Genomic DNA, 288,358 nt, shown 5'->3' with positions numbered 1-288,358 from the left:
ACTCAATAAATATTTGTTGTAAGGATAGATGGATGGATTGAACTATGAATGGAAAACCCAGCTCAAGTGTGGGTAGGAACATTCTCAGCTAAAAGAAAAGAGAAAGAATAAGGTAAATTACATAGATGTATATTTTTATTACTGTTTGAAGAGTGGGATTGAATTAGGATTAATAAATCTTCTAGATAATTTTACCTCTTTCAATGACCAGGCCACTTATTTCTATCACTTGGAAACCCAAAAGTAAATACTTGCCCTACGTTTGCTGTACTGGTAAGGAAATGCTTTAATAAAAATGTAGCCTTTAAGTTGCCATGGCATCATCAGGAGAAAGGATGTCGCTCCCAGATCCAGAAGAACTAGAAGGTGGCCTTGCTCCAAACGGGCCAGGCTTTTAGCTCCTCTCTCCATCACTGCTCCCTTCTTCCAGCTTGAAAGTGGAGGACATATTAATGTACTTGGTGGTAGATGGAAGGACCTCTGATAAATAAGAAGCTTACATTGGACAATGTGAGGCAATAGTATTTTACTGGCCACAGTGTGACTGGAATTCACTCTCTGTTCTGGCATTAGGATGAACTTTCTGCCTAGAAAAAGTCAGAAAATGTTACTTTTGTCACATTGCTTAAAGATTAAGCTGGCTATAACCAAACAGCTCTAGTTCCTGCTCCAGAACTCACAGTTTATGACCATTCTCAGGCAAACATTTGCCCATGTGGTTTGTCCTTCCATCCAATGTACTCTTTGGGATCTAGGACCATGATCAGTCTCATACCCAATACTATTTGCCTTGTTACCCAGCTTCAGGAAGCAAATAGGATCACACTGGTGCAGTAAGACATCTGCCTGGCCAAGATATCAAGGGTGGGGCCAGGTTCAGTTGACCCAAGCATGCCCATTCAACATGTTCAAATGTCCCCATCTCACCCCACCCACACAAGATGGCTCCTGTGCCCTGTGGTCTGTGTCCCAAGGACCTCCATTGAGAAATCTCTACGGGAGCTTCACTGTTGTTCAAGATCCTGGGTATTGTAGCAGCCTGGGGGTAAGTTATCCCTAATGTTCTCCAGGTTCTTCACATCAGCCAGAATCCCATCTATGCTTGTCTCCAGGAAACGCAGTTGGCCCCTCTGTCGACGTGCCCTCTCTTCCAGCTCTGACATCAAAGGTCGCAGCTGGCTGTTGATCTGGCTCTTGGCTCTGAAGAGCTTCTGCTCCAATAAGATGAGCCTCTCTTCATCCACACCAGCAGGCTGATCTGTTTTAGGGAGTAGGAAAGGAGTTAACATAGAAAACCTGTGGTCAGAGTTCTTTGAACACATGTGGGCTCTTTCCTATCCTTAACTAATTCCTGTTTTCACCTGCCCAGAGAAAATGGCATGCCATGCATTTAAAAGGATTCTTTTAAATTAAAAAAATAATCTGGAAAAATTCTGAGAATACTAACTGATTTACTGAGCTGTAAACAGCCCAGTTCAAATGTTGAGCTCTATAGTTCAGCAATATGAAGCTTGAGTTTCTCATTTCCAATTAGGGTCAACAGTTCATGCTCTGAAAAGATGAAGGTGAAAGGCCATAGAGGACTGAGCACTGTCCAAGGTGTCTGCCTAGCTTAGCGCACCCCTAGGATCAGAGACCCCTCCAAATTATATTTTATGATCCACCCAAAGGAAATATTTCACTTCTATTAGAAGACCTTTAGAAACTGGCTGGGCTTCAGGGTTTCTAGAGGCCAAGGTATGCTTTACTATTTAGGGGATGGATTCCAGCTGTTAGGAAATGATGTAAGACTAAATTCTGGCCTGAAACAGTGGGAATCTGGCTAGATAATAGTTTATTTCCAATATGAAATAAAGCCACATTATTTGTTCAAGTATGACTTACTCATTAACTATCTAAAACTGTCAGCATGAAGGGTAACTGGCTAGACCCATTTGGTTCAAATAGGCACGAGCGGCCCTCAATCAATTCAAATCCAAGGTCAGCCTGCTTCATATATCTGAGCTACAGTGGTGGTATTTGATCAGATGAGTTTTTTTGTTTTAAATTATACTTAGAGCAATTAATATTTAACAGTTCATGGACTGAAGGACACTAGTAGAATAGAAACAACACTATAATAAGAATGTTTATACAATGGAGCTGTTCTTCACCTGGGGGCAGGGGAAAATTCAAGAATTTAGAGTTCTGTGACATGCTGAGAAAGTTAAATAAACTTGGGGACAAACAGCCACGTCCATCTGGAGGCAGCATGAGCTTCTAGAAAAAAAGCATGAGCATTTGAGACAAAGAGAACATGGTCGGGCTTGAATTCTGCCTACACAGGTTGCCATGTGATCTTAGAATCTTTATTAACCTCTCTGAGCCTCAATTTACTCCTCTATAAGATAAAACAATAAAACCCACTCATAAAACTTTTACAAGATTTAAATAAAATCACACCATGAAAACACCTGACATAGTACGTAGCAAATGTTCAACAGTTCCCACCTACCCTTCTCTCCCCATTCTCTTGTTTTCTGTTTAAAGGCCCCATTTGTTTCATTATCTTTTTCAGAGTACTACACAATGCTGCTAAAATCTCAGCTGGGGTGTTGTTTGTGCATTTAGAAGGTATTTTACTCTTTTGGATTGCAAGTGACCCATGAGTAAAACACCACTGACAATACTGATCTCTTACGGTGATGACAGCACTCTGCAGAAAAATCAGGTTTTTCAGTCATTCTACTGAACTGGAAAATAGAGCCAGGCCTTTTTCTGACATTGTTATATCTATGACCTAATCCCTAGTTCCAAACCTGCACTAGTCCAAGCTTGATAAAAAAGGCCAATCAATTCCACCTAAACTCAGAATTTAAGTTGAAATCAATTTTCTCTGGGGAATGACTGTGGGAAAACCTGATTCCCTGGCACACTGTGCCCTCAAACCCCTTTTACCCTAAGATTTTGCACCATCTCGTGGACAATGTTCTGTGTTATCTTCTCAGACAGTTCAAGTTTTCTCAACTACTTACATACGGTTGTAGCTGTAGTTTGGGAGAGAAACAGGCAACAGAATCAGCAAAAGATTCTTTCTTGTCTTCACAGACTAGAGAATCTTCTTTTTCATCTTTTCACTCATCACTTCTAGTGGCTTAGACCAGGCTCCCATCATCTGTCTCCTCTATTATTTAAAAAATCTACATGGGCGTACGCTGCCTTCTGCCTAACTCCCCTTCAAGCTCTCTCCCTCTCAGCTGTCCTAGTGTTCTTTCTGAAATATGCAGTGATGATGTTACCCTTCACTTAGAACCACCCATTGTCTTCTCAGAATTGTTGGGGATTGAATCATGTACCCCACAAAAGACACATTTAAATCTTAATCTATGTTCCTATGGGTGTGAACCCATTTGTAAATAGGACCTTTGAAGATATTATTTAAGGGAAGGACTCATTTGTGATAGGATCCCCAAGTATTTTATTTAGATGAGACCAAATTGAATCAGGGTGGGCCTTAATTTATATGACTGGAGGCCTTCTAAGGCAGAGGCAATTTGGACAGAGTCAATATAATTCTGAAGTCAGAAGAAGCCAGAGAATGAAGCCGACTGCCATGTGACGGAAGCAGAGTTGTAATCAAGGAACTCCAAAGATTGCACCAAGCCGACACCAGAACACTATAGACTCCCGGAGAAGATATGGCCTGTCAAGAACTTGATTTTGGACTTCTAGCCTCCAAAACCACGAGGCAATAACTTCCTGTCACTTAAGCCAACCAGTGTGTGGTATCTGTCCTGTGGCCCTGGCACACTAAGACAAGGATCAAGTCCAGATTGCTTAGCAGGATCCTCAAGCTGCCCGTCTCCTCTTTAGCTATGCAGTTCCTTGAATGCACCTAGTTCTTTGACCCAAAAACCACTACCATCAAGGATAATACGTGCTTAGTGACCTATCTTAGAGATGGTAAAACAGAGTCCAGACAATGTAAAGTGACCTGCCCAAAGGATCTGGGGCTGGAGACAAATAAAACTTCCTTTAAAAAGTTAACACCCCCATACACCATAGTCAGATTATAGTGAAACTCTGAGGGAAAGACCTGGGGCAGGCAGTGGGAGGAGGCTGGATACGCCACATACCTATCAGGTGTAGGATGCCATCCAAGGTATTAAGTGTGTCTTGGATTGTAATTCCAGCATTCTTGGCTCTGGTGTCAACTCTTTCAGCTTCTGTAATCACCTGAGGAAAAATAAATTCAAGCCAATCTTGCAAGGGTGTTTACCATTTTGGCAAGATGAAGGGACCTGCCGTGGAAAGCAACAAGAACTCACCATCTGCACAGCATCCATATCCATATCAAACTCCAGCTCCTTCCTTGCTAACACTCCTTCCACTTCCCTCATTTCACTCTTCAGAGTGGCCAGTCCCTTCTCTACAGCCAAGGCTCCATCTGCTGTCACGTTGGCTTCCAAGTTCAGACTCCCTATCTCCTGGGAGAAGAAAAGGAGCCAAGAACGGAAGGAGAGTTAGGGGTAAGGCACAAAAACATCCCAGAGACAACTGGAGAAAAAATACAGCTGCATCCAGGCCGTGATGGAGTAAGTTAGATGAACAATGAGAAAGTCAGACTTGGGAACACACCCTTTCCCAAGTTCTTTATCAGACAAGTTAATGGGGGTCTGTCTCTTGGGAGTAGTAGGGTCAGCAGTGAGACACTGCTTCTGTCTCAGTTCAACGCCCACCAAATGATGAACACAATTGGAAACATTTGGGAAAACCCAGAGGATGAGAAACTCACACAGTTTTCTGTCATATTTCTTTGCTGCCACAGAGTTTCGAATTACTTTTCTAGGATCCCTGAGAGAGTTGAGTTTGGGGTGCAGAGAATGAATGGGGTACAGCTTCGGGTTTTTGTTTTTTTATTGGACAGGGCTCATCAATATCTTTATCTATAAGCCATTAGGAGTACCAAATTGCAGGTGTCTTTATGCTAGAAGCTGTACAAAGGGGAGGCACATCAAATACTACCATCAAAGGACTGAAAATTAGACATTGTTTTTGCAAGTTACCAAGTGGTCCAGGAGTCAGACCAAGCAGTCGAGATATAAAGAGTTCCCTCTGGGCTTTCTGTTTGGAATTGCATAAGCTTTCTAGAATTCATGATTAAGTAACAGCTGAGAAGCACTCCTTCTACTGTGGTGTTTACCACATATGTTGTAAGGGTGACTTGTCTGTCTCCCTGCACTACACTGAATGCTCCCTGAAGGGAGGAACGAGGTCTGTGGCATTTCTGCATCCCCAGTACCAAGCAAAGTGCTGTGTAGAGTAGAAGAAAAGAGAAAAATGAATAAGTAGGTGGAGCTTGGACACAGGACTTAGCAACATGGAATCTAAAACTCTAGAATTTCAAACCCTGAAATCAAGTCATTGATGATAGCCATTACAGGTCAAATTGCCTCTCCCCAAAAGGTATACTGAAGCCCCAAACTTCAGTCCTTCAGTATGTGACCTTATTTACTAATAGGGTTGTTGCAGATGTAATTAGTTAAGATGAGGTCATTCCAGAGCCAGGTGGCCCCTTAATCCAATCTGACTGGTGTCTTTATATAAAGAAGAGAAGAGACACTGAGACAGAAAACCAGAGAGCAGAAGACCATGTGAAGACCAAGACAGAGACTAGAGTGATGCAGCTGCTCTTGTAGAAGACAAGGATGGCCAAGGATTGCCAGCTACCACCAAGAGCTAAAAGAGGCAAGGAAGGGTTCCCACCCTCACCCTCACCCCCAACAAGTTTCAGAGGAAGCATGGTCCTGTGACACTTTGATTTTGGCCTTCTAGCTTCCAGAACTGTGAGACAAATTTCCATTGGGTAGTTTGTAACAGCCGCCTAGGAAATTAATATAATAGCCTATATAACAAACAACCTTGTGTGGTTCATCTCTTGGTGTTGTCAAAAAGGGGAGCTGAAAAATGGGTGGCTGTAGGGCTCAGGTGAGACAACCTGTGACTTAATACAACACAAGTCCAGCCACATGGATCTGGAGCCGCTTTGGACCACAGCAGGACTCTGAGCCAGATGGGCCACCAAGAGCCCAGTGGTCTCTTTTCATCACACTACTCGTGCAAGATGCATCCAGCCACATCTCGACTTCTCTTTACCTGTTCTATCTCGCCAGAGATCTTCAGGGCCTCGCTGGCTGCGTTCTTTGCCTGCTGGGCATCCGCAGCAGCACTACCGAGGGCTGCCTCTGCCTGCTCGGTCTTGTCACTGGCATCTGCAACCTTCTGGCTGATGTAGGAGAGTTTCTTCATGGCTTCTTCAGCTTCAGCTTTTCTGTCTTCAACCTGTAGATCAAATTCTGAAATGCAGCAAAGGAAAACACTGCTATGAAGATGAAAAATAACTTTCAAATGAGTGAAAGGGGCTGAAGTTTTGAGGAAAAATTGCTGAGAGCATTATTACTACCCCGAGGTGAGGGTGGGGAAGTTGTGGAAGTTTTTAAAGAAGGCATTGAAAGAGCCATATGTAGTCCTTTGCTTAGAATCTTGCCCTGGGTGTCTCCATCACCACAAGAGTATTAAGATCCCAAAACAGATCAGTAGCAGGTGGAATCTTTGAAGCCCCAAATTTCAATTCATAGCCTTAAGCTCTAAGCTATCAAAGACAGAAGGCAGGGCTTAGGTACGATGTTCAGAGAAGTAATTTCTGTGAAAAAAAAATCCCACGAGTTTAAGAATCCTTCTGTTTCATTCTTTAGTGAAGAAGCAAAAGGCTTTAACCAAAACCTCTGTAAGGCCCAAACCCAAGTCTCCTGGGACCCAGATGCTATGACAAAGCTCACTGTGTCATTACTGCACAGCAACCATATTGGTTCCATATTGGAACCAATGCAGCTACAAAAGAAAAGAGAAAATATCTGTATAGTTATGGGATGTTGAATCTGTGAGGGACCTGAGTTATCACCTAGTTCAACCTTTTCCCTTTTAAAAAAGCTACTATCGGGCCACGGTGGCTCAGCAGGTAAGAGTGCTTGCCTGCCATGCCCAAGGACCTGGATTCGATTCCCGGTGCCTGCCCGTGTAAAAAAATAAATAAATAAATAAAAAATAAAAATAAAAATAAAAAAGCTACTATCGGGTGCATGGGTGGGTCAGTGGCAGAATGCTGGCTTTCCACGTGGGAGACCTGGGTTCAATTCCCAGACCATGTGTCAAAAAAAAAAAATGGCTACTGTGACTTGCCTATGGTCACACTGCTAAGTCAATTGGGTCATGTGGCCTAGAAGAAATCAGAACCCAAACCTTCTGATGTATAGTTTTATTCTCTTTCCACTATCAGGTATTAACAAACATTTTTTCTATAGGAAGATATTTATTAAGCATCTCTTAGTACTTCAATGTACCTATACTTAGAGAGATATATGATGATTCACAATAAATTATGACTGTACCTTTAAAATATTGAGTCACTCAACATTAAGCTACTCACCCCTGAGGTTCTTTAAGATGTGTTCAACTTCATAAAAAGTGGCATTGCCCATCCTTAGTGCTTCTTGAGCTCTGCTTTTAGCAAGGTTGGCACGGGAGAGCAGCTGATCCGATTTCTGTAAATAGGCAGGCAGAACAAGATTAGAGTAAATGTAACATACACCCAGGAAATGCATTCCTTCTAACAAAATCAGCCCTACCCATTTCTCTTCCAGAAGACAGAGTTCCGTGATTCACTTCAGAATCTAGGGGCACTACAGCAAATCCCTCTACAATCTGGGACAGAGCAAACTTTATAATCCAAAGATACACCCCACACAGAGAAGAGCCTCAAGCTCTAGTTCACTGTCAGGGACGTGAAAAGTTTTGCAAAACATACTTGTAAGCTCTAGGTACTTCCTGGAACAGAGCTAGGAGACAGACCTCTGCCCAAAATAGCTCCTAGGAGACCTGGGTCCTATTTCTATGGCTGACTCATTGGGCAGAGCTAAGCTAATTACATCAAGGTCTCTGAGTCTCATTTTCTGCCTCTGTAAGGAGTGGCACATGATCTTCAGAGAACTTTTGATGGTTCCTCTTCTGATATTTATTCACATGGTAGGCATTGAATGCATGTTTGTTGAGTGAAGGAATTGTCAAAAGGATACCTGTCTTCCATCCTTTCCATTCTGTAAGAGCTGCTGGATTTCTTCTTCCCAGTTTCCCAGATTGCTTTGCACACGCTTGAACTCATTCATGTGCCTTGTCACCAGGCTTGTGAGAGAATCAGCTTTTTGTTTGATCCTCTTTGCTTCTCCCTGAGAGCCCAAAGAAATGAATGAGTCCAACTTTCCATTCACCATCTTGTTACCATACCAGCCTTCTTAGGGCATAGCATCATTGTCTGAAAACAGCAACAACCTTAAGAAGCCAAGAAAATAATAACTAGTCATCCAGGCCCAAAGCCCAACTGAAATGAGGTAATGAGCCCAAAGAAAGTCAGGCAGTGGGTCCTCCAAGAGTCAAAAGGACTATGTCTCTGTCTTATTGTGTTCAGAGAAATGGTAACATTTTATGTGTTAGTTTACATATTTATGGAACCTTTGTGGGAATCCTTGTGAGTGCTTTTTATTGTAGGTAGAAAACTGAATCTTCTTAATTCAAGTTTGGAATAGTTAATGAAACTGATGGGTAGAAACAATGCAAAACATTTAACAAGAACAAGTCTTCTAAATGGAATGGTTTTTGAAATGTATCATTTAGGCAGGCTGTACATCAAAAGATATGCTATAGGTTGGACCCAAGTTTAAACATCAAGCTTTATATTTTCCTATCAGTTTCACCAGCCTCTAGAACTAGGGAAGAGACATAAAAATATTACCCACCAGTAGGCTCAGAATGTCAAATCTTTTTAAGTTCTTTTCAGAGGACAGGACAAGGGTTTAAGAACAAGGTAATGGATAATGAGAAGAATAAAGGTTCTTTCTAATCTAAAGCAAGAAAATTCAACATGGAAAAAAAGCCAAATGGTTGAATGGTATCATGGAACCTCCAGAGAAGAAAGCATTTGTGATCCTTCTTCTGTACATCAAAACATAGGTCAGATGCCCTCACCTGAAACGACTGTTCATTGACTCCCTGAAGCTGAGACACTGAATTGAGGAGGCGGAGACTTTGCTGATAAGACCTATCTGCTTCACTGTCAGTTTGAGTTGCCTCCCTGGACAACTGCTGGGCCAGGGCCTTAGTTTTTTCCAATCTGTAGCAGGAAATAAAAAAGACCTTGAGAATTCACCCCTTATAGAAAAGCAAAAAATCTTTTATGTTGTTTAAAGATAAAAATAAAATAAAGATAAAAAATAAAAATAAAAATAAAAAAATTCTTCTGTGTATGAATTACACAGAAGAATCAAACAAGGTTATGTGTAAGATATGTATCTCTTTACAACCCAAGCATAAATCCAGTGGTTTATACAGGTAGGGTCAAAAGGTTTCAACCTGAGTATCCCCAGTGTATGTAAAAATAATACAGTATTTTTATCTCCCCCATACCATTAGATATGTTTACCCAAATCGTTCAAACACCACAAAGGGTGACCATGTCTCCAAGCATTGCAATCTCTCAGTCAAAGCACAAACTTTACTTAAATTAATCTACCTTTGTTTCTTTCAGCTTTAAAGTCAGCTGCTTTCCCCCAAAGTTAACGCGCTCATTATCTTGCCTATTCATTACTATTACTTCTAATGTTATTAAAGAAATATGGTGCCCCTTAAGTGTGGTTTGCGTTCTATCCTGGAAGGATCCAGGTTTTATTTGTCCATTCGAGGACCCGTAGAAACATACTTTCCAACAAGCCCTTGCACCACAGAGCCAGGCAGGTTGCCGCTTCCGCCTCCTTCACTCAGAGCCTTGCGCACCAGTGCGAGCGCTTGTTTGGAATAATCCTCGGTTTCCTTTGCCAGTTGTTCCATATTACTGGCTGACTCAACGTGGCTGAAAAGATTAAAAACAAAGAAGTGGAGTTTTAATAGCAAAGGGCTTCCTTTAGATCTTTCATTGAAATGGAGAGGAATATAGAACTGGATTGGCTAAAAAAGTCAGACAGAAATCGGCCCAGGTAGATGGCATTAGAACTATCAAGAAACTCTTTTTCTGCAGGAGGAAAACGCCTAAATCTTATTCCATCCAGGATCCAACAGATTGCTGACTTTTACTGCCAGTCTAAATTGGGCCACCACTAGGGGTCAAAGCCTGTCAATAAAAGTCCCCCGGATGCTTTTGTGCGCTGGGTTCTGGAACGCTATGAAAGCAAGCTCAGGAGACAGCTCATACTGCAAAAATACAAGCCAGCCCCCTTTTGCTAACTGAATTCTATTTGGGATTAACAGAGCATACCATCCGGCTGAGCACTCTGCTAAGAGCAAACCTCTTAAACACGGCAGGATTTATATTCAGAGGTAAGAGTGAATGCTTGGAGCTGCCTGTGTTCCTGGATTATCAGTGCGGCCTCGCAGTGCTGGGTTTCAGGAGGAAGCCCCCGCCCCCCCACCACCCCCACAGACTGTCCCCAACAAGCTAATTAACTACTTGTTGCTACTTGTTCCCAGGCTTGGTGTGGGAGCTGCGAGTCCTTGAAAGCTGCAGAGCTGTTCTTTTCCAAGGGCTGATTCATCTCACATAGCCTGAGGAATCACATCTGACATATACCAAAGCCATACTGTGAGTCAGAGAGAAATCTGGGAGAGAGACAGTCTTCACCTCCAGTTCCTGCCCAAAGCCCCTGCCCAGTGGCTACCTATATCCACTAAAAGTCAAGTGGCTAAAAAATTGCCTCAAGACAGAGGGATGGCTACAAAGGAGCCCGGAAAGAGTAAACGTGGTGCTTGGCCTTAAATACCCTACAGTCTTGTTCAAGTTCGGCTTTGCAGAAACATCCTGAAGCCCTCCAGAGCTGCTTACCTGTCTGCCAATTTCCTGGCCTCCAGAGCCAGACTTTTAAAGCTGTTTGGCCCCATGTAGCGCTCCAAGGGAGGAATGTTCTATAGAAAAAAAGGAGAATTGGTCAAGGCCGCACACCAAATGGGCTCAGCCTCTGTCCTGTCAGAAGGGCCCATTTCTTGTCATGCAGGATGACACTTCCATCGAGAGACTCTATTCATCATGATCATTCGTTTCATGTTTCTCATTTTTTTAAAAAAGGGTATATAGACAAGAATAACCAAGTTCAAAAACAGTCTGTGGGGCAGGCCACGGTGGCTCAGCAGGCAGAGTTCTCACCTGCCATGCCAGAGACCCGGGTTCGATTCCCGATGCCTGCCCATGCAAAAAAATAAACACAAAAAACAGTCTGTGTATAGGTGCATTTATATTTATGTACATATATACATGTGTATAAAAATATATATACACATGTACATATTTTTATATATATTTAAAGTCCAGTAGATTATATACCAAGTTTTAACAATGGTTATTTATTCATAATGGGATTGTAGGGGAATTTTATTTATTTCCTAAATTTCCTACAACAAACATATAATGTTTGTAATAGAGAAAAAAATCAAAACATGTTATCTTTAAATACTTCATTTCCTCAGCATGGTATCATATTATCTTCCAATTTCCTTTATCCGTTGCTTTCTTTATTCAGAAATAAAAGGGTACTCTAACAAATTTCTTCCTCCTGCCGTATTACCAAACTACATCATGAAGAAAATCATGCTGGCAACAGTTTATTTTTCCATTTTGAGAACTATCTCTTCATTGGGCTCACTCTTTCTTTCGCCCTCCCTTCCTTCTTTCCCCTTTTTTCCTTACTTCCCTCCCTCTCTCCCTCCCTCCTTTCCTTCCTTCTTTTTGCTTTCATTCATTCATGCAGCAAACATTAAGTTGAGATGCAAAGATGAACAGAACTAAAGCCTACCTTCTGAGGGCTATCAATGCACAGAGAAGGAAGGAAAGCAAGGCAAGATGAGGATATGGTTAGAAATAAATGAAGTAGGGAGAGGCACATAATGCAAAGAAAGAGGAGATTGCAGGACACCAAAGAACATAAGGAATGTGGCTCTTTCATGGAAGAGAAGACCAACTATCTGCCAGTTACACCAGAAAACCTGACAGACAAAAAGTAGGCCAGTGAGATCTACAGGTCTCCTAATGCAGCAGTGATGTAGAACCTACGGTGTTCCGCAGAGAAGCTTCGCTTTCCTCCAGGCTCAGGCGTAACTGTGTGATGAGCCTGCGTGTGTCCTGAACTCGGTTCTGATGCTGACTGCCCAGGGCCCGAAATCTTTCCACAACCATCTTGAGGTCATTCAGGCGATTCCGGTAGCTGTTCTCTTGGCTCCTTGCCTTGGTTACCTGGAGGTTAAGGGCTGTAATAGCACCTGAACACAAAGAAGGTAAGGGAGAATGAGCACTTTATATGTCAGCACAGAGATATCAAACATAAGAGAGTGCTGAAAAATGTGACTTTGCTTGACTTATGGCAAAATGGTAAAAATCGAAGGTACGAATGCATGCAACTGCTTTTTTATCTCCATCGTTCAGGTCACAGGAGACTGTCAGAGGTGGTCCTTCCTCCTCTGCAGGGGCTGTCCGGAGACACCTGCTGAACTTATACCCACAGAAGATTCTATAACCTAGCATGGCAGTTCTTTCTAGGACCCTGAATCCTCCTGTCAGAAGGGAAGCAGGCTTTCCTCACCTTCTGAAATCTGGGCTTCCCTCAGAATGTCCCGGAGAGCCTGCTCCATCTGCTGCATCAGACCTTCCAGCTCTGCGTTGGGTACTCCTCCACCACCCTGAGCCATTAAAATCAGAGCCTCCAGACTCTGAAGTTGCTGCATAAACTGATCCATCTGAAACCAGGCAGGAAAGATGATCAGAATAGAAGACAGAGATCACAACCCAGTACGGGTAGCCGGGGACTAAGAGCTGAAGTTCAGAAATGCTTGCCCTGCCATAATAGTTAAGAATTTAGACTCTGGAGCCTGGACTCTCTGAGTTTGAATCCTGGCTCCATTATTCACCAGCTGTGTGGCCTTGGGCAGTCACTTTCTCCATCCATACAATGGAGATAGTGATACTACTACCTCAGAGAGTTATGACATGAACTAAATTAATGTCTGTAAAGTTCTTAGAACAGTGCCTGGCAAGAAAGAATTCATATGAAGTTTGTGCCAGTTTGAAATGATGTATGTACCCTAGAAAAGCTATGTTTTAAATCTAATCCCATTTTGTAAAGGCAGCTGTTTCTTCTAATCCCTATTCAATACTGTATGTTTGAAACTTTAATTAGATTATCTCCCTGGAGATTTAATTCAGTCAAGAGTGGTTGTTAAACAGAATTAGGTGGAGATGTGTCCCCACCTATTCCAGGTGGGTCATGATAACTTTACTGGAATTCTATAAAAGAGGAAATTTTGGAGAAAGTAAGAGATTCTGAGAGAGCAGAGAATGACATAGCCACGAGAAGCAGAGAGTCCACCAGCCAGTGACCTTTGGAGAAGAAGAAAGAAAATGTCTCTGGGGAGCTTCATGAAACAGGAAGCCAGGAGAGAAAGCCAGCAGATGATGCTGTGCTCACTATGTGCCTTTTCAGGTGAGAGAGAAACTCTGACTGTGTTTGGCATGTGCCCTTCCACTTGAGAGAGAGACCCTGAACTTTATCGACCTTTTTGAATCAAGGTATCTTTCCCTGGATGCCTTAGATTGAACATTTCTATAGACTTATTTTAATTAGAACATTTTATCAACTTTAGAACTGTAAACTAGCAATTTATTAAATTCCCCATTTTAAAAGCCATTTTGCTTCTGGTATATTGCATTTCGGCAGCTAGCGAACTAGAGCAAGTTTTGTTAAATAGACAAATTTAAAACAGGTTGTGTTTGTTCTACATTTGGAATTTTCTTTGGACCTTGTTCTAGTTTGTTGCCTGCTGAAATGCAATATACCAGAAATGGAATGGCTTTCAAAAGGGGGAATTTAATAAGTTGCTAGTTTACAGTTCTAAGGCCGAGAAAATGTCCCAATTAAAACAAGTCTATAGAAATGTCCAATCAATAGCATCCAGGGAAAGATACCTGCGTTCAAGAAGGCCGATGAAGTTCAGGGTTTCTCTCTCAAGTGAGAAGGGCACATGGTGAACATGGTCAGGGCTTCTCTCTCATCTGGAAGGGCACTTGGTGAACATGGAGTCATCTGCTAGCTTCTTCTCCTGGCTTCCTGTTTCATGAAGCTCCCCAGGAGGCATTTTCCTTCTTCATCTCCAAAGGTTGCTGGCTGGTGAACTCTGCTTCTTGTGGCTGTGTCATTCTGCTCTCTCAGAATCTTCCTCATTCTCCAAAATGTTTCCTCTTTTATAGGATTCCAGTAAACTAATCAAGACCCACCCAAATAGGTGGAGACATGCCTCCACCTAATCCAGCCTAACAACCACTCATGATAAATATATCCTTTCAAACCAGCACAGACCTCTTCCTCCCCCACTCCCCACCCCAGCAAAATAATAAGAAGAAGAAATTCATTTTTCTCTGGAATTTGGAATGAGGAATTTGGGGAGGCCATTGTTGTCTGAACGGCCTTGACACCTTCTGAATTCCTCTTATCTTTTACATTTTCATGGTTTTTGTTTGTTTGTTTGTTTTTTGAGGACATCTCTTGTAAAAATTCCAGCTGCAAAGTGACATATAATAGTAGAACAATCCCTGAACTCAGAGCTAGGGAAATGTTGGTGGGATTCCCAATTCCACCCGACCATGTGACTGAAAAATTACAAATTTTCCGAGGCTTTATTTGATCATCTAACGCTAAGGTGAGAATGCCTTTTCTCCCAACTTGACTATGTTAACATCAGCACCAAATGAGACTACATCTGCAAAAGGAGTTTTGAAAGTGGTGTACATGAACACATGTACATGAAGTATTATTACTATTATGTAGCAATTGTTTTTAATACAGTGATGTTTAAAGGTGGAAAAATTCACCACCACCACAGCCTCGCCCCCAAGAGAGAAGCATAGCCCTAGACCTATGAATTACCTAGAAGACACTTAAAGATTTAAAAGTTCTGCGAGGAGGTGGGTCGGGAATGATGTGTGGGGGCAGTGATGGGGGAGGAGGCTCCTCCAGGCGTGCACACCTGAATCTTCACTTGATTATAACAAGCTGGACAGCTGGTCAATGCTGCATGCTCACAACCGAAGCCTCCAAATCCTGGCTTACAGACACAGCTCCCATCTCTTCTACATTCCACAGGCTCTGAGCCCACCGGGTTGCAGTTGCAAGCTAGAGATAAGAGACAGGGAGTATTCACACTCAGCTAACTCCAGAATCTGGAGGTCTGACAAAGGAAAAACCTTGATGGGCAGGCCACCAATGGAAAATAATCCTTTGCCCTTGTTGATTTGTCTTAACGTGGTTTTCATCTCTTGCTTTATCTCCAAACACATTCCTAATACAGATAAGTCTTAGGAGTCACCTGGCAAGTTAGTTCATGGGTATGGAGAAAGGACAGCAGCCCCTCCTTTCTGACACTCATTTTCTTCCTTGCATTAGTTGTAAGCCTGTTAGAAATTTCACAGACACACTGACTTTGCTCACAAGAGAAATAACATTTACTCTGGGTTTATTATGTGCCAGACATTTTAAATGTAGACATCTTCTCCTATTCTAAAAATGAAGAATGTGGGCTCACAGAGGTTGATTAAATTGCCCAAGATCAAACAGCATGTAAATGGCAAGCTGGAATATGAACTTGGATGTGTTGACCTTCAATGTCAACACTCTTTTCATTCTTCTAGGCTCTCTTCTGATGTTGAAAATGCAGAAATCTGACTGAGCATCTACTTTGTGCCAGGTACTGAAGATAAAACAGTGGGTGAGAGGAGTTATGAGTCCCGATGTTGCTCTACCTTCAATGCTTACAAAATATTCTATCCATAATATTATCACATCTAACTGTACTGCAGTTATTTGCATACATATTTGTGTGTCTTTCCTTATTAGAATGTCTTAGTTATCATCATAACCTCAGAGTCTAATTCCACATTGGTACATAGTGGGTACGTGATAAAAGATAGGCGAGTGAAGAAATGTATGGTCTAAAGCCAGTGGAGTCCTTTTGAATAGCACCTTATGGCTAGAATCATACAGTAAATTTAAAACATGCTTTCTCATATGCAACCACTTTGAGTTAAATAGGACTTGTGCATATGAGGAAAGTGAGGCTCAGGGGGATTAATTGGCATTTTCAAAGTAATGCAATAGGTATGTTTCCAAAACTTGAACTCAATACTGCTGATGTCAAGTGTAGGCTCTTCCTATTATGGGGTGCTTTCCAACACATCACAGCTGATAGTTGGTTGAGATCAGGGTTGGGCTGGCCCAGGAATTCCCAAGGGATTCCTGCTCCCATGTAGAAGCCCCAGGCTGTTTAGAGGTCCTCAGCCGTTCCAAGGGGGTGGAGACTCTGTTGTGACTGGGAGCTTGGGGCTCCCTGCTGACCTCTGGGACTCCTGGGGAAGCAGAACCCTTCCAAGCTGGGTTCCTGGAGCCACTCTGGACTTCATACCAAAGCGCCCCAGATTCTAGGCGCCAGGGCCAGTATGAGGCCTCTGTGACTAAGGGGTGAGTCTCCTCTGCACTGAACTTTCCTCTAGATCATAACAAGTGAAAAGATTTGAAAGGAGGGCTGAGCGAGAGGACTGAGTGAGGAGCCCGTCCACACTTTGATCTGAAGCAGCACTCAGGAATGCTTCATGATAGCTACTTCTTTGAAGTCAAGCCTCCTTAGGATAACATTTGACTATTACCTTTTTATGCATCAATTACACGGACTTCCTGAGAGGGTCTCTTTAATAACTTTATAGCCCATTCCCCGCCCTGCTTCAGTTTGTTCAGGCATATGTGCCAGTCATTTATTACACTCCCACAACAGGTTTGACAGCCACTTCCTTGCCTGTCAGCCTCAGGACTGGGCATGGGATTCTGGCCCCCTTCTATCTCCTCTTCCACTTAGGAATGTAAACTTGACCTTTTTCACTTCCACCCAGCTTTAACCCGTTCAAGATCCTTTGGCCCTGCTGTAGCTAAGGTGATCTTGAAGCCTAGACAGGCAAAAGGTTCAGGTTCTTCGCAGGTCAGTTTGGTCAGAGAAAACAAAGATCAAGATAGTAACTCTTGCTCATTAGTAAGCTGACATGTACACACACACACACTCACATACACAACTTACACACAGCCTGTCTGGGGCACTGTCCTACCTCGGCACTTGTCCACTGGGTTAGGAGCCAAGGGATCCCCAAAGTAGCCTGCTTTGCACTGGTCGCAGTGGAAACCTGCTGTGTTATGGGTGCACCTCAAACACTGGCCTGTCAGCCGGTCACAGTTCCCCAAGGCACTGGGGTCCACGTTGTTGTTGCACTGACAGGGCTGGCAGGACCTCACTGGGCCATGTTCCCCGAAGGGGTCCCCAAAGTAGCCTTCAGCACAGAGCTCACAGCGGGCACCTGGGAAGGAACAAATGGCCAAGTCCGAGTTAGCACCCACCGGCAGCAAGACCAGACCCAGTGGCTGAAAGTAGCAAGTCACCCTCTAGTGGAGCCAGGGAAACACATTCCCACCGCCTACCCCTTCCAGACCCGAGAACAACACTCTTAGGATCAGGCACACATGGCAGGGGCTGGCTCTCTCAGTCCACAGTGGGGCACAGATCTCAGACCCAGCAGCACTCCTAGGAGGCTTCCTGCCAGTTAACCAGCCGCTCCATGCAAGTGGTAAGATCAAGTGCGCTACCTCCAAGAATGCAGTTGAAGAATGAATTCTTCTTTCCCCTGCCTGGCAGGTGGAGGCTGAAATGTACACGGTCACTAGGTTTGCCTTCTTCACCATGGTTTCTTTACAGAAACTAAGTTAAGCCATGCATTTGGTCTCAAAGCTTGTCTTCATATGGTAATTAGAAACCCCCCTGAAACAACTTTTTATGTTTCCTCTTATAACTATACACTCTGCCTTTTGCTTAAGTCACTTTACCTCTTGGACACCGCATATTCTTATCTTTATAATAAGGACATTTAGACTAACCCTAAGTAACTTCCTTGGAGGAGGAGCTATCTGCCCAAATTCTTGGCCTGGGGACAGGAAGAAGCGGCTGCAGAGCAGGTGCCCGGCCTCACCCGTGACTCCTGGGGGGCAGTTGTTGCACACCACCTCCTCTGTCTCGGGCATCACTGAGCAGCTGAACCCATTGTGACAAGGGCATGGCTTGCAGCTGCGGGGGTCCTGCGGATCATTGTAGAAACCAATGGGGCAGTCAGCACACTGGACGTCAGGATTTTCATCTCCTGAATAACAATCTCCTAGGGAGGCCGGGGAAGAATGGAGGGGCAGAGAAGTAAGCAGGGTAAAACAATACATTTCCTTTCCTTTGGCTGATACCTGGGGGTTGGAGCTTGTAATTCTGAGCCTGCCTACCTGAAGCCTTCCCCAAAGCATCTGTACACTGGCATTCGCCTTGCCCTAGTGCCAACACTAAACACAATCCACAACACTGAATCCCACCCTCACACTCCCATACTACGTGTGCAGACCCTTCCTTTACTAACCATAGCCTAACTCTGGACCCCCTGCCCTCCACACCTGACACCACCTGTCCGCATATTCATTCAGGCCCTGACACTGCCTTTGATCTCCCCCATACAATCCTTGCAACCCAACACCAACTCCCCCACCCAGCACTGAGTCCTGACAGCCTTTTCCTGTAACCCAGCACCTTTCTCACAACCTTGTGGCATTTCTACAATGAGAAAGGATCGAGTGTAATAAAGCACCTTGTCGTCTTCCCTGACTCCTGCCCTACTTTCCTTAATTCTCTCTCATCTCCAAAATGAGTTAGGCAGAGTCTCCCTTGCTCAGCTCTCCTCTTCCATGGAAGACCCCAGTCCCCTGGCTGCACCCCAGCCAGCTGGCCCAGGTATCATTTCACTCACCTGTGTCTGGATCGCAGGCCCCTCCCCCTTGGCAGTTGCATGGAATACAGGTGCCAAAAGGCCCCAGCTTGGCTGAATCTCTTTTGTATCCAGAAGCACATTCTTGGCAGAACTGCCCCTTGTACCCAATAGGACAGACACATTGTTCAACCCACGGTGCTGGGGCTCCAGAGACAGGGCGGGCTGATATCAGGGTCACGTTGTCAATGAATCCAGTACCTGCGTTAGAGAGGACAGGTTGGAAGTGGCAATGGTAAATTGGGGTTTAAACTTTGGCTCCAATCTCCTAGCAGTAGGAATTGGGAAAGTCACACTACTTTCCATGTCTCATTTCCTCCACTGTAGAAAATAGATAACAGTAGTATTTACTTTCTATGTTTGTTATGAAAATTAAGTAAGGTAATGCATTTATCACAACATCCCTGGTACACAATAAAGGTTCAATAAACAGTAAACACATTTTCTTCTTCCTGATCTAGTCTCTCCATCAGGACATGGAAATAATGTATCCAGCAACACTTCCTTTTCACATGAATGCTGAAAATCTTACAGAACTCTGTAAGGGATTCTTCTGGCTGGGATTAAGAGATCCCAATATAACACTTTAAAAAAAGAAGAAATTAACAGAATATTCAATGATATCTGAACATGGAAGCACCATGCATTATCCCCAAAAGAAAAATTACTGAAGGAATAAATAAAGGCTGTGTTGTAAATGCCATTTCCTAACTAAAGAATCCTGCCCATTGTTGTAGATTGTCTTCTTCAAATAGTCAGCTTTAATCTTTTAAACTCAGAGAATCTTCTAGCAGGTAGCATCACACATTCTTCATTGGTACTGACCTCTTTTTAGAGAAATATTTCTTTTTAACTTCTTCTAGAATGTTAAAATTTAGATTACGCAAAAGACTCTAAATCAAACCAGGCAGTGGTTCATCTCCTTGTTTGGAGGCTGTCACCCCCTTAAAAGGGAGCCGAAACGAATTAAACTAAATCTCAGAAGAGAGAAGTGAACTTTTCTCAGTCACTTACTGTATTCTCCGTATGTAGCTCGGATGCGCAGGGCTGTGAGGTTCCGTAGTAACCTGCGATACTCAAAATAACTCAGCTGCGGGCTCCAGTTACTGCTCGGATGTTCATTTAATCTACAAAACCAAAAGCTTTAAAAATCCAACTCTCACCACATCCCTACATGGTGACAAATTATTCCTGAGGAGCTGGCAACAGCTAAGTCCTTCACAGTCCTGTCTAGAAGATGTGGTAGGACCGGCAGCCCCCTCCTCATAGGCATGAACTTGGAGATTGTTAACTCCGTCTGGAGGGCAAACCACAGCATGGGATGGGGGAGGGCACCCCAAGGGGCGAGGCAGCTGCAGGGCTGGTCCTAAGCATCTTCTATTCTTGGCCATACAAAGCCTCATATTAGCAACATCTCTGGAGTTTAAGAGGCTCTGGTCCTTAAGAGCTATGATTCATTTGCTTGTTTTTGGGGTCAGGGGGTGGAGCACAAGGGATGGGGAATCGAACCCGGGTGTCCACCTGAGAATTCCACTACATTTTCTCTTTAGGTCTTGATGTTTAAATGAATTGTTTGTTATGGTGGCACATTTCACAAACTCTTCCCAAAAGTCAGGTTCTACTTTCTTTGTTATCTATATCTGATACTTGCTTATTTGGTATCCTAGTGCCTCACTCTATTATATTATCAGCGTTCTCCTCCATTTTTTTAAAATTCTATTTTGCTTTTTACTGAACTATGTCTTCCAGGAACAACCCTACCGCTTGCATTTCATTTACTGATTCATAAAACAAAAGTTTGTACCAAAAAAACTGCATTAGGCAGGAGGATACTGAGCCAGACAGGGTGAGGGGATCAGAGTCCAGCAGGGGAGGCAGGTGGGAAAACAAGTAATTATAGCACACTGCAGGGAGTGCTATAACACGTGTGTGGAGAGGATGCCAGGGAAATAAATGCACCAGAGGTGTCTGCAACTTGACCTGAACTTCTGAGGAGGCTAAGACAAAGGGGGAATGGGCTAACTGAATACCAAAGAATAAGTTCACCAAACCAAGAGGGTGAGAGTGGATATTCCAAGTAGGAGTGCAGCGAGAGTGTATCATCACGGTAAGTAGCACTCAGTTATTTAAGAACACACCTTATATGTGTTCTTCTGTCCATTCCCACCACCCCTGCCCTGGGGTCAGCTCTTAACAACCCCGACTTGAACCACTGTGAATATATTGTGATGGTCCTGTTAAAGACCCTTCCTAAAACATCCTTGGCACATTGTTTGCGCCTGGCAGTCACACCTGATCTCGTCATTTCTGTACTTACAGCGTCTCAATGGCGTCCCATCATCTTGCAGGCATAGAAAAGATCTACACACCTTGACAAGGCCCTCTATAATATGCTCCTTTCCAGCCCTTTTCTACCTCACCTGTCTATTCCTTTTATACATGCTGTGTTCCAGCCACAAGAATTGCTCGTCTGTTCCTTTCCCTTCTGCCTTAGGCTTTTCTACCTCCTCACACAACTTCATAGACTGTTTCCCACGTGTAGATTGTCCTCTGGCTTTTCTCCCTAGGAAAGCCCTGAACATCTTTCCATTCTCAGCCTACATGCTGCCTCCTCTGTGAAGCTTGCTCTGCTCTTCCAGTCAGAGTTTAGCACACTTTTTTCTCTTTCCAAAACTCCATGAACAAGCATCATCACTGAATTATTTATTATACCATATTATGCTTGCTTTTTGACATGTTATAATGTCTATTAGACCATGGGCTCTTGGAGGACAAAGACCATGTCTCTTCCTCTTGCTATCTCAGCCTCTAATGCCACACTAAGTACATAGTAGGAACTGCTCCCTTCCCTGACAGCTCTGAACTCAGCAATAAAAATCCCCATTCTACAAGATAATACGCAGTCTTCTCAGGCACACACAGGCCTTCCACAGCCTCACCTGCCGATCTCTCTGACATCATCTTTCACTTGATTCCTCTCCTCCACTCCATGCTCCACTCATGCTCAACTATTTAGAAATTCCTAAGTGCATGAAACTCCTTCAAGCATAATATTCCTCTGCCTTGTTAAACTTTCTCCCCTTTTCTTTCCTTAGAGAGAGGACCTCTTCACATTTGTCATATCTTCCGGGAAGTTTTCTCTGACTACCCCATTCAGTTGGCCTTCCTATGTGTGTTCAAAGCAGCTGTGGCTACCTTGCCTCCCTCTGCCACTAGACATGCTGCAGTACAACTAACTACCTGTTTCTCCTTCTCTCCCATTAGCCCGTCAGCTGCTTGAAGGCAGGAATGTTCTAACCAGTATGTGGCACCAGGACCAGCATTTAGAAAGCACTCAAAAAATGCTCGTTGAATGAATGAATGCTGACTGAATGAATGCACTGAGAACTGGACCTCATCACAGTTTGCTCTATTGGCCCACTTGTGTTCTCTCTTTTTACCTGAATGTGTACGTCTTGGTGATCCCACAAGGCAGTGTCTTGCCAAGGGGCAGCAAGGAAGCTGTGATCTGTAGACCAGCACCTTCCAGGATCACGTCACGGGCAGATGGGTGCCGGCCTCCCCTGTCCACACGGTAGTCAAAAGACAGACTTTGACCGTAGCTAACCTGCTGATTCCCAAGAAATTTGGCTGTGAAATAGAATTTTAAAAGATTGAGATCAGTTGTGAAACTAGAGAAACAATGAATAAGTAACTTTGCACTAATGTTGGCAACTTCCTTTGGGGTTCTATGAGACCCACCCACCACCCTGCCCTGAACCCCTAGCCAGAAGAGTCAGTATATGACACTGGACAGGGTTATACAACTATTGACTACTAAGGAGGGTTACTGATATGTTAAAAGGAACTCATTATAAGATAATTCCATCTATTAGATGATTCACAACATAGCTGTTATGACAGAGCGATATGAGATGATCCCAGGTATACCAGCAATGGTGCCCTTTGTTGTGTAGTCCTTTACCATTTACAAAGTACTTTCACAAACATCACATCTGATGGCAATAATTCTTGGAGGTAGACCTTATTATCCCCATTTTATAGTGAGGAGAACTGAAGTTGAGATAGGTTAAGAGAACAACTTGGCCAGGAGTCACATTTAGTTAAGGATATGAACCAGGATTAGAATTCTAACGAAAGCATTTCCTGGTACATACTACTAACATATGTATCTTACAAGTGTTAAAAGTTTTAAGAAATGCTTTGTTTTCACTTTTCCCTCCATTTCCCAATATATCCACAGATTTGACCGAAGCCTTTAATTTCTACTGAAATTGGTGGGCATTCTAGTAGAAACTTCCCATTTGTTTACAGTAGGAGCCTAGGCCACAGTCTGACCCAAGGACATCCGCTCTGCTCTGTTGTGCCATGTCTTGGTGACTTTATCAAACAGGCTTTAAGCCTCAAGTCTCTTCAGGAGATAATGTTGCCCTGCATATTAAGTGGTATGGTTTTTACATTTTCTAATCCCATTTTCTATCCTTATTTCCTAGTCTTATAAGTTGGCTTCCCCAGGAAAAAGTTATCTCTAACACACCAGGAGCCACAAAATAGACAGGGTCCGATCGTCGTGCTGAGCTAAACACATCCTGGTGGCGCTGGGACCACTGGAGCTTTGCAGGAGAGCCATTTCTTTGGACAGCCTTCCAGCCATCAACATCTGGAACACAAATAAAACCACTGCATTCAGGACAAACCCACATCATCTATTGAGTTAAATAAGGCAAGACTTGCTTACCCAAAAGTCTAGTGGTGTGTAGTAAGTGAGGTTATATTTCCACATTCAAGTACAGTCCTCAAAACTCCCCATGTACCTCTTTACTTGGTCTCAACTTCACCCAATCCCTCTCCCAGCTGCCCTGTATATCTCATCTTTAAATCTGACTTTCCTATGTTAAGGGAGCACCTTCACATTTGCCTGTAATTTGTATTTTTGTTGTAGTTACATAAAACAGGGTTTGGCCTTAGTGAGATGAGAGGATCTAGTATGGTCATAAAGAAACCCAGAGGTACAGGTGAAATAATATAAATTCCAAATATTTTTATAGTGTTTTGTTGCTTGCTAACTAATTTCATATAAGTCAACTCCCTTGATGTATGCGGAAAGTATTATTATTAATGAATATGAACTCCAGGAAGAGTGCTGTAAACTTCCTAATCCAAGCGAATAATTCTTTTGTGGTTTTGAAATACATACGTATGGGAAATGAGGGGAGATAAAAATCTGGTATCATTTCAGTTATTCTTTTAAGTCATTCATACTCTGGTATGAGTAAATTGTTTAGCTATAATTTTTTTCAAGGCAGTAGGGTATGACTTACTGCCCTGACAATATAATGTGCATTTTGAGGGTTGATAAAGATGATTAGAGAAACCTATCCTATGAGTAGGAGTGGGGGGAGGGGCGGGGGGGACGGGGGGGTGTTGATAAGCACAAAGCTCTTTGAGAAAGTTAGAAAGCAAAAACCTGAAAAACTGAACCATTTACCTTGATGGAAGGTAGAGCTGATCACGTGCACGCTGTAATCTGCAGAGCGGTGGCAGCTGGCTGAGTGCCCATAGCAAAAACACTGGGTACAGCCCTCAGGGTTTCCCCCATCCAAGTGATAGTAACCTGGTCGACACCTGTAGCGGCATTTTAGAAATCACAATTACTTCTTATTCCATATAAAGAGCATGCTGAATGAGTCAGCCTCTTTTCTACTAATTCTCCCACCATGCTCTGCCTACCCCCAGAGGAAGGAAATACCAACTTTTGCAGACCAGCCCAACTCACAGACCACCTGATGGACAACTCCAGCTCAACCCCCCCCCAAACAAGAGCACATGAGAACCTTTGCATTTGTCCTAGTGGTCTAGAAACCAAGTGACCCATCCTTGGACTGGGAACTGGTGAGGAATTGAGGGGAGGTCAGATGGCCATGACAGAGGTGGGGCAGGGATCTGCAGAGTTAGAAGGTGTTTCAGGAGAGAGATGGAAGGGGGCCAAGGAGGGACCAGCCTCAGGGCCCCCTAAGCTGTCCTGATCCCATAAGATCTCCTGGTCTTGATAACTATCCTGGTCTATCCCTGCTGCCTGGGCCTGGGCTCTGACCCACAGGAAGAAGGGCAGGTGAGAACATGACAGAGAAGGATGCCTAGAGGCTTCCTACAAAAGAAAATGGTAGGCGGTGCAAGGGTAGTTCAATGGCAGAGTTCTCGCCTGCCATGCAGGAGACCCGGGTTCAATTCCTGGTCCATGCACTTCCCAAACAGCAAACGAACAAACAAACAAATTCAACAAATGATGCCGTGATAATGGGACACTCACGTGGAAGAATAATGAAATGTGGTGACACCGCCGTACAGCATATAAACAAACAAACAAAAGAAAATGGTAGACTGCTATTCTGTCTCTGCTTCAGCTCAAGCCTTTTAGGGCTTCTCTGATGCCCACAGCTGCCAGACAACTTCTAGTTGTCAGGGCCACAGAGAAGAGAGCAGGGAAGCTGCTGAGAACTCGTTTCTTCCTGTCCCACCCCAATCCCAGCAGATCTTCCCATAGATGAAATAAGGACAGTTTCAGTGTTCATTCATTCAGACACCTTACAAATACTCCCTCATTTACTTCTCACCACAACCCTGTGAGATAAGGGATTTTATTTCCAATTTCCCTGCGTGAGGAGATGGAGGTCAGTAGGGTCAAGAAATTTTCTTAAGGTCTTATTGCTGGTGAGTGGATGAGGCTAGATTCAAACTCAGGCACATCCTCTCCAAACAACGTGGAATTAACAACCAGGCCGTATGTCGAGGGTACGTTTGTACAAAAGCACAGAAAAGCAGGAATGCTGTGAACAGTAGATGAGAACAGTTCTAAATAAACAGCACTGTTTTTTTTCTCTACCAAGAGAGGGTTAAAAAATCACCATGGTTTCAATGAGAAAGGGGGGAGGTGGGGAAAACAAGGGCAGGGAAGGGAAAGCAAGGGAAGGGAAATCAGGCAAAACTACGTGTTAACATTCAGGGATACACTCAGGTAAAAGTTATAAAGAAAAGTAAAGAAGTGATTCATAAAAGTCAGAACAGTGGTTACTTCTAGGGAGGAGAGAGGGGACTATAACTGGGATAGAGCATTTTTATCAGAGTTCTACTTCTTAAATTAACATATCTTTTATATGGTTTTCTGAGTTACAGTTTGAAATTGAAAAAGGTTTTTTAAGTGGCTCCTCTTTCAACAGTTAAAATAATAAGTTATTTTCCCCCCTACTTTCACCTCAGCAGCAAAGAACCCCCTGAAAGCACAAGCTAGGAATGTCTCTGGTATTTCCTTTGCCCGGGTATAAGTGACTGGCAAGGTGCCAATGAACTACTTTCTTACTTTTAAGGAAGTAAGGAGGAAGCCATTAGCTCTAGAGGCAAACGTCATACTCCTCATCTCTCAACAATGTCAGGGGAGGGAAAGTTTTAAGTCAGAGCACCGGCTGCTCTTAAGAAAAGCCCTGAAAGGCAACTGAGGGTGACACTCTCCTCACCACCCCACCTGCCCCAAACACGCACTGAGGCCCGTTTAGCTCTGCCCTCGCCCCCAGGTGTGCGTGGAAGCGCCATCCCACCCGAGGCGGCTCCTTTTCTGTGCGTGGAGTTATATATGGCCATACGCCGTGCTAGTCCTTCTGACAAGGATTTTCCCAACAGGTTCAATTAGGCCCTTCCTTTCTGGGCCCGTCTCGGCCACGTGATCTCATTACTGCATGCCACCGTGCATCCAAGCACTTGGGATTCGGGACCAGCTGGCGAAGGGATCGCTGGGTCCCTGGACCTCTGCCACAGTGAAAACAGAGAAAAGGGGCCCAGAGCAGAATTCCAGAATCCAATGAGATTTGAGAGCTCAGTTGTATTGACTGACTGATTGATTGATTGATTGATTTAGCCACGGGCAGGCTCCAGGAATCCAATGCAGGTATCTGGCATGGCAGGCGAAAATTCTGCCACTGAGTCGCCGTTGCACTGCCCAGCTCAGTTGTATTTTAAAAAGTATGTATATATAGAGAGCCTAGTTATTGAGGACAGAGGGCAGGAAGTAGGTCTTCAACATTTATTAGCTATCCCTTCTCTCTAATTCTACCCAGAGGATTCATTCTATTGCTAATCGCCAAGGGTCTATCACTGCTAGGCCTCCAGGGCCAAGTGTCACACAGACCTGTCACAGCGTTCTCCGGTGACAGCAGGCTTGCAGACACAACGACCATTGTTACAGGGCCCTGAGACGCCCGCTGGGTCACAGTCACACCTGGGGTCTCTGGGAAAGAAGAAGAAAAAATTAGGGATGTGTTTCCAAATGCTTTGCAACCAAACACATAAGGATCATTTGCTCACCAGCAAATGTCACCAAGCTGAGGAAATGGTTCACCATTCATCGTTCATCAGGGAGGCCTCCCTAGCTATCTCTGTCCATCCTGACCGTTCACAAACTGTCAATACCAATGCTACTCAAAGTGTGGCCTGTGGCTCAGCTGGTCCAGGAGCTGAAGAAGTGGAGTTGGCACCAGGATGTTAACGAAACTCATCACTAAACTTTTTAGATCGGTATGGCTGACCATTTGGTTCAGTTGACATTAATAAAAAAAACTACCATTGGTTTCTCAGTTGTTTAATTTAGTGATATCTGCTTTCATCATGACTGATTCTATCTACCGGCTATTTTCATTTGTTTAGTTCTTTTTTCGGGAGTGCCTTTCTTGAGATACAATTCACCCACCATGCAATTCATTCATTTAAAGTATACTATTCAATGCTTTTTAGTATATTCACAGAGTTGTGCAACCATCACCACAATCAAATGTAGAACATTTTCATCACCTCCGAAAGAAACTTTGGACTCTTTAGCAGTCACTCCCCACTTTCTGCAAACCCCTACCCCAAATCTGGGCACCCACTAATCTACTTTCTGTCTCTGTAGATTTGCCTACTCTGGACATTTCAGATAAATGGGATCATGTAATTTCTGAGATTGGCTTTTTTCACTTTAGCATAATGTTTTCAAGGTTCATCCAATGAACTACGTTCCTTTTACCACCGAATAATATTTCACCGGATGGATATTCCATATTATTTTTATCCATTTATCAGTTGATGGGTGTTCATATTGTTTCCACTTTTTGGTTGCTGCTAATAATGCTGCTGTGAACATCTGCCATTTCCATTTCTCTTGGCTACATGCCTAGGAGTGGAATTGCTGGGTTAGGTTGCCTTTTTTGTGTATTTTTTTTTTTTTACAGGTAGCAAGACTTTCTCAATGAAGGAATGAGTACTTTCATTTAATACTGATTCATTTCCCTTTCCTACAACACTGGTCTCTGTCACTTTTTTTTTAAATAGCAAAATTCAACGCATTTATAAAAGGAGAAACAGGAACCATGGTGAGAAAACTTTTCTAGCATTCCCATCCAGTGGTCGCGATTTTTGAAAATTTTAAAGAACTGTATATTTTTAAAGCTTCAGTCTGTCACTTGTTGTGGCACATGATCATACATTTCTATATCGTGTGCCCAAGCTTGTTGTCTTTTCTGTACTGACCTGCTTCTCCATTGACTGTTCTATGGCGCTACCCAAATCCTGCCCAGCCACAGGCACCCTTTTCTCTTCCTTCCCTCTCACTTTCTTCATCCAATCGGGTATCAAGTCCTGTTAATTATGGCCAGGACTCCTTTCCCGAGCCTTACCTTTCACCTCCCACGGCCTCCTCATTGTCTTCACCCCTCTGCACTACTCATATGGACTATTAGCAAACATGCATCAGCATCCACTGGGACCTAAGCACTAGGGATACTTAGAGAAACAGTAAAGAGCTCTTGTTTTCTAAGGGAGTCTAGAGGCAGGGGCAGGTGTGTGAACAAACAGTGGCAATAAAGCATAGGACCAGCTGTGGGGGAGCTGGTATAGCATCAGTGTGCCTTATGCCACTCGAGACACTGGGAGTGCATCATGCTAAGACAACTTTCAAGCTTTCATTTATCCTCTCATTCAACTCTCATCCTCCATTCAGCAACATTTGCCGGGTGCCTGCTTTGTGATCAGCACCGTAACCATGGCTTTCCTTGGTGAAAAGCTATGACCATTACTTACTTCACAGCCTCAGCTCTCCAATCTACATTTTTAGCCTTATCTTGCTTTCTTCCCCTTTAAACAAACCAGACAACTGTCAACTTGTCCTAGACTTTGACTCAAGCCACTATCACAGCCAAGCCAGCTCTGCAACTCAGTGGGCTGGTTAAGTAATTTGTAATGTATACTCCATCTTCTTACAAAAAGAAACATGAAGAGGAAGAGCAGATGCTCCAAACTAAAGGGAACCAAGATTATGCAGAAAAGTTCTTTCACCTCCAAATTTATTTGGGTCAAAACAGGTTTCAAATTAGACTTTGAAGGATTCTTTACTTCCATCCTAATTCATGGAAAAGGAGGCAAGTATCGGTCAGGGTGAAGGGCATGGGTTCTACAGCCAAAACTCTGGGCTTGAATATTAGGTCCACACTCATTAGTGACATTAGGCAAATTCCTTAACATCTCCTGGCTTAAGTTTTCTACCTTTAAAATGAGTATATTAGTAATCCCAACTAATTAGGGCTATTGTGAGGATTAAACTAGATAATCCATACAAAGTACTTAAAAGAGTATTTGGCACACAGCAAATGCTCAGTAAAGGTAAGTCGTGGCTAATGTTCATCTAATTAGCGTTATTAGCATTATTTCAGCAGTAGATATGTGCAGATGCTTACACTCGTCTCTGGTCTTGGGTGCACCCAGCATCAGTGAGCGTGTGGAATCCTGGCAGACAGCGGTCACATCTGTCTCCTGTCACACCCGGCTTACAGCTGCACCGTCCAGAGTTGTCACATCGGGCACTAAGAGAACCTGGAAACCAACAAAGAGAAAAAGAAGAAAGGAAATATTTAATTGATACAGCATTAGGAAGCAACTGCCACTCTATGGAAGTTTAATAAAGACTAAGTAATGACCGTTACTCGCTTCCTTAAGTTATCATTTCACATTATCTGAGTATTCATCCTTCTACTAGGAAAGAAAAGAAATGAAATTGACTCATAAAAGTATTTTTATTTATATATCTCCTCTGATTTGACATTAAGTGGGGGTGGAGTGGGGAAGATCACTGCTTTTTAAAAGAAGTCTTTCAAATCTTGTAGATCTCAAGATGGAAAATTTGAGAATAAGCCCACTGGCCTCCTAAAGGAGAGTTTGTATCTGAAAATAAGCAACATTCTCTTTTTTCTCTGGCAGGCAAAAGCCATCTTTTAAGGTTCAATGCTTGTATGATGTGACTGTTTTTTAACAGATGAATTTCATTGCATCTTCAAAATCACAGCTAAGTCTGGCATCTTGTTTCCATTGCTGCAGAACGCTTAGGTCTCACTCATCAGCCTGCCGAACTGTTCCTTTTTCAGAGGCATAGACACCATCCCCGAATCTTCTTATATCACTGTTTTTAACTATTGTAGCTTGCTGAATCAAAGTGGCTGGATTTGATACAAATTCAACGTCATTTCCTTCAAGAATTAACTCAATGTTTTGGTCTTCAGAGTCTAACCATCCACACCTGGCCTCATCTGAACCCTGAGGCTGTATTTTTCACCCCAGAAATTTCAGATTGCAACCAGAAACCCATTCTTTCAAATAACATTGAGAAGTAGGTGAGCACACACAGTTGTCATCTTGTAATGGAAGCCAACTGTCACATTCTCAATCACGTTATGTACATGACTGAAGATAGCGCAAACTGCTGCCAGCTCCTCTTTATTTCCCCACCATTTGTCAACCCAAAGCCTCTTCTTTTCCTTCATAAGAAGACTGAGTTCTACGCTGATGTGATTGAAGTTCTTTCACAGGGTCCTCTGTGCATCCCTTCAGTGTGATGTCGACATTTTCTGGAATGTTGAGTCTGTTTGCTGAGAATGGTCTTCATTCTTGCAGTAGATGCAGCAAAGAGCTGGTGGTGACTTTTAAGAGCACCAAAAGGCCTCTTAATCAAAATTACCTCTACTGCCTAGGGTGCTAGAAAGTCTCATCCTTGTCCAGAAGGGCATGTACATTTGACCTGGTTTCACGTGCTGGAGTACTTGTCCTGTGATTAATTCCTTCACAGCCATGCTCTCAGCTGTGAATGGGTCCTCTCAGACTGTGTTGATGAAAGACATGAGGTGCTCAGGAGGATCCCATCCAGCCACCTCTCACCACCTCCACTTCTACCACCCCAGTGCAAGGCTCTCACTTTTCTCACCAAGACCCTACCTCTCGCTCTCCACCCTGCCTCCATCCCCACCTCTCTATGTAGAAGTCAGAGTGCTCCTTTTAAAATGTAACTCAAATCATATTACTCATCTGTTTAAGTCCTCTGGGGGTTCCCCACTGTAAGCAGAATAAAATCCAAACTCCCTATGTGGCCTGCAAGTCTTTTACTTCTCTTACTTCACCTCCTATTCCTCATTCACCAAGCCCCAGATATGTGGATCTCCTTCCAGTGCCCTGAATGGGCTCTACTGCTTCCCTCCTCAGGGCATCACCTTGCTGCTTCCTCAGCCTATAATGCTCTTCCTCCTGGTTGGCTTATCCTTGGCCCTTAGGCCCTCCTTAAATTTTACTTTCTGGAGAAATCTTTTTTGGCTCCTAAATCTAAATTGTCTGCCCCTCCCTTACCCCAGTACTTAGCCCTGCTTTACTTACGACTGTCTTAGCTAATGTTTGCTGTTGTACCCCAGTGACCAGGACAGAGAGGATGCCTAGAAATCTCTGTTGCATGAATGTCTGAAGGCCAAGGAAGAGAAAGGGGCAACTGTGGAAGGTGCTAGGAAGGAGCCAAAGATGAGGGAGACGGTGATCAGAAGTTCACTTCACCTCTTTGAGAATTAGAAAATAACCCAAATATTTCAAAGTTTGTGATAATTAAACTATCCATAATTTAGGATGCCAACAAAACACTAGCCAATTGCTCTATGTTGTTTTTAAAATCCATTATCCTACTAGGAACTTTTAATTCACTAGTAGATACAATTCACATCAATGAATGTATTGGTTTTGTGCATATAAAAGTCTTGTATGCCATGTGCTATGGAGACTGAACTATATCTTGTGGACAGTGGGGTGCTATCTGCTGGTCTAGGCAGGTGGTGACAAGTCAGACCTGCAGTTTAGAAAGACAGCTGTAATGCAAGGAGGCTCTCGTATCTCCCATGATATGAAGGCCTCTATCAGAGAAGTCTCCTTAAGAAGAGGAGGGAACTGCTGTGAGAGAGACATTGTGAGTGTGGGATTAACAGACTTCGGGATACGGATGATGAGGGATGGAGGTACTTGGATGATGCCCTGGTGCCATAGTGTGCAGCCAGATGGACTGGGCTGCTATTTACCAAAGCAGGGAAGACAAAAGGTGGAGCAGGATCTGAGGTCGAATCATCAGAGAAGAGAGTGAATTTAATTTCTAGCAAAGTGAATTCAAGTTTCTTTTGGCATACCAAGGTGGAAATACGCATCTGGGGATCAAGAAGGAGGTTGGGAGTGAAGCTCTAAGAGCCCTCAGCGCAGAGGCTAACTAGGAAAGGAAAGCAAGAGTGAGTTCACTGTGGAAGCAGACAGAGGGAGCTGGGAAAAGCGCTGCAGAGTGGAATGGAATTTCACTGATCGAAGAAAAGGGTGATTAGAAAGGAAAGAAATCTCAGGAAAGGGTCAAGCCAGTGAAGTCAAAGGATGAAAGTTCTGAGTAGGGTTTGGGGAGAAGGAGGGTGGGATAGTTTTCAGGGTGTAAGGCGACAGAGTATTTAAACAAGATAAGAATGAAGAGGAGCGATTGTGTTTGACGGTTAGAGGCTGCCATGATCTATGGAGTCACAGCACCCAGCAATGGGAAGGGAAAGTCCCCATTGAATTAGCTAATGATAACTAACATTAACCACAGGTGCAGTCTCACCTTAGTAAAATTTGATTGTTTTAACATAAATGCATACTGACTCAAGGACTCAAAATATTTTTTTATTCTATGTAATGGTAATTGTTTTCCACTTAAGAAAACTCTCCCTTCAGTAGTTTTTCAGAAATGAATCATTATTGTAAGATGGAGAAGACTGTACTTTGCTTTGGACCCAAATGGCCCCAAATGGTATTCTCTGGAACACTTCTGAGAGGTGATGACACTCATCCCGTGAAAATAAATATTCTATGTTCAAAAGAACTTGAGAAATAGTACACATTATATCTTTCAGAGATTTATAACACAAGAGTGCATTAATAGACATGCAGCTTCTTCAGCATTTTCAATTTTTTTATCAGTGTTTAACATTTTAATGCCAGTGTTTCTAAATATTACTTGACATAAGACACAATTTAGAAAGCATTGCTCTAGAAGAAGCTGGGGGACATGAAAAGAACCCGGGCTTTGAAGCGGAACAGAGCTCAATCCAAACACCAGCACGCTCACTTATTGGCTATGGGCCCTTGGTGTAAATCTTCCTCTTTATTTAAAAAAAAAAATGAGAATAACAACATATGCCTTGAAGAGCTGTTGTAAGACTTTGAGCTAAGATGTATAAAGTGCCTAAACCAGTGTCTCACACAGTAGGTGCTCAAAAAATGTAACTGCAGTACCAAGAGCCCATTCAGGTCTTGCAAAGTTGACGTGGAAAGATTTACAGACTCTGACTGTGAAGGTGACTAATTTATTTCATGTTCCAAAGGCACCAAAATATTTACAGCACTAGGTTTTCAGTGTCTCGCTAGAATAAAACGCACCCATCCTTATTCCTCCACTATGAGCAACTTTTAAGGGATTGTGAGATTGAAGAAGAGCTTCCCATTTCAAGTTATGTCCCAGTAAGCACTTTCAGTGCTTATATAGATAGATTCTACAGGCACCTGAGGACTCAGGAAGGTATTCTAAAAGGATTAATATTTAAAATTTAAACCAAGAGAGTTTACTTTCTTTTGAGATTCCTTTTAATACACACACATGCACACACTCACATTTATAGACCTGTTTTCAGTAATAACTCAAATAATCTGCAATCAGGGTTGTAGATATGAAAAATGAAATGAAGAGAATAAGTCCAATTATCACTATATCCTCTCAGATGTCAAAGACTTAGATGTTTGTGTGAGGAAAAACTGCACACATACACACTAACCTTCAAATCACAAATGGCCATAGGAATTTAAATAGGTGACCATGCGAGTTGAAGGTATAACTCGGTCCTCTTTCTGAGCCCACAAAGTCATTACCCAACAATAAGCCTCGTTGCAATAGTTATGAGAAACTGACATGGATTTTAATATCCGTGACCACGTTGGGGCTTGTCAGGGCTGCTGGTTTCATCTCCACCCGTGGAGAGAGAGCATTTTTGTAAGACACCGTCTTTTGCATTTGAAAGGAAATATACAACAAAGTTCTTGCTCAAGTTATTATTTTAAAATGAAAAATATCTCCCAGGTATACAAGGAGATTGAGAAATCATAGAAGGAATTTAATTTACGGCACTGGTTTAGTGATTTGTGCAGCTAATTTGTAGTCAGAGACAGCATGATACAGTGGAAATAATCTCTGCCACTAAATTGGCTTGGCCTGGGCAGGTCAAATCCTCAAGCTTCAATTTCTTCATCTCTGCAATGTGGCGGGGATGTTAGTGCATACAGGTTGTTATGAGAATTGAAAAAATACATAATATATGTCTATACTTTCCCAGAATGACATATATAGCATTATCCAGAAAAGTACTTGGTATTATCCAGATCTTAAGATATAATAGCCCCAGAGTTTTTCCTGGACACCTAACTATCTGCCTTTGGGGACAAAAGGACACTGTTTTGATTTATTATTATTTTTTTATTTCTTATTGAAGGAACTGTTCTCTGTTAGAAGAACTATATAACAAGCTATCTCTGACAACCACTGGCTTCATGACATTGGCCATTCATTAACTTTTCTAGACCTCAGTTTCCCAACAGCTAAAAAAATAACCACTGCCAACTTGAAGATGTCATGGGATAACATATTAAACTAGTAAAGATGCTTAAACTCTTTGCTGGGGTTGTCAAATATTTTTAGTTTTAGACCAAATATATGGCCTCTACAAGGCTTCTTTCTAAGCTGACATGTAATTTAAAAAGACCAGTGTTGCCGAAGTTTGGGACCCTGACCTCTACCCTGATAAGAAAAATAGGGTTTTCCTTATTAGGACAGAGTTGTCCGTCACATGCTTACCGCACGTCCTTTCATCCTCACAATGATCCTGGGGCATAAATAGAACGAACCCCCTTTCACAGGTGAGGAAACTGCAGCAGCAAGCTGTTAAGGAGCATGGCAGAGTGACCCAGCATTACTGGTAGTGCCAAGATCTGAACCTAGACCGTCTGGGTCCAAAACCCACACTTTCTGCCAATATACTCTGCATCTTTGATGTCAGCAAACCTGGTCTTGAACCCCTGCTCTGTCGCTTAGCACTGCAGTCTTGTCTGGGCTAAGCCTCTGATACCTCATTTGTAAAATGGAAATATTACTAGCGCCCTCCTCTTAAGGTTGTTTGTGAAGATTAAATTAATCGCTGGGTGAAATGCAGCTACAAAAGTGCCTGGCACAAGGCAAACATGTAATGCATGTTAACTATTATACAAAATACAAATTATTGGGCTACACAGCTTCCTACTGGGCTGTACAAGCTTGATCTGGGATAGCCATCCCTATATAAAAAGAGAGCCAGGCTCATTGTTGCTGGGTGAGCAATGGACTACACAGTGAAAAAGAAGAGACGGGATGGTAAATCCTTTAGTACCGTCTCTCTTTGTTAGGCAGCTGGTTCTTTGTCTACTCTGAGACCAATAACCTTGTCTTCAGGCCAGGCTTCCCCACTGAGCCAATTAGATTTCTAATTACATTCTCCCTAGTCATTTGGCTTAGATGACACGACTCCAGTGACTCACAGCAAAGCCTTATAACCTAAGGTGATAAAAGCTCTTTGGAGAGGTTAAATGCCCATTAAAGTGGAATAACTTTTCTTTTAATTCTTCTTTGTGAATTTCTTTGATTCATAGGTAAACCCAAAAGAGCCTGTATGCTGACTCTATGACACAAAGACAAACAAATTTGAGTCAAGCCATAAAGCAACAGCAAACTAAGTGAATCTGGGAGAGACTGCTGGCATATGGGTCTATATCACCCCAATTATCTATAGGGTTCCCCAGCATATTCAACAAGCAATTCATGGCTGGACAAAAATGTTTCTATTTTTAGATTCTTCGGCAGCCACTATAAATTGAGTCTACAGAACTACATGAGTCATTGCCAGGCAATAAGTCTATATACTCGTTAGGTGGGTTCGTTTTTGTTTTTTTTTTTTTTATCATATTTTACTATCAAGCACTTTCTAGCAAAGAGGAGAAACAAATAATGTCAAGTAAGATAGTAGATAAGGTAGCTTTAAAAAACCTTGACTTATTTACAGTACTACCTTACTCTTCTTATATTTACTAGCATCCTAACTACTCTCCATGAGGAATACAGAAGTATGTGTGCATCTGTGTGTACTTCCTATCATTCTATGAATTTAGCACTGGGCAGGATACTTTTACAAAAACAAATACAAAACAAACCAAAAAAACCCACCTCTTCCTTCTATGAACCAGGCACTCTGCTAGGTGCTTTCTATTTATTTTACTTTAATTTTATTTTGTCTTGTTAACAACCCCATAAAAGACTCTAATCTGCAAATTGTACTTTTTTCTCTTCTACCAGTACTACTCTATATCACTAACACCTTGCATAACATCAGAAGCAGATCCTTCTAATTCTTTATTTTTCAAGGGTTGGTCAAAGGCATTGTTATGGATACAAAGAATTCTCACTGGAAGAGTGCAAGTTTCCTTTGTCGGTCAAAGACTGTCAACTGTCCACAAAAGTAATGATCTGGCTCTTAATAATAGAATTCAAGCCAGTGTGCCCCAAAGACACCAGCCGGTTCCACCAACCCACATGAGAAATGACCACCAGAAACAAAAAAAAAACGTTTCCTTTCAGACTGGAATTGTGAAAAAAAAAAAAAAAAGGCCAGCGTTTAGGAGATTCCCAATTGTTCCAGACATTTCCCTCTTGGTTGGCTTGCATGGGTATCCCTCCCTCCCTCTCCCTCTCTCTTCCCCATCCGTGATTCACACACGCCCCTTTCTTTCCCCTTTCCCCCACTTACCTCTGGAGTTACAGTTGCAGGGCAAACAGCGGTCTCGTTCTCGCTGCCGGTAAAACCCTTCTTTGCACCTCTCGCAGTGAGTGCCGTCAGTGTTGTCACTGCAGTTGAGGCAGCGGAATCCATTTCCTGTCTGTCTGTGAAGTTCGTGTTCAAAGATGCACTGCCTGGACTTCCCACTGCAATCACAGACTGAGGAAGAGGGAAAAAGGACATCATCAGTGCTATGGGCTGAACTGTGTTCCCAAAAATTATGTTCAAATCCCAAACCCCAGTCTCGTGAATGTGATCCTATTTGGAAATAGGATCTTTACGGATGCTATTACTCAGCATGAGGCCAAACTGGATTAAGGTGGGCCCTTAACCCAAGTTGACTGGGATTCTTATAAGCAGAGGAAACGTGGACACAGTCAATAAGAGAGAGAGAGAGACGGCCATGTGACAGAGGCAGAGATGCAGTGATGCCGCCCCAAGCCAAGGCACGCATAGACTGTCAGGTGCCTTCCAGAAGCTGGGGAGAGGCAGTGAATGGATTCTCCCCTTTAAGAGGAAGTATGGCCCGCCGACACTTTGATTTTGGACATCTAGCCTCAGAACTGTGAGACAATACATTTTTGTTGTCTGAGCCAAGTAGTCTGCAATGCTTTGTTACAGTAGCCCTGCAACAGAGAAAGCCACAGATTACAAGCAAACCACCAGAAACTAAAGAGGCATGGACCAGATTCTTCCCTATGGACTTCTGAAGCATGACCCTGATGACACCTTGATTTTGGACTTTTGGTCCCCACAGACATAAGCTGGTAAATTTCTGTTGTTTTTAAGCCATCCAGTTTGTAGCACTTTGTTGTGGCAGCCCTACTAAATTAAGACAATCAGGAAGAAGCAACTCAGGAACTCTCTCAGGTGTTTTATTATTAATATAAACTAAGCATGGAGTGTTACACGTGAATTTAAATTACTCTATGGAGTAGGTAAGGGAATGAAGTGGGCCTCCTGGGGACTGTGATGGACAGGAGAGCCCTGGCTCTGCCTAAGGGAAGCAGCCATTACACAGTGCTGATGTGGTGTTGCCTAGGAGAACATGAGTCCAGGGTTGCCAGATTATCCAGCTCCTCAAGAGAAACCAAAAATCATAAATTACATATTTTTATGTGAAAGTCCCTGATTTAACTATTGGCAAGGAATTTATTTTGAAGACACGTGTGATCCAATAGAACAAGCGTGTGGTTTGGGGAAGGCCTGAGGGCCACGAGCTTTTGGATGCTGGCAGCAAAGTCTAACAGCTGATAGTGTCTTCTGACCAAGATACACAGCACCCACTCCTTGGTCGTGATCAAGGCTGAGGAGAGGACATGTCTATCTGGATGGGTATCTCCTCCTCCCCTCACTGCACCTTGGGTGTCCTGTCCGAAACCATCTTTGGTGAGCCATCTTCCCACATGAAGAATGAACTTTCTCAAGTGTTGGGGGAAGTTCACCCTGCAGATTCCATTGACTTGTGAACTTACTAACATCCCCAGGTGGGAACTAAACATTCAATGAGGTAAAGCAGAAATACTGAGCATAGTAGCTGGTACATGGTAGTCAGTCAAGAAATGTTTCACTCAGGAATTAGAAGGGAGAGATGATGGCTTTGAGGTTGCAGGAATTGGCTTGAACCCCAGCTCTGCTATTTCCTTGGGTAAACAATTCACTTCAACTCTCTATACCTTTTTCTTCTTCTATAAATGTAGATGGCAATACCCACCTCCCAGGCTTGTTGAGGGGAATCCACTGAGAAGAGAATATCAAGTGCCTTTGCATATGCTATTTCATCCGTCACTCACCTGAGTATTGCTTTAGATTAGAAAATTGCAGCTCAGAAACTTGACCCATGGGAGAATTGAGATTTGAACAACTGTGTGTCTGATTCCAAAGCCCTCTCTCTTCCCACTATGCACTCCATTTCCACCGGCCATGCAGCCTCAATGAGAGCCTGTGCCTGGAAGTGCCCAGGACCATGACTTATGCAGATCCCTGACAACAAAGCAAACAAATGTGCCAACATGTGCAGAGGCTGCTCTGAGTCAGACCATGTGTCAGGCTCCGAAGACACAAAGGTGTCTAAGAAAATCTGATGAGCTTCCTAAATGACTTCCTTACAATAGCTCCTAAAACCTATGCTCCTGCTACTTTAGATGCCACCTAATCGAGGGAGAGCCAGCTAGCATTTATTTGAAACCTACTGTTTCTAGTACTTCAAATTCATCAGCTCAGTTAATTCTCAGAAACAATCCTTTAATGTAGGTTTTATTACTGCTATTTAACAGAGGAACAAACTAATGCTTAGTGAGGGTATATGCCTAAAGTCACACAGCTAAAACAGCAAAGATTGAATTTGCTCCCAGGGATACATGACTCCAAAGGTTCTCAAGAATCTGCCTTACCACTCCACTGCATGCAGGAGTGCTTCCTATAAATTCCTAATAGAGGGCCATCCACCCTCTTGTTGAATCCTTTCCTATCTAATAAGATGCTCGTCCTTCCTTTGCATTGATTGTTACAAATTATATTTATGGAGCTTTAAATCTGCCTCCTGCCCTGTATTTTTCACCACATATTACTGCTCTTGCCTGGAAAACAACACACACACACACACACACACACACACACACACAGAACCTACACTGTTCTTCATTCATGTGTTTTCATATCAGACACTTACTTCAGACATTGTTTTATAAGAGACTATGTTAGTCCACTCTTTGAATATTTGAAAATAGCTACAGCATCTCTCCCCTAAATATTTTCTCTTGATTAAACTGAATTCCCTCAACTTTCAATTCTTTCAGCGATTACCCATGACATGATTTCTAGATTCCTCTTGAATATTCTACTGGGAACAAACTCTAACTTCCAAGATCCCTCTGGAACCGACCAGAGTTCATTACAACACTTCATGAATGGTTTGAACAACTCTGCTTACAATAGGACTAGATATTAAAATTCCACGGAGGTAGCCGAATTTTTCACTAAACTTCAGCATATTTAGTTTGTAGTCAATTCAAACTCCCAGGGCTTTTGCACAGAACTCGTAACCAAGTAAATCTTTCCCAGTAAATACTTGCGTAATTGATTTTTTGGATCTTGAATAGATGCGTCACACAGCTATCATGTGCCATGAAATTTCTACAGAGTGCAGCATTACACACGTCTGAGAGCTAAATTCACCAGCTGGCAATCCTTGTGAGGTTAATCAGCTGGATCACACAATGAGCCAATGCCCTCTCTGTCCTCGGTGTCTTTTGGGAGCAATCTCAAAATAAATTGCAAACCTCTTATTAAGTCTTTCTTACTCAGAACATACTTTTGCTGGTAATCAATTCCATACGGACAGCTTGTCAAAATATACTTATTTTGAGCAATATTTTCAAAGTAGATTTATCATCTTTCTATACTACCCCTCCCCTTACGTCTTTTCTCCTCTACACTTCTCTGAAAGAACTGGAGTTCTTCCTGTTATCCACAGCGCTCAGCGGCATGCATGACAGTTCCAGAAAGGGCGTCCCAAGCCAGCATCTCTTCTCCAGAACTGCACAACAGGTGGAAAGTCTATTGCCAAAGCATCCTCCTTGCTCTCAAATGAAGCTTCCTTAAAGGGCACAGGCTACGCTGGCCAGAGTGAGGAGATAGAGATGGGCTTCTTGTTCGGAGAGTGTATTGGCATCCTGTCCATGTGCAGTGAGAACTCCACAAACACACCCTCCCCAGCCATGCCGGCGGGACTCTTGACGTTACCAAGCTGTGCTTAGCTCAAACACCTCGCTGTACTGTACACAGCTAAGTACTGAGTCTTCCACACATTTGCACACGGAGAATGAGGGGAGTGAGTTTGCTCCTTTTCTATGGAGTGGTTCTTCTCTTTACTGATGTACTTGAAGCATGGAGTCTCTCAAACCATCTTCCAAATAGAGTAATGCCTCTAAAAGCAATAATGATTCTCACTTTGGGGGGAGGGGGGAATTTGTACTTCCAAACATAAAGTCATATAGGAATGGTGCCTACCCTTTTTTTTGCATGGGCAGGTACCAGGAAATGAACCTGTGTCTCCTGCATGGCAGGAGAACTCTGCCCACTCAGCCACTGTGGCCGGCCCTAATGCCTACTTTTTGTTTTTTAAAGAAGACAGAAATATGGCTTTGTGGATGAAATCTACTGATTTTACATGCTAGCAAACAATTAAAAATTACCTATTATACAAATCTCTATGCAAAGGCAGATGTCTGTACTTGACCCTGTACTTCTTTTTTTTTTTTTCTTCAGTTTTTTTTATTTTTCCGCATGGGCAGGCACTGGGAATCGAACTTGGGTCTCCGGCATGGCAGGCGAGAACTCTGTCTGCTGAGCCACTGTGGCCCACCTGACCTTGCACTTCTAATAGGCAGAAATCATATTTTACGCTGTAGAAAAAGGAAAGATGAAGCCCTAGTATGTCACACAATGCTTGGTCCACAGTAGGTAGTCAATGATTTCCATGTGAATAAATGAATGAATATTCTCTTGAACTTCAGGAAACTCCTAGGTGTGTCTCTACCACTGAAAGCATTTCAAATTTTCCCGCATATCTGGACATGCCCTAAAAATAAAAACACACATTTCTACCTGTCACTCTTCTCCATTTATCGAAAGAACGCCATTCTCCACAGGATCCCAGTCCAGAAAGCACCTTTTCTTAGTAATTTATAATACAATGATTCATTTAAGTTAATAGACCCATAATACATTTTAAAATAAGAGGGAATTCTTAATTTTTTTTCACTATAGTTCCCCTCCTTTATGTTTATCCTTATTCAATTTTATGTCGATGATTTTCATTTTTATTTTGTAATCTCTTTGCTATTCTTCCAAATTTTGGGCCACCCACAGACTTCATAAATATGCTGTTTGCCTCAGTGGCATTGGCTCAGGTGTAAATGATAGAAATGAGAAGTTGAGGGTCTTTGAAACTCCACTGACATTACCTGGGTCAACCGTGGACCATTTATTTATTTATTTATTTATTTATTTATTATTTTGTTGTTGTTGTTGTTACATACTTCATAACTTTATTCTGTCTTACAGCTGCATAATATTCCATCTTATGTAAATGTCACAGTTTGTTTAGTCAACTGTCTGTTGATGGACATTTTGGCTGTTTCCATCTCTCGGTAATTGTTAATAATGCTGCTATAAACATTGGTGCGTGGACCATTTATTAACAGTCCTTTCATTCATCCATTCATCCAACAAATATATATTGAGCACCTAATGTGTGCCAGGCTCTGTTCTAGGCACTGGGGATACAGCAGTGGACAAAACTGGTAAAAGCCCCAGTCTTCATGGAGTTTACATGTAAGTGAGGGGATAATCAACAAGACAAATAGATAATATATAAAGAATATTAGGAGAGTGAAATTAGGCTACGGAAAAATAAGTAAAGCCATGAAAGGAAAGAGGAAGTGGGTGGGGGTTGAAAGGGAGGGCTAAAGAGTGCCATATGCTGGTTTGCCATTTTATTCTGTTTTGAGACTTGTGTGTTCCTGATCTTTATCTATTTAACTACTGGTTACGATGTTTTTCTTATACATTATCATGAAATATTTACATAACAAATATATCAAACTACTTGCCTATCATTTTGTCACAGATTTTCTCCTACCCATTCTCTACAGATTCCCTCACTGAGGCATTAAGTTTTACTTATTCTTACTTTTTTCCCCCTTCCTTTTCCTATCCTTATTAACGAGATGTACATTTATTTCATTTGTTTAATAAATATGAACCTAACACCTGATTGGATAGGTGGGCTATGCTGGGGGTTTTGAAAAGAAGGCTTTTAAGACATTGGAATTTCATGACCCAGCGAGGTTTCATAAAGGGGATTACCAATGTCATACTATGACAAATAAGTATATTAAATATATATATTCTTTCGTGAGAAAGAAATTTCCCTAAGAAAGAAAGGATATAATCAGAAAATATTTTTCTCTAAGTCACATAAATTTGGCTTTGCCAAACACTTAATGCATTACCAGCAGTTTCCTCATTTCACCGTGAGTAGGTGGGGGCGGGAGCTGGCATTAAGACATCATCGCATCAGAAAACAGAAACTTATCAAAGTTGTGCCATAAAGGCACCTGAAGCTTTTATACGATCTAGAAGGCCAGGCAGACAGGTGTTTTTCTCCCTGTTTCACTGAACTCTGTATCATAGATCTAGATCCCATCCACTGTTCCTATTTGACCATTCACTTGGACCTGACTCTTTCCAAACCACAGACATCTCTTCAAGGTTTCCTCTCCTCCTCTTTGTCCCCTTGCTCCTATTCCCAGAAATCCTTAGCACTGTCAGGAAGGTTCTCTCCACAGCGAAAGGAAGGCGATCCATCGAATTCACCTACGTATTTCATAAACACATCTGAAATCTATTCATTTTACTCAGATTGTCACGTATTTCATTGAGTGCAGTGTGGCATGGATGATCATTTTTTCTGACTATGCTGTATGCTGCTTTTTTTGTTTTGGCACTTAAGTAGTTATTGCAATAACTATACTAGTACCCAGTTGCTGACCCTCAAGGAAAGACTGCAGGAGCCAGGCTGGCCCGCCCACTCCTACCCACGCTCACGCCTCAGAGTCACAGATCAAAGGAGCTGGAAATCCTCTTTTAACAATGGAGAAAGGTGTGCAGAATCCCTCAGGGCCCACTTTCCAACACTCCCACTCCTCACTAACACGCAATTCCAACAGGTTAGGACAGGAAGCCGAGGGGGAAAGGCTGTTCCCAAGCTGTATCCTTAGGTGAATGAAAGGAAACTGAAAATATTTCCTAGAGTTACGCTTGGGGCAAGGCCTGGGACTTACCGCCCTCTCTTACTGCGGGTCATCAACATCTCATTCCAAATTTCCCGTAGGAAAGATCACCCTTTCCAGGCAAGCAATTTCTTGAAATTTTATCGATTTGACATTAATATAATCCATTTTATATCATAAGATCTTCTTTTTGTTTTAAATTTAAAGACATTCTCTATTTTTTTACCACAGTGCTCTAATTTCCATCTCCATGCAAATTATGAAGCCATCGTGCTTTTTAGTGCTTTCACAATAATAAAAAAACAGCAAAATAAATCATCCAAAACCCTGCAGATTTGACACCCTCCTCCCCCATACCTGTCCCCCACTTCCCCAAATTTATCTCATTCTCTTTCTCTCTTCCTAGCCCAGATTCTAGGCTGTACCCAGCTTCCCCTACCTGGCCTTTAGGCTGCTTATTTCCATTGCCCGGGGCACTCCTGCTCCACCCTCCCTGTGGTGCATTCCTAACAGAACAGCCAGAGCAAGCTTTTTGAAGAGCACAAATGAGTTCCTGCACTTCCCCCGCTGAGAGCCCTCCATCAGCTTCTCCTTCCTCTGAAGGCCCACGGGGTTTATCAGCCTCTCTGTCAGGGCATTTACCACTTCCTATCCCGTGTCATCATCATTTGGGTACAAGACCTATTTCTTCCTTAGCATGCCTCACTTTTGCACCTTCGCAGTCCCTAATACCACTCTTGGTAATGTGATGGAAGGAAGGAAGGGAGGAGGAGGTTAGGGAGGGAGGGAGGGGGAAGGGAGTGAAGGAGGGAAGGGGGAAGGAGGGAGGGAGGAAAGGAGGGAGGGAGGAGGCAGGTTGGAGACCATGAAATCAGTTTGCAGTGATCAGAAGGGGAGGAAGGGAGGGTGACTCTAAGAAAAGCTACAAGAATCCAAGTGTATAGAAATGGCTCAGCCGTCCAGTAGTCCACTCGGATACATTTTGTATCCACAGTACCCAAAGTTGTCATTGCCACATTTAGGGCATTCAGTGTAAAGAAGCTGATGTTTCAATAAAAAAGAAAAGAAAAATTCATGGGAAGATGGGAACAGGAAGAATTGGGTAGAGGACTGTAACGTTTACAATTAGAGGAGTATCTGGGCCTTTTTCTCATGTAGCTGCCCACACCAGGTGAACTATTTCTGCCTCAGGACCGCCCACCGATCTGCGGTCTGTGTGCCCGGGAGCTGCGAGGCTCTGCCTGCCATCTCGCAGGGCAGCAAGCCCAGGGCTGCCCTGGGAGGAGCGGCAAGGGGAGAAGGCAGGCTGGAGACCGTGAGTTTGCAGTGATCAGGCAGCCTTGATGTGTAGTTTGCTTGGCTGGTGTGTGGGAATACCTCAGGAGCTAGGAATTTGAGCGTCATGTTTGAACCTGACAGGGTGTGCTGGCTACTGGTTCGTAGAGCTCTCCTGCTCTGGCTACCCTTTCAGCTGCTTAGTGTACTAATACTGATTCGGTCAAATAGCAGCGAGTATGCATAATAAGTAACCTGTAATCTCCCTGGATGGGTCCAAGAATGAGCCACTTAGAAATGACACTCAATTCTCTACCTTATTTAGAGGAAAGGTGTGTGCCCTGTGCTTCTTTTCCCACATTTCATGCCTTCGTTCCCTCACTGAGACACTGAATCTGTCTTCCTTTTTTGGAACTCTCTTCCCTTGGGATACTAAACTGCCATCCTATCATGTTTCCTCCTGCTGTCTGACATTCCCTGCCCTCCTCTAAATCTTTGCTGGCTTCTCTACCTATCCAAACTCTAAATGCTGGTGTTCCCCAAGGCTCTGTCCTCAGTCTCCAGGGCTCCTCACTCTAAAACCCTCTCCTTGGGTGATCTCAGCCAAGCTTCAGTGACCAACGATAATGTGTTGTTGACATCCCAAGATACTTCCCTGGCCCAGACTCCATTCTCAACACCAGACCCTCACCGTCAGATATCTACTTTACATCTCCAGTTGGATGTCTCAAACGCACACCGCACAAAAGATGTTTAAAGTCAAAATGACAATTATCATCCTTTCAAGTCAGAAACCTGGAAGCTATCCTTACAGTGTTCCCTCCTTCTCACCTTCTCATATCCAACTTACTACCAAATTCCATTCATGTAACACACTGAATATCTCGAGTCCATCCAATTTTATCTACTATGGCCACTCTAGACCCCAACCATCTCTTGCCTATATCCTAACTGGTTTTCCTGCCACTTCTCTTGTCTTTCTCTGCTCAGCAGTCAGGAAATCTTCTGAAAAAAACAAATTTCATTAATACCTCTCTGCTTAAAACTCTCTGATGTCTTTCCTTTACTTTAGGTTAAAGACCAAAATTCCTCAACATAGCCAACAAAGACTTCCGTGGTCTTATCCCAGCTACTTTTCCAACTGAATTTCATATAGCAGTCTCCCACCCGGACATCTTCATCTCTCTCCCATTCATCTTACTCATAGTTTATTTTATGTCTTCCCTTTCTCTGCTTCTTACAATTCTTGCTTTGTAAAGGAAAAGAATCTTGGTGGGGAGAGGTGAGTTGAGATGAATCATTCCAACTCCATCTCCTGCCTTTTTTTTTTTTTTCTAGAGACCTTACATGAAAAATTAAATCTTGATTTACCTTCTTGAATACCATTCTCTTCCTGTGAGTCAAAGCACTGGTCTCAGGTAAACTGACAGCCCTTATATGGTCAAAGATAGCAACTGTCACCTCCAAGAAGCCAGTTAAAATGAAGACCGACATAGGAAGCCCAAATGTAAGTAGCTGGACTCTGAAGTGGTGAACAAAATGAAACTGAGAAGAGTATACTCAGTTATAAAAAATAATAATAATAAATAACTGGTAAATGCTTCTTTGTAGCACAAAAGCTATTGCTGCAAGTATCCTTTAAATAGCAGTCTAGCCTAAGGTTTTCTGTTTTTTCTTTGTTTTGTTTTTTTTTTTTGCATGGGCGGGCACTGGGAAGTGAACCCGGGTCTTCAGCATGGCAGGTGAGAACTTTGCCTTCTGAGCCACCGTGGCCCGCCCTAGCCTAACGTATTTTTAATTATTTTTACAAGACTCAAATTGTACATTACTTATAAAGTCTAAAGCAAGTCATATTTGTCATCTTTAATTTGGTACCAAAAGCACTGGAAGCTATCATTCTATTTGTAGAAATCAAAGCCTCCAAATCTGAGATTCTCTAGAGGGATACTTTTGATATATTATACTTACAGACAATCATGAAAATGCTTACAAGTATTCTCTAGTTTTAAAACCCTCCTATGTGGGGATTTTCTTTTCAAGGTTTAGTATGTTTCTCAGCTTGGGTGAATATTTTAAAACAAAAATCTAAACGTTTCATCATTATATTGGTCTTGAATCTTATAGATGAACTTCTGCTTCCAGTTTTATTTTTTTTAAGGTATGTCACAATATGTTTTCTAATTAGAAAAAGAAACCTGAAATGACACCGCCCTCACTAAGAGTCTTTGAATTGAATCCAGTCGTTTCTCTCACATCTCCCACTGTCGCATTTTAGGCCAAAGCAGACTGAATCGCTGGTGCCATATCCTGCCTGATGTATTTGCTCCCCAACCTGTAAATGCCTGAGCAGTGGCTGGAGCGGGAGGGGCTATGAGGAGAGAGGAACAAGATGATGAAATATGGACAAATCTTTTCAACTCCAAATAGTCTAAGGCCATCAAGATTGAATGAAACATCTCACTACATTCCCTCTTGAATGGTTATGGTTTAAAAGGAGACACCTGTTATCACGAAATGGTCACAGTACATTTCATTACAGTCTAGGCTGGGACATGGTGCCCATGGCCTGTGGAGGACCACACCAGGACAGCACGAGTGCAGACGTTCTCCCCTCACACCCGCGGCACACCGGGGCCCAGGAAGACTGGGGAGGAAAAGAAAGTCCCAACGAACAGGAAGGTTGGGGACGCCAGTCTTTGACTAGTAAAGGATCCAAGGATAAAGGAGGAAGCTGAGGGCTCAATCTGAGTGGGTTCAAAGGTGAAAGGAAAGAGGAGGTTGGGGTACCAGAGATAGAGAAGAGCTTTCCCTCCCCTACACTTGGCACCCTTGAGAGGCTCCATCACGAGACAGTCGTTGCCTCTCCAGTACAATGACTCAGTGAATGTCTGTAGGGAAGATTCTGTAGGAAAGTACTCATCCACCCACATGTCCCCCAAAGCTTTCTGATTCCACAAACACGTCTTTCTGTATTTCTAAGACATCATCTATTAAGAAAAGTATAACTATGTAGAATGGAAGTTTGTTGGTTATTCAAAAAACACAGTGTCTTTTAAGCATTTCCTGTATGACCTAGAAAAGGCGGTCGTATGCCTCTTTAAGAGGAATAGAGAAAGCTGGAATAAAGAAAATTAGAAACCCTGGGACAGCTAGAGGTGACACCTGAAACAAAAAAAAACAAAAGGAAAGAAATCCTGTGTAGAAGGTATGAATAAAGAAAAGCGAAAAAGGAAATTCTGATTTGAACTGAAATGCTCTTTGGAGAGAGTTGGAATGTAAATGAAATGTGATTTTTCTATTGCTCAAATTTGTGTTTTTTTGTTCTTCAAAAAAATATTATCCAATAAATAAACTTTTCTCTTTAACCCTTTCATTGCTCTTATGGATTTTTATGTTTTTATACAAGGAGATTACCCATGGATGATTATCACAACGTCCCTTAAACATTTACAAGCATTTAGGAGCATGTGAATGCTCAGGGGTCATACTAAACACCACTAATTTTCAGCTTTGATTAAAAAAAAATGGCAATTCATATACATTCACAGTGTTAGAAAAATATGTATGGAGTATGCTTATAGCATCTTCCTTAAAGATTTTTTTCTAATCAAAAATATGCATTTGAAAAGGATCAATTAAAAGTATATTCTGCTTACCATAATGTGATTGACTTACTAGCTTTGCATTTAAAGAAAAAAAAAAAAAGTATATTGCTGGGGGTGGAGCGATGGTGGCTCAGTGGCTGAATTCTCGCCTGCCATGCCGGAGACCCAGGTTCGATTCCCGGTGCCTGCCCATGCAAAAAAAAAAGCCATAAAACCGTATTGCTATAGAATATTTGCCTTCCATGCAAGAGACCTGGGTTTGATTCCCAGACCATGCAGCTCTCAAAAACCAAAAAACAAAACTGCATTGCTTGATGTCAGAAAGAAGAAATTAATGAGCAACAATTTTCATGCATACATAAAGAGAAGTTACAAATGTTCCAAGAAGAGGATAGGACTGGGAACAATATTTCCTGCATCTCAGTTAGACAAATGTGCTGCTCCTCCACTGTCACTTCCCACGCCAGGCCAGCTGCGACCACACGCCTGTCTTAGCAGATCTCAGCCTGCGAGGACTCCCTCCTACCCCCTGACCGAGGCGGGAGTGCCAACTTCAGGTTAGCACGGGACCTGCTGCAATCACCAGTCTATCTGAGATAAGAAATTACTTAAATGTTGGTCATTTGTTTTAAAGCAAGGGCGAAATTGGTCGTGACTTGAAATAGAAGGATGTGTAAAGCCTAAGTGGTCAGTGTGCTGACGATGAAACTGACCTGCTCCTAAAGAGAATCCCAAATCTATACCAATAGTCTCTAGCACGGAAAGGAAAAAATAACCTTTGGACACAAGTATGCACACACAGACTCAAAATACCAACAACCACTAAAGAAGAATTACTGGGAAAACAGCAAGTTTTTTTTCCGTCCCTCAACTGTTTTATTTATTTATTTATTTTTACTGAGTCATTTGGTCAATTCCAAGCTGCATAATAATCATTCTGCTATAAAGTACTATGACCGGGCAATTATGTTACCTCCCTGGGTGTCGTTTTCCTCATATGGAAAATGAGAGGCTCTACACAAGGAACCCCTAAAGTCCATTTTCATTTTTTAGTTCTATGATTGTCTAATCGGAGGGAAAAAAATGCCATGAAACGTGTAAAGCTTTTTGTGAGAAACACCAGCTGAAGATATGGATCATCTTATAATGTTTAAGCTAGTTGTGGGTAATGCTTTGGCTGCAATATGATTTTTTTAAGAATGTGGAGATCCATATTCCCACAATAAATAAAAATAAAATCTGGAAACAGAAACAGTTAGGATTCCTTAAATGATCTGCAAGCCCCGAAGGAGTTCAGGGTACACACAGCTTTAACCAACTGCTCTCCACCTCTCCTCTGACTTAGCAGAAGAGAAAGATGGAGTCCTAACACTGATCAGGGTTGAAGGAAGAACATTCTTTTCTGCTTCCATAACTGCGATATCAGCACATGCTTGATGGGGAGGTACATATGCAGACATACAGTCACCCACAGAAACAAAAACTTAGCTTTTAGTTTTGGATATGATTAAAAAATTATGTCATCTACCTGGGGTTACATTAGAACAAAGCCCAGTGATGACTCACTACCTACTAGGTCTAATTTGTGACTAAATTAAAGTATTACAGAATCTGGGGCGCTCCTATTTCTACTTGGTCTATAATAGAAGATTCAAGTCTTTTCCTTCAAAATTTCTCTAGGAAAAGAAAAGTCATACGGTTGAGCCACAAAGAACTTAAATGGAAAAACTGTTTCCAGGACTGCTTCAGTGCCTTAATTTCATGACCACAATTTTCCCATAAATATTGACCACAAATCAGCTTTTCCTCAGTTTTTGAACCAGCAGAGTTAAACCAGTGGCTGCCCCCAGTTTAGGACATTCAGAATTTAATCCTACATAGGCATTTCCAGCTCACATTCTAAAACCATCCTATATTCCTGTCTGCTATATGTACTTGAACATAAGGTTAAAGGTTTCTATTTTTTCCAAAATTATTCCTTGGAGGAGGGAAGGGAAGTCACATTGAAGTCCTTCTAAAATCTCTCATATTTTAGGGCACTTTCTCCATTACTTATTTAAAAAATGAAGTTTTGAATGGGGAAGACATATTAATCTGCAATGAACTCAATCAATGCAATTTTGGATACTTACAGTAAGGAAGAATACAAAGTTGTGTAACACAACTCACATAACTGCATAACCTCATTGCTCGTGTGCTGGAAATTGTCATAAACACAACTTTTCAAGATGATTATACTGTAAGAACACCACATGCAGTTAAGGATAATTTTTAAAACCATTGTAATGTAATGAAATTGGTGTACTTTCCAGAGACAGCATCAAAAACAGACTCAAATAGGACCATATCATCTCAAGCCACCTAGACCGAAGTAAAGAGGAACTGCTAACGTAGTGTTAGGAGTGATAAACACATGAATGCCAAAGATGAATGGAAAGAGTTTAAATATAATTACTTTATGAAATGTGAATGAACAAATACTTCTTAGAATACTGTTTATAAATTATGTGACTTTATATCTGTGTAACTAATTTACCAAATCAAATATAAAGGGCCATTTGACTACTGCATCTATATCACCAAATATTTTCACAGTCAAGTTGGCCAAAAATCTTTTTATTTTTAATCTTCTGTTTGGGAAATTGGAGACCATCTTATTTGGGGTTATCTTTAATTGGGGCATATTCTAGAGAGGAACATATTCTCCAAATCTGTATCTGAATCTGTCTTGGAAGAAGTCTGGTGGATGAGAAGAGACAATGAGAAGGGATTTATTAAATCCAATCAAGAAACTCCCACCTGCTTTGGGTTCATTGTCAGAAATTGCATTTGTTTCAGTGGGTAAAATCTGGAGCACATCTTGGCCTGGGGAGAAGAACTCCTTATTACCTTTCTTGGACTAATGAAAGGAGAGTGAAGAGAAACCCCTTCAAAAATATCACCACTGAAAACTCCAAAGGCAATATACCAACATTCAATATGGGCAGGATAGTTAGTTGTAGCAATGATAACAATATTGACTATGTGTTGTGTTAACTTGGCACTGTGCCAAGTGCTGTATATGCAGTCATCACAACAATTATTATTCTCATTGTAGAGATGAGAAAACAAAGTAGGAAGGGAAGCAGCTTGTCCAGGTCTCAAACTGGTAAATGATGGAGGTAGGATTGGATCCAAGCAGTCTCAGTCCAGTGCTATATTACATCCACAACTTAAATGACAAAATTTATGAAAGACAGTAAACATTCCAGGGAACCTTTCCACTATCCATATCACCTCTTTTCCAGTATTGGGTTTTTGAGAACCCAAATTAATAATCTATAATCTCAGATTCTGAGCTCACCATTCTGTAAGAACAGTTGTTTCAAAACCCACTCAAGGCTGAATGAACAGAGTCACGTTAGTCCCCATTCTTCATGTATGTGCGATTGCATAGCTGAACATCAGCTATTATGCCTATGTTGTTGGAACTCGTTATTTAGCTAACAAAACTCTCCTCTTCCTTGGCTCTCCTTTATCCTCAAGCTCACTCTTCCTTAGTCTCTTCTTCATTGTTTCCCCCACCTCCTTTTTAAGTGTTGAGGTTTCTTTTACCTCTACCTCCCAGGCAATCTCATCCATTGTCAAGGTTTTCGCCTATGGGCTCCCAAAGTTATATTTCAAACTTTTCCTCTAATCTTCAAAATCACAGCATCAGCAGTTCACTGGGGCTGTTGCGTAGCTTCACTGGCACCTGAAATTCAACAGGCACCCACAGGGACTCATTCCCTTCTCTCCGCCCCTCTGTCCTTGCTCCCAAATGCCATTGCTCTTTTACAACCCTCATTTCCTGTAATGGTATCACAGTCCAAACAATCACCCAAACCTGAATGAACTTGGACCCATCTTAAACTCTTCCTTTTTTTCCACACTTCTCTCTTACCCACGTCCTTTACACACACACTGGATCACCAAATTCTTTTGATTTTACTTTCTGGATGTCTCTGTAATCTGTTTCCTTTTTGCTGTTTCCACTGCCATGAGGAAAGGCTGGGTCGTCTCTCGTTTGGATTACTGCAATGATAACTGCACGGTCTGCACGAAAGGCCCTTTACAAACAGATTCTTGCCTACTTTTCTAGTCTTACCCTTATCTCCTCCTCACTCCTTCTCCAGTCATACCTCCCCACCCAAACTAGGGTCCAGACCCTTGGGGCTCCATGCCACGTGTTTTCACACAGCTGTGAGCTCTTGAAGGGGAATCTTGTCTTTCTCACTTATCTCTGGGCATGGAGTTCTCTATCCCTATGATTTTTGGTTCAGGCCCTTTTAAAGAAATGTGCATTCAGGCATTTTTAGGCACTTAACAATTATCTCTCATCCTTTCAACAACTCTATAAAGTTGCGCCATACTACTGCCTTCATGTAAACAGGCAAGGAAACAAACTTCAAGTGGTCAAAGAGCTTGAAAGTTTACTAGTAAGGAAATGGTAAGTGAATGAGCCAAGATTTGAATGCAGTTCAGCCTGACTCTAAAGTTTGTGCTACTTTCACCAAACTCTTTCAAATTGGGAAATATTCCCAATTTCATCTAAGACCATAGTTTCCCTTGCAAGGGAAAACCCGTGAAGCAACGTCATTGTTTTAGGCTCTCATACATGCAGCTTATGGGACCTTTGGGTCCGGGTCACTTTGGGAGGTGGCAAGTACCACACTTTCAGTCTAACTTCCGCCACATCCCAGCATCCTATGAATGGAAAAGTATGTGTTCTCTACCCTAACACCAAAGTTTTCCTATTCTCATTGAACCCCAAAACACAGTCCTTTGAGGAGAGAACTTAATATCTTAAGCAGCCCATCTCCAAGAAAGAAGTGTGAAAACGAACCTCAACTCACTCCTTCTGACTTAATGACCTAGATGGAATAGTTAGAAGCTGATCCATCTTGAGAAGTGAGAGTTTCAGCTGTTCTCTTAAGACTGGTTTTATTAAACAATTGATAGTATCTGAAAATATTTATTTTTGTTATCTAATGCTAACATGCACACACACACACTGAATGATAGCTGAGGGGGAAATTGCCTCAGTAACTACATATCATGTAAAAAATATGCCTCTCTTTCCCTTCTCACTTTCATAATGCGGGAAAAAATATTTCAGCTTAAGAACTCCTAGATGAGTGATAGTTCCATCTCTATTAATAATTGCTTGTTTTCTCCTTTTTTTAAAGTCAGGGTTATCCAGTAGTCGATCAGTAAGCAGTCCTTTTGAATTCTAGTATGCTTAGACTATCCTTACTTTTAGGATGTTTCCACTAGGTAAAGCTATTTATCCTAAACCCAAAGGAACCTACCCTCCACGACCATTTTCATACTTGGTATTTTAAATGGTAGTCAAGGGTGATAGGTTGGAAGGTAATTCCAAGTCTGTCGAATCAATGTGTTAACATGAAATTATGCTCAAATATTATTCTTACAAGATTCAAAAGCAATTCATGCCAGCATCACCCAGCCTGCACAGCAATAAATGGAATGTCTAATACAATTTCATTCGCACATGGACATTCTCTCATGTTCACATGTGCACAAATGTGAAAATGACTCTTCACCTTGGACCTACTTTGAAAGGACTACTGAAATGCTATCAGTTATGGGAAATAATACAAACATGAAAATTCAGAGTAATTATACAGAAAAATATCATCAGTAAAACTAAGTGATAAGGAAAACACCTATTACATGTTGTCATAGCTGACACATGCATACAGTAAATAGTTGCTAGGTTCTCAGAAACTTGTTTACATGACTTCAACTGCTCATGACACACGAGCCATTGGGTGTCCTGGATAAGATAAAATGAGATTTGATGGGCACTCAACAAATGCCTGTCGAATGGCTATCACATGAAAGTACTTGAAAAGTAACATCATGCACAGGTAAATCACTACTAATGTTCCAAGGCTCATTTTCTATCCTAAATATGAAAAGTGAATTCCAGAAGGATTATTGAAGAGGTTCTTTTCCAATCTTCGTGACGTTCGCAGTCAAAGAAAACATTCCTACCAAAATCCCACTAATAAAAACACACATTGGGAAAAGAATTTATATACAACACATGGCTGATTCGACAGGGGCCCCTCGGTCAAAACAAAATGAAAAAGGTATATGTGTAAACTAAGGAAAATCCGGACTGGGCACAATCTCAGTTTCACATTTTTCAAAATTCAGACAGCTTAGTCTATTTCTACTCATTTTAAACCGATTTCAGGAGAAACCTCTACTGCGGGGAGAAGGAGCAAGCTCAAAAAGGTTCTCGACCAGGTAGAAATCCTGGGAGGTGCGTTCAGCCCTCCCTGTCTGCAGAGCGAGGCAGGATCACAGACCGGGGCCGAGACGCTTTCCCGAGGCGCACTCACCTTCCCTCCGGGAGGTGGCCCGGGCCGTGGGCAGGAGGAGCGCGAAGCAGAGGCAGCGGCTCAGCCAGAGCGCAGGCATGGCCCAGGCCGCGCCGTCTGCCGCCGCGGGGACCCGCTGCCCGGCGCCTCGACGCTGGCAGGTTTCGCTCTGCGCTCCGCTGTGCCTTCCTTTTCCTCGATCAAGCGGTTTTATCGACTCCTCTACCTGACTCAGTCCTGACAGGAAGAGAGCTTGTGTTTCAGGGTGTGACTCACCTGTGAATAAGGAGGACCCAGCCCTCAGGAGGCAGACGAACGCACAGCACACACGAGCCGTGCAAAGCGCTCACCCAGCCGTGGGGCGCCCCCCTCGCGGGCACGCACACCGGGCTCAGGCCAAGGGTGCGGTGCGGAGGCTGCGGCCCAGGGAGCCTCCCGGAGAAACGTGCTAGATCCGCTGAGCCCCCCTGCCCGCCCAGAGTGGACCGGGTCAGAATTCACAGAGGCAGAGGTAGAGAGCCTGCCCCTTTCTCAAACTGGCAGGCCCAGACTCAAAGCAAACTCAGAAATATCAGCAGCCCTGGTCAGCTCTGGTCCGAAGGTCTCAAGGAAGGCAAATTAGTCCCAGAGTCCCAGCAAGGGCCTCTCCACTCCCTGGCCTAGGACACTGTGTCTGAAGTGCAGGAGCCCTACCCCAGCCCACCCCCTCTGCTAACATCTCATTCTCTCTCACCATCCCCAGGCCGGACCAATCAGCCTCTCTCTGGGGTCCCATAACTTCCGGACCACCTGAGCATGCATCTCATTAAGTCACCTGGTGACACATCAGCCTCTCTGCGAAGACTGGGTCTCCCTAGGCATCTGGCTGACAGTGGGTACTCAATAAATGCTCTGTTGAATTGACTAAGAAAGAGGATTCCCTTTCAGTACTCCTTTTATATCATGCAGTGTAATTTCAGCCCATTCTCTGTGGGCCCATTAGAAAATGTTTGTTGAGACCAACTTGTGGTTGTTGTCCAAGTCCACTGTATTAGGTGAAGGGAGTAATATTGATAAAACTGCAACTCTTGGTATATCCTAAATTATCCCTTCCCTTAAGGAGGCTGGTGGCAATAACTCAGAAGGGAGGGTGTAAAGGAAAAGGCTTTGGTTCCTACTAGAGATTTAAAAAGTACCAGACGTTTATGCATATGTATATACATACGATCTGTCCAAAACAACCACTCGTATTTCTCATTATCAAGGTCTGCAAAGGCCCTCAATAAACACCCGTTGACTGACTAAATGATTGGATGTTTTTTAGATTGGTCTATGGATGATAATAATATAAGACAACGAAAAACATCATAATACAGTACATAATTACCTAAGGGGGTAGGAATTTCAGTGTATGCACTCAATCCAGACTAGTGTAGATGGACTGGGGTAGCCAGGGATGGCTCTGTACAGAAAATGGAGCTTGAGTGGTGTGTTCAGAAGTTACTGGGCTCTGACTGCAGCACGGGAAAACAACAGGAGAAAGGCAAGTTATTGTGCGCTGGCCGGCATGTACTCTCAATCTCCAACAACAAAAAATGAGGAATCAAAAGGAAACGCCAATATTCTCAACTCAAGCTTGATTCTCTTCTATTCTACCAGGGAGTCAAAGAAATAAAATAAAGATTCTTCTCTCTCAAAACTCACAGTGTCCAATTACTGCTAAAGTTTCAGTGCACAGAGATCAGTTAGGATTTTCCCTTCCAGCAGCTGGTGCAAGGTGGAGGCTGAAACCACGTCTCTGAGTCCCTTGTTTTCCTTGCATACCCATCCATCAGTGTTGTGCAGTGTTCAGCAGTCCCGCAGAAACAAGGCACCCCTGCAAAATAAAGTCTTAAAGATAAATTTCATTTTAGTACCGATCACTCTATTTATAACTCAAAAGTTGGAAACAGATATTTTCATCTCCCATCATTTTTGGACAGTGATAATAATAATAATAACTTAACACATATACATTGTACCTACCATTTGGTGTCACTGTTGTAAGTTCTTTATATATAATAAGCCATTACTCTTCAAAACAATCCTTTTGAGTTAGGTGTATTATTATTTTTTTTTCTTTTTTTTTTTACATGGGCAGGCACCGGGAATCGAACCCGGGTCCTCTGGCATGGCAGGCAAGCATTCTTGCCTGCTGAGCCACTGTGGCCTGCCCTAGGTGTATTATTAAGGCCCCCATTTCACAGATGAGCCATTAGAGGCTTGGAAAAGTCAAGTAACATGCTCAAAGTCTCACAGCTAATAAATGGAAAGCCAGGATTCAGACACCAAGCACTCTAGCTGAAGAGCCCATGCCCTTAACTGCTACATTGTTAATAAACTCTTTGATAAGGCAGGGAAAAAAGACCATAAAAAGACAAATTCACAAAACTGAATGAATTCAACATCCTGTCACTGCTCATTTATCAATAGCCATTATGACTTCCTAAGATTGTGAACCGTTGGCAGACATCATTAAAGTCAAGTCATGACGTATTCTAACAAATATTTCTGGTTTTCCTAAGATGTTAGCTCTGAAAGCTGTCCCAGAGGGCACATGGACCAGGTTAGAAAATGGGCAGCAGGCTCCAGGGCACCAGGTCAACAAGCAGCCTCTTTCCTGTGAACAGTAGAGTATTTTAAACTGTTTTTTAAACAATTAAATGCCCTTAGGCACATAGGCCTGCTCTAGTTTTTCTCAATTCGTACCAATTTTTATTGTCTTATCCTGGGCCTCTTCAAATATTTATACAAGCTGCACAGCTCAGGCTTGAGACCCCTGCTTTGGGTAAATTTCTAGCTTGCTCAGGTACAATGTCAACCTCCTTAACCAATCTAAGAATTCTCTAATGCTGTGCTGGAGTTGAGTGCTCCAATGGTCAAAAGCTAAGACTCCGGAGCAGATTCCCAGGGTCAAACTCTGGCGTCACTGCTCATTGGTGACAGATTATTTAGTTTTCTCTGGGCCTCAGATTGTTCATCTGTATAATGGGGACAATAATAAAACACTTAGCTGATAGGGTTGTGGGAAAATTAAATGAGTTAGTCTAGAAAGTGCTTAAAACAGCTCCAGACACAGCACCTGTGTATAATATGCCCTCTACAAATGTAGCAATTTTAATACTACTACTAATTATTATTATTGTTACTGACTCAGCACCAGTTTTTCCTTGTTATAAGTACTGACAACTGCCACAGGAAAAAGATGGGATTTTTCACCTCAACCCTTCTACTAATTGATTATCTAATCATAATTTTAAACTTCCATGGAACTCTTGGATTAATCCAGGTTCATCTCCAAATTATCATAGAGTTACTTGGAAGTTACTAGTTAATTTGTATTTTTGCTGCATATCTGGAAATTTATTTCCCATTAGATTTGCCTGCTTAATATTTCAGAATGTTTGCATTTGGAACTTCACGTTAAATAAGGAAAGATGGGATCTTATATATGAGGAAAAATGTAACAGGAAAATGGATTTGAATATATTCTTATTGATTATCTTTAATTAACAGGTGCTTTTCAAAGAGGCAACATAACCGGCTTGCTTTTCTGTATGACTCAAATAAATGTTTTTTTTTCCAAATCCTGACAAAAATCAATTGATACTACTAAGCAATAAAAAGGAATGAACAACTGATACATACACATCATGCATGAATCTGGGACACTGTGCTAAGGAAAGAAGCCAGGCACAAAAGACCATATTCTATATCATTCCATCTATGTGGCATTATAGAAACGGCAAAACTACGGTGAAAACAAACCAACCTGCTGGTTGCCCAGGGGAAGGAATCGACTGCCATGGGGAGGATATTTTTGGAGATGAGGGAAATATCCTGAAATATCATGACTGTGGTCAAAACTCATCAAATCGTTCGCTTAAAGTAAGTAAATTGATTGTATATAAATTACAGCTCAATAAAACGCATACAAAAATAAGAGAAAATCTAAAAAAAGCTATTTGAAAATTAAAACGATGCTTCAATTCAAATGTGCAAACTCAAGTTCAACCCTGGAAACACACCAAATATCTGCAGAAGTTGTGACAAGCCAGGGCACCAGGTCCAGCTCTGTCATTGCTGCTGGTTCTAGTAAGCTCTGAATTGCCACCCAAGAATCGCAAGGCAATCCCTTCTGTGGAAACTGCCTCTTTGGGCATTTTTAAAAGAGTTGCCTTTCTGAAATGTTCGCTTAGGGGCACGAATTTCAAACCTCTCTCTGACATTTGTTCTAGGAAGTCAGCATTTCCTAGATGATTAGAAAAATTAGAAGATTTTTCATCTAATCTTCTCCAAAGTTAGCACATTCACCCAGAGTTTAATCCCTGGTTCTCTGTAGAGATTTTCTAATCATAGAGCCTGAAAGGGACTGGAGCATTCCCACAGGGTGTGGCAGCAAAGGCTGAGGCCCTGGAAATTCCCTTTGTCCACTGTTTGATTTGCTGATCAGTCATCATCCAGGTGATTTTTCTTTTTATAATGCTGTGTAAATCATTGCGCAGTATTGTCATCTCTCTCACCCCAAGCCCATAAAGGTGATTACAAGTGACATGTCAATTTTTGCCTTGAGTTCCGTCATTACCTTAGTTAACTTTCAGAAGGAATGTCTGGCATGTCACTCACTTTCAAACTCACTTATGATAAAACTAAAGCATTGGCTGTTAACATGCCAGCAATAGACATTACGTCAGCATTTGCATAAACATTTTAAATATAAACTGTTAACATACAGAAGAGGAAAAAAAAAACCAAATACTCCCCACCCCCACCCCTTTGTTCTTAATTGGTAAAGGAAAACATCCATAAATGGAAATGGTTCAGTGTTTCCTGGATGGCCTGGGTAGAGTCTCTCAAGTTGGCAGGACTCCAGAAAACAATGCTCTCTGAAGCAAGACCGTAGGCCCCAAAGTGGCAAGGTTCCATTTCATGCAGAAATGTATATGGTTTGCCCACAGGGAAGGAGAGAAGCCAGACCAGACTCAAATAATGACTTTTATTTTTACCTTTTCTGTGGCTGGCTGGTGACAACTTCATTTGCATTTCTTTGGTGTAGCTATTACAGAAAGAAATATTAAAATCAACTAAGTATTTAACAGCACCCAAACAGGAAGGGACAGGGAGAAGAAGGATGCATGCTCACAAAAAGACAAACTAGACAGACATAGTGGGAAATAAAACACAGGTTGAAATATTCAGAGGGAGGTTTAGTGGATTTCAAGGCAGCACCGGCTGTTGTGTTCCCTTCAATGGACAAGGGGTCACCCGCTAGTCTGTGAACCGTTGCTTGGTGGATTAAACATGGTTTCTCAACCTCTCTACTATGAGGACTATAGATATTCTGATTTGAATAGAGAGACAAAAGATTCCCAGTGAAAATTCTTCTGCAGACGGCAGTGGTGGAGACAGAGCTACGTCACCTGCAGGCCTGATGGGATTAAAATGGAAGTGAGAAGGTGGCCACCCTTAATTAGAGATTCCCCCTGCCTTTCCTAATGAAGAAATGAATCCAGGAAACAATGCATCTCAATGAAAAAATACATTGCAAATGCAAACTAAGAAGCAATGTATCCCTTTAAATCCTGAAACTTTTTTCTGCCTTTGTCTGAAAAACTCTAGAGCATTTAGAGTCTAATCATCTGCCTTTAGGAAAGGAATGTTAGATGCACGTTAAACATCTAATAACATTCGTGACCATTACAGTAAGGACAGGTAACTCTGCATGTGGTCAGCTCAGAGCTGGCAGCCTCTTTACATGGTTATGGAGTTCACTCCTTGTCACCATATATGAGGCAGATGTTACGTCATTCCCATTTTTAGTTTACTCAGGTGCCCTCACAAATCCATGTTGACACCTCTCTCTCCAGAGTTATTGTTCAACTGTAATATTTAAAATAAGCAAATTAAGCCCCTCCTTGGATAGACACACCTTTTCTTCATTTAAAACAAATGATGTTGACAAATGCACAGCTATATGATGATACTGTGAACCACTGCTTGTACAATTTGGATGATTATATGGTATGTGAATATATAATATATCTTAATAAAATTGCAGTAGAAAACAACAGCAACAATAAACAAATGACAAGCTGGATTTTCAAATAAAATATGAAATGCCTAATACTTACAACTTATATTTTACAGCTGCTCCTCTCCTGCAAATCAGCAATAAAACTCGTATCTTAGAGGTACATTTTCCTTTCCTTGTTATCTTTTATAATTCTTCATTTTACGACATCAGATTCTTAGACAATCTCCTTTTACATCATCCAGTCATGTCTTGCATGGTTTTCTCTTCATCTGATACCATAATCCTGGTATAAGAACACTGTATTAAGTATCTAGATTCTTAAACTCCTTAAAATTATTGGAAACTATTTCTACAGTGGAAAAAGTCTGAGCAGTCTGAAAGAGCTCAAGAATTTAGTAGTTATATCCCTGGGTTCAGCTTTTCTAGGTCTTGATTACACAGAAATCCCCAAATATTCCTAGGTGGTTTTTTTTCAGAAATCCAGCAGATTAGATTAAGCTTTCCTGAAAGGTGAAACTATTAGACTGTGTGGCAATTACGGAGAGAGCTCCATATAATTACAGAAAACTCTAGAGACACTCCTTACAACTTAAAAAATTCTCACAACCTCAATGATGTAGTCAATTAAGGCAGTGATTCAATTTAAACCAAAATGATGCATTTGCCTCAGTTATCTGGCTATTTTAGGTGAATAGATTTCAGGCCTGAACTATATGGAAAATTGTTCAATTCTCTGCTTCATATTTATGGATACCCAGCAAAAGAAGATGTAATTGTTGTTGCTCTAACAAAGGCACCACTACCTTTGCTGTCTCATGGTGTTCTCTTAGTACAACTTTGGAAGTAACTTTGAAAATCTCAGCTAAAGCAAAGTACGGCTACTTGGTTTTGCAACTGAATCGGTTATATGGAATTGAATACATTTTATGTATCTCAGGTAAACTTAAGACAAATTACACCTATACTAAAAAATTATGCACACAAAGATACACGTAATTTGAGCTCTAGGTAGAAAATCTCCTTTTGAGTAAAGTTTTTAGGGTTTTGTTTGGTTGGTTTACGGTTTTAGGTTTTAGTTGTGCATTCAATACTTTCTGAAGAAATTGCAATCTCTTGAAGGGTCCTCTGAGCTGATGCAAAAACCCCTCTTAGAAGTTGCTGTCCCAATATCTGCATTCTAATCTTTCCTGTTGGAATTTTCTGAAAATTTCTTATTAACTTTATAAATTAACTTATATTAATACAAATGAATTTAATGAGCTTCCTTTCAGAACAGACCTTGTCTAAACCAGTCAACCACAATGTTGATTTTTCTTCTGAAACAGATTGAGCCAAAAAAGGGATAACAAACAAAATGCTGTGCTGATTCAGATCAACTGACAGGAGCACCGCAGATGGTCTAGGGGCGACTTGCCTTCATGACATTAACCTTGAACGTTTAAGAATATAGTACAAAACATCCTGAAATGTCCTTATTAACATACTATGGCACTAATTTCCAAAAATTTAACCAATTCACCCTTTAAAATAAATTTTCTCGAAGTTTCTGATCTGCTATATAAAATCTACTTTCTTTTATTTTATTAAAAGGAACCTCTTTTTTTAAGTGATCCCCTGGTTCCAGCACTTTAGGACTTGCTCAACATGAGGCTATTTCACCATTTCCAAGTCCCTTATGACTTTATAAACTTTATATGTATGTGCCTTTGTCTTTCTGACTGAGAAATCCCAAATTTGTTAGTCTGTTCTAATAGCCTGTCCTGGTGATGACTTAGGTTCCTTGTCTTAAGATGTTTCCAAGTTTTACTTTGTATGTCTTGATGTTTTCTGATGGAGAGCTCCGTGCATGCATCTGGCAGAGGAAGCAGGAGGGGTGGGGGTGGCAGAGAGCTATAACCCAGCTTAGAGCTTCTCCTGCAAACCTTGCACTCTGGCACAGGGCTGCCTGCATCAAGAGGAAGGGCAGGGCAGGCCACAGTGGCCTGGAGACCTGGGTTAGATCCCTGGTGCCTGCCCATGAAAAAAAAAAAAAGAAGAAGAAGGACAATTCTTACCTAAGTAGTCTTCCTGGGGCAGGGTGCTAATTTTTGCAATCCTTCCACCTGGAGGAGGCACTTTTTCCTAATTTACACAAGAGTGCCCACTAACTGGCCTTGCCTATGGCCATTGTCCTAGTTTGCCAGGACTGCTGTTGTAAATATCACACTGGTTTGGCTTAAATAACAGGGATTCATTGCTTCACAGTTCTGGAGGCTAGAAGTCCAAAGTCAAGGTGTCACCAGGCCATGCTTTCTCCTGGAGCCTGCAGCCCTCTGGCACTGGCTTGCTGAAATCCTTGGGTTACTTCTCTGCTCCTGTAACGTAGTTTTCTCTCTCTTTCTCTGCTTCCTCTTCCATGTCTCATTTCCTTTGCTTATGAGGACCTCAGCCATATTGAGCTGAGTCCCACTCAACTGAATTTAGCCTTATCACCTTGGGTGATCCCCCAGTTTATGGATGAGCTCACACCCACAGCACCTGGGTTAGGTACTTGAACATGTTTGGTGAGGAATGATTCCATCCACCACAGCCATTAACAGGAAAGGGAGACCAAGGGATCAGTCAGCATGACTTCTTGATTTCAACCTTGAAATGGGGAGTCAGTTTACATCATTTAGTAATGCTAATTTGTTTTTCTCCCTTAAATATAATATTAACATCAGTTTACACTGAACTTCACCTTTTACCTTTCCACATACTCTAGTTCTCGTGAGGTTTTTCAAAAAAGTTCTTTTTTCCCCATTGATTTGATATTCAGCACCAACTTCAGCAAAATACCGTCTGGGACATCAAACCATTCATTACTTCTTCCAGTTAACTTATAAGTGTATTAGAGAACATGCCAGTCTTTGGGGGATATCTCTTTTAGCACATTTTTTTCCATACAAAAACAAAAAACAAAAAAACCCTGCCCATTCTTCTCCCTAAAATCTGCATAACAAAATATAGCCTTTGGCTCTAGGGTAACCAACATTTAAAAGTAATTTCTGGTGTGGAAGTTTAGTAATTTTATTGAATGTCCAAAATACTCTACTATGGCTTTGAGCTTGTCTTTAAGTTTATTTACTCTCCCAAAAAGCCCTTAGGAGAGGTTTTTTTTACCAGAAACTATACTTCCTTTTTCCAGATTAAGTTGCTTGCCTAACGTTTATTAGAGAGTCTATCAGCCTGGCTCCCCAGGCTGGGCAATTAAAATTTCTGCAGTGATGGAAATGTTCTATCTGTGTGTTGCTTAACAGAGTAGCCATCAGTTACATGTGTCCATCGAGCATTTAAAATGTGGCTAGTGAGACTGAGCCACAGGTGGCTGGTAGCTACCGTATTGGACAGAGTAGTTCTAAGACCTTCTCTGAAACCCTTTTAGTGTATGGATGTCACACTAACCACCTCCCTTACAATGGTCACTTGTAATAAAGTGTTGTCAGCATTCCCATAATTTTACCTTTGAGCTCTTCCAAAATTGGTGAGCAGATAGAATCAGTTTTGATAGGGAAGGAATCATTTTTTGAAAGTAAAGATGTAACAAATTATTGTTTACTATTGCCATTTTACCTAGAAGAAAGTTTATTTTATGTTTCATCTATATTCTTTTGACCCTGCATTTCTATTAGCAAATATCACTTTTATATTGACAGAATTCTGTGAACTGGATGCTTGGAACTGGAGTTTAAGTTCTTTGCTCTGATTTTTATTTTCTCCTTCCTGTCTAGCTTTGGTAAGTTACACATATTTTAGTTTCTTCAATTGTTCAGATGCTCATATTACTATAGTTGAAGGTTATTCCATGAGATATGAAATAACTTTTATAAAACATCAGAAAAAGATTCTTTAAATTGCTTTCCAGAACACTCTTGAAAACTAAAGCATTGTAATCACCTACAAATAGAATCTTCCTGCAAAAACAGTCTTCACAATTGCAGGTTTGGATGATATGATTTTATCTTTATAAAGAAGAAAACAATATGATGCAAGAAAGAGGAAAGAAGTACTTATAATCTTATTCAGTGACCCTAGGATAAATTCTTTATATTAAAGTCTGTGAATTTATTTATTGAGATAATTTTATAGAGAATCCTTTATCTCGCTGAAATATTTTGCTGTGCTTATTCCTTCATTGACTTGTTTAATGGATATTTTTTGAGCATCTACTGCAAGTCAGGCATTGTGGCAGATGCTTAAAAAGTAATTCAGCTCCACTCTACAAAATCTATGGAAAAAATGATAAGAGAAATGCCATAAAAACACACTTTCATACCAAAAAGGGAAAGAAAGAAAAAAAATATCATGAGATACGGTTTCAAAGGCTTGTCCTGGTAAAAAAGTTGCATTGAAAGAGAACAATGAACTAATTATAATCACGTCAACATATCTTATAAATGGCTACTCAACTGCTTGTTATGACGTAAATTAGCTGGATGAACAGTATGAAGCTGTGGATTTTACTGTCTTTGGTATTGTTGAGGAAAACGGGCTTGCCAGAGACTCTGTCGGCTAGCGGCCCCTCCAATGCCCCGTATTTCTCAGAATAAATCCAAAAGTCGTTAAGCTTCCTATAAGGTTGTACATGGTCTGCCCCACCCCACATCGCTGACCTCTGCATTTCTCACTTTCATTCATTCTGCTCCAGCCATGCTGGCGTCTTTGCTGTTTCTCAAACAAAGGAGGCAAGCTCTGCCTCCAGGTTCCTCTCCTTTTTTAAGATGAATATACTCAAAGACCACAGCTCACCCCTGCCCAAGCATTCTCTATTCCTTTACTTTGCTTCATGTTTCTTCTTACCACAACCCCACGTAAAAATATGTTTTATTATCTGTCGGTCTAGAATATAAACTCCATGATGGCATGGACTTTATATTGTTACAAGGCCTAGCACAGTGCCTGTTTCTTAGGAGGTCCTTGATAGTATCTTTTCGAATGAATGAATGACACACATTTACTATTTATTATACAAAGCTGCACTCACTTTTCTACGTCTCAGTTTAAATACTAATATGACAAAGGAAACTGTAGCTTATCTAAATCACCTCTTAGAAATGTTGAGAAGGATTAAGTTAACACTCCACAGATTTGATCTTCTTGGGAGAAAAACAATTCTAAAACCCAAACTCTCTTATTTTATTAAAGTAATTGCATAGATTGTCAAAATTATAACCTCACACAGCTGAGAGAGACTAAAACGAATATAGAAGAATAGCAAGTAAGTATAATAGGAATGGTGTGAGAAGCATTAAAACTCAAAAGGAGATGAGTCTTATGAAAAGTACTTTCTCATGCTCCAAGTTTGATTATTAAGATATAACCAGACCCTTAAGTCTAAGGGTGTTGCTGGAAGACCTCAACACCTCTTTTTCATTCATCTCCTTCATCATTACAGAGAAAGTCTTCTCCAACCCAGATATTCCACAGTTGCATACATTAAAGATATTTAATCAAAACTCCCCTGCCCCCTCGAAGGCCCATACCCACTAGGCAATTGAAAAGTGCCATAATAGTTTTTATTCCCTATTTTTCCCATTTATTTTTTTTTTTTTTTTTTTTTTTTTTTTTTTTTTTTTTTTAAAAGAGAGAGGGAGGAAGGGAAGGAAAGAAAGACAGAGAAGGAAGGAAGGATGGAAGGGAGGAAGAAAGGGAAACATCTTTTAAACATTTTCTTATTTTATTATATTTTGTTTGTTTGTTTGTTTTTTACATGGGCTGGGGCCGGGAATCGAACCGGGGTCCTCCGGCATAGCAGGCAAGCACTCTTGCCCGCTGAGCCACCGCGGCCCGCCCCCATTTATTCTTAATGATGGAAAGGAAATTTTACAGACACAGGGGCAAAGTGTTCACAAGCTTCAAGAACCATAAAATTATTTAAAAATTTTCCATCAGCTAGGATGCATTTAGCTGCATGTAACAGAATCCCAACTCGAAGCAGTTTATACAATAAGTAAATGTATAGGTTCACAACACTGAAAATTTAATGGCTGGATATCCCATGATCCAACAGTATCATTAGTAATCTGAGTTCTGTCTTCAGCCACCCAGATGGTTTTATCTTCAGGCCAGTTCCCTTCAAATTTATCAATCAGGATTATATGTTCCCTGTTCATGTAGAATGGGAGAGATCCAATTGCTCTCCCCAAAACTTCAAATAAAAATCTTTTCTCTCTCTGATTGGGCCAGTTTAGGCCACAGGCCTATTCTGTGAACTAGTGACTATCACCAAGGCAGTGGGATAAAGATGATGGGCAGAGGTCTGGGGTTAGCAAAAAATGGCTGCTGGCCAGATCCTGCCTGCCACTCAGTTATGAACTTTTATTGGAACACATTCTGTTACCATATATACAAATCTAACATTTCCCCCTTTAATCATATTCAGATATACATTTCAGTGCCATTAATTGTGTTCACATGCCTTTAGTTTTGAAGCCTATTGACTCATCCTTATTCTTCTTTTCTATACTAATTGGGATCAGTTCCTTTCACTGATCTGTGTCCAACCCTAGCTGTATGGTTTTCTGCTGAACTGTCTCCAAGTTGCTTGTTAGTTTCATGGAACCAGACTGGCTAAACAGTCTGCCAGATCTTCAGTCCACCAACAATGTTTGACAGAATTCCCAGGGTCCTGCTGCAATCAGAGTAAATCTTCCCCAAACCAGTGTACTGCTTTACAAAGCCTGGTCAGTCACAGGGAGAACCACTCCCAAGCACATCCACATCAAGATTTTCCAGGTAAGCCATTTCCTGCCCAAATGCCAATCAGATCTTTAATTTTTTAGAGCTTTACTTATTTACTTTCACATGACAAAAGCAATACGAGTCCATTGTAGACACATTCAAAAACACAGATAAGCAAAGGAAAAAAGAAAAGCTTGCCACCACCCCACACCCTCCCAGGGAGCTCTGAAAACAAACAGTGTGTTCCGGAGGTGCAGTCTTCCCTGCAAGTGGTCTGAACTAGCTTTGACTTTTCCAGCAGGAAGTCATGATGGAATATATATATATTTTTTAGCTCTCTGTATTTATAAAATGACTGAATAGATCCATTCTTTGTCTAGCCTTTCTAAGGGTCTTTGTTTAATTGCGAACTTGCTGAACATCTAGAGAAATTTATGCGAAAGGTCAGAATTTGAGAAGTTGCTGTTTCAAATAACTTTCTCAAAGTCTTATATGTATTTTGCAAACATGAAAGTAAACCATCTCCATTTGGGCTGGCATAGACAATTCATCTTATTTTGTAAATAAAAGAGAGCCAATCTTTCTGAAATATAGGGTTGGGCAAAATATGCTTAGCTTTGCAAATCTTCATCTCGGCACACCCATGGGTTTACTAATGCTCATTATGGAAACCACTTGAAAATGCCCCAAGGTTGGATTGTTTCTAAGACACAAGATGAGTACAATGTTGGATTTAGAGCTAGGATAGACTTCTGGAGGGAATTCGGTATCACTCCAAGTTCCTGCAGGTGATTCGCATGTAGAATTGGGGCCAACCTTATAATTAGAAACCAGGCATTACTTCAGAGATCGGTTGCAGTCAACCTCCTCCTCCCACCTCCTACCCCCCACACTATTTCTTTATAGAGTCTATACAGTATGTTTGACTGCATGGGTCATGGCAAATTTAGCCATCCATATCCTGTTGAAGACAGTCTGATCCCTGGGATGCCTGGGAGAGATGGAGTGAATGGGGGAGGGATGTATGGAAATCAAAGGTTAAGAGCACTGGCTCTGGGGACCAGACTGAATTTGGAACCCAGCTCCACCATTACTAGGAGGATGATCTTGGACAAGATCTCATTTTCTTCATGGATCTAATAATGATAATACTCACCTACTTCATGGCACTTGCTGCTGTTGAGGTGAAAAGTAGTAAGTGGGCTAACTAAATAAGTGTTAGCTTTTATCTTCATGAGGGTAAAGGGGTGCAGAATGGGGAGGCTGGAAGCCTCAAACATACTTCTCTCCACAGCATGGCTTGCCTGGATAGTCAAAGTTTACAGGGTTCTGAAAGAACAGGGTTCATGATTTGACTTTCTGGTTGCATCAGACTGACTCTGTGAGATCTTTCAGTCAAGCAATTTTTTTTAATTAGACTTTATTTTTTAGAGCATTTTTAGCTTTACAGAAAAATTGAGAGGACAATACAGAGAAGTCCCATATACACCAAATCCAATTTTCCTATTAATATCTTACATTAAGATGGTAAATTTTATAAATAATGAACCAATATTGATGCATTATTATTATTAGTGACTAAAATCTGTACTCTATTCAGATTTCCTTCATTTACACCTAATGTCCTTTCTCTTTTCCAGGATCCCATCCAGTGTACCGCATGACATGTAGTTGTCATGTCTCCTTTAGGCGTGGCTTCTCTTGCCTGTGACAGTTCATCACACTTCCTATGTTTTGATGATTTTGCCAGTGTTGAGGAGTTCTGGCTAGGCGTTTTGTAGAATGTCCCTCAACTGGGATTTGTCTGACATTTTTCTCATGATTCAACTAAGGTTGTGGCTTTTGGGAGGAAGGCCACAAAGATAAAGTGCCATTCTTATCACATCATGTCAACATGACTCATGGCAGTTGGTGTTGACCTTGATCACTTGGCTGAGGTGATGTTCGTCAGGTTTCTCCAGTGAAAAGTTACTCTTTTTTTTCTCCCTTTCCATACTGTGCTCTTTGGAGGAATGCCATTATGTTAGCCCATCCTGTAGGACCAGGGAACTATGTTCACTCTTCTTGAGGGCAAAGTATCTATATAAATTTTTTGGAATTTTTTTTATGTCCGGGATATCTGTCTCTTCTCAAGTACTTTTTAGCCTAGTCTTCTCTTGAATGAATTATACTTTCACCAAACACCACCGAAAAATAGTCAAGCCAACTCTCCCCCACAAATGGATGTCCTTAAAACTCATCGCATCCTATAATTAATTATTGAATTTGGGGATCCATAAATTGAGCATCAGGGAACCACAGTGAAAACAAGGTTTCTAAAACCTGACATAGTCTTTTAACTGAGTGCCACAGATAGCAGCTCTGGAATCAGCGAGTCCTTGCTAACTCTACACGGAAAGGCCGGAAAATGAATAACGAATTTTTTTTAAAAAGAGAGAGAGAGGGATGGTCAAAACCAATATGAATGAATAGCTGTGAGCCAAATGGAAAAATATCCTCTGGCAAGTTTAAACTAGCTACTTTCGGCATGTCCTGAAAATGTGTTTTTCAGCATTCTAGATCATTATGCTCCTGTTGGACGCATAAAGCCGGCCCCTCCTCACGCAGTCGCCAGAGAGAGGCTGTCTCTATGCCTCTCCTCAAACACGCATCCTTTAGACTGAAGTGCCAGTAACATGCTCTTTTAAATGACACACACACACACACACACACACACACACACAAAACTGACCAGTCTGAGAATAAATTACAAGGCTTAAAATTAGAATAATTAGAATCGTTTGCTGCGTAGCTGAATATCCATTTGAGTTTTCCTTAGAGAGTCTCCTTATAAGACTGAGAAATTTGGTGATGCTCATTTTCGAGGAGATGGTAGGGAAGGGAACTGTCGCCCTATAAGGGTCCTCCATCTCTGTGATCAGATCGCTGTTCATTTTTGTGTATTTTTCCGAAGTGAACATCAGGACAGAAAGCCCTCTAGTTGACCCGGATGCTTCCTTCCATTCCCTTCCGGGTCAGGCGCAGCCTCAGTCGGAGCCTTCCGGGCTGTGACGCGTCTCTATGGAAACCCACCCATTGCACTGTATGTGACTACGCGTGTTCCGGCACCGAAGCCTCCCGTCCTATCTTAACCTGTTCCATTGTCCTTTCCCAGGTTCCTGAGGACAGGCCTGCGTTTTGATCTATTATTTCAGGCTATTAAAATGAGCAGAAGGAGGGGAAGAAGTACTTGAGCAACTCCATGCAAATGTGGTGAAGATCTCTTTTTTTTTTTAGACCAGTCGTAGGTGTACAGAAAAATTATGCAGAAAGTATAGAGTTCTCATACAAACACACACTCCACTGCCACCACATACACATACAGTTTTCCCTGATATTAACAATTTGCATTAGTGTGGTTGTGCTGAAGATTTTTAAAAAGAGAATTCTCATGCTGGTTCAGAGCCTCCTCAATTTTTCTCTTACTATAAATGTAGCCAATGGAGAACTGCCTTGATTAAACAGAAAGTTTAGGCAACAGGATGTTGAGATTGAATACGGTTTTTGGCTAATTAAACCCTTGCTGGCATTTTTTTCTGCAGTGTGGCAGGCAGTTCACTTTCTGGACTAGGATATTTATGTCTTCATTTATCAAATTAGGTGCCATCTGTTTGCCCCCACAGTGTCTAAAGCATAATCATTGTAATGTGTCTGGAAGATTCTGGATCTTATTGTTTCTGAACCATTACTTTTTATTGATCAGCGCTATAGTTAATATAGTGTAGGCACGTTTTTGCTTGCCATTTAACCTCACTTGGAAATTTTGCATAGCTCTTTGTCTTTTGTTTTGAGATGAGATTATTTATATGAGCTCATTTTCTTGAGATACTTTCCGTTTTCAATTAATACAATTGTTGAAAAAAGAAACAGTCAAATTAATGGTTCTGATTAGAGTCTCCAAATTCTTTTTCTGGAGAGGTATGCTCAAAAGATGGCCAATTTGCAAAATGTACATGGCGACCACAAAAGAAAATACAGTAATCTAATATTTGGTTAGAGTAAATCAAATAGCCCTACTTAAACCACTGGATTTACACAAATTGATCAAGAATACTTCATCATCAACCCCACCTATGTATTCTAATGTTCACTTGGGACTCAAACCTGTCCTTTTCTATCAAGTACACCAGTCATGTGTCCATGTACAGGATGCAGAGAGCTGGGGCATCTATGAATCACCATGAGTCATTTATAACATAGGGGCTACCAGTGAACAAAGATTTCATTTGGCTTCACTTGAGAAATACACTTTCTGGATTATTTAATGAGGTGGCTTCAACTGGGGCAGAATAGAAAGAGAGAGATAAGTATAACTGCCTGACCAAATAAATTTCATAGTAAAACACAACCTGCTTCAGCCACTCATTTCCATGATCATGTCTAGACCTTGCTATTACACGTAACTCTACTGCTTTCAAAACCTCAGATGCAAGCACCCAATCTCTAATCACTACCTCTGATTTTTGAAGCTCACTGTCTGTAGTGCCCAGACTTTAATAATACCTTAACCTCACTGGACTTACACCCCATTGAACTTATCACATTTGCACTTCTCCCTCTCCTCGCATTCCCCCTTACTATCACAGCCCTCCCCTCCTTGCCCTTTTTAAATTCTGTGGTCAATCATTAGAATCCCTCTCCCTTGCACACATCCATAACTTACTGTCCAACTTTGAATACAGGCTCATCAACCTCGAGGAGGTTCTTAATGTCCCTGGTAATCAGATTCCATTTTCTTAATACGTAACCTCTCCTCTTCTCCTGAAAGTCAATTTCACACTTTCTTTTTTTCCTCAAATCTCCCACATTGCCCCTCTCACCTGTCACTCTCTGCTGATGACCTTATTTCCTGAGACTCTGAGAAAATAGAAGCACTCAGAAGAGAACCTGCATCACACACTTCTACCCCGGCAAGATGCTTTAAGCCAAGCGTCTTTTTTTAATTTTCATTTTTTAAAAATATCTGTATTGACATACCCTCATGTACCATACAGTCCATCTAAAGTATAAAATCACTGGCTCACAATATCATCATATAGTAGTATATTCATCACCATGATCATTTTTAGAATACTTGCATTACTCCAGATAAAAAGATAAAAAGGAAACAACTCATAATCCTATACCCCTTACCCCTCCCTCTCATTGACCACTAATATTGCAATCTACCCAATTTTCCCCTCTTACCCCACCATTATTTATTTATTTTTTATCCTTATTTTTTCACTCATCTGACCATAGCCTGGGTAAAAAAGGAGCATCAGACACAAGGTTTTCACAATCACACAGTTACATTGCAAAAGCTATATCATTATACCGTCATCTTCAAGAATCAAGACTACTGGAATACAATTCAACAATTTCAGGTACTTCCCTCTAGCCACTCTAATACACTATAAACTAAAAAGGGACATCTATACAATGCATGTGAATAACCTCCAAGATGACATCTCGAATCTGTTTGAGATCTCTCAGCCACTGAGATTTTATTTTGTCTCATTTCTCTCTTACCCCTTTTGGTCAAGAAGGTTTTCTCAATCCCATGATGCTGGGACTTAAGTCATCCCTGGGAGTCCTGGCCCGAGTTGCCAGGGGGATTTACACACCTGGGAGTCATGTCCTATCTGAGGGCAGTGAGTTCATCTGCCGAGTTGGCTTAGAAAGAGAGGTAGCATCTGAGCAACAAAAGAGGTTCTCTGGGGGTGACTCTTAGGCATAATTATAAGTAAACTTAGCTTCTCCTTTGTAGGAATAAGTTTCATAAGGGATGAGCCCCAAGATTGAGGGCTCAGTGTACTAAATTGTTTGTCCCCACTGCCAAGCATGTTAAAGTCATTCTTGACTCTTCTTTCTCTTGCAATCCTGCTGCCTCACTTTACCTTCAGATCATAATCATCAATTATCACCATCTCTGCTGCAATCATCCTGATTCCATTGTAACTGAGGAATAGGATTTAATGAATAATTGTGACTCTATAAATATTCTTTTTTTCTTTCTGGCATATTAGGGCAAATCTCTGAACTGAAATCCAGCTGCCCTGATCACTAAGAATGATTGTAAAAGGCTTTATCTTGTGCTTTTGTACATTTTCTTACTTCAGCTATTTGTAAGGGCTAATGCCCTAATACTAATCAAGGAACTTGAGTCAGCCATTAACTGGTTCCAGCCCCAGTTTCACTCTTTTGCATTTGTAAATTGTTTCTGCTTACACTGCTATTGAAATGATAACTGTCTCTTTTCCACTGCTTACTGTTGAAATTGTAATGACATCAAATCCCCTTGTTAGAATCCATAAAAACCTTGAACCCCCTAGACAGATTATTGGGCCACTAAGCCATCTAACTGATCTCCTCTTTCACACCTAGCAAAAAAACTTTCTGTCTTTGAAACCCTGCTGTCTCAGGAATTGGTGATTTGAGCCATTGGGCAGAGAACGCACTGCCTTTGGCTGGTATCACAATCCTTCTCATCTTTTGCATAGGTTATTGTAATAGCCTCCTACCTCATCTCCCTGCTTTTTCTCTTGCCCTCTTCAGACTACCTTAACTCAACTGCAAGACTAAGTAACTCAGATCATATCATTCCTCATACAAAAGCTTCCAGGGGCTTTCCATCACTTTCTGCATAAAAACCAAAGTCCTTGCAACATCCTATACAACTCGTTGCCCCAGCTCCCACCTCCATTTACTACACTGTCCTCATGCTCTCAGCCTCAGCCAGGCTTCCACTTCAGGAACTTTGTCCTTGCTGGTCCCTCTGCCTGGAATGTGCTTTCCCCAGATGGTTCACACTTCTCATCCCTCAAGTCTTTACCCAAATGTTATCTCCTTAGTGAGGCTTTCTCTGACCATTTTACAGAAAAATAGCAGCACTAAATGTTGTCATGCTCCTTAGAGGCAGAATAATGTGGTGGCTGAGATAGGGGTAGGTGATGAAGTTGGATTGCCTGTGTTTGAGGCCTAGCTGTACCATTTACCAGGTAGTCAAGATATAATCCCTCTATTCTTTCTTCACTTTTCTCATCTTTGGAATGGGAGAAATAACAGTGCCCACTTCATCAGGTGGTTGGAAGTTTAAATGACTTAATATTTGCAAAGTGCTTAGAACAACACCAGGAACATATTAAGTGCTGCATGGCTAGCTAGCATTATTGTTTATTTTACCTTTCAAAACATTATATATTTATTTTTTGTTCATTACTTCTCTTCCCACTAGAATATAAGTGCTATAAGAACTGGGGTTTTAGTCTGGTTTTTTTTTTTAGGTGCATGGTCCAGGAATCAAACCCAGGTCTCTGGCATAGAAGGCTAGCATTCTACCACTGAACCATCCATACACCCTGCTTTCTTATACTGCTAAATTCCTATTAGTATAGGATAGCATCTCTCACAGAGCTGGTTCTCAGTAAATATTTGTGGAATTACAGGCCATTAAAGTTTCTTAGATGCTCAAGAGTAAGGAAAACTTGCTAAAAATTTGCTTAATATAGCAATATGCAGATGAGCAAAAACTAGATTTCCTTCCCCACTGCAGACAAGAGCATGACCTTAGATTAATGCCCCAGGCGGCATGCCTCCTGGATTATTTCAGAAAATCACAAGATAGAGTCTCAGTATGCTAAGTGGGCCAGCCTCTGTCCTATTTCAAGTCCAGAGTTATCCGATAAAATTTTTCTTTAATAAAAGGGAACCAACAGAGGTTTTCTCCTCCTATGTAGAAACTCCTCCTAGCGTTTTCCAATCGGAATATTCTTCACGGTGCAATTTAGGAGGTTAAATACCCACACGGAAATTCTGGACACTCTTATTCTTCTATTTCAGAGAATATTTCAGAGAATTCTTCTTCCAGGAAGAAGTCTCAGAGGGTAAGCTTAGAAGATCAACTTTTTCAACTCACTGAAACGGCATTTTGTTTTTGTTGTTGTTGCCATTGTTTGATTTAATAAAAATAAAGACGAGCCTAGCACCAAATCCTGGTAGAAAAGTAACAGTCTGTGTCCCTGTAGTTCAGAGTTTATGTTCTGTCCAGTGTAGCAGAGAGCAACTCCAAAGAACGCCATTGCTGGACCGCTTCTGCTCTGCAATTTGATAAGAATGGAGCTGGGTGGAGTGCTACTTTTTGTAGTGATCTTTGAGAAATAAGTTTGGACCTTTCCATTTTTGAGAGGGGGAAAAAAAAAGTTTGTGGAAGGACATAGCGAAGCCTCCGCCCAGACCAGCCATTCCCCGTCACCCCAGTGAACACGGGCCTTGGGGTGCTGTTTCCCACTCTGGCCTAAGTCTGATTCTGCGGCCTCTGGGCACGTCCTGAGGCTGGGCGGTCCCCGGGTGCCGCACCCACACGGGTCAGGCTTGCCAGCACACCAAACAGGTTCGCCTGGCTAGACGGTGGCTGAGGTGTCAGCAGCGGAAGGGGAAGTACAGTCATGCACACGCCCTGGTGATGGAGAAACCCACAGACATGACAGAAAGGAAGCAACTGCTCCGCATTGCTCTTGCTTAAAATACATATAGTTACTATGCTGAGGTGGATTGTCTGAAGGTATTGGAGTTCAAGGGCTCCATTCAAGCCCTGCACTTGATTTTGTATTTGCAGTCTTGTAGGCTTTTTATTTTTTTAAGTGGCCCTCAAATTGCATAAACTTCAGGGCCCCTGAGAATTTTTGTTCTGCCTTGAATATACTAAATGTTTCATGGACTTTACTCCATTCCTTTTAACTATTCTAAGGTGCCATGCCCATCTTTCAGTAAACCTGAGCAAGGCTGAAAGACTTATTCGAAGATACAGAGTGAAATTTTCTATGAACGGTAGCCACCCAGGAGAGCTGGAGGTATAAATTGGGCTTCTGTTGATGTCTTTAATGTGGTATATTTAACTCCTTGGTTTTCCTAATTTCAAATGCATCTCTCACATTAAGTGACTTTGCTCTCTTTTATGCATTTGGAACCACTCAGCACATGCTCATCAAATTCAGAATTTGATGGTAATGATGAATCATAAAATGTCTAGTCCATTCACCTACCCTTTCGCCTGTTCACATCCAGTACAGAGAAATTACTACTTATAAGACCTTGTAAAAAGTAAAGAAATCAAGAGGGCACTAAAATACTCATATTTAAGATGTTTTAATTAGATTTGTCTGTTTCCACCTACTTTTTAAAGAAGATTTTTGTACTCCGTAAGAGGAACATCTTGATTTGTCAAATGATTCAGTGTTTGTATAGTGTTCTTGTTTGTAAGCTTCTGAAATGTAATATACCTAAAACACAATGGCTTTTTAAAAGGGGAATTTATTAAGTTGCAAGTTTACAGTTCCAAGGCTGCAAAAATATCCAAATTAAGGCACCAACAAGAGGTTACTTTCACTCAAGAAAGGCTGATGAAGTTCTGAGTTTCTCTCCACTGGGAAGGCACATGGCAACATCTGCTGGCTTTCTCTCCCAGCTTCTTGTTTCATGAAGCTCCCCGGGGGGTGTTTTCCTTCTTTATCTCCAAAGGTCTCTGGCTGCATGGGCTCTGTTGGTTCTCATGGCTCTAGAGATTTTTCCAAAATGGTTCGTTCCCTCTTAAAGGGCTCCAGTAAGCAACTCCACCTTGAATGGGTTCAGACACATCTTCATGGGAACTAGCTAATCAAAAGTTACCACCCACAATTGTGAAGGTCACATCTCCATGGAAACAATCAGAAAGCTCCCACCCACCAATACTGAATGAGGATTAAAGAACTTGGCTTTTCTGGGGTACACAACAGATTCAAATCAGCACATTCCACACTTTGGAACCCCAAAAGACATGTTCTTTCCAAATGCAAAATACATCCATTCCATAACAATATCAGAAAGTCTTAAACCATTTCAGTAGCAATACAAATGCAATACAAAGTCAGAAACAGTATAAAATTTCATCAAAGTCAACTACAGGCAAGGTCTGTCCTAAGGCAAAATTCTCCTCTGACTTTGGATCTGTAAAACTCAGAACAAGTTATTTGCTGCCAACATACAAAGGAGAGGCAGTCATAGGATACATATTCCCATTTCCATAGAGAGAAATTGGAAGGAACATAGGGGTCACCGGATGCAAAAAGTTCTGAAAAACTGCAGAGCAAACTGTATTAGATTTCAGTCTAAGAGTCATTTATCCTCAGGGTTTTGGTAAGTGGCAGTCCCACCCTTTCCAATGGCTTAGGCAGCAACCTGCTCCAAGCAACCTTGGGAAGACATTGGGGAGACTACCTTTTTCTTGGTTCTGCCCTCTCCAAGCATCAGGGCTGCACCCAGGCTCTCTACCATCTCCAGGGCACAGGATCAACCCTTACATGTGGTGGCCGCCAGGATCTTCCCAATCCTGAAGGGATATACTCCACCCTCTCCAAGGCCTGAGGCAGCACAACTCTTCCACTGCAAGGAGGTGGGAGGCCCATCCTCTGACTTAGGGGCAAACTCACCCTCTCCAAGTGCTTGGGCGCATCCACTCTTCTGGACCCTGGTTTCTTGACTTCACACCTTAGCTTCCATATTCTGCCTCTGAAGTCATTTCTCCAATTTGTCCCTTTTCTGTTCAGAGTATTCAGACTGGTAGTGGTTCCATTTATACAGATACCACAGCAGTCTTGTTGGTTTTCTATGCAATAGGCAGGGATCATAATCATCAGACAATAGGACTTTACATATATCCTTCTTGGATAACTCCATCTCCAATTCTGGCTTTTTTTGAAATGGCTGACTGGTTCTATTTTTGGTTATATCCTCACATGGGGTACTATTCTCTGGGGTCCCCTTTCTGGAAGCCCAGGATTTTCCCGACCATCAATTTCTGGTTTCTTTATACCCAAGAGTTCAGTTCTCAACTTATCCCTTTCCTATTGCATTTCACTATAAGTTGCAAGGAGAAACCAGGCCACACTTTCCACATTTAATTTGGAAATCTCTTCTTCTAAATATTCAAGCTCATGGCTTTTAAAATCTGCCTTCCATCTAAAACCAGTGGTCGATTTTGCTAGATTCTTTACCATTTTAAAACAAAGGCCCCTTCCTTCCAGTTTGCAATAATAATAAATAATGTGCATTATTTCTGCTAAGCCCTTATCAGAGGTATGTTTAGAGTCCAGATTTCTGCCAACAGTCTCTTCAAAGCACTATAGACCTTCTCTATCAAGCTCCTCACAAATCTTCCCAGATCTTTCCCTTATCCATTTAAAAAGCCATTCCAATATATTTGGTATTTTCAAATCGCAGCACTTGACTTCTCTGGTACCAAAATGTGTTCTCGTTTGTAAGCTGCCAGAATAAAATATACCCGAAAGAAAATGGCTTTCAAAAAAGAGAATTTTTAAGTTGCAAATTTATAGTTCAAAGTCTATGAAAATGTCCATAATAAGGCACCAACAAGAGGTTACCTTCACTCAAGAAAGGCTGGTGAAGTTCAGGGTTTCTCTCAGCTGGAAGGACACATGGTGACATCTGCTAGCTTTCTCTCCAGGCTTCTTGTTTCATGAAGTCCCCCTGAGGGTATTTTCCTTCTTCATCTTCAAAAGTCTCTGGCTGTGTGGGCTCTGTTGGTTTTGGTGGCTCTAAAGGTTTTTCTAAAATGGTTCCCTCTTAAAGGGCTCCAGTAAGCAACTCTACCTTGAATGGATATGGACACATCTCCTTGGAAACCGTCTAATCAAAAGTTACCATGCACAGTTGGGTGGGTCACATCTCCATGGAAACAATCAAAGAGCCCCCACCCAGCAATATTTCATGACAATAAAATAACTTGGCTTTTCTGGGGTATACAACAGATTCAAACCAGCACCCCTTCTCAATTATTTACCATACTAGTAAGGTATTCTTGTTCAATATAGTCCATAGCATGCAATATATAGCTTTCCCCATATACCTCTCAATTATTAACTCTTGTACAGTGTCATACCTTTGACGTACTTCATGCAATAACTTATTTATATTTATAGTGCTAATCAGTGAGATACATGGCTTTAAACAACCCCTTTCTATCATATCCATCTTCAGTGTGTCACTATTACTTACAATCCTCCTAACAAATTACCATCACCTCTATACATTCCTGTACGTTTAAGTTCAACCTCATTCACAAGCCTGTATATATTAGGTAACCACTCGCCCCCTTCTCTAACTTCTATCTATTTCTGAGTCCCCTAAATTCTACATTTTAAAACTCTGAGTTTACATTTTCTAGGGGGTTCATATCAGTGAAATTATACCATATCTATATTTTTTGTGTTTGGCTCATTTCACTTAGCATTATGTCTTCAAGTTTCATCCATGTTGTCATATGCTGCAGGACCTCATTTCTTCTTAGTGCTGCATAATATTCCATCGTATGTATATATCACATTTTTTATCCACTCTTCTGTTGATGGACACTTGGATTGTTTCCATCTTTCAGCAATTGTAAATAATGCCACTATGAATACTGATGTGCAAATGTCTGTCCATGTCACTGCTTTCAGCTCTTCTGGGTATATACTGAGTACTGCCAAGTCATATGAGAATTAGATATTTGATTTTCTGAGAAACCACCAAACTGTCTTCCACAGCGACTGTACGAGTATACACTGCCACCAGAAGTGAATACATGTTCCTATTTCTCCACATCCTCTCCAACATTTGTAGTTTCCTGTCTGTATAATAGCAGCCATTCTTATAGCTGTGAGATGATATCTCATTGTGGCTTTGATTTGCATTTCCCTTATAGCTAAAGAAGATGATCATCTTTTCATGTGCTTTCTAGCCATTTGTATTTTCTTTTTGGAAAAAAATGTCTCTTCATATCTTTAGCTCATTTTATAATTGTGTCATTTGTTCTTTTGTTGCTGTGTTGTATAATTTCTTATATACTGGATATCAAACTGTTATCATATATATGGTATCAGATATATGGTTCCCAGCCATTGAGTTGGCTGCCTCTTCACATGTTGGCAAAATCCTTTGAGACACAGAAGCATTTGATTTTTGAGGAGTTCCCATTTATCTATTTTTTTCTTTCAATGCTTGTGCTTTGGTTGTAATGTCTAAGAAGCTACCTCCTATTACTAGGTCTCAAAGATATTTCCCTATATTTTCTTCTAGGAGTTTTATGGCTCTGGCTCTTATATTCAGGTCTTTGGTCTACTTTGGGTTAATTTTTATATAGGGTATGAGGTAGGGTTCCTTTCTCATTCCGTTGGCTATGGATATTCAGTTATCCCAGCCCCATTTATTGAAAAGACTTTATATATCCCAGTTCGGTGGATTTTCGGGGGCTTGCTGAAAATCAATTGGCTATAGATCTGGGGGTCTATTGCCAAACTCTCAGTTTGATTCCTATTGATCAATATGTCTATCTTTGTACCAATACCATGTTATTTTGACCACTGTGGCTTTACAATAAACTTTAAAGTCAGGACATTTAAGTCCTCCCACTTAGTTCTTTTTTAGAGTGTTTTTGGCTATACAAGGCCCTTTCCCTTCCAAATAAATTTACTACCTAGCTTTTCCAAGTTTTCAAAGTGTGTTATTGAAATTTTGATTGGTATTGCATTGAATCTGTAGATCAATTTGGGTATAACTGACATCTTAATGACATGCAACCTTCCTATCCATGAACAAGGAATGTCTTTCCACTTATTTAAGTCTTCTTTAATTTCTTTTAGCAATGTCTTGTGGTTTTCTGTGTATGTCCTTTACATCCCTGGTTAAGTTTATTCCTAGAGACTTGATTATTTTAGTTGCCATTGTAAATGAAATTTTTTTTTCTTAATTGCTCCTCAGGTCATTACTTGTGTGTAGAAACATTATTGACTTTTGGGCATTGCTCTTGTATCCCCCCTGTTTAGTTTGTTAATGCTGCTGGAAATACAATATACTAAAATAGGGTTGGCTTTTTTGTCAAGGGAATTTATTAAGTTACAAGTATACAGTTCTAACGCCATAAAAAATGTCCAAACTAAGGCATCCAGGAAAAGATAGCTTGACTCAAGAAAGGACCATTGATGTTCAGAGTTTCTCTGTCAGCTGGGAAGTTACATGGTGACATCTGCTAGCTTTATCTCCTCGCTTCTCATTTTAAAATGGCTTCCCCGGGGACATTTTCTTTCTGCATCTCCAAACATCTCTCTGTGAGCTCTGAAGCTTTTTTCAAAATGGTTCCCCTTAAAGGACTCCAGTAAGTGACCCACCTTGAACAGGTGGAGACATAGCTCCATGGAAACCACCTAATCAGCAGGTCCCACCCACAATTGGGTGGGTCACATCTCCAAGGAGACAACCTAATCAAAAAGATCACACCCAAGAATATTAAGTGAGGATTAAAGATCATGGCTTTTCTGGAGTACACAACAGTTTCAAACCGGCACACTGACACTTTGCTGAATTTATTTATTAGCTGAAGTAGATTTGATGTATATATTCTCAGGATTTTTCAAATAGAAGATCATGTCATCTGAAAATAATGAAAGTTCTTGTTACTTCCTTTCCAATTTGAATGCCTTTTCTTTCTTTTTCTTGCCTAACTGCTCTATCTAGAACTTCTAGCACAATGTTGAATAATAGTGGTGACAATGAGCATCCTTATCTCATTGCTAATCTTAGGACTAGGAAGGATTTCAGTCACTCACTGTTGAGTAATATACTGGCTGTGGGTTTTTTTATATGTGCCCTTTATTATATTAAAGAAGTTTCCTTTACTTCCTATACTTTGAAATGTTTTTTATCAGAGAAGGATGCTGAATTGTGTCAAATGCTTTTTCAGTGTCAATCAAGATGCTCATGTGATTTCTCCCTTTCAATTTGTTAAGGTGTTGTATTACACTGATTGATTTTCTTGTGTTGAACCAGCCTTGCATGCCTGGAATAACCCCCACTGGGTCATGGTATATAATTTTTTTAATGTGCCATTGGATTCAATTTGCAAGTATTTTGTTGAGAATTTTTGCATCTACTTTCGTTAGGGAGACTGGCCTGCAGATTTCCTTTCTTTATCTGGTTTTGGTTTAAGAGTGATGTGAGCTTCATATAGTGAGTTGGGTAGGGTTACTTTTTCTTCAACTTTTTGGAAGAGTTTGAGCAAGAATGGTGTTAGTTCTTTTTGGAAGGTTTGGTAAAATTCCCTTCTGAAGCCATGCTGGCCCTGGGCTTTTCTTTGTAGAAAGTTGTGCTGGTTAGAAACTGTTGTGTATCCCAGAAAAGGCATGATCTTTAATCCTGATTTAATATTGTAGGGTAGAATCCCATTATTATTGTAGAAATGTCTATTGCTACCTTCAGTTTTGCAAATATCTACCTCATGTACTTTGGAGCTCCTTGATTGGGTGCATACACATTTATGATTGCTACTTCCTGTTGATGAAATGTTGCTTTTATTAATATGTAGTGTCCTTCCTTGTCTCTTATGACATCTTTGCATTTAAAGTCTATTTTGTCTGATATTAGTATAGTTACTCCTGCTTTCTATTAGTTACAGCTTGTGTGAATCTTTTTCCATCCTTTTACTTTCAATCTAGTTGTATCCTTGGTCTAAGGTGAGTCTCTTGTAAGCAGCATATAGACGGATTATATTTTTAAATCCATTCTGCCAATCTATATCTTTTGGTTGATAAATTTAGTCTGTTAACATTCAAAGTTATTCTGTAAAGGCAGTTCTTGAATCTACCATCTTATCCTTTGTTTTTTATTTGTCAGATCTATTTTTTCCTCTCTTTTTTTTATCCTTTAAGTTACCCTTACTAACACTCTCCAATTCTGTGCCCTACTACAGAACTCTCTCTCTCCTGTCTTTTTTTTTTTTTCTTTTCAGCTGATAGAACTCACTTTAGCATTTCTTGTAGGGCAGCCTCTTCTTAACAAATTCTCTCTGCATTTGTCTGTCTGTGAAGATTTTAAACTCTCCCTCACTTTTGAAGGATGGCTTTGCTGGATAAAAAATTCTTAGCTGGCAATTTTTCTCTTTCAGAATCTTAAACATATCATGCCACTGCCTTCTTGCCTCCATGGTCCCAAATTTAGTAGTCCAAACTTAGTCTTATGTGGACTTCCCTTGTATGTGGTGAATTGCTTTTCTTTTGCTGCTTTAGGGACTTTTTGCTTCTCTTCAGTAGTCTATTATTAGTCTTGGAGTGTGTCTATTTTAATTTATTCTATTTGGAGTTCATTGCGCTTCTTTGATTTGAATATTTATGCCTTTTATAAGAGTTGGGAAGTTTTCCTCAATTATCTCCTCAAATAACCTTCCTAGCCCTTTATTCTTCTTTTCTTATTCTGGGACACCAATGATTCTTATATTTGCGCACTTCATGTTGTCCATCATTTCCCTGAGATCCAGCCCAAATATTTCCGTATTTTCACATTTGTTCTTTTATATGTTTGAATTCAGTTGCCCCATCCTCTTGTTTGCATATTCTTTCTGTCTCTTCAAATCTGCTGTTGTGTGTCTCTAGCATATTTTTAATTTGACCTACAGTATTTTTCTTTTCCATAAGATCTGCTATTTTTCTATTTACTCTTTCAAATTCATCTTTAGGCTCTTCTAGTGTCTTCTTGATATACTTATTTCTTCAGCCAACCCACTGAAACTATTTAGGAGATTTGTATGTACATCTTTGATTAATGGTTCCAAATTCTATGTCTCCTCTGGTGTTTTAATTTGATCATTTGGCTGGTCCATATCTCCTTGCATCTTTGTATGCTTCATGATTTTCTGCAGATTTTGTGGCATTTCATGATCTTGATAAGATTATTTTGAAAGTTGACTTTGCTTGCTCATCTTAGATTTTGTAGTTGCTTGGGTTTGCATTAAAGGTCTCTTTTTGCATTTGATTTGTCATTAATTCCTTGCAAAACCAAGGCTGGGACCTCATGCAGGAGGTGTAACTCCAACGGAAGATCTATTAAAAGCTAGGGAGAAAGGCAGTTTGCCAGTCTGCACTTTCCTGGTCTTCCCAACAAATGTCGCTCTTGGACCACCTCTTCCTCTCAGGCCCACCTCTCTCAGACTGTGGCAGCTTCTGGGCAAGATCCAGACCAGGTGAAAATCCATTCAAGGCCACAGATCTCCATGCATGCTGAAAGCTACCAGCACTGGGGCTGCAAGGTAGGCAGTGTGCACCCTGGTAGAGAATCTGCTTACAAGCACAATGAGTCTGGTGATGCCCAGGCTTCTGCGTGGAATGACTTTGGGCTATGGATCTGAGAATTTAAACTTCCCCTGCCCACAGCTAGTTCAAGAGTTCCTGACAGTGTGGTGGGGCTCACTCCCTCATCCCTACCTCTCCACCTGCATGCCGTGAGTGTTCTGGACTTCTGTAGAGAAAGAATAGAGGTAGCGGGGCCCAGAGTGTCTCTTTAGCCAGCCAACTGTCATATCAGCTCCATTCAGCAATCCCTCCTCTTCCAAGGGGAGGGATCCCCATTCGCTACCAAAACCAGGCACTCCCAGTGGCCTGCCTCAGAGGTGGGCTTAGCACTATGCCCAACAGCAAGGTCTCTGTGCAAATGTAAACCAAGATTGCTGGCTTCTGGGTTCCCATATGTGAGTCCCGACTGCAGGGCTGAAAGGGAGATCTCTCAAGCTGGGGTGCAGTAGTGCTATTCCTTCAGCAACTGCTCCAGCTCGCATGTTGAAGGCTGCCCCAGGTGCAGTCACGTCTGAGTAAACTCACCCCATCCTCTCAATTTCTCTACTTTTTCATCCAGTCCTCTGATATAATGTAGAATTCCCTTGTTGGTCTTTGGTACCTTGGAACTGCTGTCCTGGTCATTTTCTGTCCTTTCTGTAGTTGTTCCACGGTATAGGGGTGAACTCAGCTTATTCTATTCCACCATCTTTCAAGAAGGTCCAACAACAAAACTTTTGAAATTTTTTTCATCCATTTGACTGAGCGCTATATATAAAACTATATATATATATAGTTTTTGTTGTTGGTTATTGGAATTTTAAGGATAAAAATACTTAATTGCTCCTTAGAGAAATGGCTGTTTTTACAAGATGAGTCTGGAAGTGCTGAAAAGTAAGGCAATGCTCAAGGAATGATGGGGATGTATTAAAAAGTCACAGGAGGGCGGTGCGATGGTGGCTCATAGGCAGAATTCTCGCCTGCCATGCCAGAGACCTGGATTCATTTCCCAGTGCCTGCCCATGCAAAAACAAACAAACAAACAAGAAAACACAGGAGCCAACCTTTTGGGGGCTCCCATCGGCCAAATAAGGGACAATGAAGCATCGAAATAAATATCAACAACAACATATTTTAACCATTAGATGAAATAGGAATCCATCTAAAATGATATAAATAAATAAATAAATGGGAGAGAAGGGAAACTCCACTTCACAATATAATGCCAACTAATAAAAATAGAAAGATAATGGAATTAGAATATTACCATTTGGCAGCCATTGTCAATGGATACTAAAATTAGTGGATAAAAGTATGAAGAATAACAGGATATTTATGTAGTTTCAAGGTATCTCCTCAATAACTTTGTAAATTATTAATTACAAAAAGTGACAGAGTAACTTTCACTAATCGTATAATCAAAGTTAACGTTACCATAACGCTTTTATGTGCCCCCTGACTTGATGCATCGAGAACTCAGCATCACTTCTGTGATTTTCCTGCCCAAAGTACATAACCTCAGTCCAGGCATGAGAAAACAGTAGATAAATCCAAACAGAGGAACATTGTACAAACTGACTGCCTATAGTTCAAAATATTTAAACATGTTTAAAAATGTTGATGTCATAAAATCCAAAGACTCAGGACCTGTTCCAGATTAAAGGAGACCAAAGACACATGACATTTGAACACAATGTATGATCTTAGGTTTTTCTTTTGTTATGGAGGATATATTGAGGCAAATGGAAAAATCTGAATAATGGCTGTAGACTAGATGTATCAGTATTAACGTCACGATTTTGATAATTTAACTGTAGTTATGTAAGAAAATTCCTTGCTTAGGAAATATTCATTTCCTAAATATGAAGTATATATGGGTAAAGGGGCATTGGTTTGCAATTTAAAAAGTGTTTTTCTCTCTTGCTTTTGCTCTCTCTGAATATAGAGCAAGTCCAAGATAGAGAAAGAGTAAGAGTGATAGCAAGAATGAAAAAGAGAGAGAGAAGGAGAGAGAGAGCGAGCGAGAGAGGAGAGAGATAAAGAAGAGAGCCAATATAAAAAAAAAGTTAACATTTGGGGAATGCAAATAAAGAGTATCTGGGAACTTTTTGTACTATTGCAATTTTTCTGTACTTCTGAAATTGTCATAATAAAAAAATTTTAAACCTAATCCCTCTAAGTAAATGTCCTATTTTACTTAAATATTTTACAAACATATTATGAATGATGTGTTTGTTCTCCTGATAGATCTTTAAAATCACTTTTGAAACACTAAGGACATTTTAGTAAGTTATTTAATCATATTATTTACAGTTAACTATGAATCACGTATCGAGCAGTCTTGAGCCTATTAAACTAAAATAATTTTTCTTTTAGATTACACACTCCTGTTGCCCCCACACTTCGGTATTAATAGTGAATATTTTCCTTTTCTGTTTTAAAACCCAGTATTACTTTAAGAATGGGCCTTCCTGCCAATTTGATGAGCCAGGTCCTCGATCTTGGAGCTTGTCCTTATGAAACTTATTCCTGCAGAGGAGAAGCTAAGCCTACTTATGATTATGCCTAAGAGTCATGCCCAGAGAACCTCTTTCGTTCCTCAGATATGGCCCCTCTCTCTAAGCCAACTCTGCAGGTGAATGCACTGCCTCCCCTCTATGTAGGACACGACTCCGGGGGTGTAAATCTCCCTGGCAACGTAGGACATGATTCCTGAGAATGAGGCTGGTCCTGGCAATGTGGGAGTGAGAAAGCCTTCTGGACCGAAAGGAAGAGAAATGAAACAAAATAAAGTTTCAGTAGCTGAGAGATTTCAAATAAGAGTTGAGAGGTCATTCTGGAGTTTATTTTAGGCATTATATAGGCACCCCTTTTCAGTTTTGGGTGTATTGGAGAGGGAAACACCTGAAATTGTTGAACTGTATCCAATAACCCTGACTCTTGAAGATGACTGAATAACTATAGAGCATTTAAGGTTTGTCCATGTGATTGTGAAAACCTTTTGACTGACACTCCCTTTATTCAGTGTAAGGACAGATGAGTAAAAAAAAAAAAAAAAGACGAAACATAAATAAACAATGGGGGATGGGGGGTGCGGGATTGGGATGTTTGGGGTGTTCTTTTTAGTTTAATTTTAATTTTTATTTTCTTTTTAAAAAATGTACAGAACTCCTATTTGGAACAATGGAAATGTTTCGGTAATCGGTGGTGGTGATGGTAGCATAACATAGTGAAAAAGTTAACAGCACTGAAATATTTATCTAAATATGGTTAAAGGGGAAATGTTATATTGTATATATGGTAATAGAATAATTTTTTTAAAAAAATCCATGAAACTGCACTATGCAAACAGTGAATCCTAAGTTAACCAATTGTAACAAATACACCACACTGATGTAAGGTGTAATAATAGGGTGGTGTATGGGAACCTTGTATTTTATGCATTTTTCTGTAGATCCATAATTTCTCTAACAAAAATTTAAAAAACAAAGAATGGGCCTTAAAAAAGAAAGTCTTTGAAAGTAAGCAAAAGATTGTAGTTTTAAGGGCTATCACACCATGTTTATTTCTTAGTCTTAATAATTGTATCATGGCTTGTCAGATGTTAACCTCAGGGGAGGCTGGGTGAAGCGTAAATGCAAACTCTCCATATTTCCTTTGTAACTCTGCTGTAAATGTAAAATTATTTCAAAATAAAAAGTTTTAAAAAACGTAGACAAGAGAAAAATAGGCTTCCATAAAGACACAACAATTTCATCATTCATAAAATGCTGTGGTAAATGGTGCTTATTTAAAAGTACAAAATTATACAAACTGATTAAAAATTATTTAAACACAAATACATATACATATATATTTAAAAAGCACAGGAAAAATGGTGCAAAACTACTCCAAAGAGAGTTAGATTTTAGGTGAACTCCTCATTAAATAAAATTATCTGCGTGGCTTGGCTTCATACTCTATCCCTGAGCCTAAGCGTGGGGGTGAGAAGGCAAGGGAAAAAGCACAAGGAGCAAGAGATCTGTGTGAGCAGTGGGTGTGTTATCTGGCCTGGGGTTGCTTTAGGACAATTAGTTTCCAAGTAAAAATTCGCCACTTACTGGTTCCTTGATATTGGGCAAGTCACTAATATCAAAAGGGATTTTAGACAGCTTATAATAAAATACGAGTATAAAATTGGGGTTCTTAAAAGGAAAACGGATGAAAATCAAGAAAGAGGATAAGCCAACATGCTAAAACAGGTTAGGGTCACAGAGTAGCAAACCATCATTTGAATTTCCTTGGTGGAAATTCAGTAATTTTATCACAAAGGAAATAATCATGAAGGTGCCTTTTAAAACATGGCTCACAATGCAAGCTATCTTTACAGTTGTAGTCACTGCTTTCCCAAGTCCCTCCAAGTCTTAAAAGAGGGCAGCCAGTCTGAAATGCACATGGCAAAGCTCATCTCACTGGTCAGGTCTAATCTTCTGTTTCAGCCCCAAAGGAGAGAGCCCAGAGAGCAGGCTGCCTGAGCCAAGATGTATCAGCAAGCGGGAACACAAACCTCTCTGACGATGCTCAACACAGAATCATCACAGTCCTCCTGAGCCTCTCTCTTGGATGTTGGCTCAGCAACCCCGGAACTTGTCATCCACACTCGGATGGCACATCTTCCCCAGACATTTCTCCTCATGGGTGACTTTGCGCTTACTCTGCACTAACCCCATCTTAGAAACTATGAGTAGGAGAAAAGAATCATCCCTGGGAGAAGCGGCTGGGATCAATGATCAGAGAAGAGTAAGGAAAATCAGGACAGTACATACAAAGGCAGGCACTGAATATAGACAGAGCAAAATTAGATGGTTGCATTTAGTTACTGAGATGATAAAGGATCTCAGCATTAGCACAGACACATGGGATGGGACTCAAAAGCATCAGTTTGACGCTAAAAAGAAATAAAAAGACAACAGAATAAGAATTAAAACAATAATAGAAAGAAAAAAAACAAAAAAAACAAAAACAAAAAACCTATACCTCACATGCAGCTTCATTCAGTGTTTTAACATAATTGCATTACAATTGGGTAGTATTGTGCTGTCCATTTCTGAGTTTTTATATCCAGTCCCGTTGTACAGTCTGTATCCCTTCATCTCCAATTATCCCTTCTCTTTTTTTTTTTTTTTTATTAACGGAAAAAAGAAATTAACCCAACATTTAGAGATCATACCATTCTACACATGTAATCATTAATTCTTAACATCCTCACATAGATGCAAGATCATCATTTCTTAGTACATTTGCATTGGTTTAGAAGAACTAGCAACATAACCGAAAAAGATATAGAATGTTAATATAGAGAAAAAAATAAAAGTAATAATAGTAAAATCAAAACAAAACAACACAAAACAAAACAAAAACCTATAGCTCAGATGCAGCTTCATTCAGTGTTTTAACATGATTACTTTACAATTAGGTATTATTGTGCTGTCCATTTTTGAGTTTTTGTATCTAGTCCTGTTGCACAGTCTGTATCCCTTCAGCTTCAATTACCCATTGTCTTACCCTGTTTCTAACTCCTGCTGAACTCTGTTACCAATGACATATTTCAAGTTTATTCTCGAATGTCCGTTCACATCAGTGGGACCATACAGTATTTGTCCTTTAGTTTTTGGCTGGATTCACTCAGCATAATATTCTCTAGGTCCATCCATGTTATTACATGGTTCATAAGTTTATCTTGTCTTAAAGCTGCATAATATTCCATCGTATGTATATACCACAGTTTGTTTAGCCACTCTCTGTTGATGGAGATTTTGGCTGTTTCCATCTCTTTGCAATTGTAAATAATGCGGCTATAAACATTGGTGTGCAAATGTCCGTTTGTGTCTTTGCCCTTAAGTCCTTTGAGTAGATACCTAGCAATGGTATTGCTGGGTCGTATGGCAGTTCTATATTCAGCTTTTTGAGGAACCGCCAAACTGCCTTCCACAGTGGTTGCACCCTTTGACATTCCCACCAACAGTGGATAAGTGTGCCTCTTTCTCCGCATCCTCTCCAGCACTTGTCATTTTCTGTTTTGTTGATAATGGCCATTCTGGTGGGTGTGAGATGATATCTCATTGTGGTTTTGATTTGCATTTCTCTAATGGCCAGGGACATTGAGCATCTCTTCATGTGCCTCTTGGCCATCCGTATTTCCTCTTCTGAGAGTGTCTGTTCAAGTCTTTTTCCCATTTTGTAATTGGGTTGGCTGTCTTTTTGTTGTTGAGATGAACAATCTCTTTATAAATTCTGGATACTAGACCTTTATCTGATATATCATTTCCAAATATTGTCTCCCATTGTGAAGGCTGTCTTTCTACTTTCTTGATGAAGTTCTTTGATGCACAAAAGTGTTTAATTTTGAGGAGTTCCCATTTATTTCCTTCTTCAGTGCTCTTGCTTTAGATTTAAGGTCCATAAAACCGCCTCCAGTTGTAAGATCCATAAGATATCTCCCAACATTTTCCTCTAACTGTTTTATGGTCTTAGACCTAATGTTTAGATCTTTGATCCATTTTGAGTTAACTTTTGTATAGGGTGTGAGAGATGGGTCTTCTTTCATTCTTTTGCATATGGATATCCAGTTCTCTAGGCACCATTTATTGAAGAGACTGCTCTGTCCCAGGTGAGTTGGCTTGACTGCCTTATCAAAGATCAAATGTCCATAGATGAGAGGGTCTATATCTGAGCACTCTATTCGATTCCATTGGTCGATATATCTATCTTTATGCCAATACCATGCTGTTTTGACCACTGTGGCTTCATAATATGCCTTAAAGTCAGGCAGCGCGAGACCTCCAGCTTCGTTTTTTTCCCTCAAGATGTTTTTAGCAATTCGGGGCACCCTGCCCTTCCAGATAAATTTGCTTATTGGTTTTTCTATTTCTGAAAAATAAGTTGTTGGGATTTTGATTGGTATTGCATTGAATCTGTAAATCAATTTAGGTAGGATTGACATCTTAACTATATTTAGTCTTCCAATCCATGAACACGGTATGCCCTTCCATCTATTTAGGTCTTCTGTGATTTCTTTTAGCAGTTTTTTGTAGTTTTCTTTATATAGGTTTTTTGTCTCTTTAGTTAAATTTATTCCTAGGTATTTTATTCTTTTAGTTGCAATTGTAAATGGGATTCGTTTCTTGATTTCCCCCTCAGCTTGTTCATTACTAGTGTATAGAAATGCTACAGATTTTTGAATGTTGATCTTGTAGCCTGCTACTTTGCTGTACTCATTTATTAGCTCTAGTAGTTTTGTTGTGGATTTTTCCGGGTTTTCGACGTATAGTATCATATCGTCTGCAAACAGTGATAGTTTTACTTCTTCCTTTCCAATTTTGATGCCTTGTATTTTTTTTCTTGTCTAATTGCCTGGCTAGAACCTCCAACACAATGTTGAATAATAGTGGTGATAGTGGACATCCTTGTCTTGTTCCTGATCTTAGGGGGAAAGTTTTCAATTTTTCCCCATTGAGGATGATATTAGCTGTGGGTTTTTCATATATTCCCTCTATCATTTTAAGGAAGTTCCCTTGTATTCCTATCTTTTGAAGTGTTTTCAACAGGAAAGGATGTTGAATCTTGTCGAATGCCTTCTCTGCATCAATTGAGATGATCATGTGATTTTTCTGCTTTGATTTGTTGATATGGTGTATTACATTAATTGATTTTCTTATGTTGAACCATCCTTGCATACCTGGGATGAATCCTACTTGGTCATGATGTATAATTCTTTTAATGTGCTGTTGGATACGATTTGCTAGAATTTTATTGAGGATTTTTGCATCTGTATTCATTAGAGAGATTGGTCTGTAGTTTTCTTTTTTGTAATATCTTTGCCTGGTTTTGGTATGAGGGTGATGTTGGCTTCATAGAATGAATTAGGTAGTTTTCCCTCCACTTCGATTTTTTTGAAGAGTTTGAAGAGAATTGGTACTAATTCTTTCTGGAACGTTTGGTAGAATTCACATGTGAAGCCATCTGGTCCTGGACTTTTCTTTTTAGGAAGCTTTTGAATGACTAATTCAATTTCTTTACTTGTGATTGGTTTGTTGAGGTCATCTATGTCTTCTTGAGTCAAAGTTGGTTGTTCATGTCTTTCCAGGAACCCGTCCATTTCCTCTAAATTGTTGTATTTATTAGCGTAAAGTTGTTCATAGTATCCTGTTATTACCTCCTTTATTTCTGTGAGGTCAGTAGTTATGTCTCCTCTTCCATTTCTGATCTTATTTATTTGCATCCTCTCTCTTCTTCTTTTTGTCAATCTTGCTAAGGGCCCATCAATCTTATTGATTTTCTCATAGAACCAACTTCTGGCCTTATTGATATTCTCTATTGTTTTCATGCTTTCAATTTCATTTATTTGTGCTCTAATCTTTGTTATTTCTTTCCTTTTGCTTGCTTTGGGGTTAGCTTGCTGTTCTTTCTCCAGTTCTTCCAAATGGATAGTTAATTCCTGAATTTTTGCCTTTTCTTCTTTTCTGATATAGGCATTTAGAGCAATAAATTTCCCTCTTAGCACTGCCTTTGCTGCGTCCCATAAGTTTTGATATGTTGTGTTTTCATTTTCATTCGCCTCGAGGTATTTGCTAATTTCCCTTGCAATTTCTTCTTTGACCCAGTCGTTGTTTAGGAGTGTGTTGTTGAGCCTCCACGTATTTGTGAATTTTCTGGCACTCTGCCTATTATTGATTTCCAACATCATTCCTTTATGGTCCGAGAAAGTGTTGTGTAAGATTTCAATCTTTTTAAATTTGTTAAGACTTGCTTTGTGACCCAGCATATGGTCTATCTTTGAGAATGATCCATGAGCACTTGAGAAAAAGGTGTATCCTGCTGTTGTGGGATGTAATGTCCTATAAATGTCTATTAAGTCTAGTTCATTTATAGTAATATTCAGATTCTCTATTTCTTTGTTGATCCTCTGTCTAGATGTTCTGTCCCTTGATGAGAGTGGGGAGTTGAAGTCTCCAACTATTATGGTATATGAGTCTATTTCCCTTTTCAATGTTTGCAGTATATTCCTCACGTATTTTGGGGCATTCTGATTCGGTGCGTAAATATTTATGATTGTTATGTCTTCTTGTTTAATTGTTCCTTTTATTAGTATATAGTGTCCTTCTTTGTCTCTTTTAACTGTTTTACATTTGAAGTCTAATTTGTTGGATATTAGTATAGCCACTCCTGCTCTTTTCTGGTTGTTATTTGCATGAAATATCTTTTCCCAACCTTTCACTTTCAACCTATGTTTATCTTTGGGTCTAAGATGTGTTTCCTGTAGACAGCATATAGAAGGATCCTGTTTTTTAATCCATTCTGCCAATCTATGTCTTTTGATTGGGGAATTCAGTCCATTGACATTTAGTGTTATTACTGTTTGGATAATATTTTCCTCTAACATTTTGCCTTTTGTATTATATATATCATATCTGATTTTCCTTCTTTCTACACTCTTTTCCATATCTCTCCTTCTGTCTTTTTGTATCTGACTCTAGTGCACCCTTTAGTATTTCTTGCAGAGCTGGTCTCTTGGTCACAAATTCTTTCAGTGACTTTTTGTCTGAGAATGTTTTAATTTCTCCCTCATTTTTGAAGGATAATTTTGCTGGATATAGGAGTCTTGGTTGGCAGTTTTTCTCTTTTAGTATTTTAAATATATCATCCCACTGTCTTCTAGCTTCCATGGTTTCTGCTGAGAAATCTACACAAAATCTTATTGGGTTTCCCTTGTATGTAATGGATTGTTTTTCTCTTGCTGCTTTCAAGATCTTCTCTTTCTCTTTGACCTCTGACATTCTAACTAGTAAGTGTCTTGGAGAACGCCTATTTGGGTCTAATCTCTTTGGGGTGCGCTGCACTTCTTGGATCTGTAATTTTAGGTCTTTCATAAGAGTTGGGAAATTTTCAGTGATAATTTCTTCCATTAGTTTTTCTCCTCCTTTTCCCTTCTCTTCTCCTTCTGGGACACCCACAACACGTATATTTGTGCGGTTCATATTGTCCTTGAGTTCCCTGATACCCTGTTCAAATTTTTCCATTCTTTTCCCTATAGTTTCTGTTTCTTTTTGGAATTCAGATGTTCCATCCTCCAAATCACTAATTCTATCTTCTGTCTCTTTAAATCTATCATTGTAGCTCTCCATTATTTTTTCTATGTTTGCTACTTTATCCTTCACTTCCATAAGTTCTGCGATTTGTTTTTTCAGTTTTTCTATTTCTTCTTTATGTTCAGCCCATGTCCTCTTCATGTCCTCCCTCAATTTATCGATTTCATTTTTGAAGAGGTTTTCCATTTCTGTTCGTATATTCAGCATTAGTTGTCTCAGCTCTTGTGTCTCATTTGAGCTATTGGTTTGTTCCTTTGACTGAGCCATATTCTCAATCTTTTGAGCGTGGACAGTTATCTTCTGCTGCTGGCGTCTGGGCATTTATTCAGATTTCTCTTGGTGTTGGACCCAGCAAGGTTGTAATATTTTTCTGTGAAATCTCTGGGTTCTGTTTTTCTTATCCTGCCCAGTAGGTGGCGCTCGTGGCACCCGTTTGTCTGCGGGTCCCACCAGTAAAAGGTGCTGTGGGACCTTAAACTTTGGAAAACTCTCGCCGTCCTGGGGGTTCGCTAGCCGAAGCGGCTTGAGCCGGCCCTCGGTCCGAATGCAGGGAGGGTTGCTGGTCGCCGCAGCCAGGGAAAGAGCCCGTCCGAATTTCCTAGTCGGCCCTGGGCAACAAGCGTGGCGGGAGGGCCCCAGCGGCAGCGGCCCGCCCGAGAGAGTGCACGTTCCCCGGGAGTCACGGGTTTGGAAGGGGCCTCCCCCACCCGTCACCGTTCTCCGCGGCCTGGGGGTTTCCGATCCAATTCTCTCAGTTGGTCCGGGGGCTGCGCGTGGTGTGGGCGCCAGCCGTCTTTGTTCAGGTAGATTTTTGTTACTAGCTAGAGTGACAAAGGATTGGAGGGGGATGCAAGGGTGGTCCTCAAATATATGACTAGGCATGTTTCATGTGGAATCAAGTAAATTGACTTGGACTCACTTAGGGGAACAAAGCTGTAATAGAGGGGTACAGCCTTGATCAAGGGCTTGATCTCAACTTGTAGTAATGAACACAAACTATACTGAATTAATCACAATTAATACCTCTATGGCTATTTTATTACTGGCTTTCTAAGGAACATATATATGCAAACAGAACAAAACACCAACCAATCAGTTGAAATCTATTGAAGCCAACCCCAGGAATTAGAGAAAAAGAACTGGAATTGATGTTATAACTTGGATTGGGAGCCAGAGATACCTACAGAAGGGGCTGTGAGTTAAACCCACAGATGTGCATAGTGTGGGGAGCAGTGAGTGTATGCCTAGGAACCAGGGCAACCCGCCTCTCAGACCACAGTGTCCCAGCCGTTACAGACTGCCCGGCACTGGGATGTGCCATTTGGTGCAAGAGACACTGGTTTTGCTCATCTTCCTGCAAGCAAGAGGCCAATCTGTGCTGAGGTGGGCATGTTTAGAGAGCAGATCACTGTTGGCTGGAGCCGAGAAGGTGCATAAACCTCCTTCTCTGCTCATAGCAGGAAAAAAGTAAGAGGTATGGGGCAAATCTAATTAAGTCATTAATCAAGGTGGATGAGAGAAGCTGATTATCTTTCACCATTTCGTCAATACTGAGTGGTTACTGCTTGCCTCCCAGTCCTGAGAAAATGAACATGAGTGACACAGGCCCTGCTCTGGGGTGGGGTGGAGTGGAGGTGAGGGTGTGGGAAAGGGGCGAGACAATAAATCAATAAATGTGTGTTTGAGGGCCATGTTGTCAGGACAGGCTAGGAGTGTCCACCTGTAGGTGGTGGGCACAAGGAAGGACACAGAGGTGACACCTTGACCTTAGGCTTTCCTGAAGCAGGGAGAGGCAAGAAAGGACATTATAGGCAGAGGAAAGAGTTGAAGCAAAGACATAGAGTTGCTAGAGCATTTGAAATATTTCAGGTTTCTCATATTTGAATTCCAAACCATGGACTTTTGAGCATTTCATGGGACTTCTGCTAAATGTTTCCCTTTCTTAAGTATGCATTTGATGATACTTAAGAATAAGTATAACAAGATATTACTTAAGAATAAGTAATGACAATAAATTTGTTATTTAGAGCAGTACAGGTAAAATCATTCTGGGAGAGCCAGAGATAAGGCACCATAGTTGATCCAGCTCTCCTGAACCTACAGAGTCTCTGAGGATAGATAACCTCTAGAAAGTTCATTTTTCATTCCCAGGATTAATACTTATTCCATTTAAACCTCTTAGTGTGAACAGGCAAAATTATCTGCCATTTATAATTTTCTTTTCTATAAGCTATGGGTATGGTGAAATGCGAGCTTTCCTTGGGCTGGGCCTTTTCCTCATTTTATGAGGAAAGTACCACCTGCTGCTTCTCTAACCCTTAATCCTGAGTGGGAGGGACAATCAGGCATTACATTTTAAGCTTGATGCAAATGGAGGTGGTGGGCTCACACTAGCATGGGGGTGGAATACTTATTTAAGGGGAAAATGTTTGGGGGAGCTTTTGAATTAAATTATGCTGGTGCCAATTTTTGAGGGAGCACTGACCTGGAAAGGACAGAAACAGGAAGATTTTTAAATGACCACCCACCCGTCCACACTGGCATAATCCCCACAAAGGAGACATATTTGCATCTGAATAGGATCCTGCAAATCAGGGAAAGTGGTTTTGGGTGAAGGTATGTAAGAAAGCTAGTAACTAGTGCCCTCTAAAGCTCTCTCTGAGGAAGGGTTCAGGTTGTGATAACAGGTATCACAGTTATGACAATTGAGAAGATTGGGAAGGTGGCATAGGGACTAGGCTATAAAGGATATAAACAGAGGATGAAAGTGTGGAAAGGAAGCCTTCCTGCTGTCTTTGCAGCCCTGGATTCCAAACATGGTCTCGAATCCATGCTAGTCCCATCCCATCAACCCTCCAGACGGAGGAGGCGCACTTAGCTACTCCAGGTCTGCTGGGTCCAGCAGCACAGGACTTACTTTTTCATTTCATTCCATTATATGTTTCAGAATGTTCCTCATTAACTACCTTTAGCTAAAGACATGTGCAATTTAAAAGGTGGAAAGACAACTGAATTTTAAAATGCATTTATTAATGCCCAAATAATAGAAAAATACTTCTCAGTAGTCACTACACCAGGGTCTGGCAAACCAAAGCCCAGTGGCCTCCAGCTTATTTTTGTAAATAAAGTTTTACTGGAACACAGCCATGACCATCTGTTTACATATTGTCTATGGCTGCTTTCATGCCTCAACAGCAGAGCGGAGCGGCTGTGACAAAGCCTAAAATATTTACTATTTACTTTGCGGAAAAAAACTTGCTGACCTCTGAACTATACCAAAGTATCTCAAGCTGAGAAAGGTTAGAAAAAAAGAAAACAAAACTGGATTGTCATCAACCCAAATAAGATGTTACAAGCAGCTTCCCTTCACAGTACTTTTTAAAACATCTAATACCCCCAGTACCACACTCAGGCCACACCAGATATGTAAAGGGTTACAAATATTCAGACTTTATTATAAATAAAATACTTTCTTTTTAAACATAAAAAATGCCAAGTGTTGCATTTTATTCACCACCCTGGAGAGCAAGACTGTAAAGATTAAGGCAAACAGCTGAAGTGAAGGCACATGTAAAAGGGCCACAATTGGGATTAAAAGGCAAAATTTCAGGGAAAAATAGCAGTTATGTTCCCTGTGGCACCCAGCATTCTGCAGCAGCCATCCTGTCAATTTCATTACATAAAATACAGATACCTGGAACTATACAATAAAATAATGGCTATATTGCAAGAGTGTAATTAAGGTATCGTCTTATAAAGAACTTTTATTTTAAAAATAAAATTCTGTTTTAAAAATATACCACACAGATGGAGAAGGGAAAAAGCAAAGAAACAAAAATAAAAAGCAAAACAAAATAAAAAAATCCATCTTGGCCAAAGAGTTGCTGAAGTGACCCTGATCCATAGGCTAGATGGGAAACTACGTTGGCAGCCTAAAGTCAGTCCTTTTCCTGCAACTCTGGCCAAAATGTATACTCTAGGATGTGACCACTTGACAAGAGGAACTAGTCAGGAAACACTGATGTGAAAACGTGGCCAGAAAAAGCCATGCCTCCTGTGATAATGTAAGAGGCCAGAGAGAAGGACAGAGTAAAAGCTTAGGAGTGTGCCAAGTCAAAACATTTTTGGTAAACTTTGGCAAGGGAAAGTGGGATAACCAAGAACTAAGCTACACTCTGCCTCCCAGTCTGCCCATCTGTAGCACTAAGAGAGCTCAGGCATCTTGCACTCACTTATAAAATGGATCCATCCAGCTCAATTTCCTGAAAGGGCATCTCTAATGCATTCCTGGCTAGACTAAGAGTGGTGCTGAAGATGCCCATTAGCAAAACTTTCCTACTTTCACCATCTCCAGTCAGCCTGGCTTTCCTGCTCTGGAACAGGCATTAAGAACCATATCATGCACAGATTAGGATTGCCAGGACAGCATGGGAGAGGGTCTGAGGTACCTCTGTATAGTGGCTATGTGTGGAGGAAAGCAGGTTGATATTAATATTAAAGAATGGAGAGGCTGCAAACACAAGGCAAAAACAAAGTAATGGGGAACCAATACAATCCAAAGAATTCTTGATGGGAGGGAGGGAGGGATATAGAGGTGTTTTAAAGCCAGTGAAGAGGAAAAGTGGAGTGAAGTGAACAGATAGTGCCATTCTAGAAACAGGACCAAGTATATTTACATAAATTCCTTACTCTATAATGATAAACAAAACAAAAATAAAAAAAAAATATTCACACAAAAATATAAATTTGAAATAATTAATAGCACCAGTGTGTCAGATAATAGTTTCTTTCCCCCGCTGCGCCAGGTATAAAGTTGCATAGTGTTAAAGGCTATATATGAATTTCAAAGACAGGTCAGGAGGAGGGAGGGGTGTGTGGCAGAGAACTGTCACACTGTGATCCCAAAAGAAAATCACAGGGCCAAGGATCCAAAGTTAGGAATCCCACTAGGAAACTCCACGTGAGGGTTGTCTCCCTAAACGCAGAGGGGAAATTTAAAGTGGGTTTAAATCACAAGGTGCAGGAAGTCAATGGTGATTACAGTTGTGTGAAAGACTGAGGGCAAGTGATCTGCCACCAGGATAAACAACAACGTGTTATGGGATACTAGAAGTTGGGAACATCAAAAGAAAACTGGGGCTAAGGGTCAAATGTTTCATCTCTCTCCAATAGAAGAAAAATGGGAATGTCAGATCTTGACAAAACAAGTTAGATCCAAATTGTATCTCTTTGCAAAAGAGATTAGGACAAGGAGATTTGTCTTGTGCTTTGTTTGTCAAGATCTTAGGGACCGACAGTTCTCTGCCAGATAACACTAGCTCCAAGACTAATATACTAAAAAAAACCTCTGAGCATTAGTTTGATTTTAGAAGACTTTAGTGGTTATCATATCCCTGTATCTCTGAATAAATTCCATTTATAGGTATATAAAAAGATGTCTACTGGTCTATTGGTGAGTGCAAGCTGCCCATCCAGATTTAAGTTATAAGCTGCCCATAGGTCTAAGGAAGTTTATCTTCCTAGTCAATTATTAATGTATGAGAAATTCTTCAGTCTCACGTTCTAGAAATTGCCGTGAATAACTGCATCCTTACCCACAGATGGCTCCGTGTCCTTCACTCAGAATAGATAAAACAACTCATGGATGGCAAACGAAATTCTATCTGATCAATACCTTTGGCACAGGATGTTTATTTCCTTTTGCTTAAAAGGAGGAGGGGCAGGAGGGGCAGACATATTTCTTTCTCTATCATTATACTGGCCATCACTATCAGTACTATTCGTAGCCAAGCTTTTCCTTCATAGAAATAAGAACACTGAGACTGGGGAGGTTCTGCTGGTGTCAGTGACAGAGGGGAGGGCTAACTGCTCTGCCCCGGCATACACCAGTTCACACAATGCAATCACACCATTGTATGCGAAGGAAGGATGCCAAGTCAGAAGGGAAAGTGTGGGTAAGGTAATGGTTTGGGTGGGAGAGAGACTTTATTAGATAAAACCTTTTGTTCCCAATTAAGGATGACTTGCTTCTCTTTAAACCTTGTGACTTTTCTGGTTCAAAAGGACAGTGATGGAGAGAAGCACAGAAGTGGGGGTCTGAAAAATGTAATCTTTGTGTTAAGGCACTCCACGGCCTCATGACTGATCCCCTGCCAAGGGGACGTGCCTTCCAGCCTTGAAGGGAGATGTCAGGGCTTCTCAATGGACGGGGTGTTGAAGCAGCCAGATGGTAAAGTCTTCTTGATGTCTTCCAGGTTGCGAATGTCCTTCATTATCTCCTCGATCTCTCTGTTATAGTCCAGGATGGCAGCCTCCTGCTTCTTGGCTTCATTCTCCAGGTCAGACACTTTCCTGTCCAGATCACTGACCCGCATTTCATTTTTGGCTTTGTTTAGGGTGTCTTCAATGTCATTCAGCTTGTTCAGGTCCACCGTATCCAGCTGCCCTGTGGAGTCAGAAAGTGCACAGAAGAGAACAGATGCATTCAGGAAGGTTTATGGCAGCATCCCCGAGTACTGCCACTCACCTTCTTATAAACTAAGCCCAGCAGCTGCAGCCATGCAAAGGCAGCACTGAGGACATGACTTGCAGGTTACTGACGTCGAACGGGGACATAACATAATCCAAGACAAACGCTGACCTAACCCAGCAGTGATGGGTTGGAGCATGTAATTAATACTGGGTTGGGTGTTTTTTTCCCTAGGAGAAATGGTTTCTGTGAAACATTTACTAAATGCACAGCTACCATGTTCTAGACTTGAAGCCTCACTTCAGGGTCCTAAAGGCCATTTGGCTACATTTAATACCTTTCCCACATTTTCCTGTGTAATCTGTGTATCATTTTAGTGCCATCCAACAGAACATATCTCCCCCCACCCCGACAGAACCCTAAGCCTTACCCCCTGGACAGATTTCAGGGGAGATGAGTTGGTTGGGTGGGGTGGGGAGGGGGTACTTCTGCTTTCAGGAGGGAAGACATTATTAGGAGTCCTCCCATGGAAAATGGCCATGGTTGGAATGGTGAAATAGTTTCCACAAAAGTTCACTTTAAATTTAGTAAAGAAAAAGTTCTTTTGAAAGATACTGCTTCTATCACAAATGAAAGCAGAAAGCTGTGCAATAAATGGTACTTCATACATACTATAGTTGATTTAGTTTTCACAACAACTTTTTATACCAGTGATTCTCAAATCTTAAGTAGCATGCCCTCCGTATTCGCACAGCTAACAGGCAATAAAGCAAAGATTACAACCCAGTGTGACCAACTTTAAAGTCCAGCCTTTTCTGCCACGAAAAGCTACCTCTTCCAGTTTACTTCCACTTTAAATCACTCTTCTAGCATATAAATTATTATTTTTGACATTTGAGGTAAGAAATATAATCATCCCCACCAAGAAAACCCATAAAACAGAACACTGCCCAACTTGAAAGGTTACCAAATTAATATATAATGCCTTGCTACAAAGCTGTCCCGGCTAGAGTAATACCTACCACCTTATAATGTGGTCTGGTGACAAAATTACGTATGTCCAACAACAAATCCTATTTTCTATCAAATTGGATTAAAACGTTTCAGTATGCTTATACTTCCTTGAAAATTCAATTTCTTCTCTCTTTTGGAACAAAAGTTTTTCACCTCATCAGAAATCCTTCAGTTAGGAAATGAAAAGAATTCCAGGCAATGAAGTCATGGCCAGTTTAAAGTGTTCTCTTATTCTATCATTGAAATCCTTTATCTAAATCCCTGAAAGATACTCAGCCAGAGAATGAACTAAGATAAATCACTGTCCAATTGAAGCCTAAACCTTGAACGTAAGTGAGCCACCCCAGGTAGCAGCCTACGTTCAAGATAGAAAAAGAAAGTCCTTGGATCACAATGTTCTATGGAGAACAGGATTCAAATAAGGCACCTAGTAAGTACTTGGTGAATTAACACAACCTGAAGTCACGATTTGGTTCACACTGTAAAGTAGATGAGTAGATCACCTTTGTAATAGAGCAAGTCCCTCATAAGAAAGGCTCCAACTCGCAAGACACATACTTATTTTATAAGCTATTTTAAACAAGCAAGAGATAAAAGAAATATAAATATTAATAATTTAATGGAGTACTTGAAAGGGGATCAAGGTCAATCTATATTATCTGCTTGTGAGTCAATCACATCAGATCCCAGGAAGAAGGATCCTCTTGGAATTCAGAGATAAACTAAAATGACTCTATGGCCACCTACCCAGCTTCTCCAGGAGGTCGTTAATAATGTTGAGGAGGCTGGTGGCGAAGTTCTTGGCCTTTCTGGCATTGATCTCAGCTTCCTGAGCAGCCTGTGAAGCCTGTAGAGGAAAAAAGGGTAAATGATACAAAATAGTCACGACTACATGCTTTCACCTGCTTTAAACACTTTCCCTCAATGAGCCAACAAATCTAATTTTCGGAAGCTTTCCCCTTTCCCAACTCATAAAGCTACAATCTCTCACTGCAGATTTTATTTTTGCCACATCTTTGTACTGAGGGTGTTGCTATTTCTACTTCATATCGCAGTAATGAAGAGAGAGTCCATGTGTATGCTCACTGTATTTCAAAGACCACTATTATCTCCTTTACACATGCATAAAAAATTAAGAATACTTGGGAGTTTACTGACAGTAAAGTCCAAGTCACTTTTAAAGAATGAGTATAAAAACCACACTTGAGAACCGAAACATGTCATTCAGGACACTCCTAAGGACTTGATTATGAGAAAATCCTGTTCTCAGAAAATTTTTATAACCAAGGGAAGCTTTTCTGTGAAACCCTTCTGCCCCAGTCACTATACACACATGTGCACACCCACGCACACACACTCTCTCCCTCATTTATTGAGGTAATATAATGTATATTAAAAAAAATTTTTAATATTTTTTATTGTGAAATATATATACAAAAAAAAGTGATAAATTTCAAAGTACATTTTAACAAGTAGTTTTAGAACAAATTTCTAAGTATGGTATGGGTTACAACTCCACCATTTCAGGTCTTTCTTTCTAGCTGCTCTAAGACACTGGAGACTAAGAAAGAAATATCACTATAATGATTCAGTAGTCATACTTATTTGTTAAATCCTATCTTCTGTGATACAACTCCTTCTCCTTTGATCCTTTCTCCTGTTCTTTAGGGTATTTGGGCTATGGCCATTCTAACGTCTTCACTTTGAAAAGGGTATGAGGGGGAGCAACTGGCTAATATTCTTAGAGAGACTGGAAACTCTGGGTTTCAAGGCTTATCTGGCCTAGGAACCATCTGGAGATTATAGGTTTTTGAAAAATAAACTCAGTGAGTGAAACTTTTATAGAGCTTCAGATAGAGCTCTGGGTATTCTTTAGTATTTTAGTAGGAATACTGTTGGTTGGGGCACGGCATACCATGGCAATTAGCAATATCTAGCTAAAGCTTGCAGGAGAGTAACCTCCAGAATTATCTCTAGACTCTATTTGAAATCTCTTAGCCACTGGACCTTATTCTGTTACATTTCTTTCCCTCTTCTGGTAAAGAAGGCATTGTTGTTCCCACAGTGCCAGGCCAGGCTCAACCCTGGATGTCATCTCCCATGTAGGGGTGAGGGTAATGATGTTACTTACATGCAGGGTTGGCCTACAGAGAGAGAAGCCACATCTGAGCAACTAAAGAGGTTTTCTAGAAGTAACTCTTAGGCATTATTATAGGTAGGCTTAGCTTCTCTGCTACAGAAATAAGTTTCATAACAGCACAACTCAAGATCAAGGGCTTGCCCTATTAACTTGGGAGTTCTCAACGTTTGGGAGCATATCAGGGGTTTCCGAGGTCAAATTTAATACTTCCATATTTTTCCTCCATACAATGTATATTTTAAAAGCCAACCAAAGGTAAAATATATTTGGGGAAACTCCATGAAACCTGAACAAATACACTGTGCATGAGTCACAGAAAACCGCAATGGAAGAGGAAATGTCTACACATCAGAAAACATGCTCTCACAAATAAATCCAGTCAGGATACAAATGAGTGGTTTCTTGCTTCCTACTACATAACTGTTTTTCTTAGTTTTGGGGTTAAGACAACATTTTTTAGAACAAAACAAAGTGAAAATTTTAAAAGAAAAATAAAGCAAGGGGAAACATCTTCATAAATACATGATTAATCTTTGTTCATCTTACAGCCATTTTTACTGAACCTTCATAGGGTTTCCTGCAAAGGTGCTGAGAGAGGGGAAAGATGCATCTAGCCTGCTGGCTCTAGACTCATCTTGTAGGAACAAACAGTGCCTCCACTCTTTCAGTTACAAAAAAGGAAAAAAGTTTATAGTCACAAGCAATACTGATCCAATGCAGGCTTTTCAGGACTGATGTAAATATAAATGGGATAATATATGTGAGGACATTTTGTGTTCCTTAGAAGTTATTTACCCAAAGTAATAAAAGATGTATCTTATTTTCACCCTTTGAACTAAATCCATTCTCTTCTTTTAAAGCTCATAAAGGATATATTCTTTTCCTTCTTTCAGCAGGATCCAAAGCTAATGTCTCTATATTTACATTAAAAAAGAAATCCATAGACCCTCAGCATTTATGAAAAATACATTTTTTTAAACCATATGGAATTTCTATTTGGGCTACTTCTTGCCCAGAAAATTAGGACAATATAAACAAACAAAAGGCATATATAAAATAAGGTATTTGCAGGAGGATTCTTCTTTACTTATTAACAAGCCTAGTATTTCTCCTCTCTATCCCAAGATGAAAAAGATACACCAGTCTTACAGCAGCAGCAGGAGAAGGAAGGGCCTCTTCCTTGTACTGAAAGTTCTCAATTAAAACAAATTCATGCCAATCATTACTGTAATTGTTAACACTGGACTGGAAAGAAATATTCCTATTATGATTCCTTCAAATGCATTCAAAAGCAATATATAACATAAAACAGAAAAATGGACCTTAGCTCTTTCTTAGGCTGTGCATTTGCAAGTCAATTTTCTAATAAATGGTTATGTATATAAATCATCACGAAAGGTTAAAAATAAAATTGTATACAAGTTTGACGCATTTTGGTGGTGTGGGGGTAGAGAACGTCATCTTCAAAAATTTCCTTATACACAAGAAATCGGTCTTTGCCTTTAGGGAACAGGTTGCTGGGAGAACAACAGCAACAAAAAGAGTAGGAAGGTAATGAACTTTTTATTGTATTCCCTTTTGATTTTATGCCATTCATGAATTACTTATTAAAATATATAAATATATAGCTTTAAATGTCCTAAAACCTCAAATATGTCAAACAATGCTCTGCTTTTAACTGAGAGTAGCTTTGGAACAGGACAATTGTGCAACAGAAATACCTGGCAGAAAATCCAAATTCTTTGTCTTTTATGTAAGTTACTAAACCAATTCCTTACTAGAAAATGCAATGAAAAAGGGAAGTCAATATGAAAAATTCTTCTCAACAACTGGGGGTCTTTATTATTAAATACCCTTCACTTTCTGCCTATAAACAAATATGCCAAAATCCCTTACCATCCCTGCCATCATCATATCCTGGTCAGCATCATCTTGTTTTCTTTTCAACTCATTTTCAGCTTCCTGTAGTTGTTTCAACATATTGTTCACATCTTTATCTAGATCTGTAACTTCTGCAAAAGTCCTTTCAGCTTCTGCCTTGGTACTGGTAGCATTCTAGGAATAAAATAAGCAAATTACTAACGGGGGTAAAAAAAAAAAAAAAGCTTCCCCTTCTCTACAGAATGCTTCCACTCCCTTTTATAATTTTTGCAATGGTTAAAAAATACAATCCAAAAAGATCACTATAGCAATTTATACTATATTATCCTGACATCATTTACTTGGGCTCCAAATGATGTTTAAAAAAATAACATCATCTAACATAATAGCATTTTTATTTTATAATTGTGTGTACTTTTATTCAATCCTTAAAACTAAAAGTTCGATTATTGACATTTTTAGTTGAAGTCACACAACTAATAAAAGATAACACTTAAATGGGGTACACTTTCTACCATACAATGATGATTAGACTCTTTCACTTGGAGACTTTTAAACACAGAGCTAGCCTGGTTCTTCTTGGCAGTTCATCATAATGTACAAAAGACCATCACCCTAAAAACATGACTATTTTATAAAATATAATTAACCTAAGAGCCAAAACTATTACAAATAAATTTAAAAATGTGTGATGGTCATACACATAATTTTGAAACAGTTCCAAACTCTCTTTTTATTCTTTAAATAATACTTAAACCAACAAATTGACCTTTAAGTAGGGAAAATTCGGCCTAAAGTAATGAACCTTTACGTTGAGTCTAAAGAATCTGAGCTACAGAAATTCTATATACCGGGGCTTGGAAATGGTAATACACTTGAAAGAGGGGCTTGAAAGTTGTTATTAAAAAAAACTGTCAACTCTCCATGTCAAAAAACTGTCTATTTAGGAAAAGTCTGATAAGACTGCTCTTTGTTTAACCAGGGCCAAGGGGGAGCTCTATAGACCCCTATAGCCATTTTCCTTCCACACCTCAGAGTCTGCCACTGAGTTGTAGTAATTTTAGAGTAAAGGGTCATTCCAGTGATTCTTCCTTCTTAATCAAGTGCCTACCAAAAAACAAATGGCAAGGATGATTTAAGACAATTCTATTGGATTCCAAGAAAAAAATCTGCAACGGCTTTGTGGATCTGCAAAGAAACTGGAAAATTCCTAGGGAAATATGAAGCTTTGTTTTGGAGAGGAGGAAAGGGCACACCTTTTGGACGGCAGTGGCGATCTGCTCAGCCGCGTGGGCCTTGCTCTTAGCTTCTGTGGCATCAGCAGCAGCGTTGCCCAGAGCCAGCTGTGCTTCCCTTGTCTTTTCATTGGCCTCAGCTATAGTCTGGTTGATGGCAGGAATCTTCCTTAGTGCCTCCTCTGCTGCAGTCTTGTTATCGTTCACTCGTCTATCAAAATCTAAAATGAGTTCAAGAAATGCATTTGAACAAAACTCTCAATAAGTGAAAAAGGAAACCGTTCAGGGAGATGCAACTGGATTTTGTTTTGGGACCACTGAAATTTAGGGAAAACAATAAAAACAGCAATGGACTCAAATCTTAAGAAGAGAGCAAACAACACATCTTGTGCAGATTTTCCAGGATTAGTCATCTGAATAGAAACCATTTCTGGAAAGATATTTCTTATCTGAACATTTACTTTAAGGCAGAGCATGAATATGCCAATACAACCACCTCAACCAGAACTAAAAGCTGCAATTTATTTAGTGTTACTCTGTGTTAGGTATTGTATTGAGAACTTTGTCCCTGTGATACAGGTATTGTTTCATTTTCACATCAGAGAAAACTGAGGATTAAAGAGTTTAGATCATTTGCCCAAGAATCCATAGTAAGTATGAGGTCAAGCAAGGATTTGAACCGAGTCTTGATGACAGCAGAGCCCATATTTTAAACCATTATCCTATATTGCTGTCCCTATTTCCAGAACCTATGATTATTTTGTCAGAGGAGAATCTTGGTCAGGTCTGTGAATCTGGCACATTTCTCTTCTATTTAGGGTGAAGAATGTAAAAACCAAGTATTAGATGCCACTGGCAGAGAAAATTAAAGTTAAGAAGTTCTATTTATCATCATAAGTCAGCCAAATAGGAGTTATATCTAGGTTACACTAATTACCCTAATATAAGAAAATGTCCAATTAAAAAAAATTTTTAATTGTTAAATTTTGCATACTGAAGTATGTACAGTAAAATAATACTAGCTCTGGGATTTAAAAAAATAAAAAAAAAAAATAGGGCGGATATTGGGGGAACAATGAAATAACATGATAAAAATCATGACTACTGTTGAATCCATACACTCACTTTATAGGGATCTATTATACTGTGATTTTTAATTTTGTGTATTTTTGAAGTTTCTCATGACAAAACTTTTGTAAAAAACAAACAAAAAAAAAAACCCCAAATCACCCAAGAGGAGGAACCATACCAATCTACCCCTGTTATCCGAGACTTTTATACCTTTCAGGTTATTGAGAATGTCATTGGCTTCTTGTAAAGTATTCCGTCCCTTTTTTGCAGCTTCTTCAGCAAGAGCCTTGGCGGCATCAGCTCGGGCTAGGAGTTGGTCGGCAGTCTGCAAGCACAGGGCAGATCAGAGAACGAACCCCCCAAAGTAAGTCCCTCCCCTATCCTAACAGACCAGGCACCTGGAGGCCACCACCCGAGGTGCAGTGGCAGGCAGCATATTAGGTCCAGGCATCACATACAGCACCTCTAACACTTGTGGTTTGCTGCTTCTGAAACTGCCGCAAGATTAGACACAGCTGATACATGGACTGTTCCAAATCAACCCGCAAGAAATGAAGCAACCTGCAAATCAAACCAACCTGCTGTTCAGTCTTTCCTTTCTCCAGAAGGTTCTTAACCTCAAATTCCTTCCCTCTCATGTCTTCTCTGAGATCCTCATAATCTTTTAACTTCTGGTCAATCAGACGGTCCAGATCTTTAGCTTCTTTCTTTATTTTATTTGCCTCATTCTGTGAAGAACAAGTAAGATCACTACCTTTTAGACAAAACTAAACTGAGGAAAAGGTACGCCTAATTACTGTAACACTTCATACTCAACAGATATTTTTAAAAGGAGAGCAAAGATCATGATTAAAAAAAAAACTGAGGACACTTCAAGCACGGTGAAATTACAGCTCTTACATGAGTGGTTTGCTGAGTTTTGACAAATAGACTAACCTATGTAGCCAACACTCCAATTATGACACAGAATACTTCCATCACTCCAGAAAGTTCCCTTGTCCTCCCTTCTAGTCAATCTTCACCCCTCAATTCTCTACCAATGCAGCTGCCACTGCATTTCTGCCATCACAGATTAGTTTTAACTGTCCTCAAATTTCACATATATGGAACCGTACAGTATATTTCTGAAGAGAGCTAAGCCTTTATGGTAAAAATCAAGTTAATACCTCAGATACAAAAAGTGAAACCACAAACTTCAAATTTAATGTAAAAAATACACCATTTATACAGAGCCTGGTATGAGAATCCATGAACAGACTACAGATATGAAATAAAATCCCACTAATCCCCAAATATTCTATTTGCCCCTGAGCATCCTGAGATAGTTCTTTCATTTAAACCATTCTCTTTTATTTCTTTCTAGTTCTCTACCAGACAGCACCTAGCAGTAAGAGCCCAAGTGTACTCTGCTTGAAGTAATCCAAATATATTATAACTTCCATTTATATGAGAGATTCAGCAGTGACTATTCATAGTGCTAAAGAAGTCATTGCTACATAGTGTTTCTAACCACAGGATTCTTTACCTTTAAGTCCCACTACCGTATATAAAACAGAACTCAACTTCACAGTGAGTCAGCTGGAGGACAGAGAAGGTGGGGGGCTGGCATAGTCGCAATGCAATCAGAAAAGCTCTCTCTCACCTGTGTGAGCGTGCGGGGAGGAGTGGGGGGGAGGGGAGTGGGGGGAGGGGAGTGGGGGGGAGGGGAGTGGGGGGGAGGGGAGTGGGGGGGAGGGGAGTGGGAGCTCTGGAGGGATGACAGCAGTGACAACCAACAGCCACGAGCACTCAGCCTCTCAGCCATACCTCCAGCGCCTCTGAGTCCACTGGAGTGAGCTGAGCCACACTGGCATAGATCTCCACAGCTTTATCACCAGCCTTCTTGGCCTCCTCATTCACGCGGGCAGCTTGCTTCTCCAGGTCCCGGGAGATGTTCTTTGCCTGTTCATACCTAAGGACCAAAAGAGGTGATTTAACAAGTAACTTGGGTTTTAGCATCTTAAGTTGAACTAAATTCAGTCTAGTTTAAACATGTTCGCATTTCCAAAACCTCAAAAGAAAATACTACAGTAAAATACTTTTATTTAACACCAAGATGACTGAAATTTATATCTCATCTCATGTCTATTTATAACCTATGGCTGACTGTATACTTTCTTATTTCAGACACCCTTTATTTACTCTAACATATTTTGTAGCTCAAGTGTATTTTTCTCTGCTTACTCTAACATATTTTCTCATTTTTTCCATTTATTTATAATTTTTTATAATTTTTACTCAATTTTAAGTGTCATGGCTAGCTTTGTTACTATTCTCTGTAGTTTCAGGAATTGAATCAAATAAAAGTTCCACAGCTCTGTATCCTCTATTCTAATTATGGCACCATTTCAAGGGCATGATTAACAAAAGAAATCTTACTGCACGAACATATGCCCTGAAACCACTAGCATTTAACTTCTCATTGAACTGGTGTTACTTATAAGAACATCTTAAGGGCTGGAAGCCACTTTAAAATTATACTCACTTCTTATTAAGCTCTTCAATCTCAAATTGTGTTTTATTTTCCCCTGCCAGTGTCTTCAAAAGCAGATTATATGCCTCAGTTGATGTATCATTGGCTGTCTTTGCCACTCGTACAATGTCATCAGCTTCTTGTTTATGGCTGTTACAACATAAAAGAAAAGATAAACCATGAAACAGAACCGTCTGATAGAGATGCAGAATTTAGGTGATTCTTACTTTATTATATAGTACTAACTTGGGCACAGTTCTACAAACAATGGAATATTTAGAATTTTGTGATCCTTTCAGTGGGGCTGAATGACCATTTTCTTGGAAATGGTCCAAAGTTTTCAAGAAAATTAATGGTACAAATTTTATAGGGATAAATGTTTATATTCCTTCAGGAAAATAACTTTTAAATATAATTATTTAAGAATAATTTACATACGAAACCTTGTATGCTAATAAGAAATCATTAATCTAGTCATAAACTCAAATCCCAGATCTAACCTTTATTAACAATTTGCTAGTCTAGTTCAGTCACTTCATATCCTTAAAACAGCCTCAACTATTCAGACTTCTCACGAGCAGACTTCTCGCATGCAACCTAATTACTAGCCAGGAAAAGCAACCCAACACCAAATAGCAATGAATATGTCAACATGGACTCCAGTCAAAAATGCATCGTAGCTGTGGTATCCTCTGAGGTTTTTTTCAGTTCTACAATTTTATTTTATATTGTTCCACTGTCATATGTGGCCATTATTTTTGGTATGATAAAGTTGTATTCATGATGCTTACATGAAGAGTTAATTTCTCTCCAAGACTGAAACTTCTTGGAAGTTTTCCATAATTTTTTCAGTTGTCTTTTTAAAATAAGATCCAGCTATGAAATTATGAATGCTCTGAGAACTAGATTACAAGGTGCACACATTCATATTTATACAGAATAGAAAGAGAGCTAATATTAAAGCAGGAAACTAATGTAATTGTTTTGAGGCACTGAGGCTAAAATTTTAACATCAGGATTACTGAAGCACCACCCATCCATGACCTGTATGTCAAACAAATCTAACAACTGTAAATGAGGTCTGTAACCCGTCACACGATACATCCACAAATATTTACTGAGTATCCACTATTTGTCAGGCATTGTTTTAGGCACTGGGGCTTCAGCACGGAATAAAATAAAAACACCTGCCCTCATGGAGTCTACATTTTAGCGATTTCGTGGAAAAAAATATTTTTTAACTTGATGCCCTCTACAATGTAAAGTCTTCTAAAGAAATGACCTCACAGAAAAATAAGTCGATTGAAAATTATCTGTTTTCTTTGGCTAGTTTACAAATGTACTATGGGTTGGTAAATGTCTTGCATTGAGACTCTTGAAAATTAAAAATTTTCATTAAAAATAATTTTTTTAAAAAGATACCACTCTACTGAGCTTTTAAGAAATCGACTAACTTCAAATTTTTGAGGTTAAAAATCCAGAAATATCACGATTTTTTTTTGAGATGTACAAATACAATTTCTCTCCAAATTATTACTAATATTCAAAGTAAATAATTTCAAAGGATAAGGAAAGAAAGAGCACACACAGCTGGTAAAGTTTCCGAAGAGAGAGCATACTTTGAAAAAGTAGATTATGTGAAAAGCGTCTGTGAGAATGGAATGGGGCAACACATATACACCATAAGAGAAGTTATGATTTAACCATTAAAACAGGGATCTGGAGGTTACCGCTCAGCGAGCTTTCGCGCCTCTTCTGCCAAAAGAGTCATGTTGTTTGGGTCCCCTGTAGACTCTGGCTGAGTGATTGACTGAAAAGGAAATAAAGTATTATCTCAAACGACCAAATTATTTAAATTTAATAAAGCACATGTTGAACACTAAATTTTTTTTTTTTTTTTTTATAATTCAACAAGTATTTATTGAGCATTTATTTTGTGCAAGTGCTGGGGATACAGAAATGAACAAAACAGAAAAATTCTCGTCTCTATGGAGGTTACATTCTCATGGAAGTAGCCAGACAATAAATGATAAATAAGCAAAATGCATAACATGTTAGATAATGATCATTACTATAGAGAAAAATAAAGCAGGAAAAAAGGATTGGTTGTAAGGAGAAGGACATAACACTAAGATTTTTAAAGTGCTATCTAGCAAAAGAATACCTCTTTTTATTTTCAGAGATTTTTTCTTAATGTCAGCATCCTTGATCACAGATTACTGTATCTATTTTTTTTTCATGGGCAGGCACCGGGAACTGAACCCATGTCTCCAGCATGGCAGGCGAGAATTCTGCCACTGAGCCACTGTTGCACCGCCCTACTATATCTATTTTCAGTAAAGGATAAAGGAAGATGAAATTGCCTAGTGCCACAGAAGGAACAAGGCTGCAGACGAAAACAGCTGTCCTTTGGTTTTCATCCAGCTCATGGTAACTATTTCATGACAACTAGAAGCAAAATACCCTTCTGGCTCCATATTTAAGGACAAATAAAAAGATGCCAGTTCAGTTGAAGTAGCACTCCACTGCCAGTAACAGACTTGCTACAACTTAATCGTGGGACTCCCCCTATTCTCATCTCAGATATTCACAATCACTTACCACATTGGCAACAGCGACTTTTGCTTTCTCAAGTTCTCTGGACGCAATTTCAATCAACCTCTCTGTGCTCTCTACCCGGGCACGTGCTTGCTCAGCCAAGTTTCCAGTCTCTTCGATGGCAGTCCGGATATTCTGTAAACGGCCAATTTGGCTGGACAGAGTATTATTCACTCTCTGCAGGCGATCCATCAAATTTTGGTCTACATCTGCAATTGCAGAAGAACAATAAATTATTTTTGGGGCAGCAGCATATTATCTCACATGAAATCTGAGGCAGCTGCTTATGCCACAGGGTAATACTACTTTCTACTCTCCCAATCATACTTTTCTGACAAGTTTTTCCTAAGTCCACCAGTGTGGACATTTGTATCTCAATGATGGAAAGGCCCAAAGCAAAAATGGTGCCAGCGAGAAGGTGAGCACCTGAGAGAACGAGTAGTTTATTTACCTTCTTATTCTTGGTGCTTAGCACAATGCCCAACATACTACAGATGCTAAAAAAAAAAGGACTTGTCCAAGTTTAGGAAAAAGTGTGATTCACAGAGTAAGAAACAACAATAAATTTTAGAATGAGCTGATTAAGCTAGTAAATTTTTAAAAATAATTTCTTTTAACTTTAAAAATTGTTCCTTTTAAAGTCAATGAAAGCATTTTAAAATAAACAAATTGTCTTCTAAATCTTAATTCAACTACTTCTCTGCTATGGGCAGGTCTCCAGGTAAGATGTGGAAGGATTGATCTATCTAATTGTAAAGGACCTTAAATTTGTACATAATATATAAAATACTTATTTTTATATAATGTTATTAACACATGTGTTCGCCAGACATGAAATTTCATAACTAGATACAAATCTTCACATTTGTCAAAAATACAAAGTGTTTAAAGCTGTTCAGTCAGTACTTGAAGAACACAATTTTCCCTTAGAAGAGTCCCTCTCTAAGGAAATAAAGCAGTGCATAAAATAAATTTTCACTCAATAGCATGAGAACAAATCAAAATTTCAAGTTTTCCTCTTAAAAATAATGTTTGACTAAAAATATACACTTTCAATGATTTTTCCTCTATTTCAAAACACCTTGTAATGGAACAGATTTACACAATGCTTGGAATTAGAACATCTAACGGTTTTTGATGTGTTGACAGGTTCTCGTTTTTAAAAATATTTAAAAATCAGTAAGTCCTATTCTACAAATGATTTAAAAACTTGGAAAGAATTTTATAAAAACCCTACTAATAAGCCTTGAGTTACAAACAACACCTAAAAACTGTTCGTCTCACATAAGTTACCCACTATTTAATCACGGGTACCTTTGACATCCTGGGCCTCGAGGAGGAGATTCATAACTTCTTTCTCTGCTTCCTTTAGTCTGTCCTCAAAGGCTTTATCTGTTACCATCTCTTCTCCAGTTCCAAGGTTTGCTATGAGACTCTCTAATTCTTGGAGTTTCGCTCGGTGATCAGCCACCTGAACAGGGTGAAAGAGGAAAAGGGAAAATTACGACACGTACGTATTTCCGAACCACTCGATGGTACTTCCCACAGGAATAACGGGGCTCTATGAATACGTACAGCTGTACATTTCATGTGGATCTACACAGTCAATATGGGCTATTTTTCCTTATTTCTCTGTCTTCAAAAGAAAAACTGTCAGCACCATTCCTTTGACTTGAACACTATGTGCCGATGATCCCCTATTCCTGGCCTCATCCTTGGGTTTTGGATGACATTCCTGATGGCTACATGGCTTTCTAACAGGCATCTCAAACTGAACATTCAACTACTCTTTCGGTTTTCCCCTTAAATCTGTTCTCTCTGAGTCATCTTCATGTTAATAAATAACCCCTCTAGCTACCTTAAGCCAAAAATCCAAGACCCATTCTTGGTTCTTCTCTTTCCCTATCCTTTTCTTCTCTAACTCTCATCCCCCAAACATTCATATCTCTCCAATCCAATCTAAGTCTCCTCTTTGACCCACTCCTAGCCACCATTTTTCGCATAGTAGTCAGAATGCTATTCTTAAGAGATAAACAATATAAACTGGATTTCAAAGAACTAAATTGCTTACTTGGTTAACACAGCCCTATATAACTTGTCCCTACTAAACCACGTTTCCTCTGCCTTGAACAAGCTATGCACTGCTTACCACTTGACTCTCACCTTATCCATAAGAGCTCACACCTTAGATGATTTTCCTTAGAGATGCCTTATATAATGTAATTCACCCAGTTATTCTCTTTTTTCTCTTTATTATGTTAATCACAACTAGTATTTCTTTTGTTTCTTTCCTTTTTTTGTCTCCTGACTAGAACACAAGATTTTGAGAGCAGGGGTCATGTCTACCCTGTTGACCACTTTCTCTCAACAGCTTAGCACACAGTAAGTGCTCATTCAATGTTTGCTGAATGAATGAAAGAGTGAATGTGTTGTTGACAGTGTACCTTATCCTTGACCAGCCGGTAACATGCTGGACATTCCTGGCAGCCAGGCCAAGATCGATTGTAGAAATAGTTCTCTTCACATTGGTCACAACGAGTTCCCACAAAGCCTTCTTTGCATTCACAGCGACCATCATCTTTGCACTGGAGTGAAAGAGACCCTTCAGGATGACAGTCACAGGCTGGAAAATTAAGGGAAAAGGGAACATCATAATTGATGCTGATCGATAAACTGATTGTACTAACAGTAAAAATAAACACTGAACAAAAGGACTATTTATGAGAATTGAAATAGTAAAGTCTGCTTAACAGAAACATAGCAATTGTTAAAGCAAAAGTCAGTTTTAAAATGTGCTTGCTTTGGGGCACATTTCATGTTATTTGATAATTATATAAATTAATAATGGTTATATAATAATAATTATATAATAATCAAACTAATCTGTGTTATTTTCAAGTACCTCAAGACTTCAATTCTACCTCAGCTCTCCATTTTATATTTCGCTCACTAAGGAACTGGAAAACCCAAATATTAATGCTTATTTTGCATTATTTTATAGTTTATTTACTCACTTTGTTCTCTGAACTGAGCCAATGACTTATGCTACATTTCACAGGAGAAATGAAGGAATTCAGAAAGCCAAAACCAAACTGTTCCGAGGCCTAATTCCAGGCAAGTGTTTATGCCAAGGAGAAGCAGATGTTTATACGTAACCATACCAAAGGCCCCCAAGGGTGGGAAGCAACTGCAGCCAGTAAGTCAACAAACACACTGTGAACAAAATACTCCACTGTTTCATTATCTGCACTAGGAATGTGATCAATACAAAAGTTTCATTAATTCCTCCTCAAATTAAACACAGACCTACTGTATGAACTGTTAATCTCACTTTTATGTATATATTCCAAAGCATAAAATTGGAATTTTGTATACCAATGTTTATAGCAGCATGATTCACAACAGCCAAAAGGTGGAAACAACCCAAGTTTCCACCAACAGATAAATGGATAAACAAAATGCGGTATACACATCCAAAGGAATATTAGCTATAAAAAAGAATGAAGTTCTGATACGTGCTACAACATGAATGAACCTTGAAGATAACAGGTTGATTCCACTAAGCAAGCCACAAAAGAACAAACTCTATATGATCTCCCTTATATGAAACGCCTAGAAGAAGCAAGCATCATGGAGACAGAAAGTAGAGCATAAGTTACTAGGAGTAGGAAGGCGGTGGAACAGAATTAATGAATGATGGATCCAGGTTTTCTGTTTGGGGTGATGGAAGAGTTTCAGTAATAGATGGCGGTAATGGCAGCAAAACACTATAAATGTGTTTAATGTCAGTGAATTGTATACTTGGGAGTGGTCAATATGGGAAGTTTTAGGTTGTATACATGCTACCATAGCAAAAAAAAAAAAAAAGATTTAAAGAGTCTAAAGAGAAAGTGACAATTAAATGTAATACATGATATTGGACTGGTCTAATAATGGAGGAGAAAATGCCCAAAAGGTCATTTTTGGGACAATGGAAAAAATCAGAATATGGACTATAATCTTTTTGTTTTTTTTGTATGCTATATGGTAGGGTCACATTTCATTATTTTTCCATGTGAGTTCCCATTATTGCAGTGCCACTTATTACTTTTTTGTTTGTTTTGCTTGTTTGTTTTTTGGGAAGTGCATAGACCAGGAATGGAACCTGGGTCTCCTACATGGCAGGTAAGAATTCTACCAATGAACTACCCTTGCATCCCCTATAATCTTTACATCAATGTTAAATTCCTTGAACTTGATAATTGTACTTAATGTGGTTACATAAGTAAATTTCCTTGTTCTTAGGATATACACGGAAGTACTGAATAGTAAAGGAGTATGATGTATGCAACCTACTCTCAACGGTTTAGAAAACAGCTAGCTAGCTAGTTAGAAGAATATAACAGATGAGGCAAAATATTACAAGTTGGTAAATCTGGATATCTGGGTGGGGTTATATTGAGTTCTCTGTATTATTTCTGAATTATATTTGCAACTTTCCTGTAAGTTTGAAATTATCTCAAAATAAAAAGTTTCATTAGGCACTGAGGAAAGCTCAGTAATCAGAGACTTTCCACTGGACAAATAAAAGGTGAAAAAAGGCAAGAATCAGAAACACCATAGAGGAGATGTAAATAAGGTGGTGGCAGAGAAACCAGAGAAGTCCTTTATCTCTAGTGTTTTAGGAAAGTATAATATTCATCTTATAAAGCATCTATGAGGATTTACATGCCGCCTGATGATAAGTCAGGTAGCTAGACTGAGGCTGTCAAAAGTCATTTCTGGACTTAAATATAACTGGAATTAAGAGATCCTTAAAGTTCTATGTTATCAACATCACTTACGTTTGCAGCCTTCAGGTCCAAAGCCAAAGTGGCTGACTTCACACCGCTCACAGTGCTGACCGGTGATGCCTGGCTGGCACTCACACTGGCCGGTGCGGATATCACACTGGCCATTGGTGGAACCTAAAGCATGGCAGTCACACCTGAAAAGGTACACAAGACACTTCTCAGGTAAGAAAACAGATTTTAAGAAAATCTTTTCTTCTTTTCTTTCCAGCGTAGCACTGATGTAATTTGTTTAGGAAGACAGAATGTTAAGAGTGGGTAAGCCCCTGACGTTCAAGGAATTTTCACAAGTCCAAATCAGAACCTCTTTCTAACCTAGCCCATGCAAACACTGCTACGCTATTACTAAAACTGCTACCAGTGATTCCCCAACTCAAGACTGCATCAGAACTGACTAGGAGCTTCTGAAAACAGAAATTCCTAGGCTGCATCCTTTGGAGACTCCGAGTCTAAGTATCTTGGAAAATATCCTGTAATTCATGTTTTTGAAACATTCCTTGGGTGATTCTGACAAAACTGGAACCACTGTGCTCCACTCGTCTCTCTCATTATCTTAATTATAATTCCCCAGTAGTGTCTCAAAGGTGCCTTGCCTTTATTAGGCACCCAAATATTTTTTGAACAAAGTCATGTCAACTGTTAAATATAACTTGTAAAAATGCATTCCTCACAATCAAAAAAAGGCAAAGACTAATTCTGGCACAGGCCCCCAATGCCTCACCTCTCACAGCCTTGTCCACTCTGCAGGTTATAGAAGCCAGGGTCACAGGCACCGCAGTCCCTGCCCGTCACATGCGGCAGACATTCGCACAGTCCAGTCACAGGGTTACAGTTGCTCTGCTGCTTCACGGTACCATAGGGACTGCAATCACAGGCTAAGCAGGAGACAGAGACAGAGAAAGACGCGAAATGCTTAACAGAAATACTAAAACAGAAATATAAAAAAGAGATTCATTAGACTTGCATTGTCCAATATGATAGCCACTAGCCGTATATGGCTATTGGGCACTTAAAATATGGAGAATCTGAATTGAGATATACTATAAATGTGAAATATATACCAGATTTTGAAGAGAAAATATCTCATTAAGGATTTTTATACTGATTACTTATTGGGATGATAAAATATTGAATATATTAGGTTAAATAAAATATATTATCAAAATCCATTTCACCTGTTTCCTTCTACCTTTTTTAACATAGCTACTAGAATATTTTAAATTATATAAGTGGTTCACACTGTATTTCTACTAGATAGTGCTGCTTTAGACCAAACAACTGCCATTTTTAAAGTGACCACACAAGAAATTCTCCAGAAAAAAGTATTATTATGACAGAATCTGACTGATGGTTGATTACCTTTGCATTTGTCTGCTGGATTGGGAGCTAGAGGATTTCCAAAAAATCCATCTTTGCACCGGTCACAGTAGAAGCCAGCAGTGTTGTAGATGCACTTCAGGCACTCTCCGGTCAAGCGATTACAATTTCCAACAGCATTGGGATCAATGTTGTCATTACACTGGCACAGGCGGCAAAGCCTCACTGGGCCATTTCTACCCAGAGGATCTCCAAAGTAGCCGTCATCGCAGAGCTCACATCTTTTACCTGGAGATTAGATAATCTGGTGTTATGAAAGAAAGGACTTAAGATATTTCTGGCACTAAATTACCAGTGGTTGTAATCTAGTTTAACCATCAGATGTGAAGTTACATGGTACAGTGGACATGACACCAGCCTAGGAGGGCAGACAGCTGCAGTCTAGGCCCTTTGCCAAACCAGCAGAGTGACCTCAGGCATGTCTCTAACTTCTCCAAATTTCCATTTACTTATTAGAAAGATAGCACCTGGTTTTCCTGCTTCACTTAGGTTGTTCTGAGGAACAGCTGAAATAATGTATAAAGTGTTTTGCAAATTAATTTGGCCCAAGGTTTCTGAACCTCTGCAGTCCCAAGGGATGGCACATTCATAGATGGTGAACTGTTATTGGTGATAACATTAAAAAAAAATGAAGTACCACTCGTGATACCAAAGGAGTTCCTACACAACAAGGAGAGCAGGATCATTCTGTTGAGAAATAAAAGGTATGTGCTAATCCTTGTGAGCAGTGTCAACTAGTACAGAAGCAGAGCAATTTAGAAGAGAACTAAGAGATCATTTACTGCCACCTGCTTCTATTACAGCTAAGGAAACTGAGAAATTAAGTAATTTGCTCACACTCAAAGAGCTGACAGAAACAAAAACAGAGCTAGAATCCTGGGCCTCTTCTCCAAACTAAACTTATTGCTACTCAACCTTCCTTTTCCACTTTCTGCACCATTCTTAGCTCAAATTGGGTTCTTAAAACCTTTGTAGCCAATAAGAGCTGAATTAGCCTAAAATTTCTGGAGAAACAGTGATTTCTTTACTTATTCACTCAAAAAATATTTACTGAGAATCAACCATACTCTGGCACTGTTCTAGGTGATGAGGATGATTTGATGAACAAGGTGTACAGATCCCTCCTCTCATGAAGCTTATACTGCAGTTGGAGGAGACCAATACACAGACATATATATATAAACAGGATTATTTCAGGTAACTGGATAAGTACAAAAAAATAAAACAGATCAACATGATAGCATGGTGGGGTGAAGGTAAGGGTTATTAGATTAGGTGGTTAGAGAAAGCTTCTGTAAAGACGAGACATTTCAGATGACAACAGAAGACAGAGAAGAAACCAGCTATGATGATATCTGAGGGAAGAATATTCCAGGAAAAGCAAAACAAGCTTGTGGAATACTGTAAAAGTCAACCCATGTAAGACAATATAGGTCACCATGAAGAATTTGGATTTAAATTTAAGTATGATGAGAAGCTACTGGAGTGTTTTATAAGTGATGAGCTCTAATTTACCTTTTGAAAGGGTTACTCTGACTGTTAGGTGGAGAATGGATTGTAGAAGAATAGAATGAAGCAGGAAGTCCAATTAGGAGGCTATTCCAGGTGGGAGATGGCAGTGGAGGCGGTAAAAAGTGGTAAGATTTGAGAAAAGATGAACAAGGCTTGCTGACTGATTACTTCAGAGAAGTGAAAGAAAGAAACAATTAAGGATAAGATCTAGGTTTTTAGCTTGAGTAACTTGATAGATGGTAGATCATTTACTGAGATGAACAAGACTGGGGGAAAAAACAGGGGAGGGAATAAAAAATTTAGCCAAAATTTGTCTAAATTTGAGATTCCTTTAGCTATCTGAATCAAGACTGCAGCAGAAAATACTTGGCACACTCAAATTAGCATAACTTGAGAAGAGTTTTATATCTATACAAGTATGGATGAGGGTACAAAGAAACCGTAAGTAGAGGGCAGTACCTGGGAGAGGATTAGTGGGCCCCATTACCTAGGGTTCAGTGGTGCAAGGAGGAGGCAGCAACCAGAACCTAACGTTAGAGAAAGCCATCTGGAGAAGGTCACTCGGTAGAAGCTGAGAACTCTGATTAAGGTCATCAATCCACAAGGATTCCATATGGAAGGAGCAGAAGAATAAATACTCTGCTCTCATCTTTCTCTCTTCTGATCTTCTGTATATATTTCCTACCACCCCAACTGAGAGGGAAGCTGCCATACAATGTAATGCATGCAGGTCATGTCAGGGTGGAAAAAGATGGAGGTGGAGGGGCAAATGGAAAATCTTCCTGCACGGCATCCAAGTGGAGGTGACAAGTGGCAGCTGGTGCTCAGGCGAGAGATCAGGGCTGAAGGTACAGATCTTGTAGTCATAGAGAAAGGACTTTTCAAGTCAAAAGATGGGCTATGTTCCCCTAAGGAAAGAATGTAGATAAAGTTGACTTGATAGCCCTTGGATGAGAAACTGAAGCTATTAAGGGAGACCTAAGAGGAAAGAGGAAGAAGGAAAACAAGGACAGTGAAGTATCACAGAAAGCAAGAGGAAAAAATGTTTGGAGCAAAGGGTGTGGTCAACAGTTTTGAGTGTTGCTGAGAATCAGGCAAGAAAAGGACTGAAAACTGACTACGGTATTTGACAATGTGTAGACCATCGACGAGGCAAACAAAAAATGTGGTTAGAGGTGGTGTAGGAATAAGAAATATGATGTTAAGACTGGACAGGAAGTTAGAATCCCTTGTAGTCTCTGATATAAACAACTACTAAGCCCTCAATCCAATATCCTCCTCCAGATTAAGGTTAAAACAGCATTTCAGCTTTGCTTTTACAACAGGTAATTAATTTATTCTAGTAGCTAAATATAATTCATATTTAAAATGTTTTGAATAAAGCTATAATCTGGTGGAAAATCTAAAACAGAACTAACTGTGGCCCATGAAAAGAACTCACTCCAAAATACCCATTTAGCAGCTACAGTGAATCTACTCTTTTGTCTTAGATTCTAGGATCTAGTTCAAGTCCTGGCTGTACTAGTTATATGACTTTGGGCAAGTTACACCTCTTTTTAGCCACAGTTTTCCTTATCTTCCTTCCCTTTGTGTGGGAGATGCCTTTCGTCCTTTGTTCCTTTAGCACTGTTGTGTAGGTTCCAATATTTGAACTAACCACACTGTATTAAAATTATCTGCATTTCCCTTCATACTTCTAGCCCCCAAGAGGAGGCACGACTGCTTATTCATCTTTGTATTCCCAAAGCTATGCACCCAAATTTATTGAAAAAATATTATTACTACTACTTTATCACAAAAGACTATTTTAAAGATTAAATTACACATAGAAGCATACCATGAAGCAGTTAGTCACATTCTACAAGTCTTCTGAACAAGGAACACCTTACCTTGTAAGCAATGTGTTTATTCAACAAATATTTGCATTCATTAAAAAAATACACTAGATATTAGGGATACAAAAGTTGGCTACACCAATGGAGCTTACATCTGGGTTGAGTGGGAGGGAGGACAGACAGAAAAAGAAGTCAGATGGTAAAAAAACGCTATAAAGCAGTATATAGGGATACAGAATTATGGTATTATTTTTCTAGAGTCTGCACTTGAATAAACACCCTCAAGAACCACTATACATGATTCCCTTCAAGACAGATGATAAGTAAAAAACAACAACAAATATACTTATCAAGCCTTGTTTGAAAGACATCAGGTTAGTGATCAATATGCATATAATACTTTCTAAGATCTCTTAGATTATACCCATCTCTCCCTTAACTATCTCAAAAAGAATCAGCTTGCCATTTGTATTATTTAGTATAGATATGAAAAAATGCTACCATAAATGCTTTTTTACTTTTACAGTTGCAGCTACTCAGTAAAACAACAAGGTGAATAAAGGGATTTATCATCAAAATGCTTTAGTATTTCCAAGAGTAAGTACTGCAAGTGGGGATACCTACTCTCTGCTATGGCAGCATGGTAAGGGGGTCTACTAAGCTGGGGTAGTGGGGCAGTCAGGGTCCTCTGAGGAAAACCTTCCTGGGGAAGTAATGTTTCAACAGAATCAAACAGGAATCAGCCAAGAAAAGTGAGGTTTAGGCGGGAGAAAATAGGGCAAAGCATCTAAAGAAAGGACAGCTATGGGCAGAAAAAGAGCAGAGTCAAAGGGCTGGCTGAAAGAAGCCCAGGAGAGCTGAAGTAGAGATCTCCGGAGCAAGGAGAGGTAGTAGGAAATGAAGCTGGAGACATCCATCGGAGACTTTCTTGCGCTCCCTTTGAAAGGCATGTAAGTAAGAGTCAGAAATATGAAATTCTATCCTAATTTACTCTCTTTATTTACTCAACTACTTTAAGCAAATTATCCTGTGTTTGGTGTTGGCTGGTGAGGTAGCAGAAGAGAGAAAACAAGTGTTTTGATGTGTCCTAATGATTAAGGAATATTTTGATAAGACGTGATATGGAACAGTATTTTTTTTTAAAGTTTTAAATTAACTTTAATGCTCTGAATCAAAAGGAATGAAATTCCTGACCACTTCAGAGTCATTTCCAAAAGCATAATCTCATCCACTGATTCCAAAAGCATTTACTGTGCAGCCACTTCCTGTTGGATGCTGGGACTACAAAGATGAATAAGACACAGAACTGGCCCTTAAATAATGCAGTTTGGCAGAAGGCGACAGGCTTAGAAATAAATATTTCTAATAATCCTACAATATCAGAGCATCAAACAGAAAGCACTGGCTGGCTCCGAGGGGTTAGAGGACGTCTTCCAAGGACGTGATTTTTGAATGACGTGAAGACCTTGTTCATCAGGTGAAGGGAGGATACTGGAGGGAAAGGTTCACAGGAGGGAGGCCTGCCTTGTCATGATACCTTCCGAACAAAAAGCTTACAATGGAGCCAAAAGGTATCAGAAGCATGGCCAGAACCTCTCAGCAAAGGTGGAGCCGACAATCAATGGAAGATGGTCCACCAGAGAGTTTTTCTCCTCAGACATTTGAGGGCATCCTTTGAGTTGCTAGAAAATATCTAGTTTCATATTCTTATCAAAAAGAAAAGAAAGACAGAAACATACAGGATGGGAGCACAAGCCTATCCAAACCTATAAAAAATTGATACAATTTCTCAACTAATTGTGTTGATATACCGAAAAGACTACTTAGAGAGAGAGAGCCAATTAGTCTTTTAAATTACTGCTTGGCATCAACAATCCCAGGATAGCCCCCACAAACTAAAAATCAAGTTTTGGTTCTTGTCTTATGAGAGAATGTGTAATAATATAGTGATCAGATACATCATCTTTGGAGTCAGACCACCCTGGCTGAAATCCCAGCTCGACCAATGACTATGCAACCTTGGGCCTGTAACTTAATGTCCCTGTACCTTGGCGTTCTCTGCTGTAACATGAGGATAAGAATAGCATTATTTCTTAGAGTTGTGAGGATTAGTGGGGTTGTACATGTGCAGTGCTTAGAACAAGTTCTTGGCTGTAAATACTCAATAAATGTTAGCTATTACTATTCGTCTGATATGCATTTTATGCAGCAAAACTGTTTCCTAGAAAAGTGGTGCCTACCAGAAAAACCATAATCAACAAACCAACAAAAAAGCCAAATAAACAAAAAATTCAAAAGCACTTCTTCCGAAGGCCTTTCTATAGGCTAGAACACTGGAAGCAGATGAAGCGAGCAGACTCACCAGTAGTGCCAGTCGGGCAGTTGGTGCACACCACCTCCTTTGTCTTAGGGACAACAGCACAACTCGAGCCCCCAGGACACGGACAGGGTTGGCAATCAGAGCCAGTGCCCATGGTTGAATCTCCATAGTAGCCATCATTACACTTTTCACAGTGGGGACCGGCTGTATTGTCTCTGCAGTTACAAACACCTATTGGAAGAGAGGGTGTGAGAAAACTGGCAAGTGCACAAAGTATATAAGACCTTTACCATTTCCTACCCATCTGCTAAAGAGAATTTATCTCCAGCAGCTGTCAAAATCATCTTCTCACCTGTCTCAGGGTCACAGGTCTCACTGTGTCCATTGCAGGTACAAAGCACACAGGGGCTGTATGGTCCAAGACTCGGAGTTTCTCTTCTGTAGCCTGAGAGGCACATCTCACAAAACTGTCCTCCATATCCCACAGGGCAGGTGCAGGACTCCACCCAAGTTGCAGGGGCTCCAGGCCCAGGACGAGCACTCACCAAGGTGACGTCATCCAAATACCCAGCACCTGTGCATGGTGGGGCAGAGAGACTCACTGAGCTGGCTTCTGTCTTCAAAAGCTCATGAAAAGTCAATAAACATAAGAAATAACCAGACCCAAAATTCCAAAGAAAATCAGCCGCCAGTTTAATTCATCCTTTGGAGATGACAATTAGAAAAATAGCATTTATAGCAATCATGTGGTCCCTAGCACTAAGTACCTGGAGTGACAGAATAACAAACTTTTATTTTTAAATGCACACACACACAAACACACACAGATTTTTTAGACTCTACATTTCTTCCAATCACCAATGTGAAAAATGAAAAGGATGGGTTAATCATTTGGGGCAAGAAGAGATACGAGCAAGAGTACGAGGGAAAAAGAAGAGTTTAAGGCACTAAGCAGTGTTTTTGGTCTTTTACCACAAAAGTAGGCACTGACTGTGGAGTGCAAGGATAAGAAAATAGGGAAAGTAACTGACAACAACAATAACACTCAGGTTATATGTTTTTACCCTGCATAAAAAAGCAAAAACAAGTAACCAAATTCTAATTCCAGGGCTACTTCTGATGAGTATGAAATTATTCCAAAGCCATTATGCCATATGCCACAATGTTCTCCCATTTCTATAAGAAAACAAAAGTAGATGCTCAGACCAAAGGCTCATCCACAGCACCAGCAGGAACATTCTACTGCAAGAGATGACTCTCAGTAATATCATATGTCCCTTTAATTTCCATTCCACGCGCTTCTTGCGGTTTTAGCTTAATGTGTATTTCCCCATGCTATGAAATATCATTTTCTATTTTTAGAATTCATTTGGAAATTGACTACTTATGACTGAAAGACATCTCTTCTATTATTGCCTTGAATTTAGTTAACTTTTAATTTTTTTTTTTTGGTCTAGTTTGATCATGATATATGTCTTGATTGGTTAATGCACCTCTAATTCTAAACATCTTACATCTCCCCATCCTAAAATATTCTTCCTTCAATCTTGTTTTTACTCTCTAATTACACTCCATCTTTTCTCTGATAGCTAACTTCTTAAAAGAACCTTTGTTTCACGTATTCACCTTCAAGTTACTAATCGAAGGACTGCAATCTAACTTCAGTCTCAACACTTCTTAAAAAAAATCACCAACAGGCAGTGCAATGGTGACTTAGTGGCAGAATTCTTGCCTGCCATGCCAGAGTCCCAGGTTTGGTTCCCAGAGCCTGCCCATGCCAAAAAAACAAACAAACAAACAAAACACCAATGGCTCATTATCCACCCAAACCAAAATCCAGTAGTGCTGTCTCCCTGAACCTGCTAATTGTTTCTCCTCCTTAAAATTCTTTTTCTGGGTGGGCCATGGTGGCTCAGCAGGCAAGAATGTTTGCCTGCCATGCCAGAGGACCTGGGTTCGATTCCCAGTGCCTGACTATGCAAAATAAATAAATAAAATTATTTTTCTCCCTTAACTCTCAGGGCATGGCCCTTACATGACTGTTTCCAAAGTTTCATCCTCTTTCCTCTTCCTACATTTTGTCATATTACCAAACTATGGATTATCATCCATAAACTGACAACCTCCCAATCCTGGATCTCCAGGCCTAGCGTCTTCTTCAGCCCTAGATCCACATTTCTAATTATTTATGAGACATCTTCATCTGGATATTCATGTAGGCATTTCAAAAATCCACACATCGAAGCACTGATGCCACTTTCAATACCACATCACCACTGTGATTCTACTTCCCCAAAACCACTTTAGAGAAAGAGGTCTTCATTTAAGGAAATATATTTAAAGGGCATACTTAAAGCAGCCTTGTTCATAGAAAATGACAAGAAATAGTCATTTGATAATTTCTAATTTGTCATAATTTAGCCAATAGCCAAAAGGGTTTGTTAATTACATAGGAGGAAATAAAAAGAAATGAAGGCTAAGCAACTTGAGAAGGCAGAATTATATTTAGGCCTTTAAAAGAAGAATCTATTCATATCCATTATAACCTCAATAGGCTTATCAATATAAAACAATATCATTTAATGATTTAGCAAAATTTCTCCAGGTCCTTTAAAGTAGTTTTAAAAAACTGTATTATTTTTACATATAATTCTTGTGGTTTATATCACTTATTTAGGAGCAGTGTTCTAGCATTAGGACTTTAGATAAAAGCTTTTGCATTGTTATAGATTCTTCCACAGCTCATAACTTACTTCTCTCACTATATGTTCCACGGATCTTGATAGAGGTCAAGTTGTTTAGGAGTTTCTGAAATTCAAAAGGAGTGAGAGTAGGTCTCCAAGGATAATCTGTTGCTTCATGGAGCCTGCATAGGAAGAAAGTACCTTATTAACCCCTGTAAGGGTAATTCTGGGTGCTGAGAAAGCATTTCTTATTCATTTATGCCACCAACGACACAATGCTCTGACAATCTAACCGAATCAGAAATAAGATTGCTGGTTTGATAGTATAATTGGAAAGGTGAAAGCAAATGAAGGGAAGGTTCCTTTTTATGAAGTCACCATGACAACTCAGTTTTTATTTAATGTACATCTCTAGGCTAGATATGCTTAGATCTTTTGCAATATGGTCAAGCCAGATTCTACAAAGAAGACTGTCTTACCTGAAGACATATTTTGCAGTAGTCTCACTTGGATAGGAATTGCCCTGAGCAATCAGGGGCACGGATATTCTTAGGCCAGCTCCCTCAAGCACCACATCTTCTGCAGAGAGGCGAGTATCTCGCCTGTCTACCCGAAAGGAGAAGGAGAAGTTCTGACCATAGCTCAGCAGCTGCTTGTCCAAGAACTTTGCTGGAATGCAGACACAACAGTGTGTAAGAATGTGAGGATGAGTTTAAATAGAAGCACACATCAAGCTAAACTGTCTTCTAGCCTTACTTACCAGGAGCAATGAAGTACCTAGGAAAGTAGCTATCTGAGATGACAGCAATATCTCGTCTCTCAGAGGACCACTCAAATGACGCTGCAGAGCCATCTCTCTGTTCTGCGCGCCACTCATCCTCATCTGGAAGTACAGAATCAAAATACAAATGCCATTACACTGTAAAGATACAGACTTTAGGTCCTCTACAAAACAGAAAAATGTCAAAAACTATACCTTGTATATAGAAGGTCATCAAAACAGTTTCTACAAAATTTACTATATATGCTATATCCTTCAAGCTTTATTTTGCTTTATTTTATAGAATATTTATGCTCACTATCCATTACAATAAAAGCTAAACCTTACGTATGTTTTCATTATTAAAAAGCCAAACAAGGAAAATCATGTGCCCTAAATAATATCAGGTATTATCGTCCTCAAAAAACCCTCAGAGTTGCTGATTTATTATTACATTTAAAATATTGCAAGTGTAGTCTCACAGTTCTGGGGAAAAAGAAAAGGTCTAAATTACCAATCTGAAAGTCAGAGGTTATAGAATAGACACTGTAGCCGACTGCGTTTGTACAGACAGAGGAATGCCCAAAGCAGAAGCAGGGTGCACAACCCCTGGGGTTAGAAGACTCCAGATTGAAAAATCCAGGTTTGCATCTGGAAAAGATTGAGACACAATCAGTTTTCTTCTTTTTTTTTTTAACTTGAAATATGGTGTCAGAGAAAATACAAATCGGCTAAAGAAAGAATCAGCTACCTTTCACAATTGAAGCCTTCAACATTGTCTTTGCAAACACATCTTCCTGTTTCAATATTACATTCATCTGTGCTGCCGGAAGGGTTACAAGAGCACGGCCTATTGAACGGACAATGGAAAAAACAACAACAACAGAAAAAACATGAGGGATGAAAAGGAAGGAGAGAAATGCCACACAAAGTCAATCTTTTGTTTTACATGCTAACAATATTAAAAACAGAGGAACACATAACAGAACAAAATGAATTTTAAAGTCACTTTTTTTATATTTGGATTTGGTTTCCAACAAGGCTTGTCATCATATATAGATTTAAAAACTCTGCTTACTATTTGCACAAACCAAATCCCTCCTGGCTCATCATTACAGCTAGAAGTCTTGAATCTTGTTGACAACTATTGAGGCTAAAAAAGGTCCACACTGCTGCAGATGTCCCAACATCTACAACTATGCACTGACGACATTTAGATTCTGTGCACTTCTTATGGTTTGGAAACATCTTACCTGCATCCTGCCTCAGTAAGAGAGTGGAACCCAGGCTGGCAACGATTGCACTTGTCACCCATCACTCCTGGCTTACAGCTACATCTTCCATAGCTATCACATTGTGTGCTGAGAGAACCTAAAATTTAAAGAGCTCATTGTTATGAAGAATACCACTTTTAACTATAAATCTGAACAGATATATAAGTAAAATCAGTGTTTCAGAGAAAAAAATTTGGTAGCTAACAACTACTGCCTGAAAACCAGTTGTCATTTCCAGATGGTTATAGAAAGAGCAAAGATCAGATTTTACATAAGAACTCTCTCAAAATTATATCCTTTTACAGCCACAACATTTTAACTTTCTCACACACAGCCTAAGAGGAACCAACCCATCAATGCTGAGAACAGTTACAAGTCACTCTGCACTCATACAATGCACACAGAACCAGTGGCATCCCTGATGTGTAAGCACAAGTTCCTAAGAGTCCGTGTGTAACATTTAAGTAAACACAGCATGGAGAATTATTTACAACAAAAATAAAGGTTAAACTCTTGAAGAAGTCTAATGGACTAAGAGTGCCCTATATCTCTGAATAAGCACCAATATACTGAAACAGCTCAGCCTTCTAAGGAGATTACACAAATAAAATCATTAACAAGGAAGAGCTCACAGAGCAGCCAACCTTTTACAATCAAAGTTCAAATGGTCTCTACGATCCTGTCACTAATTATTACTCAGGTCAACACCATCCATTTACACACCAGAAAATCATCTGAAAAGTTCAACTTGGCTAAATTAGAATGGAGATGGGAGGTAAAGGTAGGCCCCGAATCATTTACACATTGAAACAATATATTCTCCTATACCTATCTGTGCAAATGTCTAGAAAACAAAGCTTTATTTTCTAGGGGTACAGAGAACTCTTTATTTTGTCTTCCAACTCATCAGGCTGAAGTAGATCCTGCCTGTCACTTACCAACAGGACTACAGTGGCATGGAGAGCAGGCTTCATTGTTCCCAAGGCGGAAGAAATTCTCCCGGCACCTCTCACAGTTGGGCCCATCTGTGTTATCCTGGCAGTTGGTGCAGTGCCCACCATGACCAGTGGAGCGATAGAGTTCAGGGTCAAAGTAGCATTGCTGTGATCGGCCACTGCAGTCACAGGCTGTCAACCAAAAAGCACGGATGAAGTCAGATTCATGTGTCTTTAAGAACAGCATTTTGAAGGACTCAGAGAAAAACAAGCCATAATTTCCCACATCTCTGTGACAGATAAGTGGCAAGAGATTGACTACTAGATGCATGAACCATTAAAAAAAAAAGGCTTAACCATAAAGGGGATAAATCACCTGAGTATTAACTTACTAAGAAATTGGTCATCCTTATAAAAAAATAGCACCATCATAAAATACAAGAAATTTTAGTAGTTAGAAAGGAAGCTGCTTCCAAGTAGTTGTTCATATATAAGGAAAAGCTGTTTATATATAAGGAAATGGTATTAGTACCATTTCCAAGAACAATATGCCAATTTATATTGTATCTGGGTTGTTTTACCTTAAGTCACAAGTGATTTAAATACATTGAAACACTAGATTATATGAATATCCAGACTGGGTAATTTTAGATATTTGAGTTAAAATTAGTGCCTCTCCAGTTGGAAGCAGAATTAAAGGGAAATGTGGATCCACCAGAAATACTCATCAACTGGTAGCCACAGTTCTAACTGGATCATCCATTAAACTGCTCTACTCTCTACAAGGCATAACAGTGTTTTAAGAACAATCATCAGTGGCCACAGAAAGTCTTTATTTCTATTAAGATGACTTTCTCAGAATTATTGATTCTGCCAAAAGTACAGACAATATCTCAAGTACTAAATAAAAATATAATTTTATTTGGTTTTAGATAGAGAAGGAAGTTGTGAGTTGTTTAAAAAAAGTTTGGGTGTCTGCCCAGGCGAAAAAAAAAGAAAAAAAGTTTAGAATATACACATTTTATTTTCTGTTTCTTCTCTCTTCCTTTACAATCAGTTCTTTTACAGTGGAATAATTGATAACTTTGTTAGAAACTTGAATCATACCAAAAACTAGAGTTTAGGTTAAAGACCTTTTTATTGTTCCTTCGAATATGAAACAGAAAAATTTCATTATCGACATTGTCTCAACCCACAACTAAAGCAGATGCTATGGCTCTGGTAACAGAGAAAGCAACTATAATTTCTCTTGGCCTGCCCAGCATCCTGACAATACTGTTATTGTCACAAGCTCCAGAAATTTCACTCTTTGAGGGGTTAAAATGTGGAGGGACCAAAGAGGAAAACAAATTGCCTTAGTTCCTCAACAAAGTTCTTTAGCTACAGCATTTAGTTTATTTGCTAGTGGTATATATATATATATATTTTTTTTTTCTCACAATGTTCCTTGATAGACTCAAAATCTGAGCATGTCATTAAGCAGAATACTTTTCAAATATATGTGTTGCACTTATTTAGATGCCATATCTTTGGTATTATTTCATTCTTTCTTTTACTAGTCTTTATCATGTAGCTTCCACCACTGAATATTACAGTTCAGTAGTGGAATTTAAAAAGCTCACGCAGATGCTTAGGCATGCTAGAGGAGGCTGGCAAATTTGGGATTTGTTAAGGGAAAGAAGAGATGAACAAAAACTTCTGCTCTATGTGGCTCAACAGAAATGGTTATGAGTCAAGATAGTGGTCTCTTTTAAAGATTTCTTCCAATAATTTCTGCAAGCGCAGAGTGTCTTCCTTCTTATTCCCTTCATCCCTAAGATACAATGATAAGGAATATTTGTAAGGCTATAAAAACATTACAGCTGTTTTAAAAGTCTGTCATTTTTAATTCTTTGACAAATCATGATCATATGCTTCCACGGTTCCTTTCTTCTGGATTTCTTTCTCTGTCTGGTCAGGGTAAACCAAGCCATTACGAAGAGACAAATGACACGCTATCTTTTTCATTTTACTCTTTCCTAGGAGTCCTAGGATATATTCTTCTCCCAAGGCTCCACCTCTGCACGGAGAAGAATGGGAGAACTCCCCCCACTGCACTGTTTAGTGAGGTATAGGGAAAATAATTTTGAGGAATGATATTTTGAATGACAGTCTTAGCCTAGAACTACCATGGTGCCTAATACATGTCAACCGATGACTTAGGCTGCTCAAGTGAATGAGCGTTGTTATAGAAGAATATTTTTATTTTAAAGGGCAATAAAGAAGAGACTAGAGAAACCGTATATTAGCATAGGCTACCCTGGCACAGTATTTGGATCTAATGCTGTTTACATTCAAGTATGAGTGTTTATGAAAGAAATATAAAGCCAACACAGCTTATATTTACAGCCCATTGCCTCTAGCTATGACTTTTTTTGATGTACATGGAGTTTACTGTTCTGCTCTCTCAAATTACGGAAGCTGCAACACCTTGCAATTTTCCTTTCAGGGAGGAATAAAAGAAAGTCTCTTCCACTTCTGGGAGTCCTAAAGACTATTTAATAGTCGGACACCAAGGGGCACTCACACAGGCATTCACTGGCACTCTCGGCAGTTGCCCTCCTCCACGGCCGGTCATTGAAGAAGGGAAGACATTTCTCACAGTCGACTCCATACGTATTATGTTTACAATTGCATACCAGCTTGCCATATTCATTCTTCACACATTCACTTGCATGTCCATTGCATTTACACCTGGGGAGAGAAGAGCTTGTCAAAAGAATGAAACTGCTACAAAAGTCCCAGTAATGAGTGCAGAAAAACTATGTTCACAGAGAACTGAAAAACAACCTAAGAATGTTTTTTTGAGTTTTACCTTTCAAAAGTGCAAACCAAGCAACTGAGCAAGAATAAGCAGTGGCTATTTGAGTTCTGAGATATGAAATTAAAAAATAATAACTTTAGTTAACAGGGTATGGCACATTAGCTAGATAGGAGAAGAAGGTCCCTAACAATATGTAAGGATGACTGCAGGATCATTTCCTGAAGCAGAACGTGTGTTAAGAGGCAGCAGAGTGTAGTGGTTCGAGCATGGATCCAGAAGCCAGGCTGCCCGGGGATGAAACTTTATCAGTGCAATTTAACCTCTCTGTGCTTCACCTGTAAAACAGAGAGGATGATAATGCCTCTATTTCAGAGGATTACTGGAAGGATCAAGGAGTTACTTCACTTACGTGCTTGGAATAGCACAGGGACATAAGTCAGTAAGTATCATCGATTATGAGCCATAATGATTCTAAAGTATTTAAATCCAAAAATGGCAAGACAGATTGGATACCTCACCACCATATGGATCTCTGGAAATGAGGATGATATTCCCCCTCAGGTTATTTGGGGCAAGGCTGACCAAAGGATACCTTAGATACAGGTACACTTATGAACAAAGGACTCATAGAAATATCCATGAATACCAACGTACACTGTGGCACAGTGACATATCCCTCCTTCACTTGCTTCCCTAAACACAGCAATCAGTTCTATAGCTTCAACCATCATTTAGTAACATACTTAAACATTTCTGAAACATCTACAGTGTACAAGGATGAGCTCCAAATTGATATCTTCAGCTCTGGTCCTTCTCCCAAGCTCCTATCCATGACTGCTGCACAAAGTTAGACGTTTCCTAAAAGTTTACATGTCTAAAATGAAACTTATCCTCTCTCCCTAAATTAGTTCACTTTCCTAATTTACCCCATCCTCTCTGTCCAAATTAGCCCACCTTCCTAATTTACTTTGTTAATGGTACCACCATCCTCCTGATCACTAAATCATCTTTATGATCACTAAAGTCCTGATAATTCCTCCTTCACAATAAAATGCATCAATATATTCCTTTCCATTCGATCACCATCTTAAGGTCAGGTGTTTTTTTTGTCTAACACATATTATATCACATCATATCAGGAATAGAAATTCTCTCCATCAGGTTCTACTTCCACTCTGCCCTCATATTAATCTTCTGAGCAGTTCTGATATCATAAATCTATTCCGAAAATCTTCCCTGATTTCTCTCGGTTACTGTTCCGAGTATCATGTATGAATTTTCACTGAGTATCAACTCCCTATCAGGAGCACTACATTCAAAAATGATTTTTCTGCTCTTGAGACTGCATAGTCTAACAGAATGGAGATAAAGTCCAAGATTCTTAGCTTCTATCTAAGGTCTCTGGCCGCCAAACTATCCCTGTGGTTTACAACTCTATGGGTTCATATATCAGATTTTTCTTAAATGTATTAGGCACTCCCTTCTTTAAACTTGTGCTTATGACATATCCATTCTGTCCCCAACTAAGGTGTCTCTTCTCTTATCCAAATCCTACTCATTTTTCTAGACCCAGCTGAGATCACGTATGCTTTTCCCTAGCCTGACAGTTCTGTATCATTTCTGATACATGGCATCTTTTTATTTAAAGCAAGTGCACTGGTATCAGTATTTAAGTTTTCACAAATTGACATATCACCTGCCCATTTCATTTGTAGGATGTGGGAAGGCCGGGACTTCTAAGTAGGAGGTGGTCAGTTTTAGTAATAGTGCCTATCATGGTGCTTGTATTTAAGAATTCACTAGTGTGTTGATTTGATACAGGTTTTGGAAATCCTAATTGCTTAGCTTCCAGGATAATGAGAAGGTCTGACAATAAAAATATTCTAGGCTGCTGCCTCTCTTTCCAGATAGGTAGTATTGCACATTAGGGATTGCCATCCCTGCTGCTGGTAAGGAAAAAGTCTAAGAGTATTAATGTAGTTGGAAACAACTGCAACATTCACTTCTAAACCGAAGTTCCAATCACTTTCAAGGTTGATTTGATAGTTTACTCACCTGCCACCCACAGCAAAATCAGAGATTGCATAATAATAGGACTTGAGGACCTTCGGATCATTGAATACTTCATCTCCAAAAGTGTTAAGGCGATTGAGAGTAACTCTGATGTCAGTGGCAGTTACCCATTCCTGTCATTAAAATAAAATAATAAAACAAAACCAGAAACATAAAAGAGAGGTAGAAAAGAACTGAAGATGAGAGAAATAATGTAACAAAACTTTGTACACAGTTTATGCATCACTGAACTGATGTCCACTTCTAGCATTAAATCTACTACAATACTCAATGACTTCTTTAATTTCCTAATATTTTTCTCCTTCTTGATTTCCCCTTCTCTGATTTAGATTGTTACTTTACTACTCAAAAGTAGGAATACTGCTACTTTCTTTACAAAACTATTGAGACGCTTAAATGAAATATACCTTCAAAAGCCTAGCATATATTAGGTACCCAGTGTCATGTCCCCTCTCTTCACCCTGTATCCACACCCCAAATCCAGTCAGAGATCCCAAATCAGAGCTGTTATTGTTTCCAGAGAGACAATTATTGCCTCCTCCTGCCCGTTTTGGGCCATCTAACTCCCCTCCAAACCTAATCCTCTACTGACAGATCTGGGCAGAGACACTCAAATACAGATGCAGCCCGTGTTTGTTTTGCTCCATGCCCTCCAATGTCATCTTCTCAATGGGGCCTTCCCTGGCTACCCTATCTGAAACTGCTATCCCTTACCAAGTCCCTTCTCTTGTTTTATGCATTTACCCTATTTCTATTGTCTGTTTTCATGACACCCCCACCCCTCACCCCACCGACTGGAATGTAAGCTCCAAGAGGGCAGGAATGTTTCATCTGTTTTGTTCACTGCAGTATCCCTGGTGTCATGCACAGCGTAAGTGCACTAGCAGCATTTGCTGAGTAAATAATTGAATTTTAAGAAGGACCACAATTTATCGAGTTGGTAGCTGCATCACCATAGCAGAGGACAAGAGTGAAGGCTATATAGTTTTTCCTTAGTTTTTATTAGCGCTAAGCCCTTATAATAAACGTTCTTTCACTGGGTAACTTAATTATGGTGTCCACATCTGTGGTGGACTACATAAGAATGACCCCAGTGAAGTGTGCCTGCCAGTGTACACATCCTGTATAGCCCTTTTTACAAAGACTCTTGTCATGGGACTTGCTTTGGCCAAGGGAATATCAGCAAATATGACACAAGCAGAGGCTTGAGAAGCACTTGGTGCTGGGACTTACTCTCTTGGAACCCTTCTGCCATTATATGAAGAAGCCTGGTCTAGCCTCTTTATTGAGGATGAAAGACCACCTGGAGAGACGCCCAGCAGCCAGGTGACCTGGCAGTGGGTGAGCCCAGGCTGACAAAGAATCACGACAAATTATAACCATGATTGTTTTAATGTATTAAGTTTTGGGGTGGTATGTTACATACAATAGTTCTAACTACCCAAAGATGTTATCTTCACTTTAAATCTCCTCCTAGGACTACGTATCACAAAAGTATGGAGATGTAACAAGCAAGCGCAGAGGTACAGGCATCTGATTTCAGAAGGCTCCCCATGAGACTGCGGTGGTGCACACCCCCATTAACAACCACTGCCTAAAACCATGCCAAACACCTGGAATAAAACAACACAGAGAACACATAAAAGCTAATCTCCAAGAAGCCTTCAAGTATAATTAGAAAGGAGAAGAGATGATGATTTCACCACATCCAAACTTAGAATTCCAATAACAACTCCCACTCATGGCTACAACGTTAGGAATCTTTTTCTTGTCTGTAATGTAAATAGCTAAACACAGCTCTGTGTTTAATGCTTATTATATCTTCTGTGAGTTTCATCTTTCTCATAGCTCTCCTTGAACAAAATCTTCGGAGTTTTAGCTGATTCCTAAGCATTTTTTCACAACGGGTACCTTAAAAAGAACAGACTCTGGAGCTAGACTTTTTAGGTTTTGAAACTTGGCTTTATTTGGGGCAAGTTATTTGAGCCTTACCGGGCCTTTGTCTTCTCATTTATAAAACAGGGATAATAAAAGTTCCTAACTTCTAGGGTTACTGTGAAGATTATATGAGTTAATATACCTAAAGGGCTTAGAATAATGCTTGTCACTTTATAACGCATTATAGTAAGTGCTAAAATAAATGCTAATTATTATCACTAGTGTAAACCAACAAATGCTTAGTAATTTACAGTTCTATATAGTGAAACCAAGAGCTGCCCCTTCTTTTCCTTGGAAGATCGCAGCTTTTGGGGGGAAGGCACAGGGAGCAATGAGGGAAGTGGCCTATAGGTCAAATCAGCTAAAACATCTAGGCAATTGGATATCAGAGCCTGAGCTCTTATAGCTGGAGACACATAATGAATTCTTCTGCATAGCGATATCAACAGACCAAACCTATGCGGATGTTCATAGCATTTTACCATTTAGTCTCATGACTTTCTATGGCCCACAGAGTAGCAAACATCAGAATTCCTACAGCTGAGGAAACTGTTCAAGACAAGCTGACAAGGCATACAGTCAGCAAAGGTACCAGAAAACCACAGTCCAACTTTACATAGCTGCTTTTTTCTACTGACTATATTTGTTGGTTCTTCAGAACTACGAAATATAATTATTTGCTATAGGAAGAAATGAGGCTGGCAAATGTGTACAAGTTGATCATTTTAAAGGATATTTGTAGAACATCTCTCTCCTATGCAATCTTCTGCTTTTTCATTGATCAAAATCAGCTATTTCTCCTGCTAATTATTTCAAACACACCTCATCTCCATTGCAAGAAACACTTCTGAAAAGCCTACTCAGAGAAATTCAATGTTCACCATAATCTCAGAGTTTACCAAGTATTTTCACATTTATGATCTCCCAGCATAGAAATATAGAAATGGAAATTTCTATACAATTTCCATTGTATAGAAATACAATGGAAAAACAAGAACAGAATCCACTGAGAAATCTATCCTCAAATTTTGTCATGTCCAAAACCATACAACCAAATGAGAAAAAGAATCCTTGACCATAGTAAGAAATTTCAGAGAGAAAGAACAAGACGACACACAAAGATAGAAAGCCCAGAAAAACAAGGGGATTTGCTATTTTGAAATCACAACAGCTTTCACAAAATGGACCTAACATTTGCAAAACCATATCTAGTCTTCCTTGCCTCAGTCAATTAAAACAGGCTGCCCCACTGAGATGTTAATTTCAGGTAAGTCACAGCCATGTCTGCAATTCTGTGTTAATTCATGAGGCTCATTCTTTCCATGATCAAACAGACTAAGATAAGAGAAGTTCACAGATGTCTAAGCAATACAGAAAGATTTCATATTATGGTGTTTAAGAAAAGGATATACATACAGAATCCACGGGAAAACAAGAAATTTTTAATTCTTTCTTTAGTTAAACAGGAAGAAGTTTCTATCACAATGCTTAAGCATAATACCATGGGCATCTAAACTTACATCATGTGACAAACACTAGTCCTTTTAGGTGATTTAGGACTTTTTATAATTATTGGCAACAGTGCCAGACAAACCCAATCAATATTCCCTCATGCAATAATGAAGGTTGGTAGCAACCATCTTAAAAATCTTGCTTTGGGGTGCATGGGTGGTTCAGTGGTAGAATGCTTGCCTTTCATGCGGGAGACCTGGGTTCGATTCCCAGTCCATGCACCGCATCCCCCAAAAATATTTCTTTGCTTTGATTTTCTCCCTTGTTAATACTAATTTTTTTTATACTGTCAAATCAAAGAAGAGATAAGAAAGGATGCAAAAAACCTGGGAAGATTAGTTGAATGTCTTCAAGTACAGAGACTAAAGTTAAGATTGTTCAGTGTTTTAAAAACACTGTTAACATCCTAGGAGTCATTTGTAAGTACATAAGAACAAACATCCATTACACAGTAGGAACATAACTCTTTCACTTCACTTATTAATAGTACATAGGAGAGAAGACAATCCAGCTGTCCATCTAACAGGAACAGACTCCACTTCTACCCCTTACATCCGAAAGGGGCCCACAGGCCACCACTACAATAACATTCCTGCATCCAACAGCGGCAGAATCGACGCCAAAGCCAACTTCTGAATGCCTACCTGCAACACCGGGCTATTGTCAAAGTTATAGGCACTGGGCCTTCCTTCTAGGGTTGAAAAGGCCACATTGCCCCCAGTGAGAGGAGAAATGTCACTGAATTCATCTGTGCACAAGGCCTGCTGCTCGTCCCCTCCTGTCCTGATGAAGGCGCGGTTTGGCTTCGAGTAGGTGTTCTCACAGGAGCCACTGTAGTACTGGTAAGGAATCCAGGGCCCATCTTCCCGCATGCGTTTGTAAATGGCGAAGCTCTCGGGACGGCTGGTGTGGAACTTGAGGCGCACATAGGTGATGTCAAAAGCTTTGCCTGTGAGAGAAACACATCAAAGTTCGTAAGTCACATGCAAGAAGCAAAAGAGAGCTCTTCTGTTCTTCATTTGGCTTCAAGCTTTACAAAGGTAGAAGATACAAATCAGTCTGCACACATCAGAGTAAGCACAGGTTGAAAAGGTTTTATCCAATAGAACAGGCTATTCTAAAACTGGAAAGAGTGCACATTTTGGCATAAAAATGTTAAATTATAATTGGATTCATAAATTGGCTCATGAAAGCCTATTTATGACATAAGTTGTTGAAGCTTTATTTGCAATGAAAAATGGTAGTTATGTATTAGTATTGTACTTTTACTATTTAAACAGAAATAAAATTGAATAGAAAAAGTACATTTGTTTTTAATGCCAGTACTTCAGCATAAATTTAATTAAAAGATATGAAAGAAAATATTTGCAGACTTTCTAAATGGGTCTGCTAGGCACCTTTGAGACTTTCAAAAACTTTTTCTTTATGAACTGTAATTTTATTTGATGCAGGAAGAATACATTAGCATCATTATTCTACTTATTAACCAGGTTAAGAAAGAAAGAGAAACTTGATAAAGGGAGAAAGACAGTGATTGGGAAATGGGGCAGGAAGTATAGCTGGAAAGAAAGAAAAAATTTCCTTCAACTGCTGAAAAACATAGATGAGAAAAAGAAAGAAAAAAGAGGAAAGCAAGTTTAAAGAGGATGTGCTACAAAGGAGAATATCTGACAGTGCAGGGCAGGAAAAAGGATTCAGTGGATACCAATCCCTCCGGAAGAAATAAAAAGTGAGCAGAAAGCTATTAAGTAATTGGCCATTACAGGGTCATACAGTTCCCTGCAATAGCAAGAGCATGGATTTCTGATCAGGAAATCCTGGCGGCTGTCAACTACCCTGAGTCCTCAGGTCGGTAAAAGATCGTGTGCAGCTGTTTTAAATCACCATTCATTCACAAATTGTGTCATTCTCTCTCTGACAATATTCATACTTCACTACTTCCATGAGATGGTGAAAATCATAGTTTGCTCAATAAGCATTGTTGGGGGCACAGTTACATGCTCAACCCTATGCTATATTCATGAGGGGGGCAAGGCAGGGATGTTTAGGCATAACGGGTTCCTGCACTTTTCGCTCACAAGTGGCTTAACTCCATGGAAGAACTCTACTAATCCTTTCTCATTTAAAAAAAAATTTTAATTGTGAAATATAATAAAAAACAACAGACTTTGAAGCACAGCACAAGTAGTTACAGAACAGATTTCAAAGTTTGGTATGGGTTACAGTATCACAACTTCAGGTTTTTCCTTAGAGCTGCTCCAAGGCACTGGAGACTAAAAGAAATATTAATATAATGATTCAGCAGTCTTGCTCATTTGTTAAACCCTACCTTCTCCGTTATGACTCCTCCTCTTCCTCTCATCCTTCTCCCAGTTTTTAGGGGTATTGGGGTTATGCCATTCTAACTTTTCCATGTTGGAAAGGGGTGTCAACAATACGAGTTAGGGGGATGGAACTAGCTGATGCTCTGGAGAGGCTGGCCCCTCTGACTTTCAGGACTTATCTGGCCTGGGAACCCATCTGGAGGTTGGCGTTTTCTGAAAAGTAATCTTAATGCATGAAACTCTTGTAGCAACTCAGACAGAGCCCTGCGCCCTCTTTAGGATTGTCAGGAATGGTGTTGGTTGGGTTTTGGCAAACTGTGGCAATTAGCAATATCTAGCTGAACCTTGGGTAAGAGGAGCCTCCAGAATAGCCTCTTGACTCTATTTGAACTCTCTTAGCCACTGGAACCTTATTTTGTTACATTTCTTTCCCCCTTTTCGGTCAAGAAGGTGTTGTCAATTTCATGGTGCCAAGGCCAGGCTCATTCCTGGGAGTCATGTCCCACGTAGAGGGAAGTATCCTAACCCTCTCTTGTAAGCTCTCAAAACAGGAACTCTTGTCCTCTCAGAAGCGCTGGGGAGAGACTTCCATCATTCTCCCAGTTCCTCCTATCCTCTAATTCCTAGAGGACAAGGAGTGATGCTCACATGTGGCCTGGAATCCTCTCAGTCCAGTCTCTTAAGCTCCCTACCTGGGAGTGGCTTGTGTCCCCTTCTCCTCCACAGCACCTCCTCTACATGGGACAGCAGCTTTGCCTCTGTGCAGGGAAGGCCTACCGTTGTGCAGATGTTGATTCCAGGACTAAGTGAGTGAGTTTAATTCAGGGGAAAAGAGCAGAAAGCCCAAGTGTGATAGATTGAATTATGTATCCCAGAAAACATGTTATCCATTCCTGCCATTTTAAACAGCATCTTTTAAAGATGTTATTTTTAGTTAAAGTGTAGCCAACTGAATCAAGAAGAATCTTAATCCTACTACTAAAGGCTCTGTAGAGAAGGCCACAGGAAGAAAGCTATCAGGGCTGGAAGTCAATGGAACCCAGAAGAGAAAGAAGAGGACATTGTCATGTGACACAAAAGCTAAGGAACCCCTAGGATCATTGGCAGCCAGCACAGAATGCCACAGTCTTCAGAGAGAAAGCATTGCATTACTGACAATTCAGTTTTGGACTTCTAGCCTCAAAACTATGAGCCAAGAAATCCCCTTTGTTTTAACCAGTCCATTTTATGGTATTTGTTTTAGCAGCTAGAAAACTAAGACACCAAGTAAGTTATGTTTCCAGTCCACATGCTTTAATCCAGCTTTATCTGCACAAAAATTGATATTATATGCTGTATGTGATTCTTCTATTTCTCAACTGACTCGGGTCTTAGAGGAGACTTTTTCCCCACCACCATACAATACCCAGACAATCCCGACGACAAAGCCAGGTGGCATGTCAGAAAGAACACAGGACTGGGCCCCATGAAACTCAGGTTTAGGCCCTGGACCCTCCATTTACCGGTGGTATGATTTCTGGTTTGTTATTTTCTCCTTCGTAAAGAAGAGGATGATGACCCCTGCTCTACCCATCTCAAAGAGTTGTTGGAAGGTCAAACTGAGATCATGCACGCACTTAACTGCAAAACTCGATACAAACGAAAGGCATTTTGATACTAGGGTTTGTGAAGAAAATTCCCAAACTAAGATCCTGGATATGTTCACATGTAAGAGCCTTGCACAAACATGGATCCTCTACCTAGGATGCAGTACAATGTTTTGTTTGCACACAGGTCATACTAATATGCTTCATATACTTTCTATTAAAAGAATGCAAGTTTAATTAAATCACTTTGTTGTGTCAAAATTTTAAGACATCACCTTCGAACAAGGGGGAAGTTATATTACAGTACCTATGACATTCCAGAGACTCACTACCTAAGTCATTCCAGAATGGTAAAACAACTTAGTTTTACTCCAGAGTAGGTAGCTTGGATGTTCAAAGTCTTACTCATTAATTTGTGGATTACAGACTACCCTTCTTTTTTCTCCCTCTCTCTCCCTCTCTCAACATTTCTGACATTTCATTCTTCTTCAGCAACTGAACCTGCATGGGACTGGCCAATGGAGAGATGGTAAAATCGATCAGGATATCCTGTATTCAAGACCAAAGCCTGCGCACAAAGCCACTCTGAAGGCAACAGACTTACATGGTCACTTGCACTGCTGCCAAAGATGCAGAGAGACAGGTCCAAAAGGTTTAAAAAGAAAATCTGTTAGCATTAAACTCTGAAGCAGCCTAGCTTGCTAGTGGTAGCTTTCCCTTGCCAGCTTGAGCCTCATTTTCAGAGCTTTCATTCTTATTGTAACCTATAGTCACAAATTAGAAGAGCAAAAGGTCATCCGTTTTACTTCCTGGACAAGACAGCCATGTGCACCGCCCTCAGAACTGCAGTCAACCCAGTGGTAGATACAGACAATTTTAATTTCACATGAGGGGTTCTGTGACAGGGGACGTGCATAATGTTTGGGGAACACAGAGGAAAGTCACCAAACCCAGATTTGTAAGACCAAGAAAAGTTTCCTATAGGAAGTGACATGTAAATCCAGGAACTGGGAATGAGCTCAACAATAGGGACCAGTCGCCCAGCAGATGAAATAGCATGTGTGAAATGCAGTGTTGCTTGAGCTGGACGGAGTGACGAGAGACAAGGGAAGTAAGAAGTAGAGCATGCCGGGATTAGGCCATGCTAAGGAGCAACATCAACTCAAGGGCAATGGCAAGTCAATGAAGGGTTTATACTGGGAAATACACGATTAAGTTTGATTTTTAGAAAGATCACTCTGGCCACAGTGTGGAGATGAGGTTGAAAGGAAAGGACTAGAGATGGAAAGCACAGTTAAGAAGATGTGGCAGTTATCCAGGACAGATGGCGGTGGCCTGAATTAAGAATAGGAGACTTGGAATGGACAGAAATTAATGAATTTGAGTGAGATTTAGGACAAAGGCATCAGTATCATTGGAAACTAATGGAGGGTGAGGGGAAACTGAAGCCACTTACAAAAGCCTCCCCCATTTCACCCTGTGGGACTCTGTTTCATTGTCCAACCTTCTTTTTCTCATTCTACGGAGCAGAAGGTTAAGAATAATGTTCATATTTCTAGTCTAAACAACCAAATGGAGAACGGTGCTAGTCACTAAAACAGAGAATACAGGGGACAGCAGGATTGGAGGTAGGGGAGGGGACAGGATGGGGAGATGAGTTAAAGTTTGGATACAATAGTTCTGAGGTACCTATGGGTCATCCCCCAGTAGAGAGTTGGAGGCCCAAGAGCGAGGTCTGAGTTAGAAATATAAACTCAGGACTCATTAGCATTTAGATGAATAGTGAAGATTTGAGTATGGTTTGAGACCAACTAGACAAATGAGCTGAATAAGAAGAGAGGCTGGCTTTTGATATCACTCTGAGGAGCAATATTTGAAATACAGACGAAAAAGATGAGACAACAGAGGAGACTGTGAAGGAACAGCCAGAGGGAGGAGGGTAAGAGTACAAATACTCCAGAAGCCAAGAAAGGAGGGCTTTACAGAGGGAATGATCAATTGTGTTACAATGTGCCAAAAGAGCCAAGTAAAAAAATGAGAGAGGTGTCCACTGACCAGGAGGTCAACGTTCAGCTTAGTGAGAGCTGTTTCAGGGGTGGGGATCATGGTGGGTTGAAGCTGAGGATGAATGACAGAAAGGTGGTGGGAAAGTAGGCATGATGAGTGAAGACATGTTATGACATCTGGACGAAGGGGAGCAGAAGAGAAGAGGATAGCTGGAGGGGATATACGGCCAAGGAAGATTTGCCTCATTTCATTTTTTAGATAGGAGAGATGAGTGTGAATTAAATAACTGTTGTGCTAGAGCCAACAAAGAGGAAAAGACTGAAAATATAGGCTGGGAAACAAGAATGGATCCTATGCTGGTTGATGGGTTGGCTCCACACAGGAGGACACTTGCCCTCTTGCTTTGCATCTGGGTACAAATGTAAGTGTCTTTGTACATTTAAGGGATGGAAGCTGAAAGAGTTCTAACTGATGACTTTTAAATGTCTCTGTGGATGGGAAATTAAGGGTACCTGCTCAGGGTTGGGGGCAAAGTCAGTAAGGAAAGTGGGGTAGAACGAAGAGAGCACAGAAAGTTTGTCAGAGCCACTGCAAAGCCTAGAAGAGAAAACTGCTTAGAGAAAAAGAAGGCTTGCTGGACAGAGACAAGGATGCTATGAAGAGGGTAGAATTATCATGACTTTCTAGGGACATCTTTGTGGAGGTATGATTTTCTACAGCAGCACTGGGCACCCCTTCACAGGACAACCAGACAAGGAGGGTGAAGTAATGTTTGCAATCTAATCTGAACAAATAAGGAAGAAATGCAGAAGAGAGAGTAGAGAGATCAAGGCTTGAATTATCCGTATCTCTGGAATTACCTGTAACCGTGGGTACAGACAACTGGAAAACTTTTCACTTCATTCAACAGCTACAGCTGAGATCTATCACCTGCTTTCTCTAACTGTTCTTCCTTACTCATTATCTGCCCATCCCACCCATTTCACAGTTGACAAACCCAGAAGGTCTAGTTACTTGGTAGATGAATAGAAAGAAAGACCAAGCTTCCCAATTTCCAGTCCATTAATGGCTACTACATTATCATCACCCAGTGGAAGCAAGCAAAAGTAGAAAGAACAACTTTAAGGTAAAGTAGCCAAGCCAAACTACTAAGGAAATCAGTAAGTACAAATACACTCCAGCAACTATACCTCTAGAACACCTTCTACTCCTCACCTCACGTTCATGCACATGCAGACTAATCAGATATACACAGTCTCAAGAAAATATTTAGTTTCCGAATGTTCTACTGCCCTTCCTCCTTCCCCCCTGCTGCATTCTTTCCATAAACAAAAAAAAAAAAAAGAAAAAGAAAAAGAAATGAAAAAAAAAAAAAAACCTTAAGTGCAGATGTTAAGAATAGAGCACACAGAACTAACTAATACTTCCTGCTCTGAATCCCGTAGTGTGTGCTGGCTAAGGGAATGAGAGAAGGGGAGGGACCTGCCTGAACAATGAGAATCCAGCCTTTGTTCATGCAGGGCCGAGCCAACGAATTCTACTTAAGCCTCCTACATGGTGAAGTATTTCTAATCTCTCTGAGTAGGGGAGAAACCCTTTCTGTCTTAGAATTGGATTCAAGTACTGCCTGCTGAGGAACATAAATGCTTCTCTGTTGTGTGCAGCTCAGAAGAATTCCATGAGGATCTTGTGAAATAACCTCCTCAACAGCATAGTACTGAGTAACAAAGGCTATATAGAGTTTTACAAAATTTCAAAATGCTGTTCCATGGTCTCAGTGAGAGGAAGAAAACTAGTTCATTCTAGAGTATCAAATTAGGAGTCACTGATTCACCACTGTTCTTATTTGCTAACTCCTTAGAAATCCAGAAAATGACTGGTCTCCTTGCAGAAAGACTTGACCTTAGGAACAGAAAACTTGAATAAAGTTGTAGCATGTAAAGTCGATTAGAGATGGCGGATGTTTAGGCTATTAAATGTGATTCTCCAAATAGTTAACACAAACAGTAGTTACAGAGAGTAACTATTTGAAAGCGTTTTCAATTTTGTTAATATAATTGCTGGCTGAAACAAGAGTTCCCAGGACAATGTGTACAGCTGCATACCAGCTGTTATTGTTCCACCTCGGCAGGCAGATTGCACAAATACAGCCTCACTATTCAACATGACCCAGGGCCAAATTAATGCTGAATATGGGATCCTGAAGCAGACACAAATGGGTGATCAGAAAGTTTGAAGAGGAACCCTCAAACACATACAGAATGAGCTGAGGTTATCTAGGAACAATGGAATAAACTCAGCTGCTGAAAACTCAGTTGTAACTGTCAGTCGAGGGCTAGTATTGCCTTATAAACTCATCTTCAAAATAGGTTGTTTTTAAAAACTTATCCCATTCCATTCCTTAAATGTCAGTAGCCACTTTCTTGCCAACAAGTTAAATGCCAGGCAGTGCAAGGGGACAATCCCACAGGAAGTACAACTAAATAAGCACAATTTACAAATGTGGGCAAGTAGTTTTTATAGATTCGTATAAAACAGGAATGTTTAACTAAATTTATTTATTAAAATAAATGCAATGGAATTTATAATTTGAGGAAGCTTCCCTTTCAGATGAATGAACAAAAGGCATCAACAGTTCACGTCTCCTGGGCACATGCAATAAGTCCTTTCTATCATACTTGTGCCAATATCAATGACACAAAGACACAGTAAAATAAGCAGAGCTGGAATAGGAAGAGTTTCATTCCTCAACTTCTAGAATGGAATGTAACAAAGCAGGTGGATAAAAGAGAAATAAAAGATAATCACTTCAGAATTTTTTAAAGCTAATAAATTCTATACCAAAGGTTATTAATATAAAAACAATGGTTATCATCATATGCCTAGGGAGATGGGGTAAAAATGAAAGTTTTGAAACAGACTGTTAGGATTGTGGGGAAGATAGGCACATAATCTCTTAGGGAAACCAGATGTTTCCATAATGTACCAAACAAAGTTTAAGCCAAAGACAGTTCTCTCCCAGATACCCACCACCCCCAAATTACCAGTTGGAGCTACTACTGAATAACACCAGGGCATGACCCCAGTGTAACATTCCTCAATAGAGAAAACCTGTTTGCATTGCCGGAATTCAATATTCAAAAATGTTATGTATTCATCACTAAAGCAAAGAGCCAAAATTAATAACAAAGTGATTAAACACAAGATCATAAAATAGCCATGATGTGAGCAGAGCAATCATTCTTAATTGAACACTAGACATTTCCATTATCAAGACATAAAATAAACTTATTATAATCTGAATATCTTTACCACCTTATCTGAAACCTTCACCAAAAGAGACAAGATTTCCAAGTGAAATCCCAAACCAAGAATTGGGGCATATGCTATAGTAATCTCAACCTCCATGCTTATAAGACTTCAAAACCAGTGCCCTAATTCAGGCTAGTAGGTCATAAACATGCCTAAATCCTTGAGCTACGCTAAAAGAATGAGGCCACATTTACTCCCACTCAAACAAGCTGAGGCAGAAAACCCAGGAGAAATCCATTCACTCTGCTGAAGAAACAACAGAGTTCTAACTACCGGGAACTGACTGACCCACGGGATTTAACGGAGCTTGCTTCATAAGGAAAGCAAACAAATTAATTTAACAGTAAGGTGATAAAATTAAGAAACAGAAAGGCAATGAAATAAACAATGCATAAGCAAAACCCACATTTTAAAAATGTATAATTGTTGGATGGTACAACAGTATCTGAGTGGCAGAATTCCTGCCTGCCATGCTGGAGACCCAGGTTCGATTCCCGGTGCCTGCCCATGCAAAAAAAAAGTATAATTGTTAAGATAAAGAAAGGAAACGAAAAGGAAAAAGACACCAAGACACCATAATTTTATGGGAAAATATTTTTTGTTCTGTGACATTCATTTACTGTTGGGAATTAATTATAATTTGGATTTCATTTATTGCAGAAGGGTAAAGGACAGTAAAAGAATAGAGAGTAAAAAATCTGATAAAAAATAAGGAGGTTTTAATTTATAGTCATAATAGTCAAACAATAAACTAAGATCAACATGAAAGTCACTGCTGACCTTTACACAACAACAGGTTTGGTTGGGATGGTGGGGACAAAAGCCTTAGAATGTTAGGAGAAAAACTGGAGACAGTTGATAAAAATAATTTCTCCAAGTAATTTTGGTATAAGAAATGAGGCAGTAGCTAGAGGGGAGGAGGGGTTCAAGGAAGAATTTTTTAAAGGTGGGAAGAGAGCATGTGTTATGTTAATGGGAGTGATCCAGCCGAATTTACACGGAACAGTGAGGACTTCATCTGGTGGCATAGTCGGATTGGGTGGATTTAAAGACCCATTTTGATCCATGATGAAGCTCTTTGGGAAAGCTTTCCCCAAGATTTCCCTCAAGAGAGAAGGAACAATGGACATTTCCTGGATCATTGTAAGCATCCAGACTAGAGTTATCTATCATCCAAACTCCAAAACTCACAGGAGCCCTAGAAACTCTGGAATCCATGCTCCTCCCAATATGGCCAGCCCAGGTCTGGGCTCTCCTGCTAGTTTCCACAGTCTGGCTCAGACTAGCTATTAGAACCACTTAAGAGTTTTCGAAACATCTGAAATCTTGAGCTTCATCTCCAGAAGTTCCATTTTGGTAGATTCTGAGTGAGGTTTCAAAATCTGCATTTTTACAAGTACACTCGTTGATTTGATTTTTATGCACAATTACATTTGAGAAACATGACCCTAATGTAATTTCTTGTCCATACTGGTTCACATCCTTTGAAGATTTAGGTAGTATGGTGGTTTGAAGCTGTATGTACCCCAGAAAAACATCATTAAACCTAATTTATTCCTGTTGGTATGAACCCATTTGAGCAGGACCTTTTGATAAGGTTACTTCAGTTTAGGTGTGGCCCAGCCCAATCAGGATGGGTCTCAATCCTGTTACTGGAGTCCTTTTTTAAGCGGAATGAAAGACACAGAGAAGGAAAGCCAGAGGGAGAAGCCAGAAGCTGAACATCACTGAAACCCAGAGGAGAAGGGAGACCAGGAGACACTGCCATGCGCTTTGCCACACGACTAGCTAAGGAGTAAGGATGCCCAGCAGCCAGCCCCAGAAGGCCACAATCTTCAGGAAGAAAGCATTGCCTTGAAGACAACTTGATGTGGACTTTTTTCCCACATCAAGGGAAAATAAATTTCCATTTCATGGTATTGCTTGGGCAGCCTGGAAAACTAAAAAAAAAGATGAAATATCTTCTGACTTCGGTTTTGTACTGTAGAATGTAATTAGGTGTTCCTAAATGGCTACTTTCACGTCATGCAGTTCAAGGTAGAGTTTACTGCAAGTGTCTACTGTACAGTAAACCAGAACAATGGCAGTCTACCTTCTTTAAGACACACATACATGCTAAACTCACAGAGGCTGCTCACCCCAAATCATGGAGGCTTGGAGTGACTGGACCAGCTGAACCTAAACTCCTTAACATTTTTCTTCATGCCAATTTCCTCTACCATTCAACTTGTATCCCCAAGGCCCTACTTTCCAGGCTCTTGCAAGTAGAAATAAAACTTTGATTTTGAGAAAGGCCACCTACTGCTGAGGGTTTCACAGGCATCGGTTAAGATTCCCTGCAAACCAAATTCCCATCCCTCCTGGCTCCTGTTCTTCCTTCTTCCCTACAAAATCACTACTATTTAATAATAAAGTGATACAAGACCTTTCTCCACGGTAAAGGAAAAATCTGGACACAAAGAGTTAACTTCTGCTTCAGTATGTTCTAGCAGATAAGAAAACACTTTTTCTTCCTTGACTAGAAGTCTAGACTTGTTTAATCCTGGTCTGTGTTGGGTACTGCTGGCATTTTCAAGGTGCTACATTCTGTTAAAGACTGACATCAGAAATATTTACTTTTCAGAGAAAAATTTCAGGTATTCATTTTAAAAATATATTTAAAAGGGGACTTAAGATCAAAGACATTTATATATATATACACATATATATGTGTATACACAGTGAGAGAGATATTTAAAGAATTATAAGAACATTCTTAAAGTCCAGACTAGATAGTCTGAACTTTAAATTCTCCCACAACATTTGCCCCTGACATACAGTGTGTGCTTCTTTCCATTTTAGAAATGTTTTGAAGTCACTGCTCCTATCTCTTTCTAGACTCAAGCCTGACACACTTTAAGTAGCTCAGACTCTAAGGCAGATGTTGGCAAATTTTGACCTGCAAATCAAATCTAGTTTGTCCACAATTTTTATAAATAAAGTTTTATTTGAATACACTGACTTTTATAGAAAAAGTTTGTTGACCCCTGATCTAAGGATTCAAATAATATCTATATCTACAATAACAAAGATTTCTACTAAAACAACTTCTATGTCTTTTCTGCAGGATATGCTGTTTTAATTCTTTTTCTTTACTGTAACACACACAAAAATGCAGGCAAGGAAGGAAATCTGAGTATATTTATTCAGAAATTTTGCAGGATTGATGGCAATTTACATACATTTGATACTCAGAATGAACTATTTTATTATTTCATAGGGAAAAAATCCACATAATTTTCTGGCAAGTGAACAGCTGAAAAAAAGATCAGGAGTTAAAAGGTGAAGGATGGAGATTTAATTCATTTCAAAAATCAAACATGTAATAATATCCTTTAGCTCTACATTTTATATGGCCCCCCAAAAAGAAATGAGTCAGGAAGATAGACAAGGAAATACACACTGCTGGAAAAAGAAGCACAATTTTTCCTATGCTATCCCTTCCCATCCCCCATTCCCAAATAGAGGCTTAATAAGCAATAGGAGGAAAGGAGGGAAACTGATAAATCAAGTCAACAATGACAGTAGGTGGGATAGTGGGGAAAATGGCATGTTGAAAACTGTAAATAAAGTGGAAAATGTGAGTAGCTCTCATTTCGATCTCTATGAAAGCCTCCCTCCCTTGTCTTCTGGCCTAGGAATTTAGTCCTTCACACAAGGCCTCCTTGTACTTCTGCTCTTCTAAGCGGAGAGACAATTTACATCACGAAATACCCTGCCAGCTGGCACTCTCTCCACAAGCGACTGATTGTAAGCAGATGCCTTCATAAGATAAGTATAAACGAATATACCCCCTTCTTCATCTTTCATTCATCTACTCTCTTTGAGAGAAATAAAAATGTACCTCTTCACACAACCCTTTAGAAACCAAACTCTGTGTTCTCTTCGCTTCATCTCTCATGGGCTGAACCTGGCCTTGCTATTCCTTTCCTGATTAAGTTAAGTCCCCCACCAAATATCTAATCCATGCAACCTTCCCCAGACTATCTGCAAACAATTAGGCACTCCTCAGTGCAAGCATCTGCTTATACTTTCTAATGACTTAGATTAAAAACTTAATACAGATTAAAAACTTGGTATGTTCTCCCAAGCCCTAGGATCAGAAATGGGCGATTCTGATGCAGACTGACCTAAAACCAAATTGAGTAACTCGATCCTAAGTCCTCGCTAGTGGGTGCTTTCCACCCAGCTCAGCGGAGGGGTGGGGCAGGTGGAGCAGTCCTCCAGGTATGCTAGGTAAGGTGTTAGGGACTAAGAAATGAGCACCAGAGCACCTGTTCGCTGGTGATTCTTAATCTATTTCTCAGCAGCAGAGATGTTTCCTCAAGGGAAGGCAGGCTTCTCCAGCTAAAGCAATGGGGAGGGCAGCTGCTTTACAAACTTTACCCTGTTTATTTTTCACAGAGATCCAGGCAAGAGATATTATTGCTCTCATCTCACAGATGAAGACCCTTCAACACTGGCCCCAGGTCACAGCTGGGCAGGACCCAAGCAGTCCCATTCAGGCAGCATCTCAGATCCACCTCTTGCCAGGTGCTCTTTCCAGAGTAATCATGTTTTGGCAAAAGCCATTCCTGCAACTATTCTCGACTTCACCCCTATTCGTCTTCTAGAGCCAGCTCAAAAGCTGCCCCCTCTGAAGAGCACAACCCACCTGTCATTCCCAGCACCTTCTCAAAGGCAGTCCCATTCTTGGTTTCTCCCAGGCAGCCTGCTCACACTCATGTGACAGACTTCTCAGGTGATACTGGGTGAATTCTTTGTCCTTGCTGTTCAGTACAGCACCTGGCATAGGTAGATACTCAATAATGTGTGTTAAACGAATAAATGAAAGGCTGTTCCATTTTCAAAGACAAAAATCAACAACCTAATACTTTCTAATATAGCTGCAATTTGGAACATTTGATAAGTGACTCAAAGAATCAAAACTTTCAACCAGAATCCAACCAAAATTACTGATGTGTATTATAGATTAAATAACTGCATTTAAATAAGTGTTTTCTAATTAAATCACCCTCTCTTAATGTACATTAGCATTTCAGAAACTTCTTTGTTTTAAATTTCTCTCCCATTGGAAAATAGCAAAGAGTTTGACAGGTAAATACTAAACGCCCCTTTACAACGAGGAGAAACTTTGTAGTCACTCCCCAAATTATTTTATACATTATGTATGCACCATACTCAGTGACAGAGCACTGAGGACAAAGAGAAGACCACTGAAAAATTATTTACACAGCATATCTCAGTCAGATTCCCAGTACTTCAAACACATGGGGCCCTTTTTATCTGCTTTTCCCTCTACATTAAGAGCAAACATTTAACAGTGATAACAGAAGAAATGTTCTTCAAATCCATCCTTAGCCATATTTCAAACAGACAGGGCTAGAGTTCTCATCCTTGGGAGTATTTCACATGCACCCACAATGGGACTTGTTCTACCTTTCTATTTACATTTTGGAGAACAGCCAAGGTCCTTTCTAGCTCTCTTTAATCTAATGCCAGAGACTTGGTATCCAACACCCACCTAGAAGAAATTCCCTTTGCAGCACCAGGACTAAATAAATAGAAAAGGAGAAGGAGATGAAAAATATTCTACAAACCCAGCCTACAACATATCACTTCCCAGCTTACAACGATGCTTCATTTTATGTCTCCAACATCATACCTAAAACTCCCAAACGTAAGCGAACCTTTACTCCAATCTTGTCATCTTTGTTATGCATATACCATTTCTCACATTTAAGCCATTCTCTAACCTTTACTCCTTCCAAATCCTCCCTATCTTTGCTGGTTTAGTTCAAGTGCCAGTCTCCGTGACACTTTCAACACTTTTATCATCATTTTACTTTTCTGAACGTAACAGCACTTAAAATCCAAACCTCATAAGTCGTACTTGAGGTTATCTACTACTTTGTGTAAGTTTCTTCCCCCCAACAAGAGTTGAACCTCTTCAAAAGCAAGGAATCTATCAATACATTTTGGTATTCTCTATAATGGTATTTTTCAAGTTTTTCTGGGGCAATCCTGAACACACACGTGGCTGACGCACTCTGATATGCCAATCTATTCTATTTTCCATTCCATTTGTTAGAAAAGGCCGATCACCCTTCACTAAACTGATCTGATAATATTAAGGAATTGTAGTCCACAATTTGAAAACACAACCATCCCCAGGACATTGCCCCTTGGCACAAAACAGGTGCTCAATTAACATGTGTTGACTTCATCTACCACACAGAACAGATGAGAATTCTACAATGAAACAACGTGCTCCGGATACTGACATAAGGCTTAAGATGATACTTTTCCAAACTTTCTTCCAATTATTTTAAAAACAGGACACAAAAAATAACCTTTCTGTATGTGTCAAGATCAAAGAAAAATTTCTGTACTTAAAGCTGAGAGGATAAAAAAAATCCATTCAGTAGCCTGGCATCCCTAATAGGGCCAGAGAAGCCCCTGACTTTGTATGAACAAATCTTTCCAGAGAATTTCTTTTTAGCAGCTCTAGATTTCCAGAAGTCCTTCAACCATGAGGGTCTGATAAACCGTCATGGTGAGAGTAAGGATTTCCTCTTTGTGGGGTAGATGGACTGGTGTCCAGTGCACAGGGTTGGCTGTTTGACTTTTTTCTGATACTTACTGGGAAACTCATTTCTCCAAGTTTCATATTTATGGCATTATTTCTTGGAAACATCAGTTCCTGAAATTATCACCTTTAGTTTTTGCATGTTTTTTCTCTCTCTCTCTCACACACAGACACACACACACACACACACACACACACACACACACACACACACACACAGACGGATGCTTGCTTTTGAGCCAGCGCTTGGTCTCCACCCCTGCTATACCTTTATTCTGAGGCACGTTTTTGTTGTTACTTCTTACAGGGAGCAGAGTGCCTGACTATAAGATAAATGGTGGGGGGGGGGGAGGTGCGACGGTGGGTCAGTGGCAGAATTTTTGCCTGTCATAGCAGAAACCCAGGTTCGATTCCCGGTGCCTGCCCATGCAAAAAAAATAAATAAATAAAATAATAAATAAATAAATAAGGGAAGGAGAGTTTACATAGACAAGTCTGGCTTGTTGGCTGGTTTGTTCATTCACTAATTCATTAGTTATGCAAATACAGGCTGAAACTTACAAAGTGCCAGGCAGTACTTTGGGCAAAGAAGATAGCAGGATAAAATATGACTTGGTCAAAGACACAAAGAATTCAGTCTGACAGATGAGAGAAGACACAAATAATTAAATAACAAAGTTAGAGAAGCACTCTACTAGGAAGTAAGGGTCTGTTTGTTTATCTGTAAAACAGAGTTGAGACAAGATGAATTTTAACATATACATCCAGTTCCAGTTCCAAAAAGCTTGGTCTTACAAACTTATCTGTCAGGAACATTTCTAAGAGTACCTCTTTCACAAGATCTTTTCAATATTTTCTTTTCTTATAGTAACATCTAGAAAAATGCTAAAATGCCAAAGGAACTGATTTCACAAAGATGAATGATATCACAAATATGAAATATAAGCTGGGTTCTAAGTGAAATCAATTCTATAAAGACAAACAATTTTTAATACCTCTACAATGGTTTTGCCAATAGCCTATATTCAGTCAAGTCCTATATACCCAGCTGTAGTAGGCCTGTGCTGAATAATTTGCAAAGGATAATAAGTTAAGTTTCCATATTAAAGGCCTAAAATTTTCTAATTTCTAATGGCTGGACCCAGGTTCTTAGAGAGTTGCTTCCATTCTTGGATAAGAAAATGGTAACTCTTGGTTTCTATATGCATAAAAGATAAAGCAGTCCAATTTGCAGGCTTCAAACAAATAACTGAGCTTCTCTGTCCACAACTTGCCTTAAGGGATAAATGGCATGCCATGTTTTAGAATAAGTTTTTCCGCAGCAAGAAAATGTTTTTTCTGCTCTTACTTTTATCAACTGAAAAAGTGAATGTCTGGATCCCTTTGAAAATTAGCCCAATCTACAAAATGGTGGCACTAAACTGGACTCCCACCACTCGTGCAGCTCATGCGTTCCTCCACAACAGTTTGGAACAAAGACCACATTGACTTATGCATGCAGGCAGACTGGAATTGCAGGGCAGCCACATGGCGCATCACTGCACAGTGACTCTACTTTGCTAAGCCATCAAGGAAGACTTCTCTGGATTTGTCTGCTTTACTTCTTCCCATAAAAATATAATTTCAAGTCTACTGTATAGCATGGTCTGTCACTTAACATAATAAAAAAATGGAATGCCTATTTATATATTTTAAAAAGGATACAGGCATTCCATTCTTTTATTATCTTGTTATTCTTAATGTTGTTCTTAACTCTTCCTGGAGCACCCCAAATAAGCCAGGCTGAAGGATCACAAATGTGTTCTAAGTCAAAAACTCCAAATTCTTTTAAATGTCCATTGACAACCTAAAATGAAAAATATTACCATGAAAAATGAAAGATCTACGAGAAGGGGAAAAAAGACTAAGCGTAGAAAACAAGAATAAAGGACATTATCCAGGTAAACAAATTATCACCAATTATCTATTTCTTTAGAATCTATAAAGCATCCTTTTAAACTTCTTTCTGGCATTACTTTGTAATTTAATTTCCAAGCATTTACTGAGTACCTACAGTAATGAAGTATGTAATGATAAATGTGTTCTCTGCTCTCAAAAAGTTTACAATCTGGTGGAACTACAAGCTCACATAGAACACAAAGCAGGAAGTACTCAGTGTTGAAAAAGCATAAATAGGACAGACTGATGCCAAATGGATGATTTAATATACTTTAAAAAAGCAGACTGTACAAATTTAGATTTGTTTTTCTGAATAAGTAATTAAATAGGAATGCGTAGTTTTGATGCGGTAGACCAAAAAAATATGTACGCTATACTGCATTTTCTTTCACTGCTTCTTTTGATGTTTTAGTATAAGAATTTTAAGAATATTAACACTGAGTAAAATGCCTGACATTGTCACCCATTGTACCAGAATTAAAAGAGGAAGCACTGTAAGGAAACCACAGAGAAGTTGTAAGAATTTATGCACAGGTAAGGAATGAGACTATTTCTAAATAGCATATATGCCTGAATGTAATAGAAGAATTTCCCCCCAAATTATCCTTTTGAAAAGGGAGACCTTCCTTCTCAAAGTTGCCTACTTATGTCATTTTAGACAACAAATTGCTGTGGGGAAATCAAATTAGCTTAAAATTACTTCAAATAACACAAGTTTGGGAAGCTTAGAAAGGACATCTATGACAAGTTTGTTTTCTGTTTTGTTTTACTTTTAAGAAACAAAGACTTAAATTAACCCAGGTTAACTGATGTTGCAAATGTTATAAAAATGATCAAGGTGACGAATCTACAACTATGTGATGATACTGTGAACCAGATTGTACACTTTAGATGGACTAGACGGTGTGTAAATATATCTCAATGAAATTGCATTAAAATAATAAAAACTTTAAAAACTAGTAATGGGTGATTGAGAGGTATGGGATATTTGGGGTTTTACTTTTTATTTCTGTTTCTGTTTTTGGAGTAATGAAAATGTTCTAAAATTGTGGTGATGAACGCACAACTGCATGATGATACTGTGAGCCACTGACCGTATGCTCTCAATGGATTATATGGTGTGTGAATATATCTCAATAAAATTGAATTGAAATTGCTTTTAAAAATTGCATTAAAAGATAAAAAGACAAATCACAAAGATGTGTGTAAAGAATTTGAATAAAATTGTTCCATGAAACGTAAGAATGTGGGGAAAATCCAAATTTTATATACGTGATTTTAAATATGTAAATTGATAAATATTTAAATGGACATCTGGTTATTTTGTCTACACCCCTAAAATTTCTATATATTCAAGTTGGACAAAATCCTTTAAAAAAATTTCTAAAAGGAAGCTAATATTTACATCTTATATGGTAAATTTCACATTATGACACAAAAGAAACAAGACAGTAACCTAATAGTAATTTTGTGTGAGAACAGACCAATGTTTAACAAAGCAGCAGCCACACTAAAATGTCAATCCCAGAAGGGCAGCAGACTGGCCACCTGTCCAGAAAGGATTCTTACTTTACCCTGACAGTAGCACAAGCCACTCAGGTAGAAGGATACCCCACTTGAGACTCCTCCACCCACCTCCATTTTATTCCTACTTTACAACACAAAAATAAAATTTGAAGGCACTAGAGAAAGACTAGTATGGAATGTTTCCCTTATTTGCCTTTCACTAATTGACAAACATATTCACCTTTCTTTGCTTCTTCCAAGACCCCCCCACCTCTAGAAGTTACTGTGAAGGTCTTGGGAGAGTAGCAGTACAAAGATTAGGAAACTAAACATTGGACAATCTTAGAAGGAGCTTGGTTACTTAGGGCCAGGAGTGCTTGCTCCATTCTGTCCCTAACAGCAGAAACAATGCTGACATCCACATCAAGGCTCAAGGTCGAGGACGTCTTAGTTTGCCGGCGGTGCCATAATCAACAGCAGTTTATCAGAGGCTAGAAGACTGAAATCCAGGTTTCTGCTGAAATCTGTGGAGTTTAGGCAGTGGCTTTCCGTGGCATTCCTTGGCATGGGGCATACTCGATCTTGGCCTCCGTCACGTAGCTGTCTTCTCTTCCTGTCTGTGCCTACATTTCTCTTCTTCTAAGGACCTCAGTCATACTGGATTAGAACTGACCCAAATTCAGCTAATTAACTCCTCTTAATTAAGAATATCTTCAAGGATTCTTTTTCTAAATAGGATACATTCATGGGACCCTGCATCAGGACTTGACCGTATCTTTTGGGTCCCATAACACAATTCAGTCCACAACAGGGCACATCACCAGGGAAATACCTTGACCCTGAAAAGCGCCAGCCTGAAGCCATAGATCTCACTTCAAATTCTGGCACTACAATATAGTTGCCACAGGGCTAGCACCGATCCTAATAAATCCCAAATGGTGCCATTTTTAAGGCCCAGTTACCTGCCTAAAACATCACGGATATTTTTGTCATTGATACTAATAGGACAAAAGATCATCAAGTGTTATAATCACATTAACAACACAACTCCATTTCCAACAGTGATTCTAAAATATAAGACCGTTTCTGGATGAGCTATGGTAATGCAGAGAGGGGGAAACTGCTGGGAAGTCCTTGCCTTTCAACTCCCCTTACTCACACGCATGCTTGTCACAAACACAGGCAACTCTTTTACTCTGACCCTTCGAACAGCACAGTCCCTTGAATAATGATATCCTTACAAACAAGTTATCAAAGGGAAACTTAGCTTATCAATCTTTGCAGGATTAAACAGCATTACAAAATTTCTTTAAAAAACTTGTTTTACAAGCCAAATGAACTTCGTGCCTGTCAAAGGCAGTTTTCATTCAAAAGCACTAAAATCTGAGGATACCACCAAAAAGTTGTCCCAAGACCAGCCTTTGATTCCAAATAAGTACAGCTAAAGATTGTGATGAAAAATCAACTAGAAAAATAAAATCCTAAGATAAGGTCTTATAGCATAAAATTTTCTATTTAATTGAATATTAAAAACACTATCATCAAACTATAATGACCAAGATTCAACATATAGCTACCAAGTCTGGAAAAAATAAGCAGAAAGAAACAAAACTTCTGATCCCCTTAAGATCTGGCAGCCCAATGACCACCAGTATAGTTGGGGGTATTGCCAATGGCCCTTAGCCCCAAGGTTTCAGCACCAGAGGACAGAAGGCGGAAGAGGGAGAAGTCTTAGCTTCCCAAGGGAAGGCCAAGGCAAACTCATGGAGGTGGGGGAAGACGGGGCCGAGCCTCTGGAGACCCCAGCTGTACTCCCCCACCCCCACTCCTTCAGGAGCCTTCAAGTTTTGAACATGTATATATAGTCACTGTTCAGTTTCTGAAAATGGATAATCGAAGATGAGGGACAAAGTCTAAAAACTGTATTTTAGTATCTTACCGATATGTGTGTATATGGGGGGGGGAGGGAGCAGCGAACAGTCAATATAATAAAAACAGCTTTCTCTCTCTCTCTCTTTTTTTTTTTTTTTCATATTTTCATGGCACTATTACTCAAGAAGATGTCCTGTCATTAAAAGACGACTATGGTAATAGAAGCAGTTATGTTTCTACTCAGTAGAATTCTGTGCAATCAACTGTAAAGGCTGATCACTTTTGCTAGGTATTTCAAGCTAAACCACTGATCTTTAGCTTTTCAAATTCAGAAACTTAATTTTCATCAGTCCATCAAATGTTGGGCTTTGGGGAACCTTGTAGTAACCAAAGTGATTTATATACCATTAAAACCACATATTAATTTTTGATAAAAGTTGTTTTTGACAAAACAATGGGAGCAGACATCCATACAAGGCAAATCCTCACAGAAGACCGAATTATGAAAGTTGCTTGGTAAGCAGAGAATTTAAGTAAATAGGAGCTGAAAATTCTTAGGCAACGATTTTATCAAATCATGGCAAACTGCCCTCCTCTGCTCAGGAGATTCTCCTCTCTAAAAATAATCAGACGAGAGAATGTCTAAAATTAGAGCACTCTCCCAGAGTGGGATGTAGATTAAAATTCTTGGTCTTCATTTCTCCTTTTACAATATTTCTTATATGTCACTCAAGCTTCTGTTACTATAGCTTCTTACATTAATTACATGTCATGATTCCCTTAATCTCACAAATGCCTCCTTTAAACCACAACATAAGAATGAATTAAAGGGTGGTGCAATGGTGGCTCAGTGGCAGAGTTCTCACCTGCCATGCCCAAAACGCGGGTTCAACTCCCAGTGCCTGCCCATGCCAAAAGAAAAAAAAAAGGATGAATTAAAATCACCTCCTGTGCTATAGGATTTTTAGGGTCTCACCCTAAAATCAAGGTTTTCTCACCTTAACCCTAGATTTTAGGATTTGGTGGTCCTATCTCATTAACTGGGATTTTAGTCTTGAGTACATTTTTATAAGAAATCCTACAATTCAATGACAAACAGGAAAACAACTCAATTAAGAAATGGCCAAAGGACTTGGAAAAGACATTGCTCCAAAGAAGATATACAAATGGCCAATAAGTACATGAAAAAATGTTCACCATCATAACTAGGGAAATGCAAATTAAAACCTTCAGATACCATTTCACACCCTCTAGAATGGCTACTATTAAAAAAATGGAAATTAATAAGTGTCGGGGAGGATGCTGAGAAATAGGAGCACCTGTTTATTGTTGGGTGGGAAAGTAAAAGTGTTTCCACTGGGGAAAACAGTTCGGGGATTTTTCAGAGAGTTAAGTACAGAATTACCTTACAGCAATCACACTTTCAGGTATACAACCAAAAGCTTTGAAAGCAGGGACTTGAGCAGATATTTAAACACCAATGTTCAAAGTGGCATTATTCACAACTGTCAAAAGATGGAAACAACCCATTTACCCATCAACAGATAAATGAGTAAACAAAATGCGTAATATACACACAATGTAATATGTTTACGTTGTAAAAAGAGAAAGTTTTGATAAATGCAGCAACATGAATGAACCTTGAAGACATAACGTTGAATGAAATAAGCCAGATGCAAAAGGACAAATACTGTATGATCTCACTGATACAAAATAACTAGGATAAAGCTAATTTATAGAGTCAGAAACTAGGATACTGATAACCAGGGGCCAGAGTTGGGAAGGAAATGGGGAGTCAACACCTAGTTGATACAGAGTTTCTGTTTGGGGTGACGGAAAAATTTCTGTAACAGAGGGTGATGTTGGTGGCACAACATTGCCAACATAATTAACAGCACTGAGTTATATATTTGAATGAGGTTAAAAGCGGAAATTTTAGGTTTTATATATGTTTCTGGAATAAAATTTTTTTTAACCATAGGACTATACAACAGAAACAGTGAACCCTTATGTAAACTATGGGTGATAGTTAATTGTACAATTATAATAATATTATTTCCTCAATTGTAATAAAGGTACCACAGTAATGCAAAGTCGTAATGATAAGGAAAACTGCATGTGAAGGACATATGGGAACTCTGTATTTTCTGCATGATTTTTCTGTAAAACTACAACTTCTCTAATAAAAATTTTAAGTAAAAATTAATCCACATTCCAATCTGATACCTATTTTTTCAGTTAACATTTTATTTCCAGATGCAAAAATTTATAGACTTCACAACTAGTCAAGCATAACAAATATGATAAAGCTTAATCTGTATCTAAAATTATACCAAAACACACAAACACATACAAACCAACAAAAAGCAAAACACGACTTTTAAAGGTTAAGAAAAATATAATGCCTGAGTGGAATCTGAGAGAGAATTTCATTGCCCCAAACAAGTCAAGACCAAACAGATGAGAGACAATTGCTAAGTAAAAGCTCATCAAGAGAAGCAAACAGTACTGAGAGCAAACTTGCCAAAACATGGCAGAGCAAAGAGACCCTGCCGCAGAGAGCCCGCACAGTTCACTCCCACCAGTATCACCTGTTCCAAACAACGTAACAGGATTATCTCTGCAATCACAACGTAAAAAGAAAATGCTATAGAATTATTCTGCCAGGTACTTCAAAGGAATCTCTGCTTCCCCCAGACTTTGAACAAGAGAAAAAAGTAAAAAGAAAAAATGGAAGGGCAATTGAGGTTTGGAATTGTTCTCATTTTTTCAGTCCTTTCTTCTATTCTTTCTAAATTAGAGAAAAAACAAACCACCCTGATCTCCAAGGTGCCTCTTAATTACATCAGTTACCAAAATGAACTCATAAAGCACACTTCTGGCCTTTCAGGCCACTTTAAGAGATGGCAGTAAACAAAAGCCAGTCAGTGGGTAGCATGCAAAAGCTTACAGGCCTTTCTTTAATAAGCTGGGCATGAAGTTAAAATATTTGTATCTGTTTTAATATTTGGGGTAAAGCATTAGATGGGGGGAAGGGTAGGGTCTCTAAGGGAAAAGGAAGACCTTTCTAATTTTTTGCACGTGCACAAATAGTTTGAATGCCAAGTGATTTTTTGACAAAAATTGTAATAATGCTTCACTATCCACGGGTCAAACATAAAATACTAATTAGCAAGAGCATTCACATGATGAAATGTCAGCTGAGATGGTAAAAAAAAAAAAAGCAAGGGTAAAAAGTGGCAGGCTGATATTGCTCTAATGCGGCATTAGATGAAATGTCGCCTGGGTATATACTCTCTTTTACTAAACTATAGAAGTTGCCAGTTTCTCATCGCATCGAAGAAGCAGGGAATGTCCAGATCACTGGTAGCCAAAATGAGTACATTTTCCACTGGAAAGTGTGAGAAGAAAATATTAGAAATTCTGTATTTAGTTTTGTCTCATCCTTCTAAAATTTCCACTTTCTATACATGTAATATACATAATATACTAGTACAGCATACATGAAAAATATTTTCCAGTAGACAAGAAAATATAAGCAATGGATAAATCTTGTTTTGTTTAATCAGGATGGAGGTTGTGAAGGTTGTGGTTGAAATTTGGGAGGAAGTAAGTTTTCTTCTTAAAACTAAATGAAATAAAGACCAATCTGTCCACCTACTAGATACACGGAGATGTTTCAGTTACTATAATATTCAGATAAAGTTTTATGTATCACTTTTGTGCACTGACTAGAGAATTCCCGAGATTTTTCTTGTAGCCTCCAATAAAACTGTGTGGATTAAAAGTCCAAAACTAACAAGCCAGAATGAAAATGATTACTTTTTCTAACTCAAAGTGTCACAATCTTCTGTAATGACAGTTTGCGTCTAGTTCTTCCTTGGGTAAGTACTCTGTCTCCTCCCCATTCATAAGACATGTGACTCAGCCTCAGTGTTATGATACAGTCATGTCTATACAGCAAACAGCCTCTCTTCTCAAGGTTCCTGTGGATGGAGTATTTTACAACCTGACAGTTTCAACTTTAGACCAGAACTCTGTGAGCAATGGGAGAAGGCTTAATAAACTTTGTCTAAGTAGCTTTGTTTTTGTCTTCTATTAATGACCCAAGAGCAAACACTCAATGTATGGTGAACTTTTAGGATGTAATTTTCAGACAGGCTACAATTGTTTTACACATACAAAAGCCTTTTAAGCATCCCAGCTGAAACAGTTGTGAAGATGATTAGATTTCCCACCTTTGAAAGGCCCCAAACATTTATTCTATTCCCCTTTCCCAATGAGAAAAACCTTCACTTTGTAGCTATTTCTATTAGATTAGAAAAGGTACTCCTGCCTTTTCTGAAGTTTTTTGTCCAGAAATTCCTAATTTTGTTAACTCTGGAGACTTTTTTTGTCCCCTCAAAAAAGACCATTCTAAATAACCTAGCTGAACATGATCAGAGATAGAACACTTCTCTAATAACGTATAAAAAAATAATTACGTCCCAGTTATTCTAAGAATGCAAGGTTGGTTCAACAATTTCCGTTGATTTTGTTTTGGTTCTTCATTCCATGTAAGGCAGGGCAATTTATTTGAAATGAATTCGTAGCCATTTCAAAATTACACCTGAACTAATGGGGCACTTTACTACTCAGGCAGCAGAGCAGAGCACTTAACATTGGTGTCCACTGATGTGGTCAAATATTGCTACCACTATCTAGTTATTTGTTCCTAATCACCTTTCTAGGGCTGTGAAATGGGGATAGTAATAGCACCTAACTCAGGGTCTTGCTACAAAATAAAGGACACGGAGCTCTTAATAAGCACTTTAAAAAGCTGGGATTCAGTTGCTGCCTGCTATTATCACTGCTCCATCTACTTTCTTTGGTTTCTGTTTTTTTCAGCATTGCCTGCACCTCTACAAGAACTCTAAAAAAGAAGAATCTATAATAGTAAATTTCATTACTTTTTGGAAATTCTGATAAAAGGGAAGGGATGGGGAGGGGTGAGGAAAGGAGCGGAGGGGAAAGGGAAGGGAGGAGGGGGAGGGTTGGAGAGGGAGGGGATGAGAGAAGAAGGGAGGGGAGGGGAAGAGAGCAGAAGGGAAAGGAGGGAAGGGGGGGAGAGGGGAGGGAAGAAAACGATAGGAAAAAAGATAGAAAGAATGGCAAAATGAACTAGAAGGATGAAGCACACATAACAAGTCTATGGCAAAGAACTCAGAAAACATAAAATTGTCCACATTTGCAAATAATGTAGCGGTTAGTGACTGTCAGACACAGTTTAAAACTTCAACAATTTTTTAAACACATTAATGTGATGTATCATCTTTACAAATTAAAGCACAATTATTTCAAAAGGCAAGGAAAAAAAGCATTTGATTAAATTCAGTATTCTTTCATGATAAAAACTTTAGCAGACAAAATAAAACTTCTTTAACCTGATAAAGGGTGTAGACCAACAAAAACAACAGCAACAAGCAACAGTAACAAAACTTTAACAGTATCATACTCAATGACAAGGTGAAGTCCCTTTAAATTGCAGACATAGACGCCTCACGATTTAACATCATACTGGGGACAGCAGCAAGCACAATAAGGTGACAAAAAATACGTTAAAAGAAAAAGGATTAGAGGAAACAAAGTCTATAAACAATTTAAAAAATATTCAGACTTTTAATTAGTAAAATAAAAAATAAAACTATGAGATACCATTTTACACCCACCTGATTGGTAAAAATTAAAAGATCTATCAATATAAAGTGTTACTGAAGATATGCGCTAGACAGTGAACATACTTCTAATTTCTACTGCATTATATACCAATGCAGTATCACTGCAACTCTGTCGATACCAGAGTCTATATATAATATAGAAGCAGATTTTGGAAGCTGATAATTAATAGTTTATATGTAAAATAAATTCAGCAAAACAAGGTTGAAAATTTGGGATATATCTAACTTATTAAAATGTTGAAGCCTGACTCTTAGATGCATGATTAATAAAAAATGAGGTATATCTCCTCTATACTCCTTCATTATATGATCAAAAACATCTTCTAGATTAAACTATACCAGTAGTGTTTTGGGTTTGATTTTGACTGCCTAACACTACTTTTTTTTTTTTTTTTAAGTTCTCATATATAATTGATTCTGGCTTTAGTAAGTATTCTTCAGACAACAATAAAATTAGATAAAATTAAGAGGAGTGACACTGAAGGTCACAGGTGAATTTAAAAAGCAAAACTTGAGCTTTAACATCCAACAATGTTGTTACAATTATATCCAGCTGACTCTGTCCTTTAATCTGCAGTACACAAAAGACATTAATTCCCCATGTGAGTACATTCTCACATACCATTAGCAGCTTCAGGGGAAGCATTCCCTCTGGAAGTGACTATACCCATAAAGGCAGGTCTCTGCAGAAAGAATACAGGGTTTGAAAACCAGTGGAACTGGAACCCCCTAGCTGCCAACTCAGGACTTTTCAAGCGAATCACAGATACATTCAAAAGGCAGCCAGTACTTCTGAAGTCCAAGATATTCAAAGGGCTGTCTGTAGACCTTGGAAGGAACATTGAATTAAATGTCCCCAAGCCACACAGTGCTTGGAATGTGTTGTAGCAAGGAACTCACCATGCTCACATCACACAGTTCCTCCAAATAGGAGTCTTGAGTTCATCAAGTCAGATTTACCTACATGTTCCTATTTGTTCTTAGCTCCAAACTAAATAGTTCCTTTGGTTCTCAAGAGGCATTTTTATTTTTTAGAAAGGATAAAAGTCCCTTGTGTTCACCCAGACATGTGAACCTAAGACCAATAAGCTCCTACTCTGAATAGAAAGTCCACAAAATAGAAAGTTTGATGTGTACCTCAAACATCAACTGCCATAGTTGTAGTCTGACTTTCTACTATCCAGACAAAGAGGTTGTGCTATCATTATTTTAAATTACAGCTTTATCTGAAGACAGTTTAAATGTTCAACTCAGAAACTCCACAGGGTAATAGCTACAGAACACAATGTAAAATATTTTCCTCCACCCACGTGTGGACAAAACATCTAGACAGACAATTCTAAGTTACTCATTATCTTCCTTCCTGACTCAGACACCAATTCCCTAACTTGACAACATATATATATACATGCACACACACATGCACACACATCAGTTTTCAAATTTAGAGCCTTGAGAGACATTTTCTGGATCGGGTTTTTGTGAACCGAAAAATTGGCTTCCTGACATGTAAACCATGATTTCCTAAACAGCAATCTTTAAAAGTGTTGTTACTTTGTATAGCGACACAGCAGGTGGCAGGTTGTGATGAAACAGGAAATGAGAACAACTGTCTCCCACACAAATTTGCAGACTACCACAGGGAATCCATCAGCACTCAATCCCACATCTTTATCATGCAACTAGCCATTATCTGTAGGATTTATCTCCCTTTAACTCATTCATCCCCACTGCTCAGTTATCCCTGTTACCTGTCTGGCAATTCTTTGCCTATTAACAAAAGAAATTTCCCAAGGGTAGAATTACTGTGGGAGAACTGAGAACTTCCCATTAAGAATTTGAGGAAGACCCCACTGAACTTAACCAGGAAAAAAAACTCTCTAAATTAAAAACTTTTCTTCTCCCTTAAACACATAATAAAAATTATAACATCAATATCTCAAGGAACAGTTAAACCCTTTCTCCAGACTATCTTCAGAAGGTAAGGTTTTCATAATTACCAAGTGGATATATCATTCATTCCTCTTATAATTATAAAAATCTACAAGGGGATTTACCTCACCACCCAGAAGCCAAAGTGGCCAAATTAAGCATCCATGTGTTTATGATCAGACAAGAAAAAGAAGAAAACCTAGAAGTCGCCATTATCCGCAGAACAGGAAGTAGCCCAGAGCATGTGAGCACCCGCCGAGCATCCCCGTTATTCAGCCTCTATGACAGGCCAGATCAGTAACTTAAAAAGCCAACAAAAAGGCTCAGCTCTGAACGCCCACAGAAGAACCTGTTCCTGTTCCTTTACTTAAAATCACAGATATTCCAAGGTTGAAGGAACAGAAGAATTCCCCAAATTAACTGCCTCATTTGTAGGTAAGGAAATAGGCCGAGAGCTTGATTTGCTACAAATATAATTATGGAATAAGAGAAGGTTGAACTTTATGACTGGGTATTTGTCACATAAAGGGGCTAAGGGAGGATGATTTGTTATACCATAAAATTACTCAAGTTTTAGAAAAGCCAAATCTGGTCTTTTCATCCCATGTTCAGAGTCCTAATAATTCCCCAAAGCACTCTGGACCACACACACACAAAAGCTCCTTAACATATGGCATAAAACATTTTCATAGCCAAGTCTAAGGACCATTTACCTAATTCTACACATACCCTACAAACCAGCACATTTATTCATCGGTCCAAAGCACTTGATCATTCTTCACGTAATTATTTATGAAGGGTCTACCATGTGCCAGACATGTGCCATCCCAAACTACCTAAAATTACTCAACCGGGCCATACTCTTTTGGAGTTCAGTGCCTTTTGCATATGCTGTTCCATGCAAAGAACAGAACATCCTCCCTGTTTCTTTCTAGTTCGGCGATGATCCATCAGTGGTGGCTGCCTGAAGAAACATTCCGAGGTTCCTGGGAAGCAGTACCAAGACTGGCACACAAGACTTGCCATGGGGCTGGGTGGTGCCAGCAGAACCCCACTTTCTTCTCTGACCTGGGAAGGTGATGTTTCTCCTACTGTTATCACCCAACTATGTCTTACCAACTGTCTGGGTTATTTAAATGTATTTTATTTCTAACTCTCAAAAAATTCTAGTTGGGTACGTATTTTATACATTCACCTTTAGAAGGAGCGTTTCCTGGCACACCAAACCCCTCCAAATGCTGACTTCTTTTATATCATCCTATACATACTCTTTCATCATAGATAGTACTTACCTTCTCCCCAATCCCCCAAATCCCACTGAAACAACAGAATAGAAGAACATATACCTTCAACTGGACTATAATCTCCTTGAAGACAGTGACTTGACTTTTGCCTTTCCTGAATCCTCCATTGTATAGACATATTAGGAAATTAAACTATAATTTAATTAGGTTTTAAATATCTGGATGAATAGATGCCATCTTACCTTGAACATACTTCAACAAAACAATGATAATGAAACATGTTTATTGTTCCAAGATAAATACAAGATTGCTTTGAAAATGTGGCAGTTAAGACAAGCTAAAGATATCTATGTCAGCGTATAAAAGGATCTAAAGTCTTGGCAATGCTCCTAAACCACTCATTCAGTTCTTCAGATATAATTTAGTAGGCACAGTAGTTTGCACTGCAAACATACATATTAAATTTTAAAATATATAAAGTAGGTGACTTTTTACATTAAAAATAATAACAAGGAAATAAAAAATTTACTAGCAGGCCATTCCCAATTAATTCACTCTAAAATGAATAGTGCTGGGTTACCTTAACTGACTCAAGGTAAAATTACTGCTCCTAAGTTCAACCAGAAAATGATAGGGTTTCTAATAATTTGATTTCTCAGAATTTACAAGTACAAACTACCACTGTGGAATCGTTTCAAATACTCCAGGTCCATAAAGTTAATTCTTAAACTAATTGAAGTTTATTCCTTAGAGGAATTTTGATTTTGGGGTTTATGGAAACTAAACCTAAAAAGGCTAAGAGCTCAAATCTGAGGTCATAGTGTCCATAATTGGCATAGTAGAAATTTGAGTTCATGCCCAATACTCTATAGCGTACATTTTTCTTTCTAAATATGCCAAAATAGGGGTGCAAGGATAGTTCAGTGGTAGAATTCTCGCCGGCCATGCGGGAGACCCAGGTTAGATTTCCAGTCCATGCACTTTCCAAAAAAACAAACAAGCAAAACAGGCACACAATTAAAAAAAAGCAAACAAACAAAAATTCAACAAATGGTGCTGCAATAATGGGCTACTCGTATAGAAAAATAATCAAATGCGACCCTGCAATACAGAATACAAAATTTAAAAAAAAAGCCACTAAATATGCCAAAATAAACTCAAGTCTATTCAGCTCTCTCCTACAACAGAAATCCAAAGTTGGATCTATGCTATAAATTTTGATAAACTCATGAAACCTAATTTTACAAACATTTACACTGTGAACAGGTGTCAGCAACACAGGAAAAAAGCACAATAACTAAAATGCTTATTTCCCCCCAAACATAATGGCTTTGAGAAAGCATTTTTAAATCTCGCCTTCAAGTGAATCTCTCATGTTAGGTAATCCACAGTCCTGAAATACCAGGTTGGCAAAACAGCCAAAAAAGGAGGAACTATTCAGCACATAATCACCTTCTTTTTTGTTCATGGTCAGGTGAGGAAAATGCAAAGATCACAGCATAGCTTGGGCTCCACCCCCCAGATAGTCACCTCTTCAGGGTGGGAACATAAGCACATTCCCTTGATATCTTCAACCAGAAAATGAGGATAAATCAGGTATTTATTGAGTTCCTACTTGTTGACAGAAAGGATTAACAATGGCATGTAAATAAATATATTATAATGTTGTGAGGAAACGTGTGCTGGTAAAAGACATGAAAAGACTTTGGAAAACACAGATAAGAAACCAGTTAATTCTAACCTACTTAATCCACAGTATTAGAATAAGGATCAAATGAGATAAGACGTGTTCCTTATAAATGACAAATCCTTCTACAAATACGGACAATATTACTAGAAAATATAAGCTGGTATCTGTGTTTTGATGTTTACCTTTATTCCCTAGAGCACCTAGGGCACAGTAAATGAATTAATTCAATATTTATTGTACAAATAAAACATGCACATAGCCCAAGAGATTTAGATTTATGTACCAAGTAAAATGTACCTGATGAAAGCTGAGAACACAATTCATTTTTAAATTGAGATATTTAACTCATGCCATAAAATATGCCAATTAGAAGTATATAAATCAGTGATTTTTAGTATATTCACAAGGCTATGCAAGCATCACCGCTATCTAATTCCAGAATGTCATCACCCCTAAAAGAAACCCCGTATCCACTGACACCCCATTTCCATTTTCCCCACCCCCCCGCTGCTGTCAACCACTAATCTACTCGCTGTCTCTATGGATTTGCCTATTCTGGACTTTTCACTTAAAATCAAATCATAACAATAATTGACCTTTCGTGTCTGTTTTTTTTCATTTAGCATAATATTTTCAAGGACTCATCCACATTATAGCATGTATAAGAACTTCATTCCTTTTATGGCTAATATTCCATTGTATGGATATGATGCATTTTGTTGACCCATGCATCAACTAATGGACCTGTTTCACACTGTTTCACTTTTTGGCTATTATGAGTAATGCTGCTATGTACATTCATGTATTTTCAATTCTCATGGGTATAGATCTAGGAGAGGTATTGATGACTTTTACGGTAACTCTATGTTTAACTTTTTAACTTTTTGAGGAACTGCCCAACTGTTTTCCACAGTGGCAGAACCATTTTACATTCCCAACAGCAATGTATGAAGGTTCCAATTTCTCCACATTCTCATCAACACTTACTTTTTATATTTTTATTACTGTCACCCTTAGTGGGGCATGAAGTGGTATTTCTTTCTAATTTTTTTACTTGCCTTTCCCTAGTGAATAATGATGTTGAATACCTTTTCAAGGGTTTATTGGCCATTTAAATATCTTCTTTGAAGAAATATCTATTCAAATCTTTTGCCCTTCTTAAAAATTGGGTTGTCTTTTTATTGATGAGTTGCAGGAGTTCTTTAAATTTTCTAGATACTTGACTCTTATAAGGGCTACAGCTTGCATATATTTTCTCCCATTTCGTGAGTTGTCTGTTCACTTTCTTGATAGTGTACTTTGAAGCACAAACTAATCAAAGGTTAATACCCACAATTGGGCGAGTCACATCTTCCTGGTGATTTAATCAAGTTTCCTACCTATAGTGCTGAATAGGGATTAAAAGAAATGACTACCTCCAAAAAATGGATCAGGATTAAAATATGGCTTTTCTAGGGCATATAATCCTTTCAAACTAGCACCAATGGTGACTGTAGACCAGCAATAATTTGGTATCTACTTCACAGTGTGGTTGTGAGGATAATGGACATAAAATACTAGCACCATGCCTGCACATAGTAGGCCCCAATCAGGAGTCAATGGCTGGTGCTAGCCTTCCTGGATTAATTGGAAGAACATCAATCCCCCTTCACATTTCTGGCTTTGATATTTCTGTATTCCTACCCTAGCGGCTATACATACCCTCCTCTGATCGTTATGTGCTATGCATGAATAAGAGTTTACTATTTTCTTACCTTTGACTACAATATTCCAGCTGCTACTTCGATTTATTTGAAACTAATTATCTCAGACTTCAAGTTCATTTAAGCATCTGAGATTCAGGACAAAACCATTTCCACTGTCATTTTTCACAAAAAGAAACCACAATACGAAATGGGTAATCCATTAAAATGTAACATGATCTCAGGCAATAAGTTGTAGCCAAGACTTTTTAAAAATGTCATTTTCTAGAAAGAAACTTAATATTACAAGATACTTTTGATTTAGCCCTTAAGCCTCCTGTAGGTTACCAAGAAACAGACTTTAAATGCATCTCCTATTCTGCTGTAAGAAACTCGGTCAATGGACTTCAAACCATTCATTCAAGGGAGATTTATCAGAAGCAACAGCTATAAACAAGTTTCTTTTTGCCATTTATTTTGTCACAGCAGTCCTCATGTGAAGCCACTCATAACTGATCTTTCAAAAGTCCTCTCTGCTATTATGATGACTCCAGGCATAAATAAATGTCCATTAAATGATGAATGGATAAACAAAATGTGGCATCTCCACACAATGGAATATTATTCAGCCATAAAAAGGAGTGAAGTTCTGATAAACACTACAACATGGATGATCCTCAAAAATATGCTAATTGAAAGACGCCAGACACAAAAGGTCATATATTATATGATTTCATTTATATGAAACATTTTTGACTAGGTAAATCTATAAAGACAGGAAGCAAATTGATGTTTGCAGGGGCTGGGGAAAGGGGAAAATGGGGAATAACCACTTACTGGGTACAGGGTTTTATTTTGAGGTGATGAAAATGTTTTGGAATTAGATGGAGGTTGTGGTTGCATAACATTATGAATGTGCCAAATGTCACTCAACTACACAATTTGAAACAATTAATTTTACATTATATGAATTTAGGTCAAAAAAAGATACAGTTACCATTTTCTAATAAGTACTATAAATAACAACCACAGTAGGATGTCAGGAAGTCATTCTATATTGAGACTATAGGAATGGCTTGTAAACGCCAATGAGAACTGACGAATTACTTCCTGAATTTTCTTCTGGGCCCACAGCCCAGAAGAGATGAGCTTGAACAACAACAACAAAATTTCTTAAAACAAGAATTACTACAGAAAGAACTTCTGATCCTCTGGAAAATCCGAGTTGAGAGTCCAAAATTTAGATGGAATTTTAGATTCGAATACCAAGAAACTCAAATGGAAAGGTCTTTTCTTTTGGAAAAGAAAAAACTGGCAAAACAAAATGTGACAGATATAAAATTGAACTAGTTTGCCAGAGTTTTGAGGTTTGCTATGTTAAATAACCCACCTCTTGTTTTCCTTGACAGACGTGCCCTGGTCGCAGCCCTCACTTATACACACCTGGGTTACTGCAATAACTTACTAGTATCCCAGGAGCCAAAGTTTTCCTCCTTCCAAACCATTCAGCCACTGGACTGATTTTCCTGTGTCATGTAACTGTATCATTTCTCTGACCAAAAAACGAGAACGGCTCCCTTTCGTAACATACCTGAATTCTTCTGCCTCATCATTAGACGTTTCCATGAGGTGATCATATCTTCTATCCCTATTTTCCCACATGTCTACTTCTCAACACAAATCCTTTCCAGTTAGTTGTCTCATTCTTCCCAACATCAATTTTGCATCCTTGTCTTTGCTCATGCTATTATATCAATTTAAATATCCTCTGTATTTCTATTTTTCATTCATTTATTCATTCATTCGTTCAAACAAGCATTCTGTGAGCTTCTGCTATATATCTGGCACCAATCTAGTGCCAGGGATAGGAAGAAGACTAAGACCTGGAACTTAATGATAAGTTAGTCAGTCAGGCATGTAAACAAATCATTAAGACACTGATTTATAACTGCTGTAATGCTGTGTACAGGGTACTATGAAAAAACACAATAGGGCGGGCCATGGTGGCTCAGTGGCAGAGTTCTCACCTGCCATGCTGGAGACCTGGGTTTGACTCCCGGTGCCTGCCCATATAAAAAAAAACAATAGAAGCAGTGGTTCATCATAAGGGGAAGTAAGAGATGGAAAGACCACAGCCCATTGAACTGAGTCTTGAAGGATGCCTAATGGGGGTTGGGAGACAGAGTAAAGGTGCAACTATGATTACATGAAAATGAAAATACATGCCATGTTCGAGGGACCATAAGGGATTTGGCATGACTGGTGAAGAGGAAATGGAGCTAGAAGGGTACATTCATGCAGACTTGAACTTCTAGATACATGATGAGGAGCCCTGGAGGATTTTTAAGCAAGCAGAGGAACATGATCAGATATGAGGTTTTTAAAAGCTAATTCTGGAAGGATTCTCAAGATCAACAGAGCCCTCCCTTCTATAACAATTCTCACATTTCCCTCCTTGCTTCCCTGTTCCCTTTAATTATCAGAACAAAAACAGCTGCCATTATGGAGCACTTTGCTATATCTCAGACAGCACTAGACACTTCATACCTGTCACTTCATTTAATCCTCACAACATCTCTAAGATAACGGAATTTAGTTACTTACACAAACATCTCATAGCTTTTAAGTGGTAGGTGGGATTCAAATGTTACTCCTGATCCTACAGCATCTTTCCATCATACCACACATCTTATCCTAAATCATACTTTTCAGTCCTCCCACTGCTCCACAATTATTTGTCCTCTATCTTACCTATCTTATAACTTGCTGCATGAAGGTTTTTACCTTAACCTGGAAACTGCTGACCCAGGTTATGTGCCCAGGGATGGCATATATTAGTTGTCGACTTTGAGCAAGTCACTTAGCCTGGTTAGTTTCATTAGCTGAAATGAGTAATTAAGATCATGTAGTCTCTCAGAGCATTCCCATTATCTCTGGTAACACACTTACAATTGTGGTCACATAACCCACAAATGTTAGCATTTAACAGGGTAAGTTGGGCTGAGATGGCTTCTAGGATGCCATGACCCACTACGTTAAAACTTAGTAATAGCCATTCATCAACATTTATCAGAATTTATCGCTAACGTGGAAACCTACCTGAGTTAACAAAATCACCAACAATGAAGCCTGTCCTCTGACATGTGATTACAGCTCCCTCTAAGCATGGATGCTCTGTTGGTGAAGATTTGAACTGGAGGCCTGGTCACTACCAGGGGATACTAAGAAAATACACATGATAAGCAACAGGCTGCAAGAAACACAAAGGAACCAGTTACCTATGATAAAATTCCAGTAACCGAGACACATAACCAAAACAGATCCTGTCATATTATTGTTATTCTTCAAGAAAATGTTTGTGAGCTTTTATTCCAAACTAAGAAACTTTATATAGAATAAAACAGAAAAGTATATAGGCCCTACCTTGCTTGAAGAGCCACGGGCTGCTGAGATGGCAGCTGATGGGTTTTACGTTTAAAAAAATGTAAACAGGTAGGTAGCTTATTGTTGGTAGTTTTTTTTGTGAGTTTCCCCCCTCCATTAATCATCTTATCTCACATTCCAGGTAAACAAAGTAGGTGGGCAGAAATTCCTGAAGGTTTTCTAGAAGATATTTAGAACACCCACACCCACAGACATACGAAATGCTTCAAGTCTACAAAAACAGACTTAAAAGATAATTTGGTTAACAATAAATATTAGTAGGAGTAAAGATAAAATATTTGCATATTGACATATAAGAAAATGTTATAGAAAAATAGGATGTACAAGAACTAGAAAACTTAAGCCTCAATCCTTTAAGATGTGTTTTCTAATGATTCATTTACACCCCAGACACCCAAGTCACCAAATCCATCCTTTTTCACTTTAGTAAGCAAGACAGGGGCAGAAAACAATATGGGTCTCTATTACCAAATAACCGTAGAGAAAAAACAAGGCCAGAGTTAAAGATACATCTGCCAAGCAAATTAAAATTATGACAAGGGAGTCTTCACCACAAAGAGCATTTCATCAGTTCAAGAAACTGGCACGTAAAAGCACTATAAAATTCAGTTACCTCCAATATCCCTAACACTACAAGAAACACAAGAGCAAAATCTTGTATCCACACATTCAGCAGGCTTGAGACAAAATCTTTAAATTGCCTCTTTTAGTACAGTTTCAAAAATTTACTAAATTTAGGATAAAAATGAAGCAGCCAATAGTGATAAACTTTTGGAAAACATCATAGACAAAAAATAAATGTCCTCCCATGTTAAAAAGAGAAAGAATGAGAGAGTGACTCTTTTTAGAAGGATCAAATATATTCAATGACATAAACTGATGGTTTATTTTTAGGAAGAGATGAGGTTTGCATTTATTATTTACCAAACAAAAAACCCTTCTAAAGATGACTTTTAATTATGATTTAGTTATTTCTTATATGTTGAAAGGCACATAAAATGTGTTTGTGTATATGATATATTTAGTAGGGGCACATACTATTTATGTGAGAAAAAAAAAAAGAGAGAGTGAGAGGACAACTTTAACAGAGATTAAATGAGGGTGATACATATGTATATTTTTTAACTTCCCAAACCCCTAACACCCACAGTTTAGTCTTCAGTTTGACAGTTGTGAAAATTTTTAAATCTATTTTTGTACAGTTTGGGATTGTTCAGGAAATTTCTAGAAAGACAACTGAGTCAAAGTGGAGACTGGCCTACATCATGAAATCTGTTTACCCATTAACGATGGCTGAGGGAGGGGTAAATAATGAAAGCTGACCAAATAGCTCTCAGGCAACATGCAGAAAGCATGAGGTGGGCACCACTGTGACTTTGAAACATAAACAAACACGCCTGCCACAACCAAATATCTTTTCTCGAAAAGGTTAAGGCTAGAGAACTAAATGAACACATTCTGCTTCTCTGAATCTTTCTCCTCTTAGTCCTTGTAGGAAACCAGCAATTCAGCAAGTTCATGAACACTCAGTCCATTTTGGTAATAGAGGGTGGTGATGGTAGCACAATACTGTGAACATAATCAATACCACTGAAGTATATTTTTGTAGGTAGTTAAAACGGGAAATTTATTGTATGTATGCTGCCACAATAAAAATTTTTTTAAAAAGTTCTACTCCAGTTTTCCTTATTCCCATTATTATTTTTTTTAAATATCCTAGTAAGGTGTAGGCTTCCCAAAGGCACAGACTCTTTTATAAAGTCCATAGTCCTTGAAGCTTTCCACATAGCCGGTACTCAGTAGTCGTATGATTATTAATTCTTGTGATTGTAAATAAAACAGGATTACCTTGAAAGTGAACAGGAATGTAACCTGAGAGCAGGATGCAAATCCAGAAGACGCTCTCTGGCCCTGTGAGATACAGGTCTGGTACTTAAACTTGTACCTCAACTTCCTCATCGGTAAAACGAGGGTGCTGGGTTAAACAACTTCCAAGGTCCCTTTATGCTGCCTCACAAGGCTGGTTAAGGGCAAACGAGGTCCTGCAGAAATCTGAGGGCGTGAGGGTGGTGGTGGCCAGATCAGTGGGGGAGGGGCGGGTGAAAAAGTCATAAAGGAGGAGGAGCTCGCAAAGCAGGCCTTGAAAGACAAAGGGATTTGTTCTAAATATCCCAGATTTAGTAAGGCCAGAGTTTAAATGGGTAAGGAACAGAAACTGAGAGAGGAAGGAGCCAGAATGTGGCAAGCCTTAAGAGTCAGAGGAAAAGAAAAGAAAAGGAGAGAGTAGATCACACGGTATGTGCTGCACTGGTTGCTCTGTAATTCACTATTTAATCTGTACAGTCCCACAAGGGAAGAAGCATAGAGAGTCACTTTTTGTACTTAAGGAAACTGAAGGAATTTTATACCTAAGAAGACCTGCAAAGGCCCTGTGGCAGCAAGCAGCAGAAGCAAGACCGGACAAGGCCATCTGCCTCTACAGCCCACGCCGTCGCCACTGCACCGCACTGCCCTTTCCCAGCACCAGGAGCCACGGGAGGTCTGGACCATTTCTAGCCATGTCTTGTAAAAGAAAGAGGAATGGGATACAGCAAATTGAAAAACTTAATACTCACTACATACACAGATTTTTAATGCAACTGTTATAATATCTAATGCATCTTTCAAAAAACATTCTCAACTAGTTTCACTAAGCTCATTAATAATGAACATTGATTGCATATTGTTCTGTGCTAAACACCATGTAAACACTATGAATGCATTTACTTAATTTAATCTTCACATCAAACCTACAAAGTGCTATTATTCCCATTTTTACACTGAGAAAACTGTACGCTATGCAAGTGTCAGAAGCATAACTGAATCTATCAGCAGTAAATGGTTTAAAGCGTCAACCACCACATTTCACAAATTGATAAATGATAAAGAAATAAGCAAAGAAAGGACACACAAGAGTCACATTAATTAAAAGAATAAGACCACATATTTGCACACTGATGTTCATAATGGCATTATTTTAACTGCCAAAAGATGGAAGCAACCCAGGTGTCCATCAGTTGACAAATGGGTAAACAAAATGTAATATACGCATATAATGGAATATTATCAGCTGTAAAGAAGAATGCAGTCCTGATGCATGCAACAACATGGATGAACCTTGAGGACATTATGTTGACTGAAATTAGACAGACACAAAAGGACAAACATTGTATAATTTCACTGTTATGAACTAATTTTATTAAGCAAACTCACAGAGATAGAACCTAGAATATAGGTTACCAGGAGGCAGACTCGGGTAGAGAATGAGAAGTTGATACTTAATTTGTACAGATTTTCTCTTTAGGCTGAAAGAAATGGGATGGAAGTGATGGTAGGCATGTAATTGTGAGTGTAATCAACAAGCACTGAACTGTGTAGGTGAATGTAATTAAAAGAGGAAATTTTAGGATGCATATATTACTAGAATGGAAATTAAAAGTTAAAACATAGAATTTACAACACAGGGAACTCTATCATAGATGAGAGGCTATAGTTAATAGTATAATTATAAAAATGTTCTTTCATGAATTATAACAAATGTATGACACTAATACAAGGTGGTAATAACAGGATGGTATATGAGAAAAATACACTTAATGTAAATAATGACAGAACTATTTAAATAATCTTTCAACTATAAGAAGGTAACTACTGTTAAAAAAAAGTACAATTCTTTTTAAAGTGCTATTATCAATGGTAACAAATGTTTCCCACCAACGCAAGGTGCTGGGGGGGGGGGGGTGGACAGGAATCCTGTACTTTATGCATGACTTTTTTGAAAAACTCACAACTTCGCTAATACAAAACACACACACACACAATAAGATACCATTTCACACACCTAGAATGGCTACTATTTAAAAAAACACAACAGAAAACAACAAGAATTGGAGATGGATTCGGAGAAATAGGAACACTCATTCAACTATTGGTTAGAATGTTAAACAGTGCAGTTGCTGTAGAAAACAGCTTGCCAGTTCCTAAGAAAGTTAAGATTACCATATGAACTGGTAATCCCACTTCTAGGTATTTACATACCCCAAAGATTTGAAAGCAGGAACTTGAAGAGTTATTGGTATGCCAGTGTTCACAGCACCATTACGAACTGGCAATGGGTGGAAGCAATCCAAATGCACATCATGATGAACGGATAAACAAAGTGTGGTCTAAGCATGCAATGGAATATTATTCAACTGTTAACTTGGGATCCGTGCGACAGCACGGATGTCTTCAACATCACGTTAGGTGAAATAAGGCAGACAGAAAAGGACAAATATTGTATGAGCTCACTGATATGAAATAACTGTAATAAGCAAACTCATCGATTCAGACTTTAAAGTACAGGGGATGGTTTAGGAGTAGGGAATGGAGAGTTAATGCTTAAATTGTACAGTGTTTCTATTCGGACTGATTTGGGTAATGAATGTTAGTGATGGTGGCACAACATTGTGGATACAATTAATAGTACGCAACTACACGTGAATTTGTGTAAAGGGGAAATTTTAGATTGTATACATGTTACTAGCATAAAATTTTTTAAAAAGCTAGAACTGTGCAACTCAGTGAACCCTATTGTAGGTGATGGAATATAATTAATTATAAAAATGTTCCTTCATGAATTGTAGCAAATGTTATCACATTAATGCAAGGTGTTAATAATAGGGTGGTATACCAGAACTCTGCATTTTATGGATGATTGTTCTTGAAACCCACAACTTCTCTAATAAAAAAAAAAAGAATCAAGAAGAAGAAAAAGACAGCTTACTATCCTCATCACCACCAAGAGTAAAATGATAGGGCGCAAAGAACAAGGGTCCCTGATAACCTGGAGAAGCCACTCACCCTCTTAGCCTAAATCAAAAGAGGCTAGAGAGGAAAAGTCTCTAAGGTGCCTGTGGTTTTAGATGTCTGCAGATAATAAATTTCTCATCCTTTAATCAGAGCCAAATGTTCTATATCCATTTTTGTAGCCTCAGAGTCAAATATGGTGTGTACCATCATACAGTAGACACTGTATAAACAAAATACTCAATGCCTTTCAGCCAAGTAAACTTCAAGCTAAGAGAAACTCCAGCCTGGCATTATTTATTATACGATAGATTAGCTTTAAAAAATTATACTAGGTAGATGACTCTTAATTGAGTCCATTAAAATATAAAAAAGATCTTATTTACGCCACCAGCTCAATTTCAATATGATCTAAAATATCCATATTCTAAGGGCAGTGGTACAATGTCACTGCCATCAGTATGCTGGAAACAACCCCTAGTTTTAGACATGAGTAAGAAGTACCAGTCCCCAAAAGTCATGAACCGTATGGCTGCATTTTACAGAAGGCATTTTATTCTAAGAGGCAAAATTACAGGCCAATTAAGAGCACGGGCTGCGGGCACAGATTCTGGGGTACACATTCTGACTCCCTGCACAGGTAGCCTCCCTGTGGCCTCTCAGGCCTCAGCTTTCTCCTCTGGATGCAGGACAGCTTACTATCTCCTCTGAGTTATTCTGAGGATTAAGTTAGTACAGGAAAAGCACTAATCACCACACTGAGCACTTAATAAGTGGTCAATAAATGGTAGGTATTAAATGCTGGTACTAATGATGTACCAGCATTTAATAAAAATTTAATAAAAATTGGAGGTGATAAAACTCTTAAGAAAACAACATGAAACACAAAAACCTGCCTCAGTAGACAGTGCTGTTAACTTACAAGAGTATTCTGCAAAACACCAGTGATGATGCTGAGATAAAAGGCACCATTTGAGAAAAAAAGTGCTGCCAAAGATTGTGGACCCCGACTATCCTAATTTGTTTCTAAAACAAAACAAAACAAAACTAAAACACCTATACCTCTTTTTATGTAAGCCTTAAATTACACAAGATCTTCATAAACTATAACTGCTCTGATCAGATTCATCTACAACATGGTCTTTAAGAATGGAAATTCTTTCAGGAGAAGAGAGAGCCAATAGCCCCAGAATCAGAACCCTACCATTCAAGCATCTACTAGTTTAGTATTTTTCAAGCAATCGATTAATGAGCTATGAAAAAAAGTCAGCAGGTCAAAGCAATGTAAAGAAACAGAATAGAACAGAAAATAGAGCATAAAATATGAAGTTAATGTTAAGGCTTGTTCTAAAAAACTTGTTTCAGACTGTGTACTGACCAAGTAGCAATGTAAAAACCTATTTCCTAAAACAAGCAAGAGTCAAACATATCTGAGAAAACTCTAACTATTGAAAATGGACAAAGAAAGCAAAATTTTCAAGGCTTTATATTTAACACACTATAAAAAATCCTAACAAGAGATGTGAATATACAGTATTCTTGTGCCATAAATTCATACAAGTAAATTCAGAAATAACTGGTCATTCCTTTCCCTAGACAGGAAGCAGAATTACAAAGACCTCCAGCTAAACAGAGGAACAAAGTAAGCATTGTGTGAGTCTCTTGCCTCACTTACCTGAATTAGCATTAGGAAAGACACATAATTTCCAGAGAGTAACTTCTTAAATCTACACCTCCCCCGCCCCCCACAGTGAGAAAGAAGAGAATGCAAACGGAGAAAAAGTTTCTACTTGATTCAAATAATTTAATGAGCACTATTCTATACTACAAGTGAACTTCTCTGTCATCAGGTTGTAGGGATATAGGACAGTACCCAAAAAGCCAAGCAGACTGTGCTCAGGGGTAGGGACAGGGGTAGGCACAAGCAGGAGAGATAAAGGAAGGAAAGAGATTAAGGTAAATAAAACAAATGAAATTAGCCTTTAGTATGAAGACTATCAACTGGCAGTGATTGGGAGAGACATGATGAGTAAGGATCATGGATGGGCCTTTAAAGGATCAAGGGCCTTTAAAGGAAGAGCAGTGAGTAAGGAAAAGACATGGGAGCCACACAAAAATGGATGCATAGCTAGTGGGACACATTAAGGCTACAATTACAGTGCTGGGTCGTAGCATACAGCACCTTGTATAGCAACCAGGAGCTGCATGTTTCTTTGTTAGGCAATGAAAGCGTAGTTTTTGGATAGGGCGAGTGGTAGGAACCTATGGATACCAAGAATGTGTACATGGCACATTCTCAACATTTATGGCTCTCCCTGAGATCACCTTAAAGATGGATCCCTGCCCCTGCCTCCTATTCAGCAGACACAAAAGGATACTAACCAGAAAAGAGTCTGCTCCCTCAGACATGAGATTCCTGTGATAGTCATTTGGTTTGAATTTTCTGCCAAGCTTCATTCTCACAGAGAAATGCATAGGATATTTCTGGCTCCTCTCCCACTGTTCTCAAGCTGAAGCCAAAAAGAACTGCAACTGCTGCTGGGAATTCCCAGGTTCTTGTCAAGAAACCATTCCAGGAAGGAATAAAGGCTGATTCCTCTTGGGGAAAACTGCTTAGGCTCTCCAACTCAGTAACCCATAGACTCAACAACTGTTCCTATTAGCTATTATTGCACAACAAACTATTTCAAAACTCAATGGCTTAAAACAAGAACCATTTTTATGTCTCACGATTTTGAGAGGCAGAGATTTACTAGAGGCTCCACCAGGTGATTCTTGAGCTCCCCAAGGTGCTGACCGAAATCACCTGGTGGAATCACCTGAGGCTGGACTGGCCATGCCTGGGACCTTGGTGCACATGGACTCAGCTGGGAATGTTCACCAGGGCACCTCACCACGTCCTCTCCAGCATGGTAGTCTCAGGATAATCTGAATTCTACATGGGGCTCAGGCTCCAGGAGACCATGGTGGAGGGTGCTAATCCTTTAAAGGTTGAGCCTGGAACTGCCCTAGCATCACATATGCTATCTGCCACAGGCCAGCCCACACGCAAAGGGAAGAGCGTCAAAGCATTTGCAGTCATCTTCAACCCATCATGACAACCCAAATCAGAGCTCCATTGAGGGAAGTCATTGTTTTCAACTACCAAATATTGGGAATTATAAAACTTGGACAAAGAAAAATTCGTTGGATCACTACACATTGAAAGAAGATGAGGAAAAGGAATTTCCAAAATAACAGACACCCACATATTCTGCTACTCAGTTTAAAACTGAAAAACCTAAAGGCCTTAAAAATATTCATATCTTTTCATTAACAATTCCATATTTATGAACTTAATCTAAGAAAACAACCAGAGACAGGTTAACTATAAGACAAAGTTATCTTTTAAGAGAAGATTGAACAAAATGATGAAGTTCACATGGAGAATAAATCAGGCATGAAAAATGCTATACAATTTGATCAATAAAACTTTGAAGTCTGCTTGATAAAGATCAATTGATGAGAATGACCTATACTGATCACAGCCTATACATTTAGTACAGAGGATGCTAAGTATTTCCGGCATGGGGACTGAATTTGAAAGAATAATATAGAGAAACACACATAAAATGCTACTTACAACAAATCTGATCACTATTACTACTACCCAAACTCTTCTTGTTATATCTAGTTTTTTAAAAAATGAATACTCTGACACACAGGAAAGAAGGTCCAGAATTACTTAATTTTTTTTAATTTGGTAAGTAAAAATGAGGCAGTATGGTATTTAAGGAGATAAGAAACAAATTCCTTCACCAAGAAATAAAAGCATAAATGCACATAATAAATCAAGTTCCAAACTGGAGAAAATAGCTAAAGAAAAAAAGTCAAGAATAAAGTGTGGACATAACCTTTCTAAATAAGCTCAAAAAGTAAGACTTCTGCTATTACTTATTCTAATACTTAATTAGAGACTAGTATTAAGGCCTTTCCATTTCTTTACATCTTCTCCATATCTCAGGGTGGGCACAGACGCCATTTCACCACAGAAAATATTAAGATGATACTCAATGCTGAGACCCATTTAAAGAGCAGTTTATATACAAATAAATAGGGAGGAAATTTGTTTGTATACAAACTGCTTTTTACAAATTGTTAAGGAAACATGGAGCATTTTCACTAACTTAGTTTCCACCATAAGTGGTGCGGAGGGGAAGGAGACTAGAAATATCAATGGACATTCCTGAAGTATACATTATATATGCTTATAAACTATGTTTATGGTACAGATACAAAGAAATGTAAGATACAATCCCTACCTACCATGCCTCCAATTGGTGAGACAATACAAACACCAAAAAGTTAATACAAAGTAGGACTTGGTTAAGACTCTGAATTACTAAAGTGACGTCTGGTATTTTAGAAGATTGCTTTTGCTTCCTGTGTACCAGGTGGTGGAGGGGACACAACAGAATATGAGGCAGAAGACCAGTTAGAAGACTAGTTAGAGGATGAATACTAGGGGGTCATGATTTCCAACCCTGAAAGAATCACAGTCTCTTTTATAACAAATGTAATGCATCCTCTTTACCATCCCCAAACAAATTAATAAATTATATAATCTTCAACAATACAACTCCCAAGTGTGGTATGTGTAATCATAGTTGTAAAGCAGAAAAATTTAAAAGGAAACATACAGGCTTCAATAGGTAAAGGTTCAGGATTACTACTCTAGAAAACATCATAAAGCTGTCGGATACTTGAACTTACCTATAACAAATAAATCTGTATTCTTAAAAAGAGGATTGGATGCGATTCTGTACAAGAGATGTGGGAAAATGAAAGGCAAAGGTACAGGTGGACTGCAATAAAAATTGGTGTTAAAAGAAATAATAGATTAACATGTACGTTTTAAGATAAAGAGGAATATCCTTTTAATTGATGAGGTATAACGTGGCAGGACAAATGATAGACTATCAATGTGGAGAAAATGAGGAAGAATGGTAATATTCCATCAGCACGTCTCCCTGTAAACTTCATATAATCTTAATGGTTTCACTGCTTCATAAGAAAAAGCAGGCTGCGGTGTGGACTCTTCGATAACTATTTATGTGTAGGAAAAGCTGTAAAAGCAAATTTCAAAACTTCAACTGAATATTATCAACATTTTTCTTCATTTTTGATATTTTGGGGAAAAAGATATATATGTATAAAAAAGATATATATATATATATATATAAAGATTTTATATGTCTATATATAATCACTCCCATTGTAAGTGTTAGAAATACAATTGACAGGTAAACGAGCGCTGTACTCGAACATCATGAGAGAAACTGATGGCAGAAACGGGACTGTCCTAATTGGTGAACTAACTCTTGGCAAGTTCTTGGGAAATTATGAGTAATAAAGTTAACCCCCCAAAACAAAAAACTCTGTGTTTACATGTAAAGGCAAAATGTAGTTCTATGCTCATATTCATAATCGGGTTTTTAATAGTATAACTGTCCTATGGGAAATCAAAACACTAGGCAGGATTTGGGGCCCTTCTTTATAGTGTGGGACTGTCTCCTCGCCCCTCTCCACATCCCACCTCCTCCTTCACTAACCCCCCTAAAGAGGAAGAACCTCACCCTTCCGAAAACCACCTCCTAGTGTCTACAAATGAATGACACAAGAGGCCTGTCAAGCCCAAGAACTTGAAGATTCACATTTATCACACTTTACACAGTACAAGACTTTCTTTAAAGGAAACTGATTTCTCAGGTTGTGTTAAAACAGTTTTAAAGAGAAGAGGAAAAAGAGCATGAAGTACAAAATAACCACAGTAACCATACGAAAACTATGAAGACTGGCCCAAAACAACTCAGGAGCTTGAGAATTTTATCAAAGTCAGAAATGACGAATGATTCAGTTATGAAAACCAAGACAAAACCCAGGTCCCTCTATGTTACGTGGAATTGTCACTGGTACAGTTTACATTAATTTCTAGGGAAACATATTAATCAAATCTTCTATGAATTGTATGAATGGCATTGTTTTAATCTTCAAAATTGCCACTTATTCTGTCAAACAATTATGAATAGCAACTAATTTGGTAATTAACTTTACCAAAGAAGTAAAAGTAACTATATGTTACTGAATTCAATATTTTAAAGCTATTTTAATCCACATTTCTAAAAATAGTTTAATGGTAAGAAAAGCCAGAAACTAAGCTGAAAAAAAATTCACCTTAGTTTTCCAGCTTTTTCACACCCCTTTACCAAAAGTAAAAAAAAGGATATGAAGCAGCTTACAGAAATAAATACTATGCAACAGAATAAAAAATTGCCTCAACGATTGCAAAAGCAGTACAACTTAAAATAAAAAACATATGTCACCTATCAAATTGAATTAGAAAATTTTGTAAAATCACAGTACTTAATGTCAGTGAAAGGGAATGTTGAAATGGGTACTCTGTATATTATTCTAATCAATACAGTAAAAAGAAAAAATAAACAAAAGTATAAGAATTGGTAAGGAGAAACACAACTGTCATTACTTATGGATGATGATTTTCTATGTATAAAATCTAAAAGAATCTAATGACAAATTATTATAATTAATAAGAGAACTTAAGCAAAGTGGTTGTAAGGTTGGTATTAAACAACTAGTTACCTGTTTATATACCAACCACAAAGAGTTAGGAAGCTTAATTTAGAAAAAAAATGTCAACAGAAAATAAAATATACCCAGGAATAAACGTAACAAAAAATGACAAAGTGGAGAAAATTACATAAGATTACTGGAATTCATTATACCATGTTCATGGATAGGAAGACTCAAAATTATCACGATGTCTATTCAATTCAAACGGATTTATAAAGGCTATTGAGGAACTTGATGACCTGATTCTAAAATTTATACAGTAGAGCAAAGGCCTCAAATAGCTAAGATAGTTTTAAGATAGAAATATAAGATTAAAATGGATTTGCTCAAGCAGATAAAGACTGTATACATAAACAATTCTAGATGAATTAAGAACTGAAAAGTGAAAAGCAAACTTTAAAACTTTAGAAGATCTCTGGAAGAAAATGTAGGGAAGAATTTCTTACCTAAGACACAGAAGGCCTAACAATCACAGAAAGTACTAAAAAATCTGATCTGATTAAAATTTTTAAATTCTGTCCAAAAGACATCATAGAGAAAATAAAAAGACAAGTCACATACTGGTAGAAAATATTGACAATATGTAACTGATAAGAGATTAATATCCAGAATATATGAAGAATGCTATGATTCAGTAAGAAAAATGGAGGGAAATAAAAACATGAAATATTTCTAAGAGAGGAAATATGAAAGATCAATAACACACGAAAAGATGCTCATCCTTATAACAGAATCACAGCGAGATACAATTAATACCCCAAATGGGCAAAATTTAAGAATTCTCACAATATCAAACATTGGCTGTAGACCAATGAGACTATAAACGCTGCTGCTGAGCATGTAAACTCGCACTGACACTCGGAAACAAGGCAGCATTACTGCATAAAACTAAAGATGCTATGACCCAATAGCCAAGTCAGAGAAACTGTCACATGTAAGTATTAGGAGAAATGTGTAAGAACGTTCCTGGTAGCATTACTGATGAACAGAAGGATAAATAATAAATTAGCTGTAATAAAATAATAACATGCCACACAGGAGTGAAAATGAATGAATTTCAACTCCACAAAAAAACCATTAATCCCTTTTAGGAAATGTAGCACTGAGTGAAAAAAACAAGCTGTACCTGGCTTATATAGTAAACTGCTCTATAAAGTTTAAAAACAAGCAACCCACTGAGAGGGATACATTTATATATGATAAAACTATTTTCTTTTAAAAGCAAGAGAATGAAACACAAAATCCAGGGTGGTGGTACCTGGGGTAGGGAGTTTATGAAGAAATGCTCCTGAAGTTACTTATCTACTTTACAGAAAAGCATTTGCTTCTACTCCATATTTCTATGTTCTAAAACAGAATACTTGCTTCACAAACAACCTAATTATCTATTTTATCTTACATTTACCAGTAAGCGCAAAACAACAATTCCCACTAAACCTCAGGTGACCATATGTATTAAAAAACAAGACAGAACAAAAACTTCCCCCGATGAGACCAGCTATCCTAAGTGACAAAAAGACTTCCTCCCTGAGGAACAATCCCTGGGTAAACTGGAAATCAATATTAGAATTACATTGTAATAGTCTTCCAATGACAACTTCCTTTAGAAGGCTTTGGTGGTCTTTTCTTTTAACTTCTAAATGCCAACTTCAAAGGACTTTATAGTTAGTAATGCAAAAGTTCTTAAAATATCAATTTGAGAAGCTCTGTTATCCTTAAAAAAAACGAAGGTACTTAACTGTGCATTGTGGATCCTGGAAAGACCAAGCTTTCAAAAAAAGAAACACTTTTGTGACCCATCTAGCTATTTTCCAGGTTCTTAGAGTTCATGAGAACAAACAGGCATGTCTTCTAGTATCACTCCTTCGATAAGGAGGACGTCTTAAATTTTGAACAAAAAAACCAGTTTTTGTAGCCTTCTTCCAAAGGGTGACACTCTTCCAAAGCTTTAGTCTGGACAGACTGAATTTTCAATTTAGACCTATGCTTCCCTGCCAGTTTAGAACTGAGTCTCTCAGTCATCAAAACAAGACAAGCAAAGAAGGTTCAAGTGCTTACGATTTCACAAGTCAGGTGCCTGGCTCTAAATTGCCGACCTAATGGTGGAAGCACAGTTCCTGCCCTCAGTGAGCTCCTGTTGGAGAAATAAGATAAATTCACATTTAAAAGGATTCCAGAACGAGCCTGTATGCCCAAGTGGCCAACGAGTGGAAAAACAAACACTGTTGCATCACTTCTGGAACTTGAGGGAGAATTTATGGAGAAGGTACTCTCCTTCCAACCAAAACTAGGTCAGTAAAGCACAGAGAATGACAGGATATATTTCAGGCGAAGGGTGGTGACGTAAAATTCCAAACACATAAAAACAATGTGTTTGACTAAAAAGCTGTATGTTCTATTAGAAAGCAAAAAACGAACTGAAAGAGTCTTATGGGGAGCACAATAACTATACATTCATCCTCAATTTGAGGGATTCTTTGAAAGTTCCTAGAGATACCGATATACTACTGATTTAAAACAACTGATCAGAAAGAAAGAAAAAGCTGTGATAAGTAGGCAGGTTAATGGGGGTGGATAAAGTGTGGGCAGAATAAGGACACAGAGATTGAAATTATCGGCTTCTGAAAACAAGAACAATACTAGTTAACTTTCAATTCAAAAAGTGTCTCCAATGGAATGGTTTTAACATAAGTTCCTAATAAAATTATGCGTAGGCATTAGAAATGATATTGTCCTTTTATTTAAAAAAAAAAAAGTACTAGTATTCAGAGGAATACAAATACTTTTCTCTTACAACAGGTAATTTTTTTTTTAACATAACAATGTACAAACATGATCACTCTTACCATGTGTTCATGCCATTCTTGGTACATAAACAATAACTCACAATATCATCACATAGTTGTGTATTCATCACCATGATCCCCTCTCAGAACATTTGCATCAATTCCGAAAAAGAAATAAAAAGAAAAAAGAAAAAAAATTGTACATACCTTATCCCTCCCCCTCACTGATCACCAGCATTTCAATCTAGTAAATTTATTTTAACATTTTACAATAGGTAATTCTTGATTAGAATTTAAATCCTGTTTCTTTTTTACTTTTAAACACTGTCTAATGCCCTATTTGTATTTCTAAGGATTGTTAATTCAACAATCCACCCACTCAAACTGTCTTAGAATAAATCTGTCAAAGTTTATCCTTTCAATGAAATAAAATGCCCTATTATATAAATGGACATTATTAAATTAATTAAATAACAGCCAAATTCTCCAATGCCTTATCACATGTCAAATTTTACATATTATTTAGTAGTTTTACCATCACTATCAGTAGAAGTGATATAGCTTATATAATCAAAGGTGGTACAGGCCCATAATTCTTCAACTGTGATACTAAATTCAAAAAGTTCTAGATAAAGCAGAAAATTTTCATAACACTTGGTAACCAACATGACCTGACTAGTATGAGGCTATTTATAGCCTTTAATCATCTTATTTCACCACAGAAAGTAATTAAAGTGTTTGATTAGGGGTACTGATGGGGGTGTTAGATATTATACACCCATTTAATAAGTTTATTATGCTTTCATATAAGTCAAGTACCTGGCTCTAATTTGCTGACATAATGGTTAAAACACAGTTCCTGCCCTCAAAGAGCTCCTACTGAAGAAACAAGATAAATACACATTTAAAAGGATTCAGAACAAGACTGTATGTTCAACTGCCCAATGAGGGTACAAACAATAAGCTCCTTTGTATCATTTGGAGAATTCTTATTTCTGAAACACCTGGATTTTAAAACGACTTTTGTCTGTCACAGCTGAAGGCAAATATGACTGGTACTGTCAAGTTAATCAAGATTAAATGATTCTGTATAGGATGTCCTCCTTCAAGATGGACTGATATGGCATCCACTAGCCTAAGTACTCTAGGCCACCAGAGTGAGATCTCAGAGCCACAAAAGGACCAAGGGAAAAGAACCAGATAAAGTCGCAGAATAAAATGAATTCTGCAAAGTTAGGGAGCAAAGGCTGCACATTGAGAACAGCAGAATGAATACGCTTACCTTTTCTTCAAAGGCTCTTCTGAAGAGCTAGCAGTTGTAAGGGTTCAAAGGAAGTAGGCTTGCTATTTTTTTCTAGATTCCCTTCCTAAAACTGCCAGTCCTAGAATAGGACCCTCTGAGGAAAGCTCTCCAGGAAGACCAAAACTTGGGAGAAACATGATTCTCCAGCAGTTGGCAAGCATGCTAAGAGAAGCAAAAGTGTTGGCATGGCAAAGCTGTCCATCAAAATCAGTTCCCCCCTCCATTTTCACCATAATAGAGTTGTGACTGGGCACCAGGTTGCCATGTATAAGTTGTGGCTGTGTGATTAAGTTCCCACCAATGGCAGATGGTGGGAATGATGTGCACTACTTCCAGTCACAACATTACAAATTAGGCACACACTCCTAAAGAGTAGATCTCCATTTGGAACTCTGAGGTGCCTATCACCCAACTTCAACCATACATAAGAAGACAACACCCTAAAGGATCGCAGACTATTAAGATGAAAAAGTTCTAGAATTCCTGCATGTAGACACCACCACCACCACCACCACCCTTGGCTCCAACCCGAACCATTTCCTTCAGAGCTACTACATGAAAGAGAAACAAACTTCAGTGTTTTTTAAACTACTTGTATTGCTGAGGCTCTTTAGTATTTCATGTTAGTTTTTATCTAACAATGCTGGTGAAGAAGTTACACCAAGTACCATCCATAGTGGATAACAATACTTCTCAAGATTGTTTTAAGGATTGAAAGAGATGACCAGAGGCACTCAATAAAATTTATTTCGTCACCCAGTCCACAGGACCCATCTAACATGTGACCACTACTCCATGAAAGGCAAATAAAACTTCACCATTTTCTGGTTATTTACAGATCTTTATTCAAACAACTCACTCTTCTTCCCTTACCCTTATCCCACTCGACCCAACCAACATCAATAACCCCATCTAAAAGACAACTCCTTATTGGGAAAATCTAAACAAAATTTCCTTTCCCTACTCCCGTCTTCACTCTATGATCATAGTCTCACAGGAATAGGAATCCATTCATTCTGCAAATTTTTTTGTGCACCTACTTATGAAAGATGCTATGCTATGCAATGTAGGGTGAGAACAGAAATCAATGAAACCCTCCCTGGATCAGGTCCTCTATACTGCATGGGTTTTCACCCAGAACACAGCATTATATCTTCCTCTCTACCTTGTCTCCAGCACTTTGCAAGGCTTTTACGTAACAGGCATTCAACAAAAATTTGTTAGACGAATGAATTAAAAAAAACGAATTTTTCTTGTTCTCAGTGAACTTAGTATAATGGGGAAACAGTAAAAAAAAAATTACAATATAGCACCTCTCACATCATAGGCATATAGTATGTTTGTTGAATTTAAAAGTGTAATGAATGAATGAATAACCAATCACATAGTGACAAATGCTATGGAGGGGTTGGAAGGAGTTGGAAATTGGCAAAGTCTTCCTGGAGAAAGTGAAATCTACCATGATTTCTGAAGAATGATTAGGAAGTAGCCAAACATAAAAAAAAAAAAAGTTGAGTCCAAGAAAATCTATAGCACACATGCTGCATGAACCATCCACACAAGCAATTTACTATGACTGAACTAAGGGCAGACAATGAGCAGAATGAGTACTTTGATCTGAATACTATTGCTTCCATTAATTAAGTCTGACTGTATTCTTTTCTTTAGCATCACCTACTTGCTTAATATGACCCGTTGTCAACCCAAAGTTCCTTCTTCTTTATTTTCCCTACATAGATTTAAAAGGTTTTTAAATTCTTCTACTTTAGCTTTCATACATAGATTTTTAAAAGTAATAAAATCTAAAATCAGGATTTCATTGGCTAGTTCTAAAAGGTCTAGAATATCCAGGCCAATAGGAATCTTAAATGTTATCAGATAAAAGTTCTGAGAAGTCATCTATCTTGATCAGCTTTTCAGTCATATGGAATGTTAATCATTTTCTTATGGTACTTTATGCTTTATTTCAAAATGTATTTGCTGACATATACATTTGTGCTCTCCCACTAGGTTGCATGCATTCTTCTTTCTCTGCACAGAAAGGCGCTCTCTAGTCAAAGGCTCTGGGTTAATACCATCTTTTAACCCAGTCCCATTGGTTCTAATAATCTCTGGTAAACACCACCTCTTCACTCATTCCTAGGCACAGCCTCAACACCATCAGTAAAGATGAGCTGCTATCCCTTAGTACTTCCTACCCACCACCATTTCCACAGGCTGGGCCTCCTTCCTGTTTTTAAATACCAATGAGGCCATATTACATTTTTTTTCACCTCCATTTCTGACTATTTATGGATTAGGACTCAACAAAGCATGTGTGAACTGGCTTGGGAATTATACTCCCAACACCTAAGAAACAGAACAAGTTCCAAATAAGACAACCCATTTATAAGCTGCAGAATATCTGAATTCAAGAATTGTCAGATGTTTCCCTGCAGATGTCTGAAGACTGGAATCATCAGTAGCCTTTCCGGTTCCATCTTTTGTTCCTCCGGCAAGGTTACTGCGCTTCCTTGGGACTTCCTGTTTGAATAACCACACACTGGGTACTCAAATTCCCATGTTTCCATTATTCACCATAAAAAGGACCTGAGGAAGCAGCCAGGCAGTTGAACACAAAATGATGTATCAACACAAACAGCTGTGTTGTTAGCAGGAGGGACAAAAAGACAGCAGGGATCGAGACAATGCTGTGAATTTCAAAAACAAGGTCTATTTAGTTAGGCATGGTTAAAAGCCTGCTGATTCAGAGCTTTAGTGGCTCTTTTAATAAGTAAAAATCACTGGACATGTGAGTAGTCTGGTTTTGGTTAATTCTACACTGACTCTCACCCCACCATCACCCTTCCTAACAGTCTCTCTCGTGGGAACACATTTGCCTCTCCTCTCTCTCTCACAGAAATATCAATACTAACTCAAAAGGTTTCATAAAAAATTGATACCTATTTTACTTCCCAACCAGAAAAGCAGATTCCCTACCCACCCACTCACCAAGAGTCGATGAAAGTAAAAAGACAGGAAGGCACAGACACAGATATGCACACAAGAACATGTAAAAAGCAGCAGAGAAAACAAGTCTACATTCTATAAATAATCCGGAGAGTATGTCAATGTCTAGAATGAGTTCCATCTTGTGATAACTTGGATTTACCACTGATGTCTTGTGCCAGAACATAAGAGCTTTCAAGCACAGATAAATTTAGAGGCCACAAAACTGAATAATCCCCAATTCCACCAGGAGTTGATGCTAATTTATTTCTTGGCGTGTGGCAAAAATGCTGAAAACAGCAGTAAACAAACCAGTCTGAGCCTCTAAAGCAATCCTGATAAACAAATTTTATTACAGCTGCATTACAGATGTTCCCACAAACTTTCATAACTGTAGTAGAATTCTAAGAATTTTGTCTCCAACAGAAAGAATTTGATCTTCCATCTCATGAACTTATCTGAAATATTCACTATAAATTCAAAACTATTTACACAGCAACTCTACAAGTTATTCCTATACACTCAATCCCACAGAACTTGGCATTATTCTCAAGTCCATGATCAAAGTGATTCAAGTATACAACTGCTCTTTTGGTTTCTACCTTTTTCTGTATAATCTTCACACTTCGTCCTTTCCTTCTTCCTACTTTCAACAAGAACATAAAATTTTGACGAAAATCTCAAGATGTTCACCTTAAATCAGCTCATGATCTGACATTAAAACCATCATCTAAAAACTTAGTGACACCAACACAACAGTGAAAGTCATTAGTCCTGTATATACATGGTACACGACATATGGTATATCAGCATGTATATGGTACGTGACAAGCAGAAACCACTGCGGAGGAACAGCAAAGCTAAAAGGCAAGTGTACAGATAAACTGCTAAAACTAAGGCAGCTACACCTTAACTTCTTCAGTTAGAGATTAAATAAATTAAACCAGGATCCAATCATCCCTAAAACATATTTTTTTTTACAACTTAAACTTTCTAAGTTTCTTTGCAACACCAAAATTTCGTAATTGTATTACTCTGATTCACTACACATTTAAAAGTCCATTGGATACTAGCATTCCAGAAAAATTAGGGTCTAAATGTTGCAAGGGATATGGTCAGGAAATTTATTCAAACTAAATGCATATCTAGATCTAATCATATTACACTGCCAAGTTACTATAACTTATGCCTTAACAGTTTTTGATGATAAGATAATCACGGATTTTTAAAACATCTGGGCAGACCATTCCTGCCCAGGATTTTTGCTGCCAGGCCAGGAAAACATCAACTTCCCAGTCCCTGCCAGTGAATAGGAAGCTCAATAAAGCTGTTCAGCTAATTTTCATGATGCTGTCACTACTCCTTTTTTTTTTTTTTAAACTGTGAAGCTCTTCTGTTGGAAATGTTCGGATCTTTCTGTTCTCTATGATGATAGTTGATGGAAAAGCTCTGGGAAAATACTTATATTTCTATGTATTATCAGGTGGGAAAAGGAGGGGGGTGGAAGGCAGAGAGCATTTCAAACCCAACACTTCAGCTCCCCCCAAAAGAAAGGAAGTTGAGCATGAGGATTTAAAAAGCATCAGTGCCTAGGGTATGATGATGAAACCACATGTATCAAAAATAAATATACAGTTCTACAAAGAAAGCAGAAAGCAATGATTAAATACTTCTTATAATTTCATCAGTCAACTCACACCTATAAGGTTCATATAAGAAGAGTTCTGGTTTTTTTTTCTTTAAGAGAGGAAGAACTCTACCTTTGTCAAGTTCTAGAAGCAGAAGCAGGGTAGAGGGGGGGGGCAGCATAAAATACATTGTATCTAAATGGGAACTACACTCCATTCTTCAGAGATAACACAAACAATTTTAAAGCTCAGTGATGCTCTGGGAAAATTAAGGAGTTTAACCTATGTGTATAAATACATAAACTTGAAGATTTACAAATTCACATATACAGAAATCAAGGTGAATGGCTTGGTTTGAGCCTGAAAGATGGAAACAATAACAAAGAAAATTTCTAGGGCCACAGTACATCAATGTAGCAACGTATCATCCATCAGTCAACAAATTTGAGCAACAACCAAAAATTACCATGCAAAAGTCAGGTTTTACTTAGAGGAGAAGGAAAATGAAATAGAACCTGGAGAGATGGGACCAGGCAGCCTCATCTTTAATAATGCCAGATAAAGTAAGCAACTCAATTAAACTCAGCAATTTCTCAACAACAAAAAGGAGTCATGGATAAGATAGAAAGGAGATAAAGTGAAATTCCCCATATAAAATAAAGCACTGGTCACCCTTCAGGAATGGGTACAGTAAACTTTTCTATCAGCAGACACTGACAAAACCCAGGACCGCCTTCTGAAATTCAGTAAATTCCTTAGAAATTCCTAGAAGCAGTAAGGGCTAAATATCATACTAGTATAAGTACATAAAAACTAAAATTCTTCCATTGTCAACAATCCTCTGTTCTTTGCAAATAAGGGCCAGAGCCCTTTTGAACAAAAGCAATCCATATCTGGGATGCCTCAAACAGAGGCATGTCAGAGGAACCAGGCTTTGATCTGTTCTGCCAGACTTAAAAGTCACTCACCAATTAAAGTTCTTTCTATAGTTCTCTATCACTTATCAGGTCCAACTTAGCATGGTAGAGTGGTACAAGCACAGTCTATCTACCAGATAAGGATCTGGATTTCAACCTAAACTCAGCCCATACAGCCTCAGAAAAGTCATGAGTCATATTGTTATTCCATAGTGGATAACAATACTTCTCAAGATTGTTTTAAGGATTCAAAGAGATGACCAGAGGCACTCAACAAAATTTATTTCGTCACCCAGTCCGCAGGACCCATCTAACATGTGACCACTACTCCATGAAAGGCAAATAAAACTTCACCATTTTCTGGTTATTTACAGATCTTTATTCAAACAACTCACTCTTCTTCCCTTACCTCCCCCAAAAACATTACAAATTACCTCAGGCTAAAGAAAATGTCTTCAATGTCTATTGTAACCCACATATCACAATGACCATTCATGGAAAATTTTCTTATCAGCTACATTATTTACATAAGGACTCTGTCCACTGATGAATTACAATCACAATCCAACATTCTCATTTTGTTTTGTGCAGACAGATCTTTTTACTTACTTGGGAACACTTCACAGAATTTCATAAACTTCTCAAAGAAAGCCCCCAAATTCACGCTTCAGACCTGATTTCTAAAGGGTCAAGGAGAGGAAGGCACTATCTAGTACATGAAAAAGGAATGATGATGGGGTCTTCACATTGCACAAGCAATCTGTGGAATGAATACTCAGATTCCATCATAGAAATTAAACAGCAAGTTAGTAAAGCCAGACATTGTGACCAAAGTACATGCCAAGCTGATACACTCTTTTAGAATTCTCTAAGCTTGCAGCAAAAACCACAAACTTACCATTTTAACACTTCAAACCACCAAGCATCAACCAAAACCACTACCTGCTCATTGTGAGGCAAGAGGAGCAAAGGTGATTGCTTTTCTGGCACAAGGCACACTGCATAGGGCATGCTCGGACATACCTTCACACACTCCACTTCCTGAAGCTTTCTATGAATTTTACCTGACTATTTCTCTGAAAACACTGCACAGGTACTTCAATTAAAACCAGGCAATATCAGTTAAAATCAGCTGGTTCCTTATTTGTGTGTTTGCTCATTCAACAAGTATTTGTTAATTAGTATCAGTGACAGCAACTGGAGATAGAGAATAGAAAGAAGGTTAGGAGAAGCATATTTTAGATGATTATTCTCAGATTCTTTGCTTTCCTATTCTGAGACAAAGTCATACCAAAAACAAACAAACAAAAATAACCTATGTGCTCTTTTCTTAATATGACAGGTTGAAAGTTTAACTCATTTTTAAATTTGAGGTATAATTTACATACCACAAACTGCACAAATATTACATGTACATCTCTGCATTTTTACAAATGTAGGGGTATCCACGTGACCTCCATTCAGGTCAAGTTATAGAACACAAAATCAGAACCATAAAAGGAGAGGGGAAAGGAGACTGGATATTAACCACATCACTGAAAACACTGAGAGGCGTGTAGCCAAGGCTGTGGGCAATCATTCTGGTTAGTAGAAAACGTCACAATACTCTGATTTATCACCATGAAACAAAATTTACTGAGTCCTCAATCGCGGTAGTTTGAAACTGTTGTATACCCCAGAAAAGCCATGTCTTTAATCCTGATTCAATATTGTTGGGTGGGATCTTTTTAAGTTGTTTCCACGGAGATGTGACCCACCTAACTGTGGCTGGGACCTGTTATTTAGGTGGTTTCCATGGGGATGTGTCTCCAGCCATTCAAAGTGGGGTTACTTACTGGAGTCCTTAAGGCAACAGAGCCCACACAGCCAGAGACCTTAGGAGATGCAGGGAAAAAATGCCCCCAGGGAAGCTGCTGAAGAAGCTAGGAGAGAAAGCTACCACTCACCATGTGCCTTCCCAGCAGAGAGTGAAACTCAAAACATCATCAGCCCTTTCCTGAGTCACGGTATCTTTCCCTGGATGCCTTGGTTTGTACATTTTCATAGCCTTAGAATTGTAAACTTGTGACTTAATATATTCCCTTTTTAAAAGCTGTTCCATTACTAGTATATTGCATTCCAGCAGCTTTAGGAAACTAAAATGCCACCTATACAAAACAAAGTCCAAATTCAAGAAATAAAAAAGGAAGACACCTGAAGGCTGATTTTGGATTAATACTTGCACCAACTTTCAAGACAAAAAAGAAATAAAATACTAAAAATTCAAAGAAGACAATAAAATAAAAATCCAAACTTGCAGTCAATATAACAGGAAGCATCCAAACAGATGGAAACAGAGTAAAAGAGGGAAGTAGAGGGGATATAACTCTTAATGTTTTAAAAGAAATTATGTAAATCTCCTAATTCATCTTCCAGCCTTGCTGGCAAGGTTCTCCTCCCACAAGAACTCTGAGAGCACCATTGTCTAAGAAGAGATAAATTGGTTTTATATTATTTCACAAATACGTAGCTGCGTAGGGCACCAGGCTGACTAGAGCCCTAGTTATTTTAGGCTGGCCCCCTGGAAGAGACCATGCAAAGAAAAATAGACATACCTAATTAGTGTCACCATCTGGCACAATACTCTAAAGACTTAGGGACATTTCTATAAATGTGTTTTCTGGTAAACACTATTCAGTAGGCTGTCAATTTTAGGCTCAAATGAGCAAACATCTAACTTCATCATTTTACAAGAAAGGAGATGTTTGCAAATTTCCACTGAGCTCTCTTACACATCTCAGAGCTAGCCACTAAGGCAAGGTAACAAGCACACGATCATCTTGAAATTTTACCCTTTGAAACTCACAATTTAAGACAGAGACAGTTCAATCCTTTATTTAAAAATATTTCTCAGGAATTTGGGGCAGTAAAAATAAACAAATAACTCTGCTATAAAAGTTTCAAAAGCTTTGAAACTTTTCCCTAAAACTTAGAACAGTGGTAAGAAGTGTCAGCAGGTAAAGCTGAGAACAAGGAGCAAGTAAAGAAGTATCTGTAGGTTCTGCCACCTGCCAGATGGCACAAAACTGGTGCTTTAATGTGGGATTCCATGAGCTAAACTGCACTCTACTTTCCAGTTCTTCCCTATCTGAAAGAAAGGGCACACCCCAGGTCGCACTCTTCTAACTTCACCCAACTTGAACTACATAAAGTAAAAATGATGCCATAAACAAATAAGATGTTTCATTATAACCTTTCCCCTCAACTGCTTAATAATCCCCTTAAAAAATCTATTTCATCAATGGAGCACGTGAATACATATTTTAAAATAAAATTTTTTTATGTCCTTTTCTTAAAAAAAAAAATTAACATTAAAATTTTAGAAATACATATTCACGTGAGATCCAAATCTGAGCCGACAACTTTCCTATAAAAATGTATCTGGGCTGAGCTTCAAATCACATGAAAGTTCTCATTGTTAGCTGAAAAAGGGCAGTCAGAGATCTTTCAATTCCTATCAGTTCCGTAACTAAGCAGGGAATTTTTAAAAAGCGACAAAAATAAAACCACCACTCCTACATTTAACATTAGCCATTCCAGTGGCCTGTACCTTATTAAAATGGAAAGATGGCAATGACTGAATAAACACAAGCTCAAAAAGTATCACAAGAACTGAAATCAACGTGCAATGTTTTGGAACTTTATATGGTTCAGGCATTCATTTATTCACCCACTCGACACATACACAGTGCACACTTTAAATGTCAGACACATTGGAAAAAATTGGGGATACAAAGCCTCCAGCCTCCTTTCAAGCGGCTCAGTAACTCCTCTTGTGTTTGCACCTCTCACTCTGAATTTACTGGTCGAGAAAAGCGGTCAATTAAAAATTAAAATAACCACCACAACAAAACATTCTTAGTTCATAGGCCATATAAAAACAGGTGGTTTTGGCTTACAGGCCATACTTTGCCTCATGTCTCAGCCTGGTGCACTGCACCTACATATTCACGACATAAAATAATAAGACGGATATCTCTCCTTAGACAGTGAAGCTTGGAGATCTCCCCGGGGAGGAGAGCCTGGCAGCCATGCTGGCAGATGAATGAGGCCTCGGTGTCCACCAGACCACAGGCTCCATGAGGTCAGGGCAACATCTGTGTCCAGATACACCCAGGAGGGAAGCAAGCGTGGTTCAGTGGTAGAATTCTAGCCTGCCACGTAGGAGACCTGGGTTCCATTCTTGGCCCATGCACCCACCCACCCTCCAAAAAACGAACAAACAAGAAAAACAAACAAGCAAAAAATTCAACAATGCAATAATGGGATACTCACATGGAAAAAGAAAAAAACGTGACCCCTGCCATACAGCATAAAAAATATATATATATACACACACCTAAAAATCTGCAAGTGATTGACAGATGTAGTTATACCAATGAACTGAAAGATGACCTAGTCCCTGACCCTGCCTTCAAAGACTTTATGGTCTAGAGTTGGAGGCAGAGGAGTTAAGAAACAAAGAATACCACATGACACCTGCTGTGACAAACACCTACAGGGCACTGTGAGCTGGGAACTTAATCTAGGCTGGAGTGTAGGGTGGGAAAGCAGAGAGGAGAAATAGGGGAAGAATTCCTGAAGGTGATGGCACTGGGGAGAAGTCTGCAAACCAAAGCAGTGATACTTGGAGCATGTGAAATGGCAGAAGACATGCACAGAAAGTCCAGATCCTAAAGTGTCTTATACACCACATCAAGGAGTTTGAACTTTATGCTGAAGGTGTGAGGAACCACAGCATACTTTTTAGCTGTGAAACGACATCAGATTTGTATTTTAGAATGTGGGGCTGCTAGAACCCAAGGAGCAAAAGTGAAGGAAGAGAGACCACTGTTAGGAGGCTGCTGCAGGAATCCAGATGAAATTCAGTGGAGTCTACATTAAGGCAGGGGCTAGGAGGATGGAGAGAAAGAGGAGGATTTGAGAGACTTAGTAGCTGGATATAGGAGGTAAAAGCGTAGTCTTGGGCAGATTTGTTGTGAGAATGGTGAGAAAGTAGGGGGTAGCTTTAGCCTGCTTACAACCGACATGCCTCATGGCAGCAGACGCCATCTGCTTGCTATACATAGCACTCTTCACTGATGAGACCTAGCAGGCACTGTTATCTTTAAGGTGAGATGGGGGAAAATGGTTAATGGTTACACACTTCAGTGTTAGTCTGTAGTGCCAGTGAGACGGGAAATACAAAAACAACTTTGATTTGGGTCAAAGAATGAAGAATGAATTTAGCTTTGGGCATAGCCCCTAAATATCCCAAACTGAACACGACCAAGTCTTTAGGACTTGAGAAATACACATTTAGAACTTTTTAATTTACAAACAGAAAATGAAACCTCGAAATTAAAATAGATCCTTTCACATAGAGCATGAAAGCCAGAGCAAAAGTGAAAAGTAGGAAAAAAAGAAAACCAAGTTCTCTGAATTTGTGTGCATCCACTTTTATTGTAAAGTTGTCCTAGAATAATAAACTAGTCTTCTTTTTTATTTTTTGAGAGACAGATTTGTTAGAGACGCTAAGAGCTGTAGCACCTAGTACACTAGATGAGGAGGTAAAACCCACTTCCATAACTTCTGGCAAATGACAACCAAGATTCTCATCTGTAAAGTGTCTCTGCCCTTGCTAAACTGTGAAAAATCTCATCAGTGATAAACTAGAGGCTTTATAATCTGCAAAATATGATGAAGACGCTCTTGATTTATTACTGTAATGGCACTCAATTGAGTATGCAAATTCTACCTAATACAGCATTAGTTTATGAAGACAGGACATTAAATCTCCTATGACTTTCTATCAAGTACATGGAGATTTAGCTACAGACCCCATTTGGCAGTAACATGAGAATGCATGCATGGGGGAAAGGAGTACATAGCAAAAGGTACACCGAACATCCTAAAAGGATTTACAATTGAAATAATTAAACTTTATCCACCTCATGAATGTGGACAGTGACAACTTGATAGGAGAGAAGTCTTATAGACCCAATTTCTTCCCTAACACGTAAATATTTTTTCTGAAGGCCTGAGAAAAATGGAGAAGATAGTTACAGAAAAACCAGTGAATTATACAACAGCCAATAGAAGTTATAAACTGTGTTCAACAACCCCTAGTAAAGAAAAGTTTCTTAACTTCTCAAGTTGAAACCTGCAAAATGTTAAGTCAAACCTTCGTGAGACAAACTAAAATAGTGTCCCCTCAGGGTATACAAATACCACAGTGAAGTCACCAGAATGAGCCATTCCCTGACATAGAACCTAACTTGCAAAGATTTTCCTGGGGGGAAATAATGCTGTTTGCTGCCTGTTAAATACATAGTCATCAGAGGACTAAAAGGAATAAAATGCAATATCCTTATATATCAATTATTCTGATACAGACAAAAAAAAGGACAGATACGCAGCTTTAAAAGAAGCATTATTTATTCACTATTTGTTCCTAAAGTTTATGAGGAGCTTGGAAATTAATCTGGTCTTGGTGTTAATTTTAGATGGTCCATAAACTTTGATTAAGTTGGCTTTATAGTGGTGCTCTCTTTCTTAATCTAATCAGTTTTTCTTGGGTTTTTGTTGTTGTTGTTTTGGCATGGGCAGGCACCAGTAACTAATCAGCTTTTTGAAAGAGGGAAATCTACCTTCCTCCAAAATCAAGACCTTGTCTGCGTAGTCGCCATCCACAATTATTGCATTAATAAAAGGGGCTGTTTAATAAAAGGCAAATCCCCAATAACAATCTTACTAACAGCTACCCCACTGCTACTGAAAAGACTTATGACTGAAAACACAAAAGCAAAATTTTTAAACAGCTGAATAATTCATACAGAAATTGGAAGTGAAGATCCAGAAGCCGAAGGCAAAATAAAAGAGAATTCTTTTTAGAAAATGGTAACCAGACTGGAGTTCTTTCCACAACGGGCAGAAAGTGCAGGTCTGGATCCTAGAGCAACTTTAATTCATTATATCCAGTGACAGAATACACGTACACAGCGAATTACTATTTATGTAGCTTAAATAATGGCTGCGTTCACAATTTATGCTAATTTTCATGGCTTTTGTACTACAAGTGATGATAATGTTACAATAATCTAATTTGCACTTGCCAGCTGCTAAAATATGTTGTGTTCCAATCCTAAAAAAGATCCCAGTTAAAAGGATCACCTAATTTTATATATGCATGAAAACTTTTTGGAAAGACACACAAGGTATTGCGAACGGTGTTCTCTAGGGCATGGAACTTAGCAACTGCAGATGAAACATTTATTATACTTACTGGTTGCTTGTCATGTTTTACTTTTATAATTACAGTTGTGACTAGTGATCAGTGCCAAAACACGTATGTTTCCTGTGCATTCTTAAGTGTGATCTGATTTTGCTTATCTTAAAATATACTGTTTCAAACTTCAAAATCAAAAGGAAAGTTAGATGTCCTTATGAGAGGTAGAAGGGGTCACAGAGACACAAAGAAGGACATGTGAAGATAGGAGAGATTTGAGTTATGCAGCCACAAGCAAAAGGAAGCCAGGAGTTACCAGGAGCTGGAAGAGGTAAGGATTTTTCTCTAGAGTCTTCAGAGAGATCGTTGGCCGTGCCAAAACCTTGGTTTCAGATGTGTGGACTCCAAAATTGTGAGAATAAATTTCTTTTGTTTTAAGCTATCCCCCACCCCCAGCCCAACAAAAAAGAAAGGCTAGAAAAGTAGTGACCAGAACTCATTCTTTCACACTGGCTCACTTCAAGTTTCACAAGCTCTCTAAGGGCAAAGCACAATATGCATCACTTATTTAAGGGTATGTGAAATTTGAACTGGACAGGAGATTTAATAGATGCACGAACAGTCATGGTACTTGAATTTGTGGGAAGTATTTATTTAGTCAGAGCCAAGGGAATAAATGGAGTTATGGACTGAATATGCTGAACATCATTATACAAACTGATACAAAAAGCCCTGCCTATTTGCCATAAATTATTGATCACAACATACCTTTAGAGTATATCTTTGTCATTAAAAAAGGGGGGAGGGAGAGAGGGACATATCAACCCCACTACACACCAATCTCCCTCCCCCATCCTTCACCCACAAACACAATTTCCTTCAGGACATCATTTCTGATCCAAGAACAAGTACAGTAAGTCCTAGTTAAGTTTTTAGAAATCACCTAACCAAAAAAGCTTAGAGTAAATGTTTTTACAGTTCATCACAAAACATGGATGGAAATATTTTAAATAACTTTTTTTTAAACTTAGGAGTTTTAAAACCCGAATTTCATGAACTTCATTTACCAAGAATGTTACTAAAAACTGAGCAATTCTTCAGCAAAAGCAATTCCGAGCATGCTACATTTTGAGGGTTAAAAAAAAATCATGTTAAGGTTCCAACTAGATGAACTCTTAAGATCTCTTTGACCTTTTAATCACCATGTCTGAAAGTTAATATAGCTGCCTCCCAATAGGTAGCAACCTATCTTAGCTGATACCATCTCATCCTACCACATCATCTTTGCAACACAGAAGCAATCACTGAGTAATCTATTTCCCTCTGTAATCAACTAAAATGACCTTTAGCTACATGGTGCTTACAGAAGACTGGAAAAGCAGAGACTGAGAGCTCCCCTTCACCTAAGTAAGAATTCTTGTTCAGAAAATTTCACTTGAATCTCAAGCACTTTGAGACATCAAAGCAATGCCTCTTCTTTGAAAATGCTAATATTTGAAAATGGACAAAATAAGATTTTAAAGGTATTCACAATTGAATACCTTTAAATTTTTAACTAAAACAGTTGAATACAACTTTTAAAAACAGTTTTGGCCAAGTGTGGAAAAAACAACATAGGAGAAAATAGCTAAAAAAGCATCAACAACCACAAGGTCTAAGGACAATCCTTCTCTTACAATATGCTTAGAAAGGACCTGACCCAAGATACTACTGGTTCTATACATTTTCAATATTTTTGGGGAGAAAAAAACTCAATATGGCTTACTTTTCCATCTCTGAAAAACAGGTGTCTCAGAGTTTTGTTTTATGAATGTATTTTCAAAAAGTTTCATCTGCCTAATGATTCATTTACAAATAAAATGGTATTACTTCAAAGGTGCTGATTACTGGTATTCTAATAATTATTCCACACAGTAATTTAACTTCACTTTCACAGCAATTTTTTTGCAAGTCATATTCTTTGGACTCTTGGTGTGCTTGGTATATATATATATAACGTAGCGTATCAGAAAGCAGAGAAAAGAAAAATACAAAACCATGATCAAAAGAACCATTTGCTACAAAACGTTCCTTTCAAAAGTCCCCAGATAATGTTATTAGACTTACAGAATTACCCTGCTTTGACAGAAGAATGGCTTAGGGGCATTCTGTTCTTTCTGGAAGTTCATCAGTTCTAGCTACTGGCAAAATGAAGTCTCCCAATGCAATAGGGACCCAAGCTCTTGCAAACAAATGCAAATTTCTCCCACATATGCTGCTCTGTTAAACATATTAATGTTAAACATATTAATGAATCTTTCCTCTTGTTTATTTCAACTTACAAATATCAAACATGATTTTTAATACTCTAGGATTAACATGCCCATCGTTATCCTCCTCCCTGCAATGAGGTTTTCTATACATCCTTTTCCTGACTTTCAAAAGGTCACTTATATGTTTCTACACTCGCTTTGAATCAAAGCAAAAGGAAGAAGAGCCTTTTAACCCAGGGACAAAACTGTGCCCAGCAATTACACTGAGTGCAGACACTTCCTTGTTTTCTCTGTACCAGAATTAGAGGTGAAATAGCTTTGTGGCACCTAATTAAGACTGAACAGCTCTCATGAAGAACAGAAACTTTAAAAGTACATTTCTATTTTAATTATGTATAAGCAAAACAGGCAGTACAAGAATCTGATTCCCTCAAATTTCCTTCACTTAGACCCTTTCCTCTTGAGCCGTTCAAAAGAGGAAGCAACAATCACAACTCGGGAAAAACATCTAAAGATTTTAAGGGCACAGGTATTTCATGTGTGGATCTTCTGGTCTCTGATCCAAGAATGTGAGGTGATCGCCCTGCAAGGAGTGAAGGGAAAGGATGCAAGTTTCTGGTTAACGCTGCAGAAAAGAGAAACTAAAAAGCCTAACAGTTGAAACAGTGAATAATCGAGGGAGAGAGAATCCCGTTAAGTGAGGGGGGAAAAAATAGGAAAGCAAACAGACGCTAACAAGAAGCATCTCGGCATTCACGGCGTTAGGAGTTAGATCTACTTTACAAGTTGGAGACGGGAATTCCTGCTGCTTGTGCCCCGCAGGCTGGGCCAGGGCACGCAGGAGGCCCGGGAGCCGGGCTGCTAGCGAGCAGGATTTGGGGACAGGGATGTCACCGCTTACCCAGGTGCAACGTGAGGTTGATGGAGCTGGGGTACTGCACCCCGGCCAGCATGGTCTGGCTTTGCCACCAGGTGGTGTCGGCCTGGTTGTTGTAGTCGGTCAGGAAGGCGGCCCCGTGCTGCAGGTGGGGCTGCCCGGCGTCGCACAGGTGACAGGACTTGGTGACCCCGGTCACCCCGGTCTGTACACAGTACTCCTCGGGCGGAGTCCCGCACGTGTTGGTGGCCACCACGGTCACGTTGAAGGCGGCGTTGACGAACTCCGGCATACACCGCTGCGGCCGCTCGCCCTCGTCTGCACACTCGTCCATGGCTGCCCGGGCGCAGCCTGCCGCGGCGGCGGCCAGCACGGCCAACACCGGCCAGAGCCGCCCCCGGGGCCGCAGTGCCGGCGCGACCAGCTCGCTGCCCCTCATCCCGCCACCCGCGCGTCTGGCCGCGGCAAAGGCAAGGGCGTGGGCGCGTTCCTCTAGCCCAGCGGCGTCCCCCGGAGGCGCAGAACTCCGAGTCTCGGGGCGGGACTCTCGGGGCGGGCAGCGGCGGCAGCTCACGCCGGAGAGGCCGGCCGGTGGGCGCCCTGGGCGAGGACCGTGCAGCTCCCTAACCACTACCGTGCGCGCCACCTCCTCGCCTCCCTCACCCACCCGGCACGGAGCCCGCACTCTGCGCCGACCCCCGACTTCCTTGCGCGTGCCCGAGAGCGCGCTCCCGGGGAGGAAGGAGGAGGGGGTGGGGACGGTAGGGTGGGGTGGGGTCTGGCCGAAGAGAAGGCCCAACCCCGGCCTCCTCTCTGCAGCAACCTCGGCCCCCGTGGCTGCTCCCCCGCCCTCCGCGCGCCAGGGACTGAGCGTTGGCCCCTGAGACTCGCGGAGGCGGCGGGGCCAGGGGCGTCCAGCGCTCGGGCCCGAGGCGCGCGACCGGCGGAGGAAGGGCTGCGAGGGGCGCGAGGGGTGGGCGGGGAGCGGGAGGGGGAAGGGAGGAGTGGAGGGAGGGGGAGGGAGGGAGGGGCGCGGGGCGTTGCATGCCGGGAGGCTAGGGGAGGCTGCGGAGGGCGAGCGCCGCGCGCGGGTGGGACGCCGGGGTCCGGGGGTTCCGCGTCCCGGGAAGAATCGGGGTGGGCGGAGGAGACAGGGAAGGGGGTCTTAAAGGGACGACGCCAGAGGCGGTGGGGTCTCTCAAGGTCAGCACTTGGGTGCCGCGCCACCGTGAGCCGCGGCAGCGCGGGTCCGCGTCCGCCAGGTGTCTGTCCTTCCGCCCCACTGGGCCTGGGCTCCGGGACTGGGACCCGAGAGTGGGGCCTGCCCGCGCGACCCTCAGCCCGGACCGGGAATGCCTTGCAGCGCGGGACCCCCATGCAGCCCTCTCCGAGGAGAGGTCCCGGGGTGCCGGTGCGCGGCGGCCTGACACAGTACCGGGAGAATTACGGGCCTCCTCGCGGCATCAAAATGAGTTTTATGAACTGATTTCCTGCAGCTAAATTAAAGTGTAACCAGTGGTTTTACTGGGGCAGGGAAGGAAGTGAAAAGGCTGGGAATGGAATGACATTTCTCCCCTGGGTACGCCAGACCTACTGCGAAATTATTCCACTGTGTTGTTTGTGTTCCCCAGCTTGCCTTTAAAAGACTCGAAATTATCTGGATTCAGACATCCTCCTTTTCAGGGCTGCTGAGTCACGGAATATTCTCCGTGCCAGAATGACTCAGTTCACAGAACCTGAGCCAGAAGATCATGAGTTTTAGTCCCAAATCAGAACATGGGCACTTACCCAGTCCTGATATGGGGAGCAGAGATGGGGGAAGGGAGGGTGCTGTAAAAATGGCCCAACCCAAAGGCAGCTGTTTTTAAACCTTTGGGGGTACCTAAGCAAAGTGGATGCTCATGAAATAATTTTTTTTTTTTTAACTTTTCAGGATCTTAACTTGATAAAGTCAGAATAATGAGTATGCAACTAAAAAAATTATACATGGGTTTGTACCCAATATTCTGTGAAGATCTGAAATAATGAAATAAGTAAATGTTAAGTTACTCTGGCTGGAGTCAGTATTAGCCCCAGAATTTCTAATTAGGACTAAGGTTGGATGGGGGAAGGATGTTAGAGAACTTGTCGCAATGTTAAGCTTGCTTTACAAATATATTGATCGCTTATATTGCTCCTTTATTTGATGAGATGTATAGAGATTATGCATGGCTAAAGTTCACTAATAACTCACTCCTTGTCACCTCCTTTCTGGGAGATGAAAGTTGGGAGCTGTAATAATTTTTTAATCCTTTCATATTTGAATCAAGCAAAATATATGTATTCATTTATGCCCATAAAGGATAATATCACATTGCTTGCTCAGTCCTTGATTGTATTTAAGAAAGAAGAGCATTTTGAAAAAGAAAAAGACGTTAGCTGTAAGTAAAGCTACAGATAATATTTTTCATGAGCAGAATATATTTAATAAATTTTTAAATACATTTACCTTATCATAAATTTTCAGTACTTTATTTGGTATTGGGAAACAAAGCCAAACAGTTAAAGGTAATGAGACCTCAAAGTCTGCAAAATCAGCGTAAAAGTGTTTCCTTGTCACTGCTCCCTTTTGGGTTCTGATGTTCAACACAAACTTCAAATTATCCCTGCTGTTTATTTACTCCATAATTTCATTACCAGAACTTCATCTGATGTTTTCAAGGCATTTGAAGAGACCTTGAATTAATCACTAAAATCTATTGCTCAGGGAATGTGTTACAGTAACAGAGAAGTATCTATTTTGAAGAGAATTAAAATGTAACCAGCCGTTCTCCCTGCCATGCCCATGCAAAAAAAAAAAAAAAAAACTGTAACCAGCCATATGTGCTTGATAATACCAGTTAAATTTTTTGTTCCATCATTTAATCCTGATTTAAACAACTACTACAACAAGATTTTACAAAAAGTTTGGAAATTTTGAACACTGACTAGATACTTAATGATATCAATAAAGTAAGTAATTTAGGTACCAGAAATGCCACTTTTGTTTTGTAGTATGAAGGCATGTAAGATTTTGTTTTACTGCTAGTTCTAGTGTTCTTTCAGAACATCCCAGGACTCTTTTAATAGTTCTGAGCTACTTGTTGACTTCATTGTCTACTAAACACAAGCAGTGCTTAGAAAAAATTTTGAAAGTGTAGAGAAAATTGGATTCATACCCCTTAAAAAATATTTGTGCCCAAATCAGTACTTCTATTCAGCAAGAAAGGCGGAATGAAGGGTAGTTGACTATAGCACATTCAAGTGACTTCCATATTGTTAAAGCCCCACCTGAGGACTCCAGAGAAAGCAGATAGTCTTTATCCGTATGTGCATGAGCAATGTCAAGGAAGGATTCTGACTGGCCTGCATTGAGTTACCTGCCAGCGCCTGGGCATGCCCAACCCTAGTCCAGTGAACAGAGTAACATAGTTCACAGCCTACCAAAAAGCCATGGAGTTGGAGAAATGCAGCCCTCCAAAGGAATGAAATTGCTCTTGCCAGGAGACAGCAGGTTACAAGGCAAAACAAAACAAACAAAAACAACACGTCTGTTACATCAAGTTTTACAATGTGTGATATAATTAGAAAAATAATTAGACAGTTTGTAATGACCTGTTAAGATTCCAAATTTCCCTTTGTCTTATCCTTTTGTAATTACCAATGGATTTATTTTTCTGTTCCTTAATCTTTCTGACCCAAATTCCCTGTATTCTTTCCAACCCTAAGCACTACTATACTATATGCTTTATCTTTTATACTTAGAAATGCAACTTAATAATAACGATTATTAATAATACTGTGAAAAATGTTGGCCTATTTACATGTTGATTTTATACTTTTCAAAATGTAATAACTTTGAAACGGGATGTTGTACACCTTTGTACAGATGAGGAAACTAATCTCAAAGAGATTAAATAACTCACCTGAGATCTCTGGAGACTAATAGGAAGCAAAGCTATGAGAGCCTAGTCCATTTGGCTACCAGTCCACTGCTGTTTCCTATTCTGTTGTGTAAATTAGGTCACATAGGGAAGAGGATAAAGGGAGAGCTATCTCAAACTTCCCAAGTTTTCAGGTTATCAATGGGAATTCAGAATTCGGTGAAAATTAATGTGATACTAGAAGACAATTACAATATCCCTCCTCAAAGTTATATTAACTAAACATGATGCTTTGTATTGACTGTGGTGGGGAATACATAACTATGTGATTATACCAGAGCATTGATTATACATTTAGGATGGATTGTATGGTATGGGAATAACACTGTTTAAATAAAAAAATAATCAGATGAAATGGTTATTGTACTATTTATGACTGTATCTAGTATGTTATAAATTTTCTGTCTATAAATTTTCTTGGGCATGGTTACTTCCTTCTCCTAGATACAAATCACATAAGTTATGATTATGGAAATTCTGTATATGTGAAGCAGGTGATAAACAACATAAATTATCATGTAAAAATAATGCTTTGTACTACATTCATAGATCCGGCCTGGGTCCTTGGTACAAATCCAAGCAAGACAAGATAAGGTATCTATTGTGGCAGAGCTCAGGTAAAAACAGGATTTCTCTGATATGAGGTAAAGCCCTTCTTTCCCATCTAGTCCTACCTACCCATTTAAGCCAGTTTTACCTCCCAATACTGGTTAAAAAAGGGAGTGTGGGATGGTAGAAGGACACATGTCACAATTCATAAGATTTGAACCAGGCCTTACATTATTGCAATATGAAAAAACAACAAAGAAAGAAGTATTTGAGTAACAAAGCCTGGACCCCCTCAAAACCTTACCATCAAGGGTCAACCAAGATGGCAGTGTAAGATGCTCCAGGGTACTAGTCCCCCACGGAAACTTTGAACAATTGCAAAAATAGGCAGACCCTTCTTCCTCAAAATTCCAGAAAACAGTTAAAGGGTTGTGGTACTGACAAGTGCCGAATCAAGAAATTGCAGTCCTAAGAAATGGTAGGAGAAGCTCAGGACACCCTTGCCAGCCCCTCCCCTACCTGCCCCTCAGCACAGTGTGGAGCCAGCCTACACCGCATTGTGTGTCCCTGACCCTGTTCCTGAGGAAGCATAGTAACACTCATGTGCACACTGTGCTTCATGTATGCCAGGGCCGTTTTGTCATGTGGCATCCTGAAAGACTGTACCAGAAAACTTGTCTCTGGGGAGGCTCACCCTCCCGAACTTGCCCTGCAGGCAGAAGCCACTTGCAGACCACTAAAGCAGTGCATGAAGCAATTAAGTCAAAGCAGTCTGGAGCAAAGGATTACCTGCCTTAAGTCAAACAATAGAGCACCCAAGATGGGGAGAAAGTCTATTAAATAGAGAATAGAGGAGGCATTCAAATTCCTACACATAGGGGAATTCCTAAGCCCCATGAGCAAGCACAAGCCCAGGATGAGAAATAGGCTCAGGAAAGACAGAGAGGACCCTGCACTTCACATTTGCATCTGGCTGACCTTCTTGATAAAAGAGGGCTAAATCCTCAAAGGTGACGCCCGCCAATGCACACCAATTTGCAAAGATTGTGAAAGATTTTCCCCCACCTCCCATTGGTTTGGTTGTTTTTGTCAGCTCCTGGTTTTCAGGGAAATCTCTGTAATATCATCAGCTGGATACAAACTCAAGTAATAGTAACTCGGGCTAAATTGCAGAATTAATGCTTTAAAATATCAAAATGTACAGTATGCAACAAAAGATTACAAGACAGACAAAGAAACAGGAAATGATGTTCCATCCAAATGAATAAGATGAAAATCCAGAAACAAAAACTAGGAGGACCAGACTTTGGACATACTGATCAAACAGATAAAGAAAAACAAAGAGAAAGAACTAATAGATATCTGGAAAACAATGAATGAACAATATGAGGATCATAACAAACAGTTAAAATATTAAGAAAGGAACCAAGTACTTCAGTCAAAGCTCACAATAGCCAAAATGGAAAATTCGCTAGATGGTTTCACTAGCATATTGGAACTGGCAGAAGAAAGAGTCAGTGAACTTGAAGACAAGATAATTAAAAATCATTCATGCTGAGCAGGCCTTGGTGGTTCAGCAGGCAGAATTCTCACCTGCCATGCTGGAGACCCGGATTTGATTCCTGGTGCCTGCCCATGCCAAAAAAAAATTCATGCTGAGAAGCAGTAAGAGAAAAGAATTTTAAAAAGTGAATAGAGCCTAAGAGATTGGTGGGACACCGTCAAGCATATGAATATATGCATTATGGGAATCACAGAAGGAGAGGAGAGAGAGAAAAAAGGTAGAAGGAATATTTAAAGTTATAATAGCAGAAAACTTCCCAAACCTAACAAAAGCCATAAATAATCCCATTCAAGAAGCACAATGGACCCCAAATAGAAGAAATTCAAAGAAAACCACACCCAGACACATAGAAATCAAACTGTTGAATGCCAAAGAAAGGGGAGAGTTATAAAAGCTCCAGGAGGAAAGCAACATGTATGTACAATAAAATTAAATGCTGATACCTCATCAGAAACCATGAAGGCAAGAAGACAGTGGGAAGAAATATTTGAAGTGCTGAAAGAAAATAGTTACCAACCGAGAAATTTAGATCTAGTGAAGTTGCCTTTCAAAAATGAAAGAAACCTTTATTCTGGAGCTGCTAGCAGGAAAAATCTGAGAGGATCATATAGTAGCCCATGACAAACTCTGGGATCTGTCCTGTAACTACTTGTTGAAGAGTGCTTTGAAAACTATTGCTTTTTTCTTTCTTTGCTTTGTATATATGTTATATTATACAATAAAAAAATTTTTAAAAATAAAGGCAAGATTAAGGCATTCCCAGATATACAAATACTGAGGGAATTCATCACCACTAGACATGACTTATAAGCAATTCTAAAGGGGGTTCTTCAGACTGAAAGGAAAGTACACTGGACAGTGGATTGAAGTGGCATAGAAAAATAAAGAACTCCAGTTAAGGTAATCATATAGGTAATTGTAAATGCCAATACTACTGCATTGTATTTTTTGGTATGTAACTCCATTTTCACTTCTTCAGGTTCTAAAATGCAAATATAGAAAAATTAATGATGAATCATATGGTCTTGGACATAAAATATATAAATATAATTTATAACAAGCTGAACAAAAAGGTATAGGAACAGGGTATGTGTATGCTATTGAAGTGAAGTTAGTATCAAGTCAAATGTGATTGTTGTAGATTTAAGATGTTAAATTTTAGTCTCATGGTATCCACAAAGAAAGTATATAAAAAGTTTATACAAAAAGAAATGAGAAAGAGCTCAGAATCATATGCTACAAAAAAATCAAATAAAAATGAAACTAGGCATTACTGGAGGAATTGAGGAACAGAAAAGGTGTAAAATTTACAAAGACCAAATAGAAAAATGGCAGAAGAAAGCCCTATGTTATCATTAGTTACCTTAAATGTAAATGGATTAAATTCTCCAGTCAAAAGGAAGATATTTGCAGAATACAGAATGGATAAAAGGCATGGCCCAACTATATTCCATTTATAAGATACTCACCTTAAATTCAAACATATAAATAGGTTGAAAGTGAAAGGATGGAAAAATATGCCACGTAAATAACAATCAAAAGAGAGCTGGTGTAAATGTAAAAAAAATAAAAAGAAAGCTAGTGTAGCTATACTACACTATAAAACTTGGTAAAGTTTAAGCCAAAACCTGTTGTCAGGGACAAAGAAGGTCACTATGTATTGAAATGGGGATCAACTGAACAAAAACTTGTAACAATTATAAATACACATGAACATAACAGCAGAGCTCTTAAATATATGAAGCAAATTTTGACAGACTTAAGGGAGAAATAGATTATTCTATATTAATAGGAGACTTCAATGCAGCACTTTCAATAATAGATAGAACTTTTAGACAGAAGGCCAATAGGGAAATAGAAGACTTAAACAATACTGTGAACCAAGTAGACCTAACACTCAATAGCGGCAGAATATACAGTCTTCTCTAGTGTACAGTGAACATTTTCTGGGATAAACCACATGTTAGGTTACAATACAAGTCTCAATATATTTAAAAATATTGAAATAATAAAATGCATCTTCTCTGACCACAGTGAAATGAAGCCAGAAATCAATAACAGAGAGAGAACTGGAGAACTGTGGAATTTAAAAACATGCAACTAAACAACCAATGGGTCAAAGAAGAAAACTCAAGGGAAATAAGAAATATCTTGAACTGAATGAAAAGGAAAACTTAATATGCCAAAACTTATGTTCGACAGCACTGAGAGGGAAATTTGTAGCTCTAAATGCTTACATTAAAAAAAAGATCTCAAAACAGAGTTTAACCTCATGTGGTAATTTGAAGTTGTGTGTACCCTAGAAAAGGTCATGTTCTTATAATCCATTTCTGTGGGTCCAGACCTATTGTTGATGAGACTTTTTCAAAAATTATTTTTTAATTTTTAATGTTTTTTATTGTGAAATATACAAAAAAGAAATACATTTTCAAGTACATTTATTTGCTTTTTAAAATGTTTTTTTATTGTAAAATATAGCATATATTTTTTAAAAAAACCAATAAATCTCCAAGTACATTTTTACAAGTAACTATAGACTAGATTTTAAAGTTTGACATGGGTTACAATTCCATAATTTTTTGTTTTTTCTTCTAGCTGCTCAAAGGTACTTGAGACCAAAAGAAATATCAATATAATGATTCAGCAGTCATACTCATTTGGTAAATCCTATCTTCTCTGTTATGCTCATCCTTCTCTTTTTTTGTTTCCTTTTTTTGTGAAAAATAACATGTACAAAAAAGCAATAAATTTCAAAGTACATTGTAACAGTTTTAGAACAGATTTCAAAGTTTGGTATGTGTTATAATTCTACAGTTTTAGGTTTTTATTTCTATCTGCTCTAAGGTACTTGAGACTAAAAAAATATGAATATAATGATTCAGCACTCATACTCATTTGTTAAACCCTACCTTCTCTGTGTAACTCCACCATCCCCTCTGATCTTTCTTCCACTCTTTCCAGGGATATTTGGACTATGCCCATTTTAACTTTTTCATGTTGGAAGGAACTGTTAATAATATCGAATTTGGGGATGGAACTACTTGAAGTTCTGGGAAGGCTGGCCCCTCTGCATTTCAGGATTTATCTGGTCCAAAGACCCATCTGGAGGTTGTAGGTTTCTGGAAAGTTACCCTAGTGCATGGAACCTTTGTAGAATCTTATATAATGCCCCAGGTATTCTTTAGGATTGGCAGGAATGCTTTGGTTGGGGTTTGGCAAGTGTGCTGGTTTGAAAGGATTATGTACCCCCAGAAAAGCCGCGGCTTAATCCTAATCCAATCTTGTGGAGGCAGCTTCCTTTAATCCCCATTCAGTATTGTAGGCTGGGAAATTGATTGCATTATCTCCACAGAGATGTGGCTCCACCTTTCCAGATGAGTCTTGATTAGTTTATTGGAATTCTTTAAAAGAGGAAGCATTTTGGAAAAGTTGAACTTCCAAGAGAGCAGAGCCACAACAGAGTGACAAGAACCACAAGAGCCCATGCAGCCAGAGGCCTTTGGAAATGGAGAAGAAAAATGTCCCTTGGGGAACTTCATGAAACAAGAAGCCTGGAGAGGAAACTAGCAGACGTCACTGTGTTTGCCATGACAATGAGAGAGTACCCCGAATTTCATTGGCCTTTCTTGAGTGAAGGTAACCTCTTGTTGGTGCCTTAATTTGGACGTTTTTATAGACTCGCTTTAATTGGGATGTTTTCATGGCCTTAGAACTGTAAACCAGCAACTTAATAAATTCCCCCTTTTAAAAGACACCTGGTTTCTGGTATACTGCATTCCAGCAGCTAGCAAACCAGAACAGCAAGTTATGATAGGTAACAATGTCGAACTGAAGCTTGCTTAAGAGTGGCCTCCAGAGGAGCCTCTTGACTCCATTTGTACTCTTTCAGCTACTGATACCTTATTTGTTACAGTTCTTTCTCCCCTTTTGGTCAGGATGGCGTTGCTGATCTCATGGTGTCAGGGCCAGTTTCATCCCTAGGAGTCATCTCATAGATAGGACCTTTGATTAGGTTATCTCAATTGAGACGAGACCCACTGCATTCAAGGCGAGTCTTAATCTTCTTTCTGGAATTCTTTATAAGAGGGTAAAAGAAGAAAAGAGAGACAGAAGCTGAGAGATAATATTAAGAGAAACTCACAGAAAAAACCTCAGAGAGGCTGAGAGGAAGCCACTGAAGCCAGAAGCTGGATGCAATAAAACTTGGGAGAGAAGAACCAGCAGATGTCATTATGTGCCTTGCTTTCTGACAGAGGAGCCAACCTCTCTGATAACCAGCCTTCAAAGAAGGTATTGTCCTGTTGATACCTTAATTGGGACATTTTCACAGGTTAAGAAATGTAAATTTGTAGGCTAATAAATTTTCACTGTTAAAAGCCAGTCCATTTCTGGTATGTAGCATTTTGTCAGCTTTACCAAACCAGAGCACCTCAAAACTGGAAGATCTAGAAAAAGAAGGGCAAACAAAGCCAGAGGGAAGAAGGAAGGAAATAAAAAAGATTAGAAAAGAGATAAATGAAATAGAGAATAAATAAAAATAGAAACAGGGTGGGCCACGGTGGCTCAGCAGGCAAGAATGATTGCCTGCCATGCCTGAGGACCCGGGTTCGATTCCCGGTGCCTGCCCATGTTAAAAAAAAAAAAAAATAGAAACAGAACAAAAAGTTCATTCTTGCAAAGTTCAATAAAAAAGACAAACCTTTAGCTAGACTGACAAAACAAAAAGGGAGAAGAAACACTCAAAGTGAAATCAGAAATGCAAAGGGGAACATTACTACTGACCCCATAGAAAGGAAAAGGATTATAAGAGGATACTGTGAAAAATTGTCCATCAATGATTTAGATAACCAAGATGAAATGGACACATTCCTATAAACACTTCAAAACTACCTACACTGACTCAAGAGGAAACAGAAGACCTCAATAGACCAATAACTAGTAAAAAGATTGAATCAGTAACTAAAAACCCCCAAGAACTAAATGGTTTCACAGGTGAATATCACCAAACATCCTGAGAAGAATGCTCACCAATCCTGTTCAAACTCTTCTAAAATATTGAAAAGGAGGGAACATTCCCAAACTCATTCTATGAGGCCAACGTCATTCTAATACCAAAGCCTGAAAAAAATGATATGAAAAAGAAAATTACAGACCAATATCTTTTATGAATATAGATGCAAAATTTCTCAGCAAAATACTAGGAAATTGAATCCAACAGCACATTGAAAGAATTATACACCATGACCCAATGGGATTTATCCCAGGTATGGAAAAGTGGTTCAATATAGGAAAATCAATTAAGGCAACACACCACATTAATAGAAGTAAGGGAAAAAACACATGATCATCTCAACTGATGCAGAAAAGGCATTTGGAAGAAAATCCCAGTATCCCTTCTTGAGAAAAACACATAGAAAACTAATAGAAGCAAACTTCCTACTTCTTCAACATGATAAAGGGCATATATGAAAAATCCACTGTTAACAGTGCAGTGCAGTGGTGACTCAGTGGCAGAATTCTCACCTATAAGCTGGAAACCCGGGCTCAATTCCCAGTGCCTGCCCATGCAAAAACAGACAAACCAACTAACAAAAATATCATACTCGATGAGGAAAGAGTGAAAGCTTTCCCTCTAAGATCAAGAAAAAGACCAAGATACCCAGTATCACCAATTATAAATGTTATTCAATATTGTAGTAGAAGTTCTAGATAGAGCAATTAAAACAAGGAAAGAAGGGAGGGAGAAAGGGAGGGAGGAAGGAAAGAAGGAAGGGAGAAAGGGAGACTATTCAAATTGTAACGGAGAATAAAACTTTCCCAATTTGTAGATGGCATTATCCTGTATATAGAAAAATCTGTAACAGAGCTACAAAATGAATTCAGCAAAGTAGTGGGGTACAAGATGAACATGCAGAACCAATGGTGTTTCTATACACGAGTAATGATAAATCTTCAAAGGAAATCATGAAAAATATTCCATTCAAATAGCAGCTAAAAGAATCAAATATCTGAAAATAAATTTAACCAACTATGTAAAGGACCTGTACACAGAGAACTACAACATTTTGCTATAAGAAATCAAAGAGGATGTAAATAAATGGAAGGACATTCCATGCTCATGGATTGAAAAACTAAATATTAAGATACCAACTCTACCCAAAGCTATGTACGGATTCAATGTAATCCCAATAAAAATTCCAACAGCCTTCTTTGCAGAAAAGGAAAAGCCAATCATCAAATTTATATTGAAGGTTAAGAGGACCTACATAGCTGAAACCACCTTGAATAAGAAGAATAAAACTGGAAGACACAAATTTCCTGATATTAAAATATATTATAAAGCTACAGTAATCAAAACAACATGGCATTGGCACAAAGGACAGGCATACAGACTAATAGAATTGAATTGAGAATTCATAAAGAAGCCCTGACATCTATAGCCAGTTGATTTTTGACAATGGTGCAAAGTCCACTTAATGGGGAAAGAATAGTTCCTCAACAAATTATGCTGGAAAAACTGAAAATGCATAAGAATGAAGGTGGACCCCTACCTCAAACAACATACAAAAATGAATTTAAAATGGATCTAAGACCTCAGTATAAGAATCAATAAAAATCCTACAAGAAAACATATTCAGGACCTTACGTTAGGCAATGGTTTCTTAAATTTAAATAGAAAGCATGAGCAACAACAACAAAAAGTAGATAAATAGGACATGAAAGTTAAAAATGTTTATGCATCAAGAGATTTATTTCATCATGAAAGTAAAAACACAACCTACAAATGGGAGAAAATATTTGGAAACTACATGTCTCATAAAGATAAAATATTCAGAATATATGCAGAAATTTTGCAAGTCAACAATAGACAAACAACCTAGTTTTTAAAAAATGGGCAAAAGTCTAAATAAACATTTTTCAAAAGAAGATAGACAAATGATAAAAAAGCACATGAAAAGATGTTAAAATTTTTTAGCCAATAGGGAAATGCAAATCAAATCCATAATGATATACCATCTCTTCACAGGTGAAAATTATCAAACATTCTGAATATTATTCTAGACAGGTAAATATTATCAAACACCCACTAGAATGGCTACTATTTTAAAAATGGAAAGTCACAAGTGTTGGAAAGGATGTGGTGAAATAGGAAAACTTATTGTTGGTGAATGTAAAATGGCATAGCCACTGTGGAAACAGTTGCTGGTTCCTCAGAAAATTAAGTATATATAATTACCATATGTCCTGGCCATCCCATTTCTAGGTATATATAGAATTGAAAGCAGGGACTCAGACCAATATTTACACACTGATGTTTATAACAGCATTATTCACAATTGCCAAAAGATGGAAGCAATCCATTTGTCCATTAACAGATGAATGGATAAACAAAATGTGGCATATTCATATGAGGGAATATTATCCAGCCATAAAAAGGAATGAAGTTCTGTTACATGCAAAAATATGGATGAAAAATGAAAATATCATGTTGAGTAAACAAGCCAGACTCAAAAGGACAAGTATTGCATGATCTCACTAATATGAAATCATTAGAATAAACAAATACACAGAGTCAAAAACTAGAATACAAGTTACGTGGGGCAGGGGTATGATTATGGAATGGGGAGTTAATGCTTAATTGGTACAGAATTTCTGTTTGGGGGTATTTTACTTTGCTAAAGTCGACAAAATGTAATACACCAAAAATAGGTTGGCTTTTACAATGAGGATTTATTAACTTACAAGCTTACAGTTCTCAGGCCATGAAAATGTCCAAATCAAGTTATCAACAGGTGATGCTTTCTCTCAGAAAAACCGCGACCTGTGATCCTCTGCCACCCTGTCACCTGAACTGGCACATGGCAGTGTCTGCTGTCTTTCCCTTCTCTCCTGGGTTTCGTTGCTTTCAGCTCCTGGCTGCTCTGTGGCTTTCTTTCTGCGCTTCTGGGGCTTTTTTTTCGGTCTTTTATGCTCTTAAAAAGGACTCCAATAAGAGGATTAAGACCTGCCTCCAGCAGACCTCAACTGAAATAATCTAGTCAAGAGGCCCCACCCACAATGGGTATACACCCACAGGAATGGGTTAGCTTTAACAGTATGCTCTTTTGGAATCCAATAATACAACCTCAGACCAACACAGGGATGATGGAAAAATTTTGATAATGGCTCCTGGTGATGGTCGCACAACACTGTGAATGTAATTAACAACACAGGATTGTATCTTTGAAAAAATGGAAAATTTTACATTGTGTAAATGTTACCTGAACAAATTTTTAAAAAACCATAGAACTAGCTGTACACAGTGAACCCTAATATAAATTATGGACTGTAGTTAATAGTATGAATATGATAATATTGTATCATCGATTGTAACAAAGTTATTAGTCTAATGCAAATTGTTAATAGGGAAAATTATTGTAACTTCACATTTTCGACATGATTTTTCTATAAACCTGCAACTCTTCTAATTAATAAAAAATCGTCCCATCAAGATAATTGAGAAGTTAAGTTCTCAAAAATTTTATTATTCTAATTACCAGATATTAATTGCATGTAATTATATAGAGATTAGAGATTGAAGCAATCTTTTATATGCAGATGAAATGGTTTATTATGTGAACTCAGAATATCCTTAATAAATTGCTGAACCTCCTGGCTATTCACCCTTACAAAGAAAGGATAATACTTTTTTAAAGTCAAAGTTATTATTACTGGTATATTTTCCCAAATTTAATTGCTTGGGAATTACATACTTTCCCATGTAATTACATACTTTCTGGAGTTCATTATATACTTTCATTACCTATGTATATGGTGCCATAGGTTTTTTTTTTTTTGGAGGGCAAACCTGGAAGTTATACTGCTCAGAATCAGAAGTTCAGTGTTCTTTGAATGAGTTTTTCTTTTATGTTGTAGAAGCTTAGCACCAGGTTTTTAAAAATATTCGGACAAATTTTCATAGTCCTGACATAGACTCGAAGCCTCTCTCTCCTCTTTACATATGTATTTGAGAAAATGTTAAATTACTTTATCTTCTCATCCAAATTTTATTCATTGTAATAACCACATTAAAGAAAAAATTTTCACATTTTCATTCATAATTCTTCCACATTAAAACAACTTTTTGAGAACAGCTCCCAGAGCCACGACAGAGACCAGACACACAGCGCACCCCATTCAGGACCGGCTGGACTGGCTAAGAGACTCCGCTGCGGTGAGGTCCCCGAGAGGCACGCGCTTCCCCGGGCCGAGGCGGCTGGCAGCCAGAGCCCCTCCCTCCCTCCTTCCCGGGCCGGCTGGGAGGTTTGGATCGGGTTCCCCAAGCCGTGGCGACCGGAGCCCGTTCCACACACGCGGCTTCACGGGCCGGCTGGAAACCTTGGATCGACGGTTCCCCAAGCCCCGGCGGCCCTCCCACATGCAGCTTCCCGGGCCGGCTGGTAGCCTCGGAACAGCGGTCCCCCAAGCCGCCGTGGCTGGCGACCCTCCCCCACAGGCGACTTCCCGGAGGGAAAGGAAAGAGTCTCCAACAGTAGTAGAGACTGAGCCCAACCTGATACCAATAGTGGCATTAAGGAACAACTTCTGACTACTAAAAATAGGCCCTCAGCTCAGGCGAAACTGATCAAGGCGGAAGTCGCCGATTGGGCTAACTGAAAAAGAGGAAAGGGGGCGAAACAGAGCCTTCTGCGGCTGTTTCTACGGAGGCTTGGTCACCTCTGGACTCAGCACTGGGATTACATAGGTTACAACTGCCCCAAACGCAGAAACAGGCAGCTTTTAGGGCTCTCTACCACCTGAACCTTCCCTGGGAGGGGTGAAACGCAACTCAGGTGGAATCCCTCTCTCAAGGAATTCAGATCCCAGGACTTCACAATTTGAAGCCATTAAAACCAACCTACAAACTTTCCTCTGTCTCCACCACACACCCAGCAGCGAGAGTCTTCCAAAGTTAAAGGAGCCACAACATCTTTTGCTGGTGGGACCTGCAGACAGACAAGCACCACGTACTGGGCAGGATAAGAAAAACAGAGCCCAGAGACCTCACAGGAAAGTCTTTCAACCTGCTGGGTCCCACACTCAGGGAAATCTGATTAAATGCCCAGACACCAGCAAAAAATAACAAATCACACCAGGAAAATTGAAGATATGGCCCAGTCAAAGGAACAAACCAATAGCTCAAATGAGATACAGGAGCTGAGACAACTAATTCTGAATATATGAACAGAAATGGGAAACCTCTTCAAAAACAAAATCGATAAATTGAGGGAGGACATGAAGAAGGCATGGGATCAACAAAAAGAAGAAATGGAAAGTCTGAAAAAACAAATCACAGAACTTACGGGATTGAAAAACACAGTAGAAGAGATGAAAAAAACAATGGAAACCTACAATGGTAGACTTAAAGAGACAGAGGATAGAATTAGTGAACTGGAGGATGGAACATCTGAAATCCAAAAAGAAACAGAAACTATAGGGAAAAGAATGGAAAAATTTGAGCAGGGGCTCAGGGAATTGAATGATAATAGGAAGCGCACAAATATACGTGTTGTGGGTGTCCCAGAAGGAGAAGAGAAGGGAAAAAGGAGGAGAAAAACTAATGGAAGAAATTATCACTGAAAATTTCCCAACTCTTATGAAAGACCTAAAATTACAGATCCAAGAAGTGCAGCGTACCCCAAAGAGAATAGATCCAAATAGGTGTTCTCCAAGACACTTACTAGTTAGAATGTCAGAGGTCAAAGAGAAAGAGAGGATCTAGAAAGCAGCAAGAGAAACACAATCCATCACATACAAGGGAAACCCAATAAGACTATGTGTAGATTTCTCAACAGAAACCATGGAAGCTAGAAGACAGTGGGATGATATATTTAAATTACTAAAAGAGAAAAACTGCCAACCAAGACTTCTATATCCAGCAAAATTGTCCTTCAAAAATGAGGGAGAAATTAAAACGTTTTCAGACAAAAAGTCACTGAGAGAATTTGTGACCAAGAGACCAGCTCTGCAAGAAATACTAAAGGGAGCACTAGAGTCAGATACGAAAAGACAGAAGAGAGAGGTATGGAGAAGAGTGTAGAAAGAAGGAAAATCAGATATGATATATATAATACAAAAGGCAAAATGGTAGAGGAAAGTATTACCCAAACAGTAATAACACTAAATGTTAATGGACTGAATTCCCCAATCAAAAGACATAGACTGACAGAATGGATTAAAAAACAGGATCCTTCTATATGCTGTCTACAGGAAACACATCTTAGACCCAAAGATAAACATAGGTTGAAAGTGAAAGGTTGGGAAAAGATATTTCATGCAAATAACAACCAGAAAAGAGCAGGAGTACCTATACTAATATCCAACAAGTTAGACTTCAAATGTAAAACATTTAAAAGAGACAAAGAAGGATACTATCTACTAATAAAAGGAACAATTAAACAAGAAGACATAACAATCGTAAATATTTATGCACTGAATCAAAATGCCCCAAAATACATGAGGAATACACTGCAATCACTGAAAAGGGAAATGGACACATCTACCATAATAGTTGGAGACTTCAATTCGCCACTCTCATCAATGGACAGAACATCTAGAAAGAGGATCAATAAAGAAACAGAGAACTTGAATATCACAATAAATGAGCTAGACTTAACAGACATTTATAGGACATTACACCCCACAACAGCAGGATACACCTTCTTCTCAAGCGCTCATGGATCATTCTCAAAGATAGACCATATGCTGGGTCACAAAGCAAGTCTCAACAAATTTAAAAAGATTGAAATCATACACAACACCTTCTCGGATCATAAATGAATGAAGTTGGAAATCAATAATAGGCAGAGTGCCAGAAAATCCACAAATACGTGGAGGCTCAACAACACACTCTTAAACAACGAGTGGGCCAAGGAAGAAATTGCAAGAGAAATTAGTAAATATCTCGAGGCGAATGCAAATGAAAACACAACATATCAAAACCTATGGGACGCAGCAAAGGCAGTGCTAAGAGGGAAATTTATTGCCCTAAATGCCTATATCAGAAAAGAAGAAAAGACAAAAATTCAGGAATTAACTGTCCACTTGGAAGAACTGGAGAAAGAACAGCAAACTGACCCCAAAGCAAGCAAAAGGAAAGAAATAACAAAGATTAGAACAGAAATAAATGAAATTGAAAACATGAAAACAATAGAGAAAATCAGTAAGACCAGAAGTTGGTCCTATGAGAAAATCAATAAGATTGATGGGCCCTTAGCAAGACTGAGAAAAAGAAGAAGAGAGAGGATGCAAATAAATAAGATCAGAAATGGAAGAGGAGACATAACCACTGACCTCACAGAAATAAAGGAGGTAATAACAGGATACTATGAACAACTTACACTAATAAATACAACAATGTAGATGAAATGGACAAGTTCCTAGAAAGGCATGAACAACCTACTTTGACTCAAGAAGAAATAGATGACCTCAACAAACCAATCACAAGTAAAGAAATTGAATCAGTCATTCAAAAGCTTCCCCAAAAGAAAAGCCCAGGACCAGACAGCTTCACATGTGAATTCTACCAAACATTCCAGAAAGAATTAGTACCAACTCTGCTCAAACTCTTCAAAAAAATTGAAGTGGAGGGAAAGCTACCTAATTCATTCTATGAAGCCAACATCACCCTCATACCAAAACCAGGCAAAGATATTACAGAAAAAGAAAACTACAGACCAATCTCTCTAATGAATATAGATGCAAAAATTCTCAATAAAATTCTAGCAAATTGAATCCAGCAACACATTAAAAGAATTATACATCATGACCAAGTAGGATTCATCCCAGGTATGCAAGGATGGTTCAACATAAGAAAATCAATTAATGTAACACACCATATCAACAAATCAAAGCAGAAAAATCACATGATCATCTCAATTGATGCAGAGAAGGCATTTGACAAGATTCAACATCCTTTCCTGTTGAAAACACTTCAAAGGATAAGAATACAAGGGAACTTCCTTAAAATGATAGAGGGAATATATGAAAAACCCACAGCTAATATCATCCTCAATGGGGAAAAATTGAAAACTTTCCCCCTAAAATCAGGAACAAGACAAGGATGTCCATTATCACCACTATTATTCAACATTGTGTTGGAGGTTCTAACCAGGGCAATTAGACAAGAAAAAGAAATACAAGGCATCAAATTGGAAAGGAAGAAGTAAAACTATCACTGTTTGCAGACGATATGATACTATACGTCGAAAACCCGGAAAAATCCACAACAAAACTACTAGAGCTAATAAATGTGTACAGCAAAGTAGCAAGTTACAAGATCAACATTCAAAAATCTGTAGCGTTTCTATACACTAGCAATGAACAAGCTGAGGGGGAAATCAAGAAACAAATCCCATTTACAATTGCAACTAAAAGAATAAAGTACTTAGGAATAAATTTAACTAAAGAGACAAAAGACCTATACAAAGAAAACTACAAAAAACTGTTAAAAGAAATCACAGAAGACCTAAATAGATGGAAAGGCATACCGTGTTCATGGATTGGAAGACTAAATATAGTTAAGATGTCAATCCTACCTAAATTGATTTACAAATTCAATGCAATACCAATCAAAATCCCAACAACTTATTTTTCAGAAATAGAAAAACCAATAAGCAAATTTATCTGGAAGGGCAGGGTGCCCCGAATGCTAAAAGTATCTTGAGGAAAACAAATGAAGCTGGAGGTCTCAAGCTGCCAGACTTTAAGGCACATCATGAAGCCACAGTGGTCAAAACAGCATGGTATTGGCATAAAGATAGATATATCGACCAATGGAATCGAATAGAGTGCTCAGATATAGACCCTCTCATCTATGGACACTTGATCTTTGATAAGGCAGTCAAGCCAATTCACCTGGGACAGAGCAGTCTCTTCAATAAATGGTGCCTAGAGAACTGGATATCCATATGCAAAAGAATGAAAGAGGACCCGTATCTCACACCCTATACAAAAGTTAACTCAAAATGGATCAAAGATCTAAACATTAGGCCTAAGACCATAAAACAGTTAGAGGAAAATGTAGGGAGATATCTTATGAAACTTACAATTGGAGGCGGCTTTATGGACCTTTAACCTAAAGCAAGAGCACTGAAGAAGGAAATAAATAAATGGGAGCTCCTCAAAATTAAACACTTTTGTGCATCAAAGAACTTCATCAAGAAAGTAGAAAGACAGCCTACACAATGGGAGACAATATTTGGAAACAACATATCAGATAAAGGTCTAGTATCCAGAATTTATAAAGAGATTGTTCAACTCAACAACAAAAAGATAGCCAACCCAATTACAAAATGGGAAAAAGACTTGAACAGACAACTCTCAGAAGAGGAAATACAAATGGCCAAAAGGCACATGAAGAGATGCTCAATGTTCCTGGCCATTAGAGAAATGCAAATCAAAACCACAATGAGATATCATCTCACACCCACCAGAATGGCCATTATCAACAAAACAAAAAATGACAAGTGCTGGAGAGGATGTGGAGAAAGAGGCACACTTATCCACTGTTGGTGGGAATGTCAAATGGTGCAACCACTGTGGAAGTTTGGCGGTTCCTCAAAAAACTGAATATAGAATTGCCGTACGACCCAGTAATACCATTGCTAGGTATCTACTCAAAGGACTTAAGGGCAAAGACACAAACGGACATTTGCACACCAATGTTTATAGCAGCATTATTTACAATTGTAAAGAGATGAAAACAGCCAAAATGTCCATCAACAGACGAGTGGCTAAACAAACTGTGGTATATACATACGATGGAATATTATGCAGCTTTAAGACAGAATAAACTTATGAAGCATGTAATAACATGGATGGACCTAGAGAACACTATGCTGAGTGAGACTAGCCAAAAACTAAAGGACAAATACTGTATGGTCCCACTGATGTGAACTGACATTAGAGAATAAACTTGGAATATGTCATTGGTAACAGAGACCATCAGGAGTTAGAAACAGGGTAAGATAATGCGTAATTGGAGCTGAAGGGATACAGACTGTGCAGCAGGACTAGATACAAAAACTCAAAAATGGATAGCACAATACTACCTAATTGTAATGTAATTATGTTAAAACACTGAATGAAGCTGCATCTGAGCTATAGTTTTTTGTTTGTTTGTTTGATATATATATTTTTTGTATTCTTTATTTTTATTTTTTTCTCTATATTGTCATTTTATTTCTTTTACTGTTGTCTTGCTATTTCTTTTTCTAAATCAATGCAAATATACTAAGAAATGATGATCATACATCTATGTGATGATATTAAGAATTACTGATTGCATATGTAGAATGGAATGATTTCTAAATGTTGTGTTAGTTAATTTTTTTAATTAATAAAAAAAAAACAACTTTTTAACTCAGCAGACTTCCCTCCCTATCCTAGCCAACATTATTCATTTTTTGATAGATATTTTTAATCAAGGCATAATGTACATACCAAAAAAATGCGCAGATTCTAGGGATAATTTGATAGTTTGATGAGGTGGCACAAAGTGAACGTTACTGCGTAATTACTAACCAGAAATAGAATATTCAAGAAATACAGTATCATATACCAAAGCCTCCATCCTACCCCCTGCTGATCACTATCCCATTTTTTTCTTCCCAAATGTAACATCCTTCCTTATTTGTGTCACTATCCTTACTTATGTTTGTTTATAAAAGTTATGTAAATGAAGCCACACATATGTACTTTGCACGTGGGTGACTTATTTGGAACAAGGTTATGTTTGTGAGATGTATCCATATCAGTGTGGGTAGCAAATAATTCATTACTTTTCTTTATTGTATGGTGTTCTATTACATGACTGTAATTTATGTATTCATTCTATCATTGATGGATATTTCGGTAGTTTCCCTTTTGGGGCTATTATGAATAATGTTACTGTCAGGATTCTTCATCATCCTTTGGAGATTATTTGTGTATCTCTGACAATCCTTGCTATATCCTCGTATTGTTTCTGAGAGTTTGCAGAATCTTTCGGATTTTCCACATACAGGATGAGGTCATCTGTGTCTGGTGACAGTTTGATTTCTTTTTGGTCGATTTTAATGCCTTTTATCTCTTTTTCTTGTCTGTACTGATTAGGACATCCAGGACATTGTTGAATAAAGGTGGTAATGGTAGACATCTTTATCTTCCTCGTCTCAGAGGGTAGTTATTCTACATTTCACCACTAAGTTTTGCCTTTGTTGTATCTTTTCCCTATTTCCCTTTTATCAGATTAAGGAATTTCCTTTGAATTGCTAGTTTGATAAGAGTTTTTTAAGTCATGAATGAATGTAAAATTGGTTATGAATTTTATTTGAAATGCTCATATGACTTTTCTATTACTCATATCATATGATATTATTTTGTTAAGGTAGCTATCTTAGTTTCTTAGCTGCTAAAACAAACATCATATGATGGGTTGACTTAACAGGAATTTATTGGCTCATGGTTTCAGAGGGTAGAAGGTTTGCTCCCTCCCAGGGTTGGTAACTTCTGGCTGGCTGACAATCTTTGGGATTCCTTTGCTTTTCCGACACATAATGGTGTCTTCTTCTTTCTTTAGTGATTGATTTCACTGATGTCCAGCTTCTTGATTTTTCCCAAGGCTTTCCCTCTGTAATAGAATTGACTCATTCTGACTCAGTTGGCCACACCTCTACCAAAAACATCTTTAAAAGGTCCTACATACAATGAGCTCACACCCACAGGAGTGCGTTAAGATGAAGAGCGTGTTTTTTTCTGGATATGTAACTCTACTGCAGTGATAAATTATACTGACTAATTTTCAAATGCCAAACCAACTTTGCATTCCTGAAAAAAACCCAACTTGGTTAGGTTTTATTATTCTTTTTTGTCACTGGATTTGGTTTCTAATATTTTATTTAAGATTTTTCATCTATGTTAATAAGAGAAATGGTCCCCTAATATTCCTTTCTTTGATATCCTTATTAGGATTTAGCATCAAGATTATGCTGGTTTTATATAACAGACTGTGATGTATCCCTCTTTTTCTATTCTCTAGAAGAATTATTTTAGGTTTTATTTCATCTTCAGAGGTTTGAAAGAATTTATCAGTGAAGGAATCTGGGCCTATTTTTGTTTGTTTGCTTTGAGGGGGTAGGAGGCTAGACAGTTGAGGAGAGGACAGCTTGGGACTGAGTAATATCCCCTGGGTTCCTGAATTTACCATGAGACAGTATCTTAGTTTGCCAGTGCCGCTATGGCAAATACCACACACTGGTTGGCTTAAGCAACAAGAACTTATTATCTTACAGTTTGGGAGGCTGGACATCCAAAATCAAGGTCTTGGCTGGCCATGCTTTCAGTTAGAACCTGTTGAGTTCTGGTGCTGGCTTGCTGTAACCCTTGTGCTTCCTTGACTTGCATCTTTGCCTCCATCCCACAGTGGTCTGTCTCTCCTTGTGCCTGCTCCTCTCCTTTCTATGAACTTCTGACTTCTCCTCCATCCAATTCCTTTGCTTATAAGGACGCCAGTAATATGGATTAAAGCCTGCCCTGATTCAATTTGGCATCTTCTAAATAGGCTCTTTGAGGATCCTATTCACAAATGAGTCCACACTCTGACTCACCGAAACATATTCAAAGATACTATTTACAAATAGGCTCACAACATTTGTGAACACAGATTAAGATTTGAACATGACTTTATGGGGTGCAATGATTCAATCCCTAAACAATGGGGACCCAGAGAAAGAAAGACATTCTCATAAGATGATAGATGTCTGAAGTCATATTACTACTAAAAATATGTGAATTTAAGTAATTCCCCACACTGGTGAAGTAGGGTATATCATGTTTTATTTTATATCATTTTTATCATTTTATATTTCACTTAGTATTTAGAAGACATGAATATAACTTAGGATCCCTAAGGTGATAATACTATCCATAGCTAATATTTACTCAGCACTTATTACATGCCAGCCACTCTTTTAAGCATTTTATCTCTAATAGCTCAACTAACCCTCATGTCTATGATTATCTCCACTTTCAGATAAAGAAACTGAAATACTAAGTAACTTATCCAAAGCCATTCAACTGCTGATGGAGCCTGAATTAAGCCCAGGAAGTCTGACAATACAGCCAATTCTCTTAACTGGTGTGAGTGATAACAACAGACACATATTTGGAATGTTTTACACATCCATAGTGCTTGGTATATTTTAACTCAGTTAATCTTTGCATCAGCCCTTTGAGTTGGTACTTCTACTACCATCCCATTTTACAGATGAGGAAACAGAGGCATGGGGCGTGTCAGTATCCTACACAAGATTACAGCGCTGGTAAGGGGCAGAGCTGAGATTCGAACACCAACAGCCTGGCTCCAGAGTCTGAGGCCTCATTACAATGCAAACTATAAGGATTATCAAAGACATGGCTAGTGTCATGCATATCGACTCACATGTGTCTTATACGATCAATTACACATGAACATTCACCTGAGTTTAATGATTATGCAGAAATGCTGCAATCTTTATCTCTGAATGGATGCTTTGCTCATACGTCATGTCTCCAAAAAGTCTTTTTTTAGTTTTTAATATTTAAAATTTACAGTTTAAGGTATAATAGAAATAACCAACAAACAGTCATATTTAAGACAAGCATCATTATACAACAATACACACTATATACTTAGCTCAAATCCTCTGGCAAAACGAAATAACTGCTATTGATAAAATCAGCTGAGAGAAGGAGACATTCAATTTGCCCTAAAGTAGAGCACAAAGGTTATTTCTGCAGTGGAGCCTCCTGAATCACTAAAGTTTAAAAGTTAAACTTTAATGTTAAACCATTTAAGGACTTCAAAAACACATTGTAGTTTGACAAGGCTTATTCAGTGTCAGTTCCAGGTGACCCAGAGAAGGGTCATTTTCACTCAAGTCCACAGGGAGTGTCACCTCATCACCAAGTAAGTTAATGGCGGCAAAGCCAAACAATCTTTCCCCCACTTATCACATTTTGAAAGTGAATTATACATTAATTAAAGTCTTTAAAGTATAATGGAAAGTTGTTGCCTTTAGGTGTTATGCTCCCAAATTTCAGATTTAGGGTTTTAAATTCTTTGAACATAGTCCAAAGAAGAAATGATAGTTTTCTACTAAGCTTTCACGTTTGATCTTTAGTGTGTGTTCACTATACCCTGTTTGCTAATCATAGTGGATTTACTTTTCTAAAGTAAGGCTTAATACTGACTCAAACTGATTTTATGGAAAAGCCATCCCAGGAAGTAATTCAACATCAGAGAAATCACTGAATGCAGGGATGACATTTTCTTTTAAGAGCTGGATGGCCCTTTGGATGGCCAGTTTACATGAGTTCAGTGGAACTTCTCAGACATAAGGCTTGTTTGTTTTTTTAATAGCATCTGAACATTTGTGCTAGCTGCAGCATTGATCTGTCTGCGAAGAATGGCTGAATAGAAAGGACCCTAGTGAGATCATTGCAATTTTGGTAAAGAAAATAATCCAGTCTATAAAGCAGGGATACAATATAATTGTGATAACTACAACATAATCCAAGTTAACAAAAATATTTCATAGGCCACCTTGAACAGAAAAGAAAGACAAACACCTTCAAAGACTCCTTCTGAGTGTGTCACAAATGAGGACCCATGGGTGCCCAGCAAGGTCAAAGCAAATTGCTTCAGCATGAGAAACAAAAACTAGAAAAATGTTTTTAAAAAGAAAAAAAGGTGGCAGGGGAGTATTCTGGAAAGTGGTACCATGGCAACATCCAATAGCCAGAAGTACTTCAGGAAAAAAATTTAAAAAAGAATTTTAAATTGTTAAAAAAAACTGCCTTCCAGGTTTTAGCAGACCTGAAAAACTCAGATATCTAAGATATTGCCTTTGTCAAATGAAAATGATCCTGCTTTTTTTTTTTTCTTAAAAGGTTATGGAACGTAGAGGGAATAGATTAATCTTAATATTCCAAAGTTTGTCACAATCTAATGTTTACTTCCCTCTAAATACAACGATAAAAATAACTCCTCAGTAACTCGGTAAAGCTCAAGTATTAGTTAGAACGAAAAAATACTAAAACTCTGTACCTGTAGCTCCAAGGTTGATTCCAGTTCTAAAATCTTGTAATTTTAGCTATCTAAAGTTTAATGTCAGTTATTGCAAGAATAGATTTTCTTCTCCGAGCCTACATGGCACCTGAACATTCTCATAGGAGAAAGATGTAGAACTGAGAACAGTACTTTTCACTCATTTTGTTTATAGGATCATTTTAAGCAATAGGATAGTTTTCCATTATTCTGTAATACTGGAATATTTCTTATTCTGGCACTTCCTTCTTAAGACAGCTCATTATAAGAACATCATATAATGTCTGTTGAGTGCATGAAAGAATCATTGTTATCAGGCTGACCTCTTGATCAGTCTTATCCCATCATCTGAGATATTAATTACATGGCAGCAGTGGAACTACAGAAAATGGAATGTGTTTCCCACTGCTACAGCACAACAGCCAAGGAGAAGTCCCTCTTAGCACAGACAAACTCAGCAATAGTCAGTGGTATGCAAAGAATACATTTACAGGTGTGACTAATTTCATTCACGTGGCTTTTTTTTTTCTTTCTTTCTTTTTTGCATCGGCAGGCACTGGAAATCGAACCCGGGTCTCTGGCACAGCAGGTAAGAACTCTGCCTGCTGAGCCACTGTGGCTGCCCCATATGGCTTTTATATTCCAGATTGGCTGAAGTTAAAAGCAAGTTATTTTTGTTTTATTTTGTTTTAAATATTTATGTCAATAAGAGGTGGGAGGGAAATGTAAGAAAAAAATATATACAAATTAAATTAGATCTTAACACTGGCTGATTTCCAAGGAATAAATGCAGTTTACTTTGGACATTGTGAGTTTTTTCAGTGAATATGAAATAACTTAGAGGAACCGAACTTTCTTCTCCATTTGTGGTTTTTAAGGTGCCTTTGTATAGCAAGAGTCCATTCAGTGTGATTGGCTGAGTTGCTGGGAAAAAATGCATCTTGGGATAGAGCTCAGCAAAACTCAGAAAATGAACACGAGGCATCTTATGGCTCTGACCCTACCCCTAGAAACCAGCACAAAGTCCATTCCTACCCTGAGGCAAAGTCAGGAATCCATTCCAATGATCTGTCTACCGAGCATTTCTTCTGTCCATCTTTTGCTCTTCTTGACTAAGCGTTGCCAATCCTACAATCACCATTTCTAAGTATCTCTATATGCAGAACACAATGCTAGGCTCTAGGAAGGTTCGGAGTTGAAGAGGAGGCAAGAGTTTCAAAAGAGGGCATGGTTTCAATTTCAATTCTAGGTGAGTTTATAATTTAGTCAAGAAGATAGGGTATACGTATGCAAAATGTATTCAAACACTTCTTAAAAATAATATACAATTTTAATGATGTCATGTGACTCAAATATGTAAGTGTGTAAGAATGAATATGCAAAGTACATTCTTTCCCCAAAATGAGTGACTAAATGAGCCATGGATTAAATTTTAAAGATTACAAGGACTGTGGGTCAGTATTAAGGAAATGAATGGGCAATGTGAGGAAAAATATGTATTGAGAAAACATTACAGAATGTATTGGAAATTCCTATTTGTTTGACGGTATATGAGTATATGGTGGCTTTTCTATTCAATAATCACTTACTGATCACTTATTATTTTCCATTCATTCAACAAATACTTATTCACTGCCTGTTTTATCCCAGAACCTAGAAATATAGTGACAAGCAGGCAAAACAGGTGCTGTACCCTAAACACACTTAAAAGCTAATGGCGAAGACAACAGTTTAGATAAACAATTACAATAAAGTAAGATGGAAATTAGGATGTAAGAAATACTAAGGCCACAAGGTTATTGAAGGGTTACCCATGGAAGCAATATGATCATATTTGCATTAAAAATATTTCTCTTTTATTAAATAAAAAATGATCACAAGGAAACAGTGGAAGAGGACCATTTAAGAAAGCTGGTGCTACAGCCCCAACGAGATATGGATGAGGATAAGATGGAGAAATGTGTGCCAAACATTCAAGACATACTTAGGAAGTAGAACAAGAACCTCCAAGGTGTTTCCTGACTTAAGAAAATTAAGAAGACAATAAGGAAGGTACTCCCAGATTCTGTAATGATTGACTGAGGTAATGGAGATTCCCTTAACTGAAATAGGAAATGCTAGAGGGAGAGCAAGTTTGAAGATAAAGTTTCAATTTTCAGCAAGTTTGGTTTTGATTATGACACTGTGTTAGATTCCAAAGAAGGCACAGTGTCTGACATTGAGGGTTCACAGTATAGGAGAAAAATAATTAATACATTATTACAATTCAGTATGATAAAAGGATAAGTAAAATTGTGGAATATTTTGAATGGGTCAGTATAGGCAAGGCTATGCTGTGATAGCAATCCTTAAAGCTCAGTAACTTAAACAAAAGTTTATTTCTTGCTTACATGAAATCTAATGTAGGTTCAGGTGCATCAGCTCCCCTGCATGTCGTCAGTTGAAATCATTTCTACCTTGAGATTCTGCCATGTTGTCACAAGGCTCCCCCAGCTGCAAACAAACAAAGAGACAGTTGCAGATCACACATGAGTTGTTGGGTGCTTTGGTTTAGAAGCGGCACATCTCACCTCTACTCACTGCCCTCTGACCAGAGGAAGTCCTATGACCCTCCCTCACTGCAAGGGAGCTGGGAAATGGGAGCATCATGAGAATGTTCAGGGAGGAGCAAGGGTCTCTGCAACAGATACAGAGCTATATTATATATAAAAATACATATAATTAATTGTATATACACAGACATGCTAAATACATTATACATGCAAGAATAGCATAGAAGGATGCTCTTTCTTCTTTTTTATACATACATATTTTTTATCAGAGAAGTAAGTTGTATCAGTAGGTTTATAGACAAATGATGAGAAAATACAGAGCTTCCATAATACCTGCACACACACACACACACACACACACACACACACATTAACACCCCGCATTGGTGTAGTACCTTTGTTACAATTGATGAAAGAATATTATTATAATAGTACTCTTAACTATAGCTCATGGTTTACATTAGGGTTCACTGTGTTATACAATCCTACAGGTTTTTAAATTTTTTATTCTAGTACTATATGTATAACCTAAAGTTTCCCTTGTAACCACTTTCAGTTATATAATTCAGTGCTGTCAATTATGTTCACAGTGTGCTGCCAACATCACCATCCTTTATCAAAACTTTTCTATCATCCCAAACAGAGATTCTGTACCAAAAGCTTCTTATATATATTATCATTCTAAGTAAGTTAATAATTTGTCACAAAGGGAAAGGGAAAAAATGTAAAAATATATTTAAAATATAAACTAATTGCAAGGAGGGAATGAAGTTATTTTTAAGTCAGCAAACGACTGTATCAGATTTGTGAAGAAAAGACTAGAAAGAGGAGAGTCTGGAGGCAGGGAAATAATTTAGGAAGCTGACACACAGTCCAGGCAGAGGTGAGGAGGCTCAACCTTGGAGGAGGCATTGGAGTTATATTTAGTTGGAAGATAGAAGGAGCGGAACTTGGAAAACCATTAACATGTGAGGGCGAGAGAGAAGGAACTGTGGGCAATGGAATTTGAGGTTTCTAGTTCAGTCAGTTCAATGGATGGTGAAGCCGTTAACAAAGGCAAGAAAACGGTTACTGAAAACAGTTTTAAGAGTAAATAACCGTTTCTGCAGTTACAAATTCAAGTTTATCCTTTGCAGAGATTTGTTTACTAAGTATTCATCTATCTTTATATTGTATAATATTTTTCTTTAAAAAATAATCCTTGTCTCCAGAAACACTGGAAGAGTAGACTTTGTTAGTTAAAAACAACCTTTTCTTTACGGTAGTCCAGTTTCCACTGCCTACTAGATGCGATGTGTTTGGCGCATGGAAGCATCTGGAGCAACCACATTTCCTTATTCAAGCCAAAACAAGTTAACTCATCTGTGGCTTATCTCATATCCGTCCTGTAGATCTCATGGGAGGATACAGCCTTTATTACTAAAATAATGTGTATAAAACAAAAATAGCATGGAAAGAAGTTTCTAAATGTGACCTTTATAGTTACTTTGTAAAATAACTTACATATAAATTTACTATAAGTTAATATTATGTGTTTAAATATTGCTTGGTGTTTGATAAACCATCTTTGTTATGAATTTTTTTTTTTTGGTATTCTTATTTGCCTTTATCTAGTTTGGGCAGGATCTTTTTTTTGCAATAAGAAAAACTCTGGTTATATTTTTCTCTCTGCTGACTTACTTTGTAACTTATAGTGATTCACTTGACCTTTTGACAAGTAAGTTCCTTGATTGTGGAGCAAGGATAATTATTTAACTCTCTATATTTTTGTGACTTATTCTCTTTATTTTTTGTGACTTATTCAATCAAAGGCTTCAAAACACTGTTGTGCCCTTACGTGAAATGTATTCATAAACACTAAGTATGAATAATTGCTCCTATTTATTTTCAATATTTATTTTTATTCATATATAAATATTTATATTTATTCATTAGTCCTTATATTTAGTGGTCCTCATTATATATTAGGTGCTGAAGATAAAAATAAACAATCTAGGGTTCCTGTCTTCAAGGAATTCCCCAATTCAGTAGGGAAGATAAACAATAAGATCAAAATGCCAACATAAAGAAGTATGATTCCCTGAATGGTCCAGTGAATCACTAGACGGGGATAAAAGAAATGGGAGAAAAAAATCAACAGAAACGTTACCTGAACCAACTGTCCTAAGAAACATCTAAAATCTTGGTTGAAACTTTTCTCAAATTGATATCTTCATTTTTTCATAAGGAAGTAGTTAAAAGAGTTGGTGCTGAATTCAGCCCACCCATATTTAAATCCACACTGGTTGTATGCCCTAGAGTAAGTTCTTAACCACTTACTGCCTCAGTTTCCTTATCTGTAAAATGAGAATAATAATAGCAAAACCTCAAGAGGTGGTTGAGGACTGTGGTAGATTGAATTATGTAACTCTGCAAAGGCATGTTCTTATTCCTAGATCACATTCCTGTGGATGTGAACTTGTAGAAATAGTTCCTTTTGAAGACACTGTTTTTAGTTAAAGTGTGGCCAACTGAATCAGGTTCGGTCTTGATCCATATTACTTGAAACCTCATAAAAAGAAGAAACCAGAAGTCAGAGAAGGCCACAGGAAGAGCTGAAAGTCAGTGGAAACCAGAAGAAAAAGAGAGATTCCATTTGACAGGCAGAGATGCAAGCCAGGGAGCCCTATGATTGCTGCAACCCAGCACCGAAATACTGGAGATTTGGAGGAGACAGCACGGTTTTGCCAATGCCTGGAATGTGGGCTTTTAGCCTCCAAAAACTGTGAGCTAATAAATACTTTGTGTTTAAGCCAACTCATTGTATGGTATTTGTCATAACAGCCTGGAGAACTAGGACCAAAAGTAAATGAATTATACATGCAAAGTACTTAAAAGTGATGGATGTTTATTAAGCATTCAGTAAGTGGTAGCTATTTAGCTATTATTACTATTATTGCTTTTTGCCACACCTCCTAACACAAAAATTTGTACCTAGTATATGCATGTTCTTTGAATTAAGTTAGCAGATCCTAAGGCATAATCTAGAATTAGATAAAAGGACTCACTCAAGTGTCACTCAATTTGGCAGGGCAAGTCATATACCTCATCTGTTATCAACAAACATAAAGACTAGAAAGATTTCATTTTACAGAGAAATGAGGAAAGAAATAAAAACTAAGTGTGTGCCATAAAAAAAAAAAAAGAACAAGGAGAAGGGAACAGTAACTTTAAAATGCCGGGCAACTGGCATTTAACTGGCAAGCAGGGATAATGCCAGTCTCATAGCTCTGGCACCTAGCTAGTACCTAGACATAATAAATTCTTTACAAATATTTGTTGACTGAATATACAACCATGGAGAACAACATACTTCTGAAAATCATTTACAGCATTATTCAGAAGAAAATTTCAATTTTTGGCCTCTTCCATAAAATGTAAGAAGACATGTGGTCTGTGAAACTATGTTAGAAAAATATAATGAGCAAAGGATGGGACATTGGCAGTCGAAGCAGCCGGTGATTAAATACTGAAATTCCTACCTGGGATTACCTTGAAGGAAGTGTCCATTGAAGGCAAGGCCTTAGCAGATATAATACTTGCTGTAGTACTCCTCAAGGAGGGGGTTACAAGAAGTTAAAAATCATCAGGCAGGCTGCCAGTGTCTAAATGCTTATTTATATTTTCTAAGTCCTGATGAATATGTATGGTAATCTATTCTTAGAGTATTAGACCAGGAAACAAGGATATAATTTTAGATTGGGATGAATTTATTGATTGACATATATTCATGAGAGATTCTGGATTCAATGAACTAACCCAAGCATGTGAGAATAGGCCAAATTGTTTGCTTGGATTTAACAGTAATCTATGCTGAATTAAACTGAGATACCAGAAATTCCTTGAATATTAAACAGTACTTTTCAACTCTATGAGACTTAATGTCCCTTGAAATTCATAGTTAACCTAGCTAAATATATTATTTCAAAAAATCAATATAAGGCCCTAATAGTAACATAAGAAGAAATAAAAAGAAAGTATTATTATTTCAATGTATGAATGCTTAGGCACAACTCTACTAGAACACAGCAAAATAATCATATGTCTGCATCTAGATGTGGGATCACCTTGAGTACAATAGCTACAAATGCAGATTTATACAGATGTGTTTTGAAGATAAAATTCCACAGGCAGTGTTGCAGTCAGTGATGTGACTTTTCCAAAATGATGACACAACTATTGGTAATGTTCTGAAACAAAAAAACTGCTACCCTTGCAAAAATACTTTGTGCTTATATATTAAATGATGTTTGTTTTTAGGTTGAGATGATTATATGCAGGTTTTTTTTAATGTCTAGGGGACTGTTAAATGTTATTCAGGATGCAGGACAATTCTTTATGAAGTGAGTCTGTCCCACGTATTGCAGGGCAACTAGCCTCCTTGTCCCCTGCCAACAAATACTAGTAGCATCTCTAGTCACCATGATACCCTATGCTCCCACAGATTTCAAAAATTCCCTCAAGAGATGGTTCTATCCCAAGGACTCTTAGACAGAGACAGAAGAACAAATCCGAAGGCTCAGAGATATATGGATATTGGAATGGGTTAATCATATCTGACCGGGTTAACAACCTCCTGACTGTCTTCTTAGGAAATAACAAGGGATATTCAATATGCTTGGGCATGAAAAGTTAACGGTGAAGGGAGCATTGCTATTCTTCAGAGTTGTTGAGGTGGATGCACCTTGTAGGCTGGGAATGAAGGAAGGTGATGCTGCTATTGAAATAGGCTCCTTAATTTCAATGGATGATGGAATCTTGGAGTGGCAGAGGCTGAATAGTGCACCTAACCTCAGAGGCAAAAATGGCATGGTTATTGTAACAGATGGTGGAGCTGGAGGGATAATCAGTATGTTTTTTTTTTTAATTGATTTATTTATTTTAACATGGGCAGGCACCGGGAATCGAACCCAGGTCCTCTGGCATGGCAGGCAAGCATTCTTGCCTGCTGAGTCACCGTGGCCCACCCAATCAGTATGGTTTTATTCTCAGGGAACCTCCACAGTCATTAATGGATCCTAGAGACCCAATCAAAATAGCAAACCAAAACCAATACTGCATTCCTGGGAGAATCATAGAAATTAGTGCTTGAAAGATCTGAAAAGACTTGTGACTAACAAGATTAGTAATCCCTATTTTATCTCCATTGAGGTTGACTTTGGCCTGTGCCAAAAACAAATAGGTCTTGATATAAGCTTAATCAGAAATAGTTGACAATTGTAGCTGAGAACTCTTTACTGTATTAAATCAAGGAAATCTCACATCTTGTTTGTGGATATTAATCTAATATATGCATATTTTGTCTTATCTCAATAAGCCAAGAACACTAGAAGTAGTTTACTTTCACTAACTGGAATAGCAGTATACCTTCACTTACTTGGTGAGCAGATGCCACGTGTGTCAACAAGTGATTTATAGGTACTCTCAAATGGTTTCGCTGAATGATGAGGGACTTGGGAAGGATGCATGATTGGAGAATTGGAAACAGAAGATTTGGGTAAACTATATATATGAACCTCTCAGACCAGATTCAGAATGTGAGTATATTTATTTCCCATGTAAATGATCATCCAATGTCCACCTCCCCCACCCCCACTACCTTGAAGAGAAAGTGCTGAATAATTAGGTGAACAAGTTGATCTGCTCTGTGGATGTCAGTTAACCTCTTTCTCTAGCCACTCCAATGCATTTTTTAATGGGCTCAAATACAAATTAGCCATGATGGCAAGAATAGAGATTATGTACGGACTTAACAAAATGAGCTTCCACTTATGGAGGCTGATTTAGTGATTGCTGCTGCTAAGTGCCTATACAGGTTAGGCTGAAAATACTATGATTAAGACAAAATTAATAGGAATGAAGTTTATTTCTCTCTCCTGTTAAAATCCCAAAGGGTGATCCATGTTAGTTTTGCAGCTTTGCAATTTTAGGGATCCAGATTATTTCTTGCTTGCTTTTTCTACCATTGCCAAAGTGCAGCTTTCATTTTATGACTGAAGGGAGCTACTCGAACTGCCACCATAAGGTCCACATTTTTTTGCCAGAAGGGATCAAGAAAAAAATGAAGGGGAAGCCCACTTTTTCCCTTTAAAGGCATGTACTGGAGCTTGTACATTGCTTATGCTCACATCCTATTTGTTAGAATTTAATTACACACTCACATTGCAGGGGAAGCTGGGAAGCACTGTCTTTATTCTGGGCAGCCAGGTGGCTAATATTGCATAATAAAGAGCACACACTGGGGACAACTGTGCTAATCACTGCTCAGTGCAGTGGCAATAACACTGAGCCCTTAACATAGGTCCAAAATGTAATATTTTTCATTTATGGTGGAGGCAAGATAAACATTCTGAGTGTGGATATCCCTTTACTATTTACCATGCCCTGTCAGCAATACTGTCCATGGGTTAGCCAAAAATCTTTAATTCCTATGATAGTATCCTACAAATATTGTTTCTGTCCAAATAATTTATTTCACAGCAAAAGAAGCAAATAATTGAACTGGTACCAGTGAGATATGCTGATCTCACCATGTCCTTATCTCCCCAGAGCAGCTGACCTTATAGAATAGTGTTTGAGATTCAGTTGTCTTCCAGCTGGGTGGCAACACCTTTTAGACTTATGGTATGCACGGTCAAAAAGTGATCAGTAGGTGATGCAGTTTCAACCATGGCCAGAATACATAGCTCCAGGAACCAAAAGAGTGGGAGTGGCATATCTCATTTTATACCTTAGGACCCATTTGCATAATTTTTCTTCCTACCTCTTCAACTCTGGGCTCTGCTTGTTGAGAGGTCTTGGTGCCCAAATGAAAATATTTCCACCAGAGGACACAACAGTGGTTCCATTAAATGGGACCTTAAGATTCTTACCTGGCCATGTTGGCCTCATGCCACCTGGCTATAGGCCAAAGGGGAGTTACCTTGTTAGCGAAAGTGACTGGTGGTGATTATCACATGTAGTGCCAAGGAAGAGTATGACTAGAAATCAGGGGTTCTTTTGAAGTGCCTCCTGTTGTTGCTATGTCTAGTGCTAATATGTAATGAAAAACCAAACAACTCAATACAAGTAAGACTGCCAAAGGCCCAGACATCTCAAGAATAAAGGTTTAGATCACCCTATCAGGTAAAATTCCTGGACCCAAGAGGCTGACTGGTGTCAAAAGGAATATGGAATGAATTGTGGAAGTATGACGTTGTAAATACTTGCTATTCATCATGATCAGTAACAGAAACTGGTCAGTAGTATCCATGTATGCGTTTTTCTGTTGTGTATATACTATGTATTATACATATATAAGATATTGTGTGTGTGTGTGTGTGTGTATATATATATATATATATATAAAATATACATATACTGACCAATTTCCTTTTCTCTCTTTATTTCCCCTCCTATTTTATTTAGGGTGTGTTGGTGGTAGTAAGTTTATTTAGTTCACGTGTTACAAGTTATGAAGAGGAGATTGTGACTAAACTAGAAGAGGAAAAAACTTACCTTGAGATGGAGGCAGGGACCAAGGTTTTGTGTTTCCTCTTGAGGAGATAGTAAGGATGTTTTCATTTGTACACAGTGTAGTCATATTATCTTAAGGGGAATATGTTGCTGTTGGAAGTTTAAATATGGAAGACGGGCATGATGGACGTTGGGCGGCTGATTCAGCATTCCCTGACCATGGCAGACGCAGCAGCTATCTTGACAGTTTAGTTGCCTGGTAGGGCTGTGGGAGACATCCTGGAATCTCAGCCTAGAAACTCTTTCTTCATATTTTTCAAGGATTCTATCAGTCAAATAATCTTCTTTGGGCAAAAGTATATTCTATGGACTGTTAAAATCCTCAACAATACACATAGGAGCCAGAAAACAGGGCACCTACCACAAGAAATGATAAAGGAATGGTCCATCTCGATGGCTACTATACACAAGTGCTTGTGGGCAATCAGTCCAGATTGGGATAAGAGGATGGTAGACTTTGGGAAAAAGGAGTCTAGGAAAATTAAAATGGAGCTCAGAGATTATGTGATGTGCTTGTGCATTTGGAAAAAGTACTGCTGGGTATGTGGCAGATCCGCTGGAGTGTTTGACCAAACTTGGAACTAGGTAATACAAAACATAGGCAAATTCAAAAATGAAGTGAAAAAAAGAAAGGAAAAACAGAAAGGCCACATAATCAGAGTACACTGTTTGGCTCTGTTTGGAGGTATTGGGGAGGTTGAAGATCTTACTTGCAGAGCTGGGCTTAGAGAGAGATAGAGGCCACATCTGAGCAACTAAAAGACGTTCTGGAAGTAACTCTCAGACATAACCATAGGTAGACTGAGTGCCTGTGCTACAGAAATAAGCATCACAAGATCAAGCCTCAAGAACAAGGGCTTGTCCTATTGACTTGGGAATCCCTAATGTTTGAGACAGTATCAGGGATTTCCCCAGTGGTAAAGTTTAATAGTTCCATAGTTTTCCTCCCATCCCTCAAGGGACTTTGCCAACACTTTTTAATTAACTGCACAGCATACTCTGGAGGTATCAGGGTGTTACCTTAAACTATATGGGATGACAAACCCAGATCCCATTCTGGGCTCCATGTGTTTGGGTTGTCCAAATGAACTATCTAGACAAGTTGAGTTAGATTATGTGCTACAGAAAATTTAGGTTTGGGACAAAATAAACCTCTCTTTCTTTGATCTCATGCAGTAGGTAAAGTTCTTACATACAAATCCTCTTTATTGCTGTATTCTGATTTACTTCAATCCCGACCTGATTGGCTTTATTCTCTTATCGCTAATTGAGGCCTGATCTCTTTTTCAATTTCTTTAACAGTTGTTCTTTGTATCAGTGCTGACTTTCAGAACTGCAGAACTCCAATTTTGAGTCTTAGGTGTCCCACATGCAGCCAAAGTTCCAGGGAGACACCAGGTTATACATATATAGCACAACATCTCAAAATATGGAATTAGCATTGATAGCTCTGGACTAAACATGACTGCAGTAAATGCTTACAATCTAGGTCCCAATTTTCTTATAGGTATTTTCTAAAAGAGACCATACAATATTTGTTCTTTTGTTTCTGGCTTATTTTGTGACAGATAACGTCCTAAAATTCATTCATCTCGTTGCATGCCTCATGACTTTGTTTCTTTCTGTAGCCACACAATATTCCATGATATGTATATACCACAGTTCACCATTCTACTTTTCAGTCAGTGTATCCTTCAGCCTCCTCAATCCATCTGGCATCATGTATAATGTCCAAAGTCAACAATCCATGTCTCACATTATCCTCAGTTATATAATCATCAGCACTCTCATTTTTAGATGATTTTCATTGCTCCAAAGAGAAAAATAACCACAAATACACCCTCACCAAATAGAAAATCCAAATCTCCCCTCAACTTTTTTAAAAAAAATATTTTTATTGAGAAATCTTCATGCACATACAGTCCACACATGGAATATAATCAATGGCTCACACTAAGTCATGTGCTCATCACCATGATCATTTTTAGAACATTTGCATCACTCCAAAAGAAGAAGAAAAAAGAACTCGTACATCCCATACCCATTATCCCTCCCTCTCATTGACCACTAGTATTTCCATCTACCCAATTTTTTACCTTTACCACCATCCCCATTTATTTATTTATCCTTGTTTTTTTACTCATCTGTCAATACCCTGGATAAAAGGAGCATCAGACACAAGGTTTTCACAATCACACAGTCACATTGTAAAAGCTATATAGTTAAACAATCATCTTCAAGAATCAAGGCTATTGGAACACAGTTCAACAGTTTCAAATATTTCCCTCCAGCCACTCCAATATAACCTAGATTAAAAAGGGATAGCTATATAATGCATAAGAATAACCTCCAGAACAACCTCTCAACTCTGTTTGAAATCTCTCAGCCACTGAAACTTTATTTTGTCTCACTTTTCTCTTCCTTCTTTTGGTCAAGGAGGCTTTCTCATTCCCATGATACCAGGTCCCGGCCCATTCCAGGAGTCCTGTCCCACATTGCCAGGGAGATTTACACCCCTGGGAGTCATGTCCCACATGGGGGGAGGGCAGTGAGTAAAGAGGCTATAAGAAAGGAAAACTTCCTAACAAACATAGAAGCAAAAATTCTCAGCAAAATACTTGCAAATAGAATCTAACAACATGTTGAAAGAATTACACACCATGACAAAGTGGAGTTCATACCAGGCATGCAAGGGTGGTTCAACGCAAGAAAATCAATCAATGTAATATAGCACATTAATAACTCAAAAGGGAAAAATCATATGATCATCATCATTGACACTGAAAAAGCATTAGACAAAATGAAACATCCTTTACCAACGAAACACTTCAAAAGTTAAGAATCAAGAAGAATTTCTCAATATGATAAATGGCATGTAGGAAAAGCCACAGCCAGCATTATACTCAACAGTGAGAGACTGAAAACCTTCCCCCTAAGATAGGGAATGACACAAGGATGCCCGCTATTACCACTATTATTCAACATTGTGTTTGAAATTCTAGCTAGAGCAATTAAGCAAGAAAAAAACAGAAGAAATAAAAGGCATCCAAATTGAGAAAGAAGAAGTAAAATTCTCATTATTTGCAGATGACATGATCCTATATTTGGAAAACCCACAGAAATCTATGATGAATGAGGTAATAAATTCAACAAAGTGGCAGGATATAATATTAATACACAAAAATCAGTAATGTTTTTATATATTAGTAATGACCTACCTGAGGAAGCAATTAAGAAAAAAAAATCCATTCACAATAGCAACTAAGAGAATCAGTATCTAGGAATAAACTTAACCAAGAATGTAATGGACCTATACACAGAAAACTACAAAGTATTGTTAAAAGAAATCAAAGAAGACCTAAATAGGTGGAAAGACATTCTATATCATGGATAGGAAGGCTAAATGTCGTTAGACGTCAATTCTTCCCAAATTACTATAGATTCAATACAATACCAATGAAAATTCCAACAATCTACTTTGCAGCCTTGGAAAAGCTAGTTACCAAATTTATTTAGAAAAGAAAGGGTCCTCAAATAGCCAAAAACATTCTAAAGAAGAGTGGAGTGAGAGGACTTACATTTTCTGACTTTAAAGCTTATTATGAAGCCATAGTGGTCAAAACAGCATGGTGCTGGCACAAAGATAAACATATTGATCAAAGGAATAGAATTGAGAGTTTGGAAATAGACCCCAGATCAATGGTCAATTGGTTTTTTTTTTAAATGCAAATGCATGTTTTATTAATAAAAACTAACAATGCCACATAAACAAGCCAAACAATTAAAGTCTCCTTATATTCCATAAAATATTACAGAAAAGTTTATTTGTGCTTCAACAAAAAGGCTATCATTTTAGAACAAGCAGCTAACAGCAACTGTGCAGCTAATTGTTTTGTGAATAAATTTTAAATAAGACTACTGCCTGGCCTGAAATTCCTTTTTCTTTTTGTAAAAAAAAGAACTATTAAAAATAACTGACAAATTTGAGTTTAAAAACTGTTACAACATTCTCTGTATTTAATTCCAACTTTATAATAGATTACAGAAGGATACTTATGAAACAAGTACAACATTTGTTTCAGTACATGTCTTTAAATTATACACTTGTAAGTATGTAAACAACTATAAAATATAAAGTTTCCAAATTGTAAGAAATCAGTTGAATTTAACCATAAGCAATAAACCATTCCAAGCCTTCAAGATGGTTTACATAGCTGCACTAGCACGACAAAAAACTTTCACCAAAAAAAAAACCTTTGTAACTTTTCTGCTACAAAATAGAGCAAAAACAAAACAAAACAAAAAAACAAAAACAAGTCTAAGCTTGATGGAATCACAATAGTTAATATAATTTAAGGAGAAATAAAGGCATGATAAAGTTTAGGGTACTTAATGTTTTAAAACGTAGAGTTTTCCTATTTTGCTCGGTTCTTTGGACACTGTATGATTTAGCAAATTAAAAACTTCCTATGTAATCTTTTTCTTTTCTTTTTTTATTAGTTTAAAAATTTTTTTAAAAATGTAACAACAAACATATTCTTAACCTATGATCATTCCGTTCTACATATATAATCAGTAATTAACAATATCATCACATGTTGCATATTCATCATGATCATTTTTTAGAACATTTGCATCAATTCAGAAAAAGAAATAAAAAGACAACAGAAAAAAAGTCATACATACCGTACCCCTTACCCCTCCCTTTCATTGATCACTAGCATTTCAATCTAAATTTATTTTAACATTTGTTCCCCCTATTATTTATTTTTATTCCATATGTTTTACTTGTCTGTTGATAAGGTAGATAAAAGAAGCATCAGACACAAGGTTTTCACAATCACAAAGTCACTTTGTGAAAGCCATATCATTATACAATCATCTTCAAGAAGCATGGCTACTGGAATACAAGCTGGAAGAATTTTGAGGCACTTGATAAATGAAACCTAAATTGCTTTGAAGAGAGTTGTTAGAAATATGGATGCTAATGGTACCTCCGATGAGGCCTTAGAAGGAAATGATGGATGTGTGATTGGGATCTTGAGGAAAGGTGATCCATGCTATAAAGAAGGAGAGAACTTGACAAAATTGTGTTCTGATGTTGGGTGGAAGGCAGAACTTGAAAATGATGAACTTGGATATTTAGCTGAGGAAATTTCCAAGCTAAGTGTGGAAGGTACCACCTGATTTCTCCTTGCAGTGTATAATAAAATGCAAGAGGAAAGGGATAAGCTGAAAATTAAACTCATAAGCACAAAGGAAACAGTGGTTGATGAATTTGGAAATTCTCAGCCTAGCCAGATAGTGTGCTCTGAGACTGAGGCCAGAAGCAGCTCTGTCAGGGACCTTCCTGAGCTTTGGGGGAGTAACTCCCCAGTGGATTAGGCTCCCTGTGAGGGTTTAACTGAACAACCATTTGCTAGAGAGGGTATGTCTGAACATGATTCAGTCAGCTGTTTCAGTGGAAGTCAAGATTGGAAATACAGTCATCCGGGAAGGATCTGTGGAAAGTTCTGTTGTTTGATGGTTTGGACCTGCTTGAATTACACACAAAGCTGACAAGGTTTTTGCAAAATTTGTATGAGCAGAACCACTGCTAGCCTGGACTGAAAGAGACAAAAAAAGGGATGAAATGAAAGAGCAGAACCATGAAAGCCAAGGTCTGGACTGAAGAGATCTACTCAGACCAAGAGAGCAGGCTCATCCATGTATAAAGGAAAGGCAGGTTCCACCACTCTGCTTGGAGGGAAAAGGCCATCTGCCCCTGTGCTTGAGGGGGTGGGCCTTGTGCCCCATTGTTCAGGAGAGTCTGCAACCCCAATGCTTGGAAATAATGGGGCCTGACCCCAAATGTTCACGGAAAGTCTGGCCACTATCCCAATTCTCGGAAAGGGTGGGGCTATACCCTAGTGTCTGGGGAGAGACCGGCTGCTGTGTAAGTGCTTGGAAGGGGTGGAACTGCCTTTCTATCAGGACTGGAGGATGAAGAATCAAGCTACAGATAGCTCTCAGACCTGAAGATCTAATGAAGTTTTCCCTGCTGAGTTTCAAATTTGTTTGGGATCCATGATCCCTATATTCCTTCCAGTTTCTCCCTGCTGGAATGGGAATACTTATCCTATGCCTGTCCCACCATTGCATTTTATTTTATTTATTTTTTAATTGATTTTCTTATGTTGAACCATCCTTGCATACCTGGGATGAATCCTAGTTGGTCATGATGTATAATTCTTTTAATGTGTTGCTGGATTCGATTTGTTAGAATTTTGTTGAGGATTTTTGCATCTATATTCATTAGAGAGATTGGTCTGTAATTTTCTTTTTTTGTAATATCTTTGCCTGGTTTTGGTATGAGGGTGATGTTGGCTTCATAGAATGAATTAGGTAGCTTTCCCTCCACTTCAATTTTTTTGAAGCGTTTGAGCAGGGTTGGTACTAATTCTTTCTGGAGTGTTTGGTAGAATTCACATGTGAAGCCGTATGGTCCTAGACTTTTCTTTTTGGGAAGCTTTTTTTTTATTAATTAAAAAAAATTACAAAAAACAAACATTCCCAACACATAACCTCAGTAATTCACAATATCATCACATAGTTGCATATTCATCATCATGATCATTTTCCAGAACATTAGCATCAGTTCAGAAAAAGAAATAAAAAGACAAGAGAAAAATATAACAAACAGAAAAAAAAATTTTTTACAGGCCATACCCCTTACTGATCCCTTTCATTGATAACTAGCATTTCAAACTAAATCTATTTTAACATTTGTTCCCCCTATTATTTATTTTTATTCCATATGTTCCTCTCATCTGTTGACAAGGTAGATAAAAGGAGCATCAGACACAAGGTTTTCACAATCACACAGTCACATTGTGACAACTGTATCATTATTCAATCATCCTCAAGAAACATGGCTGCTGGAACAGAGAGCTCTACATTTTCAGACAGTTCCCTCAAGCTTCTCTATGATATCTTTTTTTCCTGAAGCTGAATTTGAGGAAAGGGGAGTCTACACACCAGGAAAATCAGTCTTCATGGTCATTTTCATTAAAGTCATCATCATCATCTTCTTCCCAGACATAAGACATGGGTGTCTGCACCCTAGGGCCAGTGACTCACAGCTCATATCCTACCTGCATCATTGGTCGAGTCACTGGCAGAAAGCCTTGTGCCATTTTGAAGTTGAATCAGATGATGTAACAAATACACCACTGATTGATCCCTGAGCCATTTCTGTCACATAAGGTTCAAGAGTTTTAGGTACCAAACTTTTCCCCATCTTAAGGTCTTCAGCTGAACAGCCTCCTAATTCTAGTCCACAAGCCTAGGATTAAAGTATTCGCTTTAATACTTCCATGTCATCATGGATTTCAAACATGTTGCCCAAATTAAATAGATGCTCAAATTTGTCACAAGAAATATTGTAGCCTATCACTGTCCTCTTGCTGGAATTCACGATGACCAATGTCAAGGAGTGGGTGTTGGGGTGGGTAGGCAGCCGGTTCACTTGCTGCTCTGCTTGGTGAATTCTCTGCACCAAATTCTTGAAGGCAATGTGCTATGGAATAAGTTCTTGAAGTTGAGACTATTTGTTTTATTCTTTCAAGTCTTCTCTGTCTCTCTATCTCTAAATTCTGACGTTCCTGAGCTGAGTTAGTAAGCAAACCATCCATTTGATTTTTTTCTTCTCCTTGGAGGTAATGTTCATTGTTATTAAGGCATTTAAGGCATTGTAGACTCGTCGTCTCATATTCTTCTGGTCATAAGTTCATTCATTTGGTAAGATGTGCTCTCAGCAGCACTGAACTCTGCAACCAATTCATCTGCCAATTCCTTATATGAAGTGGTTCCTTTCCTCTGTACCTTACAAACTTTCATTGAAAAATGCCACAGACCCTTGCCATTCTTCTGTTATTTTCTGCTGCATTTCCCAGCAGACCAAGGAGAAGTCTGAAGCCTGATTCTGTGATATAGAATTTCACAATATGAACCACATAGAATGCAGAATATAGGGGACCTAGAGATAGATAGAAGCTAAAGAAGAGAAAGCAGTTACCTAATATGTGCAGATTTGTTAATGAAGTTGATCTTAAATGTTTGGGAATGGATAGAGGTGATAGTAGTTCATTGTTGGGATTATAAGTAATAGTGACTATTGAAGGTGAGTATGAAAAGGAGTTGTCTAGAGACATGTTTCTCACTGAGTAAAACTATAAATATAATACAGTTCTTGCATGAACTACTTCAAATGTATGACACATACAAAGAGTTAATAATAGAATGATATATGGGGAAAATTACCTATTATATACTGTGGATCATATTTAACAGCAATTCCTTGCTAATGCCACATAAATACCAGGGATAAATAGTTGGGGGATAAGGGTTATGAGGTGTTTTGAGTTTTCTTTTATATGTGTCTGTGTGTATCTGTTATTTTTCTTTCTAAAGCAATGAAAATTGTCTAAAATTGAGAGTGAGTATCATTGCACAACTAAGTGAGGATACTGTAAGACATATTTTGGATAGAATATATGATATGTGAATATATATAAAAAACTTCGGACGCAAATAAACAAACAAACAAAAAGAAAGACTCAAGTGCTGGAGGAGACGTGTAGAGATGTACCTGTTCAGTGTTGGTAGGGAAGTAGGATGGTGCAGATTCTCTGGAGGGTAATGCAGCAGATCTACAGGAGGCTAAATATAAAGTTGCTGTATTCCTAGGAATATGCTCAGAAGAGCTAATAGCAGGGACACAAATAAGCACCTCACACTGATATTTGTGGTGATTTTATTCACAATAACCAATAGATGGAGGTGGCCGAAGTGTCCACCACTGATTAGCAGAATAGTGAGCTGTGGCGTATACATACAATGGAATATTGTGCAACTATAGAAAAGAATGAAAATGTGAGGCATGTAACAAGGAGAATGAATCTTGAGGACATTATTTGAGCAAAATACACCAGAAACAAAAGGACAAATATTCTATGGTCTCATTTAGAAAATGGTTATAAGAAAATTAGGGCCTAGATTGTAGGCTCTTTCAACAGTCACATTTATTTAGTTTTAGTGTTATTTCTAAATTCTGAGATGATGTGCTGTTTGTGTATAACTTGGTAGTTCCTTGGATCTATGGGTACCTGCGAGACACCTGAGACTCAGAGTTAGAGTTGTGCAGTTCTGAAAGTCAGCATTACTCCATACAACAACTGTTAATCTTCAATTAAAGATATGAATGAAGCTGATCTTGTTGGGACTAAGGAAATCAGAATACAGGGTAAAGGATGATATTGATTGTATTTTAAAACTTCAACTTCTGTATGGCCAAAAGAAGAGATGTTTATTTTGTCCAAAATTTAAATTTTCTGTGGCACACTGTATAGCTTAACCTGTCTGGCCAGTTTATTTAAACAACCTAAATACATGGAGCCTAGAATAGAAAATGAGATCTGTTGATTCTATATAGCTTAATGTAATACCATGATACATTCCAAAATATTTTAGGCAGATAGTAAAAAAGTCCCTTGAAGGGCTGGAGAAAAGCATGGAACTATTAAACTTCCCCATCTGGGAAATTCCTGATACTCTCTCAAGCATTAGGGACTCCCAACTTAAACAAAACCCTCCATCTTGAGGCTGGCCCTTATGAAACCTATTTATGTAATGGAGAAGCTAAGTCTATTTATAAACATGCTATGCCACTTTGAAACTGTTATGAACCCCAGAAAAGCCATGACTTTTTCCTGATCCAATCTTGTGGGGGCAGCCATGTTTCTTTTAGTACTGATTCAGTATTGTAGGGTGGAAACCCTTTGATCAGATTGTTTCCACGGAGATGTGACACACCCAATTTTGGGTGTGATGTTTTGACTAGATGGAAATGTAACTTTACCCTTTATAAGTGGTTCTTAATTAGTTTACTGGAGTCCTTTAAAAGGGGAAACATTTTGGAGAACTTCAGATGGAGATGCAGACATAGGCATTTGGAAATGTAGATAACCCAGGAAACAGTTGCTTGAGCACCCACAGAGACACAGACATTTGGAGATACTTGGAGGGGCTGAGAGAGAGAGAGGACCCCTAGACATGGGCATTTAGGGGATGTACAGCCTAGCAGACATCACCCTGTGCCTTCCCATGAGATGCTAAGCAAGCCAGAACCCAGAATTGTGTCCCAGAAGAGCTAAGAGAAGGCTCACTGATGCTTAGAAAGAAAAGCACTGGCATCAGAAGATGTAATCAATGTAACCAGGAAAAAGGACCAGCAGATGCCAGCCATGTGCCTTCAAATGTGACAGACATCAGCCTTCCTTGAGTCAAGGTTTCTTTCTCTGGATGCCTTAGTTTAGACATTTTTATGGTCTTAGAACTGTAAACTTGTAACTTAATAAATTCCCATTTTAAAAGCCATTCCATTCTGGTATATTGCTTTCCAGCAACATTTAAGAAATCAAAATACATACCTAAGAGTCATTCCCAGAGAACCTCTTTTATTACTCAGATGTGACCCTTTCTCTCTAAACCAAACTCTGAAAATAAACCACTACCCTCCCCCCCTATGTGGGACATGACTTTCAGGGATGTAAGTCTCCCTGAAAATGTGGGACATGACTCCTGGGGTTGAGCCTGGCCCTGGCATCATGAGATTGAGAATGCCTACTTGATCAAAAGGGGGGAAAGAAAAATATATCAAACAAAATAAGGTCTCAGTGGCTAAGAGATTTCAAATAGAGTCAAGAGTTCATTCTCTTATGCAAACTTCAACCAGATACTGCAAATTGCCAGGTAATACCAAGCCCCACACAACAGTATTCCTGAAAACCCTAAGAAACCAAGGACTCTAAGACTCTATAAAGGTCTTACTTATTGAGTTTATTTTTCAGAAACTTAAAACCTCCAGACTGTTCCTATATCAGATGAGCCTTGAAACTTAGAGGTACCACTTCTTCCCAGAACATCAATCAGTTGCATTCTCCTATCCCATAATGTCAACACCCCTTTTTCAACATGGAGAAGTTAGAATGGTCATTGCCTAAATATCCCTGAAGATTATGAGAATGATCAAATGAGAGGGAGGAATTTTAACAGAGACTGTGTTAGTTAGATTCAGTTGTCAACTTGGCCAGGTGAGCATACCTAGTCTTGTTGCTGTGGACATAAGCCAATGGTATGTGAACATCATCTGTTGCCAATTACATCTGCAGTCAGCTAGGAAGCGTGTCTGCTGCAATGAGTGACGTTTGACTTAATTGGCTGGTGCTTAAATGAGAGATTGCAACGTAGCACTGCTAAGCAGCTCAGCATTCCTCATCTCAGCACTAGCAGCTCAGCATTCCTCATCTCAGCACTAGCAGCTCAGCCCAGGCCTTTGGAGATGCAGAAAGAAGTCACCCTGGGGAAAGTTGTTGGAACGCAGGGGCCTGGAGAGAAGACCAGCAGAGACCATCTTGTGCCTTCCATGTAAGAAAGAACCTCAGTGGAAAGTTAACTGCCTTTCTTCTGAAGAACTAACAAAATAAATCCCCTTTTATTAAAAGCCAATCCATCTCTGGTGTGTTGCATTCCGGCAGCTAGCAAACCAGAACAGAGACATTAGAGATTAACTAAGGATTACAACAACTGGCTCACTATATAGATATTTCTTTTTAGTTTCTAGTGTATTAGAATGACCAGAAGGAAATACCTGATATTGTGGAACTGTAACACATACTATACTTTGAAATTTGCTCTATAACTACTTGTTAAACTTTACTTTGAAATTTATCACTTTTCTGTATATATTTCACAATAAAAAATGTTAAGGAAAAAAACCCTAATGACAAAATGGCTAAAATAGGTATTGCCTTTACATTAACAACACTAACTGGTAATGGAGTAAACTCCCCAATCAGAAGATGCAGATTGGCAGAATGGATTAAAAAGCATGATCCAACTATATGTTCTTTACAAGAGACTCACCTTAGACCTAAAGACACAAAAAGAGAGTTGGGGTAGCTATACTGATATCAGACAAAATATACTTAAGTCAAAAGCTATTACTAGAGATGAAGAAAGACTCTATATATTAATAAAAGTGTCAATCCACTAAGGAGAAATAGCAATCATAAATATTTATGCACCTAGCCACAATGCCCCCAAATACATGAGGCAAACACTAGCACAATGGAAGAGTGCTATAGATATTTCTACAATTACAGTTAGCGATTTCAATACACAACTCTCATAGTAGATAGAACATCTAGATGGAAGATCTACAAGGAAAGAGAGAACTTGAATAATATTATAAGTGAACTATACCTAATGGATATACACAGAACATTGCATTCCCAAACAGCAGGATATACATTCTTCTTAAGTAAGCACACATGGATCATTTTCCAGGACACAGCAGATGGTAGGTCACAAAACAGGTCTCATTAAGTTTAAAAAGATTGGGGTGCAAGGGTAGTTGAGTGGTAGAATTCTCGCCTGCCAGGCAAGAGATCTGAGTTCAATTTCCAGCCTGTGCACTTCCACCCCCACCTCCCCAAATCAACAAATGGTGCTGCAATGATGGGATAGTCACATGGAAAAAGAACTAAATGTGACCCCCACCATACAGCATACAAATACAAAGCATCTTCTTGGACCACAGTGAAATGAAGCTGTGAATCAATAATAGGCAGAGAAAAGGAAAATCTACAAATACAAAGCAGTGAAATAAGACACTCTTAAACAATCAATAGGTCAAAGAAGAAATCACAAGGGAAGTAGTAAAACTGAGACAATTGAAAGTGAAAATACAAAATATCAAAAGTTATGGGATGCATTAAGGCAGTGCTGAGAGGGATATTTATAGTCCTTATTTTGGTTTGCTAAAGGCTGCCAGAATGCAATATTCCAGAAATGGAGTGGCATTTAAAATGGGAATTTATTTGGTTACAGTGTATAGTTTTAAGGCCATAAAAATGTCCAAACTAAGGCAGCCAGAGACAGATACCTTGACTCAAGGAAGGTTAATGCCTGTCACATGGGAAGGCATGTGGCTGGTATCTGCTGGTCCTTAATAGCTCTGTTGCTTTCAGCTTCTGATGTGAGTGTTTTCCTCTTTAAGTGTCTGTGGGCCTTCACTTTGCTTCTCTAGGACACAAACTCTGGGTTCTGGCTTGCTTAGCATCTCATGGGAAGGCACATGATCGCGTCTGCTGGGCTCTTCATCTCCAAACATCCTTGTCTAGGCATCTTCTCTCTGTTGGCCCTCCAAGCACCTCCAAACGTCTCCGTCTCTGTCAGCTCTGGTTCCTGTCTAGCTTATGCCAGATCTCTCAGCTCCTGGCTTCTCCTGGGGTTTCTGAATTTCCAAACTTCTGTGTCTGCATCTGAGGTCTCTCCAAAATTGTTCCCCTTTTAAAGGACTCTAGTAAACTAATGAATACCCATCTTGAATGGGAGGAGTAACATCTCCATCAAATCAAAAGGTCACACCGACAATTGGGTGTGTTACATTTTCATGGAAACAATGTTTTAGTTTGCTAAAGTTGCCAGAAAGAAAGATGCTAGAGATGGATTGGCTTTTTTTTTATTTTAATTTTTTTTTCTTTCTGGTGCATGGTCCAGGAATTGAACCTGGATCTCCCACATGAAAGGTGAGCATTCTACCACTGAACCACCCATGCAACTAGATTGGCCTTTAATAAGAGGATTTACTTAGTTACAAATTTATAGTTCTTCAGAGAAAAGGCAGCGGGCTTCCCTTTGGCTTTCTCTGTCACATGGGAAGGCACACAGTGGATGTCTACTGGGTTTCCCTCTGGGTTCAAATGGCTTTCCCCAAGGTGATTCATTTCTGCATCTCCAGCAGTCTGGGTCTGAACTCCAAGTGCTGAGGTGAGGTATGCTGACCTGCTGAGCTCGTTTCTAACCTCTCTCTTTTAAGCCTCCAGTGACATTAAATTAAATGTCACTCATTGGGAAGGCACTCTCCTTAGCCAACTGCAGATGTAATAAGTCATAGATGAATTTCACATGCTGATGATTTAAGTCCACAGCACCAGAACAATGAGGCATCATCACCTGACCAAGTTGACACTTAATCCACTGAATCAGGATTAAAAGAAACATGGCTGCCCCCACAAGATTGGATCAAGAAAAAGTAGATGGCTGTTCTGGGGTGCACAACATGTTCAAACCAGGGCATTCCAGCCTCTGGACCCCCAAATATATGTCCCTTCCATATACAAAATACATTCACTCCATCACAATATTACAAAAGCTTTAAACCATTTCAATCACAATAGAAATAAAATACAAATCAAAAACAGTACAAAGTCTCATCAACATCAGTTATAGGCATGGCCTGTCCTGAGCAAAATTCACTTTGGGCTGTGATCCTGTGAAACTAAGAACAAGTTATGATTCCAATATACAAAGAATGATCTAACATAGGCTATATGTTCCAATTGCCAAAGGGACAAATTGAAAGGTAAACAGGAGTCACTGGAACAAAACAGTTCTGAAAACTTGAAGGACAAACTCCATTGGATTTCAATGTCTGAGAGTTATTTATCCACAGTGCTTTTGAAAACAGCAGTCCCACCCTTTCCAAAGGCCTACACAGTGGCCTTGATCTCTCTAAGCATTGGGGTGATGTTTGCAACACTGGGTCACTTTATGGGGACCACCCTTCCCTTGGCTCTATCCTCTCCAAGCATTTAGGCAGCATGCAGGCTCTCTGTCATCTCTGAGGCACACACTCAACCCCTCCAGAATAAATCTTCCACACAAACCAGGCCCCCCCCCCATTCCTGATTTATTTGCCCCACCCTCTCCAAGGCCTGGAACACCAAAACTCTTCCTGAACATCAAGGCAGAAGGCCCACCTTCTACTTCCAGGGCAAACTTACTCTTCCCACATGGATGGGTGGGTCCACTCTCCTGGCCCGAGATTTCTTGACTTCAGACCTTAGTTTCCATAGATCTACCTTTGAAGTAATTTTTCCTTCAATTTATCCCCTTTCTTTCCCTTTAAGTCTAGACAGGCAGAAGTTCCATTCTATAGATCTCACAAGAAATTTGTTGGTTTTCCATGTAGTATACTGGGATCATAACCATCAGCCTATAAGACTTTCCACAAATCCTTTCTATATAACTCCATCTCCAATCCTGGCTTTTTCTGAAATGACTGATTGGTTCCATGTTTGGTCAAATCCTCATGTGGGGCCCTATTCTCCCTTACTTCCCAAGAGCCCAGAATTTTCCAGACCATCAATTTCTGGTTTCTTTGTACCCAAGAGTTCATTTTAGATTTTTCTCTTTCCTGTTCCATTTTACTACAAGCTGTAAGGAGAAATTGGCTGCACTTTCCACATTTAGTTTGGAAATGTCTTCAGCTAAGTGCCCTGGCTCACCACTTTTAAATTTTGCTGCCCATCCAACACCAACCAGTAGTCAAGTTTGCTAAATCCTCTGCTACTTTAAAACAGTTTTCTTCCTTCTAGTTTGCAATAACACATATATTATTTCTATCTAAGGCCTTACCGGAAGTATCTTTAGAGTCCCCATATTTCTACCAACAGTCTCCTCAAAGCATTCTGGGCATTCCCTATCAATTCTTCCAGAATATTCCAGACTTCTTTCAGAAATTCCCTTTTCCATTTAAAAAGCTGTTCCAACATGTTTGGTATTTGCAAACCATTGAACCTCACTTCTCTGTTACCAAAATCTCTTGTGGTTGCTAAAGGCCGTCAGAATGCAATATACCAGCAATGGAACAGCTTTTAAAAAGGAAATATATTAAGTAACAAGTTTACAATTCCACGGCCATAAAAATGTCCAAACTAAGGCATCTGGAGAAAGATACAAAGATACCTTGACTCAAAGAAGGCTGATGGCTCTCTATGAGAAGGCATAGTGGCTGGTGTCTGCTGGTCCTTGTTCCTGGTTATGGTAATCCCAGCTTCTGACACCAGTGGTGGCCCTGATCTCTCTAAGCATTAGAGATCTCTCTAAGCATAGATCTCTTAGAGAGATCAGGCCAATTCTACTCCAAATGGTTTCTTCTCTAAGCATCTGTGGGCCTTCACTTAGCTTCTCTGGGACACAATTGCTTAGCATCTCATGGGAAGGCACATGGTGATATCTGCTATTCTCTGCATCTCCAAACCTCCTTGTCTAGGCATCTGTTCTCTCTGTTGGCCCACCAAGCATCTCTAAATGTCTGCATCTCTGTTAACTCTGTTTCCTGCCTAGCTTCTGCCAGCTCTCTCAGCTCCTGGTATCTCCTGAGGCTTCTGCATTTCCAAACATCTGTGTCTGCATTTGTGTCTGAGCTTTCTCCAAAATGTTTCCCCTTTTAAAGGACTCTAGTAAACTAATCAGTACCCACCTTGAACGGGCAGAGTAACATCTCCATCTAATCAAAAGAGCATACCAAAATTGAGTGTGTCACATCTCCATAGAAACAATCCCATCAAAGTTTCCCCACAGTATAGAATCAGGATTAAAAGAAACATGGCTGCCCCCACAAGATTGAATCAGGAAAAAGGACATGGTTTTTCTGGGGCCCCCAACACTTTCAAACCACCACACTGCATGCATGCATACATTGCATGTATGCAAACATGCCCTAAATGCATACATTAAAAAAGAAGAAAGAACTAAAGTCAAAGACCTGACTGCGCACCTGAAGGAACTAGAAAAAGAAGAGCAAATTAAACCTAAAGCAAGCAAAACAAAAAATAATACAGATTAGAGCACAAATAAATCACACAGAGAATAAAAAACAATAGAGAGCATGAACAAAACCAGAAGTTGGTTCTTTGAAAGGATCAATAAAATTGACACACTTTTAACTAGACTGGCAAAGAAAAAAGAAAGAGGATGTAAATAAATAAAATCAGAAATTGAAAGGTGGATATTATAACTAATCCCACAGAAATTTAAAATATCCTAAGAAGATATTATGAAAAACTGTATGCCAACAAATTAGAAACCATAGATAAAACGGACAAATTCCTAGGAACACACAAACAATCTACACTGACTCAAGAAGAAATAGAAGATCTCAACTGACCATTTATAAGTAAAGAGAGTGAATCAATAATAAAAAACTTCCCAACAAAGAAAAGCCCAGGACCAAATGGCTGCACACATGAATTCTACCAAACATTCCAAGGAGAATTAACATCAATCCAGTACGAACACTTCCAAAAAATTGAATAGGAGGAGCCACTCCCTGACTCCTCTGTGAGGCCAACATCTCCCTAATAGGAAAACTAGGTAATGATACTACAAGAAAAGAAAATTACAGACTAATTTCTTTTATGAATATAGATGCAAAAAAAATTCAACAAAAATACTAACAAATCAAACCCAAAAGCACATTAAAAGAATTATACAATAAGAAAATTAATTAATGTAATACACCACATTAACAAAACAAAGGATAAAACACACATGATCATCTCAATTAATGCAGAAAAAACATTTGACAAAATCCAGCATCCTTTCTTGATAAAAAAAAAATTTAGAAAAATAGGAATAGAAGGAAACTTCCTCAATATGATAAAAGGTATATATGTAAAACCCATGGCTAACATACTCAATGGTGAAAGACTGAAAGCTTTGCCTCTAAGATCTGAATCAAGCCGAGAATGACAACTGTAACCACTGCCATTCAACATAGTACTGGAAGTTCTTACCAGAGCAATTAGTCAAGAAAAAGAAATAAAAGGCATCCAAATTAGAAAGGAAGAAGTAAAGTTTTCTCTGTTTTAAGAGGACATAACTCTCTCTATAAAAAGTCCTGATAAATATATGACAAAGCTACTGGAGCTAATAAACAAATTCAGCAAAGTGATAGGATACAAGATCAACATGCAAGAAATCAATAGTATTTCTATACACTACCAATGAGCAATCTTAGTTGGAAATGAAGAAAAAATTTCCATATACAATAGGAACTAAAAGAATCAAATACCCATGAATTTAACCAACGATGTAAAGGACTCATACACAGAAAACTATAAAACCTTGCCAAAAGAAATCAAAGAAGAGCTAAATAAATGGAAAGACATCCCATGCTCATGGATTGGAAGACTAAAAATTAAGTTGTCAATTCTACCCCAAATGGTTTACAGATACAAAACTATCTCAATCAAAATTCTGACAGCCTTCCTTGCAGAAATGGAAAAGCATACTTTCAGATTTATTTGAAGCATAAGTAATCCCATATAGCCAAAATCATCTTGAAAAAGAAGAATGAAGTTAGAAGACATACTTCCTGATCTTAAGACATACTACAAAGTTACACTGGGAAAAACAGGATGTGGTACTGGTGCAAGAATAAATACGTAGACCAATGGACTCAAATCGAGAGTTCAGAAACAGACCTTCACATCTATGGCCAATTGATTTTAACAAGACTGCTAAGACTACTCAATTGTGAAAGAATAGTCTTTTTTACAAATGGTGCTGAGAGAATTGGATGTTCATATGCAAAGGAATAAAAAAGGACTCCCATCTCACATCATATACAAAAATTAACTCAAAATGGATTAAAGACCTAAACATAAGAACCAGGACTGTAAAACATCTAGAAGAAAATGTAGGGAACCCTCTTCAAGTCTTATGTTAGAAATGGTTTCTTAGACTCTACAGTCAAAGCACAAGCAATAAAAGAAAAAGCAGATAAATGGGACCTCATCAAAATTAAAAACTTTTGTGCATCATAGGAATTTATCATAAAAGGTAAAAGACAATCTAATCAATAGGAGATAATATTTGGAAGCCACATATCTGATGAAGGCTTATTATTAATAATATATAAGAAATCCCACAACTCAACAATAAAAAGACAAACAACCCAATTTAAAAATGGGCAAGAGACTTGAATAGACATTTCTCCAAATAATATATACAAATGACCAAAAAGCACATGAGAAGATTGTCAACATCCTTAGCATTAGGGAAATGGAAATTAAAATCACAACTAGATACCATTTCACACCAACTAGAATGGCTACTATTAAAAAAAAACAGAAAATTACAAGTGTTGGAGAGGACATAGAGAAATAGGAACACTCATTCATTGCTAGTGGGAATGTAAAATCGTGCAGCCTCTGTGAAAGACAGTTTGGTGGTTCCTCACTAAATTATGTATAGAATTACCATATGAACTGGCAATCCCACTTCTAGGTATAGATATAAAAGAATTGAAAACAGAGACTTGAACAATTACTTGTACACTGATGTTCATAACGGCATAAATCACAGTTGCCAAAAGATGAAAGCAATGATGAGATCAATGGTGCATTTGAAATTTCAAGTGGATACAAAACTGTTTCAGCAATGCAAATAATTAAATGCATTGTTGTGGGTGATGGTGCTGTTGGTAAAACATGTCCCCTGATATCTTATACAACAAACAAATTTCCATCAGAATATGTACCAACTATTTTTGACAGCTATACAGTCACTGTTAGGATTGGTGGAGAGCCATATACTCCCGGACTTTTTGATACTGCAAGGCAAGAGGATTGTGCAAGATTACAACCACTGAGTTATCCATAAACAGATGTCTTTGTAGACTGTTTAGTGGAATCGCTGTCCTCATTTGAGAATGTGAAAGAAAGCTACATATGTGAGATGTCCCCACTATCTAAAGACTCCTTTGTTGCGTGTTGGGACCCAAATTGATCTCAGAGATGACCCCTGTACTATTGCAAAACTTGCCAAGAACAAACAGAAGCCTGTCACTCCGGAGACTGCTGAAAAGCTGGCCCGTGACCTGAAGGCTGTCAAATATGTGGAGTATTCTGCAATCACACAGAAAGGCCTAAAGAATGCATTTGACGAAGCAATATTGGCTGCCCTGGAGCCTCCAGAACCCAAGAAGAGCCACAGGTGTGCTGATAGGCACAGCTCTCCAGAGCCCTTTCTGCAGAGCTGGTGTCGGCATCATACTAAAAGCAATGGTTAAATCAAACTAAAGATTAAAAATTTAAATTTGTTTTTGCAATAATGACAACTGCCCACCACCCACCCATATGTACTCATGTGAAACAAGGCCCATAGGTATGGCTTTCCTGCCCCCCCCATACTAGTTAATTTGGGGAGTTAACTAGTTAATACTAGTGAGCAGTACTCATTTTTGTTTTATTGTTTCAAAAACAATTTTTTTTTTTTTGGCTAAAAGCAAGGAATGTTTGTGATGACTTTATAACAGACTAATTTGGATTGTTGAAGCTGCTCCCTGGTTCCACTCTGGAGAGTAATCTGGGACATCTTCGTGTTCATCTTTCTTTTTCTTTCCTCCTCTCTCTCTCTCTTTATCTCCCTCTCTCCCTCCCTCCCTCCCTGCCTTCCTTTCTCTCTCTCTCTTGCCACCCACCTTCCTCCCTTCCTTTCTTTTTTTTCTTTCTTTCCTTTTTTTTGTGGGGGGAGAAGTTGGTGGAGGGGGGTATTTCGACTTGTTTTTTTAATTCATTAACCATTGGTAAACAGCCCTTGAGGGAGCGGGATGGGTGGATTTTGTATTCCACTTCCTAGTTCTAGTTTAGGAAATGTGCTCCCCACCTGGTGCTCTTAGAAAGGAGTGTAATAAATGCCTCTTTGAATAACATACTTCTTTGTGAAAGTTGCCTTTTCTCTCCACCCTTGAGTAGGTCCAGCATTTGATGAAACTCATGAAAGTGGGTGGAACCTGGCTTGCGCCTTCTCTTTTCTGGGATGCAGTATAGATGTGACTGTGACTTTCAAGGAATTTTGTTCATCATTTGCTGAATTTTTTTGAAGTTAATTTCTAACTTCTTTTACTGATAAATGAAGAAGAGTATTGCACCTTTCAAAATACACTACATGGGTTGAGTTCATAATTTAAAAAGAAATTTTTTTCCCTGTTAGTCATTGTCTGATACACTTAGCATAGACGAGCAGCTTCATGGTATATGAATGGTGTCCCTAGAACACAACTGAAGACCTGGTTTAGAGAGGAAATATGGGGCTGCTGGGCTAAAAGACAGATGTTCTATGGAATGATTCACATCCTCTTTCCAGTGATAGGCATGGAGGACTTCATCAAGAAGCTGGGGGTGGGCGTGGGTTGGGGAAAAGATTTAACAACACAGGGATCAGTTAGGGAAATCCCCTTACTTCTGTTTTGCCTATGAGGAATTCTAAAGCAGCCAGTTGAGGCTCTGTGGTATAATAAAGATCGTGGGAAGTCTCATGAGGACGCTTCATAAGTGTTAATAGAGATTTTATCAGCTTATTTTGGTTGCAGTTTCCTTCTTTTTTTAATGTTTAGGTTATCTTTTCCACCTTCCCCCAAATCCTAATTCCTGTAGATTCATTCGTGCTGAACCAATGCTTTCTCATGACCCAACTCTTTATATATGCATCTTTTCAGATGTATTAAACAAACAAACAAAAAACCCTTTACAGAAGAATAAAAAAGTACTGCTAATAGAAGTTAGGCATTCAATTGATTCAGAAATCTTTTAAAACAGAATGCTCTCTCACAAACCATAGTTTGATATATGCTTAATTATAGAAAATTGTACTTTGGGATTTTAGATTAAAAATAAGGTAACTCATCCCAGTGATTTACTCATAATTAATTCACTGCCTACAATAGTTTAATCAATACCTGATCAGTACTTGGATGAAAATTAAGTCCATGCATAAGCACATTAGGCACAAAAGGACAGGTTCCTGTCTTCTTTAGTATGAAGTCTCTGTTCATTTTTAGTTGCAACACGAATGTTCAGGTTGTCCCAGAACAAGCCCTGCTCTGTGAAAAATTGCTTTTTAAAAAACGTTTTTTATTGTTAAATATAATATATATATGGGGTGCATGGGTAGTTCAGTGGTTAGAATGCCCATTTTCCATGCGGGAGACCCGTGTTTGATTCTCGGACCATGCACCCACCCCTGCCCCTACAAAACAAAAAAAAGTATATATATATATAACATATATACGACCCACTTAAAGAACAGATTTCAGAGTTTTTTATGGGTTGTCATTCCACTATTTCAGATTTTTCCTTCGAGCTGCTCCAAAACACTGGAGGCTAGAAGAAATTTTTTTTCTCTTTTGTGAAAAATAACATATATACAAAAGATTGTGGTATTCTAGCACTGGTTGCCAGAGATCCTTGGGTTTTGGGCCTTTATATCACCTGGCAATGCACATGGCAGTGTAGCCTTTCCTTTCTCTTCAGTGTTCCATTGACTTCCATCTTCTCCTCTGGCTTTCTCTCTCTATGTCTGAATTTCATTCTATTTATAAAGGATACCAGTAATCCAGATTAGGCCTGATTCAGTTGGTTATACTTTACCGGAAAATAACATCTTCAAAGGTCCTATTTACAATGGATTCACACACACAGGAAGATTAAGAATGTGTTGTTTTTTTTCTGGGGTACATAATTCAACCTACCACACCTTGTTTATGGATCCTTAAACAATGTATTGTTTATTTATTTTTTTTTTACTTTTAATAAATGGGATTATATTTCAGGTATTCTTTAGTAGCTTTTTTTTTTTTTTTTTTTGGAGGGATCAACATTACGTTTTTGACATTCACCCATGCTGAACCATTCACTTTAACTACTGGATATTATTTCAGCCTTTATCTATACCACAGTTTATTTGTCGGTTCTCCCTAGGATGCAAATCTACATCATTTCCAGTTCTTTTTGCTCCAGTGAACAAAGTAATTATGAATACCTTATATGTAGGTCTCTTGGTGAACAGATGCAAGAGTTTCTTTATTTCCTGTAAGTTTATGATCTAAGCTAGCTTTTGTCCTTCAAATACATGAAACACCCTTGTCAAGGCTAGCAAAGTCTCCATAGGACCAGTTGGGTAATTTTCTGTTCTTAATATTCTTGGACCAACACAATATTCAATGCAGCTTTCCCTCTTCGACACACTCTGCTCAGGTGGTTCTTATGAGGTCACATTTTGCTGGTATTGCTCAAATTCCAGTAGCAGCAACTTCTCAGTCTATTTTACCAACTCCTCTTCTATTTCTCCTCTTAATATTGGTCTTCCTAGAAGTCCTTCCTGAGAACTTTCCTCATACCTGTCCATATTTTCTCTAGGTGAACTCATCTACTTCTATGTCTGTAAATACTATTTATTTGTTTTATACCCTGATTTTGGTGCTCTTTTGCTCTCTCCTCTGAATTCCAGTTGTGTAATTAAAATTTAAATTCTCAGAGTGATTTCAAATGTAAATACTTGAGTCCCCCTCTGGGAAAGCACTGACCTGTGCAGCCAGCCACTTCCTCCCCCAGCCCATGCAGGCCCAATATGGCCCACTGCCCTAGCTCTGCGCATGCACACAAAGATCTCCACCTCTAGACTAGTGCACACCAGGGCCCCGCCCCCCAACCCGCGCACCCGCACAGCCACATCCTACCCTGCTGCTGGACAACCACACCCACAGTCACCAGCGTAGCATCCCCAACCTGCGCCTATACCTGTGCTGCAATGCTTTGCCACACTGTTGTGTCCCACCCCACGCCCTACATCCTGCTCCACATCCATTGTGCAGATACAAGGCTTTAGACTACTGAAGGAAATCAACTTGCAAAAAAATCAATCAAGATCTTTATATGCTGCGAAGACAGCAGAAGATGACTAAACCTATCATGATGCAGACAGATAGAGCGCAGCCTAATGACCAAATTAAAACACCAGAGAAGACACAGACCTTGGGACAACTAATCAAAGACGTTCATACAACTCTACTGAATAAAACAAGTGGGACGGCTAATGACATAAAGGAGATCAAGAAGCCAGTAGAAGAACATCAAGAGGAATTTGAAAGAATAAATAGAAAAATGGCAGATATCACAGAGATTAAAGATGCTGTAGAACAAATAAAAAACATATTAGACACACACAATGCAGATTTGAAGAGGTAGAAGAAAGAATAACAGAATAGAGGACAGGACAACTTATTTCAAACACTCAAAACAACAAATGGCAAAAAAGAAAAAAGGAAAAATTTGAATTGGATCTCAGGACAAAACAAAGCATGCAAATATAATAATCATTGGTGTCCCAGGAGGAGAGAAGAAGAGTAAAGGGCTAGGAAGATTAGTTGACAATATAATGAGGGAAACCTCCTAACCCTTATAAAGAACCTAAATATATAAGTCAAAGAAGCTCAATGAACTCCAAATAGAATAAATCTAAATAGGTCTACCCCAAGACACACACTTATCAGGCTGTCAAATGTTGAAGAGAAGCAGAAAATCCTGAAAGCAGCAAGAGGAAAGCAATCTACTCCATACAAGGAAAACTATATAAGACTGGGTTCAGACTACACAACTGACACCATGGAGGCGAGAAGGCAGTGATATGACATATTTAAGATCCTAAAAGAGAAAGACTTCCATCCAAAATTCTTTATCCAGACAAATTGTCCTTCAAAACTGATGGAGAGATTAAAATTTTCAGAGACAAACAAATCTTGAAAGAATTTGTCAATAAGAGACCAGTCCTACAACAAATACTAAAGAGAGTTCTGTCTTTTGAAAAAAAAACAGGAGAGAGAGGCCTGGAGGAGGGCACAGAATTGAAGAGTACCAGTAAGGGTAACTTAAAGAATAAAAATAGAAAGAGGGAAAAGAATATATAGATCTGACAAATAAAATCCAAAAGAAAAGATGGTGGATTCAAGAAACACCTTTTCACTGATAACTTTGAATGTTAACAGACTAAATTTACCAATTAAAAGATACAGATTGGCAGAATGGATTAAGAAATATAATCCAGCTATATGCTGCTTACAAGAGACTCTTATTAGACACAAGGATACAAATGGATTAAAAGTGAAAGAATGGAAAAAGATTTTCCACACAAGTTGTAACCCCAAAAAAGCAAGAGTAACTATACTAATATCAGGCAAAATATTAGCTATACTAATATCGGACTTTAAATGTAAAGACGCTACACAAGATAAAGAAGGACACTATATTTTAATTAAAGGGACAATTCACCAAGGAGAAATAGCAATCATATATGTTTATGCTCCCAACCAAGGAGCTCCAAAGTACATGAAACAGACGCTGGCAAAACTGAAGGTAGCAATAAATGTTTCAACAATAATAGGAAACTTCAATATGCCACTCTCCTCTATAGGAGGAAACATCTCCAAGACCTAGTAATAGGAGGTAGCTTCCTAAACTTTACACCCAAAGCACAAGCAACAAAAGTAAAAATAGATAAATGGGAACTTCTCAAAATCAATGCTTCCGCACCTCAAAAGACAATGAGATACCACCTCACACCTATAAGAATGGCTGCTATTAAACAAACAGGAAACTATAAATGTTGGAGAGGATGTGGAGAAACTGGGACACTTATGCACTGTTGGTGGGAATGTATAACAGTACAGCCACTAATGGAAGACACTTTGGCAGTTCCTTAGGAAACTAAATATCAAGTTGCCCTATGACCCAGTGATATCATGACTTGGTATATACTCAGAGGAACTGAAAGCAGTGACACAAACAGATATTTGCACACCAATGTAATAATAGCACTATTCACAATTGCCAAAAGATGGAAACATTCCAAATGCCCATCAATAGATGAGTGAATTAACAAAATGTGGTATATGCACACGATGGAATATTATACAGCAGTAAAATGAAATGACATTGTGAAGCACATGACAAGATGAATGAACCATGAGGACATAATGCTGAGTGAAATAAGCCAGACAGAAAAGGATAGATACTGTATGACTCCACTTTTATGACCATGGTAAAGGTAAAACCAGAGCTTATAATACAAAATATAGAGGACCTAGAGATACCTAGAAGCCAGAAATGGGTGACCCATTAGCTAACGAGGTTGAACTCCAAGTAAGGGAGTGGATAGAAGTGAAGGTGGTTCTCTAGTGGGTCTATGAGTAATGTTACCATATTGAAGATGAACAGTATTGAGAGGTGATGTATAGACCTATGTGTCCCACTGATTAAAACTAGAAATGTAAATAAGTTCTTCAAAGGTATGATTCGCGTACAAAGAGTGCTTAAGTTCAGGGCATTGGGGAAAGCTGCTGTTGTATGCTCTGGGCTATGTTAACAGGAGAACATTAGCAGTACAGCAGTAACAGCAGGGGTAGATAATGGGGAGAGGGACAAGATAAAAGGGGAGGCTTAGAGTTCCTGTTTGTCGAGGGTGTTTATTGGTTATCTTTCTCTTGGAAACAATGAAATTATCTAAAATTGAGAGTGTTGATGGACTGTGGACTTCGGGCATTATATATGATGCCTAAGGAATGCAGGTGGCTGAAGGATGTGCTGACTGAGAAGGAGATTGGCGAACAAAGGTGTGTACATATGCCAGAATATTGTGCTGCTCTTAAAAGGAACGAAGTCCTGAGGCAGGAAATGGTGTGAATGAACCTGTGGGACATTTGGTGAGGCAAAGTAATCCAGAAACAGAAGAACAATTACTGTATGTTCTCCTTTAGAAAATGCTTATAAGAAAACAGGGGCCTAGATTGTAAACTCTTATAGCAGATATATTTAATCCAGAGTGGTAATTATTATTTCTGGATTTTGAGAGGTTGTTTTCTATATCTACAAGCTGGCATTTAGAGAAAAGAATGAAGCTGATCAGGTTAGATTAATTAATTCAGAACACAGGGATAAGGAAGACATTGTCTACGTTATAGAACCACACCTACTGTTTGAGATCAAAGAAAGTAAAGCTTATTTTGTCTGGAACATACATTTTCTGTAGCACATAATCTAACTCGACCTGTCTGGATAGCTCACTCGAACAACCGAAACACAGGGAGCCCAGAATAAGAATAAGGACCTTTATCCTGTATAGTTTAATGCAATGCCTAGATACATCCTAGACTATATTAAGCAGATAATCAAAAAGTATTGGCAAAGTCCCTTGAGGGATGGAATAACAAATATGGAGCTTTTAACTTTACCATCAGGGAATCCCCTGATACTGTGTCAAACTTTAGGGGCACCCAAATCAGTAGGCCAAGCCCTTGATCTTGAGGCTTACTCTTGTGAAGCTTATGTAGGTAGCAGAGAAGCTTAGCCTACCTACAGGTATGCCTAAAAGTTACTTCTGGAGGACCTCTTTTGTTGCTCCATTGTAACCTCTCTCTCTCTAAGCCCAATTCTGCAAGTGAAATCATTGCCCTCCCCACTACATGGGACTTGACATCCAGGGGTGAAACTTGCCCTGGCGGTGTGGAAGATGACTCACAGGGATGAGTCTGGCCAGGCATCGTGGGATCAACAACTCCATCCTGACCAAAAGGGGGGAAAGAAGTATAATAATAAGGTATCAGTGACAAAGAGAGATCAAATAGAGTCGAGAGGCTACTCTGGATGTTGCTTTTATGCAACCTTCAGTTAGACATTGCTACCTATCATAACCTGCCAACCCCCACCAGGACCATTCCAACCAGTCCTAAAGAACACCTAGGGAAATATTTAAGATTCGACATGCACTAGAGTAACTTTCCAGAAGCCTACAACCTCCAAATGGGCCCCTAGACCAGATAAGTCCTGAACCTAGAGGACCCAGCCTCTCCAGAACATCAGCTGGTTCCATCTCCCTATCCCATATTATTGACAGCCCCTTCCAACATGAAAGAGTTAGAATGGCCATAGCCCAGATACCCTTAAAGAGTGGGATACAAAGATCAAAGGTAGTGGTGGAATTATACAGATAAGGGAGGGTTTAACAAACAAATACGATTGCTGAATCACTAAATTGGCATTTCTTTTAGTCTCCAGTATCTTAGAAGAACTAGAAATGAAAACTGAAAATTGTAGAATTGTAGCCCATAGCAAACTCTGAAATCTGTTCTATAACTAATTGTTGTGCTGTGCTTTGAAATTTATTGGTTTTTTTGTATATATGTTATTCTTCACAACACACACAAAAGTCGATTGTCATGATAAAAAAATATTTATTCCTGTGGTCTCCTATGTTCTGAAGCAGCTAGATGGAAAAATCTGAGAGGACAGGATCTGTCCTCTAACTACTTGTTGAAGAGTTCTTTGAAAACTATTGCTTTTTCCTTTCTTTGCTTTGTATGTATGTTAAATTATACAATAAAAAAGTTAAAAAAATGTAACTATTTGAAATGGATTTAAAAAATTTTCTCATATACCCAAATCTTTTCATTTTAACAAATAGCACTACCATTTTTTCAGTTACTAAAGCCAGAAGCTTGAGTCTACTTCTGATACCTCTATTTCCTTCACCCCAATTATTCAACCCAGCACTCCTGTATGGATTTTACCTCTAAAATACAACCAGAATCTAGGCACTTCTCTCCACCTCAATTGCACTACCATAACTTATCCTCTGAATCCCATTTTTGTACCCATCAATCCATTCTTCATATTGCAGTTAATGATATTTTCATTTATAAATCATCCTTCCCCTTCCTTAAAGATCTCCAATAGTTTACAAAATTCTTTAATCTGGCCTATAACAGTGTTTTGCAAACTGCAATATCAACCCATTAGTCAGGAAATCAATTTAGCAAGTATGCCAGTTTGAAATATTATGTACCCCAGAAAAGCTATGTTCTTTAATCGTCATTCAATATTGCTGGGTGGGACCTTTTTCTATTGTTTCCCTGGAGATGTGACACACCCAATTATGGGTGGTAACTTTTGATAACATGGTTTCCATGGACATGTGCCTCCACCTATTCGAAGTGGGGTTGCTTACTGGAGCCCTTTAAGAGGGAACCATTTTGAAAAAAGCTTTAGAGCCACCAGAGCCCACACAGTCAGAAACCTTTGGAGCTGCATAAAGAAAACACACCCGGGAAGTCACTGAAGAAGCCTGGAGAAAAAGCTAGCAGATGTCACTATGCATCTCTCCAGGCTGACAGAGAAACACTGAACATCATCAGCCTTCTTGAGCCAAGGTATCTTTTACTGGATGCCTTAGTTTGAACATATTTATAGCCTTGCTTAATTTGGACACTTTCCCTGCCTTAGAACTGTAAAATTGCAACTTAATAAATTCCCTTGTTGAAAGCTGTTCTATTTCTCATATATTGCATTCCAGCAGCTTGCAAACTAAAATAGCAGGTAATGATCAGCATTTTTAAATGAGTTTATAAAACAGAATAGAAAATATCATAGGCATTACACATTATAAGGGTAAGTTTTGTTTTGTGTGAATCCTTCATTTTATTATTAGTACTAAGTGATATGTGAAATATATTTCTTTTACTGTGAGTTGTGGTAAAAAAAAAAAAAGATTTGAGAAAAACTGCCTCATATGAACTGTACTCATCTTTTTTTTACAACCTCATTTCATGCCACGCTCCCTTGGTTCCCAATGCTTCCGTCACACTGGCCATTTTTCAGTTCTAACAATATGCCAAGTCCTTTGCCCTACAAGGCTTTTGGACATGCATTGCCTCTACGTGCATTTTTCTTTCCACCAGGTTTCCCATGGATGACTTCTTTTCCTCTTCCCAGCTTCTAGGTAAAACACTTCAACTCAAAAGTCCCCAACCCAAACAGGACTTCTCTGACCACTCTATTCATTTAGATTCCCTCTATAATTTTCTGCCTCAGAACCCAGTTTATTTCCTTCAAAACACTAATCACAATTTAAAAAACACTTGTAGCCTTGGAGAATCTAAGCTCCATGGGAGAAGGAACCTTGTTGGTCTGTTTTCTATTGAACCTTATAAATTCAATCCCATTTTCATTATTAAAAACTTGACAATTCACATCCCTAGATTGTCTTAAATTGCCAAGGTAAATAATTTCTTATTATAGCTAAACTATTTATCAGCCTTGCTGTTAAATGCCTAAAGCAGTCCCATGTATACTGTAGTTAGAAAGGTGAATTTCCTAAATCAATCCCTGCCCCATTCAATCTATCTTGTTCTTTCGCTTCTCTAGTTGGAGGATGTTTTTGTAATGGCAGTTTGTAAACTGCCGTTAAAGCTTTATTTAAAATTTCGTTCTAACTTTTTAACTTTGCTACACAGCCTTGATCAAAAGTTTAGTCTTGAGGAAATGAGGCAATCCCTTTTTCTTGGCGCAGAGGCCACCTGAACAGCCACCAAGGGTCCTTTTGTTTGGCTGGTTGGGTCCAGCTTTATGAATGAATAGCCCCTTTACTAGTAAACAATAGCTTAAAGCTGACCCACTAACTAGTTGAGAGATGTTATTCTCATTGAAGGTAATTATTTCCAGAGATCTAACAACTACTAGAATGTTTCCTACCATGTCCTAGAAATTTTACAAACAAACCTACCTCATTTTAAAATACTTTTAAATAGTTCATAGTTTTCTTCTGCAAACTTTTAAAGGTCAGCAATCTTGGTTTCATATTGAAATTCTAAAAGGTATATTTTTGTGAAATTATTATGAGTTTATAGTTTAGAATCTAACAGAATGATTTCATTCATAAAGTTAATTGACTTTTGACTACTAAACACGAGGAACTGATACATTTAGCAGATGTATCATTTACCATTAACATTTCCTTGAAATAATATGCAAAGACCTCCAAAGAATCACTGCTGTGACCTGCAAATGTTTACTTTAAGGACTTGAACTTCAGACTTTGAGCAAGGCACAACCAACAATCTATTTCTAATCTCTTGCTGAAAGAGACAACCCTATTTTATGTCTTTTTTAAAACCATCAAAGTTAGTTACTGTAACTTCACTGTAAAAAAACTAAACATGCCTTGTTTCGATGTCCTGAGAAGCCATGGAGTCCTTAAAAACCAAAAGTAAACTTTAGAATGAGAAAAATAACTTTTAACTTGATCTTCCTCCAAAATTCAGAGTTGCAAGTAAACAGAATCGTCCTCTCACCTCCTTGTGAGTTTCAACATTTCATACTGAGTAAGAGTAAGTTGGAAAGCACCATGCTGAATTTAGCCCGCATCTGAAAAATACCACAATCAAGCTCGATTGTTTGACTTTATTTACTGACTGGCTAAAAAGAACTCCAAAGGGTATTCATTCGCTCTCTCTCTTAAGCTCTGGACCTTTGTTCATGGTGTTATAGCTGTGTGTGAAAGGATTTAGGTTAAGTTCTGAATACTGAAAGGCAGGAATATACTTATCTCAAAAATGTCATTTTTTAGATCATGTCTTACTGTGTCTTGATTTCACATCAATCCACTTTCATGCAAGATTTCTAGGCAAACTGATTTAATGTTCAAAACTTCTGAAAGCATCAGAATAAAAAATAAATTAAAAACACCCAGGAGCCTGTCATTTCTGATTTAGTCTTGCTGTTATTTAGATAACAGCCTTGTATTGGATAGGACATTTCATCTCTTTGTTGCATTTGTCCATTTTCAATACAGGCCAAAGTACAGGAACTGCTTGGGACTCCTCAGTTGGACCTCAGTCTCTATTTTGGTGATAAGCAAGATACATTTGTGGTACTATCTTAGCTCCCAACACTGATAAAGAGACGATCTTTAGCTCTTTCATGAGTGAGACAGTATTGTAGTATATAAAAATATTTATAATATTATTATATTATATTACTGCTGTTAGGCAGAAGTAGCTTCCTGGAATGGATTTCCCGATTGGTAACATTTCAGCATGATATTTACAACTGCATTTATGTAACTACATGATTTAATTTTTAAAATTGCATAAGCCAATAAAACATGAGAGTGAAAAGAAAAAAATTATTCCTGAGAAAGCAGTTGAATAAATCGATAAAGTAAAATCAATTAAAATGGCATAGTTGTCAAATTAGATATGGGTAAAACAGTTATAAGAATAACCGGCATGAAAAGGGGTGACAATGAACATCTCAAGCATAATAGAGCACAGCTTTCTAGCCCTAGGAGTTAAAGTCATGGATATCGGTCAGGTCAGATAGGCAGAGATCATAAAAATGATTCCAATTTAATGCTGACTTAAGTCATATTTTCCAAATGTATCATGTGTGTGTTAAAGTGTGCCAAAGAAATGCAATTGAACAAACGAAGTAAGAGAGGTTGATGAATAGTTTAACAACTATAATTTTAGAGCAGCAAGAAAACATCCTAGGGCGGGCCGCGGTGGCTCAGCGGGCAAGAGTGCTTGCCTGCCATGCCGGAGGACCCCGGTTCGATTCCCGGCCCCAGCCCATGTAAAAAACAAACAAACAAACAAAATATAATAAAACAAGAAAATGTTTAAAAGATGTTTCCCTTTCTTCCTCCCTTCCTTCCTTCCATCCTTCCTTCCTTCTCTGTCTTTCCTTCCTTTCCTCCCTCTCTCTTTAAAAAAAAAAAAAAAAAAAAAAAAAAGAAAACATCCTAAAGAAAAGCCATACCACTTTATGACATAAACACCCTGAAGGTTCTTAGTTATAAGTAACGGATGCTGACTTTGGTAGATTATTCAAAGGAATTTATTAAAAGTATATAGGGTTGGGCGGGTCATGGTGGCTCAGCAGGCAAGAATGCTCGCCTGCCATGCCAGAGGACCCAGGTTCAATTCCTGGTGTCTGCCCATGTAAAAAAAAAAAAAAAAAAATTAAAAAAAAAAGTATATTGGGTTAAACTGGTATATTTTATGGCCTGTAAATTATATCTCAATAAAGCTGTTTAAAAAGAAAACGATGCTGGATCACTCACAGAATCAGTGGGGAGGCTGGAGAAATAGGCTTAAGGCTGTACTTCCAGAAATGACACTCAACACCACCCTGTAGGACAGGACTGATGAAGAACCCACCGCTGCTGTCTCTGCTGTCTCCACCACTGACGGCACAGCATAGGCCACGTTGCAGGGACTGACCTTACAGTGCCCATGCCGCTGGCTAGCATCACAGCCAACTCCTGGTGAAGAACTCAATCTTACAACCACAGCCATTGGCTGTGCTTCCACCTTTCTCTGCAAAATGGATGTCCTGCACAGAACCTGTTTCCTTGTGTAATTTTCCAAGTAAAGTCTCACATGCCTCTGCCCTAGCTGCAAAGGATCCTGAGGAATTGAGTTTTCTGAGTTTCTATTTTGGAAAGTAGGACTTATAAGGCCAGAGGTTTCCTAGACATAGCAAGAGGGATCAAAATGTCCTGTGCAGGGTGGGCCACGGTGGCTCAGCAGACAGGAATGCTCGCCTGCCAAGCCAGAGGACCCAGGTTTGATTCCCGATGCCTGCCCATGTTAAAAAAAAAAAAAAAAAAATGTCCCGTGCAGCCTGAAAACATAGGAAATATCTGTTTAAGCAGCATCCAAATTTCAATAGACTTACTTATGTTCAGTTAAATTCTACTAAACTAGAACATATAATACCAAACCTCTAGAATTCTATGTACAAAGTATGGCTCATCTAAGTAAGATGGATGGTGATTGTACATACGCTTGCTAGTGTTTAAGAGCATGATCTCTGGAACCAGACTTCTTGGATTCAAATCCTGGTTTCATCATTTATTAGCTCTGGAACCTTGGAAATTTACTTCATCTCTCAATTTCTTCAACTGTACACTGGGGATAATAATGATAACCTTTCACAACTGAGTTGTGAGTTCTAAATGTGTCAGTATACATAACGCTGTTAAGACAGTGTTGGAATAAAGAAGAGAGTAAGGTGTTACAAAATTATAAGGAAATGAAATGTACTGAGCACCTAGTATGTGCCAAGCTCATAGATGGAGGCTCAAAGTGAAAAAGATGTGGTCCTTGCACTATATGAGCTGGAAACCAAGGACAGAAGATAAGCCCATAGATAACTGTGTTTTGAGACAGAGCACAATAAGTGTATAATATGGGTATAAGCAAAAATATTATGGTAATATAGATTCTTTCCTACTGGCGGAAGCTTGCAAGACTTGCCTCAAATGAAGAGCCTAAAATTGATGGGCACATTATTAGGAGAATGGAGAAGAAGAGGGTCTTCCCAGGAAAAACCGAGCAGTTTAAACAAAAGCCCAGAAGTAAGAAATGGGATGAGAGGAGTTGCAGGTATTTGCATGGAATGAAAAAAAAAGCAGAAGACATGGTTAGAAAAGGAAGCCTGGGCCAAATTACTAGGTGCCTTTGATGTTAGACTGGGGAGATGCATTTGATTGTGAATACAATGAAATCTTCAATTGTTTTGTACCAGGGAGTCCCAGCCCATCTCAAACAGTTCTACCCCAAACAGATTCCATTTTTCCTAGTCCTTCTGTTACCCTCTCATACTAACCTAGGCTCTTTAGGAAGGTATTCACTTTCCAAGCCTGGGAGGATAAAATGAATTACATTTATAAGACAAACCTGTTTTGGACTGGTCTTGCAATTCCTTGTTGCAATATCCTTCCCTGAGCTCCCTGAAAGTGGTTTTTATTATCTAAACAGGCAAAAGCCAGTTCAAACTATTTAGTGATTCATGTTTTTCAGCATTTATGAGGCAAAGACACGACCGCTGTTCTCATTCACCTCTCTAACTAGCACGTTTCTTTCCTTCTACCCTCTCTAAGATCAAAGAGAAGGGTACAGGAAATTATGTTTAAGTCAAGCCATTCCTTATCTTTAATTTAGTTCATTTCCCCTTTCCTTGGTGTTAAGTATGTTGCCTCCAGCAACAAATGTACAGTAAAAGGATGGGTGAGTGATTCCCTTGAATAGTGCTGTTCACATATGCTTCCATGGCCCTAAGCCACTTGGCTAACCCAGACCTGGCAGTTTGGCTCAGTTAGAGCTCGTGCCCCTTATCGAGCAGTCATGCCTTCACTTGGTGAGCCTTCCAAACTTGTAAACCAACGCACTGATTTTTTTAGTTCACCGGTAAAATACAGTTATGGCTTAGATTTTCAAACCCATGAAATGAATCTGTGTAAAAAGTATTGTAAAAGAAGTAGAATTTAGAATTCCTAGTGGTAAGGAACAAGCATACTACTGTTACAATTTTGGTTTAATTCTGCAAAAGTCCATGCTCCATAAATTTGTTTCTATGACAAAGCCAAAGTAGGAAACATTTATTCTATCAAATACTGCCCTGATTGCTGTGCTAGTATACACTATAACTATCTCTTTTTGCTTACGAGGGGGAAAAAAGCACAGGGATTTATTAGTCCATATAATTATGGGTCCAGGAGTAGTTCCAAGCATCAGGGTAGTGAGATCAGGGCTCCAGCTTGCTTTCTTTCTGCCCTTATTGGTGTTGGCTTTGTACCCAGACTGGCTTCCCTCCTGGTTGCAAGATGGCTGTCAGCAGTAAGGCTTACTTTTTAGAAAATGATCTTATGATGTCACCATACATTTAATGGACTGCTTTGCCTTCTTTCACAATTTAACAGGTGTTATATTACTATACAAAGGCAGGATCTCTGACAAATGGCTTTTCAAAATATAGAAGTACCAATGTGCCACACTTCTGGGCTAGACAGGGGAGAGATGAAGACCTATCCTGATGGAGGTGGGTCACATCCTAACGGAAGGTCACATCTGCTCATAGGTGCTGTGGGTGTTCTCATCGTCTAAGCACATGTGATCCCTTCAATTTGGGTAGCTCTGCTGGTCACATGTCAGTGCAGCACTCAGGCCTTCATTTATTTAGGAGCCCTGGCACTCACTCAGGCTAAGCCTTCTTGCATCAGTACACCAGCCAGTTTTCTTCAGAGACCCTCCATTATTGGTCACTTTTAAGGGATTTAGAAAATGAAGACCAATTTCTATGGACTCAAAGGAAGCCTAAGAGATGATGTGAAAAAAATAATCACTTCTAGTGTGTCATTCTCTCTTTATTATTGTATTATAATATGCCAGGCTATTCTATTGCTACTCTGATAGGTAAATGAGCTAATGGGTATGACTGCCTGAAATAGCACGGAAGACATTTCCTTATAGCAAAGCCTGTGTTTTGCAGTGTGTCAGTGTGTATGGGTGTGTGGGCTATGTGTGTGTGGAGAAGGGGGAGTTAGAATTAGATTCTGCTGCTGAGCTTAACAGCAGATACATAAACTAACCTCAACTATGTGCCAATCACTGTCTTAAGCTTTTTACAAATATTAACTCATTTAATTTTCATGATCACCCAGTGATGTAAATTCTATTGTTATTCCCAATTACAGATGAGGAAATATTCCCAAATACAGATGGGACATAATTACCATTACAGACGAGGAAGGGACGCAAATAAATTTCACAAGGTCACATAGCTAGAAAGAGGTTATTTTTAAGGGATTTGTAAAATGAAGCAATCGATTTAGTAAGACCAATTTCTATAGACTGCATACGTACAGTTTATCTCCAAAGCCCGGGGGTTAAACCACTCTCCTGTACTTGCTTCCAGGGCTCCTTCCCCCGATGCTCCCTAGAAATATGATGCAAGACGTCTCCCCCTCCAGAAGTCCCCCAGAAGGGTTGTCTCTGGGAGTTCCATCAACCATGGTTCATCATCAGGAACAGAAGAGATTGGCCGACGCTCAAGCCTTTTTTCCCCAGGAAACCTTTCATTTCCTTTAGTATAATGACCCACTTCCCTTTTCATATAATTCAGTAGGCTTCAAAACCAAGACAAGAGGTCTGCTATTTGATTCTTTAAAATATGTTTTTTAATTGTTAAAAAAATGCAAATTATAAACTTTAAAAAAACAAGGAAATATTTAAAAAGCCACATAAAAATCCCTAACCCCTCTGAGATAATAACTGTCAACATTTTATGTGTTTTTTTCCTAGTGTCTACAGCTTCATATTGTTTTTTTCACATATGCTTCTGTGGTGAACATGTTCCCATAATTCCTGAGAGCCACAGCTGTGCTTATTTGGATCGATATTATATTCCCAGGCCCATTCTCAGTGACTGGTTCATAATAATCAACACTTAATTCGTGATAAATAATTATAAGATTTAATAAATAACAACTTATAAATATTTATTGAATATGTGACGGCTGCGGTGGTTTGAAGTTTTTTGTACCTCATCACACAAAAAATCGATTCCTGTGTGTGTGAACCCATTGTAAATAGGACCTTCTGATGAGGTTACTTGAGTTAAGATGTGACCCACCTCAATCAGGATGGGTCTTAATCCTCTTACTGGAGCCCTCCTATAAGAAATGAAATTCAGACACAGCAAGAGAAAGCTACAGACAGAGCAGCCAGAAGTTGCCACCACATGCCTTGCCATGTGACAAAATAAGGACCAAGGATCATGGCAGCCAGCCCAGAAGCCACAGTCTTCGGGGAGAAAACATTGTCTTGATTTGGATTTTTTTTCTCAGCCTCAAACCGTAAACTAATAAATCCCTGGTGTTTAAGCCGAACCATTTCATCATATTTTCTGGAGCAGCCTGGGAAACTAAAACTGCCATTATGGATTCTTTCAAAACTTTCCAAAATCTATGAAATAAAATACACTTGTGAAATCATATTAACATCATACATAGCTCATTTTTAAAGGTTTTACCAGGGAAAAAGGCAAAGTGGTGCAGCAGGAAGAATCCTGGACCAAGAGTTAGGCAGACAGACTCTTGCCCTGGTTCAGCCATTGTACACATCACAATGCACCCGCCATTTTACTTCGTAGTACCTCGGTTTCCTCGTTTGTGAAATGAAGGGGTTGATTGAACTCTTAGCTAAGATTCCTTTCTGTTTTTACCCAACACAATTTTTTTTCTTTTAAAGGGTGTTACTGTTTTTTAAAAAATGCACAAGTAGTACATATATATGTTTATTTAAAAATAATGTGTCCAAAATTATATGGGGTAAAACATGAAAGTTCCTTTTCACAGCCACTCCCAATCTCAATTGACTCTCCTCCCCAAAGGTAACAACTAGTACAGGAACAGTTTAATATATACCCTTCCATCCTTTTACTGTGCTTACATATATGTCCAAATATGAGTATGGAATTTAAAAACCATAAATGAGATCATATTATATGTATTATTCTGAACCTTGCTTCCTCCCCACTCCCTCCATTTTCTCACAATGTCTTTGGGATTCTCTCCATGTCAGTTCATCTAGATTGACTTCATTTTGATTATAAGGATATGTCATTAGCAAGAGACCTAAGCTGTTTCCAGTTGTTCACTATAATAAATAATGCTACAGTATATATCTTTGTGGTTAAGAACATGGACTTCAGAATCAGACTGTCTGCATCTGAATTCTGGCTTCACCACTCCATGGCTGTTACTTAACCTCTCTGTGCCTCAGTTTCCTCATTGGTAAAATGGGGATCATCAGACTGTTTTCAGGACAGATTGGTTAATATTTGTAAAATTCTCGGACTAATGCCTGGTATTTAATAAGGGCTAAATGCTTTGCTATTATTATTTTAAGCTTTTTATATCTTTGCGCACAATACAAGCATTTCTGGGGGACTGATTTCTGAGATAGAATTGGTGGATTGAAATTATGCACTTTTAAAATTTTCAGTTTCTCCAAATTGCCTGCTTAAAGGGCAATTTCTACTTCCATCAAAAGTGGTCATTATCAATTTATGCCTGTCCTATTATCTATGCACTTGCCAAAATATTGGCAAATCATCCATTGAAATTGTTAGTGTCCTTTACTGTCAAGATTGAAACGTAAAACTTCTGCCAGTTATTATAGAAAGTTTGGCCCATTGGCTTTTTACCAGGGAAGTCAGTAGCTCGAGGCTCTCTAGGCTGTGCCTTGTCCATATCTCCTACTGTCTACCTTTAGTGCAGTCCAGATGCCCTGAAATGTGTTTGGTGATTCTTTACTTTTGTGTGGTTTTATGCAAAATAAAATTAAAATCCTGTATTTACCTGAAAAATAGCTTAAAAAAAAAAAAGCAGAACACAAAACAAGTGGTCAAAGGTTAAAGATTTAGCAGAACATCATGATTGAAGTTAAAGAAGTTCTAGACATCAGAGAAATGTGTCTGAGCTTGTCCCTTAGCGAAGTGGTGTGCAGGCTGCTTCTGAGTCAGGACTTGAGCTGCACCCAGCTAAAGGAATGTTTCAGGCTCCACCCAACCCTTTGGGATTGGGACCCTTAAACAGCCCAAAAGCTCTTTAGTGCCCTCCTCTGGTAAATATGGGGAGGTACATGCTTCCTAGAGGTGTTTCTGTGCCTTCCCACCATTCAGATTATTTGTTGACAAAGCCAAGGTCAGAGGGTTAAGGAGAGGGGAAAAAAAAATGTTCTAGGAGAGAAAAAATAAATTATTTGGGAATACACTGATGACTTGAATTTTTGTGATTAGTATTTCTTTGTTTGTTCAATTGAGGAAACCAAAAAGAAAAATAAACACAACTACACTTCACAGCATTCTCTTCCGTGCACCTCAAAAGAATGAAAAGCAAATCTTCACCATACCAAACTTCCAAAATTCCTAAATCCCCACATGTACTCATTTAATGTTTTCTGACCAGTGCAAGCCTTATTTAAATCCTTGACATGTAGGGAAATATGAAAATAATATGTTAATTTTATTAAAGACTTTTAAAATTGTAATTATTCCATATATAGTTATGTTCCTTATAAATGAATTGACCTCTGAGAATGGAAGATAGAAAAGACTTTCCTTCCTTTGTAGCTGTCAAAGTCCCAGATTTTCCTCTTAACCTTCTTCAGATCTTTATTCAAATGCCATCTTATTGGTGAGACCGTCCCTCCTCACTCCATGTAAAATTCTATCTCCCAGCCCCACCCTCCACAATTCCCACATCCCTGCTCTGCCCCCTATAGTTTTATCTCTATAGCACTTACCACCATAAAACATGTTATAAATTTACTTTTTTAAAATTGAGATGTAAATCATATACCATAATCAATGCAACCATTATCACAACAGATAGTAAAACATTCTCATCACCCTAAAAACAAACCTTGTCCTCATTATCAGTCATTCTCCATTTCCCCTTAATCTCATCTCCATCCAGCCCTAGGCAACCACTAATCTACTTTCTGTCTCTAAGAAATGCCTATTCTGAACTTTTTGTATAAATGGAGTCATATACTATATGGTTTTTTGTGACTGACTTCTTTCACTTACCATAACGTTTTCAAAGTTCCATTCATGTTGTAGGATGATCTGAACTTTATTGCTTTTTATGGCTGCATAATATTCCATTGTATAAACGGAATATGTTCTGTTTAGCCATCCATCAATTGATGGACATTTGGGTTGTTTTACTTTTTAGCTATTATGAATAACGCTGCTACGAACTTTTGTGCACACTTTTTTCAGTGAATGTATGTTTTGAATTTTCTTGGGAATTTTACTTTTTAAAAAATCATGTCTACTGCCTATTTCTCCCTATCAGAAATGCAAACTCAGAGATATTTTGTGTGTTCTGCTAGATCCCCAGTGTCTATATGGTGCCAGCACAAAATAGATGCTCAACAAATATCTGTTAAGTATATGAACTCTTCTCCTCTCTCCTGTGTGGACCCTCGAGTCTGTTGCTGCATGGAGCCTTCAGTTCCTCTTAATTCTGGTCCCAACTTTTTACCTAAAACCAGATTAGTCTTCAGTAGGAGGAAGGGAAAGCTGAATCTCCCAGGTCACTGCTGTCTCCCTGGTGCACTGTCCCCACTGCCAAAGCTGGTTTCATTACATCCCAGTCCCAATGACATCTCTGTACTTACATCATCTGGCTTTGCTGCACACCTGACCCCAAATCCCAAATCTAAATATAATGAAGTATCAAGAAACTCTGAGTCTGGATGGATCTCTGAAATGTCAGTGAATCTTTATCTGTTCTTTGTTTTGCTTAGGGCCAGCTATTATCACTTATTCATTCTTGGTGCTTTCACCCTAAGAGAATAAAGAAGATCCCAGGCTCAGGGATTGAAGGGTGGCAAGAATTTACAAGTCTACTTTTTGTTTCACAATGAAGTAGGAAAAAAAGAAGTTTTGATCAAAAACTTTTTTTTTCTGGTACAAATAGTAGGTTCTAAGTTTTAAATAAGTTTTTGTATCAGATCATTTGTATGTTGGCAATAGCCCATGAATTTAGCCTGGGGTAACCCCCAGATATCCCAACCCAAAGACAATAATAGCATAGAAGCATTCACATTAATCTATAGGATTTAGCACACACATAAAGAAAGCCAACAATGTGAGAGCTCTGGGCCAAATAAGCTGTGCAGTGGACGGAAACTCAGACTCTGAGTGGAACCTGATTCTGGACGTCAGGGACGTGACCTAGGGAAGGAGAAAGAGAGACAAGATACAAACTTCAGCCCCAAAACGGGGAAAAAATATTTATTGTACCACTATAGTAGCACAATTTTTGAAATTTATAAGTACTAGGGATAAAAAAAATATGAACTGTCTCTGCCCATTAGATATTTTCAGGGTAGTATAGTACCCTGAGATATCCAGGTTATTCTTATGCATTGTATAGACACCTCTTTTTTGTTTACGGTGTATTGGCATGGCTGGAGGGATATCTAAATAATGTGTAAGAATAACCTCTAGGATAATCTCTCGACTCTGTTTGAAATCTCTCAGCCACTGAGTCTTTATTGTGTCTCATTTCTCTCTTCCCCTTTTTGGTCAAGAAATTTTCCTCTATCCCACGATGCTGGGACCCAGCTCATTCCTGGGAGTGAGGTCCCAACTTGCCAGGGAGATTAACACCCCTCGGAGTCACGTCCCATGCAGTGGGGAAAGCAGTGAGTTCACCTGCCTGGCTGGCTTTGAGAAAAAGGTCACATCTGAGCAATGAAAGAGGTTCTCTGGGGGTGACTCTAAGGCATAATTATCAGTAGGCACAACTTCTTTGCAGAAATAAGCTTCTTGGGGGCAAACCCCAAGTTTGAGGGCTCAATCTATTGAATTAGGGTTGTCTCCACTGCTTGCAAAACAATAGGACTTTTTTTCCTTTTTTTGTGAAAAGTAACATATACGCAAAAAAAAAAGCAATAAATTTCAAAGCATATCACAGCAATTAGTTGTAGAACGGATTTCAGAGTTTGGTTACAATTCCACAATTTTAGGTTTTTACTTCTACTTACTCTAAGATACTGGAGACTAAAAGAAATCTCAATATAATGATTCCACTATCATACTCGTTTGTTAAACCCTACCTTCTCTGTATAACTCCCACCATCTATCTCCTTTGATCTTTCTCCCATTGTTTAGGGGTATTTGGGCTGTGCCCATTCTAACTTTTTCAAGTTGGAAGGGGTTGTCAGTAATATGAGATAGGGGGATGAGACTAGTTGATGTTCCAGAAAGGGGGCCTCTCTGCATTTCAGGACTTATCTGGTCCAGGGACCCATGTAGAGGTTGTAGATTTCTGGAAAGTTACCTAGTGCATTGAACCTTTGTAGAATCTTATATAATGCCCTAGGTGTTCTTTAAGATTGGCAGGAATAGTTTTGGTTGGGGTTTGGCATGCTATGGTAGGTAGCAATGTCTAATTGAGATTTGCGTAAGACTGATCTCCCAACTCCACTTGAACTCTCTCAGCCACCAACACCTTATCTGTCATACTGCTTCTCCCCCTCTTGGTCAGGATGGCAGCCAGAGCAGGCTCATCCCCAGGAGTCATCTCCCATGCTGCCAGGGAGAATTTCACCCTTGGGAAAAGTTCTTTTTAAAAAGACTCAGCTCAGGTGTCACTTCTTCTGATAAGAAAAGCTCCCTTTCCTCCACAACTAGATTGTTTATATATACATACAATAATATAAATAAAATATATATGTATTTTTATCATATTCATTATCAGACACAATCATCTACAGTGCCAAGCTCACAGCAAGGACTTGGTGTGGGGCTGTTGTTTAAAATTCTGGGTTAGGATAGGTGGTCTCTTATTATTCTGAACCTAAGAATGAAAACCCTACAATTAATTACACTTTTTTTTGAAGAAAGTAATAAGTTTTAGTTTTGGTAAGTGAAATCTTTGGTTAGGTTTTGTTTTGAACAAAATCTGGAACTTATGACAAAAGGAATAAACTTAAGAGTCAAAACATGGCGAATGTTGTAATTATTCCCTAAACTATAGTAACATGATATTAATACTAATATTTTCCTCAAAATAAACTGAAATTTTAACACAGTGTCCTTCCAGATGAGCGTGTAGGAGGGCAGGTGTTTTCCCAATGCTGAATGCCAGTCCCAGTGCAGTATTTCACAGCTAGACCGTGAGCAAAAGATGTTCCAATTGGCTCAATCCATCTTCAACTGTAACATACCAGAAAGAATTCCTCTCTGTTCTCCAAAAATATTACCTCGAGCGGACTACTTTTATTGTGAAGTGTCATAGTTTGCACATATTACTCCAAGCTGGAAATTGGACCCTGTTTCAGAGTTACTCAATACAATTTTCTATGGGAGGATTTTGAGAAGCAAAAATCATGAAAACAGACCTCTCCTTGGAATTGCCACAGAAAGTGAGTGTTCCATTTACAATGTAAAGGAAATGTTAACTAGGGAACCTTGTGAACAGCTTGGGGGAAATTCTAGGTTGAAAATGTGTTGCTAGGGTTCCTCTAGCAACGACCACAGGATTCCAGTTGCTATCACCTCCCTAATATAAAAACACATTTTCCTTCAGGTTGTGTTGGCGCAGCTACGCCTGTGTGGGGTGGCAGGCGGCGCATCTGTTAGGTCCGGATGATTTGGAGGGTGCCCCACAAGCACCCTGAAAACGTGCCACGAAAGGCTCCTCCTTGGGGAGACGTCCAGTCGCTGCGTGGTTCTAAAGAGAGGAGTGGGGTTGGGGCGAGCGCCCAGGGACCAGGCCCGCACCGCCTGGCGTGGGCGCGGCCTGGAGGGGCACCTCACT

At 39.0% G+C, this 288,358-nt stretch overlaps 2 protein-coding genes, 1 long non-coding RNA gene, 1 other non-coding gene and 2 pseudogenes across 4 annotated transcripts in view; 3 read left to right on the top strand and 3 right to left on the bottom strand.

The window, feature by feature from the left end:
- Positions 1 to 55,520, bottom strand: part of LAMC2 (laminin subunit gamma 2) — a 55,970-nt gene extending 450 nt beyond the window's left edge. Inside the window, exons 1-23 of the mRNA XM_077157199.1 lie at positions 55,270 to 55,520; positions 37,171 to 37,359; positions 29,710 to 29,845; positions 27,132 to 27,230; positions 24,441 to 24,577; positions 23,490 to 23,612; positions 22,393 to 22,582; positions 19,967 to 20,079; positions 18,935 to 19,153; positions 18,122 to 18,304; positions 17,210 to 17,455; positions 15,088 to 15,233; positions 12,651 to 12,804; positions 12,125 to 12,330; positions 10,904 to 10,983; positions 9,788 to 9,937; positions 9,058 to 9,202; positions 8,112 to 8,261; positions 7,466 to 7,580; positions 6,136 to 6,335; positions 4,308 to 4,466; positions 4,116 to 4,215; positions 1 to 1,258 (exon numbers count right to left, since the gene is read on the bottom strand). The exon at positions 1 to 1,258 is cut by the window's left edge and continues 450 nt beyond it. Of these exons, the coding sequence (XP_077013314.1) occupies positions 1,005 to 1,258; positions 4,116 to 4,215; positions 4,308 to 4,466; positions 6,136 to 6,335; positions 7,466 to 7,580; positions 8,112 to 8,261; positions 9,058 to 9,202; positions 9,788 to 9,937; positions 10,904 to 10,983; positions 12,125 to 12,330; positions 12,651 to 12,804; positions 15,088 to 15,233; positions 17,210 to 17,455; positions 18,122 to 18,304; positions 18,935 to 19,153; positions 19,967 to 20,079; positions 22,393 to 22,582; positions 23,490 to 23,612; positions 24,441 to 24,577; positions 27,132 to 27,230; positions 29,710 to 29,845; positions 37,171 to 37,359; positions 55,270 to 55,348 (3,573 nt within the window). The 5' untranslated portion in view covers positions 55,349 to 55,520 and the 3' untranslated portion in view covers positions 1 to 1,004. The remainder of the gene's footprint in view (positions 1,259 to 4,115; positions 4,216 to 4,307; positions 4,467 to 6,135; positions 6,336 to 7,465; positions 7,581 to 8,111; positions 8,262 to 9,057; positions 9,203 to 9,787; positions 9,938 to 10,903; positions 10,984 to 12,124; positions 12,331 to 12,650; positions 12,805 to 15,087; positions 15,234 to 17,209; positions 17,456 to 18,121; positions 18,305 to 18,934; positions 19,154 to 19,966; positions 20,080 to 22,392; positions 22,583 to 23,489; positions 23,613 to 24,440; positions 24,578 to 27,131; positions 27,231 to 29,709; positions 29,846 to 37,170; positions 37,360 to 55,269) is intronic.
- On the top strand, positions 9,721 to 19,648 carry LOC143680737 (uncharacterized). Its single transcript, XR_013174153.1, has 3 exons — positions 9,721 to 10,401; positions 15,749 to 15,804; positions 19,414 to 19,648. It is a non-coding gene; the product is annotated as an uncharacterized LOC143680737 (long non-coding RNA).
- Positions 55,521 to 98,703: 43,183 nt separating the features above from the next.
- On the bottom strand, positions 98,704 to 208,838 carry LAMC1 (laminin subunit gamma 1). Its single transcript, XM_077157198.1, has 28 exons — positions 208,409 to 208,838; positions 140,693 to 140,997; positions 136,581 to 136,711; positions 134,289 to 134,455; positions 131,726 to 131,914; positions 130,767 to 130,884; positions 130,265 to 130,363; positions 130,028 to 130,164; positions 129,514 to 129,636; positions 129,233 to 129,422; positions 128,823 to 128,935; positions 126,422 to 126,643; positions 126,112 to 126,300; positions 120,385 to 120,630; positions 119,747 to 119,900; positions 119,020 to 119,162; positions 116,641 to 116,819; positions 115,511 to 115,667; positions 114,200 to 114,405; positions 113,329 to 113,408; positions 111,611 to 111,748; positions 110,893 to 111,037; positions 109,665 to 109,814; positions 109,297 to 109,411; positions 108,037 to 108,236; positions 106,796 to 106,954; positions 103,507 to 103,606; positions 98,704 to 101,721 (listed from the first exon to the last, which is right to left on the bottom strand). The coding sequence occupies exons 1-28, from the start codon at positions 208,821 to 208,823 to the stop codon at positions 101,465 to 101,467; spliced, it is 4,827 nt and encodes a 1,608-aa protein (XP_077013313.1). The 5' UTR covers positions 208,824 to 208,838; the 3' UTR covers positions 98,704 to 101,464.
- Positions 140,199 to 140,269, top strand: TRNAE-UUC (transfer RNA glutamic acid (anticodon UUC)). The gene has a single exon. It is a non-coding gene; the product is annotated as a tRNA-Glu (tRNA).
- Positions 208,839 to 209,439: 601 nt separating the features above from the next.
- LOC143680212 (transcription factor Dp-1 pseudogene) lies at positions 209,440 to 252,607 on the bottom strand (annotated as a pseudogene).
- An 11,397-nt stretch (positions 252,608 to 264,004) lies between these two features.
- On the top strand, positions 264,005 to 264,635 carry LOC143680211 (cell division control protein 42 homolog pseudogene; annotated as a pseudogene).
- The last annotated feature ends 23,723 nt before the right edge of the window (positions 264,636 to 288,358 follow it).

Source organism: Tamandua tetradactyla, chromosome 4, assembly GCF_023851605.1.
Source record: "Tamandua tetradactyla isolate mTamTet1 chromosome 4, mTamTet1.pri, whole genome shotgun sequence".
In the NCBI taxonomy this organism is placed as follows: domain Eukaryota; kingdom Metazoa; phylum Chordata; class Mammalia; order Pilosa; family Myrmecophagidae; genus Tamandua; species Tamandua tetradactyla.
This window is presented reverse-complemented; position numbering and strand designations above follow the sequence as displayed.

Bases quoted from the DNA above. Each gene is read 5' to 3' on its own strand.
- LAMC1 (XM_077157198.1), bottom strand. From the start codon at position 208,823: ATGAGGGGCAGCGAGCTGGTCGCGCCGGCACTGCGGCCCCGGGGGCGG. The intron at 119,163-119,746 runs GTGAGGCATTGG...GTACCTTTTCAG, and splicing joins AGTGGACAAGGCTGTGAGAG to GTGTGACTGCCATGCTTTAG. The intron at 114,406-115,510 runs GTACCCGTGATT...CTGCAATTGCAG, and splicing joins CGAGGCCCAGGATGTCAAAG to ATGTAGACCAAAATTTGATG.